This window comes from Leishmania infantum, chromosome 28 (assembly GCF_000002875.2).
Source record: "Leishmania infantum JPCM5 genome chromosome 28".
In the NCBI taxonomy this organism is placed as follows: domain Eukaryota; phylum Euglenozoa; class Kinetoplastea; order Trypanosomatida; family Trypanosomatidae; genus Leishmania; species Leishmania infantum.
The window spans coordinates 8,088-222,349 of NC_009412.2; the positions used below are offsets into that span (position 1 = coordinate 8,088).

The following is a 214,262-nucleotide window of genomic DNA, read 5'->3' on the forward strand; positions in this document are numbered from 1 at the left end:
AAACTAGAGGAATTCTTCGAGAAGGTATCTCCGCATCTTACGGAGAACGGTGTGATCGCAGTGTGCTGTACGAATATCCACGCGTTGTTGTTTCCGGACTACCCACACCCCATCGAGTATGAGGTGAAAATCAATCGCCGATTTGTTATCCTGGACTATTATGACACTCCGGCACGGTACTCTGGCAATATTCGCACAAAGTTTTTGGAGCCGGCTATTGAATGCCATCCCGAGTTGAAGAGGAAGCTGCGCTCCGAGCTGTGGATTCTGCACAGGACTGAGTCGATTGGTCACTTTGGGTTCATTCACGGCATTCCTGGCGCCAAGCCGCCGAGTATGGAAAAATGGCGGACGAAGAATATGGGGCTGGAGCGGCAGAAAGCGTTGAAGGATCACGTGCGCTTGATGGGCGGTGACTGGGGGGACTACAAGAGTCGCCTTATCAGGATGCTCCAGGAGCAAACAGATGAGCCGGAAGACGATGTAGCGGAGGCTGTTCGGATGACTCTAGACCCAACGTATCCAGCGATTCTGGCGGAGCGCGCTCGCAAGGCGGTGGAGATGCGCGAGAAAGACAGAGAGGAATTTCACCGCTCTGTAGCCCTCGAGTACTGCGACTGCTCTCCGAGAGAGGCGTTTAGGAGGAGAAACGTCTCATCGTGAAACTGCTATTCGTGGATGTGCGTATATAAGATACTCTTCGCATGCATTGCTTTTTTTGTGTGTGTGTGTCTTCTCATAATTGTGTAGTGGTTTGTTCTTGCGGATAGCGTTCAAATTCTTGTGGAAGTTCCATGCCTCTCAAACCGACTCAGCGAAGGAGCGGAAGTAGCTTCTTCACTCTCGGATGACATTGCTGGCAATCATGTCTCTTACTCCGGACGTGCTTGAATAAGACTCAAGTGACGCTGCATGAAGCTGGACGACTTTCGTCTCATGGTCGACTCTGTTGCTGGTGTTTCAGTCTACCCTGCTTTTTTGTCTTTCCCCTTTCTTTTCGGTGCTTCTCTATGGGCTTTTCAACCTCTCAAGACATTAGCTGATAATAGGTGCCGTGTTTTTTTTTTTGCGTTTCAACTCTCAGAATACGCAAAAGACGAGGTATTTTTTTTCTACTCTCCAGTCCCACTTCTTCAAGTGTTGCAGCCGGCGTATCGCAAGGAACTCTTTAGCATAGTGTGGTGAGTGTTTGGTCTGGGCGCTTGAGTCTTTTGATCCGTACCTCGTTTTTCTTTGTTTCTGTAGATACTCTTCGATTTGAAGGAGCTGTTCGCAACCGCAGCCATGGAGGTGGTTGAGGAGTTCTTGCGTCTTCGTCGTGAGGGCAAGGGCGAAGAGGCATACAAGCTTTTAGCGCCAGGTGCATCTATGGGTTGCCCGTGGGGCGGAATGCACCATGGCCCGCGCGTTCACACTCTGCTCATAGATGAGGCGCGATTCGCCAAAAAGGGATATCTCGACCCGGTGCCCATCGAGAAGATTGATGAAGGAACTTACCAACGAAAGTTTCAGTGGGATAGAGGAATGGCAGAGTTCGGGAATAGCGGCTTTCGCTTTCTTGGGGTGCTGCCGATGTGGAGAGAGCTTTACTTTGTGCGGGATGGCAAAATTGGCCTGGTGACTTCCGATAAGATGCTGAAGAGGAGGTCACTGATCCATGCACTTTTCGGTGCTGGTGGTGTATAAGCAGAGTGACGGGGATGCCATCTTCGACTTCGATTACGTGTCTTTTGTGCACCTCAGCGTCATTGTTGTTGGCGTGTCGCCGGCAGTCGTGCTGTGTTGCTTTTGTTTTGTTTTCGCTTCTGTGTTACAGTCGCCGCTCAGGCAACGCAGCCATTGTACATCTACTACTCTAGAAAGGCTCTTTGGTTTGGAGGAACAATGAATAGCGGAGTAGGGAATGCGGGCGTTGTCAATATGTGATGCCTTATCGTGAAAGGTTGCCCTGAGGTGCGCCTTTTGCGGCTCTACGTTGGTAGGTGTGAGCTGTTCTGGCTAAAATCTCGCGGTGCGCAATGTATGTCAATGCCGGAGTTGGAAATTGATTCTGCAACTAGGAAGTGGTTTTGGCGTGCTCTGGCAAGTGAAGAGCAAAGGCACAACAGCTTTTCATTCCTGATCGAATCTACATTCCTTTTTGTTTGCCCGCTCTCTCTCTGTGCTTCTTGATCTTTGTGGTTTGGCTCTGTAGAGAGAAGTGTTGCTGCCGTGCCAGAAATGAAGCGGAGCCGGCGAGCGACGCAGCAGGAGGATGTGATGCGGGCGCTCAAGGAAGGCGTGCAGGCGCTGAGTGTCTCGAGCACGCTCTCCAGAAAGGACCTTGTTTGCAGAGGAGACCACGCACGTGCAATACAGGAATTCCTTGAAGATGAGAAGCATCACACGATGCAGATATTTGGAATGCCTGGTACAGGCAAGACAGCCACCGTAAACTTTGCACTGGCGCAAGTGGCGTCGCGACGGGGTGCGCAACCGACAGCCGTCTTTCTTAACGGCTTTGTCGTTCAAAAGAGCTCTGATATCTACTATACCCTCCATCATCACTTAACGAAGGCGAGACTCGGTGCGGTGGAGCCATGCCCGTTAGCGCAATGCGCTCCGCGCATTGAAAAGCGCTTCCGGCACGGGTGGGTCGGCAAGCCTCCTGCTCTGTGCGTAATTGTAGTCGATGAGGTGGATAAAATTTTGGAAAAACATTCCAAGGCACTTTTCAAAGTAGTCGATTGGCTTACTCTCCCGTACGCGAACTGCAAGCTGATCACCATCTCCAACAGCATGGAACTGCAACTTGATGCGAAAACGAAGAGCCGTCTCGGTGTGGTAAATCAGCTCGTGTTCTCGTCGTATGGGACTCAGGAACTGCGTGAGATTCTTTTGCATCGTGTCGGCGCTATAGAACCGAAACTCTTTGCGGATCAGGCGGTCAATCAGCTCTGCACGCAAACGGCGTCGCACTACGGTGATGTGCGGCGACTCTTGCAGTCTGCATCTGCTGCCATTTGTGGTGTCTTAATGCGGATGCAGGATGACGCTTTCGATGTCTCTTCTGCTGATGGCATTATCACGCTGCGCGAGATCCATGGTATTGTGCGGCATATTTTCCACGACAGATTTGTCGAGTTTATCACGACCATGCGAATGCCTGTCCTGTTCATCACTGTGGCTGTCCTCGGCAAAGAGACAGAGGAGCTCATCAGGAAGAGGGAGGTGGACTGTCGCCTACCGCTGGAGCGTCTCTTGGCAATCACGCAGCAGGCCCAGCGGAAATGTATGAATGTCTTGCGGCCGATTAACCGGGTCGCTTTCGTGGAGGAAATCGAGCTGCTTCGCCAAGTCTCGCTGATAGAGGTATGCATCGGCGATGATCGCATTCCCATACGCTGTGCTGATGAGCTGCTTGACGCCAAGGAGGAGGTTTTCGTTTTTCTTCTTCAGCCATATCAAATGGTAGTGGACTCCTGTCGCCTGCACGACGCATTTGGCGCCACGTACGGGGCGGCGCTGCACTTGTGACGGCCGGTGCGCAACTACATTGACGCTGCTTGGTGTGGCTCGCTGCTGCTAGTTTGTTTTTTCGTTGTATTGTTGGTCGATGTTAGAGTCTATTGATATGCACCTTTATACGAAAATCAGTGATCCCCGAGGAACTGGTGAACGACTATCAAGTGCTTATTTTGTGCGTTGCTCTTAGTAGGGCTACGCCTCGCAGTTTGCGGAGAAGAAGCGCGAACATATGCGTCGGTCTTTGTATTTCCGGGTTGCGGCGTTGCGCGAGATTTATAGGGCTTCTGTCAACGGGAACGGAGGGGTTACTCCTCGCGCAAAGTGATGAGCTCTATGCCTGTTTGAGCACATCTTTTTCTTTCATCTTGCTACGTTTTTTTTCCGCTTCTTCAGCTTCTTTGTTTTTTCCTTTTCATCCCCGAAAGGAATCTGTACAGATGCCGCCTCCACCCAAAGGGCCGGTATCCGGCTTCGCAGCGGCGGCAAAGGTCCTTTTTGACTCTGCCCAGCGTGTTGGCGCAGTTCAGCCATTGGAGCACAGCACCAACGAGTACGCGCAGCAGCTCAAGAAGATCCAGTCTCATAGCAAGAAGAGAGGAGGCTCTTTGGGTGGGGTTTCGTATAAGGTGGCGGAGTTTTTGGCGGCACAGCGACCACCCACTCCTCCGAAAGCTCCCTCTGGACTACTGAAGGAGCGGACGATCGCGAAGAAGGTGCCCCTCATTGAGATTCCTTCTATCCCAGCAAAGACGACTCCAGAGAAACATCCGGTCACGAAAAGAGAGACCCGCCCGCCGCTTGAGCTGCCTCCGAGCTTGAGATCGTTTGTTGCCACCAAGACGGAGCAGAGCACGGTGTCGGCGCCAGCACCATCACCAACTCCTGTCGAGGAGGTGTTTATCACTGAAGACAAGCCCGTTTTCGAGGTTCGCCAGCAAGTGGCGCCACAGCCCGCACTGGAGGCTGTCGTCCAGACACCTGTTGTGTCTGCAGTACCTCAGGATGCTTTGTCACCTGCCCGCAAGGTAAAGCCGGTGATTAATATTCCCATAGCCGCGGCGGGCGCCGCCGTTTTAGAAACGGCGCGGGATGTAGCGGCTGGGGATTCTGCGCCGGACGTCGCGGTGGCGACGGCGACAGCAGGGTTCTCGGTGGATGTGTGGGAACAGCAGCGGGAGCGGGAGCTTGAGCGGCTGCAGAAAATGCAGGAGGAAGAGGAGCAGAGGCGCCTCACGCTGGCGCGAGAGCAGGAGCATCAAACGCTCGGCAAGGAGTGGGTGATGCGCCACACTTACAAAGTGTCCTTTGAGGCAGAACTCACTGTGGGCGGCAAGCTCTTGCGCGAGTTGTTTGCCGCAGATTCCGCTGCCGCTGCTCTTGCGACGTTTCGGAAAATGATCGATGCCGGCGCCCGGGCGTCAGCGCTGCTGCCGGCCGGCCTTGCGTCTGTTGCCTACAGCATTCGTTCCGCGCACCCCGCCGAGCGGCTCGACCTCAGGCGCGGTCTTCTCGACACTGTAGAGAAGGCGAAGCTTCCTGAACATGTGATGCGAAAGGCACACTTACTGGTCTCTGGCGGCACAGAGTTCTTGACGGCGTTCGGCGCTTTGACGGAAGAGGAGAAGCAGCGCCTTGACAGCCGAATCATTCTGAAAGCACTCCAGATCCTCGTGTGGAATGAGCGGTGGGAAGAGGCGCTCAAGCTCGCCAAGGAAAGTCGCTCCAACTTCCGTAGCGGGAGCGAGGTGGTGGACCTGACCTTGCTGAGGGCAAGTCAGCTGTTAGAGGAGGGACCCCGGAAAGAGGTTGTTGCCTACGCATCTCGGAGCCTCACGGAGAGCGGGCGCATGGGGGCGCGCGCGAAGCTTCTCATCGCTAGCGCCGAAAGGGGCACGTATCGCCGTACGCTGCTGAGGCAGCTGACGGCGTCGTCGGATGTCGACGAGAGCGTCTACGCAGAGCTTATTCTGCGCTCGGACAAGAACCAGACAGAGGGGCTTTTGGCCGAGATGGCCACCAGGGGACTGAACAACGAAGATCCTGTGGTGCTTGGCGCTGTCGCGATGAAGACGCTCAACAGCGATGTACCGGCAGACGTCTTCAAGGAGATCCATCGACAAGTTGCTATGATTGGTCTCCTACCAATTCACATTCGCGTTGCTACGATGGCAGCCGCGCTGCATCCAACGGAGGAGGTGCTGCGGGAGGCGGGTGAAGTAGTGCAGATGGCCGCTCCAGGGGCTCGCGGCCCGGGCCTGCGCAAGCTGTTGCCGATTCTATACCGGCAGAACATGGTAAAGGAGATTATTCAGTTGGCGGACTCGACAAACGAGTCGGTGCCCGTGGCGAAGCTGATGCCGCGTGCCGTGGCTTTTGTGAATGAAGCACTTCTGAAGGTAGGGCGTGAGCCGCTGAGCGATGTGCGTGTCAGCGACATTGGCTTCTCGCGCGTGAGCGAAGGCGCAGCTGCCAGCCCGTCCAGTAAGTTATATGAGGAGACGGCAAGCGTGATTGCCGACATTTCTGGCCTGACGGAGAAGATGCTCCTCTATGCAAAAGAACGGCAGTGGCCCAAAGCACTAGGTGTTGTGAAGGGACTGCCAACAGTCATCAAGGCTGAGCCGTCAGCGGTGACTCTGCTTTACAATTGTGCCTTGGGCGCTGCGGTGGAATACCCAGAGACGGTCAAAGATATCTACGCACTGATGGCTAATCGTAGGGTGAAAGTGAACGCGACAACGGTCAACACGGTGCTAAGTAGCCTAAGCAAGGCATCGTTGTGGCAGGAGGCCATCGATTTCTTCGACACCACATCTCTCGAACAGCGAGACAACAATACTTATCTCGTGCGCTTTGCGCTGCTAGGAAAGCAGAATCTGTGGAAGCAGGCGATTGAAGCCTACGACGAGACGCGTGCGGCCATCCCGAAACTGCCTGCTGCCATGTTTTCTCTCATCATCAGTACGACAAGCGGGCACGACTGGCACGCCACTTTACGCATTTTTCAGGACATGCTGAGGTCGTACGGCTCTGGTGTGAAGGACAGCGTCGTTACACAGGTGATTCGCTGCCTGGAGAAGAACGGCAAGACAGCTGAGATTGCAAAGCTGGAAAAGGAGTTGGCAAAGCGGAAGAAGAAGAAGTAAGTCTCTTCGCTGTGATGGAGGTTCGGCTGCGTTTCGACGCGCTCAGGGGTCACGAAGCTCGTCACATGTGCTCCAGTGGTTTGGTGTGTGTGCATGATTGCCAAATCGTCGTTTTCTCACATTTCAGCGAGGTTTTTTATTTCCGCTTTGTTGATGCGTGCGTCATCCTCGCTGTTTTCCTTCGACATATGTTGGGAGCTTCCTGTCCTCTCTTACGATACGATAGGATAAAAACGAACTGGTTATTGGTGACGCGGCGATGATATACTGTTCTATGTGGTGTGAGCACACCAGGCAGCTGAATATTTTTCTGAGGTGGTGCGCAGCTGATTCTTCTGAAGGCGAAGAAGTGGCGTGAAGGGTAGCTGAAGTGATGGAGGTTGCGCTTGCTCTCGCTGCTTCACCCACTATCACACAACGTTGCGCGTGCTGTGCGTATACCTGAGTGTGTGTTCATGGGGTGAATTGTTGCTCATTACTGCATCTCCCCCTCGGCACATTGTTGGTTGCCATTCAATGCTGTTTTGTTTCCTTTCGTCACCACCTTCACCTTTTCTTCTCACCTATCCCGTTCTCCTTTTCCGTTTTTTTTTTGTATTGTTCGACCGTTCTCACATGGGTGCGTAATTGGTTTGCGTGTGTGTGGGTGTGCCGGCTCAGAGTGGAATGAATTACTTGAGAAAGTGAGGAGGTGCCTTCAAAGTTACTTAGAGTATCAGCAGCGTCCCTAGACTTGAAAATGCCGGTTGCCAAGAAGGGTTCCAAGAGAGGCGCCCGGAAGAAGATTCTTAGCGGTGTCGAGCTCGAGCGGATGCGTGCGGAGGAGTCGGAAAGACGGTGCCGGCAGCTGATGTTGTTGCAAAGTCGCCTGCGCGAGGTTGTCGCGGAAGAGAGGGAGATGTCCAATGCCGTCTCTGGCGCCATTGATGCCCGGTGGATGCGCTTTCTGCGTGAATGCAAACAGCGGGAGCTTGTGGCCGAAATCGAAGTACTGCGGCGAACGTTTGAGGCGACGCTCGACAGAAAGGAGGGCTTTTCCACGACGCTTCTAGAGGAGCTGAGTGTGGCGGAGGAGCAGTGCAGACACGCTTTTCGTTCTCACATGGACGTTGTCAGCTCTCTGCTTCAGCTGCACGCGGAGCGCACGAAGGACCTGGAGGCAGATCTCGATGCCAACGTCGCGGAGATGCAGCAAGACTTCGAGTATGAGAGGGCCGAGCTGGAACTGAAGCACATGATTGAGATGGACGACCTGCGGCTGATTCTGGACAACATGGCGGCCGAGGCGGAGATGTTGGAGAAGAGGCTGCAGGAGGAAACGTCTGAGGGTCACGAAACGGCTGCCGAGAAGATGGACGAGGCAATGAGGGAGATGGAAGCAGACCTTAACAAGGTTGAGGATGGTCTCCGTGGCGAGCTGGACTCACGCTACAAGAAGTTCATGTCCACCGCGCAGGCAAACATGAAGGAGTACACAGCGAAGTGTAAGGAGGACCAGGAGACGACGGAGCGCATTGCTGCCCAGTTGCGCAAGATCGAAAAACTGCAAAACAGCGTCTCCTCGTGGCGCACCAACATTGCTCGTAACGCGAAAGAGTGGGAGGGTCGCAACGCAGCTATGGAGGCCGAACGAGACGCAACACTGAGCCACCTGAAGAAACTGAAGGATAAGATGCAACGGTGGAGGGAGATGCAATCTAAAGCACTCGTCGAACTTGTGAAGGAGGCGAACGCGACGGAGGAGGCGCTGCAGGCGACTTCGAAGCGAGCCGTGCGTCTTCTGCGGCTAGTGGAACTGTGCAAGCCGATGGAGACGGAGCGGGAGCAGGTGCTCTTGCACGAGGCGAACATTTCATCTGCAGCAGTGGAAGCGGAAACAAAGCGGCGTGTTGCCGCTGAGGGCTCTGTGAACGCACAGGATGATGTCCTGTCAGGCGTCGACGCTGCACCGGCTGCGAATGAGCAGTGGCTGTCGCTGGACCGCTTCTGGGTGAAGCACAACAAGGTGGTGCTGGATAATGCGGCGTTGACGCAGGAGCGCTTTCTTTTGCAAGAGGAGAATCGAGTATTGCAGGAGGTTCTCAAGCAGTACTTAGATGACGTTTCCGTTAGCGATCAGGTGATGCGTCAGAGCAACACCCTTCTTCTCACACAGGCAGCCAACCGCAACGTTGTCCAGGCCGCCAACGCGGGCGACAGTAGCGTCGTAAGAGGCTACAACGTCATCGAAGGAAACAAATTCGTAAACGACCAGAGTCGTCAAGTCGTCAATCATTAGTCACTAGTGAGAGTCTCCCGCTAGTTGGAAAGGAGATGGTGAGGGAAAACGAGACAGAGTTTCCTCGTCGGGGTGCTGTTATCGGATCTGTCTACATGGAACTCCGTCTGCTCGTGTTCCCCCTTGCACTTATTTTTTTTTATTGTGTGTGTGTGAGGAGGGAGCTTTGCGTGTGAAGCCCTGACGGCCCGTGTGGGCGATGTAAAGAGGGCCACGCTGACGCTGTGCGTGCGATATCTGGTAGCACGCTGCTTTGTTCTTTGCTTTGGATGTATAGCTCCATTGTCAGCTCTAGTTTCTTCAAAGTATAAAACGACTAAAGGCAATAGACGCTGCGCATGCGCAGAAGGAACTCCTGCGGCTTCTCATGGCCTTCTCTGGACTTTTTCTCGGATGCCGTGCTATAGCAGAGCATGGAAAAAAACTTGTGTATATTGTGCACGAGACGACAGTAGCGGCGAGTCGGTATACTGGCTTCGACCCTGCTGTGACCTCGTGAGGTACGTTGAGCGCCATTTGGACAGCTCAATCGCTTCCCGCTTCTCTATACTCTTGTTGCTGTTCACTGGTGTTTTCGTTCGATGGATGCGTGCGTTTTCGGTCTTAGTTTCCCCCACCATTTCAGTGCGTTGTTCCCCTGCCCCCTTCGTTTTCAGTCTCAATCCCACAGTTACTCTCGCTAGTTTTTTTCGTGTGTGTGTGAGGGTTCTGGTTAAGACGGACTGTGAAACACCCGATTTGGACGCCAGTTTGTTGCAACTCCTCTTCTGCTCTTTGGCGCCCCAATGCGCCGCCTGGGCCGACGTACACTCACCTCGCTGGCGCTGACTGCTGCTCGCCGATGGATTGAATCGCAGGAGCCGTGCACGGCAGAGGCAATTCGCGAATTGTTGCAGCAGGCGGAAAAGGAGCAAGAGAGGCGTGAGCTCGCTGTCGACCAGCGCAAGGTGGTGTTTACCGCCGCCAGCAGCGGGGACCATCATGCACGCATCGCTGCCGCTGAAACGTTCGACGTGGCGGCGGCGGGGCTTCCGCGGCCGCCAAACTTTTGCTACATGAACGTTTCGGTGGACTTCGCCTGTATGGTGGATGCACCGGAGGTCGTCTGGTTCAACATGTGCAAGGCGAATGGCTTCACCCCGTCCTCGGTGAAGGCTGGCTCCGTGCACATGCTAGGAGGAATGGTGTGCCATCAGCGCCTAGGCGGGGGGTACATTCAAGTGATTCTCGGCTGCATTCCAGACTTGGAAACGGACTCATTCACGTTCGATGCTGTTCCGGATAAGGACGAGATCGCGGCGGCAGGCCGAGCGCCGCCAGCGGTGGCATTTGCTATGCTCGACGCTGGTCTTACACTCCAGTACGAGCAGGTTCTCTCAGCGCACCTCAGCAGTCTCAGCAGCTCGCTCGGCAAGGAATGCCCTTTGGTTGGTGGACTCTACCCTCCTGTTGGCAGTGTGATCGGTGGAGGAGATCCGAGCGGCAAGCTTGAGGACTCGATCTTTTTCATCAACGACCGTGTTTATAGAGGCAGTGCGGCTGCGGTTGTGCTGCGTAGCAAGCTGTTGAAGGCACACTCGGCGAGTGTGGTTCCGTCGATTTCACTCGGCAGCGCTAGTGTAACTGATGTAGCGTGCGAGGGTGGTGTTGCGACGGTACGGGCGCTGAACAACCGGCCTGCCATGGAAGTTGTCAAAGAGGTGTACTCGCTACCTGAGATTGCTGAGAAGCCGAGCAAGGTGTTCCTTGGCCTGCGACATGGCGACGTGCATGTGCCGGTCTCGTTCGTGGGGCATCCGGACAGCGGTGAGCTCAGCTGTACTCTTCCTCCTGGAATCTCTCTAGTCCAGAGCGATACTGTTGATTTCCTCGTAGATGACGTAGAACTGGACACGGAAATGGCCGCCAGCCTCTTGATCAACATGGAAAAACGCATTGCGCCAATATTTGTCGAGAAGGACATCAATGTTGCGCGCGAGGCGCGTCGTAACATTGTGGCATCCTCTACGGCGGCGTTTCACTTCTCCCACGGCGGACTGAATACCATCGCCAAACCGGAAGTCCCCGCCGTTAGCTTGGGCAGCGCTGGTGCGATCTTTGCGCCATCAATTTTGCAGCGCTGCGTGGGCCGCTCGTGCCCGAACGCTGGCTTCTTCTCGCCCGGCCAGGTGGCGACAGTAGCAGATCTCACGTCCATCTTTCCGCGGTCTAGCACTTACTGCTTTATGCAGGGAACGGAGTAGGACAGGCTATGTCGCATGTGCGCGCGTGTATGTGGTGGTTTGTGGGGCAGTTGCTGCTCAAGAAGGAACCACATGACTTAGCTCTGACCTACTGACATGTGGACTTTCAGGTAGTTTGCTCCTGTTTCCACTCTGGTATTCGTCTGTCTTCACAGGTGGCCATCGACTTAAAAATTATGCTTTATGTAGTCGAGGGGCTATGCATGGTGGTGCTAGCATGGCGAGCGCTTGCTTCTCTTCCAGGGCCTCTCTGACACGTAGCAGCGGCTGTTATACTTGCTCTGTTTCAGTCGAGGCTGGCCGACCTTTCGCTTCATTCGAGCCCGCGAAGAGGCTGTGTGTGACGGACCTGGAGGTGGACTGACGAATCTCCATGCCTCTTGTGGCCGGCCCTTCCACAGAGGCGAACACGGTTGCATGCTTTCGTCTCTTCTAACGTCTACGTGCAGCTTGCATTTTGTGTTTCCTCCTCACTTCGATTCTTCCACGGAGCACGACGGTGCTCGCACACACAAAAACTGATTTCCTTTCGGCGATTGTACCCGGGACCCGCGTCACGCACATATGGTAGGTATGTCTTCCTCTAGAATCCATGAATTGAGGCGATCGGCCTCCAGCATCGCGACCGAGCTCTGGTCTCCTGATGAATTGTACAAGGCCGATCCCCAGGTCGATAGTTTGCAGCCGATTTTGAAGACGCTTGAAGTGGACTCCGATCGATTTTACGCGTTCCGTCTCTCACTGGTGCTGGCGCCGTTTGAGGCTCTCGAGAGATACTGGGCCCCGCAGGGCGAGCGCACCGATCTTCTCGTCGATGACGGCGTCTTCGACGTGGCGTGCACGGAGATGCGGTGGGGTGGGCGAGCAGATGTGAGCACAACAGGCATCCTTGCTGAGCAGTGCAAGACAACCTCATGGTTCCGCTTCTCGAGCACACTCTCTCGGCGATTGTTTGTCGTCGATCGCTCCGCCGTGCACGTGCAGACCCTCGTTTCAGCGCTGCGCTACTCGTTCTCTCATCTCTTGTTTCCAGCGGACTCGGAGATGTGTGAGGGGACGTGCACTGTACTGTTCCAGTTCATTGTGCACCATTGGTCGAGGCTCTCGGGATTTCTTCCTTTGCTGTACTTTCTTTTCGAAATGCAGGAGCGGGCCTTCTCGGCGTTTTACAAACATCTAGGTAGCCTTGTTCAGACGAGGGTGAACAGCGATATCGCTGCGTGTGACGCCCTGAAGCCGAAAAAGAGTGGCAAGATGTTCTCGTGGTTCTCCTTAAAGCCAAGGGAGGCGGAGCTTGGCGTGAACGACAGGCTGGAGATCATCGACACTCTCAAGTCGATACTACCGCCGACGTTTGAGAAACGGTACATGCTTGCCCTCGTGAATCATGAGCACTTGGGAAAGATGCAGCTGTTCTGTCGCGAGTATGTGGGCTCCCTGAAGGGAGAGGCATCCACGTATCAGGCGCTCGCGGAAGGATTCGCCATTCACCCGCTCACCTCGAGCCCTGTCAAGGAGTGGTACCCAACGAGCGCTCTCGAAGCTGTGGCGAAAGAGAACGCTGCTATGAAGAAAACGATGACCTCGGTGCAGCGGTTTGCATTTCGCAAGAGCTCTCTCGTGAACGAGCTTGTTCTTCCGTATCTAAAGGATATATCGCAGTGCGAGTGGGAAATAGGCATCATCGCACACTCACTCGTGGCTTTCTACGAGGATGTGGTGATGCGTGCCAAGAGGGTAAGCGAAAACGCGATGCTGGTGTCTGGAGAGGTACCCCTGCCGCCGGGGTGTGAAGCTTCCACGCGTCCAGAGAGCCTGGAAAATGCCCGCGAGGTAAGTCAGAGGTTTACGTTGGAGTTCTCCAATATAAAGGAGCAGTTCGACGCGGAGGTAGCACATGCGGAAGCAGCGATCAAGACACGCACGAGGCGTCTCTGCATTCTCTGCGGGAGTGTCGTGAAGGCGATAGCCTCTTGCACGAACGCAGAGTACTACGAGGAGTACTTGTGTCCACTTGCCTCACCACTGCCTGATGAAGTCACCGACGACTACCTCGCGTCTCATCCACTCAAGGGGTGCCTTGGGGTCATGGAGGGGCAGGATGAGTTTACGTACACTATGGACCGTGAGGGTGCGTAAACGTAGCGAACCACTCGCTAGGAAAACGAACCAATGAAAGCAAGCCGTACCGCCTTTTTTTTGTTCCTTCGCTGATGGAAAACCCCGTCTGCTAGCTACAGCGATGCTGTCTCTCTCTTTCTCTCTCTTCATATTATTCATCCTCTTGCCTTGTTGCATTTGCATATGCAACTCATGTCGTCGGCGGGCGCACGACTCGGCTTCTACGTGGTGGCAGCATTCCCATGGCGTGCGCAAGATGCGCCGCAGATTCATGTTCTTGGCTTTTCTTCTCTGCATTGTGCCCCATGTGTCCACTACGTGAAGAAATGCTTGGGAGGATGAAGCCGTTGCCCCTCTGTTCCCTCATCCCTTGCCTCCTCGCTTGACCGAAAGTAGTGAGCGCACAGGTGGAATTCGCATGCGCGCATTTCATGATCGTCACAGCTGCTAATACTACATGGACCCTCTTTCCTTACTCTTATTCACCTCCGCTCCAACGATGGAACGATTACGCACAACTATCAGCGCTGGATGAGCCGACGGAGTTTTTAGTGTTGGGAGTGTCCCTGCGACTGACGCGCAGACGCATATATACGCGCAACAAACATTTCATGTAGAGCACATCGGCCCTCTCGTCATGAGCCAATTGCCGCTCTCACCTGCAGGTAGCAGTCCTTTTCCAGGAAGCGTTAACTCATTCTCCAGCATACCTTCGTTTCATCCGGCGCCACAGCTGTTGGAGGCTGTATGTCACGCAGATGCCGCTGCAGTGCGAGGTCTTTTGGCGCCTTCTGCTCCTGGACTGTGCGCCTGGTGTGATGCGGACCGAAACAGTCTTTTACACAGGGCTGCGGCGCTCGGCTCTCCGGATTGCCTGATAGAACTGCTCCAGTCCGAGGTGAGGTTTGTCTTTTCACAGAACTTGCAAGGAGAGACGCCGCTTCACGTTGCGGCCCGCTGCGCACGAACAATCGTTTCGGTTTTGCTTCTTGTAGCCAAGTACGGGGCCGCCTGTGTTCTCGATCGCAACGGGGATACCTTTCTACATGGCTTGCTGAGCAACGAGGGCATAAGACACCGCCAGCTACTACTGCTCATAGAGTCGCTGCTCGACCGAGCCGATGTCACGGGTCAGATTAATGTTGTCAACAATAGAGGGATGACGCTCTACGACGTAGCGTACCGATGGCACCCTGATAGTGCTCCTTTGCTGGAGGTTCTGCTACGACACGGCGCCGTTTCTGGCGCGCTGGTGTTACACGATGAGGTGGTTTCTCTTATTATCACGGAGGAGGAGCAGCGCGAGAACGTGATGGATCGCGAACGATCTTCCTTTGCGTTGCTGCGCCATGGTGAAGGAACGGAGCGTGCACGGATTCAATGGCAGGATTATGAGCGACGGAAGCTGTTTGGAAAGGAGAGGAGAGGACGTCGTATGCGTTTCGACAAGGAGGCGTCAATGTGGACGTCGCTCATGGAGAAGGAGAAAAGATACGCGAGGCGCATCGCTGGAGACCGCGCGGCGCGAGAGTGCTGTGCCGCGGAACTGCAGCGCATCGGGAGGGGCTTTGTGGCACGAAGCACTGTCCATAGACTGTTGCTTCGGAGAAGCAAGGTGCGACTGCTTGCTGAAAAGCTAGCGGAGACCACTGCTATCGCCGCGCTGCCCATGGCGGTGGTGGTCAAGGCGGAGGAGAACGTATTCCCCGGTGCCAAATTGGATGAGAAGCTACCGGTACTGGTGGTGCCTCCTGCTGCTCAAGAGGTCCCCTTTCGACGGCTTCCTGAGGCGGTTCTTGTGCACCTTCAGTCCATCGCGAGAACGCGTCGAGCGAGGCGCCATTATCTACACGTAAGACGCATGACGATAATTTTACAGAGGGCGTGGCGGCGCCATCAAGCCCGGGTCGCCCGCCGACGGCAGCAGGCCGCTGACGTGCTGCTCAGTGCGGTGAAGAGATACCATTTCAGCAAAGAACGCCGCACGTTGGTGGAGAAGCTGATGCTGGTGCGCATCAAGGTGAAGTTAAGGGAGGTGACACGGCTCTTGACGGGGCTGGTGTGGCGGGAGAACTTTTGCAGCGTGTTCCGCGAAATCGTTTTCATGCAGCGGCGTCGCTTGCCGCCCCCACCGGTGCGGCTCTCGCGTTTTCGCCGGCTGCAGCTGCTTGCCGCTAGGTTCGAGCGATTCGTTTTGCTGGCACAGTTTGCGGTGAGCCTTTTTCTCCTTATTCACATGGGGTGCGCTCCGCGAACCAGTGCTTCGCAGATGCACAACAAGGTGGACATGGCCTTTCTCTGCGTGGAGCTTGTGCTCATATGCTGTCTGCCCTTGTGCTGGTGGCGTTTATGGGACGTTGCAGTTGTCGTCACCGCGTTGATCTGCGCCGCGGCAAGCTGCTACGGCGGGTCGATTGTGATTACGCTCTTCACACTCAAGCTCCCGTTCCTGGTGCGTCAGTTTGCGCCTCGTCACTCAGGCACGTGCACATATTGTCGCACCATCGAATATTCTGTGGTGTATCTGCTGATGTTCGTGCCCTTTTCTGTTGCTGGGATCGGCTCCACCGTGCGTAGCACTACTGTAAATCATCTCCTGCTCACGAGTGGAGGCAATTGGGGTCGCGTTTTCCTGTCTCTTCTCAGCACAGTGAGCCCGCAGTACACTGTGCTACTTCTGGTCTCCCAGGGGAAATCGAGCCCGGACATCGATTCTCTGTTGCCTCTGCGTGCGCAGCAGAACCGCTACGTCCTTCCAGACGGCGATGCTCTTTTGCGGCTGCAAATACCGCTGGCGCAGCTCATCGTGTTTCGCGCTATCATGTGTCTGTATTGGTGGTCGGCGGTGATTGTCGGTACCCACAACGCGATTCGGCATCACTACGACATTAGCGACGAGACAAAGCTCAAGTTGAACAAGCATCGCTTTCGCAACGAGGGCAAGGAGGAACTCTTTGACGCCCATCGCGCGGCCACTATCGAGGCCCTTGGGCAGCAGCTCGACGGTGTGATGTGGGAGGACGACGTGCGCGCTGCCAAGGAGGCCATCGAAGCCTCTCACTACGACCATAACACTAACATCACGGTGCACCGGTTTGTGCGCCGTGTCCAAGATACGCTAGACAGCCAGGGAGGTGCAATACTGAGTGCGCAGGCGCTGCAGCGGTCTGCGTCTGTGACGAAGCCGACGACAAAGGACGCTTCAAGGTGGGATTGCCGCAATGAGGATCCGCATTCGCGTGGCACGTACGACATTGGGGTGGTGGAGACGGCGCTTGGTAGGATTGAGCGCAAGGGTCTGGGCGAACGCTTCATCGAGCGGCAGTGGACTGGTGCGCTGCTGCGAAAGGAGATGAACTGGGTGCTCATTGGCATGCTCGTTATGGCGTCTGTCAAGCCTAACCTGTTCGCCATGGAAGCGGCGTTCAGCGCCGTCTTCGCGGTGGAGTTGGCGGTGTCGCTTTACTTTCTCCGGCTCGAGTTCATCTTCTCCCACTACGTGCGGCTCATGCTTCGAGTGTTCTGCGTTGTTATCGGATTCGTACCTCCTGGCATCCCGTTTGTCGCTTTTCGAAGCCTACGACTTGTGGAGGGGTGGTCGCTTCTGTTCAGCGTTCCTGGCATGGTGCGCTGGGGCATGGTGTACCTCGTCGCCTCGTTCTTGACGATATGGATGATCTCTTACGTGGCCGCCCTGCAGTTCCTCGCGGCAGCAGAGCTGCAGATGCGGCCCTCCATATGCTCAAGCAAACGCGAATGCCTAAGAGTCTCGCTACGGGAGCTTATTCTGCCCGCCTTCACGCCAGAGCATATTGATCCGGTCTCGGAGGCACCTGTGATGGCGATGCTCGTGTTTTTCACGCACTTCTGCTTTGCGCCGTTTCTGCTCGCCATCATGCTGCACCCCCTTTTGCGGCTGTCCAACTTTATTGGGCGTTTCTTGCGTCTCGTCGTGCAGAGCCTTCACAAAGACGTTCTGGACTACGTCGAAAACTACCTGGAGGGCGGGTCTTGGTACACCCACTGGGGTCTCAAGGCCAATGTCTCGGTGGAAGTCATTGTACGGATGAAGATGTGGTTCAATGACTTGAGTCGCCGTCGCTTCAGCGCTGTCTGGGGCTCGTCGTCCAGCAGCGTCGCGATCTCAAACCAGTACACGCTGCAGAAAATGTTCATGAAGAGATACGAGCCGGTGCCAGAGGTGGAGTGCGCGGCGCTGGCGGAGATCATCTGCCGTGGCGAGTTCGCCTCTTTGGAGGAGAACATCGCGCATGACCGCCTCAGTGGAAACCCGGTCGCACAGTTTCTGAGCCGCGTTGTCGTCCGCAACGTGTGCGTGCACTACCTCAATGTTGCTCTCACCTTTGCTTCCATAGCCTTTTTGTGGGTCGCCGACGCGTCGTTGGACCGCGGTAGCGTTCTCATCGCCTTTTCGTGTGTGGTTCACTTGTTGAGCGTTGCGGTATCGATTGTAGTTATCCCGCGTGATTCGACTGCGATCATGACGCTGGTGTCGGCGTGCGCACTTCTGTGCGCCGTCGTGCTTGTGCTCGTTCCTGATCGGCGATTCCGTAGCTACTACTGTGTGCGATTCCTCTCACTGCTACGCATTGGACAGCTGCAGGTGTTTCCTTTTCGCGAGATGAAACGGGTGGTGAAGATGTACATTGGCTCCGCAGTGAAGATTGTCTTCCCGGTCGCGGTGATGGGCGGCGCTGCGTACATGGCAGAGCTGCTTCGCGCACAGGTGTTCATGGTCCGATTCAAGCCTCTTGCGTGGATGAACATTAACTGGAGTAGCCCAGCGGAGGTGGAGGCTTTGCGGTCTAACGTGTCCTACCCGGAGTTCCTGGCAGCCGTGCCCCGCAGCCGCACTTCGTGGCCGAACGTCGAGGAGACGTCTGCCCTGTTTGTCGCGTATTTTAGCGAAGATGCGTACATCTTTTACTCCATCTACTGTTTTTGGGTACTACCTGGTATCTGCATCTCGACATGTCTGTCATATCTCTTCTGGGTAGGCACCAACCTGAGAGACACGAACCGGCTCATGGTGGACATGATTCCTCTGCTAGAGGATCCGATTACCATGTCTGGTTTCACCTGGTGTCAGTGGCTCTACCGCTACGTAGGGAACGTGATTCTGCTTGCAAGCCTCGTGTTCGGTTGTATCTTCAGCCCCACTACCGCAGCGACCTCGGATGACCTTATCTTCTTCCTGGGGTTTGAGCTTGCTTTCACCTTCTGCGGGCTGGCCGAGGCGATCATGTTGTGCTCCTTTGCGGTGCACCGCTGCGCGCGCTCTAGCGTCAGCTGGCGGGCATGCCGGGACGACGGAAAACACACGTACGTACTTTTCGGCGACTGCGTTTTTCTGCTGTGTGAAGTGCTTCAGCTTCTCTACTACTGCGTCGCTGTGGCGCTGTGCTCGACGCTTTTGGTAGAGCGCAGTGGCTGCCTCATATCCCCAGACGAGTACGCCACCACCTTTGTCACGGTTCGCTTTGTGTTTCTGCTTCGTCTCCTGAGCCGAGAGTTTCTGCTGCCGCTGATGCGCCACTTCTTCTCGATGTCCAGCAGCGTTGCATGCATCGTAGTCTACTTTGTCGCCTGCGCCAGCGTATTGGCAGATGTGTATGCGGCGGAAACGCGCACTCGGTACACACCCGCGACGTGGTGCGCCGCGTTCGACGCCATACTCCGACTCGCCTTCACCTCTGCTATCCCTGCGAACTTTGAAGGCTACTGGCAACCTTTCAACAGCACCGCCGTCGCCTCGGTGATGAAGAACAGCTCGACCACGCTAGATGTGATCGAGGAGTGCTACACAACGTCGCGCCTGGCCTTTGTGTTGGCCGTCATTGGAAAGGCAATAATGGCCAGCATCGTAGGCCTCTTCGTCGGTTGTGTGACCACAACGGTGCGCACTGTTTTCCTGCATCTGCTGCCGGCAAAGAGCTTGTTGCTCTACCGGACGCTGTGTGGTGGTCTGAGCGAGCTGTTGAGGTTCGGCATGCAAAATCATGACGACATGCGGCCCCAGACACGCCGCCGTATTCAGGCTCGCAAGTTCAGGCGGATGTTCATGCCCGAGGGCATCCCGTCGTGGTCGGTGCCGCATTTGCTGGAGGAGCTGGGCATCTGCCGGCCTGCTCGGCAGCGCCGGTTCGTGTACGCCTTGATGAGGCTGTTGGAGTACATGCCGACGAGTGAGAAGCGGCAGGAGCGGGTGCGCGAGTACATGCATGTGTGGGACACCTACCGCTGTGGCGGGCCGGCTCATCTGCTCTTCTCCGAGCTCCCTATTTACCCTCCCGCCGCTGCGTCGCAGAGAAGGCCGAACCCATACTACCCTTCATCTTCACTTGTAACGATGCGGCGTGACTGCCACATTGCCCCGCTGCGGCTTGTGCAGGCACTGGCGATCTTTGAGCTTGGGTTTCCGGCAGACTCGTCTGTGGGCTCGAAGCTGTGGATGGATTTTTTCTCGGTGGTGCAAAAAATGCGCGGGGCGACGTTGCTACAGTCTCTGTGGCGGATGTACCGCGAGGAGAAGGCGTTTGACACGGACACAAGCCGCACTCCGTACGAGCGGACGCTGATCGCGCACCTGCGCCGCGGGTTCCGGAAGCAGAAGCTGCGGAACAATATCCGCTTTCTGAGCTTCGCTTCTTTTCAGGAGGCAATGCACTACGAACGCGAGGTGTTCAACCCAAGTACTGGCCATTTCGACTTGTTGAATCGCCTGCGTGGCCATTTCAGCGGACTAAGCGCTTCGCCGGATTTTTGGAAAACGGTTCGCGATGCTGAGAGTATGCTGGCTGCCTAACCCGCTAGCCGTGCACCGTTGCATCTCGGCGGGTGTGGACTGAGCTGATACGTGGCGACCTGTCGGGTGGCTGTTTGCACAGTGTGCAGGGCGGTAGTTTTAGTGTTTCCGCGATCGGTCGTGGTTTTCTCACTTGCAGGTGCGTTGCGCCACCTATCTGCGACTCTTGATGCGCTGCGGTGCTGCGTGCTGCAAAGACTTCCTTTTTTCCTGGTTCAGGGTTTAAAGCGCTTTCTCTCCACCTCCATCTACTTTCCGTGGAACACACGTGCATGAAGAGTTCGTGCCACTTCTGCTCTCTATGCAGATTGCATTTTGTTTGCCGCTGGCCCCTGAAATTATGTTATGAGTTGTAAGTGCTTGCCGTGCTGTCGCAGGATGTGGGCAAGATGGTTGCCGAGTCGGTTCTTGAGTTTGAGGGCCGTCTTTTCTGTGCAGTCATGCCTGGAAATTGCATGATGCTCCCAGAGACAAACACCGGGCGCGTACGTCTTGGGGGCTACACCGTTTCGTTTCTGTTTCTTTTCCTTATGCTATTGCCCACGGTAAATGCGTGTATTTGTGTTTCTTTCGTGGTGGCAGCTGTGCAGCTCCGGCCCCGCTCGCTTGTGTATCTGCGCTCTTTTATGCGGTGTCTTTTCCTTTTTTCACATGCTACGGCTGGATGCGCTTCGACAAAGGCGCTACTCGTTTCGTGTCGTCGCCGGATCTCACTCCCTTCAGTCATTGACGGTTTCGCAGTTGCTCTGCACACAGTTCACTTGAGTTGTGCTGTGGAGCACATCAACCCAATGTTTGTGAGGCTCAGTTACAGAGGCGCCGCACAGGCTGGGAGGCGAGGTTCTCGCTGTGCTTTTTTTTGCTCCTCTTGAACTTGTCTAAAGGTCTTCAGAAAGAAAGAGGCTTTTAACAAATGAAATGGTTGAGCAGCTTGCACACACGCAAAAAAGATGCACCGCGGTGGAATCGACTGCGGTGATGTGAATAGCATGATATCAGCAGTGCTGTTTGTCTGACATTGGCGTGAGGTGCAGCACTCCGCACTTCGGCATCTGCGCTGACACTCTTGTGGTGATCGGGTGCTCTGATGTTGCTGATTTGAACAGGTGTTTCTTCAACGCCAACGGGTCGGAGGCCCTTCTATGCGGCAACGCCGCGCGCTGTGTGAATGAGTAGCTCCACAGCTTAGCCGTCGGACAGTTCATGTATAGCTCTTTAGACATTGCATGGCGTGTGGCAGCTCGACTTGCACGTTTCCAACGGCCTTGTTCACCTTGTAATGGCCGAGATGGGGATACTAACTGTGGAAAGTGAACAGCTGACCGTGACGTACGGCTCTCTCCCCTTTGCGTGTGTCTCGGTATCGATGTGGAATCCGTATTTGGTGGTGTACGCCACGGGTGCGAGCGCGGTTGAACTTGAACGGGCAGGCTCGCTGATCGACTGGGGCCCGGTGATTTGTGACCACACGAACGTGATTTTCGCACATATCGATGATGCGGAGGAGATTTACATGTGCAGCTGGGGGTTCGGCTCTGACACCACGCAAGTCTGCAGTTCAAGGCACATGGTCTCGCCTCGCGCGATGTACTTGTCTGGATAAACTGTGACAGTTTCGACGTTTGGTGTGTGCCTGAGGGGTCGGCCGGAATAAAAAGATGCACAATGAATGTGCAGGTGGGCATTCGCCTCTTGCAAGTTGGCGCCGGTGCATTTTCTCGGCGCATGTTGCGGCGCTCTCAGCGACGCTCGCACAGCCGGCTGGTTACTGCTTGCTGACCCTTCCCGTTCTCCATGAGTGTTTTTTTTCTTTCCTGATTGTTTGTTTTTATCTACACTCCCGTGGCTTTATCGACCACCAGCTTTCACCTGCAGCACCAGAGCGTTGATTTCAAGCGCCATTTTTTGTACATGTAAAGGCTGATACACTGCTGCGGGCGAAACCAGATCCCGAATGGCGCGTTGATCATACCGTCAGCGTTTCTGTGGAGATGTAAATGTGCGAAAGCGAACACGATGTGCGGCTCTTGAGCGCCATGGGCCGGTGACACTTGTGAGACCACCAAGGATGCTTCGAGGAACCGGCGTGGAGGCCGCAATGTGCCAAATTCCACTGCATAGATCGGCAACTGATCAAGGGCTGTTTGAAGCTTGTGGAACTTCGCATCTGTCATCTTGTCCTTCCCTTTTCTCTCTGTGGATGGACGCCTGTTCCTGCCTGTTTCACATTATGGCCTGCTCTTCTTCCTCACTCTTTCCTACACGCAAGTGCTCAAGCACTCGCTGCAGCGGCAAGAAGAGACAATCCACAGAAATTTCATCGCTTGCGCTCTTCGTAAACTATCGTGCTGTAACGTCAACAGGGGCCAGATTTCTCTACTGAAGATGCGTGTTGTGTGTTTTGCAGGTCTCTTTTTTTGGTGCATCTTTTTTGCCACGATCTCGAAATTTTTCCATCGTGCGTGCCCGCAGTCGCAACTTTACCGTAGCTGCGCTGCTGCCGGCTGCCCGTTTGCCCTTTCTTTTCCGACTTCCCACAGAACAAGAGTAATTTACGATCTTTCTGACCAGCTAGCTAGCCGTCTTGCGATTGTGGCACCGACCACGCACACCCACGGACACTGACACATGTACGCTGAGTGCCGCAGAAGATCCCTCTCTCTTTCTTGCGCGTTTCTTGTTCGTGGTCTTGCGCCTTTACCGGGTCTGTGAGGGTGTCTACTTGTTTCTTTTCCTCGCTTCGTTTCTCTCTCCTCTTCCGCTGTCCCGTCGCCCCTCTCAGCAATCGCTGACAAGGCTGTTGTGTCTCCTCCCAGGAGTTTTCGGCTCATTGCACATTCGCGACCGTTTCTTCTATTTTAGTTTCCGTTTACTTTGTTTCATTGCCCTGGGGATTCAGCTATGGGAGCTGGTGCCTCTCGCCAACGGCGCTGGAAGATAAAGTCCTCCATAGGGAACGCCGATCCGTGCTCTACGTCCCCGCCCGTCGAGGTCTTGACCGCGTGTGAGAGCTGTGAGAGTTTGAGGCAGAATGTGAGTGCCGCTTCGATTGGCGATGCCAAGCTAAACTCGCGCAGGCGGGAGATGGACTGTTGGAACACGCGAAGGGACTCTAAGGAGTTCCAACATGAAGTAGTCGAGACGGACAGCCTACAGGCCAACTGCGGAGCGCCGAATGAGCAGGCTTTTCACGATACGCTTGTGAGTGCCGCCCACCAGTTGCGGGCCCGCCAGCGCGATACGAATGTGAGCATCTCGAAGGCGGAGATGGAGGGCCTGGTAGTTCTCACGCGCGAGCTGGAGAACCTCAAGCAGATGATGAAGCGTTCGGAGTTCACGGTGGAGGGAACGTGGAGGATCTTAGAGGATGAGGGAATGGTGGAGCGCTTTGGCCAGCAGTTGTACGATGAGCTGCTCACCCGAAATCCGCGTCTGCGCGTCTACTTTCACGGCGTCGACATCAAAGAGCAGTCCAAGTCCTTGCTGCGCATGGTCGGTACAGCGGTGCACTTCTACCAGAAGCCGCAGTTGACAGTGGACATGTTCACCAAGGCTGGCGCAAGGCACCGTGGCTACGGCGTGAACGCAGAGGTCTTCGTGGAAATGAGCAACGCCTTCATGCGGGTATTCTCGAAATTTGTCGGCACAGACGTCTTTCAGGCGGCCGAAGAGGAGTGGCGAAAGTTCTGGAAGTACGTTCTAGATCTGCTCGTGCACGGAAGCGAGAGCCCGGAGGGGGAGCGGTATGGAAAGGTGTACGAAGAGAAGATGCTCAAAAAGATACAGTCCGATTTCAAGCTCATCATGGAGCGGCAAAACAGATGCGACCTGCGGCGCCAATTTGTGAGCGTGATGTACAGTAAAGCCATGGAGATGCACGAGGAGTTGTCAAAGTTCGAAGCACTAAAGGATCTGCGTGCTAGTGCACGCGTCTTGCAGTCATACATCGACGTAATTAACAACATCCATGACAAGAAGCTTTTGGACGAGTACATGCGCGAGCTTGGCGGGCGCCACACAGCCTACAACGTGACGGTGGAGAACCTACACGCCTTTACCGAGCCGTTCCTCTTCACCTGCCGCCACTTTTTGGAGGATGAGTGGAATATCGCGGTTGAGTCGCGTTTGCTGTGGCTGTTTGAGTACATGATCGACGGCATTTCGGCCGGTATGGTGAGCGACATCAACAGCATCGTAAACTTGCGCGCTCCCAGCAACAGCGTTTCTTTTGGGCTGATTTTCACCGATATTGAGGCAAGTACAAGGCTGTGGAGCAAGGACTCGCAGTCGATGAGCCTTGCGGTGAAGAGCCATCACGCCATGATCCGGCGCCTTATCGCTGACTACGGCGCTTATGAGGTCAAGACGGTCGGCGACTCCTTCATCATCGCCACCAAGGATGTACTGGTGGCGGTGAAGCTGTCGCTGTCCATTCAGCTAGAGCTGATGCGGATGGCGCCGATTGCTCCAGGATTTGCGATGGTTGACAGTTCCGAGGGCCACGGTGATCCGCAGGCCTGGGATGACCGCACGCTGCGCGTGCGGATCGGCGTAGAGCACTGCACGGATGCCACGGCCACTTATGACACCATTCACCGGCGCTACGATTACTACGGGGCTAGCGTAAATCGCTGCGCCCGAATCGAGTCTGCAGCGTGTGGAGGGCAGATATTACTCTCTCGTGAGAGTTTTGAGCATCTCAAGTCCATCCCCGAGTTCCATGACGAGCCTTGCCCCTACCTCTTCCGCAGCGTTGAGATCGCCACTCCACCCCCAAAGGAGGATAGCCGTGGTTTGGACCACTTCGTGGTAGTGAGCGATGTCGGCCTGGCGTCCTTCAAAGGCATAGCTGAGCCAGTGCACCTTGTCTCGTTGGTGCCGCGCTGTCTCGCTGGGCGGCAGTTTACGGAAAAGTTTACCAAAGTAGCGGAATAAATTTGTACCCCTGCCACCCAGCGCGCTACTCTCGGCTCTCTCGAAGTCTAGGGGATTGGTGCGTGTCTCTCTTCTCTGGTACTCTTATGTTGTCCTTGATGACGTGGGCGCGGGCACCTGGGGGCGTGGTATGAGGGCCCAGCCCCCGCTCTGTGAGGAAGCCAAGCAGCCCCCCTACCCTCGCCAACGCCGAACCACTGCCGGCCGTGACCGGGCCGTGTGCCTGCGATGTGTGGGGAAGTGAGAGCGATGCATCGCTGATGAAATGCTGACGACCAGGTCCTGAACGGCGTTGCGTCGAAGAGAACCGCGGTAGTGGACACACGTGTGCCACTCATATGATTAGGCAGAGTGTCAGCGGGACTCGACCTAATCGCACCCATACCTCACTTCCTACTGGTGCTGGGACCTGGGCGTCACCGCGAGGGGGCGCACTAAGTGGCGGCCGGCATAATGGGAGCGGCTTTGAGGCGACTTGCGTGCCAGTGGTGGGTGAGTATCGTTTGAGGCAGAGGCCGTGCTCTTCGATGATTGAGTCGGCGCACTGCTGTAGCGCGTGTGCCCACGACCGCTTCGCACGACGCGATGGGGCGTGTGACAGGCCTGGGTGGAGCTGAGTTGAATCGCTGCTGTATGGCAGAGAGTGGGCATGTTGAACAAAAGACAATGTATCATTTCATGTTTGGTAGCCCCTTACTCCGCACTGGAAAACAATAAAAGAACACCCAAAGCGACCCCGCGTTGTGTTTGTGGGCAGCCGGTGAAGTACACTCTGTGGCAGTTCCCCCATGAAGTGCTGTGGGGGCTGCACACACACAGCGGGGGAGTCTGCCGCGCCATTTGCATTGAGGGGCATTCTCCCTTCGCACCTCCTTCCTCCATTTTCTGCTCCCTGGCAGAGTATGCACCTCTTTTACACCCACGTGCTTATCGGCTTATCAAGTCCTAATTCATTCTGTGTGCTTCTCCTTTTCTTGTCCGCTCTCTCTCTTTGCACATATTGTATCGAGAGATCCTGTATGAAGGTGAGGGCATTATTTGTGCACCATCACGTGCCCCTCCTTTTTACGCAGGTGCTGTGGGCTCTGTCTAGTGCCAGGAGAGAGCATGAAGCAGCCGTATCGATCAACGTGGCGGGTGTATCTTCCGGGGTTGTTTGTGATGTCGATTTTTAGTATTGTGGTTTATTTTAGTCGGACGCGCTCAGATGTGGTGAAGTACGGTTACGATTTTGTACCCATCTACTCTGAGGACGGCAAGCTTGAGGGCTTCACACATCCCGTGCTCGTGAAAGCGGGCAACCAGTACCGCGAGATGGAAGAAGAACGAAGGTTGCGATGACAGCTTGGCTTCCTCTGTGGCTCATGCTCTACTCGCACGTGAGCCTGGATCTATTGGGGGTGAGGAGGTGGGGCGGTGTGCACACTCTGCGCACGTATCGGCCTACCTTGTAGGCCTTTATCTGTGCTTGTGTATCTTAAGGAAGAGGGTGCGTTTTTTTTTTTTAGCGAAGACGTTTCTCGATCTTTTCTGGGCTAGCACAAACGCCCTCTGGCTGACCAAAGACGATCTACTCGCTGCTGCTGTGCCTTTCGCACCCAAGTGGGTTTGGTCCCCGCGGATGTGTGCAACTGCGTGCATGGTTGTCATGGACACACCTCCACGCTGAGGAATGGACACTCTAAGGGAGTCTTTTTCTTGCCCCATCTGGCCTGGCGGTCTGCAAGGAGGTCACGTGACGACGAGATGACCAAAAGCAAGCAACGGACCGTGACTGCTGCGGTGAGCCAGCGGTGAGGGAGAACTACTTCCTAGCGATTTGTTACTCTCGTTGCTGCGTCGCATTGTCTGTCGCACCCCCGAATGATAGTAAAGGCGGAACTCACAATATTCTTCTCCTTTACTGCTTGTTCTTCGCAAACCTGTTTCCTTTGCTTGCGCGGTCATGTGTGTGTGCGGGTGTGCACTCTTTACTCGCAACTGGTCGGCTCTCGCCCGTGCGTATCGGAACGAGGTGATCTGAACACACTTGCCAGGAGCTGCAAATTTCCTTTTTCATTCCTCCTTTTGAACACAAACTCACCACCTCTTGCGCTTGGGTACGTATCGTGGGTGTTTTTCCTGTTTTTTGTCACTTCCGTCATCTGACCGCTGAACTCCACGCCTCCATTACTCTCGCCTCCTTTCGCTGCCGCCATTCTGCGTGCCCTTTAGGTGTGACTATTCTCCCCCTTCTAAGTGAGCTATCCAAGATGTCTATTATGTCATACAGCGGTGGCTCGGTGATGGCCATGGCGGGAAAGGAGTGCTTCGTCATCATCTCCGATAAGCGCCTCGGCGAGCAGCTGAAGACTATCTCGACGGAGGTGCCCAAGCTGCATGTTGTTAACGACAGCATTGTGTACGGCCTCACCGGTCTGCGCACGGACCAGCAAACTTTTGCGAACAAAGTTCAGTTTCGCACCGACATGTACAAGCTGCGCGAGGAGCGCGACATCACTGGCAAGGCGTTCGCAGCGATGATCACGTCCATGCTGTACGAGGCGCGTTTCGGACCATGGTTCGTGGAGCCGGTGATCGGAAGCATAGATAAGTCAACGGGCGAGGTGTACCTGTGCGCCACCGACCTCATCGGCGCCCCGTGCGAGCCACAGGATTATGTTTGCGCCGGCACCGCTGCTGAGAGCTTGCACGGCATGTGCGAGGCTCTCTGGCGCCCGGGCATGTCTCCGGAGGAGGTTTTCGAGATCGCTGCGCAGGCGATGCTATCTGCGTGTGATCGCGACAGTCTCTCCGGCTACGGTGCAGTGGCTATGATTGTGACGAAAGACAAAATCACGACGCGCCTCATCAAGGGCCGAAAAGACTAGGGGCGTAGCCAGCAAGCCTCCTTGTGTACGTGCCCTCATTTTTTTCGTTTTTGTGTGCAGGTGATGGAAAGGCATCTAGGGCACACTATTTTATCCCTTCTCTTGTTCTTGTGCATGGTTTGGCTGGATGTGCTTCAGGTGAGCTGTTCGGGTTCGAGTTCATCGGTGTGGGTATGTGGTGCGCCTTTGTCTTTTTCAGCTGTGTGTGCGATGTTATACACAACTGCCAGAATGCCGCGCGGTAGAGGTGACAGGGAGAGCGGAGTAGGTCCTTCGCTGCGGAGCAGGATGACGCCCATATCGCAGTGGTGTGTTGCTTTGTCAGTTCGCCCAAAAGACGTTTGTGCGGGGTTTCCTGTGCGCTTCGCTCTCCTGCGTGTGTTTGTGTCGGTGTTCTACGCTTTACTTCGCGTGGTCGTATGTGAAAGAGAAGAAAAAAAGAACGCGAAAGCAGAGCTACTAGGTGCAGTAGCCCCATGTGTGGAGCACCGGTCGAATTGCAACATGGGTCTATGCGAAGATGTGATGGCCCATTACACTACGCCGCGTTCTCAGCTCTTGCTCGCGCCGGGATTTTCAACGCGACGTGCTGGTGCAGAAACGTTCTGCCATGCATGATTTTTGTCTTTGGTCAAAGTAGAACATGTGGGTTGTGCTTGTGCCATCATCCCCCCTCGTTTCTTTGCGGGGGTCAAAAATCAATGAATGGTGGCTCCCCTCCGCTGTTGTGGCGTTCATTTTCCTGCACCCAGTTCTGTTACCATTTTGGAGCGTGTGCACCGTCTCTCTTTCCCCTCTTATTCGCTGTCGGCCGTCCTTTTCCCTCCGCATATGCACCGCTGTTCGCGTATTGCGCGCGGCTGCGATTTTGTTTGTGCCACCAACGCAAAGGGATTTGCTATGAGCAGACGTGTAGTCGTCGGCGTAAAAAGAAAAAGAGAAGGGGCGTCTTTGTGCACCTCCCCGGCGATATCGAGTTTGACCGCCGCTCGTGTTTCCTCGCTGCTTTGCCTTTCGTAACGTTTGTGTCCGCTGGATCTCGCCTGTGTCTCAGGCGCGATGGAGGCGGAGGAGATCACGCAGGTGAGCATTGGCAATGCCACCACCGCACCGATGCTTTTCTGCTCACGCTGCAACAACCTCCTTTACCCCGAGTGTGATGATGACAACTACAGCATGACGTGGCGCTGCAACTACTGCAAAACGACGGAGCAGCACGATGACTGCAAGCTCGTCCACGTTATGAACCTGAAGATGAAAGCGGACGCGATCGGTGGCATGGATCTCATTGCCGAGTTCGCCAACGACCCGACCGCGCAGCGTGATCCTGAGAAGCCTTGCCCCAAGTGCGGCAAGAAGGGCGTTGCTTGCTTCGTGAACCCGCTCGGCCAACCGCAGGAGGACATGACACTTTACTTTGCTTGCTCTGATACGGTGTGTCGCCACGTTTGGAAGGGTGCTGCCGCCGAGGACCAGAACTAGCATGACGCGCCCCGGCTCAGAACGGGGCGGGGGGCAGGTCGGCTAAAGTGCAGCTCTGCCCTTTGCGCCACAGCGCTCTCGCGTTCGTTTGTCTTTCTTTGCTAAAATGTGGGACAAGACATTGATCAGATGACGTACCATGCGCGACTCTGGGGTACAGTCTCCCCTCCCCCTCCCCATTTTCATTACAAGAATGGAAGGTTTTGTGTGCTCCTGTGCTATCCGCCTTGCATCGCCATCGACCGCGTCGTTGTCTTTCCTGCAGCGGTGTCCTGGAAATGGAAGCATACGCTGCCCGATGACTCACACAGATACTCTCGATATGAAGGGACTGACTCTTTCAGAGTAGATCTGAGCTGGCCTGTGTTGAACAGTGTCTCCATGGCTCCTTACTTGCCCTCTCTCGCTTCTCGTTTCCTGGAATCGTCTTTGTGTGCCCACTTCCGCCTTGTAGCGGTGCTGCCGTCTTTGAAATTAGCAGACGCTATACGCGCACTACGGTGATCGACACAGTGCAGCGACACGCTGTTTTCATTCGACACGGTTGTTTTGTGTGACGAAACAGCGGTAGTGTCGTGCCTGCCTGTGAGCATTGCGGCGAGCAGAAGAGGTCGAGTAGGCGGGAGGAGAGGCGAACCCCCTTATTCCCTGTAGGGGTAACGTATCTGTTCGTTTTCTTCCCTTTTGCCATTTGCCCAGCTGCGCGTCCGTTTGCGATCCACGTGAGTATATTGCGAGACACCATGCATATTTTTCGGGTTTCGGTCCCGCTCATGTGCCTTTTCTACCACTTTGTCGTAGTGATCATCTCCTTTGCCAACTACATCATCTTTGTGAAACTGCAGGGCACGCCTCGAGCGCTGTGTGATGCCTATCTCGCCTTATGCGTGGTCGAGACGGTAGCCTATGGCGCCTGTGCTGGGCCGCTGTTTGTATACTCGTACAAGTACGGCAAGACTTCCACTGCCCGCCTCGGTCGCCTTCTCGGCGGCATCGTCGTTATGTTTCTGCTGTCTTCACTCCCGATGGTGATTATTGAGACGGCTCTGTTCTTGTCGTTTGATTTAGAGCTTCGCCATTCCTTGGATGGAACGGTTTTCTTCTTGCATGCCACCGCAGCAGTCTTTGGTGGCTTCACCACATGGTTTGCCTACATGCGCGTTGTGGCACGCTTCCTCCAACGCTGGCGAGGACCGGAGCGGCAGATCGCCGACGACTCGGAGATCCCACCCACCAAAGATGTTCAGCTGCATCTAGTCAGGCGTTCTCAGTGGCAACCGGAAACTATTTAGCTGTACAGAAGAAGTACGTGGAGTAGAGGTGTGTGGGGGGGGGGGAGAGCAGCGGCGCTGGTTTCCTTGTCGTGCACGGTGTTGCGACGGAAAACTCGTGGCACGAGATTTCCCACTGGGTGGTGTAAAGGGGACGGGGCGCTGCACATCGCAGATGCTGCAAAGGGACGGAGTGTCGGTGCATCCCGTATCACATCCAAGCGCAGTGCGTCCCTCAGGTGTACGCGCATGGAGATAGATCTCGCTTTCTTTTTGGTTTTACACACGCTTCGATTTACATGCACACGCAGACACAAACACAAAAAAAAACGTGGGCCACGCAATGTCAAGGTTGCCCATACAACGTGATTTCTTGGCCGTTTCTTTTTTTATTGCTTGTGCTGTGTAGATGGTTAGAGCCCGAGAGGCAACGCTCCAAACGCAAAATAGAATATTGCGATTACCTCGAAAACTGTCAGACATGTATTGCTGGATGTGTCGCTCGGGTGCGCTGCGCTTTGCGCAAACACGCTTTCGGATGTCGTTGACAATTCTCTTAGCGAACTACCCCGAGTGACGACATGAGCGGCTGGCTTCTGCTCCCTGTTTTCTTTGTCCTCTCTTTCCATTGATTCGGCGCTCGCGTGTTGCATCGGGCTTGCATCCTGCGCACCGATTCTCTCGCGCTCTCTCTTGTCTACCCTTCGGCCCGCACTTGCGCTTCTCTGCTGTCAATGTCGTCAATTTCTTTTCGTTGTTGCATGCCATAGATGGCAGTATCGGCCTACTAGGCAGCGCTAGTGTACACTTGACTAAGTATAAGCGATCACGTCACAATGTCAGCGAGCGACATTGGCTGTGCCTCGGCTCGGGTACTCAGCTACAACTTCAACATCCTTCCTCGAGGGAGCGGCGGATATCAACATGAGCGCATCGAAACCTTTCTTGCTAGCGTCGACGCGTACGACGTGGTGCTACTGCAGGAGGTTTACGCGACGAGCTACTTCCCGTACGTAATGCAGAAGCAGCTGTGCTATCAGAAGATGCTTCTGGACGGACTCAAGGCAAAGGGGTTTCACCACTACGTGATATCGCGACAGCCATCCTACCTGACAATGCTGCGGTACAACGTCTGCTCCGACAACGGCCTCATAATCGCCTCGCGGTTTCCGGTGTGGCACCGCGGCTCCTATACATTTCGCAACCACGAGCGCGGCGAGGCAACTGTCAGTAAAGGGTGTTTGTTTGCTGAAGTCGAGGTGCCCGCTGCTCAGGGTAAAGGCAGCCAGCGTATTGTCTTCTTCAATGTGCACCTGCGCCCAGAGGACAACCTGCCGTCCGAATCGTCGCAGATGCAGCAGGTTCACCGCTTTGTGGAGGCGGCCCTTGCCCAGGTGCAGGAGCAGCGCACGGACGGCGATGAACTGGCGGCGCTGCAGCAGAAGGGGGCCGAGGTGCCGTTCATCATCGCCGGTGACTTCAATATCCACGGCATAGACCCGTTGAACGGGCATCCTTCAAAGAGGTTCCAGGAGATGCTGAACCAGTTTCAGGACATTGGGTCTGTGCGAGATGTCATTTACGAGGAGACAGGACAGAACCCACCAACTCGCCCGCCCATTCTTTTCTTTCCAGAGTTGTCGAAGCTGGAGCGCTACGAATCGACGCCGCAGCGGCAGGACTACTTCCTGGCGACGACGTGCATCCAGGTGGAGAAGCCGCGCCTGGAGAAGTACGTGGTGAGCAGCCGCCGCCCGTACACGTACTTATCGGACCACTTTGGCATTACGTGCCGTGTGACGTTGGCTCTGAACCCGAGCGTCAGCTTCGAAGGGCGCTCGCTCCTGCGTCTCAACTTTTCCTCTCTCGTCGAGGCAGCCAACCACGAGCACTCAAATCCGTCGTCGGATGCGCGGCTTGAGGCGGTCCTCATCGCTGCGTTTGTGTGGTGGCTCTTCTCCTTCAGTTTCATGTCTCTGGTGCTGTGCGCTGCGTTCGCTTGGTTAGTTCGGTGGGCCCAGAACTATAGCGCCTCACCGGTGCTGAGTGAGCCGCCTCTGCTGACGATGGAGGCGCTCAAAGAGAAGGGGGAAATGTGCTTTGCCAACAGCTCGCTCAACCCTCTCGCGGGAGTGCGGACGCTCGGGGAAATGTGGGAGCGCAGTGTAACCCGCTTCCGAACGTTTAAGTGCCTCGGCGCCACCAGTGAGGTCGGAGAGTCGGAGTGGATGACGTACGGCACGGTAGACGTCCGTGCGCGGGAGCTCGGTGCTGGCCTCTTGGAAATGGGTTTTCGCGCTGGCGATCTGATCGGCGTGGCGTGCGAGCCATGCCGCAACATCGTTATTCTCGAAGTGGCGTGCGCTTTGTACGGCTTCACTACGGTGCCGCTGGCGGGTAAGCGCAGCACGATGAGTGCTCTGCTGGACCGCCACAAGATTCGTGTCGCCGTCGGGGACCGCAGCTCTGTGGCGATGCTTCTCACGTGCCGCTCCACCAAACTCGAGGCCGTCATGTACACCAGTGCCTTCGCCGATGAGGACGACCATGCGACGGCGAAGGATCTCAACATCCGGCTCATCCCTTTTGAGTTTGTTGAGCAAAAGGGGCGACTGTGCCCGGTCGCACCAGCGAAGGAGCACGTGACGACGGACTCCGTGTTCACGTACACATTGGACAACACGAACAGTTTGGCGAGTGATGACGGGAGTGCGCTGCTGCCGGTGCGTCACTCTAGCGTCCTGTACGATCTGAGCTTGTTGCTGATGACGGGCGTGCTTCCCTCGTCGTTTAAGGGGGAGTCGATGGTGTGGTTCAGTCCCATGGCGCTGCTCTTTCATCGCGTGTGCGTGCTTGGGATGCTGAGTCAGGGCAACGCCATTGCTACCGTGGACGCAGCCCACCTGCAAGAAGCCTTCGTGAAGTTTCAACCTACTCTCTTGGTCACCGCCCCGACTCTCTTCAGCACGAGCCGCTTGCAGCTTAGCCGCGCGCAGCACCGGCACAGCGCTGTGTACAACTGGTTCTTCAACCGTACCTTTCAGCTGCGCTCGCGTCTCATCCACATTAAGCGGCAGGACAGTTCCCTTCTCCGCTTCATGTTTTTCCGCGCCTTCCAGGAGCAGCTAGGCGGGCGCGTGCGCAAGATAATTTTGAGCGTCTCGCAGGAGAGCACCGCGTTCAGTCTACTGGAGCACGTCAGTGTGTGCTATGTGCCGCTGGTGTGTGAGGTGAGCTACCTAAACTGCTTCGGCGTGTGTGCAATCGATGGCACGACAGCGCCCTCGTTGCAGGTCGACTTGGAGCCGATCAATGACCTCTCGGATGGCGTCGGTATCGGGCAACTGGTCATCGCGAAGAAGGGCGAGCCGCGCAGGCGTCTCGAGATTGCGGCGCAGTGGAAGCGCGATGGCACGGTTAAGTTTCTGGGGGAACCGCTTGGCATCCTCTGGCCAGTTGCCTATCAGTATGCGATTGCAGCGGAGCTGGAGCGCATTTTTTCCGTCTCACGGTACATCAACGCCATCTTTGTCTACTGTGACCCTCTGAAGCCGATCATCGCTGTTGTGTACCCGAACCGCGACACGATCGAATTTGAGTGGCGCCAGTCCCACTGCTGCGACGGCCCCGCACGGCAGCTCGGCTGGACGGACCTGGTTGCGTACGCCACGTCAATAATCACGGCCGACCTTGCTTGTATCGCTCGAGAGGAGCAGCTGCACCCGTCACAGGTTCCCGAGTTTGTGCACCTCCATCCGCACGCGTTCAGCGACCACAGCACCTTTCTCACCCCTTTCGGCAAGATTCGTCGAGACGCCGTGCACAAGTACTTCAGCTCTGTGTTTGAAAGGCTCTACAGCGGTGTCGCCACCTCGCCGCTTGCCGCGCTCACCGCGGACTTGCAGGAGGATGTGAGTGACGTTGAGAGCAGTGGCACGAAGCTGGGCTCGATTTGCGATTTTGATCTGCGAGTGCCGGTCACCATCGACATTGGCGGCACATTTGCGAAGATCGCGTTTATCATGCCGCCTACGGGAGGCGCGTTTCCGACGTTTCCATCCATCATTCACGAGGCGTCGTCGCTGTCGGAGAAGTTGGGGCTGCGTACTTTTTATTTCTTTGCGGATGAGGAAGCAGCCGAGAGCGAGTTGCGCACACGGTCCCACTCGCGCGTCGGCACGCTTCGTTTCTTGAAGATCCCCTCCCAGCAGGTCCCGCGGTTTGCTGATTACCTTGCTGGCTCCCACGCCATCAACAACTTCAAGCCACAGTACACCACGAAGGTGCGCGCCACCGGCGGCGGCGCGTTCAAGTATGCTTCGGTGGCACGAAACGTCCTGGGCATTGAGTTCGATGTGGTGAAGGAGATGGACGCTGTGGTGAAGGGTCTCAACCTGGTTCTCCGCGTCGCGCCAGAGTCCGTCTTCACGGTGGATCCGAGCACCGGCGTCCACCACCCGCATCAGCTTGTGAGCAACGGGGATGGCTTCTCGCCGTTTCCGTATCTGCTGATCAACATAGGGTCTGGTATCTCTTTCATCAAGTGCACCGGCGCCGACGGCTCGCATGTGCGTGTGGGCGGCTCACCCATTGGTGGTGCTACGTTCTGGGGCCTCATTCGCACGATGACGAATCTCACGTCGTGGGAGGAGGTGATGGAGATTATGCGGCTGGACGGTCCGGGCGACAACAAGAACGTCGACTTGCTTGTCGGTGACATCTACGGCTACAACGCAAAGGACTTGCCCGCCATGCTGTCTAGTGAGACGGTGGCGAGCACCTTCGGCAAGCTGGGGACGGAGCGGTTTTATGACATGAGGCGTAGCGTCTGCACCGCCCACTTTGCAGACGACGACGCAGCAGGCGAGATTCTGTCGCCGAAAGCGTTGAAGACGCCATCTGTGATCTCCGAGCTACCTGTCCGCAACGGAACCAAGGCGGCATCAGCCATCGATATTGTGCGTTCGCTCTTGAACATGATTTCAAGTAACGTCACGCAGTTGGCATACCTGCATGCCCGTCTGCACGGGGTGCCGAACATCTTCTTCGCGGGCGGCTTTGTGCGGGACAATGCGATGATCTGGAGTCTGATAAGCACCACAATGAAGTACTGGTCTTCTGGAGGGTGCCATGCTCACTTTCTCGAGCATGACGGCTACCTCGGAGCACTCGGGTGCGCCATTCTCGATCCTCAGGGCGATGCGGCAAAGGAGGAGCAATAGAGCGGTGGCTGCTGTGTGGGAGCCGAGGGAGGTCCGTTGAGTGGTGGGAGTTAGTGGTGTGGATGGCGCACGCTGATGGGTCACGCTTCGCCGAAGCGGTCCCTGCACGCGTTCGTTTTTTTTTTTTGCCACCCCTCCCCTGTCAGTGGTATCCTCGACCGCTTTACACGGGCAGCTTCTGATTTGCACTGCGTTACTGTATGCGCGGCAACCAGGGCAAGAAGAGCACTGGCACCGCAGCACAGGTTGGTTTGCTGCCCATTCTCTTCCTTTTCCCCTAATGATCGGGATGGTGTTTTCCTCTTTGTTTTGTGCGCACGCCCGAGACGCCTGAGCGTGTCCCACCGAGAGGCATATGAGGGACACGTAAAAGAATAGCTGACCGCTGCGGACACGACGCCCACGCGCGCCGCTGTTACGTGCAACGTTCCCACGCCTTGTTTGACTGCGCGCATGGGTGCTCCGTGTCTTTTTGTTGACCTCCTGCGCGTGGTGACGCACACATAAAACAGAAGCAGTTGGTGCGCCGAGAAGAGATTTGTGTATGTGTGTACCTACCGTGAGGTACTTCTGCCAATCTCTGGACTTTCTAACATGTTTTATGGGGTCGTTGGCCAGCTGTCTGATGGCCTTCTCTTCCCTGCTTTTCGCTTTGTTTTCGTTCTTATAATCATCTTACGATTTTCGACGTATCTGTTTGTTCCCCTTTTTTGTTTTCTTCTCGGTTCGTATTGGTGGACGTGTTTCCGTTCAGCACGGCTGACTTGCGAATGCGGCAACTGAGTGCGGCGCCGCGCTTGTAGGCATCCGCACACAGCTGACGGCGCGACGTAACGGATGCCGCCTGACTCATCTTCCTCTCTTCTGCTCGTGGGTACACATGACACGATCAACGTGTACGCATGAAGCCGAGCCACCTCAGGAGGGTCGTGCGACTGTGGCGACTTGGCAGTTGATCTGATCCCCTGAGCGTGATCAAGGCCGGCGATTAAAGGGAAAAAAAAGTATGTGATATAACAGCAACCAAACAACGCCTAGACGAGGTGCCAGGAATGCTGGCGGAGCAGCGCAGACGACTGCTGCCTCCGACGCTGTCTTGAACTATTGACGATGTGCACGTGCTCGCTTTGCCCACCTCTTGCTTTCATTTTCAAAAGACGATGATAGTCATGTGTCGTCTTGTTCAATCGAAGGGAGGACTGATTGATGTGACTCCCATTATACGGGAGTCCTTGGATGCCCTCCTGCCTCCCTTTTCTTTTGCTTCTGTGACCTGCGTCTTACGTATGTGACACGGCCATGTGCCTGCCTCCGCCTTTCTCTGTCTTCTTTGGTTTTGCCACGTCGCTGTGCGTCTTTTTGTTTTCCTGATGTTGCTACTGCCGGGTGATATAGTGAAGGCATATTTCCTGTGTACTCTCACCGTATACGAAGTCGCACCTGCACTTGTCAACGGTGCACTTAGTCGCCCCCTCGTTCCTAATTTCGACCATCTGCGACCCGTGCGTGGCTCTGGTGTTCTCCGGCCTTGCGAAGGTGCCTTTGAGCGTTTTGCGTCCATCTAGTGCCGCTTAAACACCGTCCCCATTGCGCACACGGGAGTAACAAAGCCGCCTGTGCTTCCTCCTTTACCTCGCCACTTGGGAAAAGCCAGCGACAAACGACTCTCTCCCGCTTCTTTTCTTCGCCCGCCGTTGCCCTTGCCTTCGTTCTAGTATCCATCCCAGCTCTTCTCCGGTCTATCCGGGTCTCGTTTGGCGTCGTGCTCTTCTCTCTCCCGCAGTCTTGAGCGACACGTGACACAGCGTATCAGTGAGGAGTTGCAGCGCCGAGAGTTGTGGATGAACACGTGCACAAAGACAGACGCACACTTATTCCCCGTTATACGGTCAAGGCGCGCACAAGGGTGGTGGCTGCTGTGGTCTCTGTTCTTTCGCACAGGTTTCTCGAGTAATCGAGGACCTTCGGCGCACCGTGCCTTTTTCTCCATTTCTCAATCCACTCCGCTTATCCGTGTAAACGATGGCCTCAGAAAGTCATGACGATATCGTTGCTGAGCAAGCGTCGTCTGTGTGGTCTGTCCTTCGAGAAGAGGCACGTGAGCTTCGCTGGTACGTGCTGATGGTCGCGTGCCTCCTCACTTTTGGGAGCTACTACATCTACGACTTCCCTGGCTCCATTGGCAGCGGCAGAGGCAACACAATCGAGAACCACTTCAAAGCACATCAGAAAATCTACACGGAAAGCATGAACCAGTACCTTTACAGTGTGTACGCATGGCCGAATACGATCCTCTCCGCTCTGGGCGGCCTCCTCATCGACAAGTATCTCGGGCTGCGCGGGGCAATGGTCCTCTTTTCCGTGCTCATTCTCACTGGGGCCGTTCTCTTTTGCATCGGCGTACACGCGACGACGTATTGGATTATGTTTGTCGGCCGTATCGTGTTTGGCCTGGGCGGGGAGTCGCTCAGCGTCTCTCAGTCCGCTTTTGTGGCGCGATGGTTCAAGGGTCATCGCGGCATGGCGCTTGCTTTCGGGATCACCATCAGCTTCTCTCGCGTTGGCTCATCATTCAACTTTCTGTTCGCGCCAGCGATCGCGAACAAGTGGAGTATCGACGCGGCTGCCGTTTCTGGTATTGCTGCCTGCCTCATCTCCATGCTTGCGTGCGTTGTGCTCGTGATGGCCGACCGCCATGCCGAACGTCGCGGCTACCTATCCGTTACCGAAGAAGACGAGAGCGACTCGACGGAGGAGGACGAGGCGATGTGTTCAGGCGTCTTGCAGATGCCGTTGGCGTACTGGCTGCTCTGCGCTGTTTGTGTGTTTTGCTACACCGCCGTATTTCCTTTCGTGGGTGTGGGCAAGAACTTCTTCCAGGTTAAGTACGGCTACACCGGCGACGCAGCAGCCCGCTGCCTTTCCTTCTATCAGATCACCTCAGCGGTGGCGAGCCCGGTCATCGGCTTGGCGGTGGACTCGGTGGGCCGAAACACATGGTGGCTCATCCTCGCTTGCTCGTGCTTTGCTGCCATCCACGTGCTGTTCATGACGACGATGATCCCTGGCGCTGTTCTCATGGTGCTAATGGGGTGCTTCTACACCTTTCTGGTGTCGGGGCTCTGGCCCTCGGTGCCATGGGCCGTGCCAAGCACAGTTGTGGGGGTGGCGTACGGTGCGATGACCTCGATCCAGAACATCGGCTTGGCATTGTTTCCGATGCTTGTGGGGGCAATCCTGGACCACTTCCGGCAAAACGGCAACAACACGGCAGAGCTGACGCAGGATCTGCCACCGTTGGAGGCCTTCATGTGGACCGAGGCGCTCTTTTTGGTTTCGGCTTTGATTGCCTTTCTGGCGAGCGTGGCTTTGCTTGTGGAGGACCGGCGCACGGGAGGAGTGCTTAGTGCCGCGAGCGCCAAGCGGCCGCAGATCATAGAGGACCTCAGTCGGCTACAGAATGACTTTGAGGGTGTCGTGCCAGACTTGGAAGGCGTGGAATACGAGAGGGAGGAGCCGCAACGCCAGGTGACAGAGCCACTTACAGGCACCGCGCGCGCCGACGCTGTGGCCACCGAAGTGGCTACGCGGGCGCACTCCAGGAAGTGAGTTGTGCTTACGGTGACGAGCGTTGTGCTCTCTTCTAGCATGCGCTGTCGAGGACAGGATATGAAGTGTGCATTTTGAAGGTGAGTTTCGCCGCATCCTACCTTGTTGTCGACACTAGTGGTCATCAACGGCAGTGCCGCTACCGCCGCCCTCGTGACCCCGAGGGGGATCAGCAGAACTGCGACTGCTGGTGATCCACACATTCTCTGGAATCGGCTCCCGTCACGGGTACTCGCGACCCTCTGTGCTGGGCAATCGGTTAAGGCCGCCGATGGATTGAACGTCTATGCCCGCCAAGTTGCTATTTTTTTTTTGCGTGTTTGTTGTCGTTCGCCTGTGCTTGCTTCTCTTCGTGTATGCGTTCTTGGCTGCTCCGCTGCTCGTGTCACGCCGAGCTGGGCACCGCTGCTTTTTCCCCTCGCTCACTCACTCCTTTCTGCACTTGTTTGTTTTGTACCCTCTGTTCTGCTTTTCTCTCGGTGCGCGTCACCCCTCGACGTTAGCGCCATTGCCAACTCGAAGTTTTACCCAAGAAGCACCTCCGTCCAAACTGCACGCTTGGACTTTGGCAACTCTCCTAGCTCGCGTAGAGGGTACGTGCTCCGTCGCTCATCGCACTGGCGTTCCTTCAGATCGTCACCACCCTCGCTACCGCCAGCGTGTCTCCATGGGTGCGCCGCCTTCCTCGTTTTGTGTTTGTTGCTCTGCCTTAAGGCGAGCGTAGCGATGCCTCTCACAGTTCGCATCCTGGACCACAAACGAAGTTCGTGTCACCGACGCGGTAGCCTCTACACGCAAGCGTAATGCAGGTTCAGCACAGCGTGTGGCCACGTGCGTCAGAGTTTCATTGAGGTGGCTCATGTCTTGTTCCCGGCGATGCCGTCTTCCCTGCTACCCAGACGGTTGCCATGCCACGTGCTCGCCACTGCTGTTTTCACATGTTCTCTCTCCCCTTTTCGTATCAAACATTCTCTTCCCCTCATGCCTTACCATCGGCTGTCAGTCGTTGGCCGAGGGACACGATGCCTAGCAGGGCTGTGGTGCGCAAAAAGCACCGACGCGATGCGAAGCGCAGAAAAGCGCAGGATGCAGGCGGCAGTCCATCCCAGTGCTTCGCATCGGCCATCCTAGGGGCCGACGAGTCCGCTGTTCATCCCTCCTCATCACGGGTGCGCTTGCTGCTCCCCATGGCGCTAACGGAACCGCAAGTTTCACGCAAGCGCGCACCGGAGGTGCCGACTACGGACCCGCCTTCATCGCCGAGCTCTACATCTGCCGCTCCTGCGAGCTTAGCGCATCCGCTGAAGCGACGGCGGGCGGAGGCGTCTCCGCTGGAGCCGATGCCGGGGGGTCTCACGCGCAAGGAGCGCCGGCGCTGGGAGACGAGCCGGCGGCTGGAGCTTCAGATGTCGCGACTGAACTCAAATGCTACGGCTGCGAAGGAGATGGTCGAAGAGGCGGCTGCTCAGCACCGCGGCACGGCAAGTGATGCTGTCGATGGTGACGCGGTCGCCGTGCCAGAGCCGAAACTGCGGCACGACCCCAAGTTTAAGCACGGCACGTTTTGGCGGGATCGGAAGGAGAAAAGGGCGCGCACGCTCTTCCTAGGCGGCATTCCCTCCGCGTTCTCAGTGAAGCAGGTGAAGGATTTCATTAGCACCGTGGTCGACCTTGATCCTGATGCCACTGAATATGCGGATCAGGTTGGCCAGAACACAGAGGTGGTGGAGGAGGTGGATATGCTACCCGTAAGACACCATAGCAGGGTCAAGCACATGTACGTGACCATGGCGTCCGTCCCACTTGCCGGCTGCGCCGCAGCGATGCTGAACGGATACAAGGTGGAGGGAAGGGAGCTACGGTGTAACTTTGCAGCGGATAAGGCGCAGAGGGAAGAGGCGATCCGGCGACGAAATGCCGCGCAGCGGTGAGCTCACGCGCGCCGTTAAAAAAAAAGACGTCTGTGGGTGCGCCAGTCTCCCAGGCACCACAGCGACGCAAGGGACACCCTTCATGATCGTCTCGTGCTCGTAGGTTTTTTTTTTCTTTGGAACGGCTTTCGCCCTTGCGTCGGCGGTTTACGAGTGTAAGACGATAAGTGTGGACAGGCACAAGAGCCGCAAGGGTAAGCCATGGTCTTCGAGGCGCCGGCGAAACAAGAGCAAAGAAAGAGTTGTTACCACAGCGTTTTGTCACGCATCGATGGCAGGTAGAGGGATACGTAAGCCCGCTGCCATGGCTCTCTGCAGTACCGGCTTCCTTCCTCGTCATCCATTTGGGCTGGACCCTGTTGTCGAGCGCGAAAACGCGAGCGTGAGTTATCCGCCTGCGCTTGGACATTACTTGACCGCTTTCACGAGTCGACTTTGCGGCCCTTGACTCGATCCACTCTTCTTTTTGCCTCTCACTCTCTCGCTCTTCCTCTCTCCTTTCGTTTTTTTTTTTCTATGCAGTGACTCTCCCTGATGAGATTCTCACGAGTCCAATTTTGCGCCGTGGCACGGCTGCGCGAGTGCACGCGTTGCTTTTACTCCTTACCCGCGGCGCGCGTCCGCGCTTGTGGGCGCACCAGTGTCATTCGATTTCTTCGTTCTTTTCTTCCTTTCTCTCTTTCCTCCTTGTTCGCATTGCTTCTGCGAAAGTGCCCAGCGCGCGTCCATTCGACCTCAACGACTGTTTGGAGTCTGCTCCGCGGCTCCGTTTCCGCCTGCGAGGAGGCTTGCATATGTGTGCGTGCGTCTTTGTATCTCCACGATGTGATTCAGCGTCTGCTAGGAAACTGCGGCGGTCGGTGCTGTTCACTAGCAAGAGAATGCACATGCGTCTTGTCGGGAATCTGGGCAAGGGAGCTCCGTCTTCGATCCCCGTCCCTCCCTACTGCTCTGTTCTGCTTTCCACTTCCCATTCTTCTCGACCTTCACTTGCGCATTTTCGGAGGAACGTTCCCTAGTGGACATCTCTGCGACTTTTTTTTCGTTGTCGGCTCTTGTCCGCACGCCGCTCCTGCCTTAGGTCTCTCGCCGTCTTCCGCATTTTCAGGCTGCTTCGTGTCTTCTTCTTTTCCACTGCGTATATGTACGCCAGAGCTCTCCCCACGCCCATCCCTTCCCTTTCTCCCCGTACACTCTGCTGTGTTGTCGTTAATGTTGCCGCGCTCAAAATGTGCTCGGCGTTTTCTGCTCTGCCGTTACCGCTGCTTCTTTGTTGCCAAACTCTGTTCGGCTTTTCTGACATCCCCTCATCGGTGTTCGTTTCTGCTGCGGCACAGGTGAGAGGCCCCGGCGGCTATTCATCTGCTCTTATCCAACCGCTCTGTCACAAGGGTGTGCTCATCCGGGACTCGAGCACAACCCCTCAGCTCTGACCAATCAGCACGACTTGGCCGTACAGACGTGTGCACAGGCGAGGCAGTCACTCGCTGTACCGATATTATGGTATAGGTGCTGCAAAGAGCGGTGATTGATGATGAGCCTCGCTTCTTCTTGTACTCCCTCTTCTCTCCCGCAGCTGGTGGGATCATCTCCGACCCCCCCCCCTCCCTCCCTCCCTTCCCCATGCACTGCACTGCACTGAAACGAGGAACGAATGAAAAAAAAACATGGAAAACGTTGGTTTCGTTGGAAGTCGTCTGGTGTGCCGACTCGTTAGTGCCCGATTTCGAGGTCACCCATATGTCTACTTCCCTGTATTTTTTCCAGATTCCCCCCACCTACATGCCAGTCACGAAGCTTCACGCATCCATGCCCATGTCTATATATAGATGCGTGCGAGGCTTCGTGAATCTCTTCCCACCCTCCTATGTTGGGGAGGATGCCAACTGGTTTTACTACCTCGTCTGTGAGTTCATGTCAGTCCCACCCCGTGTCCAGCCCCCACCCACCCATCACGCCCGCCCCCGGGTGAGAGACACGATGGATAGGGAAGGGGGCGCTCTGGGCTTGCATAGAAGTCATGGAAAGGACAAGGAAAAGCCCTGTAAGGGATGAATGCAGAAGGCAGTTTCACCCTACCGGGAAACGCCCAACATGGCTGGTGACATTGCCCGTAAGAAGTGGGAAAATGGGATGGAGCCCATGAAATCAACAAAATGCCCTCCTCTCCTCCCCTCTCCTCTTTTTCTCGGATCTCACACGGACAAGGGCAGGGTCTAGTCACATCAAGTGGACGATAAAAACGATGAGCAACTGTCCTCCCGCCTCAAGCTTCTGCGACTTTGGTGAGTGGAAGTCGGAAGAGGACGACTCAGAGGACTCATGCTCTTCCGACTTCTCTTCGTCGTCCAGCGCGCCCTACGTCGTCTGTGCGCAGTCCATCTCCTTTGCCACCGGGGCACTCGGCAAAGCGCAGCGCAAGCTCAGCGCCCTGCCGCTTTCGGACACAGACGAGGAGCTGCGCGCTGAAATCGAGCAAAGCAGGCTGTCGCTGGAATGTAATCTGTCGGCACTGAGGCTGTCAGCAGTGCCATCTGATGTTCCACTCCAAATTTTGCGTAAGATTTCTCTGTCGGAGAACAAACTAGTTTCGTTGCCGGATGGGCTGTTCTTAAACGGATCCTTCGGTGCGCTGGTTGAGTTGGTCCTGAATACCAATCTGCTCACGTCCCTTCCGCTCTCTCTCTTTTACCTCCCACATCTTCAGGTGCTTTCAGTGAACAACAACTCGCTGACGTCGCTGCCATTTGAGAATGTGATAGGGGCAGAGCGCGACGCGGCGGGCGATCCGTTTCTGCCCTCGGTGCGGCGTATCGGAATGGAGTCGAACCAACTGCAGCTCCTGCCGTTGTCTTTGCTGGAGTGGTGCCCCTCTTTGGAGGAGTTGTTCTTGGCCATGAACGAGGCAATGCTCGATGAGCCCGTGTCGTATGACCGTCTTCAGAGGATACGCCGTCTTTCCACCAAGCGTGTCGTGCTCAGAGTTGATAATCGTCCTCGTTTTGTGAGGCAGATTGAGGCGCAGTGCTGGGCCCGGACTCTGCCATGGCTGCAAGTCGAGCTGAACAAGATCTACCCTGACAAGGTGCTGGATTATCTCTTCCTAGGATCCCTGCGCACCGCGCAAACGGTGACTGTGTACCACGATCTAGACATCTGCTATGTTCTCACTGTGGGGCGCGACTTGGAGGCGGTAATTGAACCGTGGATGCAGCAGCTTGTTCTTCCTGTGAACGACTTTCCGGAGCAGAGCATGGTGCCCGTCTTCGATGACGCCTTCAGGTTCATCGATGAGGCAAGATCGCACAAAAAGGGCGTCCTCATCCACTGCTTTGCCGGTCTTTCCAGGTCCGTGACGATTGCGGTGGCCTATCTGATGCATCTCAAGGGCATCACACGCGATGATGCCCTTGCCTTGGTACGCCTTGCGAGGCCAGCGGCACAGCCAAATGATGGTTTTCTCCGTGAGCTGGGCGCCTACGAGGAGATGCTGCGCAGTCGTTGCGTTAGTCGCGAGTAAGGCGGGGAGAGGGAATGGGTGGCACATGCCATCCTCGAGGGGTTTCTTTTTTGCTTGTTTTCTTTAGCGGCGGATGTGCCTTACCCCTGTAGGCTTTTCTGTTTCCCTTCCAACGTGCGTGTGTGTGCTTCTCTCCACCCCTCCCCCTCCCCTTTTGCATGAATGCACGCATGACGTAGAGTGTTTGTGCGCATCAGCGGCGTCGATGGCCTCCCCCCTCTCCCTTCTGGAAAGGCGTGCATGGGCTGTTGTGCCCGCCTCCATGAGCTTCTGCGCGGACGCCACGATAGAGTGTACGCCCGCTAAAGACGGAATCGTTTGCTTCCCTTTCCCTTTTCTTATCAGTCGTTCCCCGACCCCTTTCCTCCTGGAGTGTGCCCTGACTAGCCAACTTCGTGTCCGCTCATTGGTTTGTTGGCTAGAAGCAAGGAGACGGAAGGGAGTCAGAGGGAACGGCATAACACAGCACTGTAGGTCCAGACGAGCATCCACGTACAGGGTGGATGCAATGCGCGGCGCGTTTTCACAATGCGGAAGCTAAACCGGCAACGCATTAACTCGCGAGGGGATATATAGCAAGCCGTCCCGCTGTCTACATACAGGGACGGGTGAGCGTGTGTCTGGGTACGCCTGCATGTGGGTGCTTGAAGCCGTCGCGCACCGTAGAGATGCGGGATTTAGTGTCGTGTCGCTCATTTTCGCTGCCGGCATAGTGTGAGGATGGCGTACGAAGGCGCGAAGGAAGTTGAAAAAGTGAACTGTGTCGTGCCTGTGATGCGTACCGGAGGTGGCTCTGTGCCTTATAATCTGCTGTCTATCGTTGCGCCGCAGCGTGGCACGCCGGCGTGTTTCCGTGCGTCTACCTTCCCGCGTTTGACTCCTCCGTCCCTCTCCCCCTTTTCTTTGTAAACTCGAAACAAAAAAGACCTCCTCAGTAGGATGGTGTAGGTCCCGAGCACACCGAGTCGCCAAGAAAAACAGGACTACCTGGGCTTGCCTCCCTTGGCATTCGTGCTGCCGTCGCTTCGGATGCCACTTCCCTTCTTTCGCTTCCCCTCTCTTCTTTTGCTCACCTTGCTGATGTTTGGTATGTCTGAAGGAGGGGGGACGAGGGGCAAACATTACGCCTTACGTGTCCGGACGTGACGAGGCCGCAAGCGGCGAGGTGTCGAAAGGCGGCTTGTTTTTTGCCCTCTCTCAGTTCTGCTGTGGCTTCATCATCTGCTGTCCTCCCCTCCTCCTCCACCCTGACCATATCTGCCCTCAACGCACTGCATTAGTGTACCGCCTCAAATGTCCTTCTACGCGTGGCGGGCCGTCTTTTACGGCTCCGTCTGGACGGCGGGGGATTTCTGTGCGCAGCTCTACGCCGCCCACAAGGAGGCGGCGGCGCGGCGCGCCTCCGGTGAGAAGCGGAAAAGCCCGCGCCCGAGTGGAGCGCAGATGTTTGCGATGCTCGACAAGGAGCGTCTTGGGCAGAACACGCTCTTCGGACTTTCGATCGGCGGCTTTATTGGTCAGTATGAGCGCTTCCTCCCCCGCATCTTCGGCACATTAACACGTAATCCCACACCGTGCCTATGCGCTCTCGGGCTACAGCAGCTGGCAGTGACACCTCTCATCCTCTGGTCCTACTTCAACGCCATGACCGCAGCGCGTGGAGGGCTGAGCGACCCGAGTTTCATGAATGAGCACAGCTTCGGGGCACGTCAGCGACACGACATCGCCAGCGTGGAGCGCCACATCCTTCATGATGTGATGCCGTATCCGCTTCTCGTCTCATGGGGCGTGTATACGCCGCTCTTCACTCTGGCGTACATTGGCCCACCCCGCGCTTCCACGTTCTTCTCCAGCTGCCTCTTTGTGCCGTGGTGCGGCCTCGTCTCCCACACGCAGGGGAATGACCTCCTCTAGGCTCCAGCACTGTGGGCATTGTGCCACGTGCTCCGAAAGAAGAGCTGTCGTTGCGCCCAGATGTATGCGTGCGTCTTTCTATGCTGCGGTTATGGCAGTTGGCGAGGACGCACCTCACTCGCAGCCGCCGAATGGCGGAAGAGAAAGCCTCTCTCTGACGCCCACCCTGGCGTCGCCTGTCGTTTCTTCGTTGTTGCTTGAGTCGTTTTGCTTCTCTCTTCGTGTGTGCGTGATTCTTTGTTTCGATTCCGTCCCTTGCCTCGGCGCGGAGTGCGCATGCATTTGTCTGTGCGTCCTCGTGTGCCGGTGTGGCTCAACTAGTCGTAACAGCTATGCTGAGCCCATAGAAAGACAGAGGGTGGCTCTCTCTTCATATCTGTGCCGCAAAGAGTGTCTGCGCATGATGCGACTGCATCGTACCCGCTCCACAAATCACCGTTTCCGTCCTCGCATGCGTGTGGTTGCTTTTCCATGCATCCTAACTTGGCCCTCTGCTCCTGCTTAGATGGTTGCGGGGCGAGGCGCGAGTGAGAGAAATATACAACGTGCATCAGAAACGGACCACGTGCATGTCTGTACCCGTTGTGGTGACACACACACACACACTCACACACCACCAAATGACAGACATTTTGTGCTGTCTAAAGAACGACTGAACTGCTGCGTCATGGCCATCTTCCACCCACCGCGGTGTAAGCACCGCTGCCCTCTTGTCCGTCACTTGATCCTATGTTTTTTCCCCTTTTTGCGACCTCCTCCTCCTGTCTCTCTCACGCTCCCCCGGCACTCTCCTGCCGCCGGCGTGGCACCTCGTTCCTCCTCTCTCATGCACGTCCTCTGACGGTCCCACACCGTCTTTCCGCGTCTCGTTCCTTTAGTTCTCTTACTACCCGATAGTATCGTCGCGTAGTAATAACGGCTTCACCTACTCACTATTCTCTCGCTTAGTTTGGTTTTGTTTTCGGTTGTGAGCTTCTTCTCTTCCCCTTACCTTTAGTTGTGCTTTAAGTGCTGCCTTTGTGTTGCGTGGTTGGCTGCTGTCGACTTGTCTGTGGCTTCTTTGCTTCTCTTCGTTTTTTATTTCTTGTTTTGCGTGTGCCTTTAGTGTTGCTCGAATACTGGTTTTGTCGCCGGATCTCTGCGCTCCACTTATAGTTTGGTTGTTTCGCATCTCCCTACTCGCGTCCTGTCTGTTCCTGTCTCTGTGTCTGTCGGAGCGTTCGCGTCTTTTACTTTTTGTTTGACTTGCCTTACGTGTTGTTGTGCTTTCCTCATCTCTTTACTCCTTTCGGTTTTGTTTCCATCTGGCTCTTCTCTTGCTGCTGCCCGTTGCGATACTGTGCGTGCGGGTGTCTTTGGCAAACTTATCCAGTTTCAACTTTTATTCGTCGCATCTTTACGTCGAAGAGTATCACTGGCAGCGTCTGCACCCATGCAAAAGCCTTCCCGAGCGCCTTGATGCATCTCGCCTAGCCTCGAAAGATCAGTCGAGACCGGAAGAACGACTCAGACACGGTGGCCTTGGCCTTGCCGCTGCTTTCCCTTCTCTGTGTACGTGTCTTGTGGAGTATACCGCGTGTAGGTAAACGCACGTGGTTGGGAGAGAATCAGCACAACGTATTCTGTTGCTTCACCGTACTTTGCGTTAACAGGTGCGTTCAGTATGAGGAGTGCGCGTGTTTTTTTTGCTGTATTTTGAGTGCACCGATCGGGCCTTTCCCCTTTTCCACAGAGCGTCACAGCGTCAGCACATTCTTGGGTGTGGCAGCCTCCTATATTATTGCTTTTTAAGTCTCTCACCTCCTCCCCTGCACGCAGACACACAGACACACACACACACACACACACACACACAAGCACACAGTGAACTGCAGCACCCGCTAGCGCTGCTGCTCCGTGAACCAGTCTCTCTTCTCGATCACAAGGAAGGAGCCTTCCTTTCCTTCCTCCATTTCCGACCGTTCGTTGGGACCTGCAGAACCGTGAATGCGCTGTAGCGCAGAGTGCCCGGTAACAAGTAGCGCGCTGAACAGCTGCGAGCTTCACGGCGTGCGTGCGCGCGGTTTCTTTTGGTGGTCTGTGGGACATTCGAAGGCCACACTCTCGCCGACTTCACAATGATCAGCGATAGGCTTGACTGCACAGAGGGGATGAGCTCTGCCAAGGTGTTACTGGCGAGCCCAACGGACTCGCCGCAGGAGGCGGTGCTCGAGGGCAACTTCGGGCTGTCCACCTCGACAAGCGAGTGCTCGTCGCAGTCCAACTCCCATAGCCACCGGCGCGAAGTACCAGACAGTGCCCTCATCCCTGCCAGCGAGTGTGGCTCTATAAACTCGTGGATGCTCATCATTGATGAGGAGGATCGGCCGGCGCGCATGCTGTATGACGGGCTCTCATCATCTGAGGAGGAGCATCAGGTGCCACAGCTCATGTGCAACGACGAGTTCCGCAGGTCTTCTTACCAACGTCAGGTGCAGCGGTGGCAGCAGGAGGAGACGGCGTACTTGAAGCACGAAGGCTGGTGTGAGCACCGCCTTATCCTTCTCATGCAAGAGGCCTTCCGATGCAGCAGACAAAACCTGAAGCGTGCGTTCAGAGCTGGTGCCATGTCGGTAGAGGTGTACGCCACTCGGCTGGCGGGACTCAAAAACGCTCTGCTGCAGATCAAGAAGGAGTACCGCCGAACGCTGCAGCGCACGCGAGATCGCAAGGGAGACTTGTCCAGCATTGCGAGCAAGGCTGTAACGTGCATCGCCTCCGTTTACCCATGGAGCAGCAGCGGCTTTGTAATGGGGTTTGAGGAGAACGTCAGGTTTGGTCAGCTGGCGGATGTGATGGGCAGCGAGGGCCGACGTGGCGCACCACTGGAGCCCCCGACATCTCAGCAGTCTACCAACGTCGGCCTGGCTCCTTGCCGTGACATGGCTCCGATGTCAAAGGTGACGGATCCTGGCATGTCTTCCGAGCACCTCAACGCCGCTGCGCGGCCCGGGAACGATATGGCGTCGTACTACCAGGGGCGGCGTATCGTGACGCCCCGCGTTACTCTCTGTCCTCTACCACCTCGGCGTCAACTCTTCCGGAAGGGGGTGGCTCCAGACGGGTCTTTGCTCCTGTCGTCAGCGCACACCGGCACATCGGCGGACGGCGTCGCATTTACGATAGGTCCTCTGCCTGTGGAGAACTTGAGCCGCAGCTTCTTTGCTGTCTCCCCGAACTGCCTGTCGCCCGACTCGCCAGCGCTGGTGCCACCGGCGTCGATAGCTGGCCCCTTCTGTAACGATGAAAGGCGATTTCTAGAGAAGCGCCAGCTTGTTGTGCAGGGGATGTCCTTCGTCTCGCAGTCGTTGGCGTCGAGCATTTTCATTTCGAGCCGGCGCGCCACCATTGCGTCGGCTACGATGCAAAAGCGACTGAATCTCGCCAAGGGCCAGGCGCCGCCTCCGACGTCGCACCCCGCTTCCTGCGCCACGGTGGTCGACACGCAGATTTATCTACCCCCACCCGCCTCCTTCGCGACAAGCAACTCTTTCCCAAAGGCAAACCGGGTGAAGCACGAAAGTGGAGCTGTTGGCGGCAGCACGATCAGTCTGAGTCGTTGCATTAGGCAAGCAATGCCCTGCTCGTCGCCGTTCCTCGCTCCTGGCAAGGGCTCCTTCCACGTAGACCCCTCCCCGAGTGCTCCTGTGGCATGTAGTCCACCCGCATACGAGCACGCAGTCGCCGTATCGAGCGAACACACGCACAGGCACCCTGTGCGCCTCCCTTCGTGTTACCATAGCCAGCTTCCAGGCGATAGAATGTGTTGCGACCGCATGAGTGTCCACTCACTCTTCTCTGAGATGCCGCCGGTGTCTCTGGAAGAGGAGAAGCACGTCAAGGAGTTATGGTGACGTGGATGCTCGACCTAAGCAGGGGCATCGCGACTTCCACGTTCCGCCTATGATTAGCAGCGATTCGGCTGCGCCTAGTGAGGGGGAATTCGTCGCCAAGTGCGAAACGGAAACACTGCCTGGCGCAGCGTCGCAGCACACATTTGCGTGGTTCTGAGCTGCGCTCATGGTAGCGCCGCTCATTCCAACGCTTATTTTGCCTTTTGCTATGCGGAGTGTGACGCTCTGCCCACCGTCAGTCATAGTAAAGCTGCGTTGTGGCGATACCTGCGCCATTTCTGAGACACTGTCGTGCCCCCTTTCCACCGTACCTCCCGATTGGTACGGCTGCTTCTTGTCGTCACCTCGTTTCTCACGTTGTTTCAAGCGTGGACTGGGCGGCCCGCCCCCTGCCCCTCCCCCTGCACTTCTGCCCGTCAGAGCACGGTGCTTTTCCTTGCACCGCCAGCTCTGTGACGGGTGCCGTTCTTGACGGTGTCTACAATATTTGTGGCGTTAGTTTGCCGTGCTTGTGATCCTTCCTCTGTTCTTTTCGCGTTTTCTTTTCTTTCGCTGGCTCTCTGTGAGACTTTCTTGTAAGCCTTTTCCCTTTACATGATGTGTGCTCGTGTTTGTGTCGGGAAGAGGTCAAACGCGGCTCCCCACGCCTCCTTCCCCCCTTTTGTTTTTCGTTTTCTGTTTTTGCTTCTGCCACTTGCGCTGAGGTTCGGCTGTGGTTTCGTGGCGATGTATCTCAAGGCTCTGCCTTCTTCCTCTCTCTGCATACCCTTTCCCTTTCTCCCTTGCGCCTTGGTTGTTAGAGGAGGCGTCCATGCGCGTCCACGTGCATGGGTGTGTGCATGCGTATGTGTGCGTGTGCGCGTGCACTTGCAGCAGTGGTAGTATCGAATGGTCGGTGAAAGAGGCGAAGAGGAAAGAGTAGGTGGCCCTAGAAAGAGAGGCGCTCTTGCTCAGTCGAGTAGAGGCTTAGCGCTGCGCGCGTCTTCCAATTGGCGGTAGAAAGCTCCCTCTTTCATTGGCTATTATCAGTGATCTATTGCTTTTTTTTTCTGGTTTCTTCAAGACCCCGCTGTTCCTCCTCCGCCTCGTTCATTTGCCCTTCTTGTCGCTGCGTCTTTCGCACGTCTCCCTCATTCACGAATGAGCCTTTTTTTTCACCTATGCTCATGCTCCCTCTTTTTCTCTTGCTGTTGTCGTTTCTGCTTGGGTGTGGCTTTCTGTGCGGAGTGTCTTCTTTCACCTCTTCTGTTTCTCCTCTCTGCCTCCATCTCCCTCTGTGTGTGTGCGTGCATATGTGTGTGGCGGTCTCTCTCCCCCTTCCACCGAACCCCACTCCCTCTCCCCTTCCTCTTTTCGCCGCGTTCTTTTCTTTGTTTCTCCTTTCTTGTAGTTGGCCTGTAACGTGTGGCACGTCGCTTTCCCACCGCTTTCGCGCTCATGCGTGCGCGACATTACGGAAGACGAGCGCTCTATTCATTCGTCTATTTCACGTTCATGCGTCCTCTCTTCTGACATGCTTTCCTTTCTTCCTTTTCTGTAATTTTCAGAGATTGTTTGCGGGGGCTGTGTTTTGTCGACTGCTGTACTGTGCGCTCAACCCACGCTGGTAGGGTGATCTCTGTTGGCTGCTGGGTGATTATGCGAAGACACGAAGTGTGTCGGCACACCGTGGCGTTACTGCAGCGCGTTAACGCGCGTTTTGTTTATTAGTTTTCTCTCCTCTTTCACCTCCACCGATTTAGCAATAACCAAGTGCTTAGTCGAAAGGGTCAGTGCGCGAAATGGCGAGAGGAGAGGCGGCGGAAGGGGGATGGAGTGAAGTCTGCGCACAGAGGGGAGTGACCCCCAGCTCCCGCACATACGCACGCGGGCACCCGGGTGGCGACCTTTCGTGTCGGCTGCCGGTGGTAAAACGCTTTTTGCTCTTCTGTGTCTTCCACCGGTTTGCCGCGGCGAGCGTCCAAGAAGACGCTGGGAGGGATGCGAAAGTGCTTGAAAGGCAGCCAGCCTCGCTTCATCACCCCCGGACCGCGTAGAAAGAAACGCCCATCATGCTATTAAATAAGTGGGCAAAATCGATTGTGCCCATGGTTGGCGCTACACTCTCAGGTCACGAAGCGTGTGTTGTTCAGATCTACCATTACTTTGCTACGCTAGACTCTCCGCTGCTGCGAGCAACAAGAAAGGGATAGAAAGCAGGCGGGGAGCCAGACAGGCCACGACGCGAGAGCATATGCACACCGAAGAGCCAAAAAAAAAGACGAACATCCTGTGAAGCGATGCGTGCCGCACATACACCGGGTAGGGAGCATGAGGGATAACGACAGCTGAGTATTACATAAAAGCGAAGAAGAAAAGGAACATGAAGAGCCCTGAGTGCAGGATGGGAGCACGTGTGGCGTTGTGCACAAAAGAGCATTCGCCGCAACCCTCATCTATGCCCGCTCGTTTCTCTTCCTTCGCTTATTCCTCTCCCATGCTTCTCTATTTTCCACCGCCACCGATGCACCCTTTCGCTTTCACTTTTTTGTCTCTGTTTGCTTTTTTGTTTTGTGTTGTCGGAGGGGGCGTACCCCGTGTGCTTTCGTTTGCATGTTTTCCTTGTGTCGTGTGGACGCCCGCACGCCGAAGCGAGTGAGTGGAGACAAAAAAAAACTCATCAGTCGGATGAGCAGAGCGGAGCGGGAGTAACACAGGAGCCGAGGACACACACGATATATGGTTCTAGATACAGGGACACGCGGAAAGGACCCCCCCCCAAAAAAAAAAGAAACATTCCGCGCTGTAGCTCCTGGTATTAATCTGCTTCACACAGAGCTGTAGGCTTGTGCGCATGCGCAGCGTGGAGGCTTTCCTTCACTAGAGGAGCTTATGCGTCTCCATTTATTTTTCTTTTGTTTGCTTGTATCGTTTTCGAGCCTATCTTTGGCTGCGTCTCTCCCTCCCGCTCCCTTCTTCTCTGTGGTGTCGGTGAGGGCACATCCCTTTCGTCTCACTGCCCATCAGACCTCATCTCCCCTTTCCTCCTCCTCTCTCTCGCCTACTCCAATCGCACGGCCCTGCACTGCAATGCCAGAAATCAGAAAAACGAAAAGTAAGCAAGGAGAGAGGCATTTGCTTTTCAGTAGCCACACACGCACACGCACACACACGTTGTTCGTTTTCAGGGCTCTCTCTGCGCTTGCGAGTGTGAGTGTGTGTGTGTGTGTGTGCATGCGTATGCATTTGTGAGCGTGTGTCTCTGTAAAGCACCACTGCGCGAGGTTACCGCATGTCGCTGAACTCGGAAACGGAACTCGCGAGAGTATTGCCAGACAACGCGCAACACGAATAACTTCGTTCGCGTAGAGGAGGCAGGCAGTGCCGTGTCGAGGTGGAGGCAGGGCCGTGCGTGCGCGGAGCCGTAGGGGGTGCAAACCAATGGGACGGAAACGTTCTCCTTTCAACCGTCCTTTGTGTCTTTGCGCAAACAATACCTGCGCGGCAAGGCGGTGCGGCCCTGTCGTCGCCGCCGGAGCCGTTGCCTGCAAGCGGGCTTTCAAAACAAAGAATGCATCTTCGTGGTTTTTCGAATGGACGCCCTCTCACCAGTTGGCAATGATGCCGAGCAGCGACGATGTGGGGACAGAGAAAGCCGGCATGAAGTGCATTCGTACTAAAAAAAAGCAACTCGGCGGGAAGGCTGTGATTGGCAAGAAGACATTCCACGAGAAGGTGCACTCGGGTTTTGGCAGGTGTGGCAAAGCCAGTCTTTGTGGCAACAGAGAAACAGGGCTGCAGGAATCCATAGCGATTAGGGAATGCACGACTCTGTGCCGTCTGAGACAGACACCAGGATGCCCTCTCCGTAAGCCATAGCGCATCAGGCGATACGGTTGAGGACGTGACTCTTTAGCCAACGGGAAGAGGAAAAAAGACAGCGCAGCTCCGAAAAGGCTTCATTTCTCATGCGAAGTTCCACATACTCACCCCAGTCGACAGGTTGGCTGCGGCGTGCGCCATCTTCACGGACGATGCCGAATAGTCCGCGATGAAACTTGCTGCAGGTGACAGGCAGTGTTCCAGCCGCTGAGCAGCCCGTCAGCCACAACTCCGCCTTCGTGCGACGCCTGTACGGCGAGTGCCCGGCATAGTACCGTGCAAGCATCGTACGACGGGAATATCCGCCTTTTCCGAGAGGGCTACTTGATCAGTTGCGCTACCCAACACCACGAGGCGGCGGCACCAAACATGACCGGCGGCCATGACCCGCAAGGAGAGACGTTTACGCGTCAAACATCACAGCTCTTTCGCACTAGGGGCACACCACCCATGCTCGGGGGCGGCCTCGCCGCCCTCTGCGGGAGCAGACACAGTTGTCATGGGGCAAGAAATGGCTCAGATCAAGAGGAACATGAAAGGGGCTACGAGGCGCTTGTGCCACCACAGAGGTCCACCGCGAGGACAGCAACGACGGCAGTCCAAGCGAAACCAAGCACACCGCGATGGAGAACAACGCTAGCGGCAACAGCAGCCTCCTGTTCCCCCGCGTCGCTCTCCGCGCGTCGATCTGCCGCGGCACCTCGGTGCAAAGTCCGTGTGCTCCATGTCAGAGAGCTGGGTTGCTAAATTTGTGGGTGACAGTGTCACCCAAATGGGGAGCGCAGGAGAGGGTCACATCACAGAGTGACTGCGAATCCGCGCGAGGCTACGGTGTGTGTGTGTGTGTATACGTGTTCTCAGCCCAGCAGACAAGGAGGACGGAGAAGCAGAATGACACCTTGAGAACCACAGCGGCTCACACGCAAGGCTGGGTAGCGGTGGCGACTGAGGAAGACACCGCCGCCTTTGCCCCCGCGCAGGAACCTGGGCGCTGCCCGCGAGGATGAAGGCGTGCAGTCCAACCGAGTGTATCTGGCGCCGACTGCGCAGCGCGTATGTAACGATGGGACGGGAAAGGACAAGAAGAGCCTGTCTGGTGCACGGCCCGATACCATGGCAGGACGGCTCGTCCCAGACACGACCGGGATGTGGCCGTAGTGCAGTGGAGTTCGGCGGACTGTGATCGTGTATGCGTGTGCGCTTGCTCACTTGCTCGTGCTAGAGTGGCCACGTCGAAAACGAAAGAAAGTGCTTTTTGCGTCTCTGGTCTCTTCAATCTCTCTGAACTCGCGGGTGATGTGTGTGTGTGCGCGCTTTCGAGCGGAGGCGCGTTTGACGTGCACTTCTCGGCCCCTATACGCTCTTCTTCCCCACCTTAATGCCCTTGCCTTCTGAGCAGACGAAGGGCTTATGATAGTCGCGAATGCACCGCACACTCGCCTATACAGAACCGCGTGTGGGCTCTCCATTCGAGACCGAAGAGCCTCCCTTGCCACGCGTGCAGGACAGACTCGAACAGCGGTATGAAAAGCGGGCGCCGGTATCCACCCCAAATTTGCTGCTTTTTCTTTCGCATCATCATTAGAGCACTCGCACCGCTCCCCCCACATACTACAGGCCACGACAAGCGTGCGCGCCCTTTCATCTGACCGCGCTCCGTCGTCGAGAGAGGTAGAATGCCGTTCGAGCCGGTGCCAAAGAGTAAGCGAAGCTGTTCCCCCATTCGGTGGAACTCCATTCGCCTGCCGGCGAACTTGCAGGCCCTGCTCGCGGCGAGCAAGGAACGCACATTTGCTGCGAATGTGTCCATCTTCGAGGGATTTGGCTCCTTTCACTCCGAAAATGTTGAAGACCTCATCGCGGCGGACGAGGCAACCTACAAGCCCCCTGCGCATTTTCCGGCATTTGCGAAGCGTATTCTCTCCAAGTCGGAGATTGCCCGCGCTCTGATGGCGCCTCCGGAAAACGCGGCTCACTCGACGTTGCCTAGTGGGAGCCCCACCCGAAAGCGAAGCCGCTGCGAAGCGATGCATTGCGGCGGTGCCGTTTCCTCGGTCGCACTCCGCAAGAGCCGAGTGGAGACGGCGCCGGAAGCCAACGCGTTTTCGGGGGCGGGCCACAACAACACGGACGACGTTACCGATGGCGATAGTGATCTGTGTAGTGATGAAAGCTGCTTCTCCTCCTTCTCTGTCGTCGGTGCGTGGAGCGCCTCTGCGAAGTGCCAGATACGCGAGATGGCCAACCAAGCAGTGGAGCCCTGCGAGCTGGGCAACGCTTTCCGTTCTGAGCACTTCAATATCACCCCTGCTATGGTGCTTATCAATCACGGCGCGTTTGGCGGCACCTTGGTCGGTGCTATGCTGATCAAGTGGCTCTACGAGGAGCACATGGAGGCGGAAGTGGTGCGGTTTGTGGATCGGGAGCTGCTCCCACTGATCGTATACAGCATCCGCGCTCTGAGCCGCTTCCTGCACGCCGATCCACGCCAGGTGGTGCTGCTGCCAAACGCCACTTTCGGCCTCAACTGCGCCATGCGCATGATTGTCAAGGATGACGTGGTCGCTTTTTTTGACACGGAGTACTTGGCGGTGTACAAGATGATGTGGCTTCGCTGTGAGGAGGTCGGCGCTTCCCTGCATGAGATCTGTCTGAACAGGTTTTTGCATGACCCGGAGGTGATGGGCGACAACACCGCTCTAACGGCGGAGATCTGCCGCCAGCTACCCGCCAACTGTACGACAGTTGTACTGGACTACGTGACGTCCACAAGTGCGCTCTGCTTCCCCGTCTTTACGCACATCATTCCAGCTCTGAGGCAACGTGGCGTGCGCAAGATCATTGTCGACGGCGCTCACGCGCCGTTGCAGGTTGAGCTGGACTTCAAGGCACTGCCGCCCGAGTCGCAGCCCTCCGTCTTTGTAGGCAACTTGCACAAGTGGTTCTCCTCGCCCAAGTCAGCGGGCTTCTTCTGGGTACGGTCGGATGACGTGGCGAAGATGCACAGCGTGGTGCTCTCGCACGGAGCCGGAGAGGGCCTCCTCTCGGAGTTTATCTGGGACGGCACACGTGACTACGGCACCTACCTATCGATTCCCGCGATTGTGGAGTTCTGGGAAAATCAGGGGCACGACCGGGTGCGGGACTACTGCTCTCACCTCTTGTCATCTGCCGCAGACATGCTCACTATCGCTTTTCACTCACGCAGGGTCGCTCGCCACGCTCCCTTCATGTCGCTGGTGGAGCTACCTGAGAAGCTGCAGGACAGCCTCATCACAGCAACATACATCCAAGACAGCCTCCATGACATCGCCCGAGTCGAGGTGCCAGTTAAACGGATCGAGGGCCGCTACTACCTACGCATCAGCGCCTTTGTTTACAACACCCCTGATGAGTACATCTACCTGCGCGAGGCGGTCTTGTCCGTCGCCGACAAGTGGGTGCAGTCTCCACAACGCAAGCATCTGTATGCGCAACGGCTCTCTTCTCACGCGGCCGCCACCGCCACGAATGACCAGCTCGCTGCTGTGCCGTGAAACGGGTCCGTTCGTTGTCAAGGTGTCTGCGAAGTCCTTGGCCTGGTCCCCTCTACCACGCGCAACAAGGCGTCCTACTTAGCGTAGGCCATCCTGCCGTGACACACAGAACAAGGAAGCGATGGACACGGTTTGTGAGCCACCACGCGTCCGACTGCTGCAGGGTCGATGCGCCGGTTCATTGTCCGCCTCTACGCAGCGAAGCAGCAGCCTGTTCTCGCCATCTCGCCCTTCTTTTCTTGACTGTAGAACCGTTGGCGTGGGCTGAAGCGGGGGGGAGCCAGTGACGGCGTTGTTTTCGAAGCCGTGCGGAGGCGGTGGGCGTCGTTATCCTCAACAGATGTCCTGTCGCTGAGGAGTGGTTCTGCCCTTTTGTTGACGTGTGTGTCTGTCCGCCGGCGTGTGTCTGGGTATGTGTGTTTGCCTACCACACCGGCTCCTTCTATGTTCCTTCTTCTGCTCTGCCGTTCCCCCGTCTCCCGTCTTCTTCTGCGCGACTGCGAAGGCTGAGAGTGAGCAGATGGGCACCGCTCGGTCTGGCACGTATTTCTCTATTCTCTTTTTTTAGCCAATCTGTGCTCTAGTGCTCTTTAGTGTCTCGCTGCCTCTCTCCCTGCGTGAGCCACCGGCAGGAGTGCAAGTGACGGGGACGTGGTTGCCTGCTGCATATCGTCGTCGCCCGCCTGGCACGACTTCTCCGTGCTCGTATTGACGTCATGTTGCAGTATCACATCATTCTCCCTCTACCCCCGTGCGCCTGCACCAGTGTATGTGCGCGTGCGCGTCTCACAGGCGCCCACCCGTGCACTCCAAATCGAAAAGGGAGGCGCGTGCGTGTGAAAACGAGGATTGTGTGCCTCTCTGAGTGAAGGCGGACAGTGAGATGGGAGGGTTGAGGGAGACTTCCGAATCCTTGAGCGCTCGTTGGCAGTGATGAGGGGCCGTGCTTTCCTATGCGAGAGGGCTAGAATGTTTCCTTGTGTTGTTTCGTCCTGTTGCATCACTGACACGACACACGCCAGTCAGGAGTGTAGGCTTTTACAAGATATGCACATCTTAATGCATTCGCACGAGCAGAAACGCACACACGCAAGCACGCGATGCCACGTTGTGCGGTGCTGTGACAAGATGCACATGTAAGTGGACACCTCCGCTCCAGATAGAAAATTGCGCAGGCCAAGTGCTCTGTGACAACCCACAAGCTCGGACGCCACTGAAAGACCAAGATGCTGGAGGGAGCACGTGCTCATTCGTGTCTCTGGTCGGCTTCTTCCGGCCGTCCTTTTCTTTCCTCATTCCTGTTTCCGCCGCTCACCCTTCTGTTCTCGAAGCCCCACCAGCGCGCTCCCACCCACCGCTCAGCCTCCCTCTTCTGTACTGCGCTCGCGCTTGTCACGTGTGTGTTCTTCTCCCCGACGTATCGGTGCGTTGTCTCTTTCCCTCAACGCCTTTTTCGCCCACATGCTCACTCCTAAAAGGAGAGCCCGCCTTGTCCGCGCATGCGCGCGCCCATCCCGGTGAGAGGTGAAGGCAGATGGCGTTGCGGGGACGGCGCACGAGAAGAGACAGAGAGAAGGCGATTGGTCAGGTGTGTGGGGGAGGGGGGACGGAGGGCGGTAGGCGCTCTTCTTCAGGTACGGAGAACACGATCTACAGCGCCTAATGCGAGGTCACGCGGAGGGTTGTTGAGAAAGGAGCGACGGCGGTGGAAAGCGGCAGCCCAGCCGCTAATACACACATTCGCATCACCACCCACACTGGAGAAGGGAGGGCAACGCAACCGATTTAACATTTGCATTTGAGAAGCCGGTTCACGGGAAAGCAGTCGCTTCGACGAGTCGATCTTTTGCGCGTGAGGATGCCGTGCGCGGCGATGACGTGCTGCCTTCCGCTGCACTTTGCGTCTTCCCTTCCGGTCTCGAGTTCCTATGCGGAGGTGTTACTCCATCAGCCATCCCCCACGCCTGTGAGTGCGACATCGTTCCTTGAAGCCATGCGGTGGACGCCACGCCGTCTCGGCTGCCTGCCCCTTACGATGCGCCATTCCGTCCTTTTACGAGCCACGGCGCCCGCATTGTCCCTCTAGCAACGCGCAGACGTGGGCGGCACCGTTGCTGCCCATTCTAGTGCGCTTCTAGTACTGCCGCACATATGCGAGCCAAGAGACTCGCAGCAAAATGCGGGTGCTCCTGTTTTTTTCTTCCCGCGTGCATATGGGCACATCCCAGTCTCCCCGCTTTGTTCTCCTCTTCAGTGACTGACAAGCCTCCACCCAATTTCTCTCCCCTCGTTGCTCCTTTCTGCCCTTACTCACGTCTGCTCTACACTTTTCCCACTGTCACCGCGTCGTTCTCCCATCGTCAACGCTGCCCTCCTTCTTACTTTTCCGGTTTCATGCGTCGCATCGTTCGACGCACGCATTTTGAATCAACCAGTTCTCGTGAACTCGTTCCTTGGTGCCGCCTCTGCCCTCCTGTTATATATATATATATTTCGACCTCCGCTCCAACCTCAACAACATCTCACACCCCTTTCCTGTCTTGTCTCTTCCCGTCCAACATGCCTCCGACCAAGGGTGGAAAGCGTCCGATCCCGCTGGGGGGTAAGGGCAAGGGCAAGCGCTCGGCGGGTAAGGCACCCAAGTCAGGCGATGATCAAAAGCGCCGCCACAACCACAAACGCAGCCAGCACTGGGACCTGTACATCCACCGCGCTCTGCGCCGCTTCTTTAAGCGCGGCACGCTGAGCAAGGCAGCCGTGCGCGTGCTTTCTTCCTTTATTGAGGACATGTTCAACCGCATCCAGACCGAGGCCGTCTTTGTCGCCAAGATCAACAAGGTGAAGACTCTGACAGCTCGCGAAATCCAGACGTCGGCCCGTCTGCTGCTGCCGCCGGAGCTGGCGAAGCACGCCATGAGCGAGGGCACCAAGGCTGTCGCCAAGTACAACGCTTCCCGCGGGGAGGCGTATGCTCAGGGTGGCATTTAGAGCGTGGCTCCGCTGCAAGCTACGCAAACGTTTGTTTACCCCTTTCGCCTTTACTCTTGCCCTTGTTATGCTGTGCTTATGTAGGCGTGACTCGTCTTCACGCACACGAGTGCCGATGGCGCGTGTGCACCCGTTCTCCATTTCTTTTCTTTTTGTCGCTTACTCTCCTTTCCAGACGCGTCATAGAGCTGTTTTTGTTTTTCTTTCTCTGTTTTGTTTGGAGTGTGTGCTCCATCGCTGATGTGAAGTGGATGGGGCAGCGAGCGACAACGGTGAGAGGGGCGTGCGGCTCTCTCAGTGAGACGGCTGTGCGTGCTGTGGTTGATTTCTCTCCTTCTACGTCTTCGCGATTTTTGCGTTTGTGAGAGTGCGTGTTTGGGTTGGCCTGCGTGTGCGCATCGCTTGGTTTTTCTGTTGCTTCGGCGAGCACGCATGCGCTTGCATGGGTGTCTTCGCTTCTGTTCGCGCCGATATCGCTTGCTTGCTCTCTCTTTTTTTTCGTTTCTTGCTTCCGACCGGTTTTCTGTGGTTTACTGCTGGATGCTTCTGCGCACGGACGCAGATGCCCGCTTCTCGAGAAAGCCTTTTTTTTTTCACACGCGTCATGCAAAGGCGGGCTGCGGTGTACAGCAGATCAGCGTGGAGCTTCTCAACTCAATCGGCGTATCTCGTCTTATACAAATATATGTATGCTCTTGTGCGTTTGTGTGCGTTTCGTTGTTGTTGCCGCTGTTGTCTTTGCGTGCTGAAGATGAAAGACGAGGGGCTACGGTAAAGCACAGCAGGTATAGATGCTTTAGAGAGCCCTACTCAGGGAACAACCAAAAAAAAAGCAACGTCTCGCCGTCTCTCTCCGATGAAGATTTGTTTACTATCAATGAGGTATGTGTGGCTCACACGAACCATGCCCGTGCTTGCGGCCGGGGGGAGGTGAGGGGGAGGGGGCAGTGCGTTTCTAAGAGCTGCGTTGGTGTCTTGAGCTTACGCTTACTGCGTTGTCAATGAGAGAGCAGAGCTCCGCGAGGCAATGGCGCTGCCGGTCTGCGCCTTCGCTGCCCGTGCCATCACCACCCGGCCGTCGTGCTGATGGGTGAACGGCGTCTCTTCCTCTACAGCTTCCTCTTCTGTATGCCATGCTCGCATCACTCCTTCGCTCATTTCTCTACCGTTCCTGCGTTGCTTCCGAACGCATGGCCACCGTGCTGCATGTGCCGGAGTCCATGACAGCGATCGCGACGGAGGTGGGCGTCGCTACGGGTCGCATGGCACTGTCTTCACTGTCCGCAGTTTTTGCTGTTTTGTTCACGTGTGTAGTGTAGGGAAGCAGTCTGCACCGCTGAAGTGCTGACGAGGGACCACGCGTGTCTTTGGCAACCGTGAGCTGCTTCTCCGTGGCCGTCTCTCGGTGGCACCAAACCGGTACGCATGGGTTTTGTTGCACAGTTGGGAGACTGATTCGGCTGCGTCCGCTATGGTACTCTAGCTTGAATGGTGGTCGCGCAGCCACACCATCGTTGCGAGCACGTCGCTGCTATGCACCCAGTCAAGCTTTTATGCGATGCTCCTGTTGGGCCTCAGCATCTATCCTGCGGGGGGGGGGCAGCGAGAGACGGTGCCAGAGGCATAAGAGAAAGGGCACACCGCTAAGCCAGTGGATCTGCCTTCCTCGTCATCTTCTATTCCATCTGCAACGACGCCCTGTTACTTCCGGGGGTATCAGCTGCACCACCCACCCCGTGCGTCACGCTGCTATAGCTGCGATGTATGTGTTCTCAAGCATCATCGCCACTGCACCCTACACGGCATCGGCGAGCGTGGTCAGCACTGGCTCGTGCAATATCTTCTGTTCGACACTGCACAGCTGTACTCTGGTATAGTTTTTATGGCACTTGTAGCTCACGGCGCCACGCTGGAAAAGGACTGGAGGCGACTGCTTTTTCCGGGCTGGGCCAGTGCGTGGAGCAGCGGAGGCTCTTGACAGCTTGCAAAACAGTGCCACGCTGCGCGTTCGGCTTCACTTGGCTATATGGCGGGAACCATGGGGATCCTCATGATCCCCGTGACGGTCGATACAGGCCGCTACGTACTGCTACCGCTGATGAACACGACATCGGGAGAGGGGCGCACGATGACGGGATTCAGCTGCGCAAGCCTGGGTTGACTACCCGGCACATGTTGGCCGTGCAGGTGTTTGCAAAAATAGCTGAGATGCTGTGTGCTAGTCCGTCCTTGCTGCCCGGAAGAGGAAAGCTGAAGTGTGCAGCGATGCTAGCCAGGGTAGCATTAACACGCAACGCTGTGTTGCGCAGGAGGTCGATGACGTCTATGTGCGTTTCTGCGTCTCCGTGTGCATGCTAGTCTGTGTGTGAGCGCCTTTCTTTTTCTCTTTCGGCTCACCATTGGTAGTAGAGGATAGTGAGAGGCCCAGCGACGCGTCATGTGCTGTGCAAGCACATCAAAGAACCCCCTCTTGTTCCGTCCTACAGCTTCTCGCGGCGGTGGTAGTCGACTGAGCAGGTCGCGTTACGCGGCTGGCTGTAGGGCCGAACGCGCATACGAAGGCCGCTATTTCTGTTCCTCCGCCTGGCCGAGTTGCTTCCCTGACAGTAACCTCCGCCCATTCTCTCAGCGGCGCCCTTTTTTGTGTTTGCACTCCTCTGCCTCAGCCAATGGGTCCGCGAGCGCCGCCCACCTCCCTCCTTCGGCCCTTGCTCGTTGCTGATGCCGCTTCGTTTTTTTTATTGGTTGCTGCGGTGCACCGCATTCGGCCAACAGCGCCGCCCTCCCACCACCTCCTTCACCCTCTGCTTCTCCTCTGTATGTCTCTTCTCTTGTCATTTCCTTCGAAGAGCGCGGACCAGCCTGTCGAGGTCAAGCGCTGGCAGTGGCCGCCTCACTCCCCTTATCGCACCGCTGAGGATGAGCGGAAGAGAGCGACTCACAGGTGTGCCCTTCCCCCCTATCGTCTCTGTGTTTGTTTGCTCACGTGTGCGTGGGCGTGCGCATCCGCTCTCTGTGCCACTTCGTCGACTCTTTCGTCTCGTCGAATCGCGCAGTCATGAGCGCGTTTATGGCTGAGGCGCCGATGATGTTGTACTATCAGCGGTGCGATGCACCAGGCGCCCCCAGCAACCCCACCCGTGCCTCAGCGCGCAGTGTCTCCATGAAGGTTCCACCAGCGCTGACTCCAAAGCCGAAGCCGAAGGAGCTGCACTTCCCTGCGGTGGATCCTTCCCTCTACATGCGCCGTCGCAACCCGTCCGGGGAGGCGCTTGGCACGTTTCGGCGGCGGCACTTGTTTTGCCTCAAGCTTTACTTTAGCACGGATTTTCGTATTGGCGCCATTCCCATGTGCATTACCGTCGTTTTGATCATCGCGAACATGGCGCTGGTGTGGCACCAAGTTGGCTGGCGCGAGTACATTTTTACACTCTTGATGCTGGCAACCACCTTCACGTCGCACTTCCTGACCACCTCGATCGACCCTGGCATCTATCCACGCCTGCGGCGCGGCGAAAAGGACCCGCTAGAGGGCAACGTGCAGCTTGTCTTTTGCAGAGAGTGCCAGCTGCGTCGTCCTCCTCGGTGCGCCCACTGCTATCAATGTAACGTATGCGTGCTGGAGCACGACCACCACTGCAGTGTTCTTGGTGGCTGCGTCGGAGTGCGCAACCTGCGCTGGTTCACGTTGTATCTCCTCTCGTGCTGCTCGTCTACGATGATCGGTGTTGTCTGGCTGTCGCGTTATCTTTTCTACGACCTGTTCACGCCTGATTATGAGGAAAACCAGACAGGTCTGAAAGTGCTGCAGACGCCGTACCCAACCATGCAAGGCGGCCGACGGAGCTTCGCACCCGACGAGCACACCGGCTCTCACCTCGCTGCAATTCTTGTGCTGCTGCTGGATGGAATCGTCGTGATACTGGTGGGGGCGATGTTGTGCATCTACGTTTACCTCACGCTGTCCTCGACCACACGGCGGGAGTCGATGAGAAAGCAAAACTCACTCCATGTGCTGCTGCAGCCGCGAAGAGTGTGGCAAAACTTCAAAAAAGTGCTCAGCCCGCCTCCGTCGTTGCTCGACTCCGACGACCACGCCGATGAGGAGGTGACGAGTCTCATCTGATACAGAGATTGTGAGCGGTGGGTGGAAACGGTACGCCCCACCCCCTCTGTGGGGCCGAGTTGCGGCACACCTGCGGCAAAGTTGGGGACTGCGCCAAGGACGATGCGCAGATGCGCTGAAAAGGATGCGGCCGTGAAGGGATGCCCTTCTCGCTCTCACGGACGCTTTTCTCGTGGCATCTGAGAGTGAAGTGGGGTGCTGGTAGAGGGTCCCTCAGGCTTGTGCATGTGTTTCTTTCCCGCGCATGCCTCGTTGTAGCACTGAGCAACTGCCGTACCAGCAGGGTAGGGCACGTGTGCCTCCTCACCGTCGCTTTTTTTTCCCTCTGCTCCCTTGCCGAGAGAAGAAGAGGAGCAGATTAGTAATGAAACGGCTGCATGAAACACGGACACCTTCTCTCTGTTTGGTACCAAAAGTGTAGGGCGTCGTACCCTCCCCCGGGATGTTCCAGCGCCGCATGAAAATGTTGGCGGTGCTGCCCTTCTTTGCTCGCTGGCTCTTGCTCTCTCCCTTGCACACGCATAACCTTCTCTCCTTTCGCATCCGCATGTTGCGTGCCCACTTCCTTTCTCTCGAAACTTTCCTCCCTCTCGCTCTCTTCATCTCTGTTCTTGTCTTCTTTCTTTCTCCTTTTCTTTTTGTTGCGCGTCACGGGCTCCTTTGCGCGCCACATCCACCGCCGACACACTCCCCTCGTCACTCATCTACGTGTCCATGACGGCGACAACCGGAAAGCGAACATGCGAGTCTTCGCTGTGGTTTCTGCTATTACTGCCGCCTGATCATCAACATTTTGTCTCGCCCCCGATATTTTCATTCTTCTTTGGCTGCCGTGTCTCTCTTCCTCTCCTCTCCCTGTCGCTTAACGCCGCTGCCTCCCGCCTGCGTCGTCTCTTACGACTCTCGCCGTCCTTTGTGCTCCGTGACTGGCTCGGCAGACGCCTTTTCATATTGTGTTTCTCTCCTCGCGGCTCTGCCGCCTGTGAACATACTCATACCTCTCTCCCTGGTGTTCTCCACCTCCCCTCACCTGCAGCTGCTCCCGTTTCGCTGCACCCCTCCCGCCTTTAGAGCTGCAGTGGTGCTTCACCCTCTTTGCCTTTCTTCACGCGCACGGATATGTCTGCTCCGCACCACTGCCTCTCAGACTCGAGCTCGTGGTCCGTAATGGCACCTGACGGGCCGGACACAATGACGGAGGCCAGAGTTCTCGCCACCCCTCAGGGCAAGGCGGCGGACGGGCACCTGGGTTGTGCGACGCCGCAGGTGCGCGGCCGCGATGAGACCTTGCTCACGGAAGATGTGTCGGCCACGGTGCTGCACGGCGAGACGAACGTCACCGCATCTCTTGAAGAGGAAGATGATGGCGAGCGCCTTTCGCAGAGCTCTGCAGAGTCGTGGGTGGAGCTGAACATGGCAGAGCAAGGGAAACCTTCCGAAACAGAATGTGCTCCTGCGGATGTGTCTGCATCTACGCCGGTGGCCAATGTAGCGCCGCCGGGCGTACCTTTCCTTGGTGCGTCGGAGGACGCGGTTGGCGAGCACTCGCTGGGTGTGCTTGAGACGCAAGAGGAGGCGGCACCGTCTCCGCCGGCCCCTCAGGAGCCTTCATACACCCAGCTGAAGGCCACCGAGGAGGTGGAGGTGTCGGCGCTCATTCCTCTTCTGATGGGCGACGAGGCCGCCGCACGTGTTAGCGAGATCGAAGCTGCCATTAAGGAGGCAGAGCCAGAGCAGCTCTCTTCGTACTGGTCCGAAGGTGCCTGCAACAGCGACGACCTTGCCTCCATGTACTATGACGAGACTCAGAGAAGTCAGACGGTGAACGTGGACCCTGACAGCGTGATCTCCGTCTCGGAGTCGAGGGTCGCTGCGAACCCTGCGCCGATGGTGGACAGCACGGAGGTGCTGCGTCGTCGGGTCATTCAGGAGGACTTCATGCGAACCGAGCGAGGGTCGTCGGATGTGCCTCCGGAGGAGCGCGTGGCCGTCTTTCAAGCTCTCTTCGGCGACTTTGGTAACGCACCGATTTCCGCAGAGAAGTTCCGTGAAATCATGGTGCCGTATAAACGCCACTGCGAGTGCCTCGGTGCTTCCTACGGCTTTCATCACCAAGGTTGTCGGTTCTTTGCTGACTTCCCCGTCTCCCTGTAGGCTGCAGCGCTGATTCGAGAGGGCATACGTGTGCTCCTGCGAGCGGATCAAAGCCAAGTTTCCCTGCCGGTGACGCACTTGCTCTCTTCATCTCCTCTACTTAGTTCCTTTTTCTTCTTCGGCTCTCGCCGTCGTTATCCGTATGCCTTGATCATCCAAACGGTAGAATGACGGTGTATACACGCGCGCGATAACCCCACATATGCGCGTGACTTGTTGGGGTAAAGAGTGCTCCGTTGCTTCGGCTCTATGCTTCTCTTACTTGTGCTGCTCAGTTTATGCTGTTTCCCATGTCCCGCACTTTTCATTCTCGACTTTTCCCTCTGCTTGTCGTTGGTGGTTCGATGGTGTTCGTTGTGCGCGTGTGCAGCAGTGAAGAACGCGTTGTTCGTTCTTCGGTGTCGTAGCTCGCCAGTCTCTGTTTTGCCTTTGCGCCATGATTAGGTGACACTGCGATACCGGCGATACTGCCGGGTTCCACCCTCTCTGCTTCCTTTTTGGGTATGTGATGGGCCCTCTGGCAGCGCGTGTGGCTCTTGTGGTGTCGCTCCGTTTTTTTGTTGTTTGCCGTTTTGCCACGCGAGGGCGGGTGTGCTTTGTGTGTGCTGGTGCGTACGTGCGCCTGCACGCACTTCTTCTCACACGCCGTTGACAGCCCCATCACCTCGCCTCCCCTACCCCGCCGGCTCTCCGCCCGCGTTGTTCTCCTGGTTCGCACGAGCGACAACATAAAAACGCCGCCTCGAAATTGATGTCCTTTTTTTTCTGTGCGCTTCTGTCTACATTCTCCATCCATCACATCCCTTTAGAGGAGCGTGGGCATTCATGTTGTACCGCTTCCCCTCCGTCTTTCCTCTGCTCCTCGCTGAGCCTTCACCTTCGAAACGTGAGAGGAACGGAGGACACATGCTCATACGTGTGGTTGCCCGGTTGCATGGTCCCTTGATCGCACATGATTTTCACAACCGGGCCAACAGCAACAAAAAAGACGCACGGTGCAGCAGAGGTCGTCTGCGATGACCCCGTTTCCCCCTGTTCGTTCTGACCGTTTCTTTATATCTTTTCTTTGCTGTCTTGTGTTTCAAACATACGCGCAAGCGCCCGTGGCCGGTTGATGGACGTCTTTATTGCACAGAGGCAGGGCGTCGTTGAATAAGGGGATCAGCAGCTGACACGGCAGTTGAAAAAGGAGGTGCTGCCCTTCCCCTCCCACAGAGCTACGTCTTGGGGTCTCTTCGACGCAAGTCGAACATGGAGCTTGTTGAGGGGAAGCTCCTTGTCGCGCAGGCAGCCGTGCACACGCTCACCGGTCGCTCATGGCCTTCCGCATACCTCTGTCGCACCCGCACGCTCGTGAAGTGCTGGCTTGATCGACTCAAAAGATGAGCGAAAGGGAGCGGGTGGCTGGCGCGGTTTTACACGGAGGCCCGGCGCTGCACCGCAAATATTCCTCAAGGTTGCTTTCCTTTCTTTGCCCGCCTCCGTTTTGTTTTTGCTACCGCACACCATCACCCGGACGACACGTAAAGGATGCATGCGCACACACTCGTGCCACAAAAAAAAAGAGGATGGAGTGGGGCCACTGTGGATGAGGTGGGGGAGACACATGACCTCTCTTCTCGGTCAAACCTCCCTGCCGTGGAGTACCGCTGCTGGGGGGTGACAATGATGCCCCGATGGAAGCTGCCCTTCCACGTGGGCGCTTGCAGCGTCAAACGCATGCTGCTGAGCAAACGCTCGAGTCCTCGTGCCGGTTCTCTCTGCAGGCACAGAACAGTGCCCTGCGTTTCTCGAAGAGCGAAGGTCTTGTAGATGGGCGTGCTGCCTCTTATGACTGAACCCGTAAGCGACGCTCTAGTTGTTTTCCCTCTCACGGAACATCCCTTGACTGCGCCTCACCTGCGTGGGTGCCACCGCGCACCGCCATCTTCTGCTTTCTTCGCACAACACTGCGCGCCCCCGTCTCATCCCCCGCGCACCTTTACGCATGCACATATCCGGTCGCATCGCTCACACCCACCCACTAACCCACCCCAGCAAAACACTAGTATTGGTTGCCCTGCAGTCGCCCTCTCCCACTTGAATTTTTCCACCTTCCCCTCCCCCAGTCTCTGTGGCTCTGTCTCTCTCTCTCTCTGTCGTGAGACGTGGTGGTTGTGGTCGTTCTCCAGTCAACATCTGCCTCTTCCAACACGCAGACCCAGAGCCGCCTTTCAAAGGCGCTCTGGGATTTCGCTTCGTCTCTCTCTATATTTATAACGTGACGCCTTCCTCTCTTCCTCCTCTTGCGTACGTCTGCAAGGCCCTCCTTATTTGAATCGCCTTGCCTCTTTTTTCCTTTTGTCTACCACATCTGTCGGCATTGTCACATGTATTGGACCGTACGCCGTACTCCTTTCGCATCCATCCGTTTTTTGCGTGTTCTGTGCCGCACCAACAGTGAATCTTCCCTGCCTCCCCCTCCCTCACAGACACACATACACAGCCCCACTTGTGCCGGTGGAGAAGGCACCTCCATCAGGGTCGCGCATCTCGTTTCGCTGTGCATACCCATATTCTCTCCCCCTCCTGAGGACGATAAAGGCCAAGGGCAGAAGGACGCCCGTCTTCTCCGTCGCCGCCCCCTCTTTGTATTCGCGCTATTCGCAAAAGAGGTGCACAGGAGAAAGCGCTTCTCTCCTCTGTCCGCCGTCCCCGCGCTCCCCTTCATCACTTGTAGCTCTCTCTGTCCTTGTGCGTGCGCCGGAGAGAAACCCCCGAACACTTTCCCATTCGATTGAATTACAGGAGAGCGAAGCAATGGCCGCTACCGCCGTGAAATACGTTATCGGCGCCGGCGTGGCCGTCTTCGGTGGGATGGTGGGCTTCAGCTACACAAACCCCGCCTGGACGCAGCGCAGATTTGACACAAGCAAGTGTCCGCCGCTGAAGTACGAGACTGTGCCGACGCGCGAGATGTGCGTGCAGGCGCTGAAGGCGCACAACTCGGTGACGAACCCGCTTGACGTGCTGATCATTGGCGGCGGATGCGTCGGCGCTGGGTCTGCCCTGGACGCCGTCACGCGCGGCTTGTCGGTCGGCATGGTGGACATGGGCGACTACGCTGGTGAGACGAGCAGTCGCAGCACGAAGCTCATCCATGGCGGTATCCGCTACCTGCAGAAGGCTGTTTTTCAGGCGGACCCCATGCAGCTGAAGCTTGTGGCTGAGGCGCTGCGCGAGCGCACCATCATGATCCACCAGGCTCCACACTTGTGCCACAGTCTGCCAACACTGGTGCCGTGCTATCACCCGATCGATATTGGCATGTACTGGTGTGGTGCGAAGATGTACGACCTCATGGCCGCTTTTTATGGTGGCACCCTGGAATACTCTAGCTTCCTCTTTCCCTACGAGGTGATGAAAGCTTATCCGAAGCTGAGGAAGATGGATCAGGACAACAACGCCCTCCTCGGCGCTGTGCGCTACTATGACGGACAGATGAATGACGCACGGCTCTGCTACTCGGTGGCCATGACGGCAGCTTGCTACGGCGCCGCCACGGTGAACTACGCCAGGGTGAAGCAGATGGAGGTGGTGAAGGACGACAAGGGCGATGAGCTGGTGCGCGCCATCATCGAGGAAAGCATCGCCAGGAAGACGATCGAGGTATACAGCAGGTCTATCATCAACGCAGGTGGTCCCTTCAGCGGCGAGGTCGAGAAGCTTGCAAAGGGTGCCGAAAGGCAGCTCGACATGTTCCCGGCCGCTGGCACGCATATCGTGATTGACCGCAAGTACTGCCCGAGGGAGCGCGAGGCGATGGTCGTGCCATCGAACGACGGCCGCGTCGTCTTTGCCATTCCGTGGCTCGGTGGCTGCCTGCTTGGCACCACAGACCACACGTGTGACGTGCAGTCCAACCCGCCGGTGCCACAAGCGGACGTGGACTTCCTCCTAGAGAACATCAGACCCTTCATCGGCAGCGTGCCGCCGGAGGCAGTGAAATCCGCGTGGACCGGCATTCGCCCGCTCGCGATTCCGAAGGCGCAGAAGCTGAGGGGCGGCGGCACGCAGAACATCGTGCGCGAGCACGTCATCGCGGTGGATCCGAAGTCGCACGTGCTGAACATCACCGGCGGGAAGTGGACAACTTACCGTAAGATGGCAGAGGAGGCGGTGGACGAATTGCAGAGGACTCTCATGAAAGGCAAGGCCGACTTCAAGCCCTGCTGTACTATGAACCTGGTGCTCGTGGGTGCGCGGAATCTTGACAAAGTCGCGTCCACCGCCCCCTTGGGCATCCCTGAGGACGTGCATAAGCACTGGCGCTCCAACTACGGTGATCGCTACGGCGAGGTGATGGCCGTTGCCACGAAGGACTCCAAGCTGATGGCGCGCCTGGCGAAGGACTCGCCAGTGGTCGAGGCCGAGGTTGTCTATGCGGCTCAGGGAGAACACTGCGAGCACGTCATGGACTTCATCGCTCGCCGCACCCGGATAGCCTTTGTGAACGCCGAGCAGGCGGAGCAGGTGGTGCCACGTGTGACAGAGCTCATGGGGCAAGTTAAGGGTTGGGGGAACTCGAAGCGCAATGCGGAGAGGGCGGCCGCTTACTCCGCCCTCGCCTCCTTCCAGGGCAGGTAGACTCACGCGAGCCGGCCTGATGTCGCCGCACCCGATTGGGAAAAAGGCGAAGAGTCCGAGATGCTCACGCGGAGAAGATTGAGAACGGAGTGAGCGGAACAGGGAGACATGAGAGACGTCGCCTGTCTTTTGCCCTGTCCCGCTTCTGCTACGGCCACCAGCCAGAGGCGTCGAGTACTTTCCCTTGCCCATAGCGTCTCTGATTTGCCCAATCGGCACACTCTGTAAGACCCCAATGTCGTGCGGGGGTGGGGAGGGGCCACCTCAGCGTGGCATCTCAGGACACAGGGGGGGGCGCTCGCTCGCTCTCTCTCTGTGTGCGGAGGAGCGAAGCAGCCCCCCACCGCCCACCCTCTTCGCTATCCCTGCCAATGCGAGGCCACTTCTGGTGGTGGCAAGCTCAAACGCGCCCTCATGATGTGTCCGGAGGCGCCAGAGCGATGCGTCGCTGCTGACGCCGGCGGCCAGGTCCCGGAGTGGGGCGGTGTCGGTGCGACCTGCGACCGTGAACACGTCTGTGCCGCCCACATCGATGGGCAAAGCGCCAGCGGGAGTCGAGCGAATCCCACCCAACCCTCACACCGCCCACTGCGGGGGGGGGCCGGGGTGTCGCCCCGCGAGGGGTGCACCGCAGGGGTGGCGGCCGGCATAATGGGCCGGCTGTGAGGCGGCCTGCACAGCGGCGGGGGTAGTGCGTAGAGTGCGAGCGGCGGTTGCCGTGGGCAGATGGCTGGGTCTGCGCATTGCCGTAGCGCGTGTGTCTGGCGCTGCTTGGCACCACGTGCATAGGGGAGGGGGGCCGTCAGAGGCCAGGCAGCGTGGGTTGGAGAGGTGCTTGACGCCTGTCGTATGGCGGAATAGCCGTGTTGGAATGCGAGAAGAGAAAGCGGGTGTGCGTTTCACGAGTTTTTTTTTATGTATGCCGCTCTCTCGTTTCCTGTTGTCTGTGTGTTTTGCTTGTTTGTTTGTTTGTTGTTGTTGGCCCCTCTGTTTTACTCCTCCATATCTCGTTCTCGCTTTACCTTCTTTTTTTTTCCCGTCCTGATGTGGCTCGTGCTGTTAGGTCGGTACGTGCGAGTCCGTGTGCCTGTGTGCGAGGCGACTTCTCAGGCGAGCAAACACAAACACATTGACAGACAGACACATGCACAGACACACGCACAAACTTATTCAGGTGCCCCCATGGTTGACGATCACGTGGATCCTATTCTTGGCGTTTACAGTTGCCGATGCCGTCCTTTTACGCCTCCTTTTTTGTATGCCTTCTCTTTCTCACCTCTTTTTTTTGTACATCGTTAACATACGCGCCTGTTTTGCTGTTTGGTTCTTGCGTGCGAGGCACCGATATTTGCTGGTGCGTGTGTACGCGTTTGTGGCTGTGTTTGAGCTGGCTGCGACGTCTTTCTTCTACTTCTTCATCTGTCTCCAAGGTTAGGCCATGCTTGCCAGGGAGCAGTAATCGAGCGCTGTCTTATTTTTTCTTCGTTTTTTTTTTGTATTGGTCACGCTTCCTTTGCGTGACTTCGTGCCGGTGCGCTGTTGTCTTTCTCTCTCTCTCTCGACAACTCCACCCACTGAAGAAAGGAATGATCGGAGACGGTGACTAGACAACCAGCGATACAAGAAAACAAAGAAGCAGCGTGCACATATACGGCGATTCGTGGGAGAAAGGAGATGGAGCAATGAAGAGCGACAGGGTTAGTCATTGCCAGACGGAGATGCCGACCTCCATCTTATGCCACTACCTCCCTCTCACCTCTCTCCTTCCTTTCTTCCCTCGATTTTCGTGCTCTCGTGCTTGTGATTCGACAGGGTGGCGCTGGACGGGAGAGGGCCGGGGTGGTAGCGGTAGTTCAGATGGGGAGGCAAAGCGATGCCGGAACGCGAAGGGTGCGCCTGTTCCTAACACCCTCTCCCTCTCCCCTCAACATCAATGAATTCGCCAGACATGTCGACCTTCTCCTATGTGCGGGCGCCCGTTTCTCCTTCACTGCCCTCGTCTGTTTCGCTCCCCTTTCGTTCTCTGTCGTCCCCTTGACCCCTCACCTCCCTTCCCTCTCTCGCCATCCGCTCACAACTGTCTGTCCCCTCTCCTCCCTATCTCGCTTCCACTTCATCTGGCACCGGTATCTGCACACACACTGACGGCTCCTCTCCCTCCTCCCCACGCTCGTTTCGAGCCTCAACTGTCTATTATCTTCACCAGGGAGCCACACCACGTCAGAACCGTGGCCGAAAGAAACAGCAGCACAGGCAGCCACAACTGGGAAAAAAGAAACGACACGCGGATCCATCCAATAAGGGCTAAACCGCCCTCCCTCCCCCTCTTACGCAGGTGCGCACAACACATCATCTTCCTTTTCCGTTTCTCTTTCTCGTTTTTTTTTCTTTCTCGATTCCCTGCAGGCTTTTACTTGACCCCCTCACGCTCTATGTCTCTCTTTCTCGCGTCTTTGTCGGTTTTGTAGGCGAGGGAGTGTGTGCGTGTGTGTGTCGGACTTGATTTCAGTCTCTGCACACCTCGCTCCTCCCTTTTTTCTTTCGGGTTCTTCTTCGCCCTCCGTCGATCTTTTTGCATGTGAGCGCAACAACGAAAAGAGTAGAAACGCTCAAGCACTCACGTACCAGCGTTAAAACAGACAAAACAAAACGATGCGCCGGTTGCGATGTGGGGTGGTTTTCGCGGCCATGGGTGTGGGCGGGATGAGCTCCACGCAGCTAACAAAGGAATTTGACCGCCACACACACAAGCCGACCACCGCTGAGAAGTCACGTCACAAGAAGAAGCGCCTGACTGCCATGGAGCGCGTGCAGCTCTTCTGCGACCCCGGCACGTTCCGCGAGCGTGATGCCCTGGTTGAGCACGAGTGCCACAATTTCGGCATGGAGAAGAGGAGGGTGCCTGGTGACGGCTTCGTTACGGGTGCGGGCAAAGTCTTTGGCCGCCCTGTGTTTCTCTTCTCGCACGACTTTACGGTGTTCGGCGGCTCTCTCTCCGGCTCCAACGCCGCCAAAGTGGTGCGCATCATGGAGGAGGCCGCCAAGATCGGCGTGCCAGTGATCGGCTTCAACAATTAAAAGCGGCGCGGGGGGGGTTTTAAAAAAAAAGGGGGGGGGGCGCCCCGGGGGGGGGGGGAAAAAAAATATTATTTTTTTCCCCCCACAAAACACCGTTTTTTTTTGGGGGGGGGGGGGCCTCAACACAAAAAAATTTTTTTTCAAAATAATAAAAGGGGGGGCCCCTTTGGCGGGGGGGGGGTTTTCTTTTTTATTTTCCCCCCCCCCCCCCCCCCGGTATTTTTTTTTTTTGGGGGGAAAAAATTCTCCCCCCAAAATTTTTAAAACGGCCCCCAGGGAGGGGGGGAAACCCCCCCGGGGGGGAAAAAAAATTTTTTGGCCCACCCAAGGGGCCGGTATTTTGGGGGGCTTCCCGGGGTGCCACCCCCACCAAAAAAGGGGGGTGGTTGGGGGGGGGAAATTTCCCAGAAAAAAATTGGTGGGAAAGGGGGAGAGTTCCCCCCCCCCCTTATATTTGTATTTCGCCCAATGGGAAAAACGGGGAATTTTTCCCCGGGGTGGGGCGAGGGGGTGGAAAAACCCGCCACCCGGGGAATGTTTTCCTCGCTGAACACGGTCGTGCCGGTGGAGGTGAAGGAGGCGTACGACATGCGCGACGCTATCTTCCCTGTGATCGACCAAGACTCCTTCTTCGAGATACAGCCGCAGTTTGCCAAGAACATCATCTGCGGTTTCGCCCGCGTTGAGGGCCGCTCCGTGTGCATCATTGCGAACCAGCCGAAGGTGCAGGCTGGCGTGCTCGACATCGACTCCTCCGTCAAGGCTGCGCGCATGGTGCGTTTTGCCGATGCCTTCAACATCCCGATCATCACCTTCGTAGACGTCCCCGGATTCTTGCCTGGCGTGCAGCAGGAATACGGCGGCATCATTCGCCACGGTGCGAAGCTGCTGTACGCCTACGCTGAGGCGACTGTCCCGAAGGTGACAATCATTACGCGCAAGGCGTACGGTGGCGCCTACGATGTGATGAGCTCGAAACACCTCCGTGGCGACAGCAACTACGCCTGGCCGCGCGCCGAGATTGCCGTCATGGGCGCCGCCGGCGCATGCAAGCTTCTGTACTCGAAGGAGACGGCGGAGCAGCAGGCGCAGCGTATCGCCGATTACGAGAAGGCCTTCTGTACACCGCTGTCGGCCGCTCGAAAGGGATTCGTGGATGCGGTGATTGACCCCAGCGAGACCCGCATGCGCGTGTGCGAGGACCTGGAGCGCCTGTCCCGCAAGCAGCTCCGCAATCCATGGAAGAAGCACGGTAACATTCCGCTGTAACACCGCTCTCTACCTCTTTTCTGTGGCCCTCTCGAGTCTCGATGTGTCTGGCGGCTGGCGAAGACGCCGTAGCGTTTCACGAAACGCTCGAGCGGACGCTCATGCGCGCGTGGGTGCTTTCGCTTGTGCTGTTTGCCTGTTCTGTGTGTGTGCGTGTGTGCTGATGGGCCTTCATGAACGGCTGGCTCGATACCTGTCCAGAGAACGAAAGTGTGTGTGTGAGAGAGAGAGGAATGCACAACAGGTGCACGTGCGTCCGACGGAGATGCTCCCTTCTGCGTTTCGTCCCCCCTTTTTCTTTGTCCTCCGGTGTGCTTCGGTGTGCGGTATTGAGTGCGATCCGTGAAAGTGTGTGTGTGTGTGTCTTCACGGCAGCTGTCCTGTTTTTGGTTTCCTGTTACATTGCTGCTCTGCTGCTCTTACTGCTTCTTTTTTTTTCTCCGTTCCCTAACTAGGACACGCAGACAAGACAGGTGCGATTAGGTTCAGCCCCTGACTCTTTCCCGAAGACGGAGTTGATAGCCAAGGCGCCACTATACAAGAGAGGCTCCGTTAGAGGTGTACGACTGTCCATTATCTCGGACGCAGTCGGAGGAGCTCAGTTTGTGATGTGCGCTTGTGCATGAATATGTGTGTATCTCTGTCTGTGTCCGTTTTTGACGAGAGACTGCGCTTCTTTGACTCTCGCGCCAGCACATACGTGCACGGGAAGTGTTCTGTTTTGCTTCTGTTGCTGCACCCCACCTCCCGCTTCGCCTCATCCGCCAAGTTGGGTTGTTAGTCTTTTCTTTTTTCTTTTCACCATCACCCCTCCCCCTTTGCATCTCACTCACACGCTAGCGTAAGCATGTGAGCAGGTGGAAGCGCCAAAACACTCAACCTCCTCCACCTCAACCGCAAAACATAAAAAATGAGCCAAAAGCGCGATGAAACTCTTTTACGCCAAAGTACACAAGATGACGAGGAACACGAAACTGTCGGAGCGACACCTCTCTCTCTCTTGTAGCGTGCATGCGAACGACTTCCGAGAACGAAAGGCAGAACAGGCGAAGAGCAGACGTACTGAATGCAGCGGCAGATACACGGTAAAACGAAAAGAAACGCCGTCGCGGGCAACAGTGCCCCTTTTCTCCACCTCACCCCTTCTTCTCTTTTACTCGGCCAACATGCCTGTCTCTCTACAGCTCTGCCCCTTTGTAGGTGTTGCGTGTTCAGCTTTATGAGGCTCGTTGCGTGTATCTGTGTGTGTGTGCTTTCTTGTGAGTCGTGCTTTTCATCTATCGCGTCACCCTCCCTCTCCTCCTTCTCCTCCACAGACTCGAACCTCTGAATTTTGTGCGTTCGCTCCTCTCTCGATGTACGCATGACACGCTTTTGCCTCGTCGCCGCTGTGCTGATATGGCTCTCTTCACGCGCTCTGCTTCACGCCTTTGCCACAACATACACACACACACTAACGCTATGGCAGTCAAGCAAGCGCACTCCTACGCGAGCTTCTTTTTGTCTCGATCCCGCTTTATCTCAGCGCTTCCATTTACTTCTGCGTGTATCTTTTTTTTTCCGCCCTCCCCCTCGCCCTCCACATCGCCCCCCACCCCCCCACTTCTCTTTTTCCGTTGGCCACTTGCCCATGTTAGCTCTCTTTTTCTTTGCTTGAATATGTATGTATGTGTGTGTGTCTGCTGCCTCTTCTATTTCGCCGCGTCTCTGTCTGAGTCTCTGTGTGCCCGTCATGCGCGCGCTCTCGCGCTTTCTCTTATGCGCGACAAGTTACGTACTCGTGCAAGTACACGCACACACACGTGCCACCGATCCGCGTGTGCGTGTGTGTTGATGGGGTTGGCTTTACTTTTCTCTGTGATCAAGGGCAGCTCCCTGGATGCGTTTGCCCGCTTGCGTGCGGGCCTGCATCGCTTCCGCGTGGGCATTGGACCCCCATCGTAGCAAGCAATCCCGAACGCACAAAGAAGCAACAAAAAGTGAAGGCAGCAGCACAGGCGCTCGCCTCATGAAACCTCCCTCTACACACGCAAGCACACGCGCAAAGACGTGCCGGCCAACAAGACTAGTGGAGCCCTCAACTTGTGCGCACGATGGAATGCGTACCCGCGGCTCAAGCGTGCGACATAAACTGACTAGTGCGAGAGAGAGAGAGAGGCTGGCCGGAGAGGTATCACTGCTGCTGTGCGCTGCAGAAGTCGTTCGCGTGTGTGGCTCTCTCTCTTTTCCTCCTCTTGTCCCCTCAGTTCATCCTGCTCTCCCTTCCGCATGCAGACTTCTCGCGCTTCACCTTCCACATCAACTTCTCTTGCGCGTCTTCTCCGCCTCCGTCTTCCTGATCATACGCACTTCTTTTTGTTGTGTCCTTTGAGGTCTCTCTCCCTTTCCCCCTCCCTCTCCAGTACGTGCGTATGTCCTTTTTGTTGTTTCGCGAGCATCTCAATTCCTTGGCACCCTCGCCCTGCTGCGCTGCCGCTGCCCCACCCCGCCGCCCTTGTCCATCGGCCCCCCTCTCTGCACGCCTCTCTTCTCCGCCAGCATATCTTCCCCTGCTGGTTTTGCTTGTCACAATGCGCCAAAGGATCGCTTCCTCTGTACCCCCTTCGCCGTCACTGAAGCCGTGTTTCAAACCGCAAATTATTTACTCCAATGAGACGTCTGAGCGCGTGGGGCGCGCCATAAATGCCACCATGGGCGCCGTCAACACTAACCTGCACAACGCCTCCAGTCGACTTGCGTCTGCGGCTGCCACACTGGCATCCAACACGTCCGCGCAGCCGTTGCCCATCGCGGGGTCGTCAAGTCGCCGTTCTATCATGGAGGACAGCTTCACCACCGCGCGGACGACCACAAACGCTGTGCTAAACGATAACTTTACCAAGACTACTGGGTCGCTCTCGGGGCACGCGTCGAATCTGTCGCTGGTGCATTTGCTTGCCTGGTTTCTGCTTTTCGTCACCATAACGGTGACGACGGTGGCCTTCCTCAACTACTGCCTGCGCAGCAAGCACGGCTCCGCTTATTCCACCGAGACGGGCTATGGTGACGAGGAGATGTGCGGCAAGGGCGCTGTACCGTTCTCGATTTCTACTCAGAGCGTTCATGCAGAGGGCCTAAGTGGGACGCCATCGTCGTCGAGCCGCCTGCTCGCCTCCCGCGGCAACCTCGCCCGGCAGCAGTTTTTGGGGTCGCGCAAGACGGGCAGCAATCCAAAGTGCTACGGCGCTACAGCCTCCACATCTCCCGCCAATTGACGGTGTCTTGTATGGGCCGGGTTAGGCGCTCATGTGTGTGCGTGTCAGCTGACAAATAAGGCTCTCGTTGTTTGGTGGTTGCGTACCTCATGCTTATTGATAGGTGATGCGTTCCTGTTCCGATCCCTCATTCTTTGCCCGTGATACGGTTACCGATTCTTTTTCTTTTTTTTTGCTCGTCCTCGCTTCCTCATTCGATATGGCCGGCACGCCTTGGTGGGTTCCCTTGTGCTTCCCTGTGGGAGAGCCCGTGTGCGGATATGTGCGTCTGTGTCGCGCTTCTCTGTACGACAGAGGACGTGAGTGCGTGCGAGTAAACGTAACCTTGACTCGAGAGAAGCCTTATCGAGGGCTGTGGATGGGACACCTCAGAGAACAGAAAAGGGGGTAGGAACGTTTTTGGGACATTTTCGTCTGTTTGTAACCGTGTTGGCACACATTTAGGGCGCACATGTCACCCACTTTCTCTCTCGGTGTGGCTGCCGTCCGTCTTCACCATCACTTGGCTACGTTTGTCCAGTGCAGGTGTCGCAGTAGCTGTCACGACAGCACAGGTAAGGAAGGGCCGAGAGTACGGCCACCGCTGCGCCGACGGAAGATCGAAGACAGAGAGGAGCATGGAAAAAGAGAACGAGGAAGGGATCTCCTACCCAGAACAGGAAGATTTGAGGAGCAGTATCCGCGCAGCGTCTCTGCTCTCTCTCTCTCTCTGTATGTGTTTTCCTGTACACCCCATCCCCTGCTCTTCTTCTTTTTTGCCCAAACGCAGAGTCCATGCTCTTCTTCCTTACGCGGCTGCGATGCGGCGCACACGTCCGCTGACCCAAAAGCAACAAGGCGGTGAGGGGAGGGGGCATCCCCGTCGTTCGTGCGCTGATTCAAGGGACTTACTCTTCGCTCTACCCTACCTTGTTATTATCGAGCCGTTATCCTCCTTGTTTACGTTTATATTTCTGAGTCGCACGCTGTCTGTGTATCGCTTCTGCATTTCGTCGTTGTTGTGCTGTGTCTACCTTCCGCATGGCAGCTCATGGTGAGAGCTGGTAGCTGACGCGGATGATAGGGAGGGCAGGATATTGTCTCGAAGATGCAGACTCTCGCGCTAGAGGGCCAACAAAAACGAGCGTCGTGACGCTAGCTGTGAGTGGAAGCAGATGCGCGCATTTCATTCGGGAGCTCATGTCTGCCGGTGCCATCCGTGCTGGTGCCTTTGCGCACAGTGTTTTTGCACTTCGCGCCCATTTCTCTGTGTCAGGCTGTGCGTCCTCCCTCACCTCGCGATCATTCACCTCTCTCTCTGTCCTTTCTCTGTTCCCGTCTGTCGGTGCCGTTCCGGATACTCTGGGGGTCTGCAAGTGTCGTGTGAAGCCTCGAGCGCTGCGACACTTCTTGTCGTGAACTATTCCGTGTCGTCTCTCGACGAACTGTCAAGCACGGACTGCTCACGGTTTCTGGTGCTGCCCACGCGCGCTCTTTCCTTTTCTTAGTACATTCGTATAGCAAGCAGCACTGACAGACGCACGTGTGACGAGATTTCTGCAGAAAACGCAACGCCTCTACACCGTTACACACCCCCTTCACACGCCGTCCTCTCCCTCGCTCTGTTACTGTAGTGCCATGGCACTTCCTTTCTGCGCCGCCCTCGCCATCGCGCAGCTGGTGATTTTCGTCAGCGTCGCTGGTGTCGTCAGTGGGCTGGACGAGCAGCACTCGTACTACGAGGGCAACTACGGCACAACCGGGCTGGTGTTCGGCAGTCCCGACAGCTCGCGCACCTCCTGGGACTATACAAACCTGAAGGATTGGCCAACGCTGTGCTTGACGGGGAGACGGCAGAGCCCGATTTCCTTCGCGAATGTGAACCCCGACGAGGTTGTGATGAATGCTCTGCTGCAGCGATTGCAGTTCTCCTCCAAGTGCGTCTTCCCACGTGAGGAGACGCAGATGCGAATCATCAACGAGGGCATCGTGAGCACAGTCAGCTTTGAGGAGCTGGGACGCTCGCTGGATGACATGAGCGAGTGCACGGTGATGGACCCGCTGAACCGTTCGCTCACCTACCACTTCACGGGCCTGCACTTTCACGCCATGCCGGTGCACCAACTCCGCACGCTGCGCCCCGATGCCGAAATGCACATGTCTTTTACCACAAATCATGTAGAACAAAAGATGCGTAATGTACTGATAGTGGCGGTGATGCTAAAGGCCTCCGCCATGGTCAACAGCACCTCAGCGCGAGCGCTGCAGCACATCTTAGTGGACGGCTCGCTGCCGAAGCGCAACGCCATGACAACGTGCTTCCTGACAGAGAGCCTCTCCCTCTTCTCGCTAATTCCGGCGCGCGAGAGCTACCTGCTCTACGACGGCTCCCAGACGCACCCACCCTGCACCGAGAACGTCCGTTGGGTGGTAATGACCTCGCCAATTCTCATCTCACCCGTGGCGCTCGGCAGGCTGCGCGACGCGATGGATGCGCTGCTGCCGAACGACTTCCACCGCTTCGGCAACGCCCGTCCGCCGCAGGCCCTCAATGGTCGTCTTATTTTCCGCTTCGACGACAGGTCCGTTCCGGACGGCGGCAACAGGGGTGAAGGCAACTTCAAAGATGCATGGAGTCGCAAGGACGAAGGCTGGGCGAATCGCTCCCTGGGAGTGCGGGCGGGCCGCGTGCTGGAAGGGTCTCTGGTGGAGGTGGATGGTGACTATAAGTACGACAGCGCCGTCGTTGTCTCGCCAGTGTCGCCAAACCCTGTCTCGGCGTCAAGGAATGGCACCACTCACGCGTCTTCGCCACCCATCACGACCAGCCCAGGCAGGTACAACGGATCATCGGACCAAGCAATGGCGAAACCGGGCACGGGGGCGCTGGGGCCGGCGTATATGGCGAATGCGAGCAGAACTGGCCCGGAAACGCACTCTCACGTCAACGAGAGCGACGCAGACTACTCAAATGCAACCGCAAATGCAAGTTTAGCGCCACGAACAAGCGTCGTGTCGTCTGCCTCCGCGTCCAGCGCCGACGAGAGCATGCCCAGTGGGTTACATCATGGCTCCGAGTCCTCAGCGCCGACGCCATCTGACGAATCGGCGCCACGGTCAACGACAACGTCGACGACCACCACCACGACTACAACGAAGGAGCCTTCGGGCACCAAGGGAAAGAAGAGGTACGGGGACGGAGCCTCGAAGAACACCTCCGAAGCCGATGCCGGGGTTGTGGACTCGGTCAAGTCCATCGTGACACGTGCGTTTACTTCTGTGAAGGCCTTTAGCATTGGAGCCTTTCAGTCTTCTGTAGCTTACGCCAAGGCAAACCCGGTGCGTGCAGTGCTCGTTCTGCTGTGCATCATCGTACTCATCTTTCTTATCTCCACATGCTGCCGCGGGTGGAGGCGGCCAGTTTATGTGGTGGGGATCGATCCGACAGAGCTGCAACCCCTCAACTCTGCCAAACGGTTCGACCTCTACGGCGGCACCGGCACCGGCACCGTGGCGGTGCGGTAAGTCTATACGACATCGGAGCAGAAGGACAGCAAGAGGAGCGCTGCGGTGCCCTTATACGCCCTTGGAACGAAGGATGGCCGCACCCCACAGAGATGCATTATTCATTGCGCTGTGAGGGGCGGAGGGGAGGGGGCAGGCGTGCACGAAGATCGCGACGACGGCCCCATGACAGCTACTGTTTCTGCGGAGGCTGTTGACGGAATGCGATAAAACGTTTGCTGTTGATGGAGCGGATTATCGCAGTCGTGTGCCCCATACACACACACACACACATATGCGACGCTCGCTGCGCCTTGTCCCGTCTTTTTATCTCTGTCGATGAGGCGCTGTGGCCGGGCACGGAACGGTGGAGTTGCTCACCGTAGAGACGGAGAGATTCAGAGCTAGGGGAGCAACAGCAGCAGGAGGATGCGGGTGCTGGTGCGTGCTGTCGCGCTCTATTCTTATCCATGGTTGGCTTCGTACTCTTGCACGCGTGTTTGATTCTGTTCATGTGTGGGTGAGGGAGTGGCGCCACAACGCGCACATAGCCCCGCCCTCTTCCACCCTTCTTCCGCTGCCGGAGGAGGGCGAGTGAGCACACGCACACATATAGGCACACACAGGTCGCTGCGCAGCAAGCGTGCACTTCGTTTCTTTGCTTGTTTGGATATTGTGTTGTTGCTATCGCACATCTCCTGTGTGTGCTCTCATGTCGCCTCGTCGCGCCTTTTCCTTTTTGGTTTTCGTGCTCTGCCTCTGATACGGTTGCCTTCATTTCTTTTCGGCTTTTTCGCCGTTTACGCATGGGGGAGGGGTGCATGTAGAAATGGTAACTCGCTACCCTCCCTCCTCCCTCCTATCCCCTCTCTCCCCATCCCGGCAGCCGGAGTGCGGGGTACGAGCAAGCCAACATAATGCAACAGAAAAGCGAGCGAGCGAGCCGACTCCGTGTTTTGGGGAGAAGGAGGGGTCATTAGGTCACCCACAGAGAAGCAGGACGGGTGGGGGAGAGGGACGCTTGCCAGTGTTCTACTTCCCGACTTCATGGAAATGTCGGAGCCTCTGGACAGGATCTCATTCCAGACGGCGCGTCAAAAGGCTGCAGCCTGGGCTTGCGGGCGGCGGCGTGGCGTTTCAGTCAGTAGATGACTTCGCTTCTCTATCGTGCTTTCTCATAGCCCATCCCTCCTCCCCTTTCCTGCAGCGGCGAATCCCAGAAAAGAGATGATGTGTGCGCAAATATATATATATGTGTGTGTGCATGTGTTTGTGTGTGACAAGGAGCAGTAATAGTTGCCCTCGCCGCAGTGTTTCTCTTGCGCACTTCCATTGGTTTCATCCTCATCATCACTCATGGCTCTTTTCCCCTTGAGAGAAACACATTAGCATGTGCTCTGCTCTGCTCTCTCGCTTACTCTTGCCTCCTTCGTTCTCGTCGTGGTTCTCTTTTTTTTTTCCTTCTCCCTCTGAGCCTCTCTCTGTGGCCTTGGCAGTTGCTGACCGCTCGCTCTCCTCCACTGCTTTTGTGTGCAGCTGTAGTAGCCCGTGCTCGTGCAGCCCCGCCGCTGCTTCTCCTTGGCTACCCACAACAACGTTGTCTCTTCACCGGAGCGGCTCTCCCCCTCCCTTCTTCTGCACACACGCACATACACACACTCAAAGACGAAGGCAGCAAGGATGCAGAGCTGCTTCGCCGCCTGCTCACAGGTAGTCTGCGTGGCAGAGGACACGGCGGTGGCGTTTTACGCGCCCAAGTCGCTGCGGAAGTTCCGCGTGGAGCGGCTCAACGGATCGCGCGTATGCGGGATGTATGTGCAGATCATTTCTGGCGCAAAGGCGGTGCTGCACGTCATCGATGCCGAGGCTACGTTGTTCGAGTTTGCAATCGAGGGTGGTGCGCCATCCTTGGTGCGCACAGTCTCGATTCGACTCCCACGGGCCTCACTTGTCCCGTCCACCTCAACTGAAGAGAATGAGGAGGTTTCAGATAGGCGGCATCAGGGCTTAACGAGCTGGACGGCGAACGGCGAGGCGGCCGCCACCGCCTCCGTCGTCGTGGCTGCTCAGTTCCATGTGCAGCAGGCACAGTTGTTTGCTGTTCTGCTCACGAAAGTCGGCGTTTACGAGGCCGCGCTAGGCTCTGCCTCACCCGTGGGGGCGACGAGCGCGCCGTCGACGGTGGTGGTGCACACCTTCAAGGAAGCCGTGCCACACGGGTATCTTTCTGTTGGCCAGTTTACTGGCCTGGTCGTCGTAGCCGTCCCTCACGCGCGTGAGTTCTTCTACTCCCTCTTCACGGACCGCCTCTCCGCCCACCAGCCGCACCGCCCGTCTTGTCCGCCTCTCCTGCCGCGCGCCGTAAATGTGCAGATCCAGAGTATTGCCTGCAGTCCAACGAGCACGTCGGTCGCCGTCGGTGGCAGGCGCGGTGAGCTGCTCATCTACGTGGAGGTTCAAGAGGCACACTGCTTTGCCGACCACTGGCATCACACACCTCTGACAGCGCTTGCCTTCGCTTTAGATGGCAGCGCAGTGTACACTGGCGGCCGCGAGTCTGTGCTACTAATCTGGGATCTGGTGTCCTACGGCCACAAGAAGGTCAAGGTGCAGCTGGGCACGCTGCAAGGGATAACGCTCTTCAGCAGTGAAGGGGCGCAGCTGTTGCTGTCATGCGGCACGTCAACGCTCGCCGTTGCGGACTTGCTGCAGATGCGCGTGACGACGTCGGCGGAGGGCATCGAGTGGGCCGCTGAGGATGTGTGCACCGGGCTCGTCGTCGAGCAGTGGCGCGGGAGCCCGGCGGTGATTCTGACGGGGATGCCGAATGTGCTGCGTGTCTGCGACCCGTACACGCAGCAGTCTATCTACTCGCTCCACGTGTCCTCGCAGATGGAGACGATCCCGAGCCCGCCCCGCCATGGAATTCAGTTCGTGGGCATTCTGAACGACAGCCGTTCTCTCGTGACGTACGAGTCCTTCTCCTCGACGGTGCTGCCCCCGCTGCTGCGGTTCTGGGAGTATGACGCGCCACTTAAGCAACATGTGGAGACGCAAACCGTCTACTCCCCGCATCGCTCCGCCGTGCTGGCTCTGGAGGTGGAGAAGCGAGGGCGGCGAGTGTTCACGCTGAGCTGCGAGGCGATGAAGTGCTGGGCACAGACTGCCTTCACCGCACAGGACACATACGGTACCCCGACTGGCGGCTGGCACAACCACTCAGCGATGGCGACTCCCTCCCAGCAGGTGCAAACGATGGCCCTCTCCGCAGACGGCTCGCTCTGCTTCGTTGCGGATGACTGTCTGCACGTGTACTCGGTGCAGGACTGCAGGCCCGGCGAACGCTGGCCACTGCTTCAACTTCTGCCGCAGTACACGGAAACGCAACCGCTGCGCCGGATAGTCGTGTCACCCGACTCCCGGCACGCTGTGGCAGCTGGGAAGCGGCACATCTTCTTTTGGGCACTGGACAGGTGTTCAGAGGAGCCGACCGTATTCAGCGTGGGCGAGACGTGCATCACTGCCTTGAGTGCCTTCACGGACACGACGGTGGTAGCCGCCCTCGAGGACACATCCCTTGTGGAGCTTCGCTGCTGCGCCGCCGGCAGCAGTAAGGGCCCGCAGCTGGGTGAGATGGTGCGTCGTATTGCGAACGCCTCTCGTTTTCCTTTGCGCCACATCGCCCCACTGCACATGAATGGCCAGCGTCTCGCTGCTGTGGACGCCGTGACGGGCTTTAAGATTTTGCAGCTGCCTACAGGAGCCGCGGCCGTGGCGCAGCCCTCCGTGTACGAGTGGGCCGGCACCAGCGATGAGGCGAGCGGCGCGGGGGCCGTGGCAGAGGGTGACAAAACCGCACGACTTCAGCTGCAGTCCTTCTTCAAGGAGGTGACTTCGATCCAAGACTCACAGGAGGTGCTGATGACAGCGAACCAAGAAGGCGCCTTGGCAACGGCGCAGCAGACGGCGCAGGCGGACCGGTGGCTGGCTGAGGTGCTCGGTGAGCCGGCCTACACGGTGCCACCGATGAGCGCTGTTCTCTCCACGTACCTGCAGCGTCGGCCGTGCTAGAATCGAGAGAGTGAGAGAGAGAAACAGGAGGAGCAAGTGGCGGTGGGCACTCCTGCCATCCCTGGCGGCTGCCTGCATGCATGTGGGTTTGCGAGTGTGGTGTTGCTCTGTACGCAGCAGCCACACGTGAGTGGACGTTTTACATTGGCGTGTCTGCGCGCCTGTGGGCCCATGGCTGGTGCAGCTATGTGCGTGTTGCTCTTGTATGCGTGCACGTGTGTGCGCGTCTACAGTGATGCAGGTAGAGTTAGCAGTGGTGCGATCCGGCCATGCCGGCCGAGAGAAAAAGAGAGAGGGCGTGTGTGTGTGTGTGTGGAATACAAGTCTGGCAGCCACGTCACTCGTACGGCTGGCTTGCACTGGTCCCTTGCGTCGAGGAGTCAGGTCGCATCTCTCCCTCTCTGTCCAGCCGCTCCTTTCTACACGGTTTCTCCCGCCCCTCGATGGGGGCTTTTGCTTGTTTGTTTCGCCTTTAACGCTTAACTCTAAGCGCACTCAAGGGCGGTCGTTGTGGTGGGGTGGGGTGAGGTGGGGGGGGTGAGAGCCATACAGCGCTGATGACTTCCTCCTCTCTCCACGGCAGCGAGCCAGCCAGTCTAGCCATACGCACACGCAAATAGATACGTACAAAAACAACGTTTGGGGCGAGCGGGTTATCGCCCACCTCTCGGGCGCCTCGCTTTTTTTTCGGGCGCGCGTTTAACGGCACCACCCTCTTTCCGCCCCCTCAAGCACACGAGCTTCCAAAAGGATGATGGATTGGGGGCCGGTGCCGCCGCTTGATCACCTAGATCGTCCCCTCGTGTCTCGTCGGATGCCGCAGCTGGTGAGGGTGTGCGTGCGAGTCGATGGAACGGCAGCAGAGGCCCACTCTTTTTTATTACGTGCGGCGTGCCCACACCACACCATACCCCCTTTGCACGAAAAGGCATGTGTGCGCGCGGCTCCGCGTTTTGCCTCAACCTGGCCGACTCTATGTACGCGTCCTCTTTTTCTTTCTCGGGCTGAGAGTTGCCCGCACTGATGCTGGACAGCTCACCTCCGGTGCGTGAACGCACTCTCAGTGGTGGTACGGCCGCAAGAGAAAGTCAAGAAGTGGCGCAGCTGGCTCACTTCACCAGTGGCCCTAACTATTTTAGTTTTGGCTGTCGTAGGTCAGTCCACCACAGGAATACCGCACCTGCAGCTTTCACAGCGACTTCCTTGCACCTCTCACGTGCAAGTACCTTATCCCTTTCTTGCTACTCGCTATTCTGCGTGTTGTTTGCTATCCCATGGACCTTAACGACTTTCTGCGCAACACCAAAACCGCAGCGCAGAACGGTAACGCCTGCGCTCGGACTCTGCTGTCGGGTCACAAACGTTTTGGAGACGCCAACGAGGCGTCAGCTGAGGCTTCCTCCAGCGGTGCAGGTGCGAGTGGCAAGCGCCCCCGACGCAGCGGAACTGCGGAGGGGCTGAACATACAGGCGGCGCAGGAAGCCCTCGCGCAGGAGCGTGGCAACACCTCGGCTCAGGCGCAGCAGCAGCGCGCGCAGGCTGAGCTCTTATCGGAGCAGGCGGCAGCGCGCATGGTGCATCAGGTTCTGGAATATGTGATGCAAGTGGAGCTGGGTGGTCGGCACAACGCAGCCAAAGGAGGCATCGCACCGTTTGTTCCGTCTGCGGCGCAGCTGGCGGCCGAGAAAGCCATGTGGACACCTGCAGCAGGCTATGTAATCCATCACGTGGTGCCTGCCACGCTCGACACGTCCCCGCAAACGCTCGAGTCGCTGATGAGCGTCACAGAGAAGGAGCGGGTGCCAGAGGGGGTGCGCGCTCTCCGCGGCACGTTGCAGGTGTGCGACACAAAGCGTGATTTGGTCGGAGGCGTGCGCACCAGCATGGCGCCGCACCTTCGCACGCATGTGTTGGAGGTGCTAGAAAAGGGCCTTCGCGGCCAGGCATGGCTACGTGACGACGCGGCGGTGGCTACCCAGATCTCCGCGCTTGGCAAGCCGACAACGCCAGATAAGGGCCCGTCTAGCGTTCTGCTATTTGGTGGTTTAACCACAGCTTCTGTCGCGAACAGCGACGCGACAAGCAGTGCACGCGATACGGCATCGGCTGGTGATGGGGCGTCAAAACCACGATCCAAAGGCTTCTCGCTCGCAGCCTTCCTTAACAGTAATGACCCCACCTCGTCGTCGTCAGATGGGGAGGATCCGTGACGCCCTCGCATATCGGCCTTTTTGACTGGCGTATTGGTCGGCACTCATGCGCTCGCGTGTGTGCGCGCGAACCTATGCTTTCGAGACGCCGTTTCGAAGTGTATGGCGGCCCCACATTTTGGTCTTTTCCCCTCCCATGCGCAGTGGGCAGTGTGGTGGGGCTCATCGCTCCTCAGGTACGCTCTCTGCATAGCAGTTCCACATGCACACCTCAAAGAAGCCTCGCTCGTTTCCATCCGTGACAGGAAGGCGCGGTAGCGCTGACACTCTCTGCCCTTTCCTACTTCCTTGAATGTGTCCCTACAGTCCGATACGCTTCTGGTGGTCTTCTGTTTCTCCTCCAAGTGCGAAGCAATCGCTCGCCGTGAACACCCGTTCTTCGGCTCGTCCTTTCGCTCCCGCTCTCGCTCTCACTCCTGGCTCTTCTAGTTCGAGTAATCCTCTTCCCGCGCTCTTCTCTATTTTTGGTGGCGATGTCTTTCACCGGCGTGTACACTAACTGTCTTTTTTTTTTTGACCCCGCACCGCTCGTCTCTGCCTGTCACCCGGGTGACACCTGTGCAGACTCCAACGTGATGCTCTTGTACCCTCTCTTGCTTGCTCATCTTTCGTCCCTCGCTCACCTCTACTCCCTCTCTCTTTCTGCGGGGTCGTGAGCCGTACCATGGGCGAAGACAACACGAAAACGAATACACCATTTTCAAGCGGACGTGACACAAGGAAAGGCATGACCGTCATCACCTGTGCTTACGCGCTCGGCAGCGACCCGGATCTTGAAAAGCGCGTGAAAGAGGGCACCGTCGTCATTGGACGTGTCAACGTGTTTCGCAACTACAACACCAATCTGTCGTTTGTGCGCAGCAGTCGGCTTCCGTGCGATGTGGTGCTGAACTCTGCCGAGCTGCGCGGACCTGCGCTGCACTCTGATGTGGTGGCAGTGGCGCTCCTGCCATTGGCTCAGTGGCAACCCGCGCCGAATGCAGCCAGCGCAGTGCCTGCCAGCAGCGATAGCAACACCGATGACGAGGAGACCGAAAATGGTCCGCGGGTGATGCCGTCTACGCTGCCGGACGGCCGCCACATTGCGCAGCTGATTGCGCCCGAGACAACGGAAGAGCTCATCCAGAACGCATCTGCCGAGGTCTCCCTCGCCGCGCAGATGGGCGCCCCTTTTTCGTACGAGTGGCCACCAGAGAAGCGTCCTCTGGGCCGTGTCATTCGAATTCTGAAGCGCTGCCTGCCACGCCTTCACGTGGCCCGCATTGCTGACAACCAGGTGCACCCTGGCGAGGGATTGCAGGAGAAGTACTACTACCGCTTCCGTCCCTTCAATCAGCTGTACCCTCAGCTGACTGTGCAGGGGTGCGACATCATGGCTGCTTATCATGCAAACATCAGCACGTCGCTCTTTTCCTTGGCACTGGAGCACGGGGAGAACGGCGAAATCTTAACGACTCCGCGAGTGCCGAACGCCCTCTTGTGCAAAGTCCACAGCTTCCTCGGTGACGCCTCGACCATGGCCGTGGCCAGCCACGCCATCTGCACAAGCTGCAATGTGTCGAACGAACCCTTTTCGGAGGAGGCCGAGGCGTGCGTGCTCAAGGATTTCACGATCCCCTCGCCAGCGGAACTGGCCGACATGGGGCGGCGCGATTTACGCGACTCGGAGTTCGTCTTGACGATTGACCCCGCCACGGCGCGCGACCTGGACGACGCGCTCAGCATTAAGCCGCGCAAAGATGGCGGCTATCACGTCGGCGTGCACATCGCGGATGTGTCCCACTTTGTGTTGCCGAGGACGGCTCTCGACGAGGAGGCGCAACGGCGCAGCAACTCGACCTACCTGGTGGACCGCGTGATTCCCATGCTGCCGTCCCGGCTGAGCGAGGAGTACTGTAGCTTGAACCCCGGCGAAGACAAGTTTGCCTTCTCTGGACTGTTCGAGTTTGACCGGGACGGGCATCTCATTTCCGAGGCAGCGACGGGGGAGAAGTGCGAGTGGTTCGGCCAGAGTGTCATCCGCAGTCGGTGCCGATTGGCGTACGAGCAGGCGCAGCAGATTCTCGACGGCGACGACACGGTGGTGCTCGACGTGGCGCAAGCGGCGTCGGACCTCGGCATCGGCGAGGAGGCTGCCCGCAAGAAGGTGAAGCAGAGTGTCACGAACCTCTTCGCGCTCGCGAGCAAACTTCGCCAGCAATCACTGCGGGACGGGCGGGTGGTTATCGGCAACACCCGTCTCGCGTTTAGATTTGACAGGAATGAGGTGAACTCGCCTCCCACCTCCTTTTTCGTGCAGGAGCAGATTCAGGCCAACTGGTTGGTGGAGGAGTTTATGTTGTTAGCGAATCAACGCGTGGCACAGAAAATCGTGCAGTACATTCCGTACGGGGCTCTGCTGCGTCGGCACAAACCGCCGCAACCGCAGAAGATGAGACGACTACGCACGGCCCTGTCGCACCGCGGTCTGCCTACGGGCGGCAGCTCTGGACAGGAGCTGCAGCGGATGATCGACACCATCAAGAAGGACCACCGCGGAGACTTCCACACCGTGTGCGAGTTGCTCAAGTACTCCTTGATGGCGGCCGAATACATTGCCAACGACCCGACGGAGAAGGACATCCGCTCCCACTTTGCCGTCGCGGCGCCGTGGTACACCCACTTTACGTCACCGATTCGGCGTTATTGCGACTTGATGGTGCATCGTCAGCTGCGCGTCGCCCTGGAGCTGGAGCGGTGCATGGAGGAAGCCCAGATGGAGATGCCGAACGCGCCGCACCCGGCACTGGAGACGAGGCCCGTGGATTGCATCTTCGACCCAACGCGTGCCGTGGATGTCCACAAACTGAAGACGCGAGAACTCTTCTACCCTCTCTCAGCACTGGAGCACATTGTCACCCACGCCAACGAGTGCCGCTTGAACTCCCGCTCCGCCGGCGACATGTCGTTGGAGTACTCTCTGTGCCTGTACCTGCTTGCACTGCAGAAGAGGGCCAAGGAGGACCCGACTTTGCCACAGCAGCTCTACACCACCGTCACCATTGTGAAGATCACAGAGGGCAGCTTCTTGCTCTACAGCGCGGAGCTGGCCTCTGTGGTGGAGATCGGCTTCAACGATATCCACCAGCGGTTCAGGTATCAAGGACTACTTGTGACGGGCGACCTGGACGCAAAGTCAGCCGCGCAGGAGACTCGGGCGGACACACGGGCAGCAGCGGAACGGGCGAGCGACGCCAAGGCGAAGGCGCATGCACGCAAGAAGGGGGGCAAGAGCGACATGCCACGCCGCGGCGCCGCAGATGGCGGACAGGGGCAGCATCACTTTTCGGGCCGAGTGAACACGGTGGCGGCTCAGTTTTCGTGGGGGTCACACCCCGAGACGGGCGAGGAGGTGACGGAGGTGTTTGACCTGTTTACGGAGTTTGTCGCGCTGCTGGAGGTGACAGCGAAGCAGGGGCGACTGTCATTGGGCATGCAGCTGTTGCAGCCGTGGGAGCGGGAGGCGGCCCGCCGCGTCTGCCCCAAAGTGCCCACCTCGCTGGTCGAGGAGCAATAGAGGCCGCTCTGCCGTGTAGAAATTGTGTGGTGTTTTACGCTGTTTTGAGCGTGGCCGCTCAGCGGCAGCAGTGTCACGCAGTAGGTCACGCTCTGCGGGGTTTTGAATGAGCGTGAAAGAAGTGACGGCGCACAGGGAAAGAGACTGACAGAGCGAAGGAGAGGGAGACAGCGGAGACGGGGAAGATTAGGCGCCAGACTTTCACAGGAAATGCGTCGCCGTCACTTTATCCCGCTGTCCGGCGCAAATGGCCTCTGTGCATCGCTCCCCCCCCCACACACACGCACTTCCCCCATTACTGCACGTCGTGCGCGAGCTCTTTTTTCGCCCGACGAAACGCAGCTGTCCTGTGAGCATGCGTCTGTGGCGCGTGTACTAGGATGTCTCACAGACACGTGCCACACTCTCCCTCCCCCCCACCAATCCCCCTCCCCTCTTCTCTACTACCAGTTTCGTTTCGTGGTGACTTGCGGAGGGCGCCTGCGCTGGCAGCACCATCAGAATCATCATCAGCGTGATACCGTCCCCTGATGAGTGCTTATCACATAAGCAACGACGCATTCTGTGCTTTCACACCCACATTAGACTCTGTCGACGTGTTTCGATCCGCATTTCGTGCGGGAACTGTCCTGTTGGAATGGCGTCGGCCTCGAAGAAGAAGAACGGCGTAAAGGTGCAGTTCGACTCTGAAGGGACTGCTGGCACACCAAACGTTCAGAGCCCGTTTGTGTCTGCGGCGCACAACACGGTGTGGCCGTACGATGCCGCGGCGCACAACCGCGGTGGGCACACCATCTTCACGGCCGCAGCCAACGCGATGTGTGGACGCCCAAATGGCACCTACGATTGTGATGAGGCGTGGACGACGGAGCGTGTATCGCACGCTCGCTTGCAGACGACAGAATCGCCCCTTGAGACTCGACCGTCTATAGGCAGCGCCCCCGTAGTTTCCCACGGCCTCACGCCCGCGCACGACGTACTGTACGAGGAATGGCTCGGCCACATTGCGGCCTGCCGCGCATCTCCTCTGCAGTACCCTCATCACATCATTTGCATGACCGCCCCGGCTGTTGCGTCAAGCGCGTTCTCCACGTCCGACGCGAGCCCGCGGCAAGCCTTATTGCAAGTGGCGACTGTTCTGTATCAGCTGCTAGCGGCGTACCTGCGTCGCTGCAACAAGCAGCCGTTAGCCTCAGAGCACGAGGCGGACGAGCGAGTGCCGTCGCGCGTGTTCGCCAGCCTGCTGGGCAGTGCCGTGTATAACACGAATTTCAGCGAGCCGCCCCTGGAGCAGAAGGACACAACGTTTGACTGGGTGGTGCCGACAGGGCAGGGAGTGAGCGACGTGCCAGGGTCCGGAGTCGAGCGCGACAGCGTCGCTGCCATACGGTCTGCACCCGTCAGCCCAGTGACAGCCCACATGATGAGAATGCGGGCGCGCCAGCCACCCGCGCCGCCTCGCCGGTACGACGCCCTCTCTGTTGTCTCCTGCGTAGACGCAGCCCACGTCAACGTCTGCGTCGGTCAGCATTTCTACAAGCTGTGTGTCATGGACAAGCGGGAAGGGCGCTTGCGCGGCGTGGCATCGCTGGCGGCAGACCTCGAGGCGCTGCACGCGCACCACCTCTCCCTTGGCCACACGGACGTGCTTCCTGGCGCATCCCCTGCGACGCGGCAGGACCGGAAAGACCTGGACACGATGTTTGCCAATCTGTCTTGCTTGGCGGACGAGATCGCCTTTGATGTGCGCAGGCGTCTGCGCGTGTCGAGCGAGGTGAACGCCTACTCGCTGGATGTGTTGGAGTCGGGACTGTGCACGCTTGTTTTGAGGGAGGACGACACGGTATCGGGGTTCGAGTCTGCCGGCAGTCACATGACGCCGGTTGCGCAGTGGTTGCACAGCGTGTGCTGCCTAGAAACGTCCCTGGCGCACCCAGAGGAATGGATAATGCGACTGCAAGCGTTGGTGGTGCCGTTACAGGCCGGCATGGAATGGGTGCGGAGCGCGTTGACGCAGCCCTCAGACGTAGTCTTCACGGGGGACGTCGCCAGCGACCCCATCCCTCGCGACGCCTGCGTTGTGGCAGGAGGCGTTGCGGACCACGGAGCTACACCCCGCAAAGTGAATCCCGCGACCCACGAGCTCAGCACACCGGTGGACGTGCGTGGCAACGTGGAGCACTTGGAGCTGTGGCTTCCTCAAAAGCACCGGGTGCCGTTGAAACCGTACGCGGCACCGGTGTGGAACCACGCAGACGCGCAGCATCCGCTTCCCGACGTCTCCAGCTGCGCGTGCACGCTGGTGGACTTTTGCATGTGTCTTCTACGCGTCACGGCGGAGTGGAAACGTGATGGCCGCCTCCCTGCCAGCTCTGAAGCCATGCGTTGGCGGCCGAACGTCGTGATAGCAGTGCAGCCGCCACGTGGCGGAGCGCCGTCTTTGATGGCGCTGGACTTGCCGGCGGTACAGCACTTTTACGAGGTTCTTGCGTCCCCACCGCTGCTCTTCGCGGTCGACACCCGGCGCCGTGTCGAGGCGGAGGCGAGGGCAGAAGTGGCGGCTCTCTTGAACAGAAGCTGGTACACCACTTCTACGGTGCGCACACCGCCGAAGGATGGGTCCCCGCCGAGCAGGTGGTCTGAAGGTGTCGAGACGGCAGCCAATGGAGTGCTTAGCCGCGGGGACGTGTGCATCTCGTTTGCCGTTCTCCCGCGCCAGGCGGCGCCGCTGTCGGACGTGACGACGCGCGCACCCGCCGTGTCGCGGCTTCTCTCTGACGTGGCCTTCCCCAGCAGCCTCCTCGTGAACTGCGCTGCGCAGCAGACGGCGGCAGAGGTGTGTGCTCGCGCCAGCCATTCAGCTCTTGTCGACGTCGTCGTGGGCGCGGATACGCCGGCGGCTGCGCCGGTTGTGGGGGAGTTTGCCGCTGCCCTGGCCTCCTGTATGCGGGATCGACGCTAGCACTGTCTAACATGTCGGGGGCAGCGTGGGACAATGGACGGGTAGTGTGGCACTGCCATGTGTGCGTGCGCTGCTTTGGTTGCCTTGATGGTTCTCCTTCTGGTTTCTATTCTGGTTTCGCTCACGGTGGATGTACATTAGGCGACGAGGCTCGGCCAATCATCTTCGGTGATTGTTGTTGCAGGTAGGCCCGCGCACCTCCTCTCATTGCTTTTCCCAATTTCATCAGCCCTTCCTCTCCCCGTGCCCCAACTTCCCCACAGTCTCCGTGCAGCGCTGTCGCGTCTGCTTGGCTTTCACTGGTGTGGGTGTGCACGAGTGCCGTGCATGGCGCGGGAGTGCGTGAGGGCTCCGAGCGCACGAGGAGATGGTCGGCTGCCTTCTCCCTGTGTGCACAGCTTCCTCCCACGCTTTCTCTGGTACTTTTCTTCCTTGGCGGCTCCCACGCAACCCCTCAGCCTGCACAACACGTCAGTTCTCATCTCGTATCACCCCCACCCTCTCTCTAACCATCCAACCCGTGTCCGCGTGCCACCACGTACGGGCGGCGGGGTCGAACACTCTAATGCACTGCGTTTCGGACGCGCAAAGAACGTAAAGGTACGATAAAGGAAAAGAGGGCTGTCTGCTCTGCTGACCTGCACACGCACGTCGGCACACATAGATGCGCAGACGCGCACTGCCACACTCGCATATGTTATACGGTTATTGCTGAGCGGTGTTCTCCCGGCCTTTCTTCAACTACACACGCACGCACGCACTTGTGAAGAAGACGATGTCTGAGCGGTGTGACATGAGGGGGGCGAAGAACCTCCGCATGATGGTGGTGCAGTCGGTTCTGTTCCTCTACTGCGATCTCAGTAAGGACTGCGGGGAAAGCACGTCGGGCAAGTCGGTGCTCATCAGCAGCAGTAGCGGCAACAAGCCGCTCGGCAAATCGGGCGCATTTTTGGGCCTCAACGTCTTCATCAAGTCCCTTGACAAGCGTGATCTTTCCAGCAGATCGATCGAGGCGCTTCGCACAACATCTTTCACGGATGTCGGGGACGGTTGTCAGTGGCGCATTGAGGAGGACGGAGTCACTCTGTGTATCCGAGTCGACTTCGCCACTGTTAAGAAGCGCCTCGGCGCCTCTGGAAAGTCGATGCTGCTTGCCACCACAGGTGGCAACAAGCCCATCGGTGGTACGGGGCTGAAGTGCGGGCTAAACTGTTACCACCCAGTGGACAAAGTCTTTGACGCGTCGCAATTGGCGGCGGGTAACGCAGGGGAGGATGAGCTGCAGGTGGGGCAGACACAGTCCATGGAGGGTGGTTTTGTGGTGTCGTACACGACGCCGACGGAGATGCATGTTACCTACACCTACAGAGCCGAGGAGATGGCGAATGGCCACACCGCGTCGCTGCCTGCCTGCCTCGTGGGAGACCTCAAGGTGACGGTGTTCGTGTGTGCACCAAAAGTGGCACGCGCACGCACCGAGAAGACGGCCATGAAGGCGACCGAGGAAGATGAGAAGCCCCCCGCATCTTTGGCCCCCACTCCTTTCTTGAGCCAAGCAAGTGGCGCGAACTGCAGCGGGCGCTTGTCTCTGGAAAGGGGGAAAGACAGTAAGGTGCGCAACATCACCGTCACATGCACCGCTGTGCCCGCGCAGGGCGAAGAGGCGGCGGCCTCGCCTGGCTCGCACTCCGGAGCGTACGCGATTGACCTTCGCTTCGACCCCACTCTGAGCTTTGGCCGCTCATTATCCGGTAAGTGGCTGACGGTGGCCTCAACGGGCGGCTTCCAGCGTGTCGTCGATGCAGAGGACCGCGCCGTCTGTCGGTTCAGCCTCTACGCCGGCCGCTCTGCGCCGCCGCTCTCTGAGGCGAAGATCACGGCGGCCGTGCGGGCAGTGCTGGCGGCCAAACCGAAAGCGCGGCTGCCGAGCCTCTCGTTCAAAGAGGTGCTGACCGAGGTGATGAGCATGCTGGGTGTGAGCGAGGCCATGAAAGAAGCGGTGAAGCCGAAGATCAAGGAGGCTGTTGTGGCCTTTGTGCAGGCAGCGGCCACGTGAGCTCTCCAAGCCACCGCGCACGCGCGTGCTGTTTTCTTGATCGTCCTTTGTTTCTCGGGCGTGTGCGTGTGGGTGGCAAACATATACAAAGGAGGTTTTTTTTTTACGTGTACGAAGGGGTGGTGTGGCGTGTAGGTGCGTGTCTCTCCCGTGGCCCTTCGGCACTTCCGTCAGCCCCTTCTCGTCTCTGTTCCTCCCCATCACGTCCAGGAAAAGCTGAAGGCGTCTCTCCCGCTCTCTCTGCGAGCCAATCTTCTCACACTCTCCCTTTCGGCACTTCCCTTCACCACTACCTCCGCGCCTCCTTCTTCGACTTCGTGACAACCCGCGGCACATCTCGGCTTTTTTTTTCGTGCGCGCGGGATATCCGCAGCGAGTTGCAAGGGCACAGTGCTGTGGTGACAGGTTTGGTGGGCATAGACTCACTAGGCAGTGAAGCACGCGTGATCGACGCTTTCTCTACCTCACGTCTTTGTTATCTCTTTCGCGACTCCCTCGCTCTCTTTTCTTTTCGTGCCTCCTAGGTGCCTCCGCAACGGCGGCCGAGGCACCCGGCGGCGTGGTGTCCTGTACCTTGCCCGCCTCCCTCTCTCCCTGGCTCAGGCAGCCATATTCGTTATCTTCCATACCCAACTGACTGACGGCGTTGCGCTCTGCCTTGCACGGGTGATATCACCTCCGGCCACCTGGCAGCGCCATGCCTAGACTGCGCCATCACCTCCGCTTAATCGTTTCGGCCACACAGACACACGCCCTATACACGTGTGCAACGTTGTGCGCACCCCATCTCTGCTGAGGTGGGCTGAAGACTTTGAGCCTCTCATTCTCCCTGTTTTCTGTGCATGGTGGTGTGATTGGGCGGTCTGTGATCACACAATGGCCGATGTGCAGCTCTCCAACTCCAGCAATGTCAAGGCTGTCTATGCAGGACACAGCTTGAGCCTCTTCATGGACCTCCGCCCGCCGGCGGAGGTGCTGGCGACGTGCAGCGGCTCCGTTGTCGAGGACCTGCCCGTGACACTAAGTGTCATGCTGCGTCGCATCCATAGCGAAAGCGAGACCCCGCTTTCGTTTCGTTGTTCTTCCTCGCATCGACTTCTCACCTACGTGCAGTGCGAAGACGGTGCTGGCGGCGATGCTGTCCAGCTGGGAATGAGCGGTAACAACCTGCTCAAGGTCACTATAGACCTTGCTACCTTCCCGGACCGGTTGCAGCGACTAGCAGCGGCCGATGTCGCTGCAGCTGAGCATGCCTTGCTTGATCAGTCGTGGGTGATCGGCTCGCGGTTCCGCCTCTCAATGCAGCTGCGTACCAGAGCGCGTGCCGAGTGGCCACCCCTCGTCGCCCCGCAGTGGAGCGAGTCCAGTGACGGCTGCCTTGTCCCGACACCTTGCAGCCATCACATGGACAATCATGACAGCGCGGGCGTTATGAGGATGCGGGAAGAGTTCGCCGCGAAGGGCGTATCCGCGTCGCCCAGTATCGTTCGGCGGAATCGGCCACTGTCTCTATACGACAAGTCAGCACCGCGCTCTCAGTTGAAGGGTCCGGTGTACATTGACCAAGAGCTGTTCCCGATCGTTCGTATTTTGTTTGTTCCTCAACTCTACACGGAGGCCATCCCGACGGCAACGGCGGTGTTGCGGAGCATGACGGTGCAAGTCGGAGTGGAGCGTTGCCGCGAGAGCCGCGGCGGCAAGCCGCTTCGTCGCGCCCTGCGAGACCGCAGCACTAAAGACAACGTCGCCGTGCTCGATCGCGTGCCGGCAAGTAGCAGCACGTTAGATGAGGAGAGCAAAGCCCTACTGCAACCGTACGAGGCCATCTGCCTCGCCTTTAACGCCCATGTTCGTCAGCCCTCAATGACGTCGGTCACTGCCTACGACGTGGCACACGCGAGGCGACTTGTTGTGCAGGACTACACCTTTGAGGTGATGGTCACGGCAGCGAGGATGAAAAGCGAAACCGTGGAGACCGTGCAGCGCGCTATTCAGGCCTATCAGTACGAGAGCGGCGATGCAGATGTGCTGGGCATGAACCTCGATGAAGCCGTCAGCTCCGTCGAAGAGCGGTTTGGCTACATGAAGGACGCGCCGTCGGTGGACTTGATGAGCTTTCACCATGTTGTTTGGGAGGCGATGCGAGCATGCATGGTGGCCGACGTCACTTCCAGTGCACTTGCAAACGAACTGGAGGACGAGCTCGACCGCTATGAGGACCGCATCAACGAAATCTTGATGGATATGTGACTCAAACGATGCCACTGGTAGGTTTCTCTCTCTCTTTGTATGTCTACGCTTCCTGATCATGGAGCCTGGATGTGGCACACACACACACATACACACACACACGCAGAGACGAACCACAACAACGAGAGAGAAGTTCATCGTGGGCGTGTCGCGCAAAGCCTGTAGCACGCTTTAGACGGGCCCTCCACTCAACGTAGAGGAGACATCCAGTGCGTTGACGGAACATCGGGCACACATCTTCCCATAACCTATTCGAAAACATCATCCGAAGTACCGAGTCGGTTGATGATCTCGGTGCGTGGCAACGAGAGGCGCATCCCTGGTTCCCTCTCTGCTCGTCTTGTTGCACAGCGCCAGCGTTGGACACCTTTCGGTGTATGCCCTACTCTCAATGAACGTTTTCCATTCCATCGCCGCCGGCGCCTCCGCTGCAACGCTACCCCTCTCCCTCCATTCTGTAACCCCCACCCCCTTCTTCTTTGGTGCGTCGCCTCACTGCCGCCGAGCACACGCCTTTATCTGCCAGAGGTCCACGTGAACAGCTTTCGCTTGCCACGCCGTGCACAATAGAGGAGGGAAAAGACAAGGGGAAAAGGGGGGACGAAAAGTCAGGCACCATCCTTGCTTTTTTTGTTTGCGTTATCATCCCGCACCCTCCCTTCCTGTCTCCCCTCCCTCTCCAAGTTCTGTTTTCTCCTGGTATTTTTGTTGCTTTGGTGCGTGTGCACGTCTAGAGGAACCCGAGACACAAGTAAGTGTGAAGAGCGCGGCGCAGCGGGCACAACGTCGTCTCGATAACCGCACTTTTTTTGTTGTCGGAGGCAGCGTAGGGGCGGAGTCCGCCATCCCTGCTTCTCCGCCTCTCTCCACCTCTATTCCTTTCTCTACCTTCCTTGTCACAGCTTCCTTCCTGCACACACACCCTCCCTCACCGCCTCCCCATCACAGAGAAGAGCTTTTGCTTTGGGCCTGCGCAAATAGAAAGACAAACATAACCAGCGAGGCACTCTTCCTTCACCCCACCCTCCTTCACAGCCAGAACTATATACAAAACTCGGCGGAGAAACCAACAGCACCTTCACTTGCCCCCTTTTCCTCTTCTCACAGGTACCCGCACAAGCATCAGCAGCCATCTGCGCAACCTCTACCCCCATTTCCGTTCCCCTTCACAGGAGGAACCCAAGCAGAAAACGCTTCAAGAAAGGAAGCGCCAAGGCACGACTTAGACTCGGGTGGAGGTCCTTCTTGACGTTTCTCGCGGCTCTCTAACTCCTCAGGACGGAAAGCTAAGCCGATCACGCTTTCTCTGGTCTGTCTTATCATTGTGTGCCTGTGCTGCGTGTGTTGCCTTTCTTCTGCTTTGTTGGCCTGTCTTCACTGTCTCTCGCTTCTCTCTTTTCTGTTTCAGGCTTCTTCTGTCGCTGCCTGAACTGGTCCCCGCTCCCTTCCTTTGCGCGTCTGCCCTCCTGTCTCGTTTCCATCACTCTTCTTTGGTGCTCTGACTCCCTTTCCCCCTGCCGCTCCGCCACGTCGCCGCTGTTCGTTGTTTTTTCGTCCTTTTTTTTTCGTTTCCTTCTGTGCTCTCTTTTGGTCGCATCACAAACGTCTTTTCGTTGTTTTCTTCCCCTTCTCCTTCACTCCTTCACTCCTTCCTTCTCACCTCTCCCTCTCGTGTTCTCTCTCCGCCCATCTTCTGTCTTCCCTTCGCCCTCCCCTCTTTCTCTTCCGCTTGATCTCGTTCGCTTTTCTGATTCTCCTTTTCGTCTTTTCGGTGTGTCTGTGCATCTGTGTTGCTTCTTACGCTGCCCGTTTTTTTTTTGCTCTACTTCCTTGTGTTGCCTTTTCTTTGGGTGGGCGTGTGTGTCTCTGCACTTTCTGTTTGCGTTCCCTTTTGTATATCTCCCTATAGCGCTTCCTTCACCTACTCCGCTGCCTTCCTCCATTTTTATCTTTGGCTTGGTTTTCACTTGTCTCTCCCCCCTTCCCTTCTCTCCCCTCGCTTCCTCCTCTTCGCCTCTCCTTTTTCCTCTTTTTCGTTTCTCAATTTTTTTCTCTCGTTCTTGTGCTCCCTTTATTTTGTTTTCTACGCGTGCTCGACGGTCTCCCAGTGTCGGTGAGTTTTCCTCCCTTGTTCGTTGCGTTCTCGCGGTCTACTCTTGTATTTGTGTGCTTTGTGCGTGTTGCCTTTTACTCCCCACCCACACCCACACACACACACTACCCCCTACCCTCTCCACCCTCCTCCTCTCTCGTTCTACGTTTCTGGTCTTCGTCCCTTTCTCGCGGTCTGTTTTTTTTTTTTTTAGAATCATTTCTCTGTTCATCGCTTTGCATCTGTCTCTCGCTCGCTCGCTTTCTTGTGCGCGCGCGGCATCATTGGCAGTCACAGACACGGTCATACACATCCCCACCAACAACAAAATAAGAACCGGTGCGCGTCTGCCGTGATTTTGCGTTTCTGTCAGAGGTTACCGAGAACGAAAGAAAGACAACAGACAAGATTCTCTTTCTCTTGTATTTTTTTTTGCTTTCTCGGGTTGGTGTCGTCGTTTATTTCGATCGCTTTCCACTGCTGCGGTTTGTAATATTGGTGCGTTTGTGTGTGCGTGTGTGTGCCTGCACTCTATCGATTGTTTCGCTCTTTCCTCTCCACTCTTTGCATCTAACTCTTTTCGTCTTCTTCGTGTTGAACTTACTCACACTCGCAGAACGCAACCAAACAAGTGGCGAGGCTGTCGAAGCCATACGGCGGTTGCCTGTGTGTGTCTCTCTCTCACACACCCTCTCTCCCTCCCAGATTACATATCGTTTATTTCTATTTACACGCAGATACACCGACCATTCGAACTCTTTCGCTTTTCTCCCTCCTTCCCCTGTGAGTGCCCTCACTCCTCACCCCTCCCTCGCTCTCGCGCCCTCTTTCTTTGCCGTTTTACCTTCTTGTTGGTTCGTTTTTGCGCTGTCGTTCTATCGTGTCTCTTTTGCGTTATCCCCTTCTCCTCTGCCTCCCTCTTTTTTGCTCACGGGACTTTTCGCCGACACGCTCAGTGCGCGGAAAACAAAGGCCTGAGGTGGTGAGCGCCTGTCTTTGGTATCACAGCTTACTCAGAGAGACCTTGCTTGCGCGTGTGCGTACATGGGTGTACGTCTTCTGCGCTTTTCTTATTTTCACCCTTTTCGTGTATTCACTCTTCACTCGCTTCCGTGCCTCTCCCTCGTTTGTGCGCGCGTTCACGAGGTGATCAAACCACCTCCGGAAAGATAAAGAAACAACCGTAAGGGGGGAGGGCGAGGGCTCTCAACATCGCCAGCCTGCGTTACACAGACATACATACACGCACACACACACACATATATATATATATATATACTCACATCCATACATACATTTCGCTTTGTCTTTTCGGGTTGCATTCTTCACGCGCACCCTCTACCCCCATCAGTGCCTTGCCGCGTTACCAAATCTACGTCTTTCTCTCTCTGTTTCTTGTATATACACGCACACACACATACTCGTTGCGCTCCCTCTCCTCCTTTTCTTCGGTTTCGTCGCGCCGCTACGCTGTTTGCGCGCGCGATCGCTGACTTTGTGCTGTTTTGTTTCTCGCTTTCGAGGTTACGCATCCTCGTTCTTCTTTTCTGTCGCGCTGTCTGCGGCAAGCGCTGGGTGTTTGCCCCCCCCCACACACATATATATATATATATATTTGTTCTCTCCCTGGTACTGTTTTCATCCATCCCCGCTCCACCTTTGCCTTTTTTTTTTGCTTTGTGTTTCCTCAAGTCCATCCCCCTTCCCCTCTCAACCCACGCTCAACATCACCGTGACCGACCCTCTTACACTAAGAGAAGCACTTCTCACAGGAGAAGGCGGAATGCATACTCGCGGCGACAGCGATGCACACGGTCAACCCCGCCGGCCGCTTGGCTGTGTCGAGTGCGACTTCAAATGCAGCACTGGGAACGAGATGAGCCGCCACATTCACGCTACTCGACATGGAGCGGTGAAGTGCCCCCTGTGTGACACCTACATCGTGCCCCGCGGCTTCTTTGCAAGCCTGACAAAGCTGATTGAGCGCCATCGCGACCGCCAGCCGTCAGCGCCGGAAGCGAGCGTCTCACCGCCGCATTCGTCGTCCTCTACCAGCGCGGTGGCTTCTACTTCTAGCGGAGGTGCTGGGCCTCTGACCTCGATTGCCATTACTCACGCCCACTGCATCGGGCTGCCTGACTTCAAGTCTTATGAAAAGGCAGATTTCGAGCTACCGGGCTCAGCGCAGGACTACAGTCTCGCCGGCGACTTCGCGGGTGGCGCGCAAGGCCGAGGCACAAGCGCCGCCTTAGTCCCATGTGAGCCAGACAACGCCGGAGGCTCCCGCACACCGTTTCGCTGCATGGAGTGCTTGAATCTTTGCGGCACGTGGACAAAGGCCACGAAGCACATGGATAAGAGTGGACACACCCTTCCCCTCTGCGTGCAGTGCTTGATGCGTCTACGCTGCTTTGGCCCTCAGCGACCAATAAAGCACGAGGAGAGCACCGGCCACTGTGGCTTCTACGGTGTCTTCTACACCCGCCGCGACTACCTCTGCGAGGTGCAGGCGCCGCGTAGCGTTTACAACTACAGCAACTCCTACACTGGGCTCTCCACACTCCAGTACAAGTGCGTGTGCGGCATCTCCTTTCTCCACCCTCTGCACCTCGCGGAGCACCTGCGCCGGGTGCATCACGCAACATGCATTAGGGACGAGGCTGTCTGTCGCCGCTGCGATACACGTGGGACGCTAGCGGATTTGATGGTGCATCTGCGACAGGGCTGCCCGCAGGTGACGCCGACCATGCGAAACAACGGTAGCAGCACCACATTCACCGACACTTCAGCCTCATCGCTGGCAGGCAGCAATATGCGATTACCGTCGATGACGTCGCCAAATTGCCCCACTGCACCGTCGAAAGACCAGGAGGACCAAGGTGGTGCAGGGGGAAGTGGCGGCGACAATGCTGCAGTGACGCCGCCCGTGATTGAGGTGCCCGGGTTCTCCGGCGCGTCGTTCCTGCAGTGGCGTCCGCTGCTGCCACCCATGACGGCGGACGATGTACCACTGATGGACGAATCCTACGCAATGTCGGGGGACATCAGCGGTTTTCGTGCACTTGCGTCGCAGCCGGCGTCATCATCATCTCACGTGGCCACCGCCGAGGTTCGCAAGGCATCTTACGTCGTCCTGTACCAGTGCCGTGAGTGCCTGTTTCTCTTTTCCAGCTGGGAGCGTATGGTGCACCACATTCACGCCACTGGGCACTGCAGTACGTACTGCTGCAAGTGCAGGTGCGACCTGCCGCAGCTGGTAAACCACCCAACGCCGCACGAGGCGAGCGGAGTGTCACGATCTTCAACGCAGCTGCCAGCGTATGGCGGCGCCGCCACATCAGCGCCGCTATTGGTTTGCTCCACCACGCTCAACGACCATCTCGATCATCTACGTCGCTGCGGCGACATCATCGGCTTCCCCACATCGCCGAGGAGTCTTGAGGTGCTCGTCGACGTGAACGCCGAGTGTTACCAGGGCTCTCTCGATCCATCACCGGACTTGTTTACGGGGGATCGGGTCATCATGGCGTACCAGTGCCCGGCCGAGCAACTTGGCTGCTATGAGGTTTTTCTGAACTACGGCAATCTTGTAGAGCATTTGATGGCGACAGGGCACGGCTCGAACCCGTGCCCAGATGACGCGGAAGGCTCCGACAACACCCTCGCAACGAGGCGACTCTCCTCCTGCTATCCGATGGTGGCCTATCGGGCGAAGTTCACCGTGCTGCAGCTGCGCGATCACTTCGGCTTCGTGCAGTGTTCCTACTGTGAATCGGCCGTGCCGCGCGGGGAGGAGGAGCTGCACGAGGCGCTCTGCATCATGCGCCGCCGCATGGGACACTAGTTCTGTTTTTCCGTGTGGGCGTATTTGTATGTTTATTTCTGGAAAGAAGCAGCAGCGCACGAAGAGGCTTGCCGCAGCAGGGTGGCGATTTCGCAGATGCTCGGCCGCGTCAAGCTCACAAGAGGCGCATGGGTAACATCCGCTGAGCGAAAATGGGGAAGCGAAACGCAAAGGCAACTTCGTATGAGGAAAAAAGAACGAGCGGTGGCGGTGTGAGCTCAGCGGCATCAGAGAGGGAAGGCGGAGGGGAGTCAGAAAAAGGAAGACACCGAAAATGCGGTCAACGGCGTCTTTGGTGGCGTGCGTATGTGCATGTGTGGGTGTGAGTGTGGGTGAGAGAGAGAGACGCATCTGTAGGCAAGTGTGGCTGTTGCAAAGGAAGCGCTCTCTGGAAGGCGGCTCTATCAGAGGCGGTGGTGTGAAGCGGTGCTGTGATGTCTGAGTGTGAGTGCTTCTGTTTAGCTTTCTTTTGTTATCTGTTTCTTTGTCTGATCCCTGATGGTGCCGGCCACCTCAGTGCGAGGTATCAGGGCCCCGCGCCCACTCTTTGTGGGGAGGACGAAAGTCGGCAGTCTCCCCTCGGGAACGGCTGCGGGCTCTTGGCTTCGGTGAAAAAGGTTGGGCTGGCGCTATGCCGGACAGACTTGGGGTCATGATCCCGCTTGCGCTAGTCCACCACAAATCGTGCCGACGACTCGACAAACATATGCTTCCGAGTACCCCTTTTCTGCTTTGGCTGCGTCGCGGTGATGTGGAACATGACCCAGGGCCTAGCCTGCACTGTACGCAGTCGCATCGCGATGGTCTGAACGACATCAGACGGTGCCGGTCGGCCCTGTTCCTCGACATAGCCATGTTACAGCATCGGCAGACGAACTGTGGTTGTGTATGGGTCAAGTTGCTGACTGGCTTGTGGCAGAAGGCACACTTCGAAGGAAATACAACAAAAAAAGGGTCTTTTTCTTCCTCCTTCGCTTCTTGATTTTTTTTTCATGTGATGTGGTGTAAGCTCATAGCCGACATGGGTACCCGCGTGTGTGTGTGTGTGTGCGTGTGTATGTGTATGTGTGTGTGTGCGTGTACGTGAGTGTGTGCATCCTTATTAGTTCCTGTCCTCCGCGTGAAAGCGTTCTTGTGTGTTTGTGTGTGTGTGTGTCTGTGTCTTTGTTTGTTTTGCTGTCCTCTCCCTGGCGTGCGTAACTCACGATTTCACGATAGCCTCATTACCGTCCACTCCCCTCTTTCTGTCACCTAAGTGCTCTGCTCTTCCTCTCTCGGGTAGCTTCCGCGTACGTGTGCCGTTGACTGTAAGTGTTTCGCTCTGTGTGTGTGCGTGTTTCTTTCCTCCTCCCCCTTCTATTCCACTTTTATTTTCAAGTGTGCTGGGTGTGTTCGTGCGTGCGTGTGTGTGTGTGTGTGCTGTTTCTTCTCGGGCCTTCCTTCCTTTTTTTTCTCTCGTCTCACTGGCTTTCTTTGTTGTTGTTGCTTGTGCTATGGTTGTCTTCTCTCCGCCATCCCCTCATCTCGCCCCCTCCTCCTCCTCCATGTGTCTGCGCTTGTACTTTTTTTTTCGCGCGCGCCTGTATGCGTGTGTGTGTGTGTCTCCCTGTGTGTGGCTTTTTTCTTGCTTGCTTATTCTTCTCTTTATAATTTACGCCATGGGTTTGTGTTCACGTTATCGACATTCTACACCTCGAAACGCACCTTCTCCTCTTCTCTGGAGTCTCACGTTGTACGAGAGAATGGGGGGAGGGCAGGAGGATGCTCACACACTTCTATAGTTCACCCCCCCCACCACCACCACCCCATCCTCTCGACTTCTCTCTCTCCGCTGCGCCCCCGACTCTCACCGTCTTGCATATCGCCATCCCTGTTACGTCCAATCTCTCCTCTACGTCCCCCCTCTCCTCCTAGCTTCACCTTCTTGTGACAGCTCGTTGCACATTCCTTTTCGTTTTCGATTGCCCCTTCTTGTTTTCTCTTTGGTAGCGTCGCGAGAAATAGGGAGAAGCGAGGCGGGGCTTTGCCTCTCTCTCTCCCTCCGTGATGCAGACGACGGCAGACGCCCCTGAGTGTTGCTGGTTTGGGCTTTCGCTGTGCAGATGCATGAGGAGCAGAGGAGAAGGAGGTTGTGTTCACCTATATGAAGGAAGTGATCGGCCGCCTTCCCTTTTCCTTGCAGCGAGTGTGTATGTTTTTTTTTTTTTACCCTCGTACTCTCACGTTGACGATGATCCTGTTTGTGGCGCTGCTCGACACTGTTGTGGACAGTGGCGGTGTGCGACTGCCGGTGGCAAGTGGGGAAGGGAGGGAGGGAGGGGCAAGAAAGAGGAGAGAAAGTCCATTTTTTGATGTGTTCGCGCTTTTTTTCGGCTGGTGTTGTTTCTCTTCCGCTGTGCTGTCTCAGATCTGTCGTGTGCACTTTTTTCTTTCTCTTAGAGGAGGGTAGGAGGGTTTGTGTGAATGCGTTACTGAGCAGGTGTGTGCGTGGGGGGGGGAACTTGTGCGCCGTCTTTCCGTTAGTTTGTCTCCTTTTCCTTTTGTTGTTTTTGCAGCTTTTTCGTCTTTTGTCGTTGCTCGTTTTCGTCTTCTTTTATCGTTTTTTTCTCTTCCTTGCTTCTTCTGTCACTCCTGCCCCCTCCCCTCTCTCCTCTCCTCTCCTCTGTGTTTTCCCCTTCTTTCGGGTTTTTTTACCCTTTCTTTCTTCTTTTGTTTTTTTTCGTTGCTCCTCGCCAAACCACATACGGCAACCTCCCAAAGATTTCGCTCTTCGCTTCCCTTTTTCTTGTTGTTCCGCACCTGTCTCTGTGTGTGTGTGGTGGGTTTCATCTCACTCTTTTGTGCCCCATATGCTTGTGTCTTGATTTGGCTGCTTCTCATTCCCCTCTTCACCGCCGTCTTTTTTTTTCTGTCTTGTCCTTTGCTTACTTCCACAAACTGTCGCCCCTTCCTCTACCCTTCCTCTCTCTTCCTCTCCGTGCCTTGCCCTCTCGCCCTTCTTTCCCAGCCTCCCTTTCCTCCACCTGTTTGTCCGCGCGTCTTCTGCTCGCTGTGTGTGTGTGTGTCTTTCTCTCTACGCGCTATTTGCCCCGCGCGCTACATTGCTTCTGGATGCCGGTCGTCGTTTCTCTGTCGTGCTGTGCCAGGGGAGTGAAGGGACGCTTTCTCTTTTCACCTCTGCGTGGTCGCATGTTTGGCCTTTTCTTCTGCCAAAGTTCTCCATAGGCGGCAGAGGAGGGGAGAGAGGAAAGTCGGAGGGAAACGGTCACCAGTGCGCGTACACGTAGGCACCCTCATTTGCCTTTGTTGGTGTGTTCTCTCTCTCTCTGCCGCGGTCGATTTCAACTTAGCACTTTCCTTTTTCATTCCTCTCCCTCTGCGCGCGCCCTCTCTCGTCGTCTCGTCTACCTCTTTTGTTGTTGCCGATGTTCTCATTCACCCTCCCTCCCTTAACCTCCGCTGTAGACGCGATGATGCCCCAATTCTTTGTCTTACTGAGTGGGCGTGTTTTTTATTATTGTTATTTGGTGTGTGTATCACAGAGGGGTTTCTGCGGGCTTGCCGGTTTCAGAAGAACAAGAAAGCCCGTCTTTCGCCTCCCCTATTCCTCTTTCTGCCCCCCCTCTCCGAGCACGCTATCACCGCTTTTCCATCTTTTTCTTTATTTTCGAGCCATGACGCCCACACGGCTGAGGTATATGTAGATGAGAAACGGATACGCACAGCCAGCCTCCCACGACGCTCGGCATCTACCTTTGCTTTTTCTTCATGGCCACCACGCTAGCCATGAACCTTTCTGTGGGCTTCAGCACGTCGCAGAGCACGAAGATGCTCACACAGATTGCTCTTTTTTTTTACTCGCCTCTTGCTTGCGCTGGTATTGCTTTTCGGAATAGGCATATCGCCTATCAACTTGTTTTGTCCATCTGACGCCTTCACAGACTCGTTCTCCAGCCCTCCCTGCATTCCCTGCGATTTCGCCCTATGACATCATTGGCCATGTTGCCCATTTTTCCTGCTCTCTCTCTCGCCTTATTGCGATCTGCTCCTACGCAGGTGGGCGGGGGTGATAGTGTTCACTGACGCTTGTCTGCGTGTGCCCGCGCTACGTGGCGCTAGCTCTCTTTTTTTTTGCTTCGCTGTGCTCATGTTACGTTCTTCTTGCCTGAACTTCCGTTTCTCACCGCCTTCTTCACCACTACCATCATGCGCAAGTGCCTGCCTGAGTTTGTGCGCACCCTCTTCTCTGTCTGTTTCTGTACCCATGCCACGAGAGGTCGGCGCACACGCACACGCAGACGTCTTCACTGACTATGTTGTCCCTCCTTCGTTAACTTTTACTTCGATTTTCACATCATGCTACGTCTGTCTCTTCACTTCATGTGTTCCTCCCAAAGTTGCGTTGTTTCTCACACACACACACACACACACACACACTTTCCGTCTTCTCCGCGCGGTCTGCTTCGGCTGTATGAGTTGTGTAGCCTCTCGTGATGGAGCCTTCTCTCTCCTCGTCGTTAGCGCCTACACGCTCGCGCTTGCCTTCACCACTTGAGTTCCTTCTTCGCTTCTTCTTCGACTGATATACCATCTTCCTTTTTGTGTGTTTGTGTGTGTGCGCGCGCGTGCCTCGAGCCCCGTTGATTGCTGTCGACTTTCTCCATGTCCTCTCTTCTCCCTTTCCTCCTTTTCGCGTGCTCTTGTTTTTTTTTGTCGTGTGTGCGTGTGTGTGCTCACTGGGGATAAAAAAGTTTCTTCGTTCGTGTTTCTGTCTTTGCTCTTCTCATATGCGCACGTGTCTGTGGATTTCCACGCATGTGCAGGAAGAGCGGGCGATGACCCAACGGTTCATCTTCAGCGCGGCGTACAGAAGGGGAAAATACGAAGCAGCGGCTGCTGCGCGCTCATCCAGACTTTGTCTACACATGGAGAAAAAAAATTGATTGCCTGTGAGCGTGTGCAACCACCTGTAAGTACGTCGGCGTAGGCGTTTTCTGTGACTGTGTGAGCGCGTGCACCCAGCTTGGATAGCCCTCATCTCCGTTTGTTCCTCTTCCTTTGTTTCCTGTGTGTGCGCGCTCACACAGGTGAGCGTCTTTCCGCGCGTTGTGTTTGCATGTGCGTGCGTGGGTGCCGTTTTGTGCGCATATCTGCACCGGTGGAATGAACGTCTTTTTTGTTTGATCGTTTTTCCGGTTTCCTTCCTCTTCCCTTGCCGACTCAGTTCTCTCTCGAATTTTCCGCCTCTCCTATCTCTACACCCCCTAAGCGGCTCTTTCCTTTCATTTTATTTTCTCATTTTGGTGCCCTCATCACCGCACGTGGAAGCCGCTCTTTTCTTTCTTTTTGTCACACTTGTCTGCACCCCCACCCGCTCATGACGTGCGGGGGTGGGGAGGGGCCACTTCAGCGTGGCATCTCAGGACACAGGGGGGGGGGCGCTCGCTCTCTCTCTCTGTGTGCGGAGGAACGAAGCAGCCCCCCACCGCCCACCCTCTTCGCTATCCCTGCCAATGCGAGGCCACTTCTGGTGGTGGCAAGCTCAAACGCGCCCTCATGATGTGTCGGAGGCGCCAGAGCGATGCGTCGCTGCTGACGCCGGCGGCCAGGTCCCGGAGTGGGGCGGTGTCGGTGCGACCTGCGACCGTGAACACGTCTGTGCCGCCCACATCGATGGGCAAAGCGCCAGCGGGAGTCGAGCGAATCCCACCCAACCCTCACACCGCCCACTGCGGGGGGGGCCGGGGTGTCGCCCCGCGAGGGGTGCACCGCAGGGGTGGCGGCCGGCATAACGGGCCGGCTGTGAGGCGGCCTGCGCGCCGGCGGGTGCCGGGTGGAGAGAAGCTGGGCTCATGCCGTACGGCAGAGAACGGAGACTTTAGGCAAAGGACTGTCAACGACTATCTGGATGATTGTTGTCTGCGTCGCTGGTGATAAATCCGCTCTCTGTCGTTGGTGGAGCGTACTCCCTTGCCCCCCTCCCTACCCTTCCTCTCTCTCTGCTCAGACTTCTTTCGTGTTGATCTCCGCTACTGGGTAGTCTGCCGCTGGGAGTGTGGGGCCCGTACCCGCTCACAGATGTACCAGGAGTACGTTTGTGTGAAGCGGGAAAAAGTCAACAGAACTACTTTTCGTTTTCGGTTTGCAAGCGGTACTCGTGTGTACAGCATGCTTCGTGCTCCGCCGCTTTTCTGGTTCTCCCTTTTTGGTGCTGCACAGTCCAAGATCTCGAAGGATATGTTTTAGCCGGACTGCACGGCCGATGTTTCTCCTCATCTCTCGCTTCCTTTGTGTGCGCGCGTGCCTGTGAATGGGCGTTGTCGGTGTCGGCTGTATGTTGCTCTTGCTCTCTATTTTCTCCCTCGGCCCTGATGCCGGCCACCTCACTTTGATGCCCAGGGGTTTGTACTCACTCTGTGTGGGGAGGTCAAGGGCCTGCCGCCCGGCCTCCGGCACGGCTGCGAACTCTTGGCTTTCGTGAAGGGGTCTGGACTGGCGCTATGCCCGAGAGACTTGCGCTCACGTTTGTACCAGCTTGACGCGAGTGGCCTCGACGACGCAGCACGTATACGCACCCTCCTGTTTTTTCCTGCTGCTGCTGCGTTGTGGTAGTACTGCGCATGATCCAAGGCCTAGCCGGCACTTTTTAGTCCGGCTCCTGGAATCCTCGACATCAGTCTGCATTCTGCAAGACGAAAAGAAGCACGGCGGTGGCGCCGCGTTGCTCACGCAACACGGCATGTGCAGAGGTGTGTGCCCTCCCCTCCGTTCCCAAGGGCAAATGTGTAGCAGAGACGGTCTGGCTTTGCTGCGGTGACCGTGCTCGACGGATAGTCACCTCACGCCCGGCCACACTGCCAAGGGTGTCCTCGCGGCATGGAAAGTTCTCTCGATCAGGTGCCAAGCGACGTTGCACTCAGTTCTCGCATGATTCGTATGGGCGCTAACTAGCGTCGCCCGGTGTGCGACACGAGATGACGACCCGATCGGGCTGGTGCCATTCCGTAGGATGGGCTCAATGACGAATACCTGACGTGTGCAAGCGATAGCGACACCACGGCACGGCACACCGCCGACACCGCCACGCAGACGCGGACCTGCGAGGTGTCCCGCAAGGCCACAGCAAAATGCACGACGGCGGCCAACAACACCCACAAAGGCGGGCCCTTCTAGTGACGCCGCCTACGCCGCGCTCTGCACGCCAGAGCTGACGCGATGGGAATCAGCTCATGTGAGGCTGCTCTGCGCGCCGCCCTCTGCAAGGTGGTGCGCTGGACACTGGAGCACGCCAGGCAGCTGGATGAGCATCCCCCAACACAAGGCGCACACGCGCCAGTGCGCGGCACCGCGACCAGCAGCAGCTCTCCGCTGCACGCACGTGCCTAGAGGAGTATCGCCACCCCCGCCTTCTCCGCGTGCACATCCAGCCCACGCGCCGCATCGGTCCACACGCTGCAGAGGTCAACAAAGTACACACGACTCGGCCTGCCGAGCGCAGGGGGGGGGTCTGTCCCGCACGAATGCGGTCCGTCAAAGGATCTCCTCCGCTACTCCTACATGGCGCGGCTGGAGTCAGCGTTGCTCCACGGTGCCGCCGCGTGGTCGGATCGTGCTGGTCGGCAACTGCACGAAGGCCCTTGCGCACCTTCACGCCCACACAGTAGCAGTCGTCGTGGGTACCCCAAAATACGCACACAGCGGGCACCTACTCGAAGAGGCCAAGTTCCTGCCCCGGACCCCACAGCGCTGTTGTGCCGCACCTGCCTGCATCCGTCCGCGGCCACGCCAGGAGGCCGCCTTGCGCACTTGGCGTGGGGATGGGTGCACGCGCCGCATGGCAGTGCCGTCACAACGCCTCCGCAGCTCTCACGCCGGCGTGCAGGCATCGACACCCCTCGGTGCTCCGCACGCCCGTTGCGCAGCTCTCCCCTACCCGCTGGTGCACAGATGGTGCAGCACAGACACACAGCAGGTCACGTGCCGCCGTGATGCTCTATCGCGATCATGCACGCACAGATGCGCACGGGCAAGGGGCGGCGGCGCCCTTGCGTGCCGCGACAGCACCCAGCCTGCAGCAGTGGTGTCCACGCCTCACCTGCGGCGACAAAGAGAAGCACGTGTGGCCGCCCTTGCTGCGGGGTCGCTCTGCCGCCCTCATGGCACCCGACACGGCCCCCGCAACCATGGAGGACGGCTTGGTGCGACGGACCTGTGCACGTGCGCTGGCGCGACGGTGGCCCGTCGCGCGCGCCTCACATTTCAGCGTGCCGGTGGTCATTGTGTATGGAAACACAAGGACACAGGTGACAGTCTTGCCGAATCGGCAATGCCAGAGAGGCGCCGACGCCAACTGCACGGATGACGGACCCGGTCACCCGTCTCCAGCGCCCGGTCGACATTCACCGAAACTGCACGACGGATCCCACCGCCTTTGCCCCCGCGCAGGAACCTGGGCGCTGCCCGCGAGGATGAAGGCGTGCAGTCCAACCGAGTGTATCTGGCGCCGACTGCGCAGCGCGTATGTAACGATGGGACGGGAAAGGACAAGAAGAGCCTGTCTGGTGCACGGCCCGATACCATGGCAGGACGGCTCGTCCCAGACACGACCGGGATGTGGCCGTAGTGCAGTGGAGTTCGGCGGACTGTGATCGTGTATGCGTGTGCGCTTGCTCACTTGCTCGTGCTAGAGTGGCCACGTCGAAAACGAAAGAAAGCGCCTCGGAAGTGCGCTCTCCGTGTGCGCACGCAATGCCATCGCGTGCATCAGTGGTGTCCATGCCTGTCAACACGGGGAACGCGAAGGGAAAGCAGGGACGACTGCGATGGTGCTTCACTGGTTAGCCTCAGCTTTTCTTCCACTTAAGCTGAGCGTGCACCTCTTGCTCGTCTCCATCTCTCGCTGCTGACGCGTGCAGTGCCAACTGTGCACACTCCACCGGAGATGGTCACCGTAGGACCCCCACTGGTGTGGTGGGCGGTAATGTGGNCCCATCCCTGTGGTAGCTCCATGAGAAGAAGATGCAGGAAGCGCACGAGGGACAGATCGGCTGACTTGCCAGTGCGACCCAGAGAACGCACTGCGGAGATCGCGGCGTGCGTAAAATCGAGCTGGGCACGGGGAGGGAGGGCCTGGAACAGTGACAAGGCCGCCTCTGTCCAACCGCTTTCCTCGTGCAAGCATGCGCGGTCGATCACTGCCTGTTGGAGGTCGGTGAAGTTCTCGTGCTGGACGATGAGCTCCGGGCGGTGCTTCAACAAGTACCGCAGGCTATCAAGCAGATCCGCCTCCTCATCACGGTGCTGAGTGGGGTTCCGAAGGGCAGCCTCCAACACACGCAGGCATTCGTCGTCACAGTGCATGGCAGCGGCGGCCCCACCACCCCCGTGTGGCAAACTGTCGAGGATCTCGAGACTCTCCCAGGCGCCATTCTGCACGTCGTTGCCAAACTGCAGGTGGTTCACCTCGCCCGATACATCCGGCTTCCGCAGTGGCGACAGTGAGAGCGCTGGTATGGCGTCCTCTTGCCGCTGCGCCGCGGTGATATGGTGAGTCGATTCAACCACTTCAGTCATGTGCCTCATGAGCTCGCCCCACTGCTCCACCGCCGCAGACGGCGCTTCACCAGGTACGTAGGTGTGGTGTTTGCCTTCTGTGTGCGCAGCGTGCAGGCAGGCAGCCTCTCCCGACCACCACGCCGTGTCTCGCGCAAGTGCCTCTGGTGTTTCGTAGGTCTCAAGGAAGCCCTGGCATAGCACGTGCATCGCCTGCACAGTCGGCGTTTGCGCAAGTGACACAGATGGGCCGCTCTGCACCGCCAAGCGCGAGACGGCAGCCGCGGTGGACACGCCATCGAGCGCGGAGGAGCAAAGAAGCGATGTCGACGGAACGGTGCCCCCACCACCGCTGCCTTTGCAGCTACCGCTGTGACCACTCGCGGCGTGTCGAACGACTTGATCCAGGCTAGCCGAGTGAGTTGACCACGGCGGGCGATGCATCCGGCGAGTGAGGGAGGAGGCTTGTGCTCGTTCACGCTCCAACCACTATGGAGCAACCTGAAGACTGCATGTAAGGCAGCGAAAATACGTGTATAGAAGGGGGAGAAGTGCCGGCGCTTTATTCTGCGTGTACGCCGAGCTCAATATCTCGGACCAACCGTAAGCTCAACGTCAACGAAAGCAACGGACGGCACCTCTGGCAGACGTGCGGTGGAGGCGAAAGGTGCAGTGAGGCTGCCGCTCCGGGTCGGCGCGCTCGATATGTGTCACTTGCCTATACGCGGCTTCTCTATTACAGGCACACACGCCGCGTTGTCCTCGGTATCAGTACGGCGACGGTGACTCTCACCTTTCGTCGTGTGTGAAACCGCCGTGCGCATAAAATGTTTTGTGTTTTGGAAGTGCGCATGTGGAGGCAGCGATGGAGGTAGACGGTGGGAGGACGGAGGAAAAGAGAAGTGAACGAAGAAGACGCCGGCGCTCCACTGCCTGTGCCGCATCACCGCCTACTTGCCACGCAAACATACATGACATCCACAGAGAAAGCGGGTGCGAATCATGTGAGAGCTCCAGTGAAAGGATGTCCAAATACTCTTCGAAGCGGCGAAGCCGCGCAGCTCATCAGCCGGCGTGGCCGCCGCGCTTTGAAAAGTCGATCTCACCTCCTCACACGCCCAGCGACGGGCCCCGGCGAGTGCTCTGCTCTCCCGCAGACCTCGACTTCGCTCTTTTCTTCATCGTTTTCTTCTCGGAGACCCGTATGCAGAGAAGCGATGCGTCCTCGCAGCGGACAGAGCTGGTGTGGGTCACTGCACTGGCGGAGCGCTTACCCACAAGCATAAGGTGCGTGTCGATCTTCGACTGCACCACCTAAACGTCAAAAAAAAAAGAAAAAAAACTAATCAGCTACACATCACACATGAATACTCTAGTGAAAAGAGCGCAACAGACACGTACGTACAAGCACACCCATACGCAGCTTGTGCACCTCGCAGTCCAGGCGCGGGTTTGAGAGCTCATGAGAGGCGAGCGGATAAAGGGGCCCACAACCAGTCATGTCGCCTTCCTCGTCTACCTAAAAGCAATACACAACACGCACGCATGAATAAATGAAAAGCGGATAAGAAAGAGACGGCAAAGGGCAATGTCCCGCTCCCAATCCGCCAAGCAGACACCAAGACATCAGAAGTCCGCACTCAACTGTAAACACGCAAGGCGCCACCGGTTCACCTCCTCCATGTGTCTCTCCGTGGGCCGTGCTGTAGGAGAGCGGCAGCGCTTTCCTTCTCTATTGTGGCGCTCTCCTCTCCCGTTCTCTTTCGCGTACAATACGGATGCTGCCCATTTTTGTTTGCGCGCTAATCCTCACGCGGCGGAGGACTTGTTGCTCTCCGAAGCAACAAGCGGGCCACGGAATGTGTAGTTAACCTCCGGCCTTGCCTTCGACAGCGGTGAGTACTCCGATTTCGGTAGCTCCATCGTACAGGCATACTCGCCGTACATGTCCCGCAACGGGGTGGCGCTAAGGAAGTACGGGTTCTTGCGCAGCGGGTAGTCGGTGATGGTACCGTACGGCGTAGACCACGCCGGGAACCAGCAAGCAGAGAAGAGGCTGAACGTCTCGCCTGGGCGGATGCCGTAGACATGGTAGTCGAAGCGGCGGCACCACTCCCGCTTGTACGCGGTGTATTTGGCCCACAACTCTTTTTTCCGCTCCAGCCGCTCCTTCGACTCCATCACGCCAAACTTTCTACACTCGTAGTCGTTCGGCAGGAAACCGGAGAGACGAAACATGCTACGGTACCAGAAGCACATGTCGGCGAAGATGAAGGTGCCAAAGGAAACGAAGAAGCGGGTGGACGGGTGCAAGCGGGTGTGGCGCAGCGACGCCTTGGAGCGCACCCACATGCTGTAGCTGAACCCTAGGAAAGCAGCGATGCCGTGCTCGTACATGCGCACGCCGGCGGCCGTGTTAATGATAGAAGGGGTGTTTTCGATCACCGGAAATGGTGTGCCCATAATATGGCGTGTGAGGTTAAAGTTGGTGTAGTCAGCGTTCGTGATGGTCCGGTACACGTGGTCACGACGCTCAATGGAAAGAGACGTGCGCCAGAGCTGAAACGACTTCCACGCTAGTTGCTCCTGGTCGGAGAGCTCGCGTTCGGTGCTAGGGGCGTAGCGGGTGTGCTCAGTCGCCACAAAGATCGGCTTTCCGGTCACGTCTACACCTCCGGTGCCGAGTTCCGCTGCTGTCGCCATTCTACACTACTTTCCCGATCGATTGAGGCTGCGCTGCACGAACAGACACTAGCGCCTTCCTTTCTTCCTGCACTTCACGGGAGGAAGCAGCAGTCGGGGGGACGGGAGGAGAGGCGCAGGCCCACCTGTTGCTTTCAGTACTCTCAGTCGACAACGCCGCGGTTGCTGCGCAGCGTTGTTTCTAGACATAAAACGATGATGGTGTAGCGGCGCCCTGTATCTCCTCGGTGGTTGAGTGCGTCGCTGTGCTGCTAATAATGATGATCCGCCTCGACCGCTACTTCCGGTTTAACGTCGTCCTTTCCTCTTGTTGCCCTTGCGCACACGCACACACAAGAAGATCCGGGCTGAGGCACAGGACGCACCAGAGGCACACCCGCTGTCTGCTACACGCGAACGAAATAAAACCAGGTGTGCACGTGCGTGTTCCTAATGTGCTGTCGAAGGCACCCAGAGGAAGAAGGTGAGATGAGGTGTGCGCAGAGAGCATGAAGACTAATGAGGAGGTGCCACAGCATGAGTGCGCTCCACACAGATAAGCCTGGCGTCTGGCCCCTCCCACCTTTTTCGCGTGGGGGTAGGGAGGGGAGGGCCGCGAGAAGACCGAGTCGTGCACAGACGTGCACACACACGCTGGTGAGTGAGCTGATGAAGGGTTACCTGTCGCGCAGAGTGCGCACCGCACGCACTCGCCCCAGAGAGGAAGAGAAGCCGTCGTGCAGAGCTTCCAGCGCGTGCTTGGTTCTGCGCAGCAGCCTGAGGCGGCGCTGGAGCCCGGCTTCATTGCATAAGGAAGCTACTTTACTTTTTGCAGAGAGAGGGGGGGGGAGTTGCGGAAGACGAGCACGCTTCTCAGCACGAGTGGCGCCCTATCGTTCTTCTTTGGATGGGGCGTGATGTTGTCCACCAACACGCGCGTGGAGACGCACACGGAAAGCATCAAGCAAACAGTGAGAAGTACAAAGGCACCGAGGAAGCTGCCATGCGTAGTGTCCGCGTCATCGCGTCGCATCAGGCACAACAGAAAGGGAGCCCATGAAACGAGGTGTAGAGGACAGCATAAGATGACGATGACCTGCCTGAACCCCGTGTGGCGCCAAGTCGAAAAAAGAAGCCTTCTCGACTCGACAATGCACACGAGCAAGTTGNGCGGCGGCACGAGCACGAGGCCTCGCGACGGGCAAAGGGCACGCTGCTGGCGCAGATGGACGGTGTCGGGGTGGACACCGACAAGATCGTCATGGTGCTCGGCGCGACGAATCACCCGTGGGACATCGATGAAGCGATGCGCCGCCGCCTTGAAAAGCGCATCTACATACCCCTGCCCGATGCGGCGGACCGCGTGGAGCTGTTCAAGATCAACACAAAGTCTATCAAGCTGGGCAGTGATGTCGACTTTGTGAAGCTGTCCCAATTGCTAGAGGGCCGCCACTACAGCGGCGCCGACATCACGAACCTGGTGCGAGATGCGGCTATGATGACTATGCGGCGCTTCATGAAGGAGGCGGACAAGACAACGTTGAAGGAAAACGCGGCGGAGATTGGCCGGCAGGTGGCGGAGCAGCCCATCAACATGAGTGACTTTCTGGCCGCCATGAAGAAGGTCCCGAGCAGCATCAACGCCGACAACATCAAGAAGTTCGAAGCGTGGAAGAAGGAATTTGAACTGAACATTTAGAAGCCAGGGCGGTAAACGTAGGTGCACGCTTTCTTCTGCGGTCGTTTTGGTTGTGGCTCAGTGTCGCCTCACTCATCTGCTCATGTCCTCCCTCCCTCCTTCCCTTCCCTCCCCTTCCCACGCAGATACCGATGAGAGACACGGTCGAAGGTGTTGAAACGCGTCCTGCCGGGACTAGGGTGGAGGCGAAATGGGCGAGGAGGGAGGGGGAGGGCTAACGGGGACTGCAGGTGTCATGGCGGACTGGTAGAGGTGCAGATGGGTGGATGTGTATGTGTGCCTTTGCTTGGCATTCCTCCACCCTTCAATCGCTCTTCTCCCCCCCCCTCTAGCCGTCTGTCAACTTGCGTGATTCCTTGTCCTATGTATGGTGCTTTTTTTTTACCTCTGTTTTCCTGTGGCGCGTGCGCGTTTACCGGGCTAGAAGTTGAGTCTGTGTTTTCTACATGTGCGCGCTTGTGGGTTCGAGGCGCACACAACGAAAGAGGCAAGGAGCGCGCACTGGGGCGAAGGGTGCGGCCGCAGCGTGTGCTGTCTGGTGCTTCGACTTACGGCCTCTCGCAAATACTGCGTGCGTGTGCGTGGTGCCTGCACCTCTTTCCATCTCGCGCAGCAAGGATCTGCCGTGGCATGCGTTCTGCGCACGTGCCGTGCATGAGCTTTATGAGGAAGGGGACCTGCTGGCTCTGAGCCCGCACCCCCCCTCTCCCCTCTCCCCAGTGCCCACTCACTACACCACGGTATGTTCGATGACCTGAGGTTATCCTTTGACGCCTCCCTCTCCCTCTCCCTCTCATTCCATCGTACACTGATCGTCTTTGTCCTTCTGCTTCTTTCAATGCCGCTGCTGCGGTTTACCCCAAGTAAGTTGCGGTACGTGGGAGAGCCTATCTCTGCGCGTGTTCATGTGTGTCGGGCGCGTGTGTGTGTGTGCCTTGCTGAATCTACTGCGTCGCCATCCGGCACACTCACGCACCGAATCGCGCACGACCACGAGCAGAAAGGGGGCTTGTGGAGCGTCTGCTGCACACTTGCTCCTCCCTCCTATTCTTCACGTTTTTGTTTGGTTCGTTCGCCCACAGATAGAGAGCGGGGAGGTCGCTCAGAGAGGCCCTGGCCGCCATGTCTCAAGTGCCTCAGCACGACAGCTGTCGCGTTCGGCGACGCCCCCGCCTCCCATCGACGGGGCCGCAGAGCATCCGCAGCAGTACGAGACCGTCATCACGGCCGCGCACGGAGGCATCAGAAAATGCGCCGCCACTGGTGTCGCCAATCGTGTCGCCGCCTGTCACGCCGGTGGTAACGGCGGTGCGGGAGCGCTGCTCCAACACGCCGCCGCCGGTAGGGTGGCAGTACCCATCCTGCAGTCGCTGCCTCGTCTGCGGGCAGCTCGGGTGTGAATCGTGCAGCGTCAAAGTCGACCCAGCCGCCACGAAGCAGAAGCTGGAAAGCCTGCGTCTCAGCACGCCGTACGAGCGCGCAAAGCTCGCCCGCAGCGCTGATGAGCTGCGCAGCGAAGAGAGCCGTCAGCGAGCGCGGCTCGCGGCGCGGTACGAGTCGTGGCTGGAGGACCTCCGTACGGTCGAGTTGATTCGACGGCACGCTGTGCGTGTTGTAATGCACGAGGCCGCGTACCGGCAGCAGCTTTACAAGGAGGAGCTGGCGCAGCGTGCGGCGTATGTGGCTGCCGCCGATCAACACATACTCCTACTTGCTCTGCAAGCGAGCGAGGTGGCTTCTCGTCATGCGACGCTGGCGCGAGAGCGCGAGGGGTTTGCCCGGTTATCCCGTCACTACGCCTACGCAACGCAGGTGGTGCGGTTGCACCAACGCGAAGCCACGACACGTGAGGCGTTACGGTACAACGAGTCCTCGCAGTGGCATCGGCTTCAGGCGCAGGAGGTCGAGTGCCGCAGCCTCATGGGCGAGCACGCAGCCGAGCAGCACCGGTTCTGCAAGAGCTGCTGGGAGAGTCGAGAGGAGCTCTGCCGCCAGCGCGTCGCTGGGCTGGAGAGCTTGGCTGCGCTGGCCGTTGCCCACCGTGAGATGCTCTACCAACACGCTCAGCAGCGGTGCATGCTGCTGGCGTCAGCCGAGCAGGGCAAGCGTGATGTTCTAGCCGAGGAGGCCGCCACTCGCATGCGACTTCGTGAAGAAATGGTGGAAGAGGCGGACTACATTGAAGAGCGCCACCGCATCTTCGCGCGCCAACGAGCCACCCTCTGCAAATCCGAGGCGTTGCAGCGGCAGGGTATCCGCGAAGCAGCGGAGCGCAGCTACCACACCCTTTTTCTTGACATGAGGGCGGACGAAGACGTCATCTACGCCGCCGAGGTGGAGCGAGCCGATCGTCGTCACTCTCACCTCCTCCTCGCGGTTGAGACTCTTTGCAACATCCAGCGTGACGAGGACGCCGCTTTCACTGCCCTGATGATCAGGGAGCGTGACGAGGCCGCCGGCCGCCGAGTGTGGATGGCGCAGAAGGCCGAGGCGAGGGCGGCACTATGGCACCGCTGCGTGCGCGAGAAGGAGTCTGTTCTCGGCGCTGAGGAGTCTCTCGCCCGCGAGGTGTTGCGCAAGGCTGCCGCGAGTGCGGAGGTTGCCGTGGCAGAGGAGATTGCCGCGAAGGCGCGTGCGCGGGCCGAGTTTTGCGCCTGCGCCGAGAGCGCTGTTGAGACGCTCGCGAGGGAGGAGCGTTGTGCCCGCGTTCGCTTGCTGTCACAAATGGCGGCGGATGCAGAGTTAGTGTTGCGCTGGTGTGAAACGAAGCGTCTCGAAAGATTGGCCTTTGCTGATAGCGAGGCACCTCTTCGCAGCGTCATCTGCCGGCAAGAGCAGGACGACTGGCAGCAGCTCTGCATCGCCTTCGCTCGCACATGCAAAGCAGTTGAGGAGCGGGCTGCGCTGGAGTACCAGGCTCGCGCCAAGGCAGCGCGCAGCGCTCTTGACGCCATCGAGCAGGTTGCCTGGGAGGAGGCGCAGGAATGGAAATACTTGTGCACTGAGGAAACGGAGCAGCGCTGCCGCGCAATCGACGCCTTCCACTACCGCTGCCAAGTGGAACTCCTGTACGAGGAGACGCAGCGACGTGCGTTCCTCGCTCGCGATGAGCTCTCGGGCAGGGCAGCGGTGCGCGCAAAGACGGCACTCTTTGCACGCTACGCAGCAGAGGCGGCCGTCGCCTCCCTCCAAACGCGGCTGTGCGAGGTGATGGCATCGGAGGATAGCGCGCGTGCCTGCCTCTACGAGCACGTCGGTGAGTGGTACGACTGGGTAGCGCGCCAGCAGCGTGAAGAGGAGCTGCGTCTTATCGAAGTACTGGAGCAGCGCATTCAGGAGGAGCTGCGGTCTCGTCAGGAGTACATGCAAGAGGACGAGCGCTTGTACGACCCCGCTGAGTCTCTCGTGTTTGCGCGCGGCGGCGCCGAGGACGAGGGTCAGAGAGCAGGGGGTGCGGCGGCGGCAGGCCTGAAGCCGGGGCACACTCACGACCTGCGTGGCGAGCTCGTGCTGCAAACCTTGGGCAACCCGGTCTGCGCTGCCCCCCTCTCAGCCGCTGCTGTGGACTTCCTTGTCGCTGTCATCGACCGCGCCGGGCGTCGCCGCGACGCCGCTCAAGAGCACTTTGCCGTGGCGGAGCGCAACGCCAGGGAGGCCTCCAAGAAGGTCCTGCAGCATGAGCGCCTGTATGCGGCCGAGAAGGAGAAGGAGGAGATGTACCAGCTGTCCTCCTGCCGCGAGACAGAGGAGCGTGAGCGGCGCATGCATCAGGAGACACTGGACAAAACGCGCAGTCAACAGGCGATTGCCGCGGAGAAACGCCGTCTTGCGGAGGTACAGGCGGAGCTGCTGCAGGAGCAGAAGAAGCTGGATGCGCTCAAGGGGAGCATCAACAAGCAGTACAACCGATGACCGCGTGCCTCTCAGTTGCGCTTCTTCTCTCGCGACGTCGTGCCACGTATATGCGTCCGCTTTGTGCGGGTTTTCTCGGCTGCTTCTGCCGCCGTGTGTGCGGTGATACTGCCGTGATGGGTGTGATGTTGCTCAGAATAGCGTCGTCGCCATAGACGTTGTGCTTTTCGCTTGTTGTGGTTCTGCCCTTCGTGGCTTTCTTTCTTTTCAGATCGCGCGCGTGAGCCCGTCTCTTCCCTCTCTTCCTCCCCCCTCCCTCTGCCGGCGCTGCCTTCCTCGATTCCACATTGCTTTATGCCTTCTTGCTAACGCCTCCTTCACGATGAGTAGTACGTTGGCACTGCAGGGCGCGGGTGGATGTGCAAGAGGGGGTGTGGGGACGGAAGGGCCACAGAGCGCTGCACGAGACCCGACACACGGGCGAGCACGCTGCCTTTGTCAGCGCAATTTTTTTTGTTGTTGTTCTAGATACCTTAGATGCCCTCTTCGTTCTAGTCTTCCTCCTCTGGTCGACCCCTCCACCCCAGCGCCTCCCCGCAAACTTGCACTCTGTTTCTCTGTCTCGCGCGCGCTGACTCAGCACGATGCCAGCGGTTCCTTTGGGTCTTTGGCGTGCCCTCTCTCTCTGTCCAATGCAGTCTAGTGCTACGTCGTCTCTGTGGCACTCGTAAAGAGGGATTCCTTCCCTTCCTTCCGCTCAGCACTTGGGGACCAGAGGATGGCTGTAGCCGCAGCAGCTCTTGTATTTCCTTTGGTTCTCCCTCACCTCCCGACATCCTCGCGCCTACTGCCACTTGCTCTCATTCCCTCTCCCTTGCTCGCTTTTTGCAACCACAGTGTCCAGAACTCCGACAAACACGTCACAGCACCTCCTCTTGCGTTGCCACCCACTCTCTCACACACACCTGCACGCACACAATCGTGGGCGTGCACGCATCTATCTGGGTGCTTTCGCCGTTCCCTGCCTGCTCATCCCTTCGCCTTCTTCTAACGACTTTACACAATCTTCACCCCATCCTCTCCCTCACCCCCTCTTCCTTTCTGTGTCTATCGCTACGGGTTGTAGTGACGCATCGCTCGCCTCCGCACACAACCCCGCAAACACCGCAGCAGCGCTCCTGGCTCCACACTTTCCCTCTGCTGCTTTTCCTTTTGTTTCTGCCGTCCTCGTGCTCTTCACGCCAGGCCACTCATCCTCTCCATAATAACGGGCTCTGAGGGAAAGCACCGGGTCCTTTACGCCCCTCCCTTTCACCTTTCGGGTCTCTCTCTTTCTCTTACTCCGCACTTCTCCGGCCCCCATCACCGACGCCGTCGCTCCTCGTCTGCACGCCTCCTGCTTTGCTCGTCTTGTTGTCCCCTATATATGTCTCGACGCGCAGCAAGATGCCGGTCGGCAACGCTACCCCCGCCCCTCCCTCACGCGCGAACCACGCTGGTGTGTGTGTGTGGCTGTGTCTTCCACCTTCTCTTCCCTGTTAGTCTATTCTGCCTTTCCGTTTGGTAACCTCTCCCTCTTCTCTTCTCGCACGTCTCTGCACCCCCACCCGCTCATGACGTGCGGGGGTGGGGAGGGGCCACTTCAGCGTGGCATCTCAGGACACAGGGGGGGCGCTCGCTCTCTCTCTCTCTGTGTGCGGAGGAGCGAAGCAGCCCCCCACCGCCCACCCTCTTCGCTATCCCTGCCAATGCGAGGCCACTTCTGGTGGTGGCAAGCTCAAACGCGCCCTCATGATGTGTCGGAGGCGCCAGAGCGATGCGTCGCTGCTGACGCCGGCGGCCAGGTCCCGGAGTGGGGCGGTGTCGGTGCGACCTGCGACCGTGAACACGTCTGTGCCGCCCACATCGATGGGCAAAGCGCCAGCGGGAGTCGAGCGAATCCCACCCAACCCTCACACCGCCCACTGCGGGGGGGGGCCGGGGTGTCGCCCCGCGAGGGGTGCACCGCAGGGGTGGCGGCCGGCATAATGGGCCGGCTGTGAGGCGGCCTGCACAGCGGCGGGGGTAGTGCGTAGAGTGCGAGCGGCGGGTGCCGGGTGGAGAGAAGCTTGGCTCATGCCGTACGGCAGAGAACGAACACGTTGGAAAAACAAAATGTGTAGTTTTTCCGGCATCGGCCTCCCTCCTCCTCTTCATTTTTTCTTTGCCTTTTAGCGGGTGTTGTGAGGGTCCTCGTCCGGTCATCAGGATCCACCAGACCTGAGTGAATCCATCCCGCACGCTTCTGCTCGTCCCTACTGGACAGTGTGGCTAACCCGCCCTCTCTCTCTGCGTTCATCTCTTACGCTTTTACTAATTTACGAAAGGGTTGGGGAGAAGGCGAGGTGCGCTATCTTCCCCCCTCCCTTCCCCACAACCAGCTTTCTGCGTTCCCCCACCCCACCCACCCACAGAGCTACTTACATGCCGCTAGGCAGTCAAACAGAATGCGCCGTGCGCGTGCATATCGCCGGTTCGCCGTCTCTCGATCGCGCTCGGTCCCTTTCTCTCTTCCTCCCTCTCTCTCTCCCTCCCTCCCTCCCTCGCTCTCTCTCTTCCCCTACATACACAGGGCTAGTGTTTTCTCGTGTTCTTCGTCATTCCCTGTTTGCCTTATTTCGGTGTTATTTTTCTTTTGCCTTTAACATCTGGACGGGACCGCTTCGCTTGCTTCTTCTCCCTCCCGCCCGCCCATCTCTCTCTATACTCTGCAACAACACCGCTTGCTTACCTATCTTCCATCTCTTTTTGTGCGGTTGTGTTCCCCCGCCATGCTTCTCTTTATTTTCCCATCTTCTTCCTGCAATACACCGGAGAGGTGCAGAGCCGAAAAAGACAATCAGCAGCGCGTCATCTCTTTCAGCTCGGTGCTGCGTGGTATTGCGCTCTCGCTCTATGTTTTGTGTTTCCTTTCGAGCACTGAACTTCTCCACCCACGCCACCCACCCCTCTTTTCTTGCATGCACATATACGCACACACACACATGCAGAACCCATACATGCAAGAGAAAAAGAAACATGCAGGCCTTCACTGGACAGATGGCGAAGTACGGCTAGTCGTTTCTTTCTTTTCCGGCGTTTCTCGTTGTCTGCACTCACGTTCTTTCGTGTGTGTGCGCGCGCCAAAGAGGCGGTCGCACAAGACGGTGGGGGAGAGAGAGACAGCGGCAGTACTGCAGAGGACTCCGCACGTATTCTTGTCTGCGTACGATCCCTGCGTGAGTGGCATCAGAGTGAACTTGGTGCTGAGCGCCGTGCGCACGCACTATCTGCCCCTTCCCATCCCCCTTTCCCCGCACCCACCTACTGCTCGCCACTCTCCTTCTCTTGCAGCCGTTTTCTTGAAGTACCTGTCTTTGGCTGTTGGGCCTTTTTGTCTCGCTCGCTCACACCTCTCCTCTTCACATGCGCATACAATCTTTTTTTTTTCTAAGTCTTACTGTGCTTCGGCGTCTCTTAATTATTTTTCGTTCTCCTTTTCCGTGCATGACGCATCTGCCGTCTTCTTTGGCCCGCTACCTCCCTCTTCCCTCCTCCCTCTCGCCTTTTCTTTTGTGTCGTCGTTTCGGCGGCAGCGAAGGGGGGAGACGATGGGTTAAGCACCGTGCACCGGCACAGTTGTGTCGGCGTGTGTGTGTGTGTGTGCGTGCGTGCGGGCCTGTCGTACAAAGATGGAAACGGATGAGCTCAGCGTTGCCAGGAATCACCCTCGCTTCGTTTCGTCACCCTTCAAACTTACATGAAGTCAGGCGCGCTAAGACACACACGCACGCACATGCGCGAGCAGCATGAACATACAGCCAAGAAAGAGTTGCCCGGAAGAGCAGTACGACAGTAACGCAACCAGAGCAGAAGTTTGTTTGTTTTTTATTATTTCCTCACATCACCCTCCCCCATTTTCTCTCCTCATCGTTCATATTTTATGCTCAATGTGTTCACCCTCCCCCTTTTCCGTCTCCATCTTTTTATTCTGTTGGTGTTTTTACGTTCTCTTGTGTTTCCTGCGTTATCTATAGTGCTCCTCCTCTTTTTTAACGTCTTGCATGCTGATCCTCCTACTCCCCTCTTCCATTACCACTCGCCCACTGTTTGCCTCTCTCGTACACCTCTTTCCACGAGTCTCCTCCTCTCTGCACTCTATGCTTGTTATTTCTGCTGTTCTTGTGTATGCATATGTGTATGTATGTATTGTGTTTATGCGAGACGGGCCTCCCTCCCCTCCCTCATTACCCCATCCCACATATTTTGCATCCTTTTCCCTCTCCGACACTCACTCGCTCTCTTCGTTTCTCTTTTTTTCTTATTTTCTTGTGTTCTGTGGTGATTGTGTTCGTGTTCTCGTTTCCCCCTCCCCTTTCCACCCTTCGTCCTTGTCTGCATGTGCCTGTGGCTGTGCGATTTCTCTTTCCGCTCCGTTCCTCCTCTCTCTATTTCTGGGGCTCGTTATTCCCACCTCCCTCCTCTCTCTCTAACCCCCCCCGGTGTCTCTCTCCCTCTCGTCTTCGCTGTTTTACACATTTTTGCTATTTGCCTTTTCCTCTCCTTCATCCTTCCTCTACTCCCTCCCCTCCCCACTCTCTACCCCCCCCCCCAAACCTCCCTGTCCCCTACCTTTCACCTCGTTCTTGCTTTCATGTGTTTACCCCCACAAGCACTACATCTCTGCCGCTCCCCTCTCCCCTCTTCTCTCCGGTAAGTTTGTGTGTACGTGCGTGTGCACTGCTGCGTTCTTTACCTCTCCCTCCCCTCACCCCCGGGTCGTCTTCCACAGACTTTGGTCTTCTTCCTCGCATTTGTATTGGCGTCTCGTACCTCCCGCTGAGTTGTTTTCCTTCGTCTCTTCCTCCTACGCTCTAACAGTCACTCATTGAGTTGTTTTCTTCGCTTCCTGTCTGTTTCTTCCCCTGTTTTCGTCTGCGTGTCTGTTAGGGTGCTTTTGTGCGTGCGTATGCGTGTGTGTGTGCGTGTGCATGTGTGTCCCTTCCGCGTGGGCGCGTGCGGACCGTTCGTGCCCATCTCGAATTTGGGTGGATGCCCGTTCGCCGTCCACGCGGGTACGGCGTGCGTGCGTGCGTGCGTTTTTGTGTTTGTTAGTCTGCGTGTTTTCGTTGAAGTCGTAATTACTTCACAGGCGACGTATGCTTGGTAATGATGAGGCGCGGTAAGAGCAGCAGTTGAAACCAAAAAGAAAAACAACAACAAAGACGAGGGAAAGCCGACCGAGTTAATGGCAAGATGGATGCGCACGTCGAGCAGGTTCGGAGTCTGCGCTGCGTTATTCACTCGAGTCGTGGAGCGATCAGAAACTGTTAACGGAGAACCTCAGCGCGGATGGGCATGGCGGGGAGCAGGAACCTGGAGGCGGACGTCATGCTCTGCGTTAATGCGTAGGAACGATATGCGTGTCCCTTTCGATTCCCTCATCTTCTTCACTTGAGCCTACCGCGTGCACCTCTCTTCTTTGACCAGTCGCACACATGTCTCCGTGTGCATGCTTCCGGCTGTCACTACTTCGTCCCCCTGCCCCCCCTCTTTTCCCCTTCCCCACCGGAGACACAGACGCAGCAGGCACGGCACAGAAAGAGTTGCTCCTCGTCCAACACCGGATCACGTCTTCCATCGTGCGTTTTTGTCGGCCGGTTTGGGGCCGCTTATTCCGTCCATCTCTCCTCCTCGTTTCCGCGCAGCTTTGCGTGTGCGCGGCACCATGCAAGCATCTGTCGCGAGCGAGATCGTCAAGGCCGTCCATAAGGCCCGCAACTGCGCCCTCTACTGCGACTACAAAACCGCCCTTCAGTACTACAGCAGCATTCGAAATGAGATCAACTTGCACACCCGAAGCATCGACGACGTTCTCTGTAGCCAGTGGATGAGTCTGCTAGGGGAACTGGAGAGCGAGGCGCAGATCATCCGCGATACGCAGGCGGAGTTGCACTTGTTCATTGACCCTAACGCTGCCAAGCGGCGCGAGCCGCCTGACTGCGATGAGAATCGCAGCAGTAGCAGCGCCGAGAAAGCTGTCGTGCCGAGGACGGGGACCAAAAAGAAGCCACGAATCGGAGCCTCGCTCGCGAACAGCGGCGGGTCCAACATCAGCGTACAGAACGCGAAGCTCTACGGCGACAAGGACCGCTTCGGCCCGGCAGAGGGCCCGCAGATCCCACCAGCTACGCGTCAGCCAGCGCGCAGCGCGGCCTCCTCCTACGCAGCGGTGTCGCCACCCTTCTCGAGCAGCGGGGTCGGCGTTGGTAGACCCGTGGCTGCGGCGCCCGGTGTTGGCTTCCGTCAAGGTGCTGGCGCGTCGAGTGGTACGGGGGCCGCTGCAAGGGGGAGAGTGAAGGGTAAGAGTGCAGCGACCCGCTTTGCCGGCCGGGCTGGGGAGGAGGAACTTGTTCAGCTCATCGAGGCCGACATGCACGTCGGCAAGCTGCCGGTCACGTGGGATGATATCGCGGGCCTCGAGGAGGCGAAGCGACTGCTGGAGGAAGCGGTGGTGTACCCGGTGCTCATGCCCGATTACTACCAAGGCATCCGCCGGCCGTGGAAAGGCGTGCTCATGTACGGTCCGCCGGGCACCGGCAAGACAATGCTTGCCAAGGCGGTCGCCTCAGAGTGCAACACCACATTCTTCAATATATCCCCCGCGACGCTCACGAGCAAGTGGCGCGGCGATAGCGAGAAGCTTATCCGGGTGCTTTTCGAGATGGCGCGCCACTACGCCCCGAGCACGATCTTCATCGACGAGATCGACTCCCTGTGCGGGCAGCGAGGCGGCGGCAACGAGCACGAGGCCTCGCGACGGGCAAAGGGCACGCTGCTGGCGCAGATGGACGGTGTCGGGGTGGACACCGACAAGATCGTCATGGTGCTCGGCGCGACGAATCACCCGTGGGACATCGATGAAGCGATGCGCCGCCGCCTTGAAAAGCGCATCTACATACCCCTGCCCGATGCGGCGGACCGCGTGGAGCTGTTCAAGATCAACACAAAGTCTATCAAGCTGGGCAGTGATGTCGACTTTGTGAAGCTGTCCCAATTGCTAGAGGGCCGCCACTACAGCGGCGCCGACATCACGAACCTGGTGCGAGATGCGGCTATGATGACTATGCGGCGCTTCATGAAGGAGGCGGACAAGACAACGTTGAAGGAAAACGCGGCGGAGATTGGCCGGCAGGTGGCGGAGCAGCCCATCAACATGAGTGACTTTCTGGCCGCCATGAAGAAGGTCCCGAGCAGCATCAACGCCGACAACATCAAGAAGTTCGAAGCGTGGAAGAAGGAATTTGAACTGAACATTTAGAAGCCAGGGCGGTAAACGTAGGTGCACGCTTTCTTCTGCGGTCGTTTTGTTGGTGGCTCAGTGTCGCCTCACTCATCTGCTCATGTCCTCACTGCCTCCTTCCCTTCCCTCCCCTTCCCACGCAGATACCGATGAGAGACACGGTCGAAGGTGTTGAAACGCGTCCTGCCGGGACTAGGGTGGAGGCGAAATGGGCGAGGAGGGAGGGGGAGGGCTAACGGGGACTGCAGGTGTCATGGCGGACTGGTAGAGGTGCAGATGGGTGGATGTGTATGTGTGCCTTTGCTTGGCATTCCTCCACCCTTCAATCGCTCTTCTCCCCCCCCCTCTAGCCGTCTGTCAACTTGCGTGATTCCTTGTCCTATGTATGGTGCTTTTTTTTTACCTCTGTTTTCCTGTGGCGCGTGCGCGTTTACCGGGCTAGAAGTTGAGTCTGTGTTTTCTACATGTGCGCGCTTGTGGGTTCGAGGCGCACACAACGAAAGAGGCAAGGAGCGCGCACTGGGGCGAAGGGTGCGGCCGCAGCGTGTGCTGTCTGGTGCTTCGACTTACGGCCTCTCGCAAATACTGCGTGCGTGTGCGTGGTGCCTGCACCTCTTTCCATCTCGCGCAGCAAGGATCTGCCGTGGCATGCGTTCTGCGCACGTGCCGTGCATGAGCTTTATGAGGAAGGGGACCTGCTGGCTCTGAGCCCGCACCCCCCCTCTCCCCTCTCCCCAGTGCCCACTCACTACACCACGGTATGTTCGATGACCTGAGGTTATCCTTTGACGCCTCCCTCTCCCTCTCCCTCTCATTCCATCGTACACTGATCGTCTTTGTCCTTCTGCTTCTTTCAATGCCGCTGCTGCGGTTTACCCCAAGTAAGTTGCGGTACGTGGGAGAGCCTATCTCTGCGCGTGTTCATGTGTGTCGGGCGCGTGTGTGTGTGTGCCTTGCTGAATCTACTGCGTCGCCATCCGGCACACTCACGCACCGAATCGCGCACGACCACGAGCAGAAAGGGGGCTTGTGGAGCGTCTGCTGCACACTTGCTCCTCCCTCCTATTCTTCACGTTTTTGTTTGGTTCGTTCGCCCACAGATAGAGAGCGGGGAGGTCGCTCAGAGAGGCCCTGCCGCCAAGTCTCAACAGCCTCACCACTACAGCTGTCGCGTTCGGCGAAGCCTCCGCCTACCATCGCGGGCTTGTACGAAGTGGGTGCTCATGCTCTATGCCGCTGTGTTGGCTCTTTGTCGCCGGCAGACAAGGAAGCCACCTTCGAGGTGACCTCGAAGGTGGTGCTCGGCTGGGCGCCAACGGTGACGTCGCCGGCGCACGACGCTCAGTTCGTCTTTGCCCTGCGCCTTTTGGCAACGTTGCTCATAGGCACCGGCGAGAAGGCGCTCTGCTGCAGCCCGTACGCATGGAAGCTCGTGGACGGCCCGCTCTTTGCCCAATCTCGCGCGTTGCTGCTAACTCGCAAGGAAAGACGGTCGTCAGCGCACTCGCTGTTCCGCGCTCTCACCGTCGACGTCTCAGACGTTGTACGCGAGTGCTGGACGCGGCTGCTTCAGGCGCAAGCCCCGAAGCTGCCGATCACCCTCACAGCTGTCGTAAATGACGTGTGCGGCGGCGGAAGCGCTTTTCGCTGGACTGAGCTGGTTTGGGTGTCGACCACGCTAGCCGGGTGGACCGCGCTCCAGCCGTACATGCGGACCGTCAAAGAGGACGTCACCGACCCGCCGGCACGCTGGACGGAGCTGCTGAACGCGATTGTCGAAGTTGGTGGGGGCGCTTTCGACGCGACGTCGGAGATGTGGGCCGTCTCGACCACGTCGATCAGCCCATCCACGAAGAAAAAGTCGCGCCCGCCTGGTTGTCTGCGCTCCCTCACCCCGCACAGCGTGGCACTGCTGCTCCGCTGGTCTACATGCGCGGTGGCTCGCGATGGCCTGGCTGAGGCCGCGCGTGCTGCTTCGCTTGCCTTTCTTCGAGGCGGCCCGAGCGCAGAGAGTCGGCGCCTGCGATGGCCGCTTCTCTTGCCCGTGGAGGCGTATCCGCAAGTCGGCTGGTCGGACTTGTCTTTTGGCGAAGACGCGTTCGGTGTTGCCCGTGCCGCCCGCGCCGGCGCCTGCTACCAGTCCATCCACCTTCTCCTTGGATCGACCGCCTTGCCCGCCGACGACGGCGGTGGTGGAAGTGACCCAAGTCGAGAGCTGCTGGAAGAGATTTGGGGGCAACTCGCGGACCTGTGGCTTGCGCCGGCGCAGCTCACTCCAGACTCGGCCGGCAGCGCCGCTTCGGCCGCCGTGCCGACAAACCGCCCGCCCTTCGGCGAAGATTCCCTTCTAACGTTGCTTTCCGCCATGGCCCTTTGTGTGCTCGTGCGGCCGTCTGCGGAGTTCCGGGCGTGGTTCGACCCAGCCGTCGCACAGCAGCGCATGCTTCAGCTGCGCCGGCTGTGTGAGGAGCGCCGCGGGGTGGACCCGATATACTTTATGGTGCGCTTTGTGACTTCCGGCAAGGGTCGAAAACGGCTGCCAGCGATTTTACTGGACGGCTTCGAGGCGGAGCTGACGGTCGACACGGTGTGTGACGTAGACAGCTTCACCGAGGGCGATGCTCTGCCGACGGGCGACATCGCCTCCTCCGCGACAGAGGAGGAGGCGCAGCAGCTGCAGGCGATGATCCGCCGCTTGTCGTCGAGCTACAGTGCGCCCCCATCCGAGGCACAGGCTCCTGTCGCGTCGCCGCCGCCCCACTCCAAGGCGCTGGCGGCGGTCGCCAGAAGCCTGCTGGCGAACCGGACAGCGCTTCGAGTCACACGTCACGACGTAGAGCAGTGTCTGGCACGACGCAGCGCCGAAGAGTGGGCATCGTATGCCAACACTGAGGCTCGCGTGTTGGCGGTGTGCGCGCAACTGGAACAGCAGCACTCTGCAAGCACCGCGCTGCTGTCCAGCGCTCAGGTGGACGTGGTGTTTCTCGTGTCGCTGTGCCTGCGCAGCTGGTTAGGCCTCCCGACGACACACAGCACGCCTGCGCGGCGCAAGCTCTACTGGACAGCTCTGCAGTGCTTCAGCGAGCACGGCATTGCTGCTTATGATGCATTGGTGGCGCGCAGCATCGCCTTGCATGTGGAGCGGGCACTGCGGGAGAGTGCTGCCGTCGTGAAGGACGCCGTCTTGTTTCCCGTTTCGCGCTCAGTGCCACTGCCCTCCGCTCTCTTCGCGCACTTGCTGGTGCGACCCTTTGCGCTGGCGATGAACTGAACGGCCATCGTGCCTGGAGGTAAAGTGCGACGGGGCGCGGTGGTGGGGGTGCCACAGGTGCGGCTGCTCTCCACTCTGCACTTGCACGCGTGGCAGAGGAGAAAGGATTAAGATTCGAAAAATGAGTGGTGCGCGGTGGCCAGTCGACACTGGGACGGCAATGAGAAAGGCGCTTTCCACCTTTTCATGTACACTTCGCAGCTGACACAGCTCTTTTCCAGTACGAGAAACAGCGAAGCCGCGATTATAACTGCTGTGGAGCATTTATGTGATGTGCGGGACTTTGGTGATGTTGCGCCCACCGCCGCCTTTTGTTCGTTCTCGAAACCCTCAAACGCCTTTTTCGGTGTTCAGTGTGCATCCGTTTGCGTAGGAAAGAAGAGGAACGAGGGAGCTGCGCCGTTGATGCTTTGCGGGGTCGTCGCACACCATGGTTGCGCACAGGCATTCGCGGTGGCACCACTTCCTCTCTGGTACTCCCCCCCTCTCTCTGCAACTGCCCTCATCGTTTCTTTCGTTTTGCCCATGACTAAACACCGATCTCTCTCTCCCGCTCGCTCACCTGCTCTCCTCCTCTTCCGTGCTGCCTCTACGGCCCGTCTCTCTTCAGTCCACCTTTCACATTGCGCGTGCTGTAGCGTGTGTGCTGGTCCGCACGCTCTCTCTCTTTCCAGATTGTTGTTGCGTGCACACACACCGGCGTCAGCTCGTTGCCCCATCGTAACTTATCGGTCGTTCTTTCGTCGGTTGCCCTCCACCCATACGTCTTCCGTGCCACCGCACCGGCCTGTAGACCAAACAACAAGATATACCGGACGCGCAGCTGGTGAAGAGACTCACGCAGTCCTAGCCACCGCTTCTCAGAGCGCATGCGTACACATCCGCGCAGATAGAGAGAACCGACTTGTTGCCTCACCAACCTGTCTTGCACACACGCGAGCCAAATCGGGTGCTGCCGGGCACGAGACGATTGATGCAGTGGCGCTGCTCTTTTTCTTCTCTTGCTGCACGCTGTTGTTTGCCCACTCCGTTTCTCGTCTTACCCCTTCTTCTTCTACCCCATCCACCGTGCCATTGGGCATTGTATAGCCCCCGACTCGGTTGCCGCGGCCTTGCCATCCTGTGTTCTTCTCGAGCGGCTCTCCGTGCTGACACTGCTGCTGCCCTCGCGGAGGGTTTCTTGAGCGAGCGGACGCCGATAGGTTTCCCGAGAGCCCTCTTCTTTGGCTTCCGCACGGCTTCTTTTCCTGTGTGGCTTTCGCATCGTTTTCTCGGCCCCTCCCCGCCTACACTAATTTTGCACCGCCCGCGCTCGTCCCTCCCCTCGCTTCGTGTCGCTCATGCCGCAGGACACGTCCGCAGCACAGGCTTCGCCGGGTGAGAGCGGATGCCGTGATGATGAGTGTGCTGTCCAGGGGACAGAGCAGCCTGCTCTACCGGTCATGTCACCACAGCTGATGGATCGCGTCAACGCCTCCGAGTACCTCATTCGAGACATCTTCAAGCGCTACGCGCCTTCCGAGATCGGAGTTGCGTTTAACGGCGGAAAGGACAGCGTGGTGATGTTCGAGTTGCTTCGTAGCGCTGTGACAGCACCGGTGCTGGCGCAGTGCTGCATCTTTGTGGTTGAACACAATGATGAGTTTGACGAGCTGCGCAAGTTTCGCGCGTGGTACATGCAGGAGGTTGCGCGAGGTCTGCCACTAGTGCACCAGGGTGCGTCGCAGGACATGCGACTCAGCCTATGGACGCTCACGGAGAAACACCCGCTCAAGGTGGTCTTCATGGGCACGCGCAAGACGGACCCGCACGGCCGGTATCAGAAGGAGGCAGTGGAGAAAACGACGCCAGGCTGGCCAGACTTCTTGCGCGCATGCCCCCTCTTTCACTGGTCCGTGAACGATGTGTGGGCGTACACCAGGCTCATGTGCATCCCGCAGTGCAGCCTGTACGAGAGCGGCTACTCATCAGTGGGCCGAAGTGCAGATACAAACCGCAACCCGCTCTTGAGGCGGGATGACGGGAGCTACCGGCCAGCTTGGGAACTGACGTGCGACAACGCAGAAAGGGAAGGGCGCCAAACGGAATGAGAAGAAGCGCAGCAACAGCGGCAGGTGACTGCCGATTGCTCTCATCATCGTGTACCGTTCTGGCGGGGGCCAGACGTGCGCACCTGCCTGCCCAACACGCGTCCCGTGTGTAGGACCCCTTTACGGCTGCGTGAAGGTTGTGCCGCGGCTGATTTTCTTTTTTTTTTTCGGTCTCCATTCTGCCTCCTGCACCGCCGTCAAGTATATGAGGAGAGCCGCGCGTGCGTCCGTCTCCGCACTGTAGAAGCAGCGGTGCTATGCTGACTGGAGAGGAGCTATCGTGGACCGCGGGGGATGCCGTGCACCCTCTTCTCTCGCTCTCTTTGTTGCTTGTGGGGCACATCTGTTTGCTGTGTCGTCGTCGTATCTGCCTGAACTGCTGTGCTCTGCTGGAGTGCATTGCCTGGCTCTTTCGGTGAGAGAACGCGGCTTTGTGTGCGACTGTGTGGAGGGGGAGAGAGGGGCATCACCGGGAATGACCGCCTTCCATGCGTCCATGCTGCTCCTCTAAGTTCTCTTCAACGGCACGAAGAGCGCACAGCGCGGGAGAACGCAATGATGGCTTGATGTGCGCATATGTAAGTGCCTCCCACACGCTCTCTCGCGCGTTGCGCTTCGGCACGAAGTGCTCTGCTGGGCCCCTGCAGCCGTATCTGCTTCTCGTGTGCAGTCTTCGCGCCTTCACCTTGTTGTTTCAGTGCGTTCTTACTGCTGATGCGGTGGTGTGGGGTGTGACGGCTGTGGCACACATGTCTACACATTCGACTCATATGACCACGTCTCCACAGTAACGGGCGCCCCACGTCCAAACGCGGATGCATGCGGTAGCCTAAAGCGTATGCCCCTCCCTCTTTCTCGCTCTCCTAATCGTTGCTGCATTCAGTCATGTGATGCTGATGCTATCCTTCCTCCATCTCAGATGTATTCACCGGTGGAGGTCCGGCCCCCCTACGCCCCTCTGTCTTCCTCTTTCATGCCCTGCCCAGAGGTTTTGGTGGGTGGGGTGGAGGGCAAGGTGCTGAGAAAGGATACAAAAACTACCTGAATACTTGCGCTCACCGTCAATGCGGTAGAAGCGTGCGAGCGACGCAGTTAGATAATGGGCGGTGGCGAAATACGGCACTAAATAGGCATAAAAAAAGAAGACCCGGCATACCAGCTGGACTGTTCGTGTACGCGCTTCTCGGAGGCACCACTGTGCACCCTTTTGGGTGCTCATACTTACGTGTGCGTGTGTGTGTGAGGGGGACGGGAGGGCAGGGACGTGTACTGTGAACGTTACTTTGTGGCTCTCTTCCACTCTCCCTCATGTCGCGAAAAGAAAATAAAACGAAAAAAGGCGGTGGAGCCGAGCTCGCCACCTCGCGCACGTGCCCGCTTCCGTCTTGTTGCACCGCATCTCTTTCCTGTCTTCGTCTCCCTCGCGCCGCCACGCCCTGCAGCCCGTTCTTGGACGGCGTTTTGAAAAATACACACACACACACACACACACTGGATCTGGCCACGCCCACTACGCACGTTCGCAGCGATAGAAAAGGAGCATCGGATTAGCACACAGCGTTGAGATCGGAGGCGCCGCGATCACTACAACAACGGCAAGATGAGCGGGCAGCCCTTTGATGCGATGTGGACGGCTCCGCCGCCGCCGTCCTACATCGACACCGTGTACATGAACCCAAAGGACTACGTCGTACTGGCCACGAGTAGCGGCGAGGAGGCGTTTGTGCACCGGGACTGCTTGATGGAGTCGCCTGTGTTGCGGCTCGCGTTTCGCAAGCGCGTCCCACTCTTTACGGAAAACGTCTTGGTGGCGTTTTTCAAGGAGGACGAGCCATCGTGCACCGGTGCCTCGTCGCCCAGCATAAATGCCGTGGACGGGGCCCTCGCATCCGGGCAGCCTATCGCAGCAGCGGTGGATCCGGCCGCTGGCGACGGAGGAGGTGGGAGCAAGGAGAATGAGGGCGACGGCGTGCCACAAGGCGCCGGTGCAGCACCAGTAGAGACGGGGATCGAGAATGCGATGGCCCCGGATCCGCAGTACCCAGCCACTCTCAAGGAGACGCTTCGGACGGACAACTCGGTGCGTGTCTTATTTCCGCGTCTCAAGGGCGATCAGCTAAACGTTCTTGTGTCGTACCTCTACTTCAAGCACCGCTACAACCGCCGTGTATCGGAGGAGCGGCCAGCATTTGAGGTGCCCACCACTGCCGCGCTGGAGGTGATGCGTGTTGCAGCGGCGCTGGAGTGCTAAAAGCATTAAACGCACGCGCACATTGACAGACATGTACAGCGGCGCAGCGGTGTGACTCGGCCCGTCGAGTGCGTCGATGCTGCGGCTCCACACTGCTTGCCTTTGGATCTATCTTGGATATATGTATGCACAGGAGAGGTTGGTTCATGAGGCGACTGCGGATGAACCTGCCGCAGATGTCCGACACGCACACACAAGTCGATACGCGTTGAAACCAAAGCAGCCGCGTCGCCGTCTTTGTGTGCGCGTGCTGTTTTTGATAGACAGAGCCGAGAGAACGCGCTACGGGCGTAGAAGGGAAGTGTCTGTGCAGCCTGCTACTTCTGAAATTCTCACACACCTCGCCCGTGATGCCCAGGGCGGTGACTTTTAGCGGATGGATGTACGGCGCGTTTCACATGCCGTGTACTCGCTTGCTCACGGACGTTTTCTGCACTGCGAGTGACTCATCCGTGACGTGGCCCATCGGCTTGCATCGTTCTCTTCATCGTCCGTATGCATGCGCGTCTCCTCGTTGAGTATACTCGCTCCCTCCTTGCAACTTATGTGCCTCTCTCCTTTGGTGTGTTCACCAGAGTTGCGCACTGCACGACACAGACGCAGACACACACACACACACACACATTGCGCAGCGGCTCATGAAGAGGAAAGCCAACCCAACAGAGGCGGTGCCGCTGCCGACCTGCACGGCGGTAGGGCCAGAGGACATGGTGCTGGTCGCGTGCACGTCGGGCGAGACGTTCCTCGTGGAGCGTAACTGCGCCATCATTAGCGACCACTGTCGTGACCTGTTGCAAGTCTGGGAAGGCGCCGTGCGCCGCATCGTGCTGCAAAGTCGAAACGAGGAGAGCACCATGAGCGACGGCACGACAGCGGAGATGACCGCAGTGCATTGCATGGAAGCAGACTCACACAGCCGAGACGCTGGTGGCCCGCTTGCCACCGACCCAACCGTGATAACCTTCATGCCGTTCACGGACGCCGATGATGCCTCGCCTCTCGAGGCACTGCGCCACATCCCAGTCACTCTAGTCGCGGAGCACTACCAGAAGCGCCTGAGAGCCGCGGAGGCCATCTCGCCAAGCAAGGCAGACCGTCCGTCGTCGAAGCAGGTGTCCAGCTATGGCGACCGCAAGGGGGCGCCAGTCATCGTCCCAAAGCCCATCAGCCCGCTGGCGCCCATGGAGAGTGTCGATGGGACACCGATGTACCCGGTCGTGGTGATACCCTACATGACCCCGGAGCTCATGGAGGTGGCGCTATCGTACGCGCATAGAAAGTACAGAATCGACATGGACGGCGAGAAGCCGGGAGCGGAGTCGGCTGCGCCGATCACCGTTGCCTCAGCAGAGGGCCGCTGGCGACTGATAGCGGCCTCTGTGCTGTCCGGCATGTGAAGGAACCGTGCAAGATGCGCCCTCTGCGGCACGGTGTCACGGTCGCCGTCACCCTTGCATCCACTGACATGTACATTACCAGGAAACCTCTATCCACGTGTGGGCGTCACTTTCCGCAACCCCCTCCCCCACCTAGTCGTCCTATGTCTCTTCGTGGAAGACTACGCAGCACAGTGCGCTGTAGAGAGAAAGCGAGGGATGTGGGCCCTGCAGTGCCACGTTTCGTGCCGACTTCCCCGCGGTAGCTGGCGCACTTGGTATTGTCGCTCACAGTCGACGTATGGGGGGGCGTCACAGTAGACGGTCACAGCTATCAGACGCGTCTGCTATTCCTTTCCCCACCTCTCACCCCAAACCGTCGATTTTCGCCTCGAGAGCTGCGCGTTGACTCTCTATTCTCTTCGTTCCCTTTCGCACCGCAGCCGCAGCACTGGTATGCGCGCATATCGGCGCACTCTCATCCCGAACTCTTCCTCTCACTCCTGGGCACTCGCTTGCTCTTCACTCGAAACGCATACACACGCACACTCACACACGTGATCGCGTCTGCTCGCCAACGTAGGTGAGTAGACAGCCAAGAGAAGCATTCACCGCCGGCAGAGAAGCACAAGACTGAACAGAGGTGCAGTCGTGGCGTACAAAGCCGGTGACTTCCCTCTCGTCACCACACCTCCTGCTCTCGCGCGCGTTCTCGCTCCTCGCGGGCCTCCCTTGCCGCCTTTTAAAGCATCTAGTGGGCCTGCTAAGCACGTGCTGTTCAGCGTGGGAAAGGCGGCGACCGTGTCATCACAGCCCCACCTGTCTTATCGCCGCGCCCCCTTTTTCCTGCGTCCCCATTTTCCTCTTTGCCCCTCGTAGCGTCTGCGCCAGAGCCGTGATGAATCGACTAGCGGCATTGAGGGCAAGGTCCGCGAGCTCTGCAGCCCCACACCTCGATGCTGGGAGTGAGGGGTACGAGGCACCGCACGAGTACATGCACGACTGCGAAGACACTTGCAGCTCGCATCTCAGAGACGCGCGGGGGAGTGACGGCGGCTTCCAGCACTGCGGCAGCGAAGATAGCGCCAGCGACGGCAACAACGACTCGGACCACGACAGCCACAAGGACGACGGCGGAGGCGGCGATGGCAACGATGAGCCGCGCGACGAACCTTACTTTCGGGCTTCAGGTGACGTAGACGAGGCCTCCAGAGTCACGCTGAGCGCCGCGCTCCTCAGTGACCTCGAGACCTCACACATCTCCCCAACGCCTCATGCGGAGCAGCAGACGCAGAGCAAGGCCAGCGACTGTTGCGTCTGCGGGACGCACGCCATGTACACGTGCCCCGGCTGTGGGCGTCGGACGTGCAGCATGATATGCGTACGGGTGCACAAAGAAGACTTCAAGTGCACCGGTGTGCGGGATGTAGCCGTCAAGGTGCCGCTCAGCGAATTCACGGATCGGCAACTGCAGCGCGACTACCACTTCCTAGAGAACTGCCGTCGCGTCATCGACAACATCGAGCGCTGCTTTCCCCGTACGTCATGGCGGTACAACTACAAGGCGCTGCCTCCTCCCCTGCACGCCTTGCGTGAAGCGGCGCGGCGCCGCGGTGTCATCTGCCAGATCATGTCGGAGGGGATGCGCAAACGAGACGAGAACACGAGTCGGCTTGATCGCAAGACGAACACGATTGTGTGGCGTTGCGAGTTTGAATTTAGGAGCGCTCATGACGGGGCTGAGGTGACGACCATCTCCACAGACTGGGGCAGCGAGCGCCACCGGCTTGGCGACATTCTCAAGTACTGCTGGGCCACCAACCCGCCACTTCTCTGTTACCACATCAACCGGCGGTACAACCGGGCTTCCAAATACGTGGGCGAATCAGCGACAAAGACCGCGAAGGGTGGCGAGGGAGAGGTGCCCGACGAAACGGACCCGACGCCGCACGACAGTGCGGCGGCACCGCTGGAAACTGCAGCGGATGCCGGATCGGCAGCGGCACCCCCTACAGGTGTGGATGTCTTGCCCACGGCAGAGGTAACGAGGGTGGCGAGCGACGAGGGTGAGGGCGATGTACCACCGCCTACGGTCGCCGCTGTAGAGGCTGAGGCCGCAGCAAGCAGAAGGGAATGTCCACTGAGTGCCCCGGCAGAGCTGCTCCCGCTGCGCGCCTACGAGGTGGTGTTGCCAATGCCGCCTATCGAGCCAGTGACCCCACGAGAGGCGCAGCATCAAGCGTTCGTGCAGGACTTCCTGACACGGGAAAAGTATGTGATTTTGTCCAAGGCGGAACGGCTGGGCAACAACGCGCGGTACTTCTTGCTCGACCCTTACGATACCCTCAACGAGAATCTGCGCCGGCTTTTCTTCGTCAGCGAGTTCCCTGTGTTCGTTGTCGTGCATGCATCCGAGCTGCACCGCTTCACCCTCGTAACGGAGGAAGACAAGGAGGCAATTCGCAGCAGTTTCCGCTCGAAGAAGACTCGCGTGCCGCGCGAGCGGCCGCAGATGCGCAAGCGGAGCGAGATGGAGCCGGAGGAATTGGAGCGTCTGAGTCGCGTGCCGTGCCGGCGCTTCCTTCAGGGCCGCTGCCTGAACGCCGAGGAGTGCCCCTACTGGCACTGCACGCCAAACGAGATTCCAGTGTGCCGCACGTTTCTCCGGTTTGGGGAGTGCGATAAGGGGACGCGGTGCAGTTTCCGCCACGATGCCGATGCGGTGCGGATCGCCCGCAAGCGTCAGCGCGACGGCCTCGGCGAAAACGGTAGTCCGATGCGTGGTCGTGGCATGGGCCGCGACCGCGGCTTCGGCTTCGGCCGGTTGCTTGATGGCGCCCGAGGACGCGGTGGCATGGGCGGCGGCTTCTACGAACCGCGTCACCGCACCGAGTAAGAGTGGTAATATAAGCGCCACCAACTGCGCGGCGCATCCCCCCTCCACCTCCCTTCTCTGCGGAGGGTGGTGGAGATTCCACGACGCAAGGGAGAGAGCGTGTGGAGTCCCCTAAGCGATGGCACTGAAGGTGGTGTGCCGGGGCGTGGGCTAGTGACTGCTGCTCTCGGTAACTTTCAACTAGTTTCTACGTGTAACGGGTGCGTGCGCGCGCCGGCATTTAAACCACCACCAAAGAAGAAGGAAAAGAGCGCAGCTCCTGTCTTGCCGTTTCTTCCCGACCCAACCGCTCGCCACGAACACACGCGTCTTGGGTGTGCGTGTCCGTATGCCAACTGCTCCGTTTGCCTTTCTGTGGCCTATGTCTACTGTGGACTCCGCACCTCCCTCTCCTCCTGCACAGTGTGAGATGTTGTGCCCGCAGCTGTGTGCATGCACCTCCAGGTCTCCTCTCCGCAGCCCCAACGGACAGATGGGCCCTGTGCAGCGCTTTTCCACCAGCCCACATGTTCCTTAACGTACGGGGGCAGCCGCGGCGTCGTTGAGTCTCCCCCTCCCTTTCTCTGTCTCTCTTCTCTCCTCTCTCGCGAACGTTCCCTCGCGTAAGAAGTGCGACTGCGAAAAGGGAATTACGACCTGCGCTGCTTGTCGTACACACGAGCACACGCACTTCTCTGTTTTGGCAGGTGGTGAGAGGCTCCCCTCACCACCTGCCCGCGTTTGTCCAGAAACGCGTGAGGTTGCTTCTGCATAAGTTGGTGAGACCGCCGTCTGTCCTCCTCAATGGTCTGCCTCGTCTAGCCCCCACGATCTCACCCCCTCCTTTTTCTTCTTTTTTTTTGCGTTGTGTCTCCCTCGTTTTACTGGTGAGCGGCCGATATCAATCATTGCGGGCCCCATTCCCTCGTCCTTTTCTCGGCTGCGCCGTCGTCGCTGTTCCTGCCGTGCACCTGTCGACGGACTTGGCAGCGCCACAGTCCACGATTGCCGCCTTCTATCTATCCCGTTGGCTCTCCTAGCCCACCCCTCCTTCGCCTCGCTTTTCATTGGCCGGGTTGCTTTGGCGCGTGTCGGTGTCTGCGTGTACTCGCGCTGCCTTCTTGTTCGTGTGCTGGTATCGTGCTGAATAGTCGTCGCCGGCCACCGGTCGAAGAATGAACTCCGACACACCGTCACCACCCTGCTCGTCAGTGCCGCTTGAGGGTCGCGTGACAGCAGCCGCATCGCAGCCGATGCATGCCGCCCGACCGCGCTGGTCGCACGATGATGATGATAGCGTGAGTGTCGTGCAGAGCACACACGACTACACGCAACGCATCTTCAAGACCAAACCTCAAAGTGCGCGGTGGGTGCGCGGGTTGACGGAAGATGGCCAGGAGGACGACCGCACCATTGGCTTCCGGAGGCGCCGAGCAAACATGAACCGGTGGGAGGAGCTCGACGACACCCCCAATGATGTTTTGCAAGGAACTGCACACGCGGAAAGGTGGCGTAGCCACTGGTTGTTTTACCCCAATATGCTTGCCATCGTCTATTTGTGCTTGATCGTCGCGCGTATGATGAAGGGGCTCCATCGTTCTTACCGGCTCGATTACCCCACCACGCCGTGGCAGCTCGAGCTGTACGGGCGCCGGTACGGCGAGAACGGCGTCTCCTTCTTGATGCGCGTCTGCGTGCCACTGGCTGTCCCGCATGCCGTCGGGGCAGCGTACACGCTGACTCTGACCTACACCATTGGTGGAGCAGCGCGCCAATTTATCGCGTTGTGCGGCGTTGGCTTGTCGCTGCTGTCCGTGGGCGCGTTATTCACGCAGAGCTCGTTGCTCTTCGCCTGCTGCGGCCTCTCTCCATATAGTCACCGGTGGGAATGCGACTTGCCATTTGCCCTCCACCACGTCTGCAGCGTCATTCGGGTGTTGTGCCCGCTGCTGGCGGTGTGGTGTGTGTCTCCCGTGCTGGACCAGCTGTGGGGCTGCGGCTACCGGTGGCGGTGCGTGCTCGCTGTGCCGTGTGTGATGGCCCTAGCGTGCCTGGTCAGTTCCGTGTACGATGAGGTGCCCTCGCAGGCGATGCTGGACTTGGCACACATGTCAGTACTGCTTGCCTGGCCTCTCTTCGTGAAGGCATGCTGGAGGCTAAAGCCTTTTGCAGCGGTGCCAAAGACGGAGAAGCTGCACGAGAAGTAAGAACTTCAAAAGATGACGCTTGTACGAGTGAGGGCAAACAAAACGCCGACGCGAAGGCTCAAACGTAAACATAACGCGACCGGTAGCGGAGAGGGAGGCGTGTGACTGTGTGCGTGTGCCGAGAAAGAGATCCGCTACTGTAGTGGCGAAACGGCTGACTCTCACTCGCGTCGCCAGTGCTCAGCAGTCATCTCTTTCTCTCCTCCACTCCCTCTCCCGTCCCTCTGCGCATGAATGTGCCTGTGTGCTCGGCTGATGTCTCTCTCTCGCCCTCGTTGTTGTGCGTTGATTCGATCATCACCTACCCACCCCTTCTCTCCGGTCTACTCTTTGCGTCGGTGGTCGTGTGCCTCCACAACCCCACGTACTTCATCCGAGAAAACGGAAAAGGAGGAGAAACATGCACGCACAGACGCCACGGTGCAGCCGTCTAGGGTGCGCAGAGTCGAGTCCGTCTCCATGCGGACTGTGTGCATGTGCTTCTCCCCTCTGGTGTCCGCGTCTGCTGAGCGGAGCGGCAACGACGACGAGGATACGAAAGGGGATCTGGAGAAGGACCTCTCACCTGATACACTTCCGCTGGCACGTCGCATCATTGCTAAACGCCTCTGCGATGTCCCTGGGGACATCAGCGAGGCGGGTGGTGATCTACAGTGCCCCCGCCAAGCACGTTTCCGATGCAGGAACACACACGTGCAGCCCCTCCTCCGCCTTATTTTTCTCTCCTTCCTGTATTCTTGCCCTTCCACCACCACCCCGCCCCCTCCTCTCGAACTTCTCGCGCGCGCCAAGGAATCGCCGCGAACAAGGACTGCAGCGACTTCAAGTACAGCGCACGCGCAAAATCCGCCGCATAGGAGGCGTTGTCAAACGTCTACGCTCCCCCCTCACTCCCTACCTCCTCGCACACACTCCGGCGCTTTCCTCTCCGCCATGTCGTCCTCCATGATTCCACTGAGCGCGACGGCGCAGCGCGTCAAGATGCTGGAGTGCGGGCCGTGTGCACTTCGCTCAGCGATGCGGAGGGCCGATCGAGAGAGCTGGACACCGCCGCTGGCAGACGTCGCTGTGGACATCGTGGCCGGTGCCCTCACTCTCACCAGCGCCAACGAGGTTCTCGTCCCCGCCTCACTCGTGCACTATGTGGAGTCCTGCAGGACAGAGGCGAAGCGGACTGCCAGTGGCGCGCTGACGCAGTGGCCATGGCCAGCCTGGGACGTGGCACTCAAGGAGCAGCGCCTGGTGACCCTGGTCACGGCCGGGGACGTGGCACGCCTCGTGAGTAGCGACTGCTACGGCGGCGCCTACCGCACCTTGTGCGTTCCCGTTCCGGCTGGACCTCTTGTAGCACAGCTCGATTTCGGCATCACTGTGGACACGTTTTATGCAGAGGTGCTGCCAGGGGTGCTGGACGTGGTCGGGGCAGACGGTCGTGTTCGGTGGCGCGCTTGGATGCGGTCGGCGCTCACGTGTGCGTACGAAGGCACGCATGTGCCACCGATCCGCGTTGCGGAGTACACGAGCCAACTGCTTCGGCAGACGGGCGGGTGCGAGAGCGTGATGTGGGAGGCCGCCGTGACAGGCCTGACTCCTCGCTGGCTGGAGACGGCGTCCAAGACGGCTTTAGCGGTAGGCGTGCCATCAGGGTTGCTGGCACTGGCACTGCCAGAGGAGTCCGGCTGCACAGCGCGACTGCTGGCCAAGTCTGTCGAGGTCGGCGTCACGTCGTGGGCGACGTGCGCGGTCGCTAGCAGCCCTCTCTACCCTCACACTTCTCCCGTGGCCTCTCCACAGACAGTGCAGCTCTTCACGACCGGCTGGAATGATGTGTCTGCAGCTGCGGCGCCAACGTGCGACGGCGACGCCGCCGTTGACGCCGCGGAGGAGAGCCTGGGGCAGTGCTTCGACTTTGTGGACGCCGTCACAGAGCGAGTCGGAGCTGTCCTGCACACCGATGCGTGAAGGACTCCAAGAATCAGGCGTGTTGCGCGACCACAGGCACAGGCAGGTGATCAGAGAAGTGAAGACAGAAGCGTGGAGCTCAGGGGACGAGGCTCGGTAGATGACGGGGCCCGCCCTTTCGCAAGAGCAGCACCTACTTCGCTTACTTGGTCTTTGTACCATCGCGTTGTCTCTCTCCCACCCCGCCCCTGCCGTTGGCCAGCATGATTCGCCGCCTCTGCCGCGCTGTCACGGTGCCGCCTGCGTGGCACTTCCGTCTTACTCACAGCTGCACGCGCTGCTGAGAACGCGACGCATCGTTTTCCTTTGCATGTCTGCTGCATTTGTGTTGACCAATGACACAGCACCGGTGCACGGACAGAGTCAAAAGTGTGTGTGTGTGTGTGTGTGTACGCTGTGTCACAGACAATCGGAGGAGGGTCTGACCTTTTCTTTCCGATGCTCTTCGTTAGGTGGGCGAAAGAGGGTGGAAGGCAAACGCGGGAGGGGTGGGGGGCTCCTGGGCCAACGCCGAGCGGCTGCCGGGCGACTGCGTGACAGACACTTCTGGGTTACGACTCGGCCCCGGCCCCTCGCCCCCTCCAAATCTCGAGCACCGGCTGCTACGTGCTGTACGCAGCGTAGCGACGGTGACATGCGTCGCATGCGAGGATCACTTACCCCCCCCCTTTTTTGTTCGTTGCTGTCCACGGTGGAACTTTCACCTGCTATTCGCTCCCCTGCGCACTCCCCCCGTCTCTCTTTCTCGCTCTCTTCGCCCGCTGCGCGGACACATTCGTGCTCGTGACGACAAAACAATAAAACGCGCCTCGAAAGAAGAGTGTACGGCTGCGTGTTTGGACTTGTGCGCTTGCAGAGACTTCCGTGTCTGAGTGTCTGTGCCTCTTGGGCAGCAACTGCGTGAGCACGACAACGTTCTCTTTGAGGCCGTCTCTCTCGTTCTCTCTGCCCGTCACGGGAGCTTGCAGGCGGAGGTGACCCTTTTTCGCCTTTCCTCTACGTGAAAGGCCAATCGATCTTCAGTCTCCCACTCCTGCAGGTCCCTCCATTAGTGAGAGGATGTTCACCAAGAAGCGCGCGGCCATTCACAATGTGCGCAACAACGTCGACAGGTCGAGCGGCGCCGGCGGCGGCGCGCTCACGCGCAAAGACATCGGCTGCGGCATCGTGGACTGCCCTCTTTGCATCACGACGGCTGTCGCAGGCGTGAGGGAGCCGTGCATTCTTCCCACGGCCGTCATTGTGATACCCGACACGAACGTTGTGTTGCACAACATGAACGCCATGGAGGACTACCGCGTGCAGAACATCATCCTCCTCACCACAGTGATGCAGGAGGTGCAGAACCGCAACAAGGCCATGTATGCTCGGCTGCAGCGCCTCCTCGGGGACGACAAGAAGCAGTGCTTTGTCTTCGCGAACGACCGACACGAGCAGACGCACTGCATGCGCAAGAGGGAGGAGTCGCCCAACGACTTCAACGATCGCGCGATTCGAGTGGCGGCGCAGTGGTACGCGCGGCATGTGGTAGCCGCCTTCCCGGGCATGGCGGACTCATCGACGTCCAGTGTGATTGTCGTTTCGCACGATCGGGCCTTCAAGCAGGCTATGGACGCGTCGGAGGAGGCGCAGCGGGTGAGCAACCTGCGCTGCGTATCGCTCCGTGACTACATCAAGCTGGCCATCGCCAGCGACTCGGACTTGCTGGAGAAGATTCAATACGAGGAGCCGGAAGGGATGAAAGAGTCGCCGTCGACGCGGCAGCTCTTCACGCCGCATCTCGGCATGGCCGCCATGGACGCCGGCGTGCACGACGGGAGCCTGTACAAAGGCAAGCTGCGCGTCAGTGAGACAAGCTGCTTCTTTGGCGAGATTCGCGGCAAGTTCGAGGGCCACACCTTCCAGCGCATTCTCATACAGGGCCGCGCCAATATGAACCGCGCGATTCACGACGACGTCGTGGCGGTGCAGTTGCTGCCCGTGCCGAGCTGGCGTGGCCCAAAAGGCTCAGCTCCCCTTTCAGAGTCTGCGAGCGAAGAAGATGCCATCACGGCGGGCTTCACGCCTACCGGCAAGGTGGTGGGCCTACTCTCCTCCAACCGCCGGCCGTTCTGCGGCAGTCTTGATGAGGGTGAGCTCGAGCAGGTCAAGGCGAACATGTCGGATAACGTCTCCATCCTGTTTCAGCCCAAGAACAACCGAATCCCGCGCATTCGCATCAGCACCCGTCACGTGCAGGACTTGATGGACAAGCGTCTTAGCGTGGTGATTGATGATTGGCCCTTGTACAGCAGTTTTCCAGTTGGGCACTACGTTGAGGTGCTGGGCAAGATCGGCGATCGTGACACGGAGGCGATGGTCATTCTTTTGGAGAACGACGTGCCCCATTACGACTTCAGCGAGGCAGTCCACGACTGCCTTCCAAAGGGGCAGTGGTCTGTGGCCAAGGACGAGGAGGCAAGGCGGCTGGACTTGCGCGACTTGTGCGTTGTCAGCGTCGACCCGCTGGGGTGCCGCGATATCGATGACGCGCTGCATTGCCGCGTCGTGAACGGCAATCACCTCGAGGTGGGTGTGCACATTGCCGACGTCACGCACTTTCTGCACGAGGGCACGGCCATGGACGATGAGGCAGCAAAGCGCAGCACGAGCGTGTACTTGGTGGATCGGCGCATCAACATGCTGCCACAGCTGCTGACGGAGAACCTCTGCTCGCTCGTGGAGGCTGAGGACCGCTACGCCTTTTCGATTCTCTGGGAGTTTGATGAGAACCTGAACGTGGTGCGCGACTGGTTTGGCAAGACAATCATCCGCTCCCGCGGCGCCCTTTACTACGGCGACGCGCAGCGCATGATCGACAACCCGACCGACACCTCTGACATCGCCGTTTCGCTGCGCGAACTGATGCGGCTCAGCAAGCACTTCAAGGCGCAGCGCGAAAAGGACGGCGCCCTCTTTCTGGCGTCGCAGGAGTTCAAGTTCAAGGTGGACAACGAGCATGTCAACCCAACCGACATGCAAGTCTACCAAACCTTCGAGGCGAACTCGATGATCGAGGAGTGGATGTTGTACGCCAACGCGGCGGTCGCGACGAAGGTGTACGAGTCCTACCCCCAGTGGACGTTGCTGCGCCGCCACGAGCGACCTGCTGAAGGCGCATTCGACACGCTGAATGACGCTTTGTACGGCAAGCTGCACGTGCGCCTCGACGACACGACCTCTCTGACGCTGAATAAGTCCCTCGACAAGTGCGAGGACCCGCAGGACCCGTACTTCAACAAGCTCATTCGCATCCTCACCACGCGATGTCTGCGACAGGCGCAGTACTTCTCCAGCGGTGGCATCCCCAAGGACGAGTTTTACCACTTTGGACTTGCCATGCCCATCTACACCCACTTCACGTCGCCGATACGCCGCTACGCCGATGTCATTGTCCATCGTCAGCTGGCGGCCGCCATCGGCATCGAAAACGTTAGTGAGCAGCACATGAACACGGAGAGGATGGAGGCCGTAGCAGAAAACCTCAACTACCGCCACGAACAGGCGCAGCGGGCGGGCCGGGACTCTCAGAATCTCTTCACCGGCTTCTACCTGCGCAACTTTGAGGATGGAAAGATCCCTGACGAGGAAGGCTACGTGGTGCGCGTGTCGGAGACGCACGTCTTTGTGCTTGTGCCCAAATACGGTCAGGAGAGCCGCATCCCGCGGGAACAGCTGGAGACGGTGCCGCGCTTGTTGGATAGAGTAAAAGTGGCCATCCAGCTGAAGCGGCAGGGCGACGTCATGCGCACAAAACTTGTGTTCCGCCTGATTGGCCTGATGCGCGACGGCGAGGAGGGCGGAGTGCTGGTGGCAGACGATGAGGCGTACGAGGTCATCGAGGATAGCGAGGAAGCTTCCGAGGATGCACCCAGAGCGTCACAGGGTGCGCCGGCAACATCCGTAGCGGCGGGTGACAACGATACCAAGGCAGCGGAGCCGGAGTTTAAACGGGCTAGAGCAGACGGAGCCGAGACTGCCCTGCCAACCTCGTTGTAGCCGAAAACGCCGCGGTAGGTGCATCCGGTGCGAAAAACAGCGAGGCGGCCGGGGACAGACATGCTCGGCAATGCTGCAGTGAGCCGCTTCCTCCCACCAAGCTCCTTCCCAACTTCTGGTCCCGCAACGCTTCAATACCGTGTGCCGTTGTTCTCCTTTCCATCGGCCGCCCTCATGATGTGTCGGAGGCGCCAGAGCGATGCGTCGCTGCTGACGCCGGCGGCCAGGTCCCGGAGTGGGGCGATGTCGGTGCGACCTGCGACCGTGAACACGTCTGTGCCGCCCACATCGATGGGCAAAGCGCCAGCGGGAGTCGAGCGAATCCCACCCAACCCTCACACCGCCCACTGCGGGGGGGGGGCCGGGGTGTCGCCCCGCGAGGGGTGCACCGCAGGGGTGGCGGCCGGCATAATGGGCCGGCTGTGAGGCGGCCTGCGCACCGGCGGGTGCCGGGTGGAGAGAAGCTTGGCTCATGTCGTGCGGCAGAGAACGGACACGTTGGACGAAATCGGGGTTGTTGCTTGGCGCCAGCTCTCTGAGAGCGCGTTTCGATCATCCTCCCCGAGTAATCGCGTAACCGTAGAGAGCGTAAAGGCAGTCAAACGGAAACAAGCGAAAAAAAGAAGTCAGTGACGCACCGAGGCGGACGCGTTGCACGTCCCCCTCTCCCTCTCTCTCGGACCCCCCTGCTTCTGCTCGTTGCGCACGTGTAGCCTCTCTGTGTGGCCGAGAGAGGAGAGAGCATGCGGGGCGGAGCGAAGGTGCAGGGCGAGTTAGACAAGCGTGGGGGGGGGAGGTCTTCGACTGCCTGTCGCCCCTTCCCCCCCCCCCACACGCACACGCACTTCTTTCTTCTCCCACGGCTGTCTTCGACATTTTCTCTACTCGGGCCGTGCGCAGTGCGCCGCACTCTTCGCCGTTTCCACGCCTGGCCACATCTTCTTCGCCTCTTTTTCGTTGGCATGTGCGCTCCTCCCCGCGGTCGCCCACAGTAGCGTCCTCTCCTTTCCAGTCCGGTTTCTGCTTTTCCATCCCTCGCCGTCATCTGCGCACTCACTGGGTAGCCCCGCTGACTGGACGAGCTGTCGTGCGGTCGTAGTGTAGCACAGCAGAGTCCGCGCAGAGCGAATGGCCCTACGCTGTGGACACAAACCCCTCCATTCCTCAGTGTCATCCTCTCCTGCCTCCTCCCCCCTCGTCCGCCAACGGCGCTCCCGTCGAAGTGCCTATTCGAGGTATCGCGTGCCCCTCTCGTTGTGTTCGCCGCCGGTGGTGGCCTGCAGCAGAACTGACTCGTCATGCCTGCGGCTGTTACGCAGTTGGTGCGGCGTCTTACCGTGCCGGCTGTGGCCACGTCGCTCATGAAAGAGGAGCTGTGCTTGGCCCTTGCTGCTGTCGCCCAACTGCGGCCGAACCTCTCTACCGCGACGGATGAAGGAACCACCGCCTCGCCGCTCTCCACCGAGACCCTCGCGCGTCGCAGCTTGCGAGTGCTGCCTCGCTGCGCCCCGCAGGAAGTGCGAATCATTGCCAATGGCGCCAGCGCCTTACAGTGGTTTTCGGCCCCGTCGCTGCCCGTGACAGATGCGCTTGCGCGCACGCTCTACACGCACACTGTAAAGTGGAACCGGTCGGCAACAGCTGCGAAGACCGCAGCCACGCACAGGGTGCGACTGAGTGACATACTCGCCGTTGTCCAGCTGGCGGCAGAGGCGCAGCGCTACTTCGACGCCACTATCTTTCTGTTGGCCACGCAACATGCAGTGGAAGTCGGCGCTCAGTCGACGAGCATGTCGACAGCGGTCGCCGAGGAGTTTGTCGCCGTTGTATGTGGGTACGCTGGGGAGGTGGACGGCGCGGCTGCGGTAGAGCGGTTGGCCGCGCGTCTAGAGGCATCGTCCGCTGCCGCCTCTAACTCTCCTGGCCTCGCCGTGCTGAAGGCTTGCGTGCGTGGCCGGCCACTAAAAGTCGCTGACAGGTGGGCGGCGCCGTACGCGCGGTGGGCGCAGCAGCGTCGAAACCTCCTCGAGACTGCCCGCTCTCCGGGGGACGCTGCAGCGCCAACGCATGCTGCAGACGGCGCCGCTCGCACCCCGATCCAACTCCTGAAGGCGCGTTACGACGCCTGGCAAGTTGCCCTCGCGCTCCTCACGGAAGAGGAAGAAGTCGCGGACGATCGTCTGCAGCGGACGCTCGAGGCTGTAGGGGTGTTTCACATTCAAGATCCGGTGACGCTCTCGACTCTCGACAAAGCGGTGGCGCTCCGGGTGGTTTCGCCGACTTTGCCGAGCGTAGTTCTCGCCAACTACGAAAACTGCGTGTACGCACAGGCGCAGCACTACCCACAGGCGCTCACTGCCTTGAAGCAGAGGGATGCCGACACCCCAGCCGCGGTGACAGGTGCACGAGAAGGGACATCTTTCTCCTCTTTTCGACCGCCTGCCGAGGCGCTGCAGCGTGTGTCAGTGATCCATCGCGTGTACAAGGATGCCGTTGCCGGCGCTGTCGTTTCAGAGAAGGACCTGTTCCAGATAACCACCGTCATCGGCACGTCCTCGGCGGACGAGGTCGCCATGGCCACTTATGTGTTTGCGCGTGTAAAGGAGGTGCCGACGAGCTTTCTGACGATGCTGACGAAGCAGTCGATGTCGCTGACGGCGGAGGGTGTGGTGGCGCTCGTCCGCGCGGGCCGCCACGACCGTCGTGGCGCACTGTCCATAGTGCTACCGGAATGTCTGCGCCATTCCGCACACCTTCAAGAGTGCATCTTGTCGGCCCCCACAACGGTGCTGGTGAAGCTGGCTGAGGCCCTTGGCCGGCCAGTCTCCCGGTGGACGGCGCCAAGCGACCAGACGGGTGCCTTGGAAAAACAGGTCGTGGACATGGTGGTCGCACACCTCTTACCCCAAGTGGAGCAGATGCCGCTGCCTGCGCTCCTGTCTGTCATGGCCATCGGCGGCCGCCACCTCGCTGGAGCGGATGACCTGATGCAGGCCGTGTGCAGCCGCGTCGCCGACCACTTGGTGGCGGCAGTGACTCCACCATCCATCGCCCTCTGCCTGGAAGTGCTGGCGGCGTTACACTCGGGCAACTGTCGGCAGGAGCGGCTGCTGGACGCTCTCGCCGATGCCGTTGCAGCACACTTTGCTCCCCTGCTTCAGCTCACCATCAGTGCAGATGCGCCGTGCCTCGCCGCCCTGCTGCACTTCGCAACGATTCAGGTGCAGTACGGCTCGCCAGAGTTGGCGGCAGTGGGCGCAGGCCTTGTGCAAAGAGTGCGCCAGGGAGGATGGGACGCGCTGCCACCGGAGATGCTGGTGGCAGCCGCGCTCTTCGCTCTGGACAGCAGCACCCTGGTTTCATCCGCGACATCGCTGGAGCTGCCGCACGCGGTGGTGGCACACTTAGTTGCGGCGCAGCGCCTTTCGAGCATCATGACCGTTGACTTGGCCGTCGCCCTCGTCCAGCTACTCGAGCTGATCCCCACCGTCGATGCAGATAACACCCAGGCGCTCGTGACATGCGTGCTGCCGGTTGCTTCGGCGCTGTCCCCACTAGTGTTAGCTCGCTTGCTGACTTTAAGGCATCGCAGCTCGACAGCAGCAGCAACGCCTTCGGCAGAGGTCGCAGCAGAGCACTACAACACCGTCAGCAGACACGTGTTGGGCCTGCCTCCCGACACGTTCACCGCCCTCTGCCTCGTCGCCGCGCGCCCCGGGTTCGAAACAGCGCTCGCCAACCTTCTCGTTGACATGTTGCCGCTCATGGCCGACGCCCTCTCGGCACACCAGCTGAGCCAGTGCGTGTTTGGGTTGGGGGAGATGACGGATGCAGGCCAGCGCCTCTCGCATCAAGTCATGACGGAGGCTCTCTCGGACTACGCTGTTGATAACCTTGAGCTGTTCACCAGCGCCCGCGACATCGCCGCCCTTCTGCACGGCTTTGCCAAGCTGCAGTGCACGAATCGGAACCTTTACAGCGTCTTCTCCACGCAACTTCTGCGCCGCCCCATCATCGCGACTCTCGAGTTCCGCTCGATCAGCCTCCTCTTCTTCGCATTCGGGAGCGTGAGGTTTGTGAACAAGGACCTCATGGACATTCTCTGTCGCACCTTCATCGTCCACATCGACAGTCTTGCCGCCCCGGACGTGCTCATGTCGCTTCGCGGACTCAGCCGCATGAGTCTACTGAATGCCGCCTTCTACCGCAAGGTAGGAACGAAGGCGATCGAGATTATAGACGAGTTCCCGCTCCAGGCGCAGTGCGACCTCCTCCACGCATACGGCGCTGTGGAGGAGGCTCATCCTGAGCTGGCGGCGACGCTCTCGCGGCGCATCGCCGCGGGGGTGGAGTCGTTGCCATCTGTCTCCGTCGCCACGGACGTGCTGGCATCGTTGTGGCTCATGGGCGCCAACATGACGATGGACGAGGGCATTGAAACGATTGTCGACTACGTTGTGCGGCACGCGAGCGAGCTGACTGGGCCGGACATGATGAAACTTTGCTCCATCACGCTCAATCAGAACTGGAAGCAGCCCCAGCTGCTGCATGGCATGGCAACACGTGCCATCGAGTTGCAGGAGAAAGAGCAGCTAGAGCCGACCACAGCACGCGCAGTGCTGGACACGCTGAGCTCGCAACTTGTCTTCCACCAGGCGGCGCGTGTTCGCCTGTCGCAGCTGGCTCGCACCGTGAGCAAGGAAACGGTGCTGCTTTCCGGTGAGGAGCAGGAGCAGCTGAACCTGATCACAAGCCACTAAGCGACGGCGGCAGGGTGGGTGCATGGGCACGTGTGGATGTCCAGATGTTAGCGCGCGCCGGCATGCGTGCGTGGGTAAGCGGGCTTGGCGTTTTTACTTGTTTTTCAGTCTGAAGTGAACGTAGGCTTTGTCAGCGGAAGCACGAACGTCTGGATTGTTCACCTTGCCAGCATGATAACACACCTCGTTGAACCAACACTCAAGGGGTCCAGGGTGTTGTGCCCGTCATCGCACGGTGGCGCCAACTCTTCTTGCTCCCCCCTCTTTCCCCTGTGTCGTTGAAGAAGGGGGCCCCTCGCTTCTCTATCCCATTTCTCGCCCTGCGCTTTCCACCCGCTGCGCACGCGCTCAAAAAAAGCCTTCATACTTCCCCACTCTCCGCGCTTCTCCTTACCGTTCGCCTTTCCTTCCACACCTTTGCATCCCCGGCCGAGAGTTGGCCCAACGCTTCACCGCACGACATGACTCTTCACCTCCGCTCCAAGGAGACACCACATGATGTGGTAAGGTGAGGGGGGCGGGGCACTCGACATATTCTCCCCGAAGCTGCTCTTTGCGTCATGCGTGTGTGCGTGGACTGCACCCCCACTTCATCGTCCGCCCTCATGACGTGCGGGGGTGGGGAGGGGCCACTTCAGCGTGGCATCTCAGGACACAGGGGGGGGGCGCTCGCTCTCTCTCTCTCTGTGTGCGGAGGAGCGAAGCAGCCCCCCACCGCCCACCCTCTTCGCTATCCCTGCCAATGCGAGGCCACTTCTGGTGGTGGCAAGCTCAAACGCGCCCTCATGATGTGTCGGAGGCGCCAGAGCGATGCGTCGCTGCTGACGCCGGCGGCCAGGTCCCGGAGTGGGGCGGTGTCGGTGCGACCTGCGACCGTGAACACGTCTGTGCCGCCCACATCGATGGGCAAAGCGCCAGCGGGAGTCGAGCGAATCCCACCCAACCCTCACACCGCCCACTGCGGGGGGGGGGCCGGGGTGTCGCCCCGCGAGGGGTGCACCGCAGGGGTGGCGGCCGGCATAATGGGCCGGCTGTGAGGCGGCCTGCGCACCGGCGGGTGCCGGGTGGAGAGAAGCTTGGCTCACGCTGTATGTTATAACGGACATGTAGAAGAGTCTGCTGGCTAAGTGTTTCGTGTGTATGTGTGTGCACGGTGAGTTTTCCCGAGTGCCCACCCCCTTCGGCTTCTCCCCTCCCCTTCCCTGAACTGCACCCGCTGTCTTCCTGTCGGTGTTACACAGGTTGTTCAGACTCTTTCGCCTTTTAGGGCCCCCCTCACGCGCGCGCGTACAGGACTCGGCCGACTGCACGATAACCGCTTGTCGGTGTGCCCTACTCGACGACTTTGCGCTTGCTCTTTCCTATACCCACCCACGTTGCGCTCCGCGGAGTGCGTCGCGGCGTGTGTCTCTCGGTCTCTCCCCACTCAACCCATCCGCCCCGCGCTTGTCTGTGTGTGCAGCCTCTCCACTACTACCTCACGCTCCGTACCTACCGCTTTCGTTGTTCTTACACCCGATACGGTCACCCGCATCTATCACCACCACCACCTCCTCGTCCTCCGCGGTGGCTGGCGCTGCTTATGTGGCGTACAGAAAAAAAGCGCTACATTTTCATTCGGCCAACCATGACCGCCTTCAACATCGTCTACAACCTCTTAACCTACACGGCAGGTGGGTTCTCCGTGATAATGAACGCGTCGCCAGTGATCGCGATTCGTCGGCTGGAGCAATCGGGCACCGTGGGGGCCTCCACTGTCACTTTCTACGGTGCGCAGATGTACAACGCCGTTACGTGGACCTCTTACGGTATCTTCTCCGTCTCTTACCCGCTGCTTATCGCGAACATCCTCGGCAACGCCGTCTCGACCTACTGTAGCCTCGTATTCCTCACAGTAGCGCGGCGAGAGGAGATGTCGGGGCGCACGCTGCAGGCCACAACTTACTCCAAAAGCGTCCTGACGTACGCCTTCTTTTTCGTGCTCAGCGCGGCACACCTGCTGCTGAGCATCGTTCTCACCATGTCTGGGCGGCCGGAGACGGCAAAGACGATTACGGGCTACGAAGGCAGCGTGGCGTGCATCGTGATGCTGAGCGCCCCCCTTCTGGCGTTCAAACACATCGTCGTCACGAAGAACGCCGAGGTTCTCGCTCCAGTCATGGTCGGATGTGCCTTTTTCAACACGCTCTTCTGGCTCGTCGCGGGCCTCATGACCAACGACATGTTCATCGCCGTCCCAAACTTCCTGTGCTTCCTTGCGTGCTGCGCGCAGGTGGTGCTCTTGGTGATGTACGGGAGGAGGCCGGCGGCGCCGACGGAGATTAATGAGGCCATCGCACCCACGCCGTTTGGCTAGCGGCCGGCAAGACAAACCCGCGCACGTGGTGTTCCTTTCATGTTCTAGGGCAGGTGTGTGGTGCTCTGGTTTGTTGTCCCTCTGTCTGACCGTCGCCCTGCGCACACCGGACTGTGCGTGTCTTCCGGGCTTTACCGTCCCGCTCCCAAACGTGCGGACGCGCCACTAGCAAAGCACCGAACACTGCGAAGGAAAGCGGTGCACCACCGTCGCTCACCTCAACAACTCGCTCGCAAGGCGCACCGGCGGCCCTCCCGCCCCCATCCCCCCCCCCAAACCCCGCGCATATGGCGGGCCGGGGGCCCTCTCTGCGCTTCGTCTGCCCTAATCCCGGCCCCCCCCCTCGCGCCACCGACGGCTGTTCCCCATGAGGCTGCGCTACGGCCTGGCCGGTGCAGGGGCTGGTGCCGGGGGGGGGGAGGCGTGGGTTGGTGGGGGGTGGAGGAGGGGTTGGCTGGGTCGGCGGGGAGGGGCTGGGGGGGGGTCATGGTCTGCCCGCTTGGTGGGGCGGCCGCGGGGCGATCTGCCGCGGGGGCCGGCAAGCCCCCGCGCTCTGCCGTGTTGCTCTTCCGCCTTCAGAATCAGTGCCGTGCACCACACACTTACTCCCACTCACACGGCCGCCGCCGTTCACCGTTACTTTCGTCTTCGCTACAACCCGACAAGGCACTCCACCTCTGCGCCGCACTCGCAGAGCATCCAGTGATACGACTGCGCGTCCGGCGGCTGGTTGAGGGCGCCGATTTGGCGGATCAGGTGCTGAGCGATGCACGCGCCGGCAATCGTGTCGCTAACGCAGTCTGCCGAGCCGGCGCCGTGCGCACAGGTCTGCAGTACTTCCTGCACATCGGCGGCCGTCAGCTGCTGGAGTTGCAACCGGCTCACCACCTCGTATGCCTTCGCGGCGGCAGCGGCGAACCCAAGCGACACGGCTTCTGTACGCACGTGCAGCGCCAAAACGGCTCTCTGGTAGCCGCGCGGCTTCTCTGCCAAAAGACTCGGTTCTGCCACGAGGCAACGCCACTGCTCCGCCAACGAGTGCGCCGGCAGCCGCCGATAGAGGAAGAGCGCCAGAACAGTGGGCCCGCACGTGGCATGCAGTGCGACGATGTCAGCGCACGGCAAAGCAGCTTGCACATGCGGTACGGCGTCCTCTTCAGTGATCACGGCAGCCATCGTCACCCGTGTTCCCGAAGAGTCATCCAGTTTGGTGACTGCGTCGTACACCGAAACGTGTGGGTTCAGTCGCTGCAGTGCGCCGAGCGCGCGAGCGCCGCGCGTGCCTCCCGCCTCGCCCTGCATCAAGTAGTTGGTGCACACGTCGGCATCTGTGACAAGGCCTTCATCGGCGACGGCCACCGCGCGCACCCCTGCCAGGACCAAATTCTTTGCTGCCTCCGCAGCGGCACCGGCAACACCGTGCAGCGCGACGCTTGTGTGCATCAGCTGCTGCTGGGTCGATTTGCCCCATAGCCGAATTTGGCGGTCATACCGCACCGCCTCTGCCTCCCTCATGACAGTAGCGAGGGTCGGCGGAGGGGGAGGGTCCGAGGCTGAAGAAGGAAGATAGGCAGGTCCGCACAGGGGCAGCGCCTACAACAGCTGTGCGTCCGATGCGTGACGCGTGGCAGCCGACCAGCGTGAAAGCGCCGCAAAAAGGAGGGAAAATGTGCCAGGGGCGGACAACATAAGAGATGCAAGGAAAAGAAGTGGCGCGCCCAAAGAGACGAGAAACATGGCGGGCGTCACGGCGTGCGTGCGCGCTTCGCTCCACGAGTGCCTCGGCCACTGCGCCGAAAGGGTGGCACAATGTGAGGCGACGTGGAAAGAGCGGTCTATCTGCCATCGCACATAATTGCGATCTTAATTGATCCATTCGTCTTGCTGCGTCTCCTCCTCACGTCCACACACTTCGGGCTAATGAGCAGCCGACAAAGTTTTTCGTCCTGTACGTGTCCGCTCTCTGCCGTACGACATGAGCCCAGCTTCTCTCCACCCGGCACCCGCCGGCGCGCAGGCCGCCTCACAGCCGGCCCGTTATGCCGGCCGCCACCCCTGCGGTGCACCCCTCGCGGGGCGACACCCCGGCCCCCCCCCGCAGTGGGCGGTGTGAGGGTTGGGTGGGATTCGCTCGACTCCCGCTGGCGCTTTGCCCATCGATGTGGGCGGCACAGACGTGTTCACGGTCGCAGGTCGCACCGACACCGCCCCACTCCGGGACCTGGCCGCCGGCGTCAGCAGCGACGCATCGCTCTGGCGCCTCCGACACATCATGAGGGCGCGTTTGAGCTTGCCACCACCAGAAGTGGCCTCGCATTGGCAGGGATAGCGAAGAGGGTGGGCGGTGGGGGGCTGCTTCGCTCCTCCGCACACAGAGAGAGAGAGAGAGCGAGCGCCCCCCCCCTGTGTCCTGAGATGCCACGCTGAAGTGGCTCCTCCCCACCCCCGCACGTCATGAGGGCGGACGATGAACAAGAAAAAAGAGGAGCGTTGCGAGACGTTTTTCCTTCACAAGTCGTAAGCGTCGCCTGCCAACATGTCCTTCACCCATGTGCACGAACGCGGACAGAGGCCGTACTGGGCATCCGCGAGATCGTGTCTGCCGCCTAGCAGTTCCTCCCACTGCTCCGCTTGCATCGTCCACCTCTGTTGCAAGCGTTGACACTCCACGGCAACATCCGACGCCAGCGCATCCTCATCGTGCGGGGCATCCTCCATGAGTGGGCTGTAGGCGCTGTGGACGAGGTCGGTGTGTGTTATCGGCAGAGCACCGCAGAACGCATGCTCAAAGAACGCCTGCACGGCCTCACGGCTCAGGTACTTACCGCGGCAAACTTGCGATAAGGTAAGCGCGGGCGCAGATGAACGCGAATAGGCGGCCAGCATTGTGGCAAACCGCTTTACCGTGGCGTAACCGCGTGCTCTTTCATTGGCACAGGTGCGGCTCCAAGACCGCAGGATGGGCCATGCGGTTTCGACACGCTCACAGCAGGTGACGGCCGCCACGCGGCCGGCATACTCGGTGCTGCGGACGGGGTCGGCGAAGGTCACCTCGGCTACAAGGCCGCAGAGCAGCAGGGCGGAGATCACTGCGCGCATCGTGACGCCAAGACAGGTGGTCATGAAAAGTGTTTGTTCGCCCTTCCTTGATGGCGCCAGAGGAAGTAACGTGCCGCATGTGATACAGAAGAGAGACGACAGGCAAGAGTACAGACAGTGAAAGAGCGCGAACTTCACGAAAAAGGGAGCAGAGAACGAGATTCTCGGTGGGGTGGAGGGGCAGTCAACGCACACCGCTGCGTCTCCGCTCCCCCTCCCGCTGGTACGTATTGCAGGGTCGAGCATCCGATTCTGCGGAGGCGGCCGTAACTCAGACTCGACGCGCCGCTGTCATAGAACAGGTATTCGTGCAAGGTGCGCGCGGACTGCCTGCACGCGTCGAAGAGCACACATCAGCTGCTACCGTTGAGCTGCTCGTTTTGCCTTTGAACTTCGCTGGAAGCCCTCTCCCCCCTCCCACGGCACCTCATGTGGACAGACTCCCATAGCACACGCGAGAACGGCTACACTTCGGATAAAAGCACTATTAAGAAAAAAAAGGAGGCGTGGGCGGGAACGGGCGAAGTGCATCGTGAATGGGGAGCGGGCCACCACGAACTTGACGCATCGCGAGCAGTCGCACAAGGGACGGCGCTCGGGTTGGGGGACGGGGGAAGAGGTACTGAATAGGATGACCGCGCACAATCATCAAGCAACAAAGGTTTCTGTCGACCGTGGCGGACGAAGCTACCGTGCTTTCTTTGGCTCTGCTGCGCGATCGATGATCACCGTGTTGATGCTGATCCCTGCATCCCGACAGCGATGCACCAGCTCATCGCCAAAGGCGTAGGCTGGCGTCAGGACACCGCCCTTGAGCGACTGCTTGCGCGCCAACTTCAGCACACTCATGGCACACTCACCAAGGAACAGCGCCGTGGCAGTGTAGGCGTCTTCCTTGGCCGACATCGTCGTCTCCACACGCTTGCCAGACACCGTCCTGCCCACAAAGTCGCAGCGGAAGCTGGATTTGGCCATGGCCTCGTCGGATGGGCCAATGCTGGTGCCGGTGAAGTACTTGCTGAGCATCCAGCGGCGCAGCGGCGCAATCATCCCCGCTATAAGCGCTACGTAGGTCGAAAGCGTGAGGCGCATCACACGAGCAAAGGACCCCTGCATGGCCTCCACGTACGCGGCCGAGGAGCCCATGAGGCTGTTGGTGCGGCGCACCAGTTTCTCATCACACGAGGCAGTGACAAATAAGCCGGTGAACCGTCCGTTTTCGTACCACACGCCGTAGCGCGTGGGCGTACACGCGGGCTGCACGTCTGACTTCGACACCAGCGCCAGGGGGCTCATATCCTCCCCTGTCATGTTGTCTAGCACGCACCCTATCGAGTTAATTGTGCCGTTCGATACACCAGCAGGACTGCCTTCAAAGTAACCACGCACGACTGTCAACGACTCCCCAGCCTCGCGATGAACAACGTAGTTTCCCAGGTCTGCCGGTACGCAGTCGAAGCCGCAACATGGCACGATCGCAACGCCCTTTTTTGCCGCAGTCTCGTGGTATGCGGCGATCGCGCGGCGCACAAACGGGGTTTCGCCGGTGCAGTCGATGTAGTGGGTGCCGTTGCGCACGCACGCATCAACCACGGGCATGCCAACCAGCGTGAAGGGCCCCATGCAAGAGATCACGCACGTCGTCTGCGCGCACGCTGAATCCACAGTTGCTGCCTTGTCGGCGTCCACCACAAACGTGGGCACATTGATATCCAGCTCTGCTTTGAGAGCCGCCAACTTGGCCTGGCTGCGACCAGCGATGCCCCAGCGCCCCTTTAGCTCCGCCTTTCGTGCGAGGTAGCGACATGTGAGCCGCCCGGTAAAGCCTGTGGCGCCCAACACGATAATGTCCAGCTTCGACGCCATCCCGCTTGCACAACTTTTCGTCAATGTTCGTCCTCAGAGTGTGAAAAAAAAAAGGACGGAGGCACGTTGCAGAGCCGAAAGCAGCGCCAACGACAGCAAATAAGAAGCGCAGCGACGTGCGCTGCCCGAATCAAAGTCGGAAGAAACCAAAGCAAGCGAAAAGGGAGACACGGAGCCGCTGAGCCTGTGCGTGTGTGCGTGTGCGTTTCTGTAACAGCAAAATGGAAGCACCGACTATGAGCACAAAAGAGGAGGAGACACTACGTATGTGCAGCTATGCGCCTGTGTTCATGTGCTGGAGTGCAGACCAGAAACGAAAGTCAGGTGAAGAGGCCAAAGAGAGATCAGTGAACACACAAACGGCTTTTGTCCAACGTGTCCGCTCTCTGTCGTACAACATGAGCCAAGCTTCTCTCCACCCGGCACCCGCCGGTGCGCAGGCCGCCTCACAGCCGGCCCATTATGCCGGCCGCCACCCCTGCGGTGCACCCCTCGCGGGGCGACACCCCGGCCCCCCCCCGCAGTGGGCGGTGTGAGGGTTGGGTGGGATTCGCTCGACTCCCGCTGGCGCTTTGCCCATCGATGTGGGCGGCACAGACGTGTTCACGGTCGCAGGTCGCACCGACACCGCCCCACTCCGGGACCTGGCCGCCGGCGTCAGCAGCGACGCATCGCTCTGGCGCCTCCGACACATCATGAGGGCGCGTTTGAGCTTGCCACCACCAGAAGTGGCCTCGCATTGGCAGGGATAGCGAAGAGGGTGGGCGGTGGGGGGCTGCTTCGCTCCTCCGCACACAGAGAGAGAGAGAGCGAGCGCCCCCCCTGTGTCCTGAGATGCCACGCTGAAGTGGCCCCTCCCCACCCCCGCACGTCATGAGTGGAGTCGAGTCAGCGAAAGCAACGCAAAAGCACAGGATAAAGAATGGAGACATTCTCTCGGTTTATTTTTTATTGTTCTTTTGGTGTGGCGTGTGTGTGTGGGAGCAGAAGTGATAAAGTTGGTGTTGGGGTGGGAGATAAGTAGGTTGTTGTGTCGGCCTTGTGTGTGTGTGTATATGTGTGATCGTGTATAGACGGAACGGAGGTCGCGAGGGAAGAAAAAGCAATAAGACGATGAAAAATAAGAATAATGAAATCAGCTAAAACAAGAGAAAGAGAGAGAGGGGGTATAGAAGAGACCAACACTACACAGATCCGCCCGCACAGAGGAAAAACGAAGGGAAGGAGGTGAAAGGTAGTACAGACAAGAGCGAATAAAGCACCGATGGAGAAGACGCACACACACATCCACAGGTAACGAACACGGCGAGGCACACACGCACATGCCAATGCTCAAACGGGGAAGAGGGAGGGGGAGAGCCGCCAAAAAAAAAAAGAGAAATAGGTCGCCTACAAGGCTACCAACAGCCACATACAAAAGACGACGGAGGCAGCAGCAGCAGTGTTAGTCGCCATACAGTGAAGATGGATGACGGGTAAATCAGTACAAATGAAGAGGAATACACAATGCATGGTAGGTAGAAGCGCTAGTGGTGGTGGTGGTGGTGGTGAGCAATGATGAAACAGAAACGGCGGAGCAAGAGCGAATCACGACAAACGAAGGGCGTAGGGACCATCAAGGCAAGGCAAGGGAACAGAATGAACAGTTCAGATCAACAATAACATCAACGACAAAAAAGGACGAGGGGGCAACAAGAAAGAAAAAGAAGGCGAAAAATGTGCCTGGGCTATGGGAACGACCTGCGTCGCTGAAATCCGGAAAAGAAACACACACGCGCGCGCATACACCGACACAAAGAAATGAAAAACAGGTTAGGGAGGAGATGGTAGATGACATAAAAGCTTGAACAAGAAAAAGAAAACGACGAAGCAAGATCATGAAACTAGCGAAAATGTAGAGGGGTGTGATGGAGAGGAGGGGAGGCGCTCTTGAGCGAAATCGAGTAGAAATCAGTCAGGCAGCAACAGAAAAAAAAAACCTCAAAGTCGTTGTTGTTTTACGCGTGTCTGATGGGCAAAACGGAAGGAGGGGGGGGGGCAGGTAGATGTGGCAGCGAAGCATAGAACGGCGGTAATTCGCTTCTGTGGATGAGAGAGAAAGCACGCGCCAACAGAGGAAGCGAACAGATGAGAAAAAGAGGAGACGGTGCTGCTGCCCTTCTCTCGGTCCGTTTCCCGTTTCCGCCCCCCAACCTCCAGCGTCTGCGTTTCTGTGTCCATGTGTAGGTGTGCGTCAACGTGCGAGGACAAGAGCGGCGCACACCCCGCACACATTGTCAGGCATCACCTCCACAACTACACTCGCTCACTACAGTGGGAAAGGCAAGGATGAAGGAAGTTGTTCTATCCAACGTTTTCTTGTGCCGTTGCAGCACAGCGCGAAGCCTGCGTCAACGTACACCAAATAAAAAGTGGGGATGAGCACAGCAGAGAGCAGTTACGGAGAAGTTCAAGCAACTGTGGGTTTCTTTCGGTCGTCGTCGTTGCCGTCATCTTGCTTGGGGCCTTCATCGTATCTGTGTAGCAGGCACCTCTGTCTTTAACGACTCCCCCACCCCTTCGCGCAACTCGCTGCCCATTTCCCCCATCCCCCAACGCACGCACACAAAAAGAGAGATGAATAGAGAGACGCACATGTACACGAATTCCTTTACTGGCCTAAGCTGGCCACCACAACACCAAAGAATACGCAAGACGTAAAACAGAGAGAGAGGGGGATCCAATGAAGAGGCGGAGTGGGGGAGGGAGCTGAGGGAGGGGAACGGAAGGGAAGAACTCTTCCTTGGTTTTCTTCTGTCTCGTGCATGGGAAAAGGGGCGCACGGCAGCAGGGAAAGACATCTCGGGAGATCGCGTGGGAGAGAGAGAGAGGTGATCGCTGCATGAGCATACACACACACAAGCGCGCATGCAGAAGAGAGACGGGCAGCACACGGAGGAGAGAGGAATGAAAGGAGGGGATGAAGGGGAAGAAGGAGGGCGGCATGAAGAGGCCAGCGTTGAAGTTGCGGCGAGCAGCAATCCACCCGCACGCACACGCACACATCACCCCTGGCCGCTCCGCAGTCTTCTCTACTGTCTCTCCCCCTCTCGCCTTCTCTTACCGTTGCAGCAGAGAGAGAGAGGCAAGAGGGCAAGGTGACGGAGCTGGCGGCAGGAAACACACAGAAGAAAAAAGAGAGAGTCAGACAAGATAAGGCACTGAACAAGAACGCCACAACACCGAAGGCAAACGCACGCGCACACAAGGCAGAAAGAGGGATCTGAAACGGAGCCGCCGTGTGCCTGTGGACTTTATATAGGGTATGGAGTCTCAGAGAGAAGCAACGAGATAAAAAAGGGAGCCAAGCTGCTGCATAAGTGATGCGAAGGGTCCACGAAGCAAGTTAGCCTCGATGCCCCCCTCCCCGCATCCTCTCCCCTTCTGCCGAGGTAGTAACGCGATTTGTATGCACACACGACTCGGCTTTTGCGTCCCTGTGCCAGTCTCCATGCACAGGTGTCCTTACGTGGGTGCAATGGCATCTTCCCGCGTGCGAAAACGAGGTGCCCTTGATCTTTTTCCTCCCTGTTTTCTGCACAGGCCGAGGGAAGCCTCCGCACTCGTGTTCTCTCCTACTATATGCAGCCGCCTCGCCCTTATACCAGGTAGAGCATGGAAGGCCACTCCCATCATGCAAAGAGTGGCTACTGGTCGAAGCACAAGAGAGATCAAGAGGCGCAGCGAGTGGGGTTGTGTAGCGGGGGAAAAGAAGAAACATGCCAAGCAGCGGTGTGGAAGTTCCACTGTGGTGCGCCTTCAGACACACACACACACACACACGCAAGCACACTTGAGCACGCATGCGCGCACCTCGTCCCCTTCCCTGTGGCAATGCTGAGACAACAACAACGCAAAACAGCATTGCAACAGCAGAGGCATACAAGGCGCAGAGAGGAGAACCGAGAGAGAGAGAGAGACAGAAAGAGCCTGCCCATGCAGAAAGAGGAGGGGTCCGGCGAATGCATGCAACACGCACGCACGCACATGGAGAGAGCGGCCGATATGAAGAAAACGCCGTGAAAGAAGTCCCCGTTCGCTTTCGGCCCTCGCGCACCAAGAGGATGAAAGATGAGGAAGAGAATCACAGAGAGAGAGATGGACGCCAGTCCAAAGCAAAACAAATAGGCAGTGAAGGAAAGAGCGCACAGGAAAAAACGAAACTCTCGCGAGCCGGTCATCAAAAGCAAGGATCTGCTCCAACAGGGGGTGGGGGCGTGCGAAAGAGCCTTTGAACAGACAGAGAAAACCGCATGCAGAGAGAGAGACACACACACACGCACCTGTATGGGCACACGTGTGCGTTCTTTCGCGTGGCATAGCCACGGAAAGGAGGCGGAGGAGACGTACAGGATGGCTGGACGGCGCAAACGGAAAAGGAGAGGGACGGCTAGAGAGAACGATAGATGGGAGAACAGAGACAGATACGACGCAAAAGGAATGCGCGCACGCGCGCGACTCACGCAGTCACCACGCACGCGCGCACGCACACTTAAAACCATAAGATCATCGTGCGCAACCAGAGAAAAAAGAGTCCCATATGCTACCGTCGACGGCACAGAATCGCGTGAGGAGGAAAGCATGCTGTGCAGAAGGATAATAATAATATACACGTCGCGACATGAAGCAGCAGAAGCAATACGACGAAGACAGAGAGAGGATCGCCACACCCATGATAATGTAAAGAGAACGTGAGAGGTGAGATAACGAAAACCATCAAATACAAAACACGTAGTAAAGGCACCGATGACGAAGAGCGTTGACATTCTCGTCCCTTGATGTTTTGAATTGCTACTTCCCCCGTGTTGAGAACCTCCATCAGTCTACACCTCGCCGATAGCCGGCAACCGCCGGTCGTGTCCCCGTTGCAAGACAGCAGCATCACCTCCTGATAGTAGTCACCCTCCCCCAACCCTCCCTCGCTGTTTACCTCGTTACGTGTATGAGTGTTCTTGCGTGCACCCGCTTCTCTGTCTGCTTGTTTGTCTGTTCATCTTTTCTCACAAGCCCCCGCCCCCGACTCATTATCGTGCGTCGCCGCTAGTTGGTCGATGGCCCTGGTGCCTGCCTTTGATTCTCCATTCCATCGCTGCGCCGCACTCTGATGAAAGGCACGCGTTGCCTTGGTAGGCAATCGCACGGGCGCGCGTGATTCCCTCCGGTTTTGCGCATCGCCCAGCCTTCCTTGTGCGCCGCTTGCGCCAGCTCCTCTTCTTTCTGTTTTTTTTTTCTTCGCTCCTCCTCTGCGTGCCTGTCGGCGTCTTGTATATTTTTTTTATGTCCGGTGTGCGCCGGCGGCACGGCAGCAGGTAAATTCTTTCTTTTCACCACTTTGGTGATCATCTCTGCGAAACATGTTCTTCTTCTTCGTGACTTCCGTTTTGGGCAGCACGACCGTGGGGGTTGGGGAAGAGGGAGAAGGGGGGTTCACACGCACAGACTCTGGCGCATTGGATATCATCGATGAAACACTCATGCGCACGGGGAGCCCCCTCACACAAAAGCCAACACAGATCAGAAGAAGCACCGCACAAGATCATCATCGGCGCAACGAGTCCCCTCCCCTCCCCCCAAAAAAGCTAAGAGTACAAGAAAAGATTGAGCGTATGTGTGCACGTATATGTTGTTGGTGTTTTCGTTTGGCATGCGGAACCAACCCGCCGCCACGCAAGGCGGCCGGCGGATGGATAGATGAATGAATGGATGAAGAAACGATGAGACGCACAGGCACACACACACACACAAAATCAATAAAATTAGAGCAACACAAAAGAAAAACGAGATCCGACGCTCTAAAGACGGCCGATACACACACAACGCAGACGCGCAAGCCACACCGACATGATCCGATTCACCACCAAGTGGGTATGAGAACTGCCCCCCCCCCGCACAACCGCAAACGCACCCTCACTGAGGCATACACAGGAAGGGAGAGGAGGGGGCAGGGCAAGGTAACAAAGGAGCGGCACTCGCCACGACGGAGGTGAAGCGGGGCATTGCCGTCCTCGCACGACCACAAGCCGGGAAGGCATAGGCAAAGCCGCAAAGGACCCGAGAAGCCGAAAGAGAACGGGGGCGAGCAGATGCAGCTCGCACGTGATGCTCAGGCGGAGGGAGAGCAAAGACGAGTACACATCATCCTTCCAACACCACAACAGCGGCTTCCCGTGTATGCTACGCATGCATACGCGTGGGGAGGGAAGGCGAGGCAGTTAGGCGGACATGTATGGATGGGCAAAACGAAGGAGGGAGGAGGAGGCAGTCTCTTTGGTGTTTTTCCTCACGCAGCGCCGTACGCCGGCCAAGCCATCGTCAGCACCTCCTCCTTCGCGACGGGCCGCAGTGTTCGCAGGCGCAGGTTCGCCGCCGACTCCGCAAAGGTGCGCACCATCACGTTGGGCCGCATCACCTCCGATCGCGTGCAGTTGTTCGATGTCATCATAGAGGCCAATTCGAACATGGAGATGCAGATGTGGTAAGTGCCTGGTACGCCTTGGCGCGGTGCATTCATGATTTGCTGCAGGCATAGGTGGAACGAGGCTTCGGTGCCATGCAGCCCGGCTGGACTGTCTTCTGCGGTCACCAAATCGAGGTGGCTACTCACGCGCTCCACCACCTTGGGCCATACGGAGCAGCAAATCATGATCGAGTTCGACTTCGCCTTTTCGTAGTACTCCTGAAACACCTCGAAGGTGAGCTGGTCGCTGTCCTCGGAAGAGAACCCGCGGGAGAGGGTGGAGTAGCATGTCCTCAATAACTCCTTCACCTCTCTCCGCTGACCTCGCACAACGTCGGCGATGGGCAGCCAGCGGTACTGCTGAACGGCCTCCTGCGCAGGCAGCACGCTGCTCACCATACGCGACATCATCCGCACCGCGATGCGGACGCAGGCGGCGGTAATGATGGGACGCGTGTCCTCCGCCACGCATTGCGGTGCAGGAGAGACGTCGCACGGCGCCTCCTCCGCAGCAGAGTTGGCAGAGCAGGTCGTGACGAATTGATCCAGCAGGCGATGCACGACCGGCACGCCGTCGCGCCATCGCCCACGCTGCGTGCACTCCACCCAGTGGTGCTCCACCCACGCCTTGGACTTGCAACTTTCGCTGCAGTAGAGAGCGCTGCAGTTGCTATCGCACGGCACGGGGTTGACCAGAACGTGGAGAGAGTTGAGCAGCTGTTTCGTCAACCCGGGAATCTGTTCTGTTACCTGAGCCTCATCCACGAATGGGCGGCCGCAGTGGCAGCACATCGGGCAGCGCTGTCGCCCGTTCACAACGCGGTAGATGCCGCTCGAGAGCGGAAAGACGCAACTAGTCGCCTCCTTCATCACAATCTCGTTGGCGTCGATGTTCTGCGCTACCACGGCAATCGCGCGCCTCATCGAGTCGTCGTACGCAATCCGCATCTTCTTGTACCGCTTTGTGCGGCCCTCGTACAGCATCGCCACGGAGTTGCCCTCGAGCAGGTTGCGCACCACCGCGCTGGAGCTGTCGTACTTGAGCGCCGTCGCGTACATCTTCTGCGCATCGACAAATTTCTTCATGCTACGCAGCACGTTGCCCGTTCGGATGTACCCCACACTCTCCCGCGGAACGAGGTGCACCACACGATTAGCATCCTCGAGTGCCCGGTCCTTCTCACCTGCCAGAAGATATGCCACAGATCGACTGCTGCGGACCCGCGCCTCTTCCTCTGGCATCTCCTCGAGTGCTCGGTTGTAGTAACGGAGCGCCGCCTCGCAGTTGCGCTTGCCGATTTCAGCCGTTCCCTTCTTCATGTATGCCATGAAGCTGCGGCGGCGCGCATCGTCAGCGGAGCTTGCCACGTTGGCGGCGCCGCGCACAGATTTCAGCGACGCTACCCTGTTGTTCCCGGTGGATGCAGTTGCCGCCACTCTCGCGTCCATCACCGTCCTGTTCGCCTCTGCGGCGGTGGACGTGGCCGCACCCAGCTGTACTGGCTTGCTGAGGATTTCCTCTGCGTTGTCCTCCAGCTCCAAGCCGGAGAGTCCACTGCGAATGCTCGAGTAGTACCGCGTCGCCTTCACCTTTGGTTCACTCAGGCACGCACGGTAGAGGGTGCAGCCGACGCGCTCGAAGCCGTCGATATCGCTACACAGCACAAAGGTGTAATCCCCGGTGTGCCTGTCCACCCGCACCCGGCGCCGCGGAACAGCGAACACGGCCTCCATGATCGGTTCCCAGTGACTGCTTTCCTGTGCGATCTTGGCAAACTCGACGTCACGCAGCTCCACCTCACACCCTAGCGGGTAGTCCTCAGCGGCGGGGGCAATGGGGCGGTCGTCCAGGTTGCTCGCCGCGAAGAACGGCATGTCAGGGACATCGCCGTCATCCTCGGGACATAGAGAGATGAGGTTGTCCTCCTCAGCCGCGGCTGCAATGCCCATGAACATCTGCATTTTTTTTACCGCTCTGGGTATCTAAGACGATTTGAGAAAACAAAATGATAGAGCCCACAGAAGGTCTACGCAGTCGCACTGAGCCGATTACCGCCCTTTGGGCTTGCTTGTTTTTTTTGTATTTTATCGCACCCTTGCGTGGCGGTGCCCCGTCTTGCGGTCTCAACGGCCGCGACCGACTTATGTCCGCCTACACACGGCACCGACAGAGCGGAGATACAACGACGCTCTCGTCGAGTCACTCTTCACAGACGTACGCCTGCACTGAAATAGAAACCAAAAACCAGCAAGGAGGAAACCAAGTGCAGCAGCACACTTGCACAAGTGATACGATGCCCCGAAGATGCCACACCCCCACACCCACACCCACACCTACACCCACGCACGCGATCCGACGAAACTGAGAAAAGGCAACACTACCACAAAAAAAAAGAAGTGCACGAGAGACGAGACTCAATTACAACACCAAGAGGGGGAGGACGGGTGCAGGGTAAGAGGGCGGGGAGGGCACGGGGAAAAAAGGAAGAGAGAGGTCCAAGCACGCTTACACACACACAGAGACAGAACAAAAAAAAGGTGTGCAAAATGTAGGTGATGCGCACGCTCCTCATATACATATACATACATATATTAGGTAGGTAGAAGTCTCGGTATTGTCGTGGAGGTGAAGTGGGAACAAAAAAGGGGAGGGAAGGAGGGAGTTGCAAGAGAGCCACGCGCGCTCTCGAGAACGGAGAGAGGGGGGAGAGAAGGGGGTGAGCAGCAGATGAAGAGGACCAAAGGGGAGGAGAAAGAGGAGGAGGGAAAAAGATGGCGAGGCAAGTGGAGGTAAGGTCGACACTGAACGGAGGAGAGTGTGGGAAGGAACGCTAGGAAAGGCAGCAGGACACTGAGAGAGATGAGACGGAGAAGCGATCAAGTAAGAAGCTAAAACGGATCAAAGGAGTATATATATATATATATGTTTATGCCGCCACCAATGCGCGCAAACACAGATGCACGCAAAACCCGGCGAACCAAAGAAAAAAAGACACGTCGAACACAAAACAAACCAGATGATGATGATACCGAATTCAACTATTCAACACACACCCATACGCACACGCATACATACACCCATAGACCCAGGCAGACAAAGCCAACGCACGCGGGTGTGCAGAACAGACAAACGGAAGCAAACAAGTACGCCGAGGTAGAATCATGTAGGAAGATGGGCAGACTAAGCAAGAGGGAGGGAGAGGGAGGAGATGAAGGAGTTGGAGGCGGAAACACGTAAGTAAACTAGCACACCAAAGTACAGAAAAAAAAACGGAGTGTCAAGGAAAGGGGTTGGGAGGGAGGGAGGGAGGGATGTAGCCAAACAACCCAACAGCAAGCCAACAACAAAAAGGAACCAGTCGTTCTCGCTGTTGCTCACTATCTTGTGTGGGTGACTCCTATTCGGTCTGAGTACGTATACGCCTTTCTTTCGATGTATTGACAGAGGGAGGGGGCAGAAGAGAGGACACACGCGCACATACACACACACAAGCGCGCACAGATACGTGCAGGCTAGCAATCACAGAGCTGCAAAAGAAGAAAGGGAGAAGAAAAAACGAGCACACGAATGAGAGATGATGACGACGAGAGACAACAAGCACAGGGAAGTGATAAACAGAGAGACAAGAGATGAACGGCAAAAAAAAACGCACAAACCACGGAGCGCGTATAAAGAGGGGGAAAACACACACACACACACACAAAAAGACGCAACAAAAAGGGGGAAAAGTGGGTAATGTGCGCCTCCTTTATTTTTTTTTGTAGTCTGTTAGTTTGCGGCAGTGCGTCCAGCGAACGGAACGTCAAGACAACAAAGCAAACACACACACACGTGAAATAACAAAGGAAGGAGGGCTTGTAACTGTATTCCAGATTTGTTTTTTTTTTCTTGTCCTTTTTTTTTCTCCTTCGCTTTATATGCGCAGTTTCTAAATATATCTATACATTCAATACCCATAAGCGTGTGCCTGTGTTGGGAAGAGGAATCACACAGCAGCAAAGAACGAAAAGAGCGTGAGCGGGTAGGTAGAGGATATGGTAGGGAGAGGGAAAGAGGGAGGAAGGGGGAGGGGGAGTGTGTCTACCGAGAAAACACCAAGGCACGTAACGCACACACACACACAGCAACCACAAAAGAGAAAGCCAAAAAAACGGTCTCCCACACGAACAGCACAGGCAGCAACAGGAGCAGCGATGTCTGCTCAGAGAAGAGAGGAGAGCGGTCAAGGATTACAAAGGTGCCGGTAAGAGAGAGGCAGAGAGATGGCGAAGAGGCGAGCACACAACGCAAATGGGGCCAGCACCTACATGAGCAAGGAATGGACGATGCAAGCGCAAAGGCACGCTCACGCCTAGACACGCGCGCACACACACAGAGGCTGATACACTAGACGGCTGCTACTCAGAAAAAAAAGTGGCCACTAGAATGAGTCGCAGAAATCGGCGTTACAGTTGCTGCCTCGTCACAAGGGAGGAGAGGAGAACAGTCCCTGTACCTGGAAGGCGGGCTAGATAGAAGACAAGAAAAACGAGAAAGGGGAGAAGCACTGAGGCTCACACTTACGCTCAGGCACACACACACACACTCGCACTGACACACACCAGCGAAAAAAAAATGAAGAAGAAGAGCGGAAAGCAAGAGAAAAACTCAGCACGGGAGAGAGAGAAAGCGGGAAAAGGGAGGATGAGGGGATGACAACTGCCTAGCTCAACTCACCGATTACGAAAAAAAAAAGAAGCACGTGAGATAGAGAGAGCGACAGGAGGAAGTGTGCACGGCGGACACAGCAAAACTGGTAAGAGAGGTCAAGAAAAAAGAGTCGCGCGAAGACGGAAAAAAAAACGAGATCGTGTATTCTTTTGATTTCTGTTTTTCTTCCGCCACATCAGCGAACAATAAGCGCCGCACACCCAGAGACGAGGAGGGAGGGAGGAAGGGGAGAAATTATGATGGAAAGTTCTTTGACGGCTCCTTTTCGTGTCTGTCTTGTCCTCTCCTTTTGTGCGTCACTATGAAGCCTTTTTCTTTAGCTTCGTTTCAGCTTCCTTGTCCAATGAGGAGCGTGCCCGCGGGCTTGGAGGAGAAAAAGAGAGCGAGAGAGGTGGAGATGGCGTGTGTGTGTGTGTGTATGGCGTGTGTGTTCGTTCCCTTTGCTTGTCTATGCGTTTCTCCTCTCTTTTTATTTTTGGCCGTGAGATAAAAGAGGCACCTGTGCAACACAAACAGCAACAGCAAAAAAAAAAGAAATAAAAAGGAAAGAAGGGCGGGGCCCGGCAACAACCTGTAGCGTATGGTGCGCGTGGGGCGTGCGAGAGTGTTTGCGGCACTCCGTGTATGTATGCGTGTGTGTGTTTGTGTGTGGGGGTAGGAGGAGGGGGAGGGGAGAGGAGAAAGAAAAAAAAAGAAAAGAGGACAGAAGGGGGTGGCGGGCAAGTCTGGGCCCAATCTGACTCTTCGGGCTTTATTTCTTGGTGTGTGTAGGTAAGACCCTCCAGCCTGCACATACGCGTGCGTGTGCGGGTGTTGTCCGGGTGGCGCGTGTACGCCGACCGGCCGGGCAAGAAGAGTCACAAGGAGAGAGAAGTGGTGGTGGCGTGGGCGTGTTAAAAAAAAAATCAACGAGAGAGAGGGAAGGAGAGAGGGAGGAATGAATGTAAGGAGGAAGAGAGGTTTGTAGCAGCGCAGATGGCAGCGAAAAGCGCAGGCACCGAATATACCTGCACCTACTCACGTAGTTGACATGAACAGAATCGTCTTCGATGACCAGCATTGCACACAAGCAGCTTTTCCCTCTTCAGTACGGTTTCGCTTTACGTACGACGACACACAAAAAGGTCTATACATCATTCCGCAAGACAACAGCCGCCCTCTCTTACGCAACAGGAAAGCGTTGGGGAGGTCCAGGAGACCGCAACGCCCTCCAACTCTCGCCCCTTTTTTCTTCGTTTTCTGTTGTGCACGTGCGCACACCTATACCCACGCGCATGAAGCTCAATGGTGATCGGCAAACATGAGGTCAAACAGTTGAGACATGCGCACGGCGTCACTGACTGCCTCGCTACGGTCAGAGAGCAGTCGCTTCATCCTTTCCACCTGCGCGGCCCAATCCGCACTGGGTAGGTCAATGGCCGACATTAGCCGAGGCACCTGCTCTATGACCAGGGTGCTACGGAACTTTTCTTCGGTGCCGGTCGGCGGCTCCATGAACGACAGCTCCTCGAGCGCGCGCTGCACATCTTGCAGCGCGGGCAGTTGATCCAGCAGTGTCTCATTCAGCAGAGAGCGAACGCGCAGCAGCGTGGCCTTCTTGTTCTGTGTGTACTGATACTGCCTGCGACACTCGGCATCGCACAGAAGTTTGTGCATGCAGAACCACGCATGCGCCTCTGGCACGCATACCCGCTCCGACTCGTTCCCTGGCGCGACAACGAAAGCCCCTTTGTGGAACTTCTGCACCACGCCGGCTGAGCGGCGCAGCCACGGCTGGAGTAGCAGCACCTCTGCCAAGCCGAAAGGGATATCGTTTTTACGCAAGATGCTGTTCATGGCCGACAGAGGCAGCGCCTCCAGTCGATCCGTGACGAACCACAGCAAAGAGATGCACCCCATGGCGCGCTGAATGCGCTGCTCCCTCAGCTGCTGCTCCAGGTACGCAAGCGGGCTCTCCTTCGCCGCCGCAATCGGCACCTCGCCAATGCTCTTCTCGGAGAAGAGACGAACCACCTGGCGCCAGCAGTAGTCAATCAGCTCCAGCACATCATCGCCGAAACCAGCCACCACCTCCTCGTAGAAGCAAATACACTCCAGCAGGTTCACGAGCACTGATTCGTAGGAACAGTACATGTAAGTCGCCGTCGGGTTGTGCGTGACGGCTTCGACAACGCCTGGAAGCACTCGCTGCCTCCACACCTCCATCAGAAGCAACTCGTGCAGGACGTCGCCAAGCTTGTCGTGCTCCAGAAGGAACGACTTCACAAAGTCGTCCGTCTTCTGCATGGCGTTGCTGTGCGTGCACATATTCAGCCGCTCAATCGCCTCACGCTGATCCTTCCAGGAAGACGTACCGACCTCCTCCATAGAGAAGGAGCGCAGTTGCCGGATGCTGATCTCCGCATCCACTGGCGAGAGGGCGTTGCCCTTGTACTCCATTCGAAGCTTCAATGTGCAGTGGCTATGAGAGGGAAACGGGGGAAGGAGGGTCGATGAGCTGTGTCTTTGTGCCTGGATGCGTCTTGTGTGAGCTGATCTTGCGGATCATTATAGGAAGCTCACCGCAAGATCTACGGCGCGCGAGAACACGCGGCACCCACCCCGTCTCTGGTTTATCCTTTATCTTTAAGCGAGGGTGTAATGTATGCGAGTTGTGAGGCGCACTCGAGGCTTTCCGATGGGAAGACGAACGCACCACGCCGGCTGCGTATCGATCAGCAAGCCGTTTCTTTTTTTCGTTTGTGCGTGCGTGTGTGTGTGTGTGTGGTGGCCCGTGTATGCTCCGTCTCTGACGGGCCCTTGTCTTTCCGTGGAGTAATCTATAGGGCTTGCTGTCGATGCGTGCAATGGCGCTGTTCTGACCTACGGCTCTGCCGATCATTCAGATGCGCTTATGCGTGCGCGTGTGTGTGTGTTGTGTGTGTGTGTGGGGGGGGGGGTGCCGACGTAGGCAGGAAGAGACCGTGATAAGGAGAGGGCAAGTGGTGCTCACACATGCCAGAATGCAACGGCAAAGAAAGCCGTCCCCCACTACCGAGAAGCAGCAGAGAACAGCAGTAGTGATATCCACCAGCAGCGTTAGGACAGGCGACCACGCGCTTCGCACTCGCCGAAGCGGGAGGCAGCTATCCCTGCCTTCTTACTCCACGCTACCGCGCAATGAAAAACAGCGTAGACGAAAATAAAAGACGCAGAAAGCGAGTGGGAGGGAGGAAGCACTGAGCGAGGCATGCATTCAGGCCTCGATCCCTTCGACCTTACCGACTACCAGCAGCTTGTTTTGCCGCACGAAACGGTTTGCGGGTGGCGATTCGATAGCACACTTGTGCGTCTAAGAGAAGCGAAACACATGCACACACGAAACAAAGAAATACCGAGGAGGAGCTGATGTGGAGCAACAACAGCAACACGCACACACACACACGTTGGCAGGAAGGCAAAACAACAACGAGCGGTTTTTTTTCGTTTCAGGGAAGAAACGAAAAAAAAGGTGGGAAACCCCCCCCTAACGTCATGGCCTCAGCCGAGGCGACCCACTTAGATGCGTGAGGCCGCCGCAGCCCGAAAACCAAGAGAGGCGAAGGGAAAAGCAAAGAGCTGTAGAGCATCTAGGAGCAAACACAAACACACACACGCATATATAAAGGAAGAGTGGGGATGTGGGGAAGGCTAACGGTGAGAGAGATCTGGCGCGAAAGGAGTCGAAGGGGAAGAAAGTGCAAGACAGAAAACGAAAGAGGAAGATCATCTAGGGCAGGCACACACACACACACACACACGAGGGGTAAGAGAGAGAGGCAGACGGGCAGACAGACAGGCAAGTGCAAAGGAATGATGCCACGCTCGAGAGGAAGGGGGCCTACAAAGAAGGCCCCAGCACGAAAGCGGCACCCGTACTCTTCTTTTTTGTCTCTTGCTTGTGCACTGCTGAAGCGCATCACGACTATCACTCGCATAATGCTGCGGGTACCAAGAGAACGAGAGAGAGAGAGAGACAGCAATTATCCTACATGCAACAAGCAAGAGCCTGCTCTCCCTGTGGCATGTCTCGCTAGCTGCGCGGTCGCTTTCCCGTCGGCGGCGTAATGCCATTTGGAACATAGTAGTATTTGAGCAAGAAGGGGTGGCTCAGCACGCGATGTAGTGCCAGCCGCTTCGACCCCTCGCGGATGAGCAGATTCGAAATCAAATCCTTCGCCTCTGGTGGGACGCTATCGGGGATGGTGTACTGCATCGCATGGATCTTCTTGTAGATTTGGTCGTTGTCCTTGCTCACGAACGGTGTGTGGCCCACAAGCAGTTCAAAGCAAAAGATGCCCAGGCACCAGAGATCCGCGCTCATGTCATAAATCTGCCGGCTAACGATCTCGGGTGGAAAGTACTCGGGCGTGCCGCAGGAGGTCTTGCGCCGGTTCAGCGGGTCATGCACAGACCAGCCGAAATCGGCGAGTTTGATGTTCTGATTGTGGTCCAGCAGAATGTTCTCCGGCTTGATGTCGCGGTGCAGAATGTGGTGCTGGTGGAGGTACAGAAGCGCCTCGGCCAGCTGCGCCACGTAGCGGGCTGCCGTCGGCGGCGGGAACATCTTCACGCGATTCAGCTCGCTGTAGAGCATGCCGTTGCTACACGGCTCCAGGATAAGGTAGATGTCGTGCTCATCGAAGAAGTAGGCGTAGGTGCGCAGGAGGTATTTGTGCCGCGTGTTAAAGGCGATCTCGATCTCGCGACGCAGCTGGTTCACGATGTCAAACTCTGCCAGCTTCTTGATCGAGAGCTTCTTGATGGCCACAACGTAATTGCTCTTGCGCACACTCGCCAGGTAGACATCACCGTAATTGCCTCCTCCCAGCTTGTGCAGCAGCTCAAAGTCGTGTATCGTCCACTCCGACTTTGGAGACGGCGGGGTAATGATGAAGCTGTTCACGACATTGTCGTCAGGGCCGACCTCCGTCGTCATTATCTCTACGGTTTGTGACCGTTTTGTTGCTGTGTAGGTGCGTGGGGGGAGAGACGAGGAGTTTCTGCCTGTGTGTCAGGAAGAGAGGAAAGGGCGGCCGTGGTGTTCGTGGAAGGGTTTCTGGGGGAAGGAGGGAGACACCGGGTAGCACTTCACTCACGAACTCCGCAGAACACGGTCAGAAGAGGAGGCGGTGATGGTCGCCAAGGCGAGGAACTGGACCTGGGAGAAGCAAAACAAAGCAGCAGCGAGAGTGGAGGACAGGAGGAGAGACGACTGCGAGCACCGTGCACGAAGACGAGTTGGACGAAAACGCAGCAGCAGCAGCACAGCATTCCCCCGTGTGCGAAGAGGAGGAAGATGAGAGAGCGGCAGCGTCGATCTCTCCGCAACGTTCCGAAACGTCAGCAGAACGTTCAATGGGTTTGTCGTTGCCGTCGACACTGGAGGAGCACTTCTTGCTCCGCCGCCCGAAAGAGAGTGCCTTGCTCTGCAGCACACGCCGGGAGACAGGAAAGGAAGCGAAGAACCATAGCACAAAGAAGGAGCCGCCGACTGCATCCAACGTGAGCGAGCGGGAGGAAAAGAGAGACATGGAGGCGGATGTCCGTCACGTCCAGAAAAGCAAAGAGCAACACAAGGAACAGGGCGAGACCACGTCGGGATCGGCAACCACAGCTGCCACACGGCAGAACCGCAGTTGGCGGACACCACGCATCCGCCCCAACAGAGCTCAGAGAAAGAGCGAAGGAACGAGAGGAGCGTGTAAGAATCACTTCGCACAAGCACATACGCGCGCACAAACCTGCGTACACATCCTCGAAGCAAGAGCAAAGAGCTCGCCGAGCAGTGCGAAGAACAAGTCATCAACGGAGACCGCTTCACAACAACTGAGGTGGGAGAGGGAGGGGGGTAGCTGCGAAGGCCTACGACGCACATGCACGCGACGGCGGCGAGCGAGCACGAAAGAGTGTGTCTCAGACATGGCGGTTGCGCAGTGCACAGAACTGTCTCTGCTGCCTCACGCAAAAAGCTGGTCAAAGGTGCGTTCATCAATCACCGAGAAGGCGCCCTCTCGATCCTTATGGACGTAGTAGAACTTCTCCAGCGACTGCCCTCCCAGCGCACGCACAAACTGCTCGTCGTGCGTGATAACGACGAGCTGAAAGTGCTTCACCGCCCTCCGCGCCTGGATGAGGGTGCGCAGCGCGTCCGCCAGGCTGCGAGCGTTGTCGTCGTCGAGGTTTGTTGTCGGCTCATCAAGGGCGAGGATGCCGCAGTCGCAGCAGAAGGCTTCGCTCAGCGCGAGCCGAATGATGATGGAGGCGAGCACCTTCTGTCCAGCACTGCAGCGACCACGCATGTCCATCTCGTTGTTGCCCCGCTTCATGACAACGCGGTAGTTGTAGCTGCGCCGCGCCGTAGTCGTCGTCGTGCCCTCCGTCTCTGAGCGAATCTCCACCGTGTCGATGTCGCTGCCGCGGTACGTCTGGCGCCACAGCTCCGCGATGATTTGGTTGATCTGTGCAATTTTCTCCTGGTGGTACGACTGCACCGCCTTCTCCAGCGCACTGTAGTACTTCTCAATGTCCTGGATGGATATCTCCGTTGTTTGCACCTTCAGGAACGTGGACCGGTAGCGCTTCTCGATGTTCTGATACTTGTCGCCACGCAGCTGCTGTTTCAGCTGATTTACATCGAGCAGCATCGCCTCCGTGTTGCCATCCTGCTGCGCACGTATCTTCTCCAGCGACGTAATCTTGGCGGTGATCAGCTCGCGCAGTGTGGCCAGGCTTGCATGTCTTGCCTCCTCCCCCAGCAGCTGTTCCACGTCTTGCAGCCGGTCCGACTTCAGGGAGGCGAGGGTGCGCTCTGTCTCCGCCAAGTGCGCCTCGTCGGCCGCAATGGACGCCTCCTGCTGCAGGATGTCGATGTGGCGGTCGATCTCAGCAGAGCGGCGGTGCTGGTCGCTAAGTGTCTTCCGCGCTTCCTTCATCCGGCTGGCAAGCCCCTCCTCCTCCTGAGCCGCGGCTTTGTACGCGCTCTCAGTCTCGCGCAGGTGCACCCGAAGCTCCTCCAGCTGTCTGGCGCAGCCGTTCTGCACGTAGCTGAGGACCGGAGGCAGCGACAGCTGCAGCTCGCGAAGCTGCTTCTCTGCTGTGTCCAAAACACCACGCTCGGCAGCGTCCGTCTTCTGAAGCTCGGCACGGAGTTGCAGAACGCGTTGCTGATGGGCCTCCACGGAGTGCTGCGCCTCTGCTGCCTGGCGCTTCAGCTCCTCCACCCGCGTGCGGTGCTGAGCAGCCTCCTCCTGTAGTTCACGAGCGGCCGCCTCCAAGTCCTCCAGCTTTGAAACCGCGACCTCAGCCTGGAACATCGCTGTCTTGCGATCCTGCAGCTCCCGCTCTGCCGCATTCTCAGCCTGGCCGCGCTCCATCCGCTGGGCCTCAGTGAACTGCCTGTTGAGCTTGTGCAATCGCTCCGTCGCAGCCGCGTAGGCCTCACACAGCTCCTCATAAGAGCGCTGCGGTGGTTCAGCTCTCGCTGTGGCACCATCGCCGCTGCCCCACTTTCGCTGTGTCTCGTGTGGTTGCTGCTCCGCCTGCGCCGCCTCAAAGTCTTTCTCCTTCCTTGCCAGAGTATCGCGCAGCGCTACCGTCTTCTCTCCCATGGTGCATGCCATGCACAGATGCTGGTACATGGTGTCCAGCTGATGCACCACATGCTGGGCAGCATCGCGGGCCGCGCAGACCCCGCGCTGCTCTGCGCGGTTCTGCTTCATCTTATCCCCCAGCGCGTCGAGCTCGGCCTCTAGAACCGGAATACGATGCCTGTTCTGTCGCACTGTCACCACGACGCTCTGCAGCTTTTCAAGACTCTGATACGCCTCCTGGGCTGTGTTGACGGCCGCCTGCACAGCCGCTAGTGCCTCTGGGCTGGCGCGCTGCTTGTCCGCTTTTCGCGTCAGAAAGCTCTCCAGTGCATCTTCGCTGTCAAAGGGACGCTCGCAGACGGCACACGTCCTCTCCTCCTTCGCCACAACCATGAAATCGTGGTAGCACGACGCGAGGGCCTCCAGGGCGTGGCGTTTCTGCGCCGCCGTCTCCGCCGCCTCCCTAGCCTGCAGCAGCACCTCCTCGTAGACGTCCATGTCCGGGACGAGGCCGGCGCACTGTCTAGTGCCGGCATCCACAGTGCGGCGACACTGGCCCAGCTCATCGGTGCTGTAGGACATCTTCTGCTCGTGCAGCGCGCACACCTTCTCCAGCTCTAGCACACGCGCCTGGAGAGCACGCAACTCCTCCGCCTTCAGCTGCCGTATCTGGGCAGCTTGGGAGCGCAAAGACGTTAAGGTTGTCAATGAAAAAGAGTCGGCAGCCGCATCCTGCGGAACTTGTACGCCAACTTCGTTCAAAATCGGGAGCACGTCTCGCTGCAGCGCCGCCGCCACGGCCGCCCTGGCTTCATCGATCTGCTGGCGCATCAACACTAGATCCTGCTGCTGGCGCTCCAGCAGCTTCTGCTGCATCATCTCCTCACGCAGTTGAGCCACGGTACTATTCTGCTCCTCTAGCTCCATGAGAATGCGCTGGCTTTGGTGCTCCCCGTCACCTTTCTTCCGCAACTCTTCGGCGGCAGCGACACGCTGCTGCAGCTCCTCCACCTCCACCTGAACCTGGCGCAGCTTCGTGCGGCACCCATCCCCGCCAAGTGCCGCGATGGCAGCGGCGTTCTCCTTGATGCGGCGTCTCACATTCTCCACGGCGTGCTCGCGCACCTCTATCTCTTTCTTGCACCCATCCACGACGCGGGAGCCGCCCTGCACGCCGTCCTCCGCGTCTCGAATGTGCTGCTGAACACTCTCTGAGGCAGCGCGAGCACGCTGACGCTCCGCCGCCACGGCGTCCTCCGCCTTTTGGAGAAGACGGTGCAGACTGCGCTCGTCGATGTTGCCCTCACTCAGAACGTACTCGTTAGACAGGTGCTGGATAAGCTCACGAAGCTGCGCCACGTTTTGCTTGTGCAGCTGCGCCTCACGCTCCAGCAGCTGAACGTTCGAGCGGCACTTGTACATCTCCTCCTCTTGAGCGCGTCGCCGCGCGGTGGCCGCATCGTAGCGCTTGGTGTCGTGCACGAGACCCTCTTCAAGCTGCTGCATCTGCGCGGTGAAGCTGCCGCGCATCTCGAGCAGATCGTCTAGCGTCTGGCTTGTGGCTGGCACACCCATCCGGCGCACCGCCTCGCGACGCTCTTCGAGACGCCCGTTCGTGACCGCCACCTCACGCTGCAATGTCTCGATCTGCTCCTCCACCGTACGCAGCTCCTCACGCGCTTGGCGCAGGCCCCGTAGCTCTGGCTCGATGCCGATGCTGCGGCCCTGAATGGCCTTCACAACGCTTTCCTTCTGCGCTATTTGCTGCTCCAGCTGCTTTGCTTGCTCGCGGTGCTCTCGAAGCGCCATCAGACTCGCCTCGTGCTCTTTCAGCTGGCGGCGAAACTCCTTGCTGTTATCGCGGAGCCGGTCCAGTGCGAGGACGTACCGAGTCGCGGCGAAGATGTCGTCGAAGATTCGCTTCACATCCTTCGGTGGTCCCAGTGGCCAGTTGGACTCCTCCTGGTGACAAAAAATGACGTGCTCCAGCACAGCTGGCGACACGCCGAGCATCTCCGGCACGACACGGTCGACATCGCTGGAGCGGTACGTGCTCGAGATCACCTCCCCGGTGGCCAAGTCCTGGAAAGCGACGGTATTGTCCAGTGTTGTAAAAGTGACACGGTGCGCGCTGCGTGTGGCCTGAAAGGAGCGGATGACCTGCATCAGCTTACCACCCTTGCCGGTGAATATCAGTCGAATCTGCGCTTTCACCTCTGTTTCGCCAACAACCTTGGGATCATACACAAAGGAGCCCTTCTCGGTCCCAGTGCCGGGAGGCATGGTCCCCGTGCACGCGTTCAGCAGCGCCTCGATGATGGTGGTTTTGCCAGCACCATTCTTGCCGAGAATGACCGTCAACGGCTTCTGGAACTGAATGAACTGCTGATTCGCCGGGTTGGGGTCGAAGCTGCGCACGCCACAGAGCTGCAACTTCTCGATGCTCGTCATCACCTAGATGCAAAGGAAAACAAAAAAGAAACGCAGTGAAGGGGTGTCGCGCACGCGTCTTCGCGGCAGCGTCGTTCTTCGCTTCTCCGCCTCTCCTCCAGGAGCAGATATCTAGAAGAAAAATGTATGGTAGTGCAATTTTTATTGGTGTAGGTGTGCCTGCATGCGTACGTGTATTTGTCTGTAGGGGCGTTGGAGGCACCGACAAGTGCTTCCGCGTTTGGCGGTGCGCGCAGCTTCCGTGACGCGTTCGCTGCTCTCTTTTTCTGCAGCTGCTGCGGTTGTCCAATGAAGGAGAGCTGACGGAAAAGGGATGCCGATTCTCTGAGAATTTTGTGGTTACGGAGGTGTGTGCGTGAGAGAGTGAGAGAAACAAGCTTGACGCAGCACGCACGGAGGAAGTCACAAGAACACCAATTCCTCAATATACGGCAACGCACGTGTGTCTTCGGCCAAGAAACTTGCACCGGTGGCGAAAGGTATAGCCTGTCGGAAAGGACCAGCCTCGTCCCCGACACGATCCGCGTGCATGCACCCCCCAGCAACCGTGTCTTCCCTGACTCCACGGAGACATTCCTCGTCACCAAACTCTCGCACGAGCGACACATCGCCATCGCTGACGAGGAGCGACCGCACGCGAGCGCACGCATTCTTCTTCGTTTTCGCTGTCTGCGTATTTCGGATTTTCGCTGAATAAATGAGGCTGGTGGAAAATGAAACGAAAAAAAAAACATACGAAGACGAACACTCGCATGCACGCACACGATCCGTTTGTGCAAGAAATAACACAGGCGACAGGGAGGGGAAGGGAGTGTCAACGTGAACAGAGAGACATTGGAGGGAGAGGGAGGGGGTGGGAAGGAAGAGAACGGCCAGATGTCCTTGCCGCCCCTTCAGCACAGCAGTGCTCCTCGGCTTCGCGTCCTCTCAACAACCACTCGTACGCCGTCTTTCATCCGTTCAGTGGGAAGAGCTCACGCACTTCGTCACTCTTAACTAGTTCTTTCATTTCTTGCCGGCAGGGCGGAACGGCACCTTCCTTGTGTAGCGTATCTTGCGGTTTCCGACCGGGCGAGCGCGCACGGTGCGGCTGTGGATAGCGCACGCTATGCAGAAGCGCTGCTTCATGTACAGCTTCGGCATCGGGAAGTTTGCACCGTACACCGGCGACGCCTCCGCCACATCGCGAGCGGAAGCGGCATCCAGCATGCGGCGCACCACAAAGCGGCCGACGGCCTTGTCCTTCGGGGTCAGACGACCGCAGTTGAAGCAGTGGATCGGCTTGACGCGACCGCGACTGTGAGCGGGCTTCGAACGTCCGTGGTTGCGGCGCTTGGTCGTCATCTGCTCGAGGGGGCCGGAAGCGGAGAAAAAGAAAGAGGACCTCTTCCTTGATTGGTTATTTCTGTTCAAGTGTGCGCACATATTCGGGTATATGTATGTGTGTTTGTGTGTTGATGCGTCACCCAAGACAAGGGAAGAGGGCAGCGAGTACAGGAAGCAGATGCAATGTGCAGCGAGTGGAGCCGTGAAAAGAGCGAGAACAAGCAGGGCCAGTGCTCGCGTCCGCGCAACCGATTTGGGAATAGGACGCTCGCACATCCGCGTACACCGAGCGTGTGTTACTCGTGAAACGCGCGAGTGCATCCTTCACCGTCGAGTACATGGTGGGGGACGGCACGAGTGCGGATAGCGAGAAGGAGCGTGTCGGGAAACAAATTCAGCTAGGGTAAAGGCCACTGGTCATGTGTTGTGCGGCTCCCTTCCCCAAACAAGCACATCTGTGTAGACACCGACCCCAGGTTCCGGTGACTCGCCGCTTTTTTGTTGCTTTTCTCGTCTTCAATAAGCGTCACCGCCACCCGCACGTCAACGCAAAAAAAAAGTGTTCCTAGCCTGTATGTCAACGAACAACGCGCAGGAGATGCACGGTCGAGGGAGCGCATATCAGCACACAGCAGGACACGTGGAGAGCCGATAAGGCGAGGGATGGGTTGGCCGTAGTGCGCAGGCAATATGGGAGGTACTAGGAAAAGGAGTGTGCACCTGTTAGCAGTCACTGATGACCCCTGAGTGCTCGCATGCGTCTCGCTTATCCAGCTCGCCACTCTCGGCATTCCATCCTCGCCACTTCATATTCACTTCGTCCTGTCACGTGAACCTTGCTCACTATGCGTCCTGTGTAGGCCCCTTCATACCCCTCCCCTCTCCTCCGGCATCGCATATGGTGCTCCGTGACGACCTCAAACAAAATAGAAAAAAAAAAGAATCCTGCACCCTTCAGCATTCAGGTGCGTGCGTGCGCGTACGTGTGCGGAGAGCGACCGCCCTTGTCCTCCTTTCTTCCCTTGTCACCACGTGTTCCCAAATCAAGAGAAAGGAGACAAGGACCAACGACGCCAGAAGGCATACTCGCATCACTTCTCCTCGAAGCACACGCGCGGGGAAGCGGCCTTTAATGCACTCCGCACCGATCGACACGCAAAAGGAGAAGAAGAGAGGAGGGAAGGACGCAGGTGATGCAGCGGGGAGAAGAACGGCAAAACACGAAAATAAAATGGAAATGCAGACGGGAAGAACGAGAACACAAAGGCATCATAAGTCCACGTACACCGAGAGACACACGCGCACACCAAAGAGAACTTGTCAGGACTTAAAACGGAGAACGCCACAGCATCTTCACTCCTCACAGGAAAAGCGCGCTTACACACACAAGCGAACACGGTGGCGCTGTCGGTCGTCTAGCGTATGCAAACAGACGAAAGAAAAGGCGTGAAACGTCCAGCGTGACGCACGAGCTGGCCGAGAAGGGCGTGCGACATTTTTCGATGCGCCCCCGCTAAGGAGAGAGCACATGGTCGCAAAAGTCACAGATGTCGCAGAAGTGCCTGCTTGCCGCGACATCCACGGCTCTTCAATCCCGAGCGTCACCAACGCCATCATCGTAGATGCCAAAGATCGCCTCAGCCTCGGCCAGGCACGGAGAGTCGTACACCTTGATGATGCGCTGCTCGCCGCGACCCTTGCGCAGGCTAAGCCGCGTCGTCGAGGCGTGGGCCATAATGTGGCCTCCAATCGGCTTCTTAGAGTCCGCCTGGAACATCTGCGCGGAGCCGTCCACGTTGGCTACTACTTGGTTCGTCACAACCACTGCCACTCCGTACTCCTCGGCGAGGTTGTGCAGCGAGCGCAAGAATTTGCCGAGGTGCATCTGCCGCGCCGCGAGCTCGTTGCGGCCGCTGTAGTCTGTGCGGTAGAGAGCGGTTGCAGAGTCTACGACGATGAGCGCGAAGCGGTTCTCGGCCATCATGGCAGACGCCTGCAGCAGCAGCTGCTGTTGGTGATCCGTGTTGAAGGCACGCGCACACGCCACGTTAGCGAGCACATCCTCCGGGTCCAGCTTGTACCGCTCCGCAACGGCAACGAGGCGCTCCGGGCGAAAGGTGCCTTCGGTGTCGATATAGAGCGCCATGCCCTCCGCGCCACCCTGAGAGATGGGCAGCTGGCACGTCACGCACAGCGTATGGCAGAGCTGTGTCTTGCCCGTGCGGAACTCTCCGAAGAGCTCCGTGATGCTCCCAGTTTCGATGCCGCCGCCGAGTAGCTTGTCCACCTCACGGCTTCCCGTGGTGACCATAATGATCTCCTTGCGCGCCTCGTGGTAGGCGACCGCGGAAGTGAACCCCATCGGCACCAGCTTGGCGCACTCCGCCATAATTTTCTCGGCCTTGTTCTCGCTGATCCCCTTCACTGCCAGGATGGCCTTCTTCGGAGCGTAGGCCGCCGACTCGACCGTGTAAAAGCCGCACTCCATGAGCTTCTTGATATCCGAGCTCGCCACGCCGTAGTTCTCCAAGATCTGGATAACGCGAAAGCCACTTGCGTTCGGCTCAGCCATGTCAGTGCTCTGCTGCTGCTGCTGCCGAGGCTCCTGCTCTTCATTCTGGAGGGCCTCCTGCGGCTGGCTCTCCACAACCTCAACCTCTTCAGAGGGCCGCGCCGACGGACGACCACGGCGACCCTTGGCCTTAGAACGGGTCTGCATTTCGGGCAGAGAACGAAAAAGAAGGTTCTAGTGCCGGCGTAAGACCCGGCGCGAGTGCTGCGCAGCAGACAGCAGTCGAATGCCGGGCGAGGTAAAAAGGCGTCTGTGTGGCACTCAATAAAAAAAAGGCGGAGGAGACGCTAGTGCAGTACGGTGCCAGCGCAAGTCGAGGAGAAGGTAGGAGCAGCGATCAGCCAGCAGTGCCCGCAGTAGAATCGCAGAGCACAGTGCGCAAGCCGAGACACACGCACAGATACCAAAAAAAAACGAAAAAGGCGGTTCCGTGGCAACAGCCGCCTGGGTGGGCAAGAGCGTGAAATGCAGAGGATACACGAAGGAAGAGGAGGCGAAGGGGCGCGAACGGGCTGATGGCAGTCAGGCGTGCAGCACAGCGTCGATGTGCAGTTATGCGTCAAGAGGGTGCGGGTGGGGGTGGGGTATGTCAGTCATAGAGCAAGCGAGAGAAGAGGGGTGAGTGAATGGCAAGAGGGTGGGTCGGTAGAAGGGCAGTCGGCAGTGAAGCAGAGTATGTAGATGCCGATATGAGTGTGCGCGTGAGTGTGCGTGCGTCAGGACAAGGCGTGATCACTGTGCGTTGACGAGAAAGCTGGGTGTGTCTGAGTGCGTGAGCTTGAGCTGCGGTTTGGATGGGGCGCAGAGATGGGCGCAATCGTGAGCACAGCTGAAGATGACGTGACTGAGTTGCCTTGCGCACTCTCGCCACCTCTTCTCGTTTCCTTTGTTTGCTGTTGTTCTTTTTTTTTTGGGGGGGGGGGTCGGCGTTCCTGCTGAATGAGTGGGAAGAGATTTTCTCTGAGAAGTGCATCTAGTGTGTAATGTGTTCCTCTGCGCCCCGTCGAAAGACCGCGCTTCGTCTGGGCTACAGTTGCGGGGGCGGCGGTAGTTGCTGCTTTATTTACGTCCTCCGTAGAAGTACACGTTGAGTGGTGGACGACGTATGCCCTCGAGGAAAAGAAGGTGGCGGTGTGGGCCCCGCTCCGCAACGGGCCTTGATATCGAAAAGACAGCCTCTGTGTTTTGGCTGAAGTGCGATCGGCGCGCGAGGTGTGTCGCACAAGTAGTCGCAGGTTTGAGTTCAGTTGAAATTTTCTATTCTTTCTTTGTGTGTGCGTGTTAAACAGGAAGTGCGACGAGTGCCGTGTTGCCTGAAGCGAGAATTGACTAGTGAGTGTTCGTGACCGACCGCACGGATGAAAAAGAGGTACCGCTATGCTGCGGCAAGGTGAGGAGGCGGAGTTTGGCGAAGGCGCTAATGAGTAGAGCACGGAAAGTATGCCCAAGGGGAGAGAGTCGCGGGCGGCCACTCAGAGCGCCACCCTTACAACCCGCCTCCACACACACGTCCAGCAATCATAGGACACAAGAATGGTACGTCGACACATAGCTTGGATTCACCGCTTACGCAGCAGTCCCATAGCCCAGGCCACTCGAGTTGGTTTGAGTCCGCTCGATGACATATAGAGGATGCAATGCCTGTCTCGTCGGCGAGTGGCCGCACTTTATCTCCGCGTTGGTTGGTGTGTATTCGTTTGTTTCACTGCTCGTGACCGCCGTCGTTCAGTGAATGCGCAAACACCGCGAAGCCAGAGTCAACACGGCCCTCCGCACGTCCCTCCTTGAATCACCGCTGCCACCCCGCCCTCTCCACACGGATGGCGCATGGTCAGGCAGCGCAGCAGTGAGAAGAAACGCGGTCCGAGCTGAAGAGAACGGAGTGCGAGGAAGACGCAAGCGTGATGCGGATGGCCAAGGGGTAGACGCATACCGCACACGCAACAGAAGATGATACGCGGCAATAGTGCCGCGCACCAACAGATGGAAGAAAACGAGTGTGGAATGATGTCAGTCGCCGCACAAGTGCATTCTCACTATTTGCGCAGCTTTTCCCTTCGACCATGACGAACAACTTGCGACGACCCGTCGCTCGGTGCCACGACCACCTCTCGCGACGTGCTGCGATCTTTTCCGCTCTCCGTCTCTCTCCCTTACTCCCTCGATGTGTAAGTGCGTGTGTGTCTGTGTGACTCACCGTCTTTCTCTCTGCACGCGTCCAAACAGAAAAGGGGGTGAAGCGAGTAGAGAAGTCTGTCAAAGTACAGTACAACACTTCCTCGTCTGCATTGCTGCTGCTGTTGTTGGTCCGACACTCCTTTTTCGCTCGTGTGAATCGAGGTGTGTAACTGGCACCAACGAGAGGGGGTGCGGGATCGAGAGACGCATCCTTCTCGCGAATACTAATTCCTTTTCTTCTGCGCTGTAGAGGAGCACACGTCGCATCACTGAAAGCGCGCAAGAGTGCAATCACGCGCGCCGAACATAGTTCGAAAAGTAAGTGAGCATTACAGGGAGGGAGGGAAGGGTAAGTTGTAGAGTTGTGTACGCTAACCCCCTGGAAGGTGAGGGGGTGGGGGTGGAGAGAGAGACATACAGACACCCGCATGCATGTCCATCCCCTGCACACAGAAGCGGAGGAGTGCACACCCAGAAGAAAAAACGTAAGGGCGAAACAAGAGAAGAAGGCTTCGTTACTTTTTGGCATGGATGGTGAGTATGTGACATGTAGGCGCTTACGTGTACGCACATGCGATGTTAACAGGGGAACAAGGAGAATAAAAGGAAAGCCATGCCCGTGGGAAAGCGACACGAAAACGGGAGAGCTCGGAGCAGCAGGGCTAGTGGTGGCGGCGCTGAAGAAAAGGCACCACGGAAAACGTCATTCAGGCCTTTGGTTGGCAGCGTCGCATGCTTCTCATCCCGGAAATGGCACCCAGCATCCTCCGCATTTTCTCTCCCTCCTCAGCCGCTTTTATTGCCTGAATGAGACCTCCAAGTGCCGAAGCAGTCCTGCATCCCCCTTCGATGTAAAATGTTCTCAAAATTGTGGCGCCGGCCCTTTCTTCATCGCTACTTTGTCTGTCCGCATTGCCTCGTCCCGCGTGTGGCGATAGTGCCCTCCGTTACCGCCACCTCCCCACCCCTCCCCGTCCTCCCTGTGCTAACTGCGCCCCCTTCTTCATGCGTGTCCGCGCAGCTGCCAATGGAAAGGGCACCAGGCAGAAGAAACGGCTGCAGGTCATTGTGTAAACATAAAAGACAGCCAGGGAGGTAAGGGGGTGGCAGTGCCCACGCTACAAGCCGCATGCCTGAAGATCGCATACCCGACACAACGAAGGAGTACGGAGACCCAACGAAAAAAGGCAAGACGAACATGACAAGAGCTCAAATACAGGCACACAAGCGCCAGAAAGACAACCAGCGGGGCACAGATGCGGCAAGCGTGAACTTCACCGCAGGCAACACATAGGAAGAGCGTTAACATGGACGACCAACGTCCGAAGATACACACAGCGGCTTCCCTCTGATACGTGAAAGCCCCGAATACAACCGCGGAAGTACGCGGGCGGCACAAGAAAAAAAGGCGAGCAGAGGCCAGATGTTTTGCTTGTGTAATGGGCTTGAGCAGATCCTCCTCGACGGCGATAGGGAAGGGGATAGTACAGGCAAGGTGCCTCTGGGGGTCACACCAAAACGAAGAAATGGTACAGGGCAGTGGGAGGAGGGGAGGGGGGCAACAAGATGGGAAAGAGCGCCTTGCCATGAGAAAGCAACGACAAAAACGTCAAAACAAGGAGGTATCAATGCAGCAGAGGTGACCAGCTGTGCGTATCACAACAGGTTGAGGCTTGTATGGTGCTGTTGCTCTTGTCAAGCTGCTAGGCGCCTCGAATGGCATGGGTGAGGTGGAGAGCGAAACTGCTGATCATGTGACGAGGAAGCTATGGAGGGGTGGACAGATAAGGCCCACACAAAAAGCGGCAGCGACAGCAAACACTGCGTAATTTTTTCTTCTGTGGTCAATGGCAGGTATGATCTGCATCGGCTCTGAGACTGCAGCTCCGTTTTTCCCCTTTCGTTGCTGCTCAGGTGCCTATAAACCGTGTCGCTGCCAAAAAAAAAAATGTGCTGGCATACGTGCGTGCGCGGTGGCGGAGCTGCGCGTAGAGGCACACATGCAACTTCGACTCGGAGAGGAGGAGATCAGAAAAAAAAGTGCGCGCGCTGTCTCCCGTTTGCTTTTTTTCTTTACGTTTAGTACAGTTCTCGCGTGTAGGGTTGCACACATGAACGGCGACTACGAGCACTGCCTTTCCTCGCCTCATCGCCTGGTTGTGTCGCTCTTTTCACTTCGCGCCCTGCAACGCCCAAAGCAGCCGAGGCACGGAAGGTCGCGCGCCGAGCGCTGGCAACGAAGAACAGCAAGAGGGCGAAACGCGAAGCGAAAGAAAAAAAAGAGCGTGGCGGAAAAGAAAAAGGCGGACGGCAACCGATGAAGAGGGAGCGGAGACAGTGTGGTCACTGCATTGATGAGGGTGGGCGTGAACTTGTTTGGGTAGAGTGGACGCGTGATATGAATGGCAGTCGAGTTCGCTATGCGTGCGCGGTGAAGCCCTGTATGAGAGGTGGCAAAACGAAAAGGCGAGGAAGGGCAGGGGTGAAAGTGGAGAACGCTGCAGGTAGCGTCAGAGATGCGGCTGGGGAGCTGGGGCGTATCAGACGGGACAGAAAAGGAAGCGGCGTCATGCCCGCTCGCAGCAGCCGCGAGGCAGCTCAAAATGTCACTCTGTATACAGAAAGGACACACACGGAGGATATGCGCTGTGGGTTTGCTTGTTTGGCTTGGTGTCACTGTTGCTGTGGTGGCGCTCTACCACGAGCTGGCGTGCGCGCAAAGAGCGCGTGTAGGAGCTTCGCACAGTTGCGTGTGCGGTCCACACCCACCCCTTCACTTGGACGACCCCGTCCGGACAGTGAAGTGATCGGGGGAAGAGTGGAGTCACAACAGACAGATGCAGAGGGAGCTCCGCAAAGGAGATGCAGTGGATGGCACGCAAGTACTCATGGAGAGGTGAAAACGAGTGGAACCAAAACAGCCAACAACAGCAAATAAATATATGAGAGACCCACTTCAAAGGCAGAGCGGAGGCCGCTCATGCATCGCGCCTTTCCGCAACAGAAACGCTCACGTACGCGGCAACGCTACCGCCTCACATGCGTGAGACCAGCGTAGAGCTGGCCACATGTCTTGCATTTTCCGCCCGAGGCGCACTTCATGGCGCATTGCTTGCAGAAACAGGGGTGATGGCACGAGTTTGTTTCGAACTCGATCGCCTTCTGGTGGCACTTCATGCACATCGCCTCCACCGGCTCCTGAAGGAAGCCGCTCCCGGAGGACGCGGAGGACGGCGAAGCAGAGGCAGGCATCGTTGGAAAGCGATTTGGTAAAGTCAACGTGAGGCACAGATGGTGCGTCTCTGGGTTTTTATGTGTATCAGCAGCGTCTCTCGCACTCCCTCCTCAGCAACCGGTGTTCTGCCTCGCGGCTTTGTGTGGTGTCGGCGGACGAAAACGGACGCTTGACTACAGCATGTGGCTTCTGTGTATGTATGGTCAATGGGAGTCGAAGCGGTCGGCGCGACGCAGCATCAGCAGAAAGGAAATAGGGAAGGCCAATGGAAAGCCGTCGCGGCCCTTGATACAGGAAGCAAACGCAGCACACACCATCAAGTGAAGCAAGCACACGTGCGTGTGAGTTAATGAGTGGGTGCGTGGGCGCGTGGTGTTGGAACAGAGGAAGCACAGGTGCAGGAGTCTAGTGGCAATGGCCAGGCGAGCAGAAGAATGTTGGGGGGGGGGCAAAGGTAAAGAGAACGGCAGCGACGGAGACGTGAGACGGCGCAGACTCTGTGCCGCTTTCTCTCTCTTCCACCGGCGCGCATACGTCCGCCTCCAGAGAGTAGAGACCTCTTTTGGCCACCCTGTAAGTCTCTCTGAAGTGAGGTGCAAGGCTCGCGGAGGGGAAGAAACAGCGTGCCACATGAAGGTGCACGCCGATTCACCGAAGTTGCACTCGCTCCTTTCACGTATTCGCTCTTTGCTGTCCATGGAGTACCTGTGTGTCTGTGTCTGTACGTGTATGCATGTCGGGGGGAGGAAGGGCTCGCGACTCACTAGCAAAAGTTCGCGGCGGAATGGGGGTTAGAAGCGAAGAACAGCCGACAGGCAGGCGCCGAAAAGTAACAACATCAGCCCCATACACGAGCACACGCACACACAAGGCATAGGAGCGAGGGATGGGGACGGAGGGCCAGATGGGGCACCAAAGACACAGAGAGAAAGAGAGCGAGCGACACACACGTTACGCAAGCAGAGGAGTGCAACTCAGCAGTAACAGCAGAAGGAGAGAAGAAAGGCAGACGCACGTAGAAGTGGCCATACATGCAACGAATATGCGTTTGGAGACATACAACCCGACGTGCACAGGCACGCACACGAAACGTACATGGGTCAATGAGCCTCCCTGCCGCAACACTCACCTTTTCCTCCATATCGACAATGAAGCGACGCTAATAGCGACTGACGCGCTGTAGTGGTTTGCAGAATGCGTGTTACCGCTTACAGACCCCGACACGCCTGATGCAAGCCGCATCCCTTATAGCAAACTGAATGGTGGCATGTTGCCGTCTTGCGCTCGACTCTCTTCTGCACTTGGCGCACATAGACACAAGCGGTTGGAGCAAATCACTTGCATACGAAGCCCGGATTATCTGACGGGATTCGGCAGAGTTCGTCGACGGGGCTTCCCTCTTCTTACCGCCCGCGTAAGGCGACGCAGACGACGGGGCCGAGGAGATGACAGAAAAGCTACGGCTACGGCTACTCGAGCTGAAGGAAAACGGCGGAACTGCGAGAACGCCGGCGTAGAAGGCGCCGTACGTGGTGATTTGAAGCAGTAGGCTCATGCACTGGGGGTTGCGGCGAGTAAAGGCGGAGATGGGGGTGATGGAGTTTTTGTCAGTGAATCTTCTCACTCTCTGTGCTTTTGCTCTCGTCGTTAGCGTGTGCCGGTAAGTGTAAGTGTCCGTGCACTGACACACAGACAAAGACACACGAGAGTAAAGGGAGGGAGAGAGGGAAAGAGAGAAGGGACGCATTTGTACAGGGGAGGGTAAGTGACAGAGAGAGAGCGATAAAGGATGCACGCGGACGCCGTTGCGCCGTACACCCATGTGAAAGAGACTTTGGCGGAGAACATACACACACACGTGTGCACCCATCCCCCCCCCTCCGGGCTTTACGACTACCACGACGTAGGTTTAGAAGAAGAGGAGGGCATGGCATGGCAGTGCGTGTCCATGCTCACCCTACAAGAGCCACCACCGATGACGACACCCTTTGCTCCACCCCTTCCGGTCACAAAAGCAGAAAGCCAGAGAGAGGCCCCGGATGTGTACGTGGAGAACAGAAAGAAGGAGGTGCCAGTGAAGAGAGTCGCTCGCGAGCGACGCCCCCCCCCTCCCTCCCAGCATACAAACACATATGCGCGCGCGTGTGTGGGAGTCTTGGCATGATTGCTGAGTCCTTGTTCGGGTAGTAGGGCACAAATCGAGAAGCGAAACCGCCAAGACACAAGAGAAAACGAAAAACAAGGCAAGGGCAGCGCACAAGCACGCACGGCATACACGGAGAGTGAATATGGGGGGAGAGACGGAGGAAAAACAGAAGTAAGCGAGTGGTGTTGAATGGCTGCGCCGTACAGAACTGTGCGCTCACACTCAAGCTCATTCGATTGTGCATCAGTTCGCGGCGCACTGCGCACGATAGGAAAGCCGCTTCAAGTCAAGCATGTGCATCGCCTTCGACTGCGCCTTGTACTGCTTCAACAAATCCTGAAAGTCACCCTTGTCTGCCTTGTAGGCGTCCAGGGCGCGCCTTCCCACCGTCATACAGTCGCTGCTCATCCTACGCACGTCATCCTCGAGGGTTTTGATAAGGGCCTCGGGGGTGCCGACGGAAAGGAGGAGTTGATTCTGCTCCAGTTGCTGCAACTGCGACACCTGTTCATCAAGGTGCTGCTGCAGGTCCTTTACCTGTGCCTCCAGCGTATCCACCTCGTTGCGTAGCGTCGTGTTCTCGTTCGCAACTCGCTCGATTTCACTGATGGTGTGACGACTCGCCTCTCGCATCAGCTTCACGATGGGCAGCTGGTAGCAGTACGCGTCAAGGCAGTTTGGGTTGGTCACCAGATCCTGCAGTAAGCGATCCGTCTCCCCGCTCAACTGTAGTGTTACGCTGCGCATGCTTGGCGGCTCTACAGGTCCCCAGCAATCTGCCGCGTTCTGAAACGCGTTACGGACCGCTTCGACCAAGGTGGACGTGGTACTGCTCCACTGGTACGCCAGTGCCTCGGAGGGGTTGATATTGGGAGGCGTGATAGGGACGTTGTGGCAACAATACGGCATCGTCGCCCTTGGCGCAGCCTTCGGAAACGACGAGGGCAGCGTCACGTACAGAGAGAGGGCATACTCAGTCATCGGGGTGATGCGCAGTACATCATCCACCTTAAGCACCGTCTCCTGCGCGCTTTCCGTGACGACGGAGGTCGATGGGAACTGTCGCCGCAGCTCCTCCAGTTGGCTACTGCGATCTGGAGGCATGTGAACCAGCCAAATGGAAGAGCGAGCAGTTGAGGGAAGAAAAGTCGGAGCCACAACGGCAAAATACCAAGCCTTGCCCTAAACCAACCAACAACTACAAAAACAAAACATGCAAAACACAATACGCAAGCGTCGGCCTCTTCCAACGGAGGGAAACAGGCTCAGAGATGTCCACGTGGCAGCGACGGAGAAGATCGCAACGGAAACGAGAGAGAATCAATGAGGTTGGGTCATCACCCCCCTCTTCCAATCACGATAGGTGCAAGGCGTGTGTGTGTGTGTGTGTGTGTGTGACACCCCCAATCCCTCGCGCAACACGAATGGGTAGAGAGAAAGTCGCTCGCGCGTGCGTGCGCTCACCTCCAGTGTGCTCAATGAAAGGAAGGCTTTGTGGTAACGGGTGAAGAGGATAAGATGGGGTGAAGCGGGTGAGGGGAGGAGGGGGGAGGCGGTCGCACCGGCGAGGAAAGAAGAAATGGGCCTATGCAGGCGTCTGCTTTGCTGGAGCTGACGCGTTGCCGATCCTTGGCCAACAGCATCCGTTAAGGATATAAAAAAAACCACCAAAAAGACAGGTGAAAAGACCGATGCGGATTTAAAGGGAAATTGGATGAGAGGGCTTGATTCGATGCACTCCACGAGCACACGACCAAATACTGTGATTCTGAACTCGTGTTCCACACCCCACGGCACATCTGCTTTCATGCAGAAAAACTTCTTCGCGGGAGACGCAGACCCCAACGACGGTGCCAAGTTGCACACCGGCTTTCGGGGGAGGAGTGAAGTCGTCACTTTCCAACGCAAACTATTAGCACTGGCAGGCAACGGCTGCATCAGAGCGATTCAATAGGAAACGAAGTAGGACCCTCCGTGATTTCTGCGTTTTACAGCGCTTCCAGCAGAGCACCACTGCTGTTCCACAAAGGCACGACTCCTTCACCCCTTTCAAAAAGCATTTATTCTGCCGCTAGTCAGCCCGTACACGCATGCACAACCACTGCTAACCTAACTCTGCGGCTCTGTGGCTACATCATGCTTGTCCAACATAAACCGTCTGCCGTCGAGCCGGGCTGCACGTCACGCAGGTTCTTCCTCTTCTTCCTCACCCCTTCCTCTCGCATAGATGCAGCGCAACCGGCGCCGGTAGAAACTTAAGTGAGCTGCAGGCCGTGATCAGAGCGGGCCGCGTCCAGAGACCTGTTACAGGGCGGCGGCGGTGAATTAATTCATGTGCACAGTAGGAATCTCGGCGTGATGACTGAGACCGGTAACAAGGGCCCTGATCCATGCTGATGCGTCTGCTTCTCTGGCGGTGCTGCTGCAACAAGCTGGCACCCCTCCGCTCTGTGATATGATGAAAATATGTCGAGAAGACTAGTTCAAATCAGCACCGCACGAAACGCGCGAGTGACCGCAGATTTTGCACCACCATACGTCGTAAAGCGCCATCCTCCGATGTTACTGCGTCTGCGTTGAGAGCACCATGAAGAAGCGCACGTCATCCTTGTCTTACTGCGCGTTGGTAGCGACCGTTGACGTCACTGAACCTCCCGCATATCATCCGTTGCGCGGGGAGTAGAACAGAGCAACACTGAATAGCCGCACGCTTCTGTTACGCGGCAAGCTTCACTCCACCATTCAAAATATAACGAAAAACGCGCCGAAAAAACGCTAAAAATATAACAACGTCAACGCAGGAGGGGGAGAGGGGAGATGGTAGGAGAAGGACAAAAGGCACGCCGTGGCGGAGGGGAGGGGCAAGCGGAGGGAGCAGCGAGAAGGGGCAGCACACAAGCACCCACATGCACAGGCACACCGTGCTCGTGGCACCGCGCCCGCAACCGTGCCCCCTCACCGCAAAGGCAAGAGCGTGCGAAACGAGAAAGAGAGAAAGCGAAGATCTGCATTATGCAGAAAAGAAGTGAAACTATTCCGTTACATGAATGTGTATAGAGATGGAGGGCCGACGCACTGCCACGCGCATTTGCCCACACTGCACAGTGCATGCGGCAGTGGCGCACACGCCCCTACGGCGCGTAGCACCGTTGTTCGCACATGCCGACGGGGACACGAGCGCCACACACAGACACAAACACGCGCGTGAATGCCGCCACTTGTGCACGAGAACCAGGGCGATCAGCCCATGAAAAGCACCACGAGAAGCACTGCCACCACCGCCGTCACACTTGTCCGCGCACCAGTCACGCTGTGGTCGGTGAGAAGCCTACTGTATTCTTCGTACAGCGAGGCGTTTATGTTGATGGCGCACACGGACTCATAAGAGGGGCACACCAAATGCCCTTTAGAGAAGGACGGGCTCAATGTCGACAGGTTGTAGGTGCTGCCAGGCGGACAATCCCGGAACGCAGACGCGCCATTTATTTTGACGCCGTACGCGGAGCTGCCGCACTGCACCTCAGCACAGATGCCGTGCTGCTGGACCGCCGAGTCATCAATGGAAAAGCCTGCCGGTGTGTCGACACAGCGCGACATGACGCCATACACGCTGCCCTTCAGGGCGTTCGTTTTAGCGGCACACATTGTGTCGTCGGCAGCCCTCACAAACGGGCAGAAGTCCATCAGGGGATCTGGGCCACCCAACCTCGGGTCACCGAAGTATTGAAAATAGGTGGGCAGGTTGGACTTGTAAGAGGTAAGGATGCACCGCCCGATGCCTCGGCGATCAGAGGTGCAGCTCCACGGAGCGTCGGGGGCATCGCAAAACATGCCAGGAATCTGTGAAGTGCTTTTGATGACGCACCGCTCGGAACTCAGTTTGCAGCCCACTTCGTGGCCGTACGCCATCGGCTCCGCCTTGGCGTAGTTGCCCTGGTAGTAGCCCGTGTCCTCCATGGCGGCGATGGTGAGCGCCGAGTAGACGCCGACGCCGCTGAAGCCCGCCATCAGCTCGTCTTTGGCGCTGCGGCGCTTCCAGTGTGACGAAACGGTTCCCTTTCCACCCTCGTCTTCCAGCTCCATGGAAGCCTGCGTTTTGCAGCCGTAATGTAGCTGCGCCTGCGCAACCACGTTTGCGCTGCGAATGACAGGTGAGGGGCTCTTGCCTCGAAAAGAAGCCATCACCAGCATGTTCTGTTGCTTGAAAACTGACCTCGTGAAGCCGAGTGCATGCAACACCTCGTGCGCGACGACGCGCACGGTCTTCGGCTCGGCGGTGATGTACTTGGGTGAGATGGTCGCCACGCCCACAGACGGGCGGCCATTGTCGAAGCTCTGACACTTCACCGCCCACGCGATGACACTGCCAGATGTTGGCGCAGCAGACATGTACAGAACAAAGTCGGCGTCCGGCACACCGGTCTTCATGTGTTCTTCGGGTATGCTGAACTGACCGCAGATACTGTTTTTCTTTATAAAGGGGCTAACAACTATGTTGCCGTTCTCCCGCTGCACGTTCAGCCGCTCTTGGTGCAGCTGTACTGCGGATGGAATCAGCAGCTCCAGCAGCACCCGTTTCTTTTCTCTTGTGAGAACGTCCGCTGCGCTGCAGGTCACCCTGCCGCCACGGAAAGTGGGCCGACTCTGGCCCGAAGCGGTGCAGTGCTGGCTGCTGTTCGAGATGTCCTCTGTGAAGACGGCAATGCGGATGGGCTGCCAGGCCCCCGTTGCGGCAGCCGCAACCGCAAGCTCCCCGGTAGGCGGCTCTACACGGCTTATCACACTCACGCGGGTGCCGATCATGCGCGCCTCCAGCTCGTCAAACCCGCAGCGCGGCTCCTCTGAGTCGGCTCGCTCCGGGTCCCCCTGCGCTGCGCCAGCGCCGACAACGCAACACACCAACGCAAAGGCCACCGCGATCCCCAACAGCGTGCGGCGCATTGGCGAAAAGTGAGGGCGCCAGCGAGACTCGGTGCGTGCGCGTGCGGAGAGGTCGAGCTGTTGTGTGGGTTTGTGTGGCACAGCTGTGTCTGTGATACACGGAGAAGTGTGCCCCGTACAAAGAACACCGAGCAACCTCACCCGACAACTGTTGAGCCGGCTTGAACGCCGAGCAGTGGAAGATCACGGGAAACGTAAAGGGGGTCGAGGTACTCGCGTGTCTCACGGAAAGGGAGCGCGAGAGCGCGATGGAGGGGGGGGGGCGGCGGGCCTGGGTGGGTGTGGGGATATAGGTGCACCTACGCGAGTCTGTCGGTGCCGGTGTGTGGGATTAGCGCCGACTGGTGTGGCGTTATGAACGCCGGGGAAATAGCAGAAAAGAAGGGGCACAAAGCCGAGGCAGAGCATTCAAAGAGGAGCAGGCGTACACTCTAGACAGGCACACGCTCTGCGTCAGAGCCTCGTTGCAGCGTGATAGCGAGCGCTGAAGGGGGCGGGCGAGCGGGGGATGCCTTGGCGGCGCAGCACGGAAAACAAGAAGATACGAAAACAAAGAGCAAGCAGCAGTAATCACAAGAGGATAATACGCCCGAACCGTTCAATGAGGGCGAGCGCACACCATAATAATACAAGGAGCGGGACGCTGGCGTATCACTTCGAGGCTGAACGATCGTGGAAGCAGGGCAAAACAGTGTGTATGCGCGTGTGCCTGTGCATGTGTGTGTCTTGTCTAGGATGATGGACACCTCGCCGCCAGAGACGGCGGTGGGCGGTGCACAGTTGCGTCAAAAGGAGCGAGGCAGAAAGTACAGTGGTGGAGAGAAGATGGTGGTGCATACAGGGTAGGATTCATCAATGAATAGAGGGTGCCGCAGCACCTGGTACCAGCGCGCGAGGGAAGGAAGTCGCAGAGGGGCTCGGATGGTAAGCAGAGGTCATCTTGGGCTCACGTACCGACAACGATTGGTGAAGGCTACTGAAAGCATCTCCACGCTTGTCGCTGTCGCGCCTCCTCACGCGCTGCAGAAGAGCCGAATGGATGCAGCCAAGCCCGTCGGCACGCGCGTAGCGCGCCGAGCTCACCACTCGCATGATCCCCTATTTCGGTACGAGCAGCGTCGTCGTGACCCTCCTCCACCTCGTAGAGTGCGGGGGAGTGGAGACGAGGCGTGCGATAGCTTGGCAGCTCCCTCTTCTCCCGAGCCGAGCGGGGTGACGGTGGCAGTGCGTGGTAGTGCACAGCGCCTGCTCCCCTTTTGCACGCCTCTCCCCCGGTTCCCGAGAAGCGTGCACCTACGCACGCACATGGAAGTGCGCGCGCTAGTCGTTTTGTCTTTTGCAGTCGGTATAGCCATGCGTTCTGAACGTTCTTCGCCGTTCCTCTTGCCTTTTTGGAGGGAGAAAGGGTGCGCGCCACGACGCCACGCAGCGCTCTGCAGGGAGTGGGTGGAAGGGAGTGTGACAGGCGGGACGTGCAACATGCCGCCAAAGAATGACAAGGAGACAGCACAGCGAGAAGGGGACGCCAAGCGACAACGCAGGAGGGGGAGAGGGGAGATGGTAGGAGAAGGACAAAAGGCACGCCGTGGCGGAGGGGAGGGGCAAGCGGAGGGAGCAGCGAGAAGGGGCAGCACACAAGCACCCACATGCACAGGCACACCGTGCTCGTGGCACCGCGCCCGCAACCGTGCCCCCTCACCGCAAAGGCAAGAGCGTGCGAAACGAGAAAGAGAGAAAGCGAAGATCTGCATTATGCAGAAAAGAAGTGAAACTATTCCGTTACATGAATGTGTATAGAGATGGAGGGCCGACGCACTGCCACGCGCATTTGCCCACACTGCACAGTGCATGCGGCAGTGGCGCACACGCCCTACGGCNTGACCCTCCTCCACCTCGTAGAGTGCGGGGGAGTGGAGACGAGGCGTGCGATAGCTTGGCAGCTCCCTCTTCTCCCGAGCCGAGCGGGGTGACGGTGGCAGTGCGTGGTAGTGCACAGCGCCTGCTCCCCTTTTGCACGCCTCTCCCCCGGTTCCCGAGAAGCGTGCACCTACGCACGCACATGGAAGTGCGCGCGCTAGTCGTTTTGTCTTTTGCAGTCGGTATAGCCATGCGTTCTGAACGTTCTTCGCCGTTCCTCTTGCCTTTTTGGAGGGAGAAAGGGTGCGCGCCACGACGCCACGCAGCGCTCTGCAGGGAGTGGGTGGAAGGGAGTGTGACAGGCGGGACGTGCAACATGCCGCCAAAGAATGACAAGGAGACAGCACAGCGAGAAGGGGACGCCAAGCGACAACGCAGGAGGGGGAGAGGGGAGATGGTAGGAGAAGGACAAAAGGCACGCCGTGGCGGAGGGGAGGGGCAAGCGGAGGGAGCAGCGAGAAGGGGCAGCACACAAGCACCCACATGCACAGGCACACCGTGCTCGTGGCACCGCGCCCGCAACCGTGCCCCCTCACCGCAAAGGCAAGAGCGTGCGAAACGAGAAAGAGAGAAAGCGAAGATCTGCATTATGCAGAAAAGAAGTGAAACTATTCCGTTACATGAATGTGTATAGAGATGGAGGGCCGACGCACTGCCACGCGCATTTGCCCACACTGCACAGTGCATGCGGCAGTGGCGCACACGCCCCTACGGCGCGTAGCACCGTTGTTCGCACATGCCGACGGGGACACGAGCGCCACACACAGACACAAACACGCGCGTGAATGCCGCCACTTGTGCACGAGAACCAGGGCGATCAGCCCATGAAAAGCACCACGAGAAGCACTGCCACCACCGCCGTCACACTTGTCCGCGCACCAGTCACGCTGTGGTCGGTGAGAAGCCTACTGTATTCTTCGTACAGCGAGGCGTTTATGTTGATGGCGCACACGGACTCATAAGAGGGGCACACCAAATGCCCTTTAGAGAAGGACGGGCTCAATGTCGACAGGTTGTAGGTGCTGCCAGGCGGACAATCCCGGAACGCAGACGCGCCATTTATTTTGACGCCGTACGCGGAGCTGCCGCACTGCACCTCAGCACAGATGCCGTGCTGCTGGACCGCCGAGTCATCAATGGAAAAGCCTGCCGGTGTGTCGACACAGCGCGACATGACGCCATACACGCTGCCCTTCAGGGCGTTCGTTTTAGCGGCACACATTGTGTCGTCGGCAGCCCTCACAAACGGGCAGAAGTCCATCAGGGGATCTGGGCCACCCAACCTCGGGTCACCGAAGTATTGAAAATAGGTGGGCAGGTTGGACTTGTAAGAGGTAAGGATGCACCGCCCGATGCCTCGGCGATCAGAGGTGCAGCTCCACGGAGCGTCGGGGGCATCGCAAAACATGCCAGGAATCTGTGAAGTGCTTTTGATGACGCACCGCTCGGAACTCAGTTTGCAGCCCACTTCGTGGCCGTACGCCATCGGCTCCGCCTTGGCGTAGTTGCCCTGGTAGTAGCCCGTGTCCTCCATGGCGGCGATGGTGAGCGCCGAGTAGACGCCGACGCCGCTGAAGCCCGCCATCAGCTCGTCTTTGGCGCTGCGGCGCTTCCAGTGTGACGAAACGGTTCCCTTTCCACCCTCGTCTTCCAGCTCCATGGAAGCCTGCGTTTTGCAGCCGTAATGTAGCTGCGCCTGCGCAACCACGTTTGCGCTGCGAATGACAGGTGAGGGGCTCTTGCCTCGAAAAGAAGCCATCACCAGCATGTTCTGTTGCTTGAAAACTGACCTCGTGAAGCCGAGTGCATGCAACACCTCGTGCGCGACGACGCGCACGGTCTTCGGCTCGGCGGTGATGTACTTGGGTGAGATGGTCGCCACGCCCACAGACGGGCGGCCATTGTCGAAGCTCTGACACTTCACCGCCCACGCGATGACACTGCCAGATGTTGGCGCAGCAGACATGTACAGAACAAAGTCGGCGTCCGGCACACCGGTCTTCATGTGTTCTTCGGGTATGCTGAACTGACCGCAGATACTGTTTTTCTTTATAAAGGGGCTAACAACTATGTTGCCGTTCTCCCGCTGCACGTTCAGCCGCTCTTGGTGCAGCTGTACTGCGGATGGAATCAGCAGCTCCAGCAGCACCCGTTTCTTTTCTCTTGTGAGAACGTCCGCTGCGCTGCAGGTCACCCTGCCGCCACGGAAAGTGGGCCGACTCTGGCCCGAAGCGGTGCAGTGCTGGCTGCTGTTCGAGATGTCCTCTGTGAAGACGGCAATGCGGATGGGCTGCCAGGCCCCCGTTGCGGCAGCCGCAACCGCAAGCTCCCCGGTAGGCGGCTCTACACGGCTTATCACACTCACGCGGGTGCCGATCATGCGCGCCTCCAGCTCGTCAAACCCGCAGCGCGGCTCCTCTGAGTCGGCTCGCTCCGGGTCCCCCTGCGCTGCGCCAGCGCCGACAACGCAACACACCAACGCAAAGGCCACCGCGATCCCCAACAGCGTGCGGCGCATTGGCGAAAAGTGAGGGCGCCAGCGAGACTCGGTGCGTGCGCGTGCGGAGAGGTCGAGCTGTTGTGTGGGTTTGTGTGGCACAGCTGTGTCTGTGATACACGGAGAAGTGTGCCCCGTACAAAGAACACCGAGCAACCTCACCCGACAACTGTTGAGCCGGCTTGAACGCCGAGCAGTGGAAGATCACGGGAAACGTAAAGGGGGTCGAGGTACTCGCGTGTCTCACGGAAAGGGAGCGCGAGAGCGCGATGGAGGGGGGGGGGCGGCGGGCCTGGGTGGGTGTGGGGATATAGGTGCACCTACGCGAGTCTGTCGGTGCCGGTGTGTGGGATTAGCGCCGACTGGTGTGGCGTTATGAACGCCGGGGAAATAGCAGAAAAGAAGGGGCACAAAGCCGAGGCAGAGCATTCAAAGAGGAGCAGGCGTACACTCTAGACAGGCACACGCTCTGCGTCAGAGCCTCGTTGCAGCGTGATAGCGAGCGCTGAAGGGGGCGGGCGAGCGGGGGATGCCTTGGCGGCGCAGCACGGAAAACAAGAAGATACGAAAACAAAGAGCAAGCAGCAGTAATCACAAGAGGATAATACGCCCGAACCGTTCAATGAGGGCGAGCGCACACCATAATAATACAAGGAGCGGGACGCTGGCGTATCACTTCGAGGCTGAACGATCGTGGAAGCAGGGCAAAACAGTGTGTATGCGCGTGTGCCTGTGCATGTGTGTGTCTTGTCTAGGATGATGGACACCTCGCCGCCAGAGACGGCGGTGGGCGGTGCACAGTTGCGTCAAAAGGAGCGAGGCAGAAAGTACAGTGGTGGAGAGAAGATGGTGGTGCATACAGGGTAGGATTCATCAATGAATAGAGGGTGCCGCAGCACCTGGTACCAGCGCGCGAGGGAAGGAAGTCGCAGAGGGGCTCGGATGGTAAGCAGAGGTCATCTTGGGCTCACGTACCGACAACGATTGGTGAAGGCTACTGAAAGCATCTCCACGCTTGTCGCTGTCGCGCCTCCTCACGCGCTGCAGAAGAGCCGAATGGATGCAGCCAAGCCCGTCGGCACGCGCGTAGCGCGCCGAGCTCACCACTCGCATGATCCCCTATTTCGGTACGAGCAGCGTCGTCGTGACCCTCCTCCACCTCGTAGAGTGCGGGGGAGTGGAGACGAGGCGTGCGATAGCTTGGCAGCTCCCTCTTCTCCCGAGCCGAGCGGGGTGACGGTGGCAGTGCGTGGTAGTGCACAGCGCCTGCTCCCCTTTTGCACGCCTCTCCCCCGGTTCCCGAGAAGCGTGCACCTACGCACGCACATGGAAGTGCGCGCGCTAGTCGTTTTGTCTTTTGCAGTCGGTATAGCCATGCGTTCTGAACGTTCTTCGCCGTTCCTCTTGCCTTTTTGGAGGGAGAAAGGGTGCGCGCCACGACGCCACGCAGCGCTCTGCAGGGAGTGGGTGGAAGGGAGTGTGACAGGCGGGACGTGCAACATGCCGCCAAAGAATGACAAGGAGACAAGCACAGCGAGAAGGGGACGCCAAGCGACAACGCAGGAGGGGGAGTCACATACATAAGGGGCATACATCGACTTTTAGGCTCAACGCACGTGCAAACAAGATGAAAGGCAGTGAGAGAGGGGGGTCGAATGTTTCCGTGGAACGCAGCGTTATACAGAGACCGAGCGCCACTGTTGCTGGGTGAAAAGAAGAGACGAAAGAAATGAACGAGATGGCGCACACACGCACACACGCGGGGCAAAGGAGGAGCGGCCATGCGCTCATGGCAGAGAGTCTATCTCCGCATCCCCTAAGACGGATTTACTTGTCGGCCGTGTCAAAAGCCGTCAGACGGCTCCCTCCTCTCGCTGCGAGTGCGCCGACGCTCAAAGTACCAGCCGACTCTTTCTCCGACCTCCCCCCGCGTGCAGCTGCTGCGCGCTCAGCACGCTCGCTCCGCCGAGAAGCGGCTGGGGAGGTGCTAGTGCGGGTCCGGGTATCTTCCGGGAGGATGTGGACGCGCCGTTCCCCGCGCCGCGTGCCTCCAGCGAGCCCCGCATCGGCAGAGACGAAGTTTCGCAGACGTTCGTCAAATCATCCTCGTTTAGCGCCGGTACGCCCTTTGGCGCGGCAGCGAACAACGCCGGGGCGACGCTGTGCCTCCTTGTCCTCGCGGTGATGTCCACCGCTTCCGTCTTCGCAGCAGAGCCCTTTCCTTCGAAGGGAGCTGACGAGCCATCGCTGTCTCGGTCGAGGCCTCGAAACGGAGCAGAGTTGCCGGGCATGCTAGTTGACATCATAGCCGTCGCGCCGCTGCGGGTGGGAGACCAGGTGGCGGTGCAGGGCACCTCGTCCTGACGCTGCTGGTTGGTGCGCCGGGGTGCTGGTGGAGTGCCCATCAGCACTACAGTTTCCAAGTCGTCCGGCATCGTAAGGGGGGGAGTGGTGGAGAGCGGGGTTGCATTCTCGTGTCTGCGGTGCCTCACTCGTGGGCCACAAGCGGCCGAGTCAGCAAACAACTCCTCACTGAGAGAGAGCTCGATAGGTATGTCGGAAAGACAGCGCTGTTGCCGCGTGCCAGACAGTGACACGATTGGCGACTCCATCGATGCCCGCCTAGCATCAGTTTCGCTGCGTTTCTGCGGTTTGGGCGACAGAGTCGGCGACCAAGCAGAGTCCTTCGCGACAAGAGGTGAGTGCGCAGAAAAGGCGCTGCTTCCGAATACAGGATCAGGACCGAGGGAGGTAGACGCCTGAACCAAGCATGCGCCCACAGCGGTGGCAGGGTGGTGATGACGCAGCAACGCTGGAGCGAGTCGGCGTGTTGGGGGCGAGGCCACAGAGTTAGGAGTCGTGAAGGACATCCCCGTACTAGCAGAGGTGCTTGCATGGCAGCCGTTCGTCGACAGCTCGCGGAGCTCACCCTCTCCCTGAAGGGCAAACGAGAAAGGGTGGATGGTCGCCAGCTTCAAGGGCGACGAGGCGGTGCGGGAAGACCGGAAAATGAGACTAGGTGCTGCGCGGCTGCTGCCGACTGTGGTGGCGTTTGCGTTGTGTGTGCTGGTGTTCCCGGAATGCGAGTTCGAATCCATGCGAAGGGGGCGTCCTCCGGTACCGCCGCACGGGTGCGGCGGTCTTTGGAGGCTTTGTTGCCGTCCATTATCCTCTAATTTGCTGTTGGCGGTGGCTTCGACCAACGCCGAGGTTTTACCAGAAGCTGCGGTGTCCCGTTTCGCAGCCCAGGCGCGCGAGCTCGCCGTCCCTGAGCACCGCCTTCTTGTTTCTCCCAGCGTTAGCGAGGAGCTGGAGTTGCCTCCGCCGCGGTCCCCGTTCGGTTGTACATCATTATCCAGCATCTCGGGTGGTTGAGACGCCGGCACCACATGCTCTGCACAGGCAATGGTAGAGGCTCTTGTATCCCCTTCGTTTCTGTCGCGAGTGCCTCCACCAGCGTCGGTGTCGGATTCAGCGTGCTCTGGCGTGTGAGAGACCAGCGCAGCGACGACCGGCGCTAGCACCTCCACAGCACTGGGTGGGCCCACCACGAATTCGAGACTTTCGATCTCCTGCAGCAACGTAAACCGCTCCGGGGCCGGCAACGGCCGCACCTCACGCGGCAAATGAGGCGATACAAAGCGCGAAAGCCCACGCTTCTTGCCGCCACCCACGCGCGCGTCGCTCACCGAGAGCAGAGCCGGCGCCTCTGGAGAGCTGCGGGCGAAAAGAGGCCTCGGCAGCGTCGGGCTGTGGTGGTTACCGTTTGCGATGCCGCCGCGGGCCGTCGGTGTGCTGGTGCGGCGACCCGGCTGCGGAGGTGGACGCGATTTGGCCGTGCTCCGTCGCCTCAGCAACGACACCTCCGCTGGCTCCTGTGCAGTCGCGCGACACGAGCTGGCAGGAGTCGTCGCGTTAACACAGGATGGGGCGGCTGGAACGACGTGCAGCCCATGTCCATCGATCCTCCTGCCCACGCTGGAGCGCCGCTCTTTCGTCGCAGAGCCCAGCCCGCCAGTGCGGCCAGGATCGCCGCGCGCACTCCGCAGCGCGTTGGACATCATGGAGCTGCTGCTGCTGCACGTGTGTGCGCCCTTCGAGTTTGCTGCGGCTCCCTTTTCGACGCCTCTTCCGCTGCCCTGGCAGCGGGGCGCGCTCACCGGTCCACTGGGGTGCCGCCGCTTTTCTGTGTGGTCCTCTGGCGCTGACTGCATCAGATCATATTTAGAGGTGGACTGTACTACGTTGGGTGCCAGCGCCTTTGACCGACTCGTGGGGATTGACTTGAAAGAGTACGTCTTTGCCGGCAGGGATGACGGTGAAGTGGTGCGGCATGCGTTCGCCGCACTGATTTTGCTCGACGACAGCCGGGAGTCCACCACGCCGCCGCTGCGCCTCTGTGCCGTTCGTCGAGACTGCAGCACAGAGGGAGAGGCAGGGTCATCCATGCCACTTACCGCGGTGGTGGGTACCGCCCCACCAGCGCCACTGGGTTCCTGCGCAGCCGTATTCATTGGTGAGGAGTCGCTTCCCCTCAGCGCCGCGACGTTCCCGCCGCTCTCTAGGCTGGATTTGCGGTGTCGAAGTTGCCGCGCATCTCGCGGGCTGTGGTGGCTTTGCCGGGACTGGAGCAGGGAGGTGGAGCTGCAGTCATCACTGTGCATGGATGCGTCGCGCTGAGTGGCACGCGTGTTCGCGCCTTCGGAGGCTGCCTGTCGACGCAGCACAGGTTGGCCACCATTGTTGCTCTCCTCTGGCGCCAGCGGTGGTGGTGAGTTGCCGCCCTCGGCAGCCCCGTTACACGCTGCCGCAGAGGCGTGGCGACAGCCCGTCTCTGTTGGCTTTGGCAACTCCGGGTGGAGTGGTACAAGCACGCTAGAGAACCTTGGGAACGAAACGTGGTCCTTCGCTACCGTGACGTCAGTGGGCGGTGCGACTTCAGCTGAGGTGTCCGATGCTGTCCACAGCGAGAGACTCGACGAGTTAGTGGTCGAGGAGTTGCCGCTGGCTACGGCGCAAGGCGCGCGCGATCCAGGCGAAGAAGACAAAGCCTCCCACGCGACGGTCGTCACGCGAGGCGAGCGCTCAGCGCAACAAGGCATCTGCAGAGGGCCACCGCCGTCGTCGTCCGCCCCCGCGCCCACCCTGTCTACCAGGGAGAACGGCACCTCCACCAGCGGTGGTGCCGCAGCTGCTAGGCACGTTGAGCCGCCGCCACCTGCGGCATCCGACATAGAGAGGAGGGGTGAAATGCAGTCGGCGGCCCCGGTGGCGGTGAGAGGAGGGAGAGGCGCTTGGCGTGACGCGGTCGTCGTTAGGGGCATCGGCGTCGGCCCCGCTGTTTCCGCAGTGGTCGGCTGCATCTCTGCTGCCTCATCGCAGGCGCCATTGCTGTTGCGAGCTCCACGAGCCCCATTCGGAGCTGCATCGAACCTCCCTCGCACGCTGTCAAAGTAGGGGTGCCCAAGTGCCTCCTCGACGGTGATGCGCTCCGCCGCGTCGATGCGCAGAAGTCGATGGAGTAGGTTCAAGCCAGCCTTCGCAATGCGCCCTCCATAACGCTCGGTCAAATACGATCTCGTGCCCTGCTTCGACTCTGTGCGCTTCTGCGCCGCGTCCCTTGCGTCGCTTGCTCGCCGTGACTTCTGCTGCATCGACTTGGTGCGCAGCTGCTGCGGTGGCGCTGCGAGCGGGTTCAAGGAGTGCAGGCGCAGTGTGCCACCGTTCCGCTTTCGCACCGCCGCCTCGTATGCCGCTGGGAAATCCCCGATGCGGGTCTGAATGAGCGAGAGCTGCTCCAGTTCCGTCTTGCCTGGCAACAACGGCTCACCATCGATGGCCTCCGCCATGATGGCTCCCACAGCCCACATATCCACAGCGTAGGTATAGCTGGGCATCCCCAGGAGCATCTCCGGGCTTCGGTACCACCGCGTCGCCACGTAGTTTGTCATGATCGCCTGATGATCAGCAAGGACAAGCTCGCTAAGCATAGCCGAATTTGCTGATGAGACAGAGGCGCCGTTGCACATTTGCGGCGTGTCATTAGGTGGCGGCAAGGAGCGAAGTCCGAAGCTGCCACTCTCGGCTATTGGTGAAGCCGATGGGCCGATGTCTTGCGAGGAGATGGAGAGCTGCTGTGCCTGCGGCTGAAGCTGCCGAGGAAGTGGCCGGCAAAACCCAAAGTCGCACAGGGAGGCTGTGCCGTCGTCGCGCACCAAGATGTTCTCCGGCTTCACATCACGGTGAATGATTCCGTTGCGATGACAGGAGCGAATGCCCAAGAGAATGGTGAAGAGAAGCACCACCAACGAGTCCTCAGGCAGGCCGTGCTGTACCTCCTCCAGAACGTCTAGCAGGCTGCGCGGTATGTACTCCATTACAAGGTACAGGCGGTTCTTCTGCTTGAACGTTTCGAGCAGCTGCGTCACGTTGGGCTCGCCCTTGAGCAGCTGCTCAACGCGCAGTTCCCGCAGCATTGCGACACGAACGTACGCGTTCGCCTGAAAGTTCTTGAACTGCTTCACCGCCACTATCCGATTTGTCCGCTTATCGCAGCACTTGAAGACAACCCCGTAGGTACCCTCGCCGATGACCTCGAGTACATCGTAGTTGTCCATCCTGCGAGTGCAGTGCGTGGGTGATTGAGGCTTCGCTTATTCCAGATGGTGCGAGGCGCGATACGCACACCAAAGCAAAAAGGAAGTGCGCGAGAGGGGAGGGGCCAAGCAAGCACGCACACGAGAGAAAGTGAGACTGATAATGAAAGGAAGCTAGGAAAGATGGAAAGAGGGCCACCAATACAAACCTAGGCGAGGTTGTGTGTGTGTGTGTGCCGACGCTGAGAGACGATCTGATTTTCTTTCGCGAAAGGAATTTTCTCGACTGCCTCCCCGTCCGACTCGACTTACTTCTAAAGAAGCACGAGCACGGGAAAGGGAAAAAAAAAACAGAGCAATCGAACCGCAGAAAGCTGCACGAGTCCGCACGGCACACGGCATACAGGTAAAGGGGGAGGGGGCAAAAAGCGCGAAAGCAATAGCCGACGAAAGACAAGAGTCTGTTCGTTCCTTCCCTTCAAAGCAAACGATGTAGAAAGGTACAGCTACGGAGAACGGCGGAGATGTGTTGTACTGTGCTGTAAGTGCGTGTGTATGTGTGTGGTGATGGGGAGGGGGAGGTGGTCTCAGAACCCAGTGACACAAAGAGCTGAACAAGCACGCGCACACGCACAGGCAAGGAGAAAATATGAGATGTGATGATGAAGAACACACACACACAAGTCCCAAGGGCTTTCGAATGGCTCGAGGGAGTCGGGGGGGGGGGCAGCGGAGGTGGTGGTGAAGAGAAGTAAAAGTGTGAGCTGTTGGTTTAGGCGAAGGGGATGATCGGCACGAGATACACGGGAGAGTGAGAGAAAGCCCACCTCGGTGGGCCCAGGCCGTGCTTCTGGGGTTATGAAAAAGGGGGGGCTGTGCGGTCGGCGTCTGCTTCCAGGCAGCGAGGAAGTCCGGAGCAGGGGGAGAGGGGGGTTGGAAGCACTGTCAACACGAGGGGAACAAAAACGAAAGGAACCAAGAAGGGAAAGAAGGAATAAAAGACAAAAGGCGGAGGGCACCCGCAAAGGCAGCGAAGAGAGAACAGAAGCAGAGGAAGGCGGGGGAGAACAACGAGAAGAGCGCAAAGGGAAGGGGCAACGCGCACAGCCGCACGCGGCCCAGACAAGAGACCCGCAGCGCCAGACAGTCAAACACCACCCACACACACACACACACCCACACACACACAAAGCAGCCCAAGAGACGAGCGACTGTATGCAAAGAAAAGACGTAAGGGAGGATGGGGGTGGTGGAATACCAACAGTGAGCAACAGAAAAGGCGAACAAGACAACGGAAAGGGAGAGACGCACGCACGACGCTGAAAGGAAAAAAGGAGACTTTCATATCAGTCCCCGCGTTGGGGCTCGTGACGATCTCTACGCGTCGGTGTGCACAAGATGCTGGCGTGGGAATCGGTGTTTTAATGGCGATGGAAAGAAAAGTGCAAGTGAGATGGTGTAAATCCGTGTACGCTTTCCAACAGATGTTGCAGGTGAAGAAGGAATCGAAAGACAAGACGAGAGCAAAGACGAAAACTAGAAAAGGGAATGCAAAAGACAGAGAAACGAAGGAAGCAGAGATGCGGCGAACGCGAAAAAAAAAAGAGAGAGGCACACAGAGAGGAAGAAAGATGCGTACACACACACACACGAGGTATCACAAGAGGTGCGAGATCACACCAGACCGACGTCGAGAAGAAGAAAGCGCAATGCTCGAAACCAAGCAAGCATGCAGACATATATATACACACAGATACACCCGCAAGCGCACCACGCACCAAAAACAAAAACGCACCTGTCAACACTCTCGTGCAAGTGCTCAGCTGTCCGTTCGTTGCTGCGGTGGTGGTTCGATGAGATAACCTCACCTGGTACCACACAACGAAAAAAGACAAAGACCGAAGGGTTATCCAGGCAAGAAGGGTGGAATGCACGAAACAGCTCAAAGGGCATCAAAGGGAAAAGACCGGGGCGGGTTATCCGTTACTGGGAGGGGAGACCGAGAGAGGCCCTTGCTTCTCTGCAACTCCTCTTAGCTTTTGGTTCACTTTCACCGACTCTCGTTATCTATTTAAATAAGGGTGAGACTCTGCCTACGTGGCTATCCTCCTGTGCTCGTCGCCTCGATCCTGTGTATGCCTTCGA

The 214,262-nt window shown here is 58.0% G+C and overlaps 62 protein-coding genes across 62 annotated transcripts in view; 47 read left to right on the forward strand and 15 right to left on the reverse strand.

The window, feature by feature from the left end:
• LINJ_28_0010 (conserved hypothetical protein) overlaps positions 1–663 on the forward strand; it is a gene marked incomplete at both ends in the record, with an annotated part of 1,653 nt that extends 990 nt beyond the window's left edge. The window contains one exon of the mRNA XM_001469999.1: positions 1–663. This exon is cut by the window's left edge and continues 990 nt beyond it. Within this exon, the coding sequence (XP_001470036.1) occupies positions 1–663 (663 nt within the window).
• Positions 664–1,284: 621 nt separating this feature from the next.
• Positions 1,285–1,686, forward strand: LINJ_28_0020 (conserved hypothetical protein; the record flags this gene model as incomplete). The annotated part of the gene is made up of 1 exon (XM_001470000.1): positions 1,285–1,686. The coding sequence occupies one exon, from the start codon at positions 1,285–1,287 to the stop codon at positions 1,684–1,686; it is 402 nt and encodes a 133-aa protein (XP_001470037.1).
• A 534-nt stretch (positions 1,687–2,220) lies between these two features.
• LINJ_28_0030 (putative cell division cycle 6 (CDC6)) lies at positions 2,221–3,516 on the forward strand (the record flags this gene model as incomplete). Its single annotated transcript, XM_001470001.1, has 1 exon — positions 2,221–3,516. The coding sequence occupies one exon, from the start codon at positions 2,221–2,223 to the stop codon at positions 3,514–3,516; it is 1,296 nt and encodes a 431-aa protein (XP_001470038.1).
• A 428-nt stretch (positions 3,517–3,944) lies between these two features.
• On the forward strand, positions 3,945–6,653 carry LINJ_28_0040 (conserved hypothetical protein; the record flags this gene model as incomplete). The annotated part of the gene is made up of 1 exon (XM_001470002.1): positions 3,945–6,653. The coding sequence occupies one exon, from the start codon at positions 3,945–3,947 to the stop codon at positions 6,651–6,653; it is 2,709 nt and encodes a 902-aa protein (XP_001470039.1).
• An 811-nt stretch (positions 6,654–7,464) lies between these two features.
• LINJ_28_0050 (conserved hypothetical protein) lies at positions 7,465–8,931 on the forward strand (the record flags this gene model as incomplete). The annotated part of the gene is made up of 1 exon (XM_001470003.1): positions 7,465–8,931. One exon carries the CDS (start codon positions 7,465–7,467, stop codon positions 8,929–8,931), a length of 1,467 nt encoding a protein of 488 aa, XP_001470040.1.
• A 785-nt stretch (positions 8,932–9,716) lies between these two features.
• On the forward strand, positions 9,717–11,174 carry LINJ_28_0060 (conserved hypothetical protein; the record flags this gene model as incomplete). Its single annotated transcript, XM_001470004.1, has 1 exon — positions 9,717–11,174. The coding sequence occupies one exon, from the start codon at positions 9,717–9,719 to the stop codon at positions 11,172–11,174; it is 1,458 nt and encodes a 485-aa protein (XP_001470041.1).
• Positions 11,175–11,738: 564 nt separating this feature from the next.
• On the forward strand, positions 11,739–13,313 carry LINJ_28_0070 (conserved hypothetical protein; the record flags this gene model as incomplete). Its single annotated transcript, XM_001470005.1, has 1 exon — positions 11,739–13,313. The coding sequence occupies one exon, from the start codon at positions 11,739–11,741 to the stop codon at positions 13,311–13,313; it is 1,575 nt and encodes a 524-aa protein (XP_001470042.1).
• A 1,141-nt stretch (positions 13,314–14,454) lies between these two features.
• Positions 14,455–20,121, forward strand: LINJ_28_0080 (hypothetical protein, unknown function; the record flags this gene model as incomplete). The annotated part of the gene is made up of 1 exon (XM_001470006.1): positions 14,455–20,121. One exon carries the CDS (start codon positions 14,455–14,457, stop codon positions 20,119–20,121), a length of 5,667 nt encoding a protein of 1,888 aa, XP_001470043.1.
• Positions 20,122–23,205: 3,084 nt separating this feature from the next.
• Positions 23,206–25,056, forward strand: LINJ_28_0090 (adenylate cyclase-like protein; the record flags this gene model as incomplete). The annotated part of the gene is made up of 1 exon (XM_001470007.1): positions 23,206–25,056. The coding sequence occupies one exon, from the start codon at positions 23,206–23,208 to the stop codon at positions 25,054–25,056; it is 1,851 nt and encodes a 616-aa protein (XP_001470044.1).
• A 1,107-nt stretch (positions 25,057–26,163) lies between these two features.
• Positions 26,164–26,397, forward strand: LINJ_28_0100 (conserved hypothetical protein; the record flags this gene model as incomplete). Its single annotated transcript, XM_001470008.1, has 1 exon — positions 26,164–26,397. The coding sequence occupies one exon, from the start codon at positions 26,164–26,166 to the stop codon at positions 26,395–26,397; it is 234 nt and encodes a 77-aa protein (XP_001470045.1).
• Positions 26,398–27,308: 911 nt separating this feature from the next.
• On the forward strand, positions 27,309–27,926 carry LINJ_28_0110 (putative proteasome beta 3 subunit; the record flags this gene model as incomplete). Its single annotated transcript, XM_001470009.1, has 1 exon — positions 27,309–27,926. One exon carries the CDS (start codon positions 27,309–27,311, stop codon positions 27,924–27,926), a length of 618 nt encoding a protein of 205 aa, XP_001470046.1.
• Positions 27,927–28,985: 1,059 nt separating this feature from the next.
• LINJ_28_0120 (putative DNA-direcetd RNA polymerase II, subunit 9) lies at positions 28,986–29,408 on the forward strand (the record flags this gene model as incomplete). Its single annotated transcript, XM_001470010.1, has 1 exon — positions 28,986–29,408. The coding sequence occupies one exon, from the start codon at positions 28,986–28,988 to the stop codon at positions 29,406–29,408; it is 423 nt and encodes a 140-aa protein (XP_001470047.1).
• A 743-nt stretch (positions 29,409–30,151) lies between these two features.
• Positions 30,152–30,700, forward strand: LINJ_28_0130 (conserved hypothetical protein; the record flags this gene model as incomplete). Its single annotated transcript, XM_001470011.1, has 1 exon — positions 30,152–30,700. One exon carries the CDS (start codon positions 30,152–30,154, stop codon positions 30,698–30,700), a length of 549 nt encoding a protein of 182 aa, XP_001470048.1.
• An 815-nt stretch (positions 30,701–31,515) lies between these two features.
• Positions 31,516–35,901, forward strand: LINJ_28_0140 (putative pantothenate kinase subunit; the record flags this gene model as incomplete). Its single annotated transcript, XM_001470012.1, has 1 exon — positions 31,516–35,901. The coding sequence occupies one exon, from the start codon at positions 31,516–31,518 to the stop codon at positions 35,899–35,901; it is 4,386 nt and encodes a 1,461-aa protein (XP_001470049.1).
• A 2,022-nt stretch (positions 35,902–37,923) lies between these two features.
• On the forward strand, positions 37,924–39,510 carry LINJ_28_0150 (conserved hypothetical protein; the record flags this gene model as incomplete). The annotated part of the gene is made up of 1 exon (XM_001470013.1): positions 37,924–39,510. One exon carries the CDS (start codon positions 37,924–37,926, stop codon positions 39,508–39,510), a length of 1,587 nt encoding a protein of 528 aa, XP_001470050.1.
• Positions 39,511–40,850: 1,340 nt separating this feature from the next.
• Positions 40,851–41,441, forward strand: LINJ_28_0160 (putative RNA binding protein; the record flags this gene model as incomplete). Its single annotated transcript, XM_001470014.1, has 1 exon — positions 40,851–41,441. One exon carries the CDS (start codon positions 40,851–40,853, stop codon positions 41,439–41,441), a length of 591 nt encoding a protein of 196 aa, XP_001470051.1.
• Positions 41,442–43,686: 2,245 nt separating this feature from the next.
• On the forward strand, positions 43,687–44,961 carry LINJ_28_0170 (putative phopshatase; the record flags this gene model as incomplete). The annotated part of the gene is made up of 1 exon (XM_001470015.1): positions 43,687–44,961. One exon carries the CDS (start codon positions 43,687–43,689, stop codon positions 44,959–44,961), a length of 1,275 nt encoding a protein of 424 aa, XP_001470052.1.
• A 1,293-nt stretch (positions 44,962–46,254) lies between these two features.
• Positions 46,255–46,875, forward strand: LINJ_28_0180 (conserved hypothetical protein; the record flags this gene model as incomplete). The annotated part of the gene is made up of 1 exon (XM_001470016.1): positions 46,255–46,875. One exon carries the CDS (start codon positions 46,255–46,257, stop codon positions 46,873–46,875), a length of 621 nt encoding a protein of 206 aa, XP_001470053.1.
• A 2,339-nt stretch (positions 46,876–49,214) lies between these two features.
• LINJ_28_0190 (hypothetical protein, unknown function) lies at positions 49,215–50,768 on the forward strand (the record flags this gene model as incomplete). Its single annotated transcript, XM_001470017.1, has 1 exon — positions 49,215–50,768. The coding sequence occupies one exon, from the start codon at positions 49,215–49,217 to the stop codon at positions 50,766–50,768; it is 1,554 nt and encodes a 517-aa protein (XP_001470054.1).
• A 6,395-nt stretch (positions 50,769–57,163) lies between these two features.
• Positions 57,164–58,165, forward strand: LINJ_28_0200 (conserved hypothetical protein; the record flags this gene model as incomplete). The annotated part of the gene is made up of 1 exon (XM_001470018.1): positions 57,164–58,165. One exon carries the CDS (start codon positions 57,164–57,166, stop codon positions 58,163–58,165), a length of 1,002 nt encoding a protein of 333 aa, XP_001470055.1.
• A 2,559-nt stretch (positions 58,166–60,724) lies between these two features.
• On the forward strand, positions 60,725–61,153 carry LINJ_28_0210 (histone H2B variant; the record flags this gene model as incomplete). The annotated part of the gene is made up of 1 exon (XM_001470019.1): positions 60,725–61,153. One exon carries the CDS (start codon positions 60,725–60,727, stop codon positions 61,151–61,153), a length of 429 nt encoding a protein of 142 aa, XP_001470056.1.
• Positions 61,154–64,211: 3,058 nt separating this feature from the next.
• Positions 64,212–65,279, forward strand: LINJ_28_0220 (conserved hypothetical protein; the record flags this gene model as incomplete). The annotated part of the gene is made up of 1 exon (XM_001470020.1): positions 64,212–65,279. One exon carries the CDS (start codon positions 64,212–64,214, stop codon positions 65,277–65,279), a length of 1,068 nt encoding a protein of 355 aa, XP_001470057.1.
• Positions 65,280–66,446: 1,167 nt separating this feature from the next.
• LINJ_28_0230 (hypothetical protein, unknown function) lies at positions 66,447–67,433 on the forward strand (the record flags this gene model as incomplete). Its single annotated transcript, XM_001470021.1, has 1 exon — positions 66,447–67,433. One exon carries the CDS (start codon positions 66,447–66,449, stop codon positions 67,431–67,433), a length of 987 nt encoding a protein of 328 aa, XP_001470058.1.
• A 2,799-nt stretch (positions 67,434–70,232) lies between these two features.
• Positions 70,233–72,059, forward strand: LINJ_28_0240 (glycerol-3-phosphate dehydrogenase (FAD-dependent), mitochondrial; the record flags this gene model as incomplete). The annotated part of the gene is made up of 1 exon (XM_001470022.2): positions 70,233–72,059. One exon carries the CDS (start codon positions 70,233–70,235, stop codon positions 72,057–72,059), a length of 1,827 nt encoding a protein of 608 aa, XP_001470059.2.
• Positions 72,060–74,711: 2,652 nt separating this feature from the next.
• LINJ_28_0250 (putative propionyl-coa carboxylase beta chain) lies at positions 74,712–75,137 on the forward strand (the record flags this gene model as incomplete). The annotated part of the gene is made up of 1 exon (XM_001470023.1): positions 74,712–75,137. The coding sequence occupies one exon, from the start codon at positions 74,712–74,714 to the stop codon at positions 75,135–75,137; it is 426 nt and encodes a 141-aa protein (XP_001470060.1).
• A 771-nt stretch (positions 75,138–75,908) lies between these two features.
• LINJ_28_0260 (putative propionyl-coa carboxylase beta chain) lies at positions 75,909–76,406 on the forward strand (the record flags this gene model as incomplete). The annotated part of the gene is made up of 1 exon (XM_001470024.1): positions 75,909–76,406. The coding sequence occupies one exon, from the start codon at positions 75,909–75,911 to the stop codon at positions 76,404–76,406; it is 498 nt and encodes a 165-aa protein (XP_001470061.1).
• A 2,411-nt stretch (positions 76,407–78,817) lies between these two features.
• On the forward strand, positions 78,818–79,660 carry LINJ_28_0270 (conserved hypothetical protein; the record flags this gene model as incomplete). Its single annotated transcript, XM_003392617.1, has 1 exon — positions 78,818–79,660. One exon carries the CDS (start codon positions 78,818–78,820, stop codon positions 79,658–79,660), a length of 843 nt encoding a protein of 280 aa, XP_003392665.1.
• Positions 79,661–81,277: 1,617 nt separating this feature from the next.
• LINJ_28_0280 (carbonic anhydrase-like protein) lies at positions 81,278–83,164 on the forward strand (the record flags this gene model as incomplete). The annotated part of the gene is made up of 1 exon (XM_001470025.1): positions 81,278–83,164. The coding sequence occupies one exon, from the start codon at positions 81,278–81,280 to the stop codon at positions 83,162–83,164; it is 1,887 nt and encodes a 628-aa protein (XP_001470062.1).
• A 1,659-nt stretch (positions 83,165–84,823) lies between these two features.
• Positions 84,824–87,214, forward strand: LINJ_28_0290 (conserved hypothetical protein; the record flags this gene model as incomplete). Its single annotated transcript, XM_001470026.1, has 1 exon — positions 84,824–87,214. One exon carries the CDS (start codon positions 84,824–84,826, stop codon positions 87,212–87,214), a length of 2,391 nt encoding a protein of 796 aa, XP_001470063.1.
• A 1,274-nt stretch (positions 87,215–88,488) lies between these two features.
• LINJ_28_0300 (conserved hypothetical protein) lies at positions 88,489–89,424 on the forward strand (the record flags this gene model as incomplete). The annotated part of the gene is made up of 1 exon (XM_001470027.1): positions 88,489–89,424. One exon carries the CDS (start codon positions 88,489–88,491, stop codon positions 89,422–89,424), a length of 936 nt encoding a protein of 311 aa, XP_001470064.1.
• A 727-nt stretch (positions 89,425–90,151) lies between these two features.
• LINJ_28_0310 (putative ribonuclease II-like protein) lies at positions 90,152–92,980 on the forward strand (the record flags this gene model as incomplete). The annotated part of the gene is made up of 1 exon (XM_001470028.1): positions 90,152–92,980. One exon carries the CDS (start codon positions 90,152–90,154, stop codon positions 92,978–92,980), a length of 2,829 nt encoding a protein of 942 aa, XP_001470065.1.
• A 637-nt stretch (positions 92,981–93,617) lies between these two features.
• On the forward strand, positions 93,618–95,942 carry LINJ_28_0320 (conserved hypothetical protein; the record flags this gene model as incomplete). The annotated part of the gene is made up of 1 exon (XM_001470029.1): positions 93,618–95,942. The coding sequence occupies one exon, from the start codon at positions 93,618–93,620 to the stop codon at positions 95,940–95,942; it is 2,325 nt and encodes a 774-aa protein (XP_001470066.1).
• A 775-nt stretch (positions 95,943–96,717) lies between these two features.
• LINJ_28_0330 (conserved hypothetical protein) lies at positions 96,718–97,998 on the forward strand (the record flags this gene model as incomplete). Its single annotated transcript, XM_001470030.1, has 1 exon — positions 96,718–97,998. The coding sequence occupies one exon, from the start codon at positions 96,718–96,720 to the stop codon at positions 97,996–97,998; it is 1,281 nt and encodes a 426-aa protein (XP_001470067.1).
• Positions 97,999–98,874: 876 nt separating this feature from the next.
• Positions 98,875–100,248, forward strand: LINJ_28_0340 (conserved hypothetical protein; the record flags this gene model as incomplete). Its single annotated transcript, XM_001470031.1, has 1 exon — positions 98,875–100,248. One exon carries the CDS (start codon positions 98,875–98,877, stop codon positions 100,246–100,248), a length of 1,374 nt encoding a protein of 457 aa, XP_001470068.1.
• A 3,968-nt stretch (positions 100,249–104,216) lies between these two features.
• Positions 104,217–106,184, forward strand: LINJ_28_0350 (conserved hypothetical protein; the record flags this gene model as incomplete). The annotated part of the gene is made up of 1 exon (XM_001470032.1): positions 104,217–106,184. The coding sequence occupies one exon, from the start codon at positions 104,217–104,219 to the stop codon at positions 106,182–106,184; it is 1,968 nt and encodes a 655-aa protein (XP_001470069.1).
• An 8,988-nt stretch (positions 106,185–115,172) lies between these two features.
• LINJ_28_0360 (conserved hypothetical protein) lies at positions 115,173–115,946 on the reverse strand (the record flags this gene model as incomplete). Its single annotated transcript, XM_003392618.1, has 1 exon — positions 115,173–115,946. A coding segment is annotated over one exon (774 nt), but the record flags the coding sequence as incomplete, so codon positions are not given.
• A 1,599-nt stretch (positions 115,947–117,545) lies between these two features.
• On the reverse strand, positions 117,546–118,439 carry LINJ_28_0370 (conserved hypothetical protein; the record flags this gene model as incomplete). Its single annotated transcript, XM_001470034.1, has 1 exon — positions 117,546–118,439. One exon carries the CDS (start codon positions 118,437–118,439, stop codon positions 117,546–117,548), a length of 894 nt encoding a protein of 297 aa, XP_001470071.1.
• A 2,800-nt stretch (positions 118,440–121,239) lies between these two features.
• LINJ_28_0380 (conserved hypothetical protein) lies at positions 121,240–124,029 on the forward strand (the record flags this gene model as incomplete). The annotated part of the gene is made up of 1 exon (XM_001470046.1): positions 121,240–124,029. The coding sequence occupies one exon, from the start codon at positions 121,240–121,242 to the stop codon at positions 124,027–124,029; it is 2,790 nt and encodes a 929-aa protein (XP_001470083.1).
• A 5,470-nt stretch (positions 124,030–129,499) lies between these two features.
• Positions 129,500–131,308, forward strand: LINJ_28_0390 (putative katanin; the record flags this gene model as incomplete). The annotated part of the gene is made up of 1 exon (XM_001470045.1): positions 129,500–131,308. One exon carries the CDS (start codon positions 129,500–129,502, stop codon positions 131,306–131,308), a length of 1,809 nt encoding a protein of 602 aa, XP_001470082.1.
• A 1,690-nt stretch (positions 131,309–132,998) lies between these two features.
• Positions 132,999–134,561, forward strand: LINJ_28_0400 (conserved hypothetical protein; the record flags this gene model as incomplete). Its single annotated transcript, XM_001470035.1, has 1 exon — positions 132,999–134,561. The coding sequence occupies one exon, from the start codon at positions 132,999–133,001 to the stop codon at positions 134,559–134,561; it is 1,563 nt and encodes a 520-aa protein (XP_001470072.1).
• A 1,442-nt stretch (positions 134,562–136,003) lies between these two features.
• LINJ_28_0410 (phosphoadenosine phosphosulfate reductase-like protein) lies at positions 136,004–136,651 on the forward strand (the record flags this gene model as incomplete). The annotated part of the gene is made up of 1 exon (XM_001470036.1): positions 136,004–136,651. The coding sequence occupies one exon, from the start codon at positions 136,004–136,006 to the stop codon at positions 136,649–136,651; it is 648 nt and encodes a 215-aa protein (XP_001470073.1).
• Positions 136,652–138,251: 1,600 nt separating this feature from the next.
• Positions 138,252–138,902, forward strand: LINJ_28_0420 (conserved hypothetical protein; the record flags this gene model as incomplete). The annotated part of the gene is made up of 1 exon (XM_001470037.1): positions 138,252–138,902. The coding sequence occupies one exon, from the start codon at positions 138,252–138,254 to the stop codon at positions 138,900–138,902; it is 651 nt and encodes a 216-aa protein (XP_001470074.1).
• A 638-nt stretch (positions 138,903–139,540) lies between these two features.
• On the forward strand, positions 139,541–140,299 carry LINJ_28_0430 (conserved hypothetical protein; the record flags this gene model as incomplete). Its single annotated transcript, XM_001470038.1, has 1 exon — positions 139,541–140,299. The coding sequence occupies one exon, from the start codon at positions 139,541–139,543 to the stop codon at positions 140,297–140,299; it is 759 nt and encodes a 252-aa protein (XP_001470075.1).
• A 973-nt stretch (positions 140,300–141,272) lies between these two features.
• On the forward strand, positions 141,273–143,174 carry LINJ_28_0440 (conserved hypothetical protein; the record flags this gene model as incomplete). Its single annotated transcript, XM_001470039.1, has 1 exon — positions 141,273–143,174. The coding sequence occupies one exon, from the start codon at positions 141,273–141,275 to the stop codon at positions 143,172–143,174; it is 1,902 nt and encodes a 633-aa protein (XP_001470076.1).
• Positions 143,175–144,406: 1,232 nt separating this feature from the next.
• On the forward strand, positions 144,407–145,360 carry LINJ_28_0450 (conserved hypothetical protein; the record flags this gene model as incomplete). Its single annotated transcript, XM_001470040.1, has 1 exon — positions 144,407–145,360. The coding sequence occupies one exon, from the start codon at positions 144,407–144,409 to the stop codon at positions 145,358–145,360; it is 954 nt and encodes a 317-aa protein (XP_001470077.1).
• A 933-nt stretch (positions 145,361–146,293) lies between these two features.
• On the forward strand, positions 146,294–147,322 carry LINJ_28_0460 (conserved hypothetical protein; the record flags this gene model as incomplete). The annotated part of the gene is made up of 1 exon (XM_001470041.1): positions 146,294–147,322. One exon carries the CDS (start codon positions 146,294–146,296, stop codon positions 147,320–147,322), a length of 1,029 nt encoding a protein of 342 aa, XP_001470078.1.
• Positions 147,323–148,597: 1,275 nt separating this feature from the next.
• On the forward strand, positions 148,598–151,360 carry LINJ_28_0470 (putative rrp44p homologue; the record flags this gene model as incomplete). The annotated part of the gene is made up of 1 exon (XM_001470042.1): positions 148,598–151,360. One exon carries the CDS (start codon positions 148,598–148,600, stop codon positions 151,358–151,360), a length of 2,763 nt encoding a protein of 920 aa, XP_001470079.1.
• Positions 151,361–152,658: 1,298 nt separating this feature from the next.
• LINJ_28_0480 (conserved hypothetical protein) lies at positions 152,659–156,120 on the forward strand (the record flags this gene model as incomplete). Its single annotated transcript, XM_001470043.1, has 1 exon — positions 152,659–156,120. One exon carries the CDS (start codon positions 152,659–152,661, stop codon positions 156,118–156,120), a length of 3,462 nt encoding a protein of 1,153 aa, XP_001470080.1.
• A 1,627-nt stretch (positions 156,121–157,747) lies between these two features.
• Positions 157,748–158,476, forward strand: LINJ_28_0490 (hypothetical protein, unknown function; the record flags this gene model as incomplete). Its single annotated transcript, XM_001470044.2, has 1 exon — positions 157,748–158,476. One exon carries the CDS (start codon positions 157,748–157,750, stop codon positions 158,474–158,476), a length of 729 nt encoding a protein of 242 aa, XP_001470081.2.
• Positions 158,477–159,127: 651 nt separating this feature from the next.
• On the reverse strand, positions 159,128–159,991 carry LINJ_28_0500 (putative ubiquitin activating enzyme; the record flags this gene model as incomplete). Its single annotated transcript, XM_001470033.1, has 1 exon — positions 159,128–159,991. One exon carries the CDS (start codon positions 159,989–159,991, stop codon positions 159,128–159,130), a length of 864 nt encoding a protein of 287 aa, XP_001470070.1.
• Positions 159,992–160,984: 993 nt separating this feature from the next.
• Positions 160,985–161,362, reverse strand: LINJ_28_0510 (hypothetical protein, unknown function; the record flags this gene model as incomplete). The annotated part of the gene is made up of 1 exon (XM_001470047.1): positions 160,985–161,362. The coding sequence occupies one exon, from the start codon at positions 161,360–161,362 to the stop codon at positions 160,985–160,987; it is 378 nt and encodes a 125-aa protein (XP_001470084.1).
• Positions 161,363–162,262: 900 nt separating this feature from the next.
• Positions 162,263–163,441, reverse strand: LINJ_28_0520 (conserved hypothetical protein; the record flags this gene model as incomplete). Its single annotated transcript, XM_001470048.1, has 1 exon — positions 162,263–163,441. One exon carries the CDS (start codon positions 163,439–163,441, stop codon positions 162,263–162,265), a length of 1,179 nt encoding a protein of 392 aa, XP_001470085.1.
• A 6,319-nt stretch (positions 163,442–169,760) lies between these two features.
• Positions 169,761–171,899, reverse strand: LINJ_28_0530 (conserved hypothetical protein; the record flags this gene model as incomplete). Its single annotated transcript, XM_001470049.1, has 1 exon — positions 169,761–171,899. The coding sequence occupies one exon, from the start codon at positions 171,897–171,899 to the stop codon at positions 169,761–169,763; it is 2,139 nt and encodes a 712-aa protein (XP_001470086.1).
• A 4,030-nt stretch (positions 171,900–175,929) lies between these two features.
• LINJ_28_0540 (conserved hypothetical protein) lies at positions 175,930–177,087 on the reverse strand (the record flags this gene model as incomplete). The annotated part of the gene is made up of 1 exon (XM_001470050.1): positions 175,930–177,087. One exon carries the CDS (start codon positions 177,085–177,087, stop codon positions 175,930–175,932), a length of 1,158 nt encoding a protein of 385 aa, XP_001470087.1.
• A 1,612-nt stretch (positions 177,088–178,699) lies between these two features.
• Positions 178,700–179,605, reverse strand: LMAIRK (putative protein kinase; the record flags this gene model as incomplete). Its single annotated transcript, XM_001470051.1, has 1 exon — positions 178,700–179,605. The coding sequence occupies one exon, from the start codon at positions 179,603–179,605 to the stop codon at positions 178,700–178,702; it is 906 nt and encodes a 301-aa protein (XP_001470088.1).
• Positions 179,606–180,626: 1,021 nt separating this feature from the next.
• LINJ_28_0560 (RAD50 DNA repair-like protein) lies at positions 180,627–184,709 on the reverse strand (the record flags this gene model as incomplete). The annotated part of the gene is made up of 1 exon (XM_001470052.1): positions 180,627–184,709. One exon carries the CDS (start codon positions 184,707–184,709, stop codon positions 180,627–180,629), a length of 4,083 nt encoding a protein of 1,360 aa, XP_001470089.1.
• Positions 184,710–185,714: 1,005 nt separating this feature from the next.
• On the reverse strand, positions 185,715–186,053 carry LINJ_28_0570 (putative ribosomal protein S26; the record flags this gene model as incomplete). The annotated part of the gene is made up of 1 exon (XM_001470053.1): positions 185,715–186,053. The coding sequence occupies one exon, from the start codon at positions 186,051–186,053 to the stop codon at positions 185,715–185,717; it is 339 nt and encodes a 112-aa protein (XP_001470090.1).
• Positions 186,054–187,623: 1,570 nt separating this feature from the next.
• RAD51 lies at positions 187,624–188,754 on the reverse strand (the record flags this gene model as incomplete). The annotated part of the gene is made up of 1 exon (XM_001470054.1): positions 187,624–188,754. One exon carries the CDS (start codon positions 188,752–188,754, stop codon positions 187,624–187,626), a length of 1,131 nt encoding a protein of 376 aa, XP_001470091.1.
• A 7,655-nt stretch (positions 188,755–196,409) lies between these two features.
• LINJ_28_0590 (conserved hypothetical protein) lies at positions 196,410–197,270 on the reverse strand (the record flags this gene model as incomplete). The annotated part of the gene is made up of 1 exon (XM_001470055.1): positions 196,410–197,270. The coding sequence occupies one exon, from the start codon at positions 197,268–197,270 to the stop codon at positions 196,410–196,412; it is 861 nt and encodes a 286-aa protein (XP_001470092.1).
• Positions 197,271–199,406: 2,136 nt separating this feature from the next.
• On the reverse strand, positions 199,407–201,107 carry LINJ_28_0600 (putative leishmanolysin; the record flags this gene model as incomplete). The annotated part of the gene is made up of 1 exon (XM_003392619.1): positions 199,407–201,107. The coding sequence occupies one exon, from the start codon at positions 201,105–201,107 to the stop codon at positions 199,407–199,409; it is 1,701 nt and encodes a 566-aa protein (XP_003392667.1).
• Positions 201,108–203,841: 2,734 nt separating this feature from the next.
• Positions 203,842–205,542, reverse strand: LINJ_28_0610 (putative leishmanolysin; the record flags this gene model as incomplete). The annotated part of the gene is made up of 1 exon (XM_003392620.1): positions 203,842–205,542. One exon carries the CDS (start codon positions 205,540–205,542, stop codon positions 203,842–203,844), a length of 1,701 nt encoding a protein of 566 aa, XP_003392668.1.
• Positions 205,543–207,413: 1,871 nt separating this feature from the next.
• LINJ_28_0620 (putative map kinase) lies at positions 207,414–212,138 on the reverse strand (the record flags this gene model as incomplete). The annotated part of the gene is made up of 1 exon (XM_001470057.1): positions 207,414–212,138. The coding sequence occupies one exon, from the start codon at positions 212,136–212,138 to the stop codon at positions 207,414–207,416; it is 4,725 nt and encodes a 1,574-aa protein (XP_001470094.1).
• Positions 212,139–214,262: the final 2,124 nt, after the last annotated feature.